Source organism: Nelumbo lutea, chromosome 1 (genome assembly GCF_056320005.1).
Source record: "Nelumbo lutea isolate HS-2025 chromosome 1, American lotus-T2T, whole genome shotgun sequence".
NCBI classification, from domain to species: Eukaryota; Viridiplantae; Streptophyta; class Magnoliopsida; order Proteales; family Nelumbonaceae; genus Nelumbo; species Nelumbo lutea.
In genome coordinates this window covers 129,791,229-130,079,586 of record NC_142684.1, presented here as the reverse complement: position 1 = coordinate 130,079,586, position 288,358 = coordinate 129,791,229, and the positions used below count along the sequence as shown (strand labels likewise).

General features: G+C 40.3%; 5 protein-coding genes, 1 long non-coding RNA gene and 2 pseudogenes across 13 annotated transcripts; 6 read left to right on the top strand and 2 right to left on the bottom strand.

Annotated features, from left to right (window-relative positions):
• Positions 1–5,490: 5,490 nt before the first annotated feature.
• LOC148877540 (protein DJ-1 homolog A-like) lies at positions 5,491–17,559 on the bottom strand. The gene is made up of 8 exons (XM_088942132.1): positions 17,273–17,559; positions 16,973–17,173; positions 16,719–16,868; positions 16,441–16,623; positions 8,582–8,662; positions 6,445–6,645; positions 6,112–6,252; positions 5,491–6,010 (listed from the first exon to the last, which is right to left on the bottom strand). Exons 1-8 carry the CDS (start codon positions 17,504–17,506, stop codon positions 5,804–5,806), a joined length of 1,398 nt encoding a protein of 465 aa, XP_088798258.1. The 5' UTR covers positions 17,507–17,559; the 3' UTR covers positions 5,491–5,803.
• A 2,016-nt stretch (positions 17,560–19,575) lies between these two features.
• LOC148877539 (dual specificity protein phosphatase-like protein) lies at positions 19,576–37,558 on the top strand. Of its 8 annotated transcripts, none has more exons than XM_088942123.1 (7): positions 19,576–19,698; positions 26,540–26,617; positions 26,816–26,898; positions 30,876–30,937; positions 31,108–31,211; positions 36,723–36,974; positions 37,066–37,558. In XM_088942123.1, exons 6-7 carry the CDS (start codon positions 36,740–36,742, stop codon positions 37,218–37,220), a joined length of 390 nt encoding a protein of 129 aa, XP_088798249.1. In that variant the 5' UTR covers positions 19,576–19,698; positions 26,540–26,617; positions 26,816–26,898; positions 30,876–30,937; positions 31,108–31,211; positions 36,723–36,739; the 3' UTR covers positions 37,221–37,558. The 8 variants fall into 8 exon arrangements, with proteins under 8 accessions (XP_088798249.1, XP_088798248.1, XP_088798253.1 ...); XM_088942125.1 differs by lacking the exon at positions 26,816–26,898 and adding an exon at positions 20,153–20,377 and having other exon boundaries at positions 19,582–19,698; XM_088942122.1 differs by lacking the exon at positions 26,816–26,898.
• Positions 37,559–39,983: 2,425 nt separating this feature from the next.
• Positions 39,984–40,840, bottom strand: LOC148877538 (uncharacterized). Its single transcript, XR_016096370.1, has 2 exons — positions 40,509–40,840; positions 39,984–40,210 (listed from the first exon to the last, which is right to left on the bottom strand). It is a non-coding gene; the product is annotated as an uncharacterized LOC148877538 (long non-coding RNA).
• An 8,696-nt stretch (positions 40,841–49,536) lies between these two features.
• Positions 49,537–56,864, top strand: LOC148877537 (plant-specific TFIIB-related protein PTF2 pseudogene; annotated as a pseudogene).
• A 20,590-nt stretch (positions 56,865–77,454) lies between these two features.
• On the top strand, positions 77,455–193,505 carry LOC148877536 (SCY1-like protein 2 A). Its single transcript, XM_088942120.1, has 14 exons — positions 77,455–78,194; positions 85,108–85,212; positions 102,751–102,861; positions 137,909–138,091; positions 141,161–141,287; positions 155,306–155,367; positions 155,508–155,594; positions 161,733–161,819; positions 168,232–168,345; positions 170,678–170,806; positions 189,238–189,300; positions 191,605–191,766; positions 191,924–192,042; positions 192,132–193,505. The coding sequence occupies exons 1-14, from the start codon at positions 77,706–77,708 to the stop codon at positions 193,126–193,128; spliced, it is 2,835 nt and encodes a 944-aa protein (XP_088798246.1). The 5' UTR covers positions 77,455–77,705; the 3' UTR covers positions 193,129–193,505.
• Positions 193,506–219,014: 25,509 nt separating this feature from the next.
• LOC148877535 (TPR repeat-containing thioredoxin TTL1-like) lies at positions 219,015–223,758 on the top strand. The gene is made up of 7 exons (XM_088942119.1): positions 219,015–220,663; positions 221,435–221,630; positions 221,723–221,907; positions 221,992–222,325; positions 222,433–222,637; positions 222,752–222,858; positions 222,988–223,758. The coding sequence occupies exons 1-7, from the start codon at positions 219,699–219,701 to the stop codon at positions 223,138–223,140; spliced, it is 2,145 nt and encodes a 714-aa protein (XP_088798245.1). The 5' UTR covers positions 219,015–219,698; the 3' UTR covers positions 223,141–223,758.
• Positions 223,759–227,506: 3,748 nt separating this feature from the next.
• On the top strand, positions 227,507–238,428 carry LOC148877534 (cytochrome P450 71A1 pseudogene; annotated as a pseudogene).
• Positions 238,429–263,133: 24,705 nt separating this feature from the next.
• Positions 263,134–266,067, top strand: LOC148877533 (arogenate dehydrogenase 2, chloroplastic-like). Its single transcript, XM_088942118.1, has 7 exons — positions 263,134–263,694; positions 263,817–263,985; positions 264,086–264,253; positions 264,491–264,573; positions 264,702–264,771; positions 264,884–264,958; positions 265,620–266,067. The coding sequence occupies exons 1-7, from the start codon at positions 263,306–263,308 to the stop codon at positions 265,890–265,892; spliced, it is 1,227 nt and encodes a 408-aa protein (XP_088798244.1). The 5' UTR covers positions 263,134–263,305; the 3' UTR covers positions 265,893–266,067.
• The last annotated feature ends 22,291 nt before the right edge of the window (positions 266,068–288,358 follow it).

The following is a 288,358-nucleotide window of genomic DNA, read 5'->3' as shown; positions in this document are numbered from 1 at the left end:
AGGGAAAATAAGCTTGCTTTCCCCATTTATTTTTTTTCAGTTTTTGGTCGTATCTTTTTTGTCGATACGCTACCGATATACCCTCAATACGAATCCGATACACATGAAAAAAAAGACACTCAATTTTTATGCATATCCCATATTGTTTTTCAAAGATACGATACAATACACCCCATATAGAACCTATCGTATCAAAACCTTAAACCTTGACCATATTTGGAACATTGTGTCATTTCAAGGATCCCCAAGTCATTTCAGGACCCAGATCTGTGGTATATGGTGCATTTGCGAGGCATACAAGAACTCAACGTTTTTTTAGCTCATCTATCTGTCTATCTATTTTATAAATAAGGATGACCTGTAAAAAGACAAAAGTACCCCTATTTTTATTTCTAAATTGATATGAGAAAAAAAAAAAAAAGGAAAAGTCAGGAAGAGGATATGATTGGATTGATGAGCCGACCATTTACATTAGCTTAAAAGACCAATCAGTTCCATGCTTTGTCTCCATTGACAATAAGATTCTCAACCATTTTATGATAACACAATAGAAAATTGAGAAAAGAACTTGTATGTTCCAAATACCCACTTATCTAAATACATTGGAGGGCTTACCTTTGTCATCATCTACCATTGAAATGGTCCCCATTCCACAAGGGCACTATCCCTGAAGAAAAGCTGGGATTTTATATTGGCGTTTTGTCTAGATGCAGTTGATTAAGATAAGATTTCAACAATTATTAATGATAATGATCATCAAGAGTTGCCCACGTCTCTTCTTACATCACAACTCTTTTTGTCAAAACACAAAGATTAATTTGTATGCACCAGTTATAGATGAACTAATGTGCAGAACTTCAGATGATGAGGAATTTCTCTTATTAATTTAATAGAGTGAGGTTACCATTTGTTGGAATCTCAAAAATGTATTTGAGCTTTTGTCCCCATTCTTTTTTTTTTTTAAGATAATAAAATAAAGAAATATTCTCCATTCCTTATCCCTTGAGAAAGGTTGTGGCTAGGAGTGTAAGTCATGTACCTAATTTGAAAAGTTATATTGCATTGGGCCAGCGCCCTTGAGCAAGACCCTTCATATTTTGACAAATACTCAACCCGAGTATGAAGTCAAAATGACCCATGAATTTTCCACGTGGCGATATGGTTATGAAGCTGGAAAATACTTTTCCATTTGCATCTTGCCAGTTTGGCGATTTTCAGTTAAAACCCATTGCAATATGTCTAAGAGCGAACCGATCTAATAGGTATAAGTACGTTAAATGAGCACTTAATAAGTATTCTCACAACTTAAATGTTAAGGGATAAGTGTCAAAAAATTCTTCAAGGCTGCATTTGGAAACGATGTAAATAGAGTGTAAATTCCGGTTCAGGGTAAATTTATATTTTGGTTCACTTTACATTAATAATAAGATGTAAAAGTACATCAATAAAAAATAAGTAAATTTGTATTCAAGTGGGCTTTTGATAAAAAAAAAAAAAAAACATATGTTTTATTGGAATTCATGTTTGTATCCATTACAACTAAAAGTTAGAAAACTAACCCAATTTTGCAATTTATGTGAACCTTTTGCACTCTACATATTTGCATTCACACTTATTTGCATCATTTCCAAACACAACCTAAGTGCTCATTGAACATACTTACAACTTTGTGCCTACCTGATCAAGAGGGGTGCAATTTGGGTGGGCTTTAGTTAATGTATTGTTAAAATTTGAATGGGCCTAACCCAAAAACGGGCTAGATGCAATATAAGTGTTTTCAAATCGGGTACCTGATTTACATTAGACATCCCTAAAATATACCCCTTAGAGTTTGATATAAAACCTCTGTTAGTAAATGTTGTTTAGGCTGCATTTGGTTGCAATGCAAACGCAAATATGTACACTACATATTTACCCATTTTTTAATTCATGAATGCAAATAAGGTTCACATTTTAAATCGTTTTTGTATTCATCTTGTTTGTTTGAAATTGGTGCAAAAGTTGGGGCCCATCATTAAATGCTCCAAATATCATATGTTTTAATGCATTAACTTTGGTCAAAAAGTTAATTATAGAGAGAGCACAAAATTGTATCCAAAAAATAGGTACAGTAATGCTATCTTTTCAAAGTACAAAAGTGTTAAAAACTACATTTTTTTATTCTAGTAATCATTACTTTTTTATGCATCAAACAAAGCTTGCAAACACAAATCAAAATACATAAATACCCCAGTTTAACATTTATATCGCAAACAAATGGAACCTTAACAAAACCTCTGCCACTGAAGGAAAATACCTGCGTCTAAGACCAATATGAACCAAGGAAGTTAATACATAACCAATACATAGATTCCTCTATTTTATATGATCTGGGTTATCCACATTATCTCTCCCTGTAAGCCAAATTAGTTCAACTAGGCTTACCTATACGCACATGGACACTCAATACATTTTTTTTTCTTTCCTTTTGTTGAAAAGAACGGTATCTTACCGCAAAAGTCAGTTCTAAAATATGACAGTGGTGTTTATGGAGTATAACTATGGTTTAGACTTCAGAGCCACAAAACAGCGGGCGCTCTAATGATGTACCACCCTGTTTCTGTAAATTTATAAATTTATAATGTTAAGGTCTGATTTTCATCTTTTATATATATAAACTCTAAGAAACATCACAAGTATAGAATATATAGAATATTCTCTATCCATTTATAATTCAAAAATTAAACGATTAGTCATGAGAATTGTGATTTAAAATGACAAAAAACTACACTAGTTTTCTTTTATTTTTTTATAAAGTAAAATCATGCATAAAATGCATCATATCAGAACGTCATTCCATTAGTTGATTTTGGTGATGGATATGAACTGAGCTCTACATTAGCTAATTGGGTTGGGTTCGAGTCCAATACAGCTTGGTTCGTTAAACTTTCTAAGCCTAATTGAATTTATATCATATATAATATTTTTAATTTTTATGTATTTGAATCTTAGTTCATAATCAAGCTGAATTTGAATTTGTGAACTTTTATATATAATATTTTTGTATTTTTTATATGTATAATTTTCTTTTCTTATTTGAAACTGGATCCACTATCAAACATGAGATGAGCTGAACTCAAACTTATGAGCTATTGAGTTGAGCTTGAGCCCAAACTGGAGACTCATGTTTTTTTGCTGAGCCGAGCTCAAATCACCCCTAATTGTTTTAATTAATTTTTATTTTATCACAATAATAATTAGAACATAAGCAACAAGAAATATTTTAATATTTCCAACCCAAAATATTTGATATTATAAGATATTTCTTATCAGCTGAAATTTAGGTTGCGCTTGGAAAATATGCAAATAGAGTGTAAATCCTGGTTCAGGGTAAATTTACATTCTGGTTCACTTTTACCTGTGTTTGGCAACATTACATTTTTGCATTGACAAATGACAGACCAATGCATATTTACATTGATAATAAGATGTAAATGCACATTAATTAAAAAGAAGTAAATTTACATTCAAGTGGACTTTTGATAAAAGAAAAATGCACATGCTTTATTGGAATTTGTGTTTACATCCATTCAAGCTAAAAGGTAAGAAGTTAAATTTGTCAGTGCAAAACTAACCCAATTTTGCAATTTATACGAATCCTTTTGTACTCTACATATTTACATTCACACTTATTTACATTATTTCCAAACGCAGCCTTTGGGGAAAATGTTTTTGAAGGAGATTTATATGATAGGCTAAGATCTATAATCTTAATAGCCGACATTCACAACTTACGTCCTATAGGTGAAACCGACCTAAAAAGTTGGTAGTCATGGTCATGGCAGGCCTAGGAATTTTTTTTTCCGCCCACCCTATATCATGCTAACGGTCCCGCTTATGGGCCATCCAAATGGTGGTCAATGGGCCTTGGTGCATTATTATGGCTCATAGTGGAAAAGAACAGAAGAACAAGAAATTAGTTCCGTTGAAGGTCACTCACAAATCACAATCTTCAGTCATAATTATTTGATAGTGAGTGTTCATTGAACTTTGCTTCTGGCCTTCTGGGATGATCGAAAGAAAGGAATCTGAATCTTATTTTTCGTCTTGGTTTTATTTTATATGAAACACGTTTTATTTATTAGGATTTTGATTTCGAAAGACATGTTCATAGCATTTTTTTACCAGCACAATAGTAACCCAACCAAAAAGAAGATTATCCTGTGTTTTGGAATTTAATACAAGAAACTCTTCCAGTGGGAGTTTGTGTGAATAAAGGAAGAGGATTGTATCATGTGGCAGCATGTACTGATCATGAATGCCGATCTCATATAGGTGGGTTAAGGTTTTGATAACAGTGAGCATTTTTTCTTTTCTTTTTTGCTCCAAGTGGCTACAACGGGGCCATCCCCAAACCCATAAACCCCCAACCTAGGTATCAACGGGATTCGATGTCAAGTCTTTGCTACAACTAGCAAGAGGCCTTACCAACCAGCCAGTTGGCATCTTGTGATGATAATGAGTTGAACTCTAGTAAATTCCTTGTTTTTTTATAATAAAATCTTTATTTAAAGAGGAGCCGATTTACATTGTCTCAAGGAACCATTGAATCTAAAATATTAAATTGTTGGGTGAGGTCCCTGAATAGGTTTTCTATTACCTAACATGCCCTCTTACACAAAAGCCCATTGGGCTTGAAATGAAATGTAGACAAGCACTAAGCACAAGACCAGCCATACTTTGTATTAAATTTTAATTAACTATAATATAGGCGATGAAAATCAAGCATTAGACCACTTAAGCAAACAGGTCCTAACACCATCTCAAGGAACCCTTCAACCTAACAGCTTAAATTTGTTCAATGAAGAAAAATAAAAACTCAAACACCAACATTAGAAAACATGCAATGAATTTGACAAAAAATCATGATTTTCGAGAGAAAAATCACTTCAAACCTTAAATGCTCTTGATTTGCTATTCGATCAATAGGCATTTAGTAAGATCACTACTTGCATTAAGCAATTTAAACCCAGGAAGTTGCTTTTGGGAAAAAAAACACTAAAAATGAAATATATAAATGCTATATAGAAGAAAAGTCATTTAATACGAAAATTAAAGATTGATGAACCCATCATTTATTTGGAGCACCACAAACTGATGAAATTGGGATGCTTATAAAGAAAATGGGGGAAGTGATAAAAAAAGAATTTGGATGAAAATATTTAATGTACAAAACACGATGGAATTGCCAAATTAGAATATGAAATTAACTCCCCCATAAAACAAAAGAAAAGAGAATATAAGATAGCATAGATTGCATTAAACAGCAATCATTCAATTTTATTGACAACTTACATATAAACACTGATCCTGTGGACTTTATATATTCAAAGCTCAACAGAGGGATGACGACCCCCTTGGTTCGGTTCAATTTGTTCGGTTTTTGATGGAGCACCCCTATAGCTACAAAGCATTGGATTTGTGAAGTGAAATTAAAGGAACACAATGACATTCATATAAAATTTTCATTTCCATCATTAACAATAAAGTCATACTAATACTAATAGTCGTCACAAAGGTAGTCCTTTCTTTGACTAGAATTGCAACTAATGCTGCAAGCAAGCACAGGAACTTATTGCCACACCAGAGCGCCGGATGAGCCAGACATCTTATCCATGGGAACTGTCCATTTGCTCTGTGTCAAACTATGCAAGTCAGGGTATCTTGAAGTCCTATACAATACCAACTTTCGTACTAGAATATGCACTCAGCACTAAAGCTATTCCCGTTCTATATATATAATCTAGACCACCAAAAAGGAGCTCTATGGTTTGGTGAAAACCATAGTCTTGGCAATCTCCAATGCTTTCTGGCGTCCAAATAGCTTTTCCACAATTGCCAGTGAGAACTCTATGGAAGTCCCTGGGCCTCTGCTGGTAATGAGGTTGCCATCGACCACTACCCTGTTCTCAGCCTCGCTTGGATCAGAAAGCTTGTTGCACATTGCTGGGTATGCTGTGGCCTTCTTACCCTTTTTTATTAAGAAGAGCATAAACAAGTCACAACTAGAAAATGTTCACATAAACAGGAAGCCACACAGAAGACAGCTTGGTGAAAACATGGTAACCATACCTTCAGTAAGCCATGTGGCTCGAAGACGATAGCTGGGGATGCACAAATAGCTCCATAAGGTCTATTTGCTTCCTTCTGTGTCTTTAGCAAATTTACAAGCTTCTCTGAGTTCGAGAATGCTTGTGCACCAGGAAGTCCACCCTGCAAACACTCAGAATATTAGAATAAATCATGCGCATACCTGATACTTCAAGATGGGTCTGGTAGCCTTTTACTTTGGGGCGGGGGGTATGGCAATGCGGCTCTGGCCTCCATGAGGGTGAGGCGCCAACTCTAGACAGTCTGATAGTAATAAAATTCTGTTCAGGCCTTTATGGCAAAAACCCGACCTACCGGTAAAACAATAAGATCATATGACAGCTTAACAGCCTCATCAAGGAGCATATCTGCTACAAGTTTCACTTTTCGTGAGGCCACAATTTCTAATTTATCTTCGACAGAGGCAACCACAACATTTGCTTTTGCTCTCCGTAAAATATCAATGATCATGACAGCTTCCATCTCCTCTGTGCCATTAGCAATTGGAACAAGAATCTGCAGAAAGGCAATTCAACTACTCATCAAATCAATGATATAATGTGGGAGGAGAGGGGAAAAAACACCATACAGAAGTTTGAACAACACTGCAGACAATCGTTGTCTATAGCCTATCCAACTGCCTCCAGGCTCCAAAGATCATAAACAGCTATTCTCAGGAATAGTATAGAAGTATCTAAATTTTCATGGACAGAACTTAATAACATATTTATTCAATTGTTTACATGAGAAATGCACTGTTCCTGTTTCCTGATACTGATATTACTATAGACAAGAACGGGTTTTCTCAATTAGAACAAGAAAAGATTCTCTGGATAGGCTTACACTTAAGACACATCCCACATACATATGATGCAGTCAGGCATTCATTTTCCCCTACAGTGTTAAATATGTCCATAGAAAAAGCAAGATAACACACTGGAAACCATGGGTTTAAGGAACTTGCTGTAAACGTAACAGCATAAATACCAAGGAGTGAAGAAAAAGAGAATAATCAATCGGATAAATAGATTGTGGAGAGGTAACAGCAGAAATCTGCTCTGAGTTAGATTTTCTAATGTACCAAAAAAATCAGAGTTGGCCATAGAGGATCCAAATTCATCCCCATTTCTGCTAGTAACTGCCATATGCTTCTATTTCTAGTCCAAAAACATCTCATATCCACGATTATATGATAATGGACAAAAAACAAGAAATGGAACAAAAATAAAACATCATCATCTAAGCCTTGTCCCAACTATATGGGTTGGCTACATTAATCCTGTTTCGCCATTCTATTCTGTTCAGTGCCATATCCATCATTAAATTATGGGCACTTATCATTTCTTGTTACTTTCATCCAAGTCTCTTTCAACCTGCCCCTAGCTTTTCTAGCCCCTTCAACTTGTAATAGACCACTTTTCCTAACAGGTGGCTGTCAAAGGGGAATAAAAAAATTAGACTGCAACACTTAAATCATCTCTGTCAAAGCAACAGAGATATTTCACTAAAGAGACTGCCACACTGCTCAGAAAATTTTACAGGGGAATAAAAAAATAATACAAACTTAGTCCATAGAAAGGTATTGCACATACAATACAGAATTTTAAATCTACTTTCTTTCATTTTATCACCTATGGGAGCTACTCCTAAGTTACTTTGTATGACATTATTTCTAATCCTGTCTTATAGTTTTTCTTTTTTTTGATAAGATCCTATCTTTTCTAGTTTTACCACTCATCCATCTAAGTATTTGCATTTCTGCCACAGTGATTTTTTGAACCTGTTGTTTCTTAACTGCCCAACACTCTGCTCCATACAGCATAGCTGAGCTTACAATTATGTTATAGAACTTTTCTTTTAGCTGAAGTGGCATTTCTTATCACATAAAACCCTAGATGCAACCCTCTATTTTACCCATCCCGATCTAATTCTATGGGCAACATCCTCTTCAATCTCTCCTTTGTTATGAATTATTGAACCAAGGTAACGAAAGAGGTCACATTGAGTTATCTCTTGGCCTCCACTCCTAAGCGTACCATGATTTACACTCCTATTATTATTAGATTTATATTGCATATATTCTGTTTTAGTCCTACTTATTTTAAAACCTCTTATTTCTAATGCAGTTTTTTATCAATATTTCTAGTGCAATGATCCATAAAACTAATTTTCAATTTAATTCTTTGCTAGTTTCAATAATTCATAAAACGATTGTAAGGTCAAATATGATGTCTACGATGTAATCATATAATGTATACACATAATATAATATATGATGCATCATATAATTATACATGAATGTTGAATGTTTTCAGACTAAAACCAAAGGACAACAAAGATGCCCTCAAGAAAGGCAAATATACAATAGACGAGGACAACAAAGATGAAAATAATGAGAACAGACAAAACGAAAAAGGAAACAAGAATAAATGCACAAAATCAGACAACTAACCTGAGGAGTTTCGTTGAATTTCCACTCCAAGAAGTTCACCTCTCTCAGAGTATATTCTTCTCCATGATTAGAACGCATCACCTAAACAGAAAATTAAAAATTATACACATGCAAAATATAAAAGAAAAAATACATAGAAAATGATGTGGCACAATGATTGAAGACAGAAAAAAAAAAGAAAAAAAAAACATAAAGCTGGGCAAATGTATCTAAATAAGTATTAAATAATGATAAATAAAGCAATGAAATACATGATTCCGAACATCGTATTCTGAATGCATTTTGGAATTGGCATTAAGGAACATCATCTTCAAGTGTTAAGATTATCATATCTGTTTTTGTAATTATGCATCTGCTAAAATCATGGTCTAAGCAAAAAGACATAATTTAAGCATAACCACTATTACAAGATAATCTCTTTATCCATCCTTCCTCCAGCTCAAGAAGTATGCCATTGACAGTTTGACACATAAGGCCACCAACAAGCCAAGCCTTGGCTCTTACTGTTGAATCAAGTCTGAAGTGAACCAGAACCCAAGACAAGAATTGGCTTCACTTGTGTACGTATTTGTAATAGATGACAATACTAACCCTATAAAATTTTCCCATTTCTTGATTCCCCAGTTGGACATACAAATATATTTAATGGTGACCACTGTAAACAATGAAATACAACTTTCATCTCCCAAAAGGTAATATTAGAATCTCCCAAGGATTTGCACTCTGTAAAATACTCACTCAAACTCATCATGAATGATTTTCAGGTTTTAGAATGGAAGCTCAAAGGTCAAAGCCAAAAAGAAACTTCAATTGAAGCTTCCTGTTTTTTGGTCTTTTTGGGATTCAGCTTCTACTGGGCTGTGTCATTAAAACATAAAAGCATAGAAGATCTTTCTTTTTTTCTTTTTCTTTTTTTCTTTGAAAGAGAAAATAAAACCCCAGGCACAGTCTGACCAAGCATTGCCTACATCTATCACCATTTCAGATTTACATGATTCCATGCCCTTGATTTGTAATATGTATTTTTCTTTGGTAAGCAGCACCATGGACAAGACACCTTCAAAGTAAGCAATACTCCTATATTCTTTGATCTTTATTGAAAGTAAATATTTTATTTTACCCAATGCCTCAGAAATTTCATATCCAAGGACTACCCAAACTATTACTATATGATTAAGGTGAATGGTAGTCAAATACAAAATAAACAGAAGGCCTTGACATAGAAAGACTGTATATAACAAAACTACATCTCTCCCCCAGCCACGATTATAGAAACATAAGATTGGCATTACTCAACAGGATTCTTGACTATAATTAGCAAATAAATCTAATTAGGGTTCCTGGCTATACAATCACTGCTCCCTTGATATTTCTACATGCCTAGCATTCCAATATCAGACACGGTATGTACCCAATATGATGAGTGGCTGCTCACCTCAAGAATCTCTTCGAGGGAGACCCTTCCTCCTACGCGGAAATGAAGAGAAAAGAGAAAGAAAGAAAGAGAGGGAGAGATAGAGAGAGAGAGAGAGAGAGAGAGAGAGTGGATTCAATTTGCATGTTTCATTCACTCGGCCAACCCATATTTATAATGGTTTTGGTTACAAAATATCTCAACAAACTCTGAGCTCTAACGATGTCATGCAGAGGGACCAGCTGACATGTTGCTTGTTGCAGTTGGGTGCTGAAACTGCTTGCATGCGTCCTTCCTCAGGTAAGTGCGAGTAACTGGAGGCCTGGGCTTCTGGGTTGGGTCTGGGCCTTGGTTCTCAACAGTTCTCCCTCCCTCAAGATGGGCCTTGTCCTCAAGGTCCAAATCTGGGAATTGATTTTTTAGCTGCCAATACAGTTCCCACGTGGAGTCATGGAGGGGAAGTCCAATCCAGGTGTGAGGGTAATGTCTCCTTCCTCTGTAAATGTTGGGAGGCTGCTGCTAACTTTGGTTGGATCCCCCACGGACTTCTTAAGCAAGGAGATGTGAAAAACTGGGTGGAGACAAGCTGTCTTGGGTAGGTCCAGTCGGTAGGCAACATTGCCTACCTTCTCAATTATCTTGAACGGCCCAAAGTAGCGAGGAGAGAGCTTATGCTAGGCCCTTTTTGCTACTGAGGACTGTCGATAGGGCTGTAGCTTGAGGTAGACGTAGTCCCCTACCTGAAAGTCGACGATCCGATGTTTTTTTGTCATACTGCTTCTTCATGAGTTGTTGGGCCTTGTGTAATTCTCCTTCAGGAGGCTGAGTACCTCATCTCGTGCCAGCAACTGGGCTTCAACTTCTGCTACTACAGTTGAACCCATTTCATATGGAAGGATGTGTGGTGGTTCCCTTCCATACACGGCTTTGAATGGTGTCATGCCCGCTACCGCCTGGAATGTAGTGTTGTACCAGTATTCGGCCCATGGGAGCTACTTCGTCCAATGTTTGGGCTTGAAACCCACAAAACAATGTTGGTAAGTTTCCAAGCATCTATTCAGCACTTCAATCTGTCCGTCGGACTGTGGATGATAGCTAGTAGATCGATGAAGAATTGCCCCCTGTAAACGGAAATATTCCTTCCAAAACTGACTAAGGAAGGCCGGATCCCGATCTGAGACGATTGATTTGGGGGTACCATGGAGTCGTGTCACCTCTTTGATGAAGGTTTCAGCTACTGAAGCTACAGTGTAGGGATGGGATAGGGCAATGAAGTGCCCATACTTGGAGAGCCTGTCGACCACCACCAAAATCACCGTCTTGCCCCCAGAGGATGGAAAACCAATGATGAAGTCCAGGGATATACTTCCCAAATCTGTGATGGAATTGGGAGGGGTTGCAAGAGCCCAGGAAAGGATTGGGCCGAGTACTTTTGTTGTTGGCACACTGTACACTGTGCCACGTGCTGCTCGACTGCCTTCTTCATGTTGGGCCAAAAAAATGTGAAGATAACCTCTTATAGGTCCAAAAAACACCTGAATGTTCACCCAATACCGAATCATGATAGAGTTCTAGCAAGGTCTTCTAATGCGCTGAAGTAGGAGAGAGAACAAATCTCCCTTTAAAAAACAAGTTCGGTCCCTTCATGGTGTACCCCGGTGTAGAGGTGGGGTCTTGCAAATAGCTTTGCCACACCTTTTCAAGGTTGGGGTCATTTTCGGCCTCCTCTCGTAAAGCTTCAAATAGAGGGTAATGGGGCTTAGAGTGTACTAACAGCGACAACTCAGCCTTCCGAGACAATACATCTGCAGCTCTGTTGGTGACTCCAGGCTTGTATTCGATTAAGAAATCAAAGCCAATTAACTTCATTATCCATTTTTGTTGATCTGGGGTAGGAGTTTTTTGGTCCAGTATATACTTCAAGCCTCTCTGATCCGTTTGGATTATGAACCTTCGACACAACAAGTATGGTCGCCATTTATGGATTGCCAGCACTATTGCCATAAGCTCCTTTATATATGTTGACTGGTTCTAGGCTCTAGTGGAGAGGACCTTGCTGAAATAAGATATGGGCCTTCCATTTTGCATGAGCATCGCTCCAACTCCCACACCTTATGATTCACATTCAACCACGAAGGTCTCTTCGAAATTTGGTAAGGTTAGAACAGGTGGGCTGGTCATGGCCTGCTTGAGGGAATCAAAAGCTTTCTAGGCCTGCTCTGTCCAAATGAAGCAGTCTTTTTTGAGAAGCCCGGTTAGTGGGGCTGCTAGTGACCCATAGTTGCATATGAACCTCCAATAGTAGTCAGTAAGGCCAAAAAACCCGCTTAGGGCTTTGACTGTTTTGGGCGTAGGCCAGTCTTGTATACAATTTATTTTTTCTGGGTCAGCCATGATCCGTCCAGCTACAACCACATGGCCCAAATAATGGGCTTCAGTCTGCCTAAAAACACACTTTGAAAGCTTGGCAAACAGTTGATGTTGTTTCAGCAAGCTCAATGTCTATTCCAAGTGTTGGAGGTATGAATCCCAATCCTTGTTGTATACCCGAATGTCATCAAAGAAGACCAAAATAAAATGCCAGAGGTAGGGCCTAAAGGCATCATTCATGATGGCCTGAAAGGTAGAAGGGGGCGTTGGACAGCCCAAACAGCATCACTAGGAACTCATAGTGTCCATCATGGGTTCTGAAGGTTGTCTTGTATACATCTTCAAGGTGGACCGGGACTTAGTGATAGCCGGATCGGAGGTCCATTTTGGAAAAATACTTGGCTTGCCCCAACTCATCCACAACCGGGATCGAGAACTTATCCTTGACTGTGATATGGTTCAAGGCCTGGTAATCTACATAAAAACGCCAGGACCCATCTTTCTTTTTTACAAGGAGCACTGGGGACGAGAATGGGCTTGTACTAGGTTGTATCCATCCCTTGTGCAGGAGCTCCTTCACGAGCCTCTCAATCTCAATCTTTTAGAAGTGCGAGTATCTGTAGGGCCACACATTAGTAGGGGCTGCCCCTGGAATTAGGGGCATGCAGTGGTCTTGGAACCGATTTGGAGAAAGCTGGTCTGGGTCCCTAAAGACTTCTGGAAATTGGCCCATCACCCTTTGTATGTCATCTTGGTCCTTCTAAGATGGTTGGACCTCATTTTCTAGCCTTAGTAAAGGCCCAATAGGCACTAGAACCATCTGCATCAATAGCAGGTGTTCTTTTCCAAACCCCCCTTTTATCATGGAGTGTAGACCTTCCACTAGTGGGCTGGGTATCTCCTGACCTTGCAGATGGCAGTGGAGCCCACCGCAATAGAAGTCCATGGTCATATGTCCCCAATCACAAAGGATCGAACCCAGTTGGCTCAGCCATTGTACACCCAACACTACATCTTTTCGTTTTTACAATGGACGCAAGTCCACGATGAAAGTGTGCTCTTGGATTACCAGCTTTTTGTTTTTACAAATACTTTCACATTCAATGTGGTTACCATCCACCACTCTAACAGCAAGAGAACTGTCATGCCTAGTTGGCAAGCCAATACTTGTTTGACAAAATTCAATGTGCTTCCACTATCTATGAGTATGGATACCCAGCGACCTCTAAGCTTCCCTTCAATCCTCATAGATTTGGGGGATGCCAGCCCTGTCAAAGCTTGCAAAGACATCTCGGGGTTGTCATATTGAGTACTATCCGGTTCCCTTTCCTCCTCAGCTAGTTCTTCCTCATCTTCCCCTCCAGTCTCCTCCCATTCCAGCAAGAACATCCTCTGGGTTTTGCATCGGTGACCAGGCCCAAATTTCTCATCACAATTGTAGCACAAGCCCTTCTCACGCCGGGCATGCATTTCAGCCAAGTAGAGGCATTTGAAGGGGACTGGGCTCTTAGTTGGCAGTGTGGGTCCTTGGGCGGGCCAATTGGGCTCCCCAACAGTTTGGTTGGGTTCTGTCATGGGCCTAAGGAGAAGCCCATCTTGGCAGGATGGAGTTTTTAATAAGGGCTCGGATGGTCGAGCCGTCACCTTCCTTAGTCGGTCGAGTCGCTCCTCTTGCAACCTTGCCAGACCTGCAGGCGCAGACAGAGAAGTGGGTTGAAGAGCCTTCACCTCTACCTTGATGTCGTCTCTCAATCCTCCGACAAAGCAACTGACCAACGCCTTCTCCGACCACCCATATACTCGCTCTAGTGGCTAGCCGTTCAAACTCAACTTGGTAGTCTCGTACCATTCCCATCTGTTTTCCCCTAGATAGAATCTCATCATAGTTGTCGTGCCCAGTAGGACAAAATCGTATGCATAACGCCTCCATGAATTCTTGCCATGAGATTTGGGGACGGGAGCGCCAGAACCACTGAAACAACAAAATCGCCTCCCCTTCCAAATGAAAAGAAGTGATGGTCACGCGTTGGAGTCCCTATACATCATGATATTCAAAATACTTCTCGGCCTTGAAGATCCAAGGAATCGGATCTCCCCCGTACAACGTTGGAAAGTCTAGTTTGGTGATTCTTCCTAGAACATAATTTCCCCTCCTGCTACTGCCCCAACTGGATTCTTCATTGTCACTTTCTCGACCGGCGGCAGGAGAAGCTTTCTCCTTCTGAGATGCGATTACTAACATGGCTTCCTTGATCCCCTTAAGCCCCATGACCACCTGGTGGAGATCGACTTCAATCCTGTCCACCCTCTCGTCTAGAGTCATCGGTCGGGTGTTGGTCATCTTCGCTCGTTCAAGTTAGCCGACCACGCTCTGATACCAATTGATGAGTTGCACCTCACCTCAGGAGTTTCTTCACGGGAGACCCTTCCTCCTACGTAGAAATGAAGAGAAAAGAGAAAGAGAGAAAGAGAGGGGGAGAGAGAGAGAGAGAGAGAGGAGTGGTTTCAATTTGCAATGTTTCATTCATTCGGCCAACCCATAATTATAATGGTTTTGGTTACAAAATATCTCAACAAACTCTGAGATTTAACGAATTCATGCAGAGGGACCAGCTGACATGTTGCTTGTTGCAGTTGGGTGCTGAAACTACTTGCGTGCGTTCTTCCTTAGGTAAGTGCGAGTAAGTAGAGACATGGGCCTTGGTTCCCAACACAATACAACAGTGATAATGCGTTGACACTTCTACAGTCTATAGCATTAACACTTTTAAAAAGCAAAAGTGATACATCCAAAACAAAACCATAAGTATCAATATGTTATGTAGCTTTGTCAAGATGCAACTTTTGATAAATGACAGATGGCTTCAAAAACTAGATACAAAGACATTTTATAGGCATTTTAGGGGGTGTTCTCACCTATATGTAAGATTTTTGTGTTTTGAAACAAAAGTAATTGTCACATCAGCAAAAATAAACCCTTAAATGGAATACCCATATGGCAGCATCCATATCCATGACCTGAATCTTAGGAAATGGAGAGTCATGTTCCTGTTTACCATATTTATATCTGTGTCAGATACATAAAAAGTTTTGAAATGCACAGCCTAGTTTGTATCAGCTTTACAAGTTTAGATAGCAAAAGAAGACAAAGGTTTGGTTGGTATATCATATTTCTGAAAGACACAATTAATTGAAGGATGGTTAATGATAAAACAATGATGTACAACAGTAACAATCAAGAAGAAAATAAGGAAACAAAATAGGGGAAAACTGCATAGTTAAACAAAAAATTCATTGAATGGCACACCTAAAACTCTCACTCCAGTGTTCAAGCAAAATCCCTTAACCTATACGCTAGAGATGTCTTTGATAGGCACCTAATAATACAAGATTAAAAGATAGTATAACCTTTATTCCAGCAGAAGCTGCCCTTTGGTTCTACCATCACATACCCACATCCAAAATATAAGCCATTTCACAAACTAAGGTATAAGGTTCACCAAAGTGCAAGCAAAAACATTCCCGTTACACATAGCTTTAGGATTTTCCATGGGAAGTTGTTATAGTCCCAAGTCTCCACTGTCACCACATAACCCTTGACACATGAACAGAAAATTCATCATAAGGCTGCCACCAGTGCACAAAGAAAGAAATACAACACCACTTCACTGAGTCCTCTCAAACTCTTTCCCCAGGACAGAAATCGAATATCCTTTTTTCCGAAAACCCTATTGGAACAGAAAAATGGCATCCATGCTGAACAAAGAAACTGAACCTATTTCACAATTTAGCTGGGCATGCAAAATTTAACCCGTTCTTTAAAAAACAAGATGTATCCCCACCAAAAAAAAACAGTGCTACATCGTTTAGCGTAAACATTTATAGAGCAACCCATGAAACAAGTTTCTAATCTACTAAAAACTGATGCTAAGAGGTTTGTAGTATCTATAGTATACTATAACAAACTTGGGTTGATTGATTGTCCAAACTGTGGTTGAAAATTAATAAAACAATACTACCTTACTTTATCATTTTATCTAAGAATGAATTGTCAAATAAGATAAAGCCATCATACCATCGGTCCAGCAACTTCATCTGCTTTGTCTTTCCCGTATAAATGCTCAACCAGGGTTACCGAAAACTCCATAGCCGTACCAGGGCCACGACTTGTCACAGCGTGGCCGTCCTTCTGGACTCTAGATTCAACCGCTGTAGCAGCAGATGATAATTTCTCCATGAACGAAGGGTAGCAGGTCGCCTGTTAAAAGTTGAAAGTCCTGGTTACCAATCAATTGTGCCGATTATGACGACGACGACGACGACGACTAAGACGCCATTGAAACTTGTTCTTACCTTCAACCCCTTGAGCACACCCCATGAAGCGAGCGCAACAGCAGGCGCTGCACAGATAGCTGCGTAAAGCCGTCCATCAGCTGCCTGCTTTTTCACCATGCTTTCTAGAATTGCACAGTCTCGAAGAGTGGCCGCGCCTGGCATTCCCCCCTAAACCATAAAACGATACTTAACACGAAACCCTAATCCACGAAACCAATTAAACAAAGAGCAGGGAGAGAAAGATATAGATAAACAGAAGGCCAGAGCATTACAGGTAGAGAAATGAGGTCAAAGACGCTATCAACACAATCAGTAATTAGAGTATCAGCAACAAGTTTCACTCCATGACAGGCATCAACTTGGTGCTGCTTTTCGACAGACGCAACGGTGACATCAGCACCTGCTCTTCGCAGGACATCGATCGTGATGACTGCCTCCATTGGCTCGGTACCATTTGCGATCGGAATCAAGACCTAGACGACGGAGCAATAAGTATTCCATAGATTCTATCAACAAAATGAATCTTAGAACAGAAAAATATAGGACGTAGATGGAACTGATGAATTAATTACCTTCTGCATAGCAGACGCCATTGTTGTAGCAGAGAAACTCTTGTTCTTCGGAGAGGAAGGAAATGCTCGAGAACGTAGGAATAATCTTTTTGGGGCGAATCTTATAAAGGGAGAAGGGGAGAGAGAGGCTAGATGACATATAGCCATTACTCGTGTCTGTTGATCGAGATAGCACCCAGAAAGCTCGAGCCATGGCGGTGTGGAGTGTGGGTGGATATAGCTTGGAATTTTCATATGGGGCTCTGGTTTATTTGGTTTTCCCGGCCAAGTACACGTTTGGAAATAAATATAAGCAAATCCATATAGACAAACAACAGGTATGCAGGACACACTAAACCCGGGCAGCTTACGCGCACAGGTTCACGTATTCCCCTCACACGTGTATCCCAACAAATCTTTGCTTGCCGTGAAATTTTATTTGTATTAGTATAAATGTATGAGAGTGCAAATGAAAAAATACAAATTTTGGTTTAATTTTGGTTTAATTTTGTTTTTTATTTTATTTTATTTTGCTTCACGTCTTATTTTATTTTATTTTTAATTCAACTGAAAAAGATAAATTTTGAAACAAAAAATAAATCAAATTTTATAGCAAATCATTTGCACTATCATTATTTTGCATGAATGCAAATGAATTTGCACTCCAACTAAGTACTTACGTGTGAAACGTCGAGTGCTTCCTCTACTCTCTTTCAAATGAAAGCCGGACATCAAGGTTGACATGCCCCATCACATTGGATGTATCACATTAAAAGCCCTTTTATCTTTTAACATAATTTGCTCTCACCCAACCCATTCAATCATGGATAATCAACAAAACCGCAAGAATCATTAAGTGCAAACCACTCAACCGTGGGAGGCAAACGAGAGCACGACAATATGTAATGGTCTACACTCGCTTTTCGGATATAAAAAGATGAGATCGGATTTGAATTAGGGTGTTTTTATTTAAATCTTACAAAGTTTAATTCAAATTCAAATCCATTAAGGATATTTGAATACAATTCAATCTGATTTAATTTTTGAAAAAAAAATATTAACAAATTATTAAAAGAAATTTTGAAAGAAAATGTATAGAGGATTGGATTTGAATTTGGATGGATCACGATCTTGTCCATTTGCAAAGTTGCACCGATTCTTAACGAGTCATTTACTAAAACATCCCCTATAATTTCATAAATTTATTAAAATTTATTTTATATTCTGCATTTTATTAAAATACCCTTATAGTTGTAATCAATTTACTTAATAAACCTTTCATCAATTGACAATAGAAAATGACAATTTTGACTGTAATGTCCATTTAAATAATTTAATTAAAATTTAAAAATAAAAATATCATTTTAACCTAACAACCACTCTATTTACATCAATTTTGTTTTATTGTCAAATAAGCAAGGTTTTAAAAATCAACCTAGAACCATAATCGTTCTAGCCAACGTTTTTTATGGGTTGATGGTTTGACCTTCCAATTCAAATGGACAATCTGTTCCAACTTCCAACTTAAACAATAAAAAAAAAAGTTAAAATAAAATGCCCAAAACCGCTAAACAAGTTGGTGGTTCAACTGACCGGGTCAATGGATCGCTAACCAACCAACATTTCTTTTTTTGCCAATGACCAAGTTTGGGGTAAAATGGAATAGATTGCTTGGATGGTTATTGGGTTGAATGATTTGACTGTCCGAATGGGTGTTTGGTTGGCATCGATGTCATTTTCAAAAAATGACGCCATATTAGAAAAAGGTGGTGCTTAAGAAAATGACTCTTATTTGATATTGTTTTTTCAGGAAAAAAAAACATGCTTCAAACCACTTATTGGAAAATTGAGAAAATGTGGTCAAAAGCAACACAATATTTGATGTTTTCTAAAAAAAAATAATCCCTTTGTTACTAATGATGCAATGATGTGACATCATCTAGTTCTTACAACTCACATATACCCAACACCATTTTTATGAGAAAACTATGCAGTGTTCTTGACACCAATGCCAAACACCTACCGAGTCAACAATGGTTCAAAACACACTGCAAATAAGCATTTGCAGTATTTTTTAATAAATAATTATAGGCCCATGACCTTCAGCATTTTCCCTTCAAAGTAGGTGATAATATGGTAAAGTAAACAAGATGCAAATTATTGCCTTATTGAGAACGTTTCAGTAAAATGAAAATTGTAGGGTAGGTTTAACTAAATTCACAAAGGTGTTACAGTAAATGACTCATTTTTAATCAACTCTTTCCAACTCACACGTGTATTCCAGGACTAAGTCATCAATAACAGTCGATTTATGTGTATGACAGCCAATTGTGAGTATCATTACCTATCAAAAAAAAAATTGGGAGCACTATTAGGAGTGCGAGCAGGAAGAAGTTGAGTGAGCCTGCGATTGCGAGAAGGAAACTCCTCTCACTCAGGGTACGAAGGTAGGCTTCTTATCATTGGGTTTTCGTGGTCATAACTTCTATAGTTTGATTTTTGACGAAGCCGCATTTATTGTTCGATTTCAAATATTTTTCAATACAATAGATAGTTGAGGCATTGTTTTGATGCCTGAAATAATGTAGATAAGCTTATTTCTTTGGATTAATAAAACAAATGCTCGCATTTTGCATCATAAGTTTGATTCTAATGGACTGGTAGATCTTCGTAACTGTTTCCGAGGAGATTTTGGTCTTATCGACTGAGTTATAATTGACCTATTGATATTACATGCTTAGAGATAAGTTGTACTTAGTTGATTTTATGAACACCAACCGTTTGTTAGTAGTACTGATTTATATTGTAGCAGAAGCATCAGAAAACATGTTCCGGTTGATGATGATAGAAGAAGGAATAAAAAAAAGTGTAATTCTAAATTATATTTGATATTGCTTTCAGGATTTTCCATCAGAAAACGTGAAACTATATGCACATCCAAAAGGAAAAAGAAAAATGTTACATATAATTTTCCTTCAAGAATCCATGGGGCGTTAGAGTCCAAGGCATGTTCAACACATGTACTTTATCCATTCAAGAAAGTCCATGCAATACTTGGTCTTTTAGGACTCTTTAATTTCTTCCTTCCTTTTTTCCCCGCGAGAAGGAGGTGTCAAACTATACAAGGTGCTAGCTGGGTGATTATGTATTTCTCTCGCCTCTCTTTTAATTATGTTCTTCTATTTATGCTGGTTTCTCTATTACAGAAGTATATATGCAATCAAGTCCTAACCTTTAACATTTTTCTCAAACTCTAACAAGCATTCTCATGCTTGCCACTCCGAATTCTCACCATCACACCAAGTTATGGCCCTTTATTTTTTTATTCACTCTTGTACTTATTTGTTTCTGATTTCTAGCATTTCTACATATTTGGTTAATAGTCCAACTTTGTCTTCCTTCTATTAAATTACTGCACCCTACTTCATCATTGAACCCTTCTTATAGCCCATTACAGAGCTAAAATCAAAACCTACTCATTTGCTGTGTGGTATGTCTGAATTAGGTCAGTTTGGGGCCTTGCCTTCCACATATTTATAAAGGCACCCTCACATCAATTTACTTGTTTAATTAATCCAACTTCTTCTGAATCTTTTCACTGGTAATGACGTCAAAACTTTAATTGACACGTCCCTGGTTCATGAATTTTGAGTCCTTTACATATTTCATTGTGAGTGTGATATCTGGAAGAAGAACAATGGGCATCCCTGCAACAATGGTTTCAAAGATGTATACATCTCAGGATAGTGAAACATTTCATTGTAGGACAGTTCACCACTTTTTGAAATAATTCACCCCTTATATTCTCACATTAAAAAAAAAAAAAAGTGAAGGAAACAAAAGTATCATTAGAAGTTTTCTTTCCCCTTTATCAAAGTAAAAGCATGGTTTCATCCCCACAGATCCCTGTGTAATCATAAGCCCCATTCAAATTGCAATACTTTGTTCAATGCTTATTAAGCAAATTTTTTTGTTCATTTTCCCCTCAATAAAAATCACTTATTCTTCGTTGTGAATTGCTAAATTGGATTGAGAAGTTATGCTTTTCCATTAAAAGGCCACTACGCAAATGTCAGTCCCAGTGATATGGGGTTGTGGGACAGTGGGAGGGGTGGATTGGATAACCTTTGGCAGCTTTTTTTCACAGAGTGCCTACTCTCATACTCAAACCCTTCTTCACACCTACCAGCCTGAGATTTTACAATGCCTTTTCATTGTTATCTAACAAACTTCTGAAGGAAAGCTTTTCTCTATAAAGAGATTTATGAATATGATAAGTTAGATAATTTAAAAAGTCCTTTATACCATGTTGTGTAAAACTTAAACTTCTAGGATTAAAAGAATAAATTGATGACTAAATTTTATCTAAGAACTTACAAAGTAAGCCTCCAATGGTTAAGACCTCCTAAACATTAACAAAAGGGAAAATTCCCGATTAGTACCCTCTACTTTGGGCCTAGTGCCCCTTTGGTCCCCGAACTTTAAAACATAACAATTTAGTGCCCGAACTTTCAAAATGTGTCAATCCAATACCTGTCGTTAACCAATCCGTTAACCAGCTGTTAAGTGACATTTGAAAAGACACAAATGCCCTTTGAGTGTCACCTAATGTTCTTAATCAACCGTCCACATGTTGATAAAAATGAACAGTCTCAAATCCTTGCCTCTTCTATTCAAGAAAGTTGGGGTTACGTCTCAATGGGCATTCTGGTTGGGTACTAATTTGGGACTGTTCATTTTTTTTTGTCAATGTTTGGATGGTTGATAAAGAGAATTAGATGACACACGAAGGGTATTTGTGTCTTTCCAAATGGAACTTAACGGCTGGTTAGCGGGCTGGTTAATGGCAGATACTAGATTGGCATGTTTTGAAAGTTTGGGTACTAAATTGTCACGTTTTAAAGTTTGGGGACCTAAGTGGCACTAGACCCAAAGTATAGGGTACTAATCTGAAATTTTCCCTTGACAAAATGAAGATACATCTAAGTTTCTCAACAGACAATGGGTGGGGTTCAAATGGTTCAAGAGGAAACAACTAGGGTTATTAATTGGCTTTTAGATCTATAAGCATTTAATGGAGCTGCTAGCTATGTACTCAGATATAGGGGTGTTCACGGTTCGGTTAACTGCACCGTGGGCCTTTTTTTGTAACCGAACTAGTACTACCAGTTTTCCAAAACTGGTAACTGAAACCAAATCGAAGCCAATCGGTTAACCGTTGGTTCAGTTCGTCGATTTTTTGGTTTTTTAATTTTTACAATATATATTATAAATATATATAATAAAGAATTATAAATATATATAAAATATTATATTTTAAATAATAAATAATATATATAATGCATATTTATTAATTTATAATATATAAAAAGTATAATATATATAATATAATATACATAAATATATATAAAATATATAGAAATATATGCATACCGGTTGGTTCAGTTAACCATCTGTTTTCTATATTGGTTAACCGAAACTGAACAGGTATCTTTGGTTTTTTAAAAACACCAAACCAACCGGTTCAGTTAACTGATTTTTCAGTTCAATTTCGGTCTGTTCAGTTTTTTTCATTTTTTTTTTTTTGCTTATCCCTACTCAGATATTTTACATTCCTAGTGCACCCATGTCTGACATGTTACATACAGGATATGACACTGGATACTGCACGATCACTTCTAGATATATACTCTATGTCATTATCTCTTTTAGAATTTATATTTTGGTAATAAAAAGAAATTTATTAAAAGGAATAAAAAAAGAAATTACAGAGGAGTGTGACCGGAAGTCACTCGAGAGAGAAAAGAAAAACTAACTTCAAAACCCAAACGAGCATTCCAACCTAATCAAACCTCAACAAAAACCACCAGGACCCAGAATCCCATAATCCACCAAAAACAAAACCCCTCAACAACAAAGAAACCCCAAACAACCCAATCCAAACTCAAACTCAATGACAACCCTAACAAAATCACTTAAAACCCTTTGAGAACAAACCTCACTCGACGAAACCAACAACAAGGAGGCCTTTAGAAACTACAACCTTTGAACCTCTAAACCACTAAAGTCTTCTTGAGACTTCCTTGACCTTTGAAACTTTCTTGATTGGTCTAATCCCAAAGAGATTCCCTTTTAACGTAGCAGAAGCCTTTGAAACCAAGACATCTTGATGTTTTCTCTGTTTTTTAAGTTTCTACTTGCTAAACATTCTTCCTGAACTCCAACGAGCAAGAAGGGTTCTCATTAATCCTTTCTAGTTGAGTTCTTAGGCATGTTTGGTTCGCTGCCATGAATTCACATTTGCCCCCCATAGAACAGGCCCAAAAACGCCCTACATGCACATCTCAGCGTGCATTGAGAACATTTCTTGTACTTGTCATTGGGAAATGTTCTCATACATGATTGGGATGTACTGTTGGACATTTTTGGGTGCGTTCTGTGAGGGCAGATGTGAACTCCGCTGCCACTAGCTTCATTTCTTATCGATTCTGAAAAAAAATGGGTAGAATGAGACGTGGGTGTTTGGATAACCATTTGATGCCACAGGACTCATTACGGGAAAAATATGTATTTTGCAAAACTAATGTATTTGAGGCATGAAAAATATTCATGCCCAATTTTTCCTTTTTTTGGGGAAAATTCCACTTTATTACCCTGAACTTTGGGGGTAGTGTCAAGTCAGTACCCGAACTTTCAAATGTGTCACTGCAGTACCTAAATTTTCAAAGAGTGTCAAGTTGGTCCTTGTCGTTAATCGGCCGTCAATTATCTGTTGAAAATATCAAAACTACCCTTCAAAAGAAGACACTGTTCATTGTCTTCTACCATAGAAATTCACATATGACGTGTAAACTGACACCTCACCTGTTTCTTCCCATGGAGCCTTGCTCCTACACATGAAGCTCTCTCTCTCTCTCTCTCTCTCTCTCTCTCTATATATATATATATATATATATATATATATCATCTTGAAAGCTTCTCCTTCGACACTATTGCACAAGAAAACAAAGACGACCAAGAAGACAAAGCTATTCTCTTTTCATTAGAAAATTATATACCAAACAAAATGAGTTGTCGGAATCGGAATAACTTCGACCACCGGATTCCTCCACTTTCTTCAGAACCCAATAAACACCAAGTGCAAGAGAACCTAGTTGAAGAATTGCAGGTCCCATCGCCGACCACCACCACCACCATTGATGTTGAAAAAGAAATTGTTGATGCTTGTGCACCATTGGAGGTTCCACTTTCTTCAGAACCCAGTAAACCCCACGAGTAGGAGGAAGACTGGGTTTAAGAATTGCAGGGCCCATCGCTGACAAACACCACCATTGGCGTCGAAACGGAAGCTGTTAATACTTGTGCATCAGTGGAGGTTTCTGGATGTGAAAGACTAAAGGGACATCGGATCGAGGTGGGTGGTCATGTTTGGATACCAAATATATGGGTGTAGGAGGATCTTCTGAAGGATTGGATCAATTGTTCAGCTTTCAATTCATCACTTGTTCTCAACAGACTAATGCATGCGCATGCGGCGCTGATCGAAGAGAATTGACAAGCGAATTCTGGTAGATCGAAGATAGAAAATAGGTGTTAAATCTTCTCTTTGTACGGCTTAAGCTTCAACTTTTGATCTAATGATCACTGTGTTTCTTCAATTTCATTGTTTGTTAATACAGAAAAGAAAATTAAAGATATATTATGGTGTTGGTGTATCTATATTCTTGCTTTTAGATTGGAATACTAGACACTCGATGATATAGATGAGTCGCTTCCAGTTCTCATTAATCCCCATGAACAAATGCTTTGCAAATCATTGCTGAATTAATGGTCATTGCCTTCTTATTCTCTATTTGTTTTTCCTTGTTTTATTCAGTTTACACGTCATATGTTATTTTCTGTGGTTTAGCCTATAGGTAGAAGACAATGAACAATATCTTCTTTTGAAGGGTAGTTTTGACATTTTAATAGATAATTGACGGTCGTCTATCGGTTAACAACAGGGACCAACTTGACACTTTTAAAAAGTTTAAGTACTGCTAGTGATAGGTTTGAAAGTTTGGGTACTAACTTGACACTACCCCCAAAGTTCAGGGTACTAAAATGGAATTTTCCCTTTTTTTTTCATTTGATTCGATTGAACCCTCGACTCTTTCTCCTCTCCATTGTAGAAGGTAAAATCGATCTCTCTACGATTCAGTGAAGGTAAGATTGATTTCTCTTCTTCTTCATTCTTCTCCTTCTGCACACAGAGCACGAAGCTAATGGTGAAGGTAAGTTCGATACCTTCTTCTTCTTCTTATCTATTTCTTACTCTGTCTTTTTTTTTTTTTCGTTTTCTTGGTTGACCACCAATCTCGGCCCCGTAACCAATGTTTTAAAAGCGCAAGGGCCAATTTGTGCCTGAGGCGCAAGGCAAGGCATGCGTCTTTTTAAGAAAGGCGCAAAATTACAAAAAAAAAATCTAAAAAATAAAAAAAGGTCAGAAAATTCCAAAAAAATTAAAGAAGTGCAAAAAATTAAAAATTATTAAACATAATGTTAATAAAAATATAAACTTAAATTTGAAAATAAATTATTTAAAAAACCTATTATCTAAAATTAAAATGCTTAAACATAACATGTAAAGTGTATTCAAATGAAAGTTTAAAAATAAAAGCAAACATATAAAGCATTTTCAAGCATGTAAAACCCACAATATCTTTTTTTTCCTTAATTGCATCGCTTCAAGTAGTTAATGTGATGTAAAACATATTGCATTCTTGATTCTATGAGTCGCCTTTGTAGCACGCCCCTCAAGGCAAGCCCGAACAAGTCTATGTTAGGGTCTAAAATTCTTATTTCTCACATAGAAAATAATGATTTTACAACTTCCATTGCCTTTTAAGAAGATATTTTATTGCAATGAATGAATGAACAACATAAGCAAATAGGGGGTTCTCGAAATTTTAAAAAGGCGCACACCTGGGTTGGGGCGCAAGGCGCATCAGGCGCACCAGGCACACGCCTTTTGAAAGAAATGCACCTAGGACCTAGGTGAGGCGCATACCCCAAAATGTGCCTCGCCTGTGCACCTAGGCGCACCTTTTAAATCACTGCCTGTTAACCATTAAGAGCAAGCAGAATTGTTTAAGGTATTTGATCAATTTTTGTCTCTCTATTATTTTTTTTATTGGTATTTGTGTGTTGGAATCGTTTTGTAGTTTTTCCCTATCCGTTTCTGAATCTATAATACTTACAAATTTTTATTAAAATTTATAATACTTACAAATTTCTATTAAAATTTAGGGGGATTTATATAACGGGAAGTAGTTTGATTGGCACTGCAATCAAAGCTCCACACATCAATTCAAAGAATCTCATAAGGTAAATGTTTGAATTTAGGCCTTAAATAGCTAAATAAACACAAATAGTTGTTTATTGATTGACAATTGTTTCCCTCTTGAACTAGATTGGTTTTGGGCGATTTCCATTCTTGTTTGTTAGTCTAGAATTCTTTCACATTAAACCTGAATTAGGTGGATTTCAGTCATTAATTGGGTCTCTACGTGATTTTCTTTGTAGTCGATATGGAAATGGGCTCTAATGAACCTTATGCCGAAACTGAACTCCATGGAATTGGATAGGCTTTATATTATGTCACATGAGTAAGCTTGTAGTCATGCTTTCTGATGTTAAGTCTTTTGTAATTCACTAGCTTCATTCTCAACAACTGGGTATTCTTCCATGGTTTTTTCTCTCATCAATGCATTTCTTGTGTTACTAGAAACCCCATTAACCAGTTTCTCCTTTGAAGATCTACAGATCTAAAATATTGTACTGAATGGAGTCAATATCTTTTCCAAAATCCCTTACGGAGTCTGTTGGACTTGTGATGCTAGTTCAGTAGCAAGTTAAATTTATCATTTAGTGCCTCCAATACTCCACAAAAGTAGATATTAAAGTTTGAATGTGATTCTCAATTCTGTTGGTTTTACCTATTCAGTATCTATGAACAAGGGATCCAAGTCTAGCAAGAAAGAATAGGCTTCTATGTGGTGAATTTTGAAGGACTCTTGGAGTTGGATTTTGAAAATACAGATCCCTTCAAAAGTTCAAATACTATGTTCTTCTTGTGGGCTCCTGGTTGGGATGTGACCTGAATTGTTCATCTCTTGTTGAAGAAAGTCATGACTTTCAACAAAGTGCATAGTTTAATAATTTCTACATGATTTGAAGTCATTTCCTGAAACTTTCCATAGATAGTGGATGGTTCCTTAAAATGTGACAGAACTGCCTTTTTCATGGAGGACGGGTGGATTCTCTGCTAAAGGGTAGATCCTCTAGACCATTGCTTCATCTTGTTGACAAAGGGGAATTGACAGGGAGGTCCAACACTACTTATATTTTACTATTTGAAAAAAAAAAAAAAAACTCACCAAACCAGCACTTAGTTCCTTAGCTTTTTAACACCTTCCATCAAAGCCATAATTTCTGAACGCCATAATTTCACACCTTCTAACAAACCTACTAAACTTAGTGCAAGACCTTAATTTTGTATTATATTATTAGCCTGCTGCAAGATCGCAGTTATCCTACTACAAATTTCTCACATTTTTAACCCTAATTATCTAATTTCCTTAATGAGAGCCCTACTTCACATTTCATTCGAAGCATTAGGCCATGGAATTGATTTTTGAAAAATTATGCATGTATGAGAATTTGCACTTAGAGGATAACATACTGATATTATTAATATTTTTACTGATTTCTTATTTTCTATACAATAACTCCATGCTAAGAACATGAGCGTTTACTTGTCAAGGCTGACATAAACTTCCAAGTGTACATATTCTCTGCAACTTCGTATTTATTTGTCTTTTTTCCTTTTTTTCTTAATATAATTGAAATAAGACCTATATACTACATCATAGAGACAACCTGCTAAAATTCTAGAATCTATTGACCATTATAACGTATTTATTCTAAAATAGTTTTTACATTAAACTTTACTGATGAAATGATACATCCCATTAATAAAACTGAGGAACAAAGAATGTAAATCTATGCCACAGGATGCTAAAGCAAACATCAAATATAGAGTTATCTTATGCACATCTGACTACGCTGAGAAACATTGTCCAACTGATAGACAAAACTTTCAATTCATTAAGGTAAAACAGCAGCAAACATGCATACAGAATTATCTTAGAAACAACAACCGCCTATTAAGACAAGAAGACAAGAATATTTTTGGTTAAGTTTTCTAGAATAATTACAACTGTTCTCAGAGAAGAACTTCCATGCTGATATTGGCAATACCCTACTATATGAAATCTGTCTTTTACAGGATTATATTCTTAGAAGTTTTATGTTGGTGCTTCTCTCTAAAGAATGGAATATAACCTATGCATTTAGCTATTAGAAAGACAAGAAAAAAACATAGTTCAATGAAATCACAATGTATGTTAGTAAATTAGTATAGCCACCTCATCTTCAAATGCCAATAAAGTGGTTTCCCCTAAACTGAGAATGAGAGCCAAGTCAACAAAAACATGCAACATTTTGGTGTTTGTTCATCATTATGTAACTTTAACATCAGTCAATTTCAATCAATTATGTGAGAAATTAAAGAAAATAATTATCTAATTATCAAAAGAAATGTTGGGATACAAAAGTTCTACTAAATGCAGTGTACATTCCAGAGGGGGAAAAGCAAGAATTTTAATAATTTCTAAATGGAACCAATGGACACATAAAGGAATACAGAATCAAGCATTGTCAAGCTTCCATCTGCAACAACTTTTGGGATCCATCCGTTAGTGTCATGTTCACCCAGTAAAGCACAGTACACAGTTTTACATGAAGTGGGGTTTAGACAACATAACCTACATCAATGTCAAAAGCCATATGGAGAAAAGGTGGCTACAGTGTACCGCTGTAATGGTAAAGTTAAGGACTCTTGGGAGCTCTTTTGTAATTCTTGTCCAGAACTGAATTTGCCAATAAATCCACTCCTGGACTTCCTAATATGGTAACTTTCATAAGCCCCTGAGATATAGGGTCTTCAGTTGAAGGGTAAAATATAAATGAAACTTCCCAAATGCTAAATCAGGCTTCTTTAATAGATCTGTAAGAACATCTTCACATGGTCCCACATTCTTTTGCACATACAACCTGAGATTATTTTGTTGATTCCTTGTGGCATGAAGAATACGTGAAGCTTCTCTTATACCACTCAAGAAAGCACCATGCATGCTGGCTGGATACTGCTTATTTGTGGCTTCTCCAGCATAGATCAGCCTCCCGCCTACACTTTCTGCAAGAGTATCATAATCATTACCAGATGAGCCAACTCTAACATGGGAATAAGAAGTTACAACAGGAGGTGACAAGTCATCACCCAAGTACAAAGACCCAATTTCAAATTAGAGAACATTCTCCTCATTACATATCTGATAATCCAGGACCTCTCCTAACCTGAAACCAAAGTCTTCTTTTTCTAGTTGATTGAAATCTGGAAGAATCAGCAGCCAATCTATCACTGATCTGCCCACAGTTACAACCATCTTGTCCATGCTGTAAGCTTTGTCTTCAAAAGTCCTGTTCCTCTCCTTCCAAATGTTCCAGCAAATTGCAAATGGGATACACCTCCATAGCATTTTCACCTTCTTACTCCCGTTCAACCAGGGCCAAGTAGAGAAAATCTCTGCTGTTGGTGTTGGGTGAAAGCCTGAGACCCCGAACATAGCTGTAAACACTTATCCACATGAAGTTTGAAAACTTGCATGAGATGAATAAGTGAGTAGCATTCTCTTCTTGCTCCTCACACAGACAGCATCTGCTAGCCATATTAGAACCTCTGGATTTCAGATGATCGTTGTCCAATATTTTCTCTATGTGATGGATAAATCAATGGTAGCCAATGAGATTCAATTATTTTTAATTCTTTTAATGTATAGAGCTGAACATGTATATTTTGTACTGTACATGGTCTCACATAAAGTCCTTGTATATGGGGCTTTTTAAACACTACTTAATCTTTAGACCATAAAACTTGCTTCTCCACCATTATACCTAATAAAAATATCTTCACCTATAAAAAAGGAAAAGAATAAAAGGAAAAATTATGTTTCACCAGTGTAATCTACACTTAACTATACAAAAATGCTTTTGGCCCTTGGACTTGGTTATATGGCATACAAAAATACTTTTGGCCCTTGGACTTGGTTATATGGCATATGAACAAAATGTCAAGCTCAATGTTTTAAAAGGCGTGGGAGGCGTAGGCGAGGCGCCCCCAAAACGCCTGGAGGCGCATTACAGAAGCGTCCAGACCATTGAGGCTTACGCCTCGTGTACAGAGGCGCACGCTTCCAGGGAGGCGTACGCTTCTGGCACGCCTTTGGAACGAGGCTTACACCTCCCACGTGTGTCATTTTTATACATTTAACAGATTGCTTGTTTTAAGTTTTTTATGTTCTAATTGGTGGGGCCACGATTATATCATGGCCCCCATTGTATGCAATTATTTTTTAAGTGTAAAAGAGGGGGAAATATCCCTCTTTCGAACCCAAACTTTAGGGCTCGAAAGAGAGAACTGAGTCTGAAGTCTGAACTGTGTCTCTGTGAAACCTGTGCGAAGAACAAGTCTCTACTCAGCTTCAACTTTCAACCTGCAACTTCGAGTTTGAGCAATCTGGTCTGGTATGTGTAACCTGCAACTTCTTTCTTCTTCATATTCTTCTTCTTCTTCTTCTTCTTCTTCTTCTTCTTTCGCACTTTGCAATCTGCAACTTCTTCTTCGAGCAACCTGCAATTTCTCAGATGTAGTGATATTTTTTATTTTTTTATTCTATTTTCAATTGCAATCGAAGAGAGGTTGCTGTTGGACCAACCGACCAACCTGGGCGGCTGTGAACCTGTGACCAAGCTGCAAGCCTGCAACGTTTTTTTTTTTTTGGATCAATAGGCTTCAACGGTTAGTACTTAGTAGTTATGTTATTCATTTCTTTTGTTACTTTGTTTCTTTGTTTCTTTTGTTTTTCTTGATTTTAGTAGTTTTGTTTCAGCCTTATTTAACAGAGCTGCATGAATAAATTATGCCACACAGCCATGTTATGTAATCTATTGATTCTGTTCTTCCTATTTTAGTGTTATATATGTTTTTATGCTTAAAATATCTATTTTATATTAATATACTCACTATAATTATAAAAGAGCGCCTTGCGTTACGCCTCTGCGTTTTAAAACATTCTCAAGCCTTCAAACTTCTGCTTTTTACTTGCAGGTTTCCTCCTTCCTTCTTTACCTTCCGAGAGCTCGTCTCTTCCTCTACTCGCTCATGGTCCAGATTAGGATTGCCTTCATCTAAGTACGAATACCTTGTCACAAAACACTTGTAAACCTCTCTACCATAGGCAGTTGTCTTCTCCCCTGTAAAACCCTCTTCTGCTCGAAGTTCTTTTGAAACCCCAAAACTTTACTCGTCGAAGAAATCAAAGGGTTAGCATTAGAGCCAACCTAGGGTTTAGGCCGGGCGAATAGACCTAGGCGCACTTGGTCCAACTTCACTAACTTTTCCTTAAAGAGTTTAAAAATGTAAACCAACCCCTTGTCATCCCTGACCCTTCACCTCCCCTTTCAACCTTCCTCTGCAACTTTTTGGTTTTTGCAAACGACCAAAGCTCCTTAGAATTAACACCCCCTTCTTCTTTCAAAGCCCCTCCCTAGCAGATTTTTTATCCTTAATCTGAAACAGGGTGTCCTCTCCAACAACAACTACCCTTAGTTGAAAAATATCATCCAAGTATGACAAATCCAACAGGGTAGGAAATGAATTCAAATCTTCAGCTTCCACAAGAATCCTTGTGAGCTGGATGTTCTCCCATCTCCTATTTCTAAAATCAAATCTCGTAAAAATTCCGCAGGCATTTCCTATTGCCCTAAAAACTTCCGTGCTCCAGGCACGTAGAGAAATCCCACAAACATCTACCCAGATAAATCTTGCAGAGCCTAAACATTTCTCCCAAAATGGCATCCATTGTTGGAAGAAAATTTCAGGTTCCCTTTTTATCCAAACTTTTCTCTTGCTAATGCTTTCTCCATATCTTCTTTCCATCTGAAACTAAAATGGAGCACAGAAAGCCCTGAAATGCCTTACACAGGAGAAGCTTGGACGTCTCCATTCACCGTTCACCCACGTCTCCACATCCCTGATATCAGGATCAAGATGGACAAACCTACCTACCAAGCAGCGGCTCAAGAACTCCAACCAATCCTCAACCTTCCGTAGCTCTCTCATAGAAACTTATTTTGTCACCATTTAGCTATTTTCTTGTCATTCTCCGGGTTTCATCATTGTCCCTGTCGTCACTCAACAGCCTTTGGTGGATGTTGTAGAGCAAATGGTTTCAAAGACTAGATGGAAAAACATGCTACAACAATATTATGTAGGATACCTTTTTTTTGGTTGATAATATTATATAGGATACCTGTACCATTATCTGTTTATAAATTTTAGGAAATGGAGAATCACATCAATGTTATACCAATAACCATATCGGGGGCCATAGATTGTTTGGGGGGGGGTGGGTTATATGTTGGTTTATAAGTCTTGTTCCAATGGATATTAATATTTGCTAACCCTCTTGCCAATTTTCTTCTGAAGACTGGGGCCTCTTGAGCATATTCCAGTTACATGTCATTGGTTCTTATATACACATCTTATAGTGTTTATCAGCTTTCTTGGGGTGTGGCAGCTTTATCTGTCTTTATGTATTTCTTTATCTCTTCTCTTTCAGAGATTCTTTTTTTATCATTAATCAATAAGATAAAGTAAAAACAACTTGAATTAGGGCTAGTTGATTTGGCTGATAGAAATAAAAACAAGGACTAGCTCTTCTCAAGCAATGCCAACCAGTGAAGAAAAATAATCAAATCTTTTATCCAAAGTCACAAAGGAGGAGATTGTCAATAGCTTCTGCTTGCGATCTATGCATAAAGCACATATTTTGCGCATGGTTTTCTTTTCTCCTGGCAATGAGATAATCTCTTGCCAAAAGCTGGTTTGATACTGATATCAACTTAAAGAATGCAACTTATGAAGGGATGTCAAGGTGTAAAATAAACCAATGTTCTAAAACCTGACCTGACTTCGAACCATTTACCTCTCCATGTGATAGGTTAACAGTTTGACCATCCGGGTTAAAAGGGTCAACTGTTTTGTAAGTAAATTAAATCTATCATTGGAATAGAATGTTAGGTTAACAGTAAGAAGCATTGAGTTTATAGATCTGATGTTGGCTATTGTGTTTACAGAATATTGAAAAGTGGAAACAGCACCAACTTTTCTTTCAATATTAGATTTGGTATTGTCATACTGGGAAAATTGCTATCAACTAGCAGTTCACTGCCTGCTAAAGAGGAAGATGACCAACAACAACGATTTTCTTCCACTGGCAGTGGTGTGTTGGAATGTCAGCTTGCCACTTGTTTAGCCTTTCATTTTCCCTAGCTCTCCCTCCCAGCTTCTTTCTCACCCTACCACATAAACAGTCATCTTGCCTAAGTTTTATTTTATTTTTCTTCAAAATAAAGTAAACTTTTTTTTCCAAAATAAATGATTCAACATTTATATTATTGTGGTTTGAATCATCAACAGGAGAGCAGTTCAAATGGTCAAAAGTTTTAAACTTCCGGGTCGAATGGGTTTTGACCAACTTTTTTTTGCTAGGTAACAGGTTGTGGTTAGACCAAACCACCCTGGCCTCCAGGCTGCGAGTTGAATGGATTGACCATCCGAGTCATGGTTTGAAATTACTGAAATAAACAGATCCTGGAAGGAGTTTTCTCCTCATTTAGCAAAAGGATTTAACAGTATCTAACTGAAAACACTTATTTGGGTTATGCCAGTAAACTCTGTTGTCTTGAACCCCATCAACAGCACTTCCCCATGAAGACACTCAAAAAGTACCATGATGATCTCTAACTCTGAATCATTAAGTTGCCTCCTAAATTACATTTGGTTGCTTCTCCTTCTTCCCACAACTTCTTGATGTATATGCTTTTCTAATCTTATCAATAAATAAATTTTGCATTGCTAATAAAAAAAAGAAACCTACATTTGGTTGTTAACATTTGCTGTCTTGCACTCCATCAAAGGTTTGTTCCCATTATGGCATTTAAAACAATGCCATGATGATCTCAAACTCCAAATCACAGGCTACCTCCTAAACATTGAATCCTACCTCTAGTTGGATAGGGATTTAGAGTGTCTCCTAACCAGTCTTCTTATGAGAAGACATTCTGCACAGAGCTGGAAAATGATGAGGGTAAGACAATGGTTCAAAGTATCGAACTATCAATTCTCTAAGTACACAAAAAAAAAACCGATACCCTTGTTTTTTATCCATTCATTTTGATAATTCAAATATAGATATATTACTTTTCAAAAAAAGAAGTCAAATATAGATATATTACTTTTCAAAAAAGAAATCAAATATAGATATGTTAAGATGAATATTACTATTTAAACCTAAAGGACCTAAATCTCAGTATTTGGTGTTTTGGTAATGCTGAAAACCAATATGTATCATACAATAATTTACAATATGTATTGATACTTTGAACCTTGGTTAGGATGGGCTACACCTCTTATTTTCCCTAAACTTCACTCTTCTACTTTCCCCAACTTTGTAACCAGTGTTGCTATTAAAGTCATCCGGTGCATTTGACTAGGCTGACCTATGCAATCCCAAATTCCCAATTAGTTTGGTAACATTGTTTCATTCGTACACCATCTTGGTATATTTTTATCCAAATTACCTAAAATTAGACTTTTCATGTGAACATCCAATGCCTTTTTTTGTGTACTAATTTTTGGTGTCATGAAGCAGTGTCTAGAGGATTTAAGTTATCTCTTATTTTGGGAGAAACTAATGTTTTGGGATTTAATATTCTAGACATAAAGCCCTTTATTTTATTTGACATGCATCCCTTTATTTTAGTCATATACATTGTTTTTCTATTTTCTTTATGTGGTTGTCTTCTTATACCTTGAGTATAATAATTAATACATCTTCCACTAATATTTATTAGCGGACATCAAATTTCAAAAGCTGGAGATAAAAGCAATTGCAATAATATAAATATGTACCTTACAAGTGAACATCTTTGCATCCATTTATTGCCATTTCCAAAACAATTTTTTTTTTGGTGTTCGATAATACCTTGCAATACGAGTGTACCATCTTAATGTTTAATGTTTAGTTAGGTATCTTAAAACTTCTCTTTTATTGTCATTGACATAATGTAGATCTATGTTGTTATGTGGATACCTGTACATGCCTAGTGTATCGGTATCATATCTGATACTTATTGGATATGACATTTGCCTAGCGTATCGGTATCATATCTGCCTAGCATATCAGGTGCCAGTCAGTCATTTGAAGGGTTGTCTGCTTTTGCCTCTTTGAATAGCTCATCTGGAGCACTTCAAAGCAGTTGAACCTACTTAGCTGAATTTTCAGTTCAGCCCTCCCAAACAGGCCCTTAAACATGTAATTTATGCATACTGCATGGGATACCCATGCCCGTTTCCTGCTTCCATGTCTTGTATTTTAGGAAATGGAGATCATATGATTCATAACCCCCATTTTTACTGTACACAACCAGAAGCCTTAAGATCACATTTGTTGGGTGTAGGCTCAAGAAGATTTTGCCTATAGGTAAATCTTGTAAGTCCCAATTTACCTATGCATCTTCCAGTAGGTAATCTCATAAACTGAGTCTTCCTATGGGACAATAAAAGGTTTACCTAGGCAAACCAATATAAATGAATCCAGAAAAAAAAAAAAAAGAACACAAGACAATGGCTTATGTGGTTATTAGGTTTTATGCCTATGTCCACAGGGAAGATAGATCCATTCTTTACTATGAAGATGAGAAACAGTACAACCCAAAGCAACCCTTAACCTTTGTACAGAAAAAACCATTATTTTACGAAGAGCATACACTTTCTCTTGGCCTTTCTTTTTCTTCAAAAGAGATCTCCCTCTTTTCTCCTCAAGAGAGAATTTCTAGATACAAATGAAGGAAACCTTTTGTATGCAAAAAAAAAAGTTTTCCTATGGAGACCACACCCATCGAAATATATTCTAATTTCACGTTTTTGTAAAAGCAGGACAATTCTAACAGTTTCCTGTATCTGAATCTCTGTCTGCATCCGTATCTGGGCATCATAAATTTAGATTTGATCTAACTATATCTACCCAGAAAATTTTTTATCCACATTTCTTGGAAAATGCATCTAGGCTTTTATTTATCATCCATGACCCAACTTAAAAGATGCTGACCTTTGTCTCTTTCTCTTCCTATGTGACAATTGTGATCTCAATTGCATCTTTGAATTGTTGTGCTTGGGTTGCCCTTTATTTTTTTTTCCCCAGTAAGAAGTTTCTTTATTTTGGTCGCATCTGTTTATTATGCGCAGGACAAATACGTATTACCATGGCAACAGCTAATAATTCAGATGTGGGATCTGACTCCAAATCCCAAGTAATATACCGGTGCAAAAAATGTCGAAGAATTGTTGCTGCACAGGAGAATTTGGTTTTTCATGAACGTGGTGAGGGTGAGAAATGCTTCAAGTGGAAAAAGAGAGATGGTGCTCCATGGGAATGTCAAAAGGAACCACCTGAGTGCACCTCCATTTTCGTTGAACCCATGAAGTGGATGCAATCAGGTGATGTTCTATTTCTGACCAATATATTTTTATGACAATCTTTAAATTTCTCCCTAATCAGGCTCATTAACTCTGCATTTCGGACTTTCAGTTGAAGAAGGTTGTGTGGAAGACAAATTACAGTGCATGGGTTGCAAAGCTCGCCTGGGCTCCTTCAACTGGGCAGGGTTGCAATGCAATTGTGGTGCTTGGGTGAATCCGGCGTTCCAGCTGCATAAGAGCCGAATAGATAAATGTCATACATGAACTAAGCTATTCATCTTGTGCAATATATTAATACAAAATTACTTACAAATAAAACCTAGTTGTTTTATGTGGATAGATGGAATGGATACCAGATAATCAAATGGGGAACATACAAGGAGGAGAACAAATGATTGTAGTATAGATAATCAACTTTCCGAATGTAGAAATGATGAAGATGCTTAACCACAATTTTGGATTAAGAGTAGTTACTCTTTCTAAACAAGCACTCTGGTAAGGCAATTGTAGAGCTATCTTTCAATGTAAGTATTCGCTTCAAGTGATTGGACAAATGTATTTGGTTGGCTATGTTATTTTCAGTTATCGTCTTCCCTTGTATATACGCAACTCTTCTTTGCTATTTGATGTGTGTGGTCAGTTCGCTTGTGCCCACTTGATAAGTGAAGATGAAATGTAGCAGAGAGCAGCAGATGCATATATGAATGTTCCACTAGTATGTAGTAGTTTCAAGTAGATGCATTCTGAAGTTTCAATTGAATCATGCCCCCCTTTCTAACGACCTCAAGCTCCAATTCACTCTAGTTGTAGAACTTCAAATCTAATGTCTTAAATGACTTAAAGGATATTTGCATAGTGCAAATAGACCGCTTGGCTTTGGATACTTCAAGGTAGAGATGACTGTTTTGGCATCAAATTCCAACACGACTTTGGTACTGAGAGATCAATGTGGTCATACGCAATACAAGCGAGGCCAACTAAGAGAGCCATGAATAAAGTTAGCACCAGTGTTGATTCTAAGCTATCCTTTAGAGGGCAAGGAGCTCGTTTAGGAGTCGCGAGGCTCTTGAGATGACTTGTTCAAGGCAGCTATCAATACTGTTGAACAAGAATTTCTTGCTTTCCAAATCTAAAAACTAAGAATTGAATGGAGGGAGGTTCTTTGCAAGTGAGGGCTATAATTCTCAAACTAAGAGAATCCGATTTGCTATCGGGAAAGGGGGGGGGGGGATTTCTCTGTTCTTAAGGAGAGTGAACTACCAACCCAGACTGCCCTAGCACATAGGCAATGGAGTAGGATGTATTGGATGTCTTCCTCCTCGTTGCCACAGTAAAGGCATTGGGGCCAATGTGGACTCCATGTAGGGGTGTCAGTTGGTTTGGATTTGGTCCAATCCGACCCAGTCCAGTGTCAATCCATTACAAATGGACCAGGTCCAATTTGATCCAATAAATATTTTGGACCGATCCAATTCAATGCATGGACCATCCAATCTGTTTAATTTTTTTTTAATTTAGATTGGTTTCAACCCGAACCCGGTCCATTGACACCTACATTCTTATTTTATATCAACAGACCAGATATTGGCTTAATTCAGTCCAATCTGATATAAATTTATTATGGATGAACCAGGTCCAATTCAATCTAATAAATATTTTGGATTGGATTGGTCCAATCTAATATGTTTTGTTCGTGCATCCAATCTATTCAATTTGATTTTGTACTGGATGGGGTCCAATTCAAAACTAGTCCATTGACACCCTTATCCATGAGCAGCAAGAGGCTAAGGCGTTGGAGACGTGACGCCATATGACGCCAGGATCATATGGGATGGGGGAGGCCAGGGCAAGGTTCCTGTTGGATAGGTTTTAGGAAAGGTGGTAAGCTGATTTGACTTTGGATTCCCCAAGTTTCGCAAGTGCCATATAATTTTGTCAGGCCTTGGGCTATGGCTAAAGGGAATGGGTGCAGTGGCTCCATGGGAGACAACATTTCCTCTAACCTCGTGATGTTTGCATGTCGTCCAGGAAGATTGAATCTGGGACTTTCTTAATAGTCCCCTTTCGGCCTGGGGGCAAGGATTTTGTGGCCAGGGATGATTCCCTTTCTTAATCGGCTCTTGGGGTCATCCCCCTACTCCCTAGATGATTCGCTTATGGGGAAGGATCTTGCCTTTGATGGAAGGGGCAATGATACATCGGTGGCGTTTGATAAATCTAAAATCTAAAAATTTAAAATATATTATTTGAGTCTAAAATTAAAAAAAAAAAAAGTAAAAATGCTTTTATGCCTTAGAGATTCTGAAAAAATTCTCCAACATCTGAAATTGTAAAATTTACTATTTTACCCTTATAAATGGATTATTTAATAATATTATAAATAAAAAAGAATACTAAATTAAAATAATATTATATTTTTTGAAATAAATAATTATTTATTATTTAATTAACAAAATATTAAAGCATTTTTGTTGTTATTAATAAATATATTATGAAATATTCTTATTATATAAATATTATTATTTATTTAAATTAAATGATAATATTTATAACTTAAAAATAATAATAATTATTATTATTATTTAATAGTAATGTATTTATTATTTGTCGACGGTGACAAAGAAACCTCCAACGGCGACGTGTTCTTCCCTTCTTCGACAAGTAGCTCCGGTGGTAGGGCCGGCGACCACAACATCATCGACATCTTCGTCCCCAAGCCCATCTTTCAGCTGGGGAAGAAGTGAATCTTCATTCCCAGCTGAAAGTCCAGCCTTTATTATCTGGTTTCTTATGAGCCCTAATTGGGAGCTGGTTAGCTACAATGATGATTCGTTCACGGGGAGCAGAAGAAGAAGGATCAGAGGAAACACTATCAGCTGGGTCATCGTCAAGGTCTGAAATTATGCCAGCGACCGTCATTATACGTGGAATTCGCTGGCTCATTCGGCCGAACGACGGAGGCTCGCTGGAGGCCAGCTCCAAGAGATTCGAGTAAGATTTAGACACCATACTTGTACTTCTCACAAAGATTTAAAAGCAAAAATTAAATTAAAAGACCTACCCAAATACAAGTTCTTTTTAGAACTAATCTAGACAGAATGAAAATGATAAAAGCAGTAATAAAACAGGAATATGAGATCGAATTGCTCTACTGTTTCAAAAAGTTTTGCTTAGAGAATTGCAGAAAAACAGGGTCTTCATTTCTGCTAAACGAAACATCGACCAAAATCTTAACTTTACGAGTTCCCACAAATCTATAACCAAAAATGGAAAAGGGTCAGAACTAAGTACAGAGAAGTGGAACAATGGCATGAAACGATTAAAAAATGCTAAGATTTCTTCAAAATGAAACTCAGAACACTGAATCAAGCCACGGATAAAACTCGAAAACTTTCTCCAAAACAAGAAAAGCCGATAAGAATCGAATCGATTCAGTTCTTACCCATAAGAAATCCACTGAAACCACGAATAAAGCAATAAAATACTCGATTATTGACCCTTGAAAAGAAAAGCAAAAAAGTTTTGAAAAAAAATGAAGTTGCAAGAAATTACCGTAATCGGAGAACCGAATCCCAAAACCGTGAACCCTAATCTAACCTCGTACTCTGACTCAAACCCTAATTTCTAGTACCATTTGCGACCTTCATCAATGTTCTTATATAACCCATAACTCCATTTCTCTCTCTCTCTCTCTCTCTCTCTCTCTACTAACTGGTACTAAGCTACAAAATATCGTAATTGTAAATAAAATGGAGAGGAGAAGAAGAAGGAGAGAAAAAAGAGGAGAAGAAGAAGGAGAGAAGAGGAGAAGAACACGTCGCCGCTGGAGGGTTTTTTGTCACCGTCGATAAACCGCCGAAGCTCTACCGCCGCCGATGGAGGAAGGGTTTGGTGTTGGGAAACAAAATCGAAGAAATGAAGCCCTTTTGTGTGAGTTCCAGACCAGTTCGTGTCGCACGAACCGGTTTGTATCCGCGTGAACCGACCAGACCACGTTAACGCTCAAACGCGCATTAACGTTGGCCTGGTCGACGTGTCCTTTTTGCATTTCGCGGGTTCACGCGTTCAATGCACCAACGGGTGCACAGAACGCGAACTCGCCTTATTTGTTCTCCCTTTCTTCTCCGGAACGGGATATGCTCCTCACACGGGGGCGCCTCACATGCACATCCACCGTGCATTGGGAATATCTCCCGTGAATAATAATTTATAAGTACGGGAGATGTTCTCAATGCATGAGTAGTAGATCCAGCTCCGGCTAAGGTTTATGCAACTTTGCTTTGCCCTTTTTTTCTTTTCCTTTTTCTTTTTTTGTTCAATTTTGCGTGTGTAATAGATTAGACCATGTTATTGGAGCTGATGGAGGATGATTTAGCCTGACCTTACAGCACGGGTACACGTGGGCGTGACCTTGTTCAAACGGTGACTCAGCGTGACAGCACAACTGATATGACCACAACTCGGGGGGAGGGTCTCACCGAGTTGAGCTCGGCAACTGGGCAGATAAACTACTCGCCAGAAGTCGTCTTGCCTGCATCTCCTCCCCAGGGTTAAGACACTTCGGGGTGCCCCGAGGTCGGGGTACCCTGACCTTTCTCGATATCCGAGCTCCTCCTGATGGACTTCGGGCCACTCCCCGATGGGAGCTCACTGACCCACCTCTAGACACCCCAGGGTGAAAACACTTCGGGCCAGATAGTTCGGCATAGCTTGCCACAGGCAGCTCGCCGCCTATGGGATAGCCCGACACAGGGTAACTCGCGAAAGGGTAGTTCGGCGTACCGCCGAAAGATCTCCTGCCCGACAACCGTACCCGAAAAATCTGGGGACAGCATCCATGTCCCTTGTCAGACATCGTCGCGCCTGCCACCTTTAGAAGGTGCCCTACACCTGACAGGCACGTACCCTGCGACGATGGCCCCGTGCGTGCCACCTCAGCCTTGCCTGTAATGGCTGTGGCAGACTGACAGTGGCGGTAATACCTGCCCTGTCAGGATCTAGAGGGCCTGATGCGATGGAATTCTGTTATAAGGGGTTTATTCTCAAGGAACAAGGTATCTTCGAACCACTTGCGCAATCTGCACTCTTAGCCTTCGTCTTCCCTTTGCTTCTCACACAGAATACTGACTTAATCGTCGGAGCGTTCCCGACGGGCAAACCCCTCGGGAATTCTTCCTCTTCTCCTTCGTTTCAGGTACCTCTCAGGAGCCACGTGAATGCCAGCTAGGAGTGACCGGATCGCGCTACATCATTTGGCGTCGTCTGTGGGAAACGCTTCAAAAGGCCTTTCTCTCTAAACTTTCGCAGTTCTCCTCTTCCTTGAAAAAAAAAATCAACACTCATGGCTTCCTCAAGCAACGTTGGACGAAGCATGGAGATGGATAACTCCAGGGAACAACCCCAGGTTCCCACGGTCTGCATAAGACAGTTCACCATTCCTCTCCTGGTGGACGGAGTCCCCAGCCTGAACGTACCACGAGCGACGACGCCTGTGGGTGTTCCCCTTCCTTCCTCTGTGGAAACAACCTTTGCTGAACCAACTGTTGTTCCTCTAGCAACCGGCCAGAGCCAGCTCGACGACCTGGTGCAATGCATGCAGGCCATGCAAGCCCAAATGCAGCAGCTCCAACAACACCAGCTCTATCAGCAGCAAATGCTGCACCACGTCTCCTAGTACCACTACCAGCAGTAGTTCCCCCAGCTACCTCAATCTCAGCTTCAGCAGCCGCAGTTCCCGCCTCGGCACCCAGCCTCGCAGCAAGCTAGGTCTTGCCGCCAAGACAAGCACCCCTCTGGCCAAGGAGAGGCCCCCCAAAACCCCCCAAAAAACCAGGCCTCCTCCCGTGGCAGACGGGAGAGACTGGCTATCCCGGTCTCGTCGCGGGCGAACAGGTCGGGAGGACCCCAGCTCGCCAGGTCTACATCACCTCGGCAGTCGAAGTTTGAAACCCCGCTCATTGAGAACCCGTTCGAGATCCTGGCGACAGACTCCAAGCAGGATCCCCCTGTCCGCAGCCATCACCAGCGGACCAGGCCACTTCCTGCACAAACCATTCCGGACAGCGCAGAGGTGAGCAGCACGAATGCCGATCTGTCACCCGCGATTTGCCCGAGCTCGAGGGCAAAGAAGAGGTAAGCTTGGCCGAAGTCAAAGCTCCCCTCCTCTCAGTTCCATCCCCATCTTCCGAACTCCTGGCAATCCCAATGCCTAAAGACTTAAGCTCCCCCCTCTTGACAAGTATGACGGGTCGTTTGACCCAAATGATCACGTAGATGCCTTCTAGTCACAGATGCACTTGGCGAGAGCCAGTGAGTTGTGCATGTGCGTGGCCTTCTCCACTACTTTCAGAGGAGTAGCCTGTACATGGTATCGGAACTTGGCACCTGGATCAATAAGAAGTTGGGCACAGTTTTTGCAGGTCTTCACGTCCCACTTCGTCACCAGCAAACGGTGCCCGCAAACTAAAGAAAGCCTCATCAGCATAGTGTAGAGAGAGGGAGAGTCCATCAGGGGCTATATCAAGCGGTTCAACGATGCTTGTATGTAGATACCGCGCCTGGACCCCGCCATACGCCCTGCAGCAGCCAAGGAAGGCGTGACACACAAAGAGTTCAAAAGACACATGGTCGTCTACCAACCAGCTACCATAACCGAGTTCCTGAAGCTCGCGGACAGGTTCATAGCCACAAAAGAGGAGAGCAACCAAAAGGGTGAGGGCGCGCCCGAAAAAAAAAAGAGGGAAGGAGAGCCTTCCAGTCAAGGGGACAACCGAAAGAAAAAGGATACAGCTCGAGGGGCAAAGCGGGTCAATTGCTCCGAGCTCCTGTAGCGGACTGAGCTGATTACACCCCACTGAACGCGAAGCGGGCCGAAATCCTAATGGCGATCAAGGACGCCCCATACGTGAAGTGGCCACCCCGCCTGAGGGGGAATCCCAATGATAGAAATAAGAATCGGTATTGTAGTTTTCACAAAGATCACGGTCACAGTACCGAGAGTTGTAAAAACCTCCGCAACGAGATAGAGGAGATCATCCGTCGCGGATACTTGAGAAACTTTGTACAAAATAATAATAACAATAGTAATAAAACAGGTCAGCAAGGGGAGCACAGTAAGGATGCCCCCGAGTCCAGCAGCAGGCCGACCGAACAACCGTAGAGGCAGCCCCCGGAGGAGAGGCCAGTTCGGGGGACCATCCACATGATAGTGGAAGGTTCGATCGTTACGGGTTGCACTTCAGCAGCAGCTTGGATGTCAGTTCGTGAGACCACCCGGGAAGAGCAGAATCCCCCAAAGCGGTCGAGGATAGAAAAGCCAATTTTCTTCACAGAAGATGATGCGCGAGGGGTCCACTATCCCCACGATGATGCACTCGTAATAAAGCTGAGAATCAACGACTTCGAGGTCAGGCGTGTACTCGTTGACTCAGGCAGCTCGGCCGACATCCTTTTCAAAGCTGCGTTCGACCAGCTTCAGTTGCAGAGAAACGACCTGAAGCCCATAGACACTCCTTTGGTGGGCTTCAGCGGAGAAGAAATCTGGCCCCTTGGGAAAATAACAGTACCTGTGGAGGTTGACACATGGCCTTGTGTGGTCAGATTCAAACACGACTTCCTGGTGGTCGCGACCCCCTCCCCCTACAATGCCATAATAGGTCGACCGATCACCCATGTCCTACGGGCGGTGGTCTCCACTTACCATTTGGCTATGAAGTTCCCAACAAACTTCGGTGTGGGGGTAGCACGGGGCGACCAACTCGAGTCCTGCAAGTGCTATGTCGCCGCCCTGAAGGAAAAGACCAAGGTAGCCGACAACCTCGAACTGGAGTGGCCTACGGAGTAAGGCGAAGAACGAGCCGCGCCCACGGAAGAAACAGTCGCAGTTCCGACCTCAACGGCAGACCCAGCTCGGACGCTTCAGATCGGTGCCTCCATCCAGGAGCCTCTACAATCCGAACTGGTAAGCTTCTTACTTCAAAATTTAGATATTTTTGCATGGTCTGTGGAAAAGATGCCCGGTATAGACCCCAAACTCATAACTCACAAGCCGAATACTGATCCTGTAGTTAGGCCCGTTAGACAGAAGAAACGCAACCTAGCCTTGGAGCGGTGGAAAGCGATCGACGAGGAGGTCGAGAAGCTCATCGCAGCTGACTTCATAAGAGAAGTCCACTACCCTAGCTGGGTAGCTAACCCCGTCCTGGTGAAGAAGGCCAATGGCAAGTGGCGCATGTGCGTCGACTACACTGACCTAAACCTGGCCTGCCCAAAGCTTCCCGCTCCCCAGAATTGACCGCTTGGTGGACGTGACCTCAGGGCACGAGTTGCTAAGTTTCTTGGATGCCTATTCGGGCTATAACTAAATCAAGATGGACCCGACGGATGAAGAAAAGACTGCCTTCATCACGGAGTTTGGTCTATATTGTTACAAGGTTATGCCCTTCGGGTTGAAAAACGCAGGAGCAACCTTTCAAAGGCTTGTAAATAAGTTGTTTGCGCCAGTAATTGGCAGAAAAGTAGAATGCTATGTAGAAGACATGGTTGTCAAAACTCAATTCTCACATGAATTAATACAAGATTGGCAATCTGTTTTTGAAATTCTACGTAAGTTTAATATGAGACTAAACCTAAACAAGTGTGTATTCAGTGTGACCTCGGGCAAGTTCCTAGGATACATCGTTAACCAGCGCGGCATTGAGGCCAACCCGGATAAGATGAAGGCCATTCTAGATATGGGACCACCCCGGAAGTTGAAGGAGGTTCAGAGGTTGAATGGCCGCGTAGCTGCCCTGAGCCGCTTCATGTCCAAGTCGGCGGACCGCTGTCTGGCTTTCTTTAAGGCAATTAAGAGCAAAGGGTTCGGATGGACCCAAGACTGCCAGGTCGCGTTTGACGAGCTCAAGAAATACCTCGCTAGTGTACCGATCTTAACCCGGCCCGAGGAGGGAGATGTTTTAGAACTATACCTCTCGGCGAGCGACGAAGTGGTCAGTTTGGTACTAATAAAGGAAGTAGATCGGGTCCAATGATCCATCTATTATGTTAGTAAAATATTGCAAGAAGCAAAGGCGAGATACCCGGAGATTGAAAAGCTAGCATACGCACTGGTAATTGCAGTTCGGAAGCTCCGCCCGTACTTCCAAGCTCATACTGTTATCGTCATCACCGACAAGCCTCTGAGGCAAGTCTTACTTAAGCCCGAGGTCTCTGGTCGGTTGACGAAGTGGGCCGTTGAGCTCAGCGAGTACGACCTTCAGTACAAGCCGCGAACTGCCATTAAGGCTCAAGCCTTAGCAGATTTCATCGCCGAGTGCACATTCAGCTCCGAAGTTTCCAGGTCGATTGAGCACGAGGTCCCCAGTTCAGGTGAGCCCGAAGCTCCCAGGCCGGTTCAGTCCGAGCCCCGTGAGGTAGCAGCCAGTGTGGCATCTCTCTTAGCTAGGCCAAGCGCAAGCTGGGATGAGGAGCCATGGATCCTTCATGTAGATGGCTCCTCAAACCAACAGGGCAGCCGAGCCGGAATAGTTCTGCACGGCCCAAGTGGCACGAAACTGGAGTACGCACTACGCCTCGAGTTTGCGGCATCTAACAATGAAGCAGAGTACGAGGCGTTGATAGCTGGACTAGCCTTAGCCAGAGAAGTAAAAGCCAAGCACATCGTTATCTACAGCGACTCCCAGCTCGTGGTCAACCAGGTCACTGGCGAGTACGAAGCTCGCGAGCCGACCATGGTCGCCTACTTAGCCAAAGTCAGAGAGGCCCTGCTCAACTTCCAGTCACACTTCATCAGACAAATCCCTAGGTCGGAGAATGCTGAGGCTGACGCCCTGTCCAGGTTAGCTAGCACCAGCGGCATCACCATGAGAATCGTGTACATAGAGGACCTGCCTCGGCCTAGCATTCTCGGGGGGGCAGAGGAGGTCGCTCCCGTCGTTCAAGCAGAGCCGAGCTGGATTGACCCACTCGCGAGCTTCTTGCTACACGGGACCCTCCCTGCAGATCGCAATGCAGCCAGAAGGGTGCAGCGCCAGGCAGCCAAATACGTCATGATAGACGAACGGATATACCGGAGATCCTACACGCTCCCCTACCTGCATTGCTTGCGACCTACCGAAGCCGAGCTCGTATTCTGCGACACTCATGAGGGTCTGTGCGGCGAACACTTGAGGGGCAGGGCCCTCGCCCAAAAGGCACTTCGACAAGGGCATTATTGGCCAACAATGAAAGCAGATGCCATTGAACTCGTTAGAAAATGTGACAAATGCCAGAGACATGCCAATATTCACCACCAACCCGCTACCGACCTCAAGCATCTCACCAACCCCTAGCCCTTTGCACCATGGGGCATTGATTTACACGGGCCATTCCCGCCAGCAACGGGTGGAAGGAAGTTCTTAGTAGTAGCAGTGGACTACTTTACCAAGTGGGTAGAAGTCGAACCCCTCGTAACGATCACAACCCGAAATGTTCAAAGCTTCTTTTGGAAGAACATCGTGTGCCGCCTCGGATTACCTCAGGTATTGATTACCGACAACGGCAAGTAGTTCGAGGACATCAAATTTCAAGACTGGTGCCAAGATATGGGAATCCGACAGAATTTTACTTCAGTCGCACACCCTCAAGCAAAGGTCACGAACAGAGCCATCCTCCGCGGATTAAAGGCACGGTTGGACTGAGCTAAAGGATTGTGGACAGATGAACTACCCAATGTTCTATGGGCATACCGAACCACGGAGAAGACCGCCATGGGAGAACACCCTTCAATCTCACCTATGGCACCGAAGCAGTGATCCCTGCAGAGATCGAAGTACCCACGCTATGACTAGAAGCATATAGTGATCAGACAAACGAAGATGAGCTACGTACCAACCTCGATCTACTCAACGAAGTAAGGGACCTCACGTACATCAAGACCGCAGCCTACCAGCAGTGAGTAGCTCGGTACTATAACGCCAGGGTCAAGAGGCGGAACCTCCGCGTTGGCAACCTGGTCCTTCGTAAAGTTATGGTACCTAAGCCCGACGCTGGCAAGCTCGGGTTCAACTGGGAAGGTCCCTACCAAGTGAAGCGAGTGCTCGGGGAAGGAACATACGAGCTCGAGACCCTTGAAGGGAAACAAGTACCTCGGGCATGGAATATTGTCAACCTAAGACAATAATATCTGTAAGAATTGAGTAGGCCACGAGCCACTCCCAAAGCCTAAGGGCCAGCATACTGAGCTAATATGACCTTGGCACGACAGGACCCAGTCACCTCTATGGCATGAGCAGTCTCCGAGAGTGGGCCACGAGCCATTCCTCCAGCCTAAGGGCTGAAACGCCGAGCTAATGAAGAAACCTCGGTAGCGTACAAAACTAAGTTGCCCCATCAGCATGAACTAAGTACTTGCAGCGCCTGAGGTGCAGGTGGCTCGGGCACGAACCTTACAACAAATAGCCCGCCCTGGCACACAAAGAGTTGGACCCGTTAAGGACAACAGACGACAACCTACCTCGGGTGCAGACAGGTCGGGCATGCGCCCTACTATGTCCTTCACCCCGGCGTACACAAGGCTACCCCTACTAAACAGTTTAGGGCCACGATGGCCGTTAAGGTACACCTACTTCAGAAGTTCAACTCGATAGGTTAACAGCTTGGGGTGAGATAACCATTTCGACAAAAATGAATCGTGCAAACTTTTGACAAAAAGAAAAACCTCTTCATTGCAGAAGATTCATCTCACAAATTCCACTAAGAACGTCTTGATTACAAAAAAGAAAAAGGGAGAAGATTAAGTTTACAAATACAGGGAGCAAACTACTTCGGAAGCTCGTTGCCTCTGTTAGGGACCTCCTCGGGAGCAGTAACTGGGCCAGCATCCTCTGCTTCATCTTCGGCGCCCTCATCTTCAGAATCTGGATCATCTTTTGACTGACGCACGATGTCGTCAGTGATCCGCGAAGTGGTGATGGCGCCCGTATCCAAGTCGGGGTAGAGGTGCCCGATTAGCCACCGACAGAGCTTGAAGCCCTTGCGGTAGGCCTCGGTCATCACGTCGTCTAACCTTGAAGATTTGACATAGTCGATGACATCTTGAGTCTTGGCCTCCTTGAGAGCACCCTCGAAGATCGCGGCCTTCTCTCTTATATCCTCTTGGAGGTACTCCACCTCGTGCTCCAGCTTCCCCTTTGCCTCCTTGAGGCCTTGCATCTCGAGCTTCAGGGCATCCCGCTCAGCCTTGAGGCTGTTCACCTCAAGCCCTAAGGCCTCTTGACCAACCTTGAGCTCGTTTACCTCAGCCCTCAGCTTATCTTTGTCTTGGGCCAGCTCCCCCTTCTCTGCCATTAACACCTCGATGAAGCTCTTCTGAGCCGAGGCGTCACTCTCCAGGCGGTGGACCTGACAGCGAGCTGCCCTCAACTCAGTATGGGCTACGCGGGATGACTTCTCCGCCTCCAGAGCCCGCCTCAGGTGCCAATCTGATTGAAGGGTCAAGGCGTGAATGGCGGTGTTCACCTGTAAAAGGGAAACTGATCAAGAGGGAAAAAAAAGACTCACCACCATAGTATGGGTGGCGTCTCGGGCACCGAGCTGACCAGGAGTGAGATCAGCCCACTCGCTGACCTCCCCCGGGTATGCAGCCAGTTTGCTCTTCTTCAGGCTGCGTTGGGGGTTTAGGACGGTCTGACTCCCCTGACCCTCCGAGCTAGATGTCGTCATCTCTACGTTGTGAGTGGAACTCTCAGAGGCCTCGGCGGCAGCTTCCGCAGGATGAGCCCCAGCAACAGCCCCTGCAGCACAAGCCTCAGCAACGCTCTCAGCAGCAGGCACAATGGGCTTGGCAGCAGGTTCGGTGGGCCTAGCGGCAGGCTCCGCTGCCACCTCAGGCCCCTGAGGCACTGCCCCTCCTTTGAAGTCGATGACAGGCTTCGCTACCACCTCGGGCCTCGGAGCTGAAGTCTGCGGAGGTTAGGCCTCGGTTGAAGCTTGCGGGGACTCAACGCGCGCCTTCTTGGCTACGCGTTTCTTTCTCTTCATTTGGCAGAAGAGCTTCTGGTTATCTATTCTCTCCACCTCCATGGGACCTGCAGCAAAACACGACATTAGCAATCCGAAGTATACATACGTGCAAAAGGCCGAAGTAAAGCAAAACCTACCCGAGCTCAAGCTAGCCTGGACGAGCTTCTCTTCGGATGTGAAGTCTTTATAATTTAGCCCGAGCTGAGCCAGCATCTGGAGTGCCTTCTTGGTCTTCCCATCTAAGATGACATCGGGGTCTTGAACAGCCACCCTCCAGTCAGTGGGGAAGGGCCACCCCGTGCTGCTCCAAACTACAAAGTAGTCCTACTTCCAGGCCGGGACTTTACTCGGGAGTCTGTGCATGAGCTTGAACCCCGGGCGGGGAGACAAGTAGTAAGACCGTCTGTGCCCGGGGAGAGTTCCCGAAGCACTTTTCTTTATGGCCAAAATGGTGCTAAGGATGTCCAGGTCAATAGGAAGGGAACGGTTAAAGCAGAGAGAAATGGTCCCAACTATATTCCGTATGGAGTTCGGGTGAAGTTGGTCCAAGGTTATGTTGAAGTGCACCAGCACCTCAGAAATTAAGTGGTGGAGAGGAAGTCGGAGCCCAGCTACTAATTGTTCCCTGAAGACCACGATCTCATCAGGACCATGCTCCCATGGGAAACTGCCGGTAGGAAGACTGTAAGAGTACTCCCCAGGAAGATGGAACTTCTGTATGAGGTCCTGGAGTCTCTCCACAGTCATAGTGGAAGGGCCGAACTAATCTGGCACCCGACCCCAGTGGGAAGTGGATGCCAGATGACCTGAAGCCACCCGTACATCGGATGGCTGGGCGGCAGAAGGGACACCCTGAGCTGAGGCACCAACCTCGGGCTCGTCGATGAGGCTGTCTACGCTAGACGACATAGCGGACTAAAGGGAAAGAAACAAACTAGAAGGGAAAAGGAAGCTCGGGAGGACTCACCAAAGAAACGCAACCGGACTGGGAGAACAGGACGAACTGAAAGACTCGAGTTAAGTGACCCCTGGCGTGAGCTCAAACGCTAACAACGAAAGCTTTGTGGCGAAGAAAATGGCCAAGGGTCCCCCCATTTATAGCCACAGCTGCGGGTTCATTGAGGCGAAAATGGTTTAGCGCGTTTTTGATGTCCGCAAAGTCCAAGTCGCGTGAAGTCCGTGCGTGATCTGGATGCGACTCGATTCTTTTTTTGATCGAACCGGGCGCTAGACCGGTCCGGCTAGACGGAGCGAGCGACGAAGCGGCATAAATACCGACACCAAATCCACCCGGTGCGTCATGACCTCCCCGTGCTGGGTCACCGCCACCAGCACAGGGAGTGGGGGGCAATTGATGGAGGGTGATTTGGCCCGACCTCGCAACACGGGTACACGTGGGCGTGACCTTGCTCAAACGGTGACTCAGCGTGACAGCGCAACTGATATGACCACAACTCGGGGGGAGGGTCTCACCGAGTTGAGCTCGGTAACTGGGCGGATAAACTACTCGCCAAAAGTCGTCTTGCCTGCATCTCCTCCCCAGGGTTAAGACACTTCGGGGTGCCCCGAGGTCGGGGTACCCCGACCTTTCTCGATACCCGAGCGCCTCCCAATGGACTTCGGGCCACTCCCCGACGGGAGCTCGCTGACCCACCTCTAGACACCCCAGGGTGAAAACACTTTGGGCCGGACAGCTCGGCATAGCTTGCCATAGGTAGCTTGCCGCCTATGGGTAGCCCGACACAGGGTAACTCGCGAAAGGGTAGTTCGGCGTACCGCCGAAAGATCTCCTGCCCGACAACCGTACCCGAAAAATCTGGGGACAGCAGCCATGTCCCTCGTCAGACATCGTCGCGCCTGCCACCTTTAGAAGGTGCCTTACACCTGACAAGCACGTACCCTGCGACGACGGCCCCGCGCGTGCCACCTCAGCCTTGTCTGTAACGGCTGTGGCAGACTAACAGTGGCGGTTATACCTGCCCTGTCAGGATCCGGAGGGCCTGATGCGACAGAATTCTGTTATAAGGGGCTTATTCTCAAGGAACAAGGTATCTTCGAACCACTTGCACAATCTGCACTCTTAGCCTTCGTCTTCCCTTTGCTTCTCACACAGAATACTGACTTAATCGTCGGAGCGTTCCCGCCGGGCAACCCCCCCGGGAATTCTTCCTCTTCTCCTTCGTTTCAAGTACCTCTCAGGAGCCACGTGAGTGCCAGCTAGGAGTGGCCGAATCGCGCTACATCAGGAGCAAACAGCTTCTTTTTGTTTTATAATTGGTCTCCATTTGATGAATCTGGTCTTGACTATGATATTGAGCATGAGATCTAATCTTTGTTAGCGTCAACATTAACGAGATTGCAAGATTGCTCTCCTATTTTTGTATGTAGTAAATGTTCTGACTGGTTAGAATTTCTCCAGTCTCTCTTTTGTTTGCTTGCCAATCCATCGATTTGGAGATTGATAATTAGTCACTATCTTTTTCTTTTCTTCCAATGTTATTGATTGCTTGAAACCTTTTCAGTTGCAATCAGTTATCTTTCATCATCGTCAAAAAATGGGCAGAGGGAGATTGTTGCATATTTTCAAAACCTTTTGCTAGCCCCTCAAGTAATTCAAAGAAATGCCTGAACTATAACTTCCTTTTAATTTGGTTGCACAGGGATGGAGAACTCCCGTACCTGCAAGAGCTGCAATAAGAAGACTGTCATACGTGATGAGTTCACCGACACCTTGGTCTGTAAGAATTGTGGTATTGTGCAAGAACTTGACAATTTCCAAGCAAGTTTTGGAGGTATCAATGGCCCCCAGGGCACCTTTGTCCGTGTTGGTGCTTCTGCCAGTGGTGAATACAGTTATAAAGAGAAGAAGCTCTATGAAGCTGATAAGGATATTGAAGATATTGCTTTAAAACTAGGGTTCTCAGCTGCAACTTCTGCAGAGGTAAAATGAATGATCCAGCAAATTACTGATGAAGAGTTCGGTGGGGGAGAGTGGTTCCTTGTTCTTGTGGGTGCTTGTTCATATGTTGTGATGAGAAAGAACAGCAGACCCCTTTCCATTGCAGAAGTTGCCTCTGTAATTGGTTGTGATGTTTATGAGCTTGGCCGGATGATCTTTCGTGTCGTCGATTTTCTTGATTTGAAGTCGCCTGAATTTGATATTGTGACCTCTTTCGAACAGGCAATTAGGATCTGCCCTACTTTTTCCAGATTTTCAAAGGATGTGATGGATAAGATGGTTAAACAGGGAAGGTTTCTTCTGTAGTGTGCAGTTAAATGGTTCTTGACAACAGGAAGGAAGCCTCTTCCTATAGTTGCTGCTATCCTGAAATTTGTAGCATAATTAAATGAAGTTGATGTTGAAATTGAAAATATAGCAAAGGAGGTGCATTCGACAGTCGCCACATCCAAAAAGAGGCATAAAGAGTTCAAAGAGACACTAGTAAAGGTTGCTCAAAAATTACCATGGGGAAAAGATGTGGCAGTTAAGAATATAGTAAAAAATGCACCTTTAGTGATTCAATATATGGAGATGAAGTCAAGATTGAAGCCAGGCAATAAGAGGAAGAGTATAGAACCTAACAGGTTCAATTTAGAAGATGTAATTAATGATTCTCAGTACTTTGATCTAGAGGACAGAAACAGAGTTCCATATCTGAGTTATGATGATGTGGAGAAGCTCAAGCTGTCACAAGAATGCTTGGCAGGCATTTATTCAAAGTTCTCAAAAGAATCTTCTTACTTTAAGAATGTAGGTGAAAATGGTGAGGATCACCAAAAAAATAGGAGGAGATATGAAGATCGAGAAAGTAAGGAATGGTGGAGTGGAAAATCAGATTTGAGCAAAAAGCTCTCACTTCAACAGATTTTGGAGAAGAATGTGGGATTTAATGCCTTGCCTCCTTCTTTCATTACTGGTAGTTTGGCATGCAAAAGGAGGAGAGAAAAGATAGATGCAGCTAAGCTGCGAATTGATGAGATTATGCGACCTCCCAGCACTGTTTCAGGTGAAAAGAAGGATAGTTGCCTTCTAGAAGACTTGGAAGCTAGGAAGCAACAATGTCAACAATCAAAAGGAGGTAAAATTGATTGGGAGGATTTCATAATTGAACTCCTACTTCTTCATCAGGTGAGAGAGGAGGAAATAGAGCAGGGCCATTATAATACCTTGTTGGAGTTGCACGTATTTAACTCTGGGAATATTTGTGAAATGTTTCAGCATGGAAAAGGAAATGGGTAGAATAAAAAGTTCTTGAAACTCAGACCAAATTTATTTTTCAATTATTTTACTTGTGAATCTTGATTCAATTTTGCTACCTAAGTATATTGAGATTCAAGGGTGACAATACTCCATCTGTCAAAATGATATCTTCAATTTTTGTATCCTTTGTTTTTATTTTATTTTTTTAACTAGTCCCCAATTTTTTTCTTCTTTTTGGTTCTTTTAGTTCCCTTTACATAATTATGATTTTTTTAGAAAACTTAACTGAAATTTTCATTTAAAGAACAGAAACATGAGAAGTAGAATGCTATGGAGATGCACTCGGGCAGCAGTGCTTTGGGTGATATGGGAGGAAAGAAATCTGAGAATCTTTGAAGAAAAGCAGAGGTGCAAGGAAGTGCTGATAGAAGGGATCATGATAAAGGTGATTTTGTGGGTAAAATCTGTGGGATTGTTATCAGATTTTACTGTGGATGATATCTTCAGAAATTGGAGGACAGTAGCTTCCTCTTCATCAACTAAAAAGAAGGTTTTAAGAGAGTGGGATCCCCCTGATTCTGGCTTCCTCAAATTAAACTTTGATGGAAGTGGTTTTGCAACCCAGGAAGGAATATCTGGAATTGGAGGGATGATAAGAAATGACAAAGGGGCTGTGGTGGGGATGTTCTCAGGCCCTATTGGAAGGGGAAACTCCACTACAGCTGAACTAAAGGCAGTGGCTTTTGAGATACAAAAGGCTATGGAATTGGGAATGAGAAAACTGGTTGTGGAAGGTGATTCCAAAGTGGTCATAAGCTGGTTAAAGCAAAATGAAAAGACTCCCTGGCTCTATAGAAATGAAATTAAGAAGTTTAAATTCGTTTCCAAGGACATGCAGTTGTTAATACAGTGGACTCCAAGCGCGGAAAATAGCTTTGTAGATCAGCTAGCAAAACATGGGGTTAACAAGGAACATTGTTTCTGGACTCAGTTGTAAGGCTGGATAATTAAAAGTCGATAGTTGGCAAACTCTAAATTCTAGTGGGGTAGCTGAGGCTACTCATTTCTGTAATTTTTCTAAATTTATAATGAAATCTTTTTTACTGATCAAAAAAATATGTACAGTACAGTGGCCTTAAGATATTCTCTATGAACTCCAGATTTGGCTAAGCTGTCAGCTACGGAGTTTAGTTACCTAGGGATTCAAATCAGCTTCACATTCAGAGAATCCAAAATATCTCTAGCCTCAGTCAGCAGATGAGCAAGCCTCCAAGACCCTCTGTTCTTCTCCCTTAACCATTTTATCGTATTAGCAGAATCATCTTTGATGATTAGAGAGGAAAGGCCTAGCATTTTGACATAACGAAGACCTGTGAGAGCAGCTAAGATCTCTGCCTTGGCAGTGTCAGCTCTCCAATAGAAGCAAGGAGAAGACGAAGGCTAAGAGTGCAGATAGCGTGAGTGTAGAAGATGATACCTCGTTCTTTGAGAATAGGCTCCTTAAAACAGAACTCCGTTGCATCAGGCCCACTGGCCTCTGACAGGGCAGGTATAACCGAGTGGCTCCTGGAATATACCTGAGATGAAGAAGAAGAAGAAGAAGAAGAAGAATCCCCGGGGGCTTGCCTGGCAGGAACACTCCGATGCTTAAGTTAGTACTCTGTAGGAGAAGCAAGGAGAAGACAAAGGCTAAGAGTGCAGATAGCGCGAGTGTAGAAGATGATACCTCGTTCTTTGAGAATAGGCTCCTTAAAATAGAACTCCGTTGCATCAGGCCCACTGGCCTCTGACAGGGCAAGTATAACCGCCACTGTCAGCCTGCCGCAGTCGTTACAGGCAGGGTTGAGGTGACACGCGCGGGGCCATCATTGCAGGGTACGTGCCTATCAGGTGTAAGGCACCTTCTAAGGTGGCAAGCACGACACTGCCTGACAAGAGATATGGATGTTGTCCCCAGATTTGTCGGGTACGGCGGTCAGGCAGGAGATCTTCTTGCGGTATGCCAAACTACCCTTCCGCGAGTTACCCTATGCCGGGCTATCTCGTAAGCGGCGAGCTGCCTACGGCAAGCTAAACCGAGCTATCTAACCTGAGGTGTCTTCAGCTCGGGGTATCTATAGGCGAATCGATGTGTTCCTGTCTGGGAGTGGCCCGAGGTCCACTGGGAGGAGCTCGGGTATTAGAAAAGGTCAGGGGCCCCCGAGCTCGGGGGCAGCTCGGGGTGCCTTAGCCCCGGGGAAGAGGCGCAGGCCAGGCAGCTCCCAGCGAGTAGTCTATCCCGTCGAGTTATCGGGCTAAACTCGGTGGGGCCTTCCCTCCGAGTTGAGGTTGCGCTTGCTGTGTTGTCACGCTGAGTCATCGTTTGAGCAAGGTCACACCCACATGTACCCGGGCTACGAGGTCGGGCCAAATCACCCTCCAAAAGTGTTTGTCAACTTCGATGTGTTTAGTTCTATCATGCAGCACTGAATTAGCAACAATGTTTGTGGCTACTTTGTTATCACATAATAGGATCATAGGCCTGTTCACTGGAAAACCCAACTCACTCAACAGATTCTTTAGCCACATAATTTCAGCCACTCTATGAGCCATTGTCCGATATTTAGCTTCAACACTAGATCTAGCTACCACATTCTTCTTTTTGCTTCTCCAGGTAACTAAGGGTGTCCATGAAAAATCGTAAAACCGAACCGACGATTGACCGAACTGACTGGTATATATATTTTTATGTATATTTTATATATACTTTTAATATATGTCACATAGTTTCTATGTACTATATATAAATATATATTCATTATATATGTATATATAAATATATACTTATATTATATTTATAATGATCTATTTATAAATATATTATATATTATATATTATATTATCATTTATTATTTATAACATAATATTATATATATATATATATTGATGAACATACAATTTATCTATAATTTATGAGGTCTTTGCATAGATTTATATGCCGTTTTTATTTAATTTTGCCCTAATTTAGTTTAATGATAAGAAAAGATTTCAGGGGTAATTAATCCAAGAAAAAGAAAGAAAAAAAATGCAAGAAAAGAAGGTCCAAAAAGACCAAATTCGGCCCAGCCCGGTAATGGAAGCAAGAGAACACACTTCGGCCCAAGAAGAACAAGTTGATTCCTTGAAAAAACCCAAGAAAAGAAAGCCTAGCAAAGAGTAAAATTCGGCCCAGTAGAGAAGGCCCATTCTCAGCCCAAAAGAGCAGCCTAGAATGTAATTATCATGTGCTAAGAAAGAGCCTAAGTGCAGCCCAAATAGCTAGGGGTGGCAACTCTTAAAAAGCTTTCAAGAGAACTCTAGAAAGTTCAACCCCATTCTAGAGGCTTCAAGAAGGGGTAAGAGCCTCCTTGAAAATCTATATAAGGAGGCCTCTAAAAGGGGGGAAGGTGTTCAATTACTTGAGAGAAAGGCTCTTCCACTCCTAGAGGTTCCAACACCTTGAAGAGAAGAAGGGCTAGGCGCAAGGAAGAGAAGAAAAAGGGCTGAAGGAGTTCAAGTGAAGCTAGCAAGAAAAGAATGTGAGTTCAAAACTGGGGGTTTTTGATTCAAAGATCTATTGTAATAATTCCATTCTGGTTTCATTTTCCTTTGATTTAAATTCAACTTTCTTGTTGTAATTTTCTTTTCTTTCTCGTTTTTCCATTCTTTATTGTTGTAATTAAGTTTGTTAAATTCCAGTTCAGCAATCAATTTCTTTTTTACTCATTCGAATGGGTGTGAATTGTTCTTGAAGTTTCTTGATTAGGGGTTAATTGTAGATCAATTCAGCCAATTAAACTTTCAAAACTCAGATATGAGATTGCAATATCTGAATTGCTTGAAAGAGATTTCAGATCTGCAAATTTTCAGATTGGCCGAATTGATCTAAGCTTGGATTCTTAGAGTGCTTGAGAAAAGACAATAGGAATTCAGATCTATTGATCAAGAACTGAGTTGGATTTAAGGTTAGAGATAACTTGCACAATTCAGTTGGTGATCAATTCAGATTTGAATTGATGCCTTAGAAGTATTTGAAGAAATGCATGCATAGGATTAGATCCTTGATAGAGATATGGGGATCATCATTAATGCATAGGATGAACATTCACTCGAAAGAGGTTGTTCATGACCTTGGGGTTTCACCAAACCAAGGCTTAATCACAATCTATTCGAATGATTCAATTTGATTGATTGTTGAATTCTGATATTAACATTAACTGCTTACTCTTCTAACCTGAATTGAAGGCAATTGGGCTAATAATTTAGATAGGTTTTAGTTTATGATTTTTAGCTTTTGAATAAAGTTTTGATTTATTGTTGATCAGATAAAAAGTGCTCAATTTAGTATTGGTAATTGTTTCCTAAATCCTTGTGGAAACGATACTTTATTCACTACTTTACTACTTGAACGGCTAGTGCACTTGCTAGTGTCACAATGAGCCACATCATATATATATATATATATATATATAAAATCAAAAAACCAAAAAACCGAAAATCGAACCAGTCAAAAACCGAAACTGGCAAACCGGTGGTACAGATTCAGTTTTGGTTTGGAGAATTGGAAAAACCGATACCACCGGTTTGGTTTATAAAAAAGTGCCATGGTTCGATTAACCGAACCATGGACACCCCTATAGGTAACTTGGTTTCCTCCTATGAAGGCACAGTAGCGACTAGTTGACTTTCTATCATTTAGGGATCCTACCCAATCTACATCAGTGTACACTTCAACTTTCAGATGTCCGTGCTTTTGAAACAACAAACCATTGCCTAGGAACTTCTTAAGATATCTGAGAACTCTTTCTGATACTTCAAAGTGAGTGTGAAGGGTTGAGAGATCCATCACATGGACGCCCAAAGATTGCGGAATAAGGAACGAATTTCAAAAATTTTTCTCTCCCTTCAACTAGGAATCACATTCCCTATTTAGAAAATCATATTTTCAAGGATAAATCTTGAACCTTAAACTGAACCAGATCTGAACCAAAAGGAATGGGACAAAATGATACATGATACGGAGAAGCAATATCTCCCAACGAATGTGTTCACGCCCAATGAAGGATCCAAAGACTACTCCCACTGAAGATGGCGCAGTGCAGGATGGAGCAGAATCAGCAGTGTTCTTCCCCAAGAACTCTGTCTTCGCAAGAAACAGCAGGATGGAACGTGGGCACAGCTTCCTTTTCAATCCTTTCTCAAAAAATTGATGTCAAGATCCAATCTTGACTTCTCCCACAGTTGGAGATCAAACTGGCAAACAGGGCGGCAAGAGCAGGGAGGCGGCAAGAGAGTATTCGCAGGGTGCAGAATTCTCTCTTCTTGATTTCAGCACTAAAGAGGATCTGATGTGTTTCTTGGTCTCTCTCTCTAGGCTGCCGCCCCCTCCTTCCTTTTGTTAACTTTAAAAAATCAGCTCCTAATCCCATTAGGAGGTGCTTATCCAAATCATATTTGGATCAGCCTTCTCTTATAATGATAAGGATAAATCCTTATCTTATCTGCAGATTAGATTAGCTTTATCTTAATCTTATTAGGAGGTTTCTAGATCTGAATTACATTCAGATCTGGACTCTCTGAGTGGATAGGATTAAGACCCTATCCTAACTGTTAATCCATCTCAGAATTCGCCCCTTTAATTAACTAAATTAATAGCCCAGTTCGAAATGGGCTTTAGGCCCATTAAGCTTATGTGCTCACTTAACCTTCCTAACTGCTGCCTAGTTTGGCTTCCTTGTATGGCGTGGGACCCTAGCATTGATCTACACATCAGCCACATGGGTTCGGCCCAGCCTTTGTTACAAGGCCTGGTCGAATACACTGTTAAAGACAGTGCACCCTCTGAAACCCATCAAATGGGCTCTATGGGCAGATGCAAGATTAGTCCATCAGGTATTATCCTCAATGGTCTTACACTTAACCTCTTAGCCCATAATGATCATACACTGCCCGACAAGAGAGGACGTCTCCCTCGGTTGCAAGGAACAGTGTTGCACTCTCCACTTATATGGATCCCGGGAATTAAAACCTTTTGCAAACATTTTAGAAGCCATAATATATATACTTTTATATCTCATATAAAATATATTTTGCAAAACAAATTTCAACGGTTGAAATCGGTTGCCGGCAGTCTTGGTTTCCAACAGTGAGAGTGCATCCCCGATCATTACCTTTGTCCGACAAAGGGGTTGATCATGTCACGATGATCACCCACTCAGATGAATTCTCGGATTGTCCCAACATACCCAGGTTTTGACCCCCGCTAAGGATCTCACTGATTGGTACATCAAAGACAGCCCGATCCGATACCTAGTGCAGTATCATAATCGAGTCTAGGGGTCGGGTGTAACTTTCCGGTTTTGCCCATCAATCTCCAAGGTCCAGGGCAATACTGGAAATCTGGTCCAGTTCAAAGATTTAATTAATCCCACACTGTATGTGCCTAGGGTCTCACCCCGGTAGCTGAGACAAGCCACCCCAACCGACTTGGTGGCACCACAGTGTCAGCCTTGTCAGGATATGTCTCCCCAAACCAACCCACTGGCTGTGAACATTCAAAAGTAACACGAGTCTTTATAAGTGTCCAGTTTAAGGGTAATACACCGAAACATACCAAGGGAACATGAATCAAATATGTACTTTTATTCATTTACAATAAACTCATAAAGTACATCAATTTTGATTGAAGCTAAGGGCATACAAAACTGTCTAACAGAGTGGTCATGGGAGCATGCATGAACTGGCTAAAAACACCAATTGCATAACCAATGTCGGGGCGAGTCATAGAAAGATATAACAATCTTCCTTTAAGTCTCTAAAATTGTTTCACATCCTTGATAGGTTCACATTGGCAGTCACATAATTTGTGGTTAGGATCAATAAAGGAATCAACTGGCTTCACTCTTAATTTTTCTGTATCCTAGAGTAGATTTAGAATATACTTTCTTTGGGAATGAAGATACCCTTTTGGGAGCGAGCAACTTCAATTCCAAGAAAGTATCTTAGAGGACCTAGATCCTTTACTTCAAACTGTGTAGCAAGAAAAATATTCAACTTTTGGATTTCATCCTTACAATCGCCAATAATAATTATATCATCAACATATACTATCACAACAACAATTTTCCCTTCCCCTCTTTTCACAAACAAAGTGTGATAATATTGGCATTGCTTGTATCCTTTCTGTAGAACCGCCACATGGAACTTGTTGAACCAGGCACTCGGTAATTGTTTCATCCCGTGTAAAGACTTCTTCAACCTGTACACTTTCTGTTCATTGCCTTGAGCCCAAAACCAAGGGGTTGTACCATGTAAACTTCCTCTTTAAGGTCATCATTCAGGATTGCATTCTCAATATCAAGTTGATGTTGATCCCAGTCAAGATTAGCAGCAAGGGAGAACATGACTCTAATGAAGTTCATCTTGGCAAGGGGTGCAAAAGTCTCTACATAATCAACTCCATACACTTGTGTAAACCCCTTTGCCACTAAACGAGCTTTAAACCTCTTCACAGTGCCATCAACCCTATGTTTGACTGTGAACACCCATTTACATCCCACTTGATCATTTCCCTTAGGAAGATCTACTAGTTCTCATGTGTCATTTTTATGTAGAGCATTAATTTCTTCCTTCATAACATTTGTCCATTTAGATACTAAAAGAACTTCTGCCACATTCTTAAGGATAGGAACACTGTCAATGGAAGTGAGAAAGGCCCAAAAAATGGGTGAAATGTTTTCATAGGAAACAAAGTGAGAAATTGGGTGTTTAGTGATGCAAACTCTAACATCTTTCCTATGAGCAATAGGAAAGTCAATGTCATTAGCAATAAAGGTATCAATAGCAATAGGAAGGTCAATGTCATTAGCAATAAAGGTATCAATAGCAATAGGGGCAGGGACAACGATAGGAACCAAGATACCTGAGTGAGTATGATCCGCCCCGGGGAGTTTGATGGCATTGGAGGTACAACTTCTAGGTTCTCCACAGCTCTTGCACTTGGTTGGCCTTTGTGACGGCGAAATAAGACACAAAAAGAAGGAGGATCAGGAAGAGGAGGGAGCTTAAGCAGTTTCTCCCCATTCCTACACTCCCCCTGAGGAGAAACAAGGAAAAAAGGCTCACTCTCAAAGAAAGAGACGTCCATGGAAACATAAAACTTCCGAGAAACAGGATCAAAACAATGGTATGCTTTCTGAGTGAAAGAATACTTTAGGAAGATGCAAGGAATAGCATGAAGGTCTAATTTTTCACGAGTGGGTGACAAATTTTAGACAAAACAACGACAACCAAACACATGAGGAGGAATGGAAAGAATGGGAGCCTTAGGAAAAAGAAGTTGATGTGGGGCTTTGCACTCTAACCAATGAGAGGGCATACGGTGATGAGATAGGTAGCACAAAGGACAACCTTAAGCCAAAATCATTTTGGGACATTCATATGGATTAGTAAACACTAGGCCACTTCAATAAGGTGTCGGTTTTTTTTTTCGGAAACACCATTTTGTTGTGGTGTTCAGGCACAAGAGCTATGGTGAAATGAACCACGTGAAGCAAAAAATTCCGTGAGATCACTATGAAAATACTTTTTGGCATTATCTGATTGAAAATTTTAGATTTTAGTTTGAAATAGGGGGAAGATCATCTGCTGAAAGTCTTGGATAATTTTTTATACTTCATCCGTTGTCCGCATGGGATATACCCATGTATATTTAGAATAATCATCAATAATAGTAATAAAATACTTGTAGCCACTCTTAGATGGTAAAGTAACCAGGCATTATTTGATGGCGTTTGAAGTCTACTTAGATAATTTCTATCATGAACTAAGTACTAACTTTCTACCTTGATGGGGACAGAGCTTCCTCTACCAAACTATAGAATGTAAAATATATAAGACAAGTGCAGCGGTGTCCGCGCCTCCGCGTGCTATGTCATGGTCAGGTATGGTTAGGGCTGTTAATGGGTCGGGTTTATTCGATCAAACCAATTGTGTTGGTTCTGTTATGTGTCTTGTCCCAATAAATAATTGGGTTGGGACTGATTCTTGTGGTTCTGAAGCAATTCAAATCTGAATCGATTATATAATTAATAATATGTGAAGAGTAAAGGCTTTTTGTTTTCTTTGTAATTTTTTTGTTATTATTTATGTCCGGAAAAGGGTGAGTCTTATATAGGGGTGTAAACGGACTGAATTCAAATCGAAGCAAGCAATATCTGAATTAGAATCCAACTAAAAAAATCGATTTGATATCTAATAGATATTGAAAATCAATATTCGAATTTGAATTCGATTAAATATTGTATTCGAATATTTGATTCGATTCTAGTTCGACCAATTAATTATTTGGATAATTAATAAATATATAAAACAAATATTTTATCTATATAAGGTATATAAATATATAAATTATTTATATAATTTAATTATTATATATAAAATATTCAGTATTTATATATTATATATAAGAATTAAATATTTGGTCAAATTCAGATATTTATCAAATCGAATTAGGTCGTATCCAAATTCAAATCTGATTAGTTATTTGGTATAAATAGGATATCCAAATTCGACCAATTAGATATTCGAATTATCCAAATTCAATTTGAATATGTCAATCTTGAATTTGAAATCGGACTTTTGAATACCATTGACACCCTATAAATTGTTTATAAGATACAATTTGGTTCAAAACCCTAGCTTTTTCAACATAATCATTTTTACAAAGGTTTTGTTATCAAAATTGAAGTTTTAAGTTATTATTATCATTGATAATTATAGGTCTCATGTATAATTAGGCTAAACCTTATTTTTGTTGTCGTATGGAAATGATTAATAATCAATTTGCGTATGAAAATGATTAATAATCCATACTTAAGATCATGTCAGCTTACTTTACATTGATTTCTGATGAAGGAAGATTTGGCCCGACCTCACAGTTACGCAACATGTGGCAAAGGCAACAGCTCGGCACAAAAACACGCCTAAGGCGCGAGCACCAAGGGGAGAAACCAGCAGACCGAACTCCCCTACCAGCGGTCTGAACTCCCTACTAGGAGCCCGAACTCTCCCTTCGGCCCCAAGCCAGACAGTAACCCGAACTGGCCTATGTAACAGTTCGGGACACACCTCGCCGAACTGGCCTGCCTTATAGTAGTTCGGGACACACCTCGCCGAACTGGCCTGCCCTATAGCAATACAGGACATACCTCCGAACTCAAGATTTCGCCTCGCTCACCACTCCAACCACCTCGCCCTCAGGACACCAAAACCAAACAAACCGTACCATGCCTGACACCAAGGAAGTTCGTACCCAAGGGCGACGCACCTGACTGACTTGGGATCTGACGCTTGATGGCTGCGCTCCAAATGGCCACCTGCCACCGCCTCCTGACACCGCCATCTCTAGTTACAGAGACGGCTCCGATAAAGAGTAGTGGCAGTTTTGTCCCAGCAGAAAGAACGATACCCGAACTGACAAAGGCAAGAGTAATCATACCCGACCTGACAAGGGCTTCGGAGTGAGTGCGCGAAGTGGTTATAAAAGGCCCCTACCCCCAACAACAAGGTATGTGAACTTTGTGCCATTTGGTCTTTACTTTGCCTTTGAGAGAATACTAACTTGAGCTTTGGAGTTACCTCACCAGGTTTCCCCCGGAGTTCCCTCATCTTCTCCGTTTCAGGCCCTTGTCGCTCCAGTCAGAGGTGAAATCGTTGACAACTAAGACCGGCCGGATTGCGCTCCATCAATTGGCGCCGTCTGTGGAATGCTTCTAAAATCCTCCCTCTAAATCTCTCTTACCTACCCGTCTTTCAAAAACTCCAACACCCATGGTCTCCTCCAACAGTGCAGGACGTGGAACAGAAACGGCCACCACCAGAGAGCAACTCCATGTTCCCGTGGTGTGCATTGGGCAATTCACCATCCCTCTTTCAGTGGATGGGTTTGAATGTGCCACAAGCAGTGGTGCCCCTGAACCCTCCTTCGTTGAACATCCCTCTTCCACTAACTATTGAAACAAACTTCGCTGAACCAACTGTTGTCCCACTAACAACCCGCCAGAACCAGCTGGACGATCTAATGCAATGCATGCGGGTAATGCAAGCCCAAATGCAACAATTCCAGCAGCACCAACTCCAGCAACACCAGGTACTGCACCACCTCTCCCAACACCATTACCAGCAGTAGTTCCCTTAGCTACACCTAAACCAGTCACTTCTCCCCCCTCGACACCCTGTTTCGAAGCCGATTAAGGCCTCCCCTCAAGGTGAGCGACCTCACCGAGGAGAAGCTTCCCAACCCCAGAACCCCCCTAACAGGCAGGCCTCATCCACAAGCCGAAAGCAAAGAAAAATCACCCCCGCCTCGCAGCTCGCAGGTGGGTCAGGAACCTCGCCCACAAAGTCACCTCGGTGCTCCAAGCCCGAGTTCCCACTCACGGAGAACCGGTTCAGCGCCCTAGCAGCAGGCCAGCATTCCGGGCCCATTGAGCTCGGTAACATGGAGGCCAGCAACGCCAGCACCAGGCCCGCTCAAAGAAGGCGTCGGCGAAGTCGCCGAACTACTACCCGTGTCCTTCCCAATTCTCTCAGTCCCTTCCCCGCTTTCATCAGAACTTCTGGCAGTCCCCTTGCCTAGAGACTTCAAACTTCCATCTCTGGACAAGTATGATGGGTCATTTGACCCCAACGACCACGTCGACGCATTCCAGTCACAAATGCACCTCGCTAGGGCCAGTGAGTCATGCATGTGCATGACCTTCACCACCACCTTCAGGGGGTGGTCCGCACCTGGTACCGGAACCTAGCTTCTGGGTCAATAAGAAGTTGGGCCCAGTTCGTGCAGATCTTCACCGCCCACTTTGTTACCAGCAAGCGGTGCCCCAGAATCGAGGAAATTATCTTCGGGGTAATCCAAAGAGAAGGAGAACCCATCCGGAGCTACATCAAGCGGTTCAATAAATCATGCTTGTAGATCCTTTGGTTAGATCCCGTGGTACAGTTCGCAGCGGCCAAAAGAGGGGTAACACACAAAGAATTCAAATCACACATGGTGGCCAGCTAGCCAGCAACCGTGGCCGATTTCCTCAAGCCCGCGAACAAGTTCATGAGAACGGAGGAAGAAATCAACCAAAGAACCGAAGGCGGGGTTGAAAAAAGAAAAAGAGAAGGCGAGCCCTCCAACCCAGGCGATAGAAGAAGCCAGGCCCGAGAGGCGAAGCCAAGCCAGCCGTCTCGAGCTCCCCTAGAAGTTCGGACGGATTACACGCCGTTGAACACAAGGCGGACCGAGATCTTGATGACGATAAAGGACGCTCCCTACATAAAGTGGCCACCTCGCCTAAAGAGCAACCCAAACGAAAGGAACAAAAATCTATACTGTAGTTTTCATAAAGATCACGGTCATAGTACCGAGCAATGTAATAATCTCCGGGACGAGATAGAGGGACTCATCCGTCGCGGGTACTTGAGAAATTTTGTACATAATGACAATAGTAATAAAGCATGTCGGCAAGGGGAACACGGAAAGGATGCCCCCGAGTCGAGCAGCAGATCGGCCGAAGCCTTGCAGCGACCTCGCCCAGAAGAGAGGCCAGTTCGGGGAACCATCCACGTAATAGTGGGCGGTTCGGTGGTAGCAGGTTGCACTTCGGCAGCAGCACGGACGTTAGTTCGCGAGGCGGCCCGAGAGGAGCAGAACCCTCCAAAGAGGCCAAAGACAGAAGAACCGATCTTTTTCACAGAAGATGACGCGCGAGGTGTTCACTATCCCCACGACGACGCGCTCGTCATAAAACTAAGGATCAGCGACTTCGAAGTCCGGTGCGTACTTGTGGACTCAGGTAGTTCGGCGGACATCCTCTTCAAATCGGTGTTCGACCAATTACAGTTGCAGAAAAGCGAGCCGAAGCCCGCGCACACTCTTTTGGTGGGCTTCAGCGGAGAGGAAGTCAAGCCCCTGGGGAAGATAACAGTACCTGTGGAAGTCGGCACATGGCCGTGCGCGGTAAGACTCAACCACGATTTCCTGTTGGTCGCGACCTCCTCCCCATACAACGCCAAAATAGGGTGACCAATTACGCATATTCTGCATGCAGTGGTCTCCACCTATTATCTGGCAATGAAGTTCCCCACGGACTTCGGTGTGGGGGTAGCGCGGGGCGACCAACTCGAGTCACGCAAATGCTATGTTGCCGCCCTAAAGGGAAAAACCAAGGTAGCCGACGACCTCAAACTGGAGCGGCTTACGGAGCAGGGTGAGGAACGAACTTCGCCCACTAAAGAAACAGTCGCAGTCCCGACCTCGGCTACAGATCCGGCGCGAATGCTACAGATTAGTGCTTCCGTTAAGGAGCCTCTACGAACCAAACTAGTGAGTTTCTTACTTCAAAATTTAGATATTTTTGCATGGTCTGTGGCAGATATGCCCGGTATTGACCCTGGCCTTATAACTCACAAACTTAATACTGACCATGTAGTTAGACCCATTAGACAGAAGAAATGCAACTTTGCCCCGGAGCGCTGGAGGGCGATCGACGATGAACTCGAAAAGCTCCTCGCAGCGGACTTCATAAGGGAAGTTCATTACCCGAACTGGGTAGCCAACCCGGTGCTGGTGAAAAAAGCTAATGGCAAGTGGCACATGTGCGTCAACTACACCGACCTGAACCAAGCTTGCTCAAAAGACTACTTCCCCCTGCCCCAAATTGACCGCCTAGTGGACGCGACCTCGGGACATGAACTGCTAAGCTTCCTGGATGCCTATTCAGGCTACAACCAGATCAAGATGGACCAGTCCGACGAGGAAAAAACCAGCTTCATAACCGAGTTTGACCTGTACTGTTACAAGGTCATGCCCTTCGGACTAAAGAATGCTGGGGCGACCTTCCAAAGACTTGTAAATAAGCTTTTTTGGCCCTTAATCGGCACGAAAATAGAATGTTATGTAGACGACATGGTCATCAAAACACAGTTCTCGCAGGAATTAATAAAAGACTTGGATTCTATCTTCCAAATTCTGCGTCAATATAGAATGAGACTAAACCCAAACAAGTGTATTTTCGGTGTCACCTCAGGTAAATTTCTAGGGTACATTGTCAACCGGCACGGTATTGAGCCCAACCCGGAAAAAATAAAGGCCATCCTTGATATGAGACCACCCCGGAAAGTAAAAGAAGTTCAGAGGCTAAACGGCCGCATAGCCGCTCCGAACTCAAGACTTCGCCTCGCTCACCACTCCACCACATCGCCCTCAGGACACCAAACCAAACAAACCGTACCATGCCTGACACCGAGGAAGTCCGTACCCAAGGGCGGCGCACCTGACTGACTTGGGATCTGATGCTTGATGGCTGCGCTCCAAACGGCCACCTGCCACCGCCTCCTGACACAGCCATCTCCAGTTACAGAGACGGCTCCGACAAAGAGTAGTGGCGATTCTGTCCCAATAGAAAGGACGACACCCGAACTAAGAGAAACAAGGGTAATCATACTCGACCTGACAAGGGCTTCGGAGTGAGTGCGCGAAGTGGTTATAAAAGGCCCTCTACCCCCAACAACAAGGTATGTGAACTTTGCACCATCTGGTCTTTACTTTGCCTTTGAGAGAATACTAACTTGAGCTTCGGAGTTACCTCACCGGGTTCTCCCCGGAGTTCCCTCATCTTCTCCGTTTCAGGCTCCCCGTCGCTCCAGTCATAGGTGAAATCATTGACAGCTAAGACCGGCCGGATTGCGCTCCATCAATTTCCAACTCCTTTGAAGTTTTTGTTTTTTAATTAAAAGAAAAATAAAATATCAAACGTGGGGCTATTTAGGTCATGTTTGGTTTCTTGCTATGACTCCTATGAGCCACATTCTTTCAATTCTTATTCATTTTAGGCATGAATGAACAACATGAGAAAGTTTGATTACAAAGTTATTGTCATGGGTCTCATTCTTTCTAAAATGGAAGATAAGCCCATGACACAAAAATTGAGATAACCTATGGCTTGAAAATAGGGTGCACATGGGTCGTATCATGATCTGATCCGAGATCCGATTATATTTTGTCAAATTTGGATCACCCTTAATCGGATTGGATTTGGATCACCCCCAATCCGATTCGAGAAGATCCGATCTGGTATATATCATAGATTTATTAATATAAATATACATGTGTAATACATATATATATGTCATTTATTTATTTATAAATATATTTTTTATATTATATTTTTATAAATTTGTAATATTATTTATTTTTTTATAAAAAACATGTATATATATGATGAAAATAATTAAAATTTTATTATATTTTTTTACTTTTTGTAAATTAGTATATTTTATTATTTTTTAATAATTTATTAGTTTTTAAAGAATACAAGTTGGATTAGATTTTATCCGACTTATAGATAAGATTCATATTCAAATTGAGTCCTATCAGATCCAATCGGATCTGACATGAATAGTGCCATATCGGATTCGAATCCAATCCGATCCGTTTGCATCCCTACATGAAAAATAATAATGCCCCTTATTGCTCATTTTCATTCTTTGAAGAAGCTTTATATCCGTGGTCATTACCTACTAGCATAGATTTTTACTCGTGGATGGGCAATGGTTAACTATCTATCTGCTATTGTTGTTGTGAAAATTTATGCCATTGGACATTGACCATTAGGCATTTGTTATGCATCAGTTTGGAAATTTAGGTTGATTGTTTATAACAATGCTTTCGAACCATCGTTGACTCAGATGGTTAGACCTTTCGGACCGAAAACCATTCAGGCGACCGGTTCCGTTTTACCCCAAAACCTTATCTTTGGTAAAAAATCATTGAATTAGTCAATGAAACTGTTGACCTAGATGGTTTGACCATTGAACCGTTCGACCAGGAGAATGGTTTGCGGTTTATTAAGTAAGATCAAGAATGAAAAGAGAAGATCTCTCAGATTTGAGATCTACTAGAGAGAGAGAGAGAGATTAGTTGAGGGATGTGTGAGATAGTGAGAGATTTGGGAGAGTAGACTAGAGTCTAGATGATAGATCAGAGAGAGAGAGAGAGAGAGAGAGAGAGAGAGAGAGAGGGAGAGATCTGAGATTGAGAGAAATCTCAGATCTACTTTCATCATCGTCACTGTCACTATTGATGCTGTAAGTCGCTGTCGTCATTGCCACCGTAGCCTACACGTGACCTCCTCCTCTTCTTCTTCTTCTTCTTCTTCTTCTTTTCTTCTCTCTCTCTCTCTCTCTCTCTCTTCTAAACTCTCTCAGCCATCGACAACTTCCTACATCTCTCTCATTCTCAAATGGTCAAACCTTTTTTCTCTTGTATTTATGTTCATCTTACCCTAACATCCCAATCTATTGGGTAAGCACTAGTTATAATATTTAAACTGTTTGAACAGTTTGACCTGGATGACTGAACCGCAGACCTGGAAACCAATGGCCTGAACGGTTCATTTTTTGGGTCTATTTTTAAAACCTTGGTTTATAACCATCAACATAGAATTTCTTTGAAGAATGAAAAAATAACATGGAGCACAATTATATAATGTTTTATTATATTTGTAACGAAGTGGGTTTGAAATTTAATATCATTCTTACCATGAAAAGAATTCTTTGAAAAAACATTTGATTCTTGATAATATTTCCTCATTTTGCCCATTTTACTCATTTTTCTTTATTTTACAATTTTATCATTGAAAATAATGAATAAGAATAAGAATTGAACCAAATATGGCCTTAAGTTCATTCACCAAGTTCGCTTACAATTATATAATGTTTTATTATAAGTTCACATTGTTATATGTTCGGAGTCGCTGAAAGGGAGCCAGGAGCAATCTTATCTCCTTAGGCCTTGCCTTCGGCTTTTGTAGAAAATCACGGATTTACTGAAAATATTTAACTCTTTCTTTATCATTCATGTAAATAAAAAAAGTACAATGTTTCGGTCCATTTAATAGCTCAAAGGGCTAAAAGCCTCGCCCATAATTACTTTTATTTACCATAATATACCAAGGAATTCACAATGTTTTGAGTTATATTAATATTTTGGAATTATAATTTAGTTACTTTGTCCTTCAAAAAAAAAAATCACTCATCATTGATTCATTTTTCTTTTTTATTAGAAAAGTGAATGTAATCAAACATGGGGCTTATTCACCCACAATGAATTCAATTCCCAAAATCAAACATGGCCATCTTTTAATAATTAAAATCAGTCCGTGCATCACATGGGTCTCTCTATTAGTAATTATAATTTTAATATACCTATATTTAAACTTGAGAAAGAACAATGAGTAATCAAATTATGTGCTCAATACTTAACTTTTTTGAGTATCAAGCATCGATTCTTTGAACATTGCTATTTTATCATAAACAAAACACCCAATTTTTTTTGAACCATCTGTACGGTTCTGAAACATGCCGCACCCTAAAACTAATGTTCAAAGAGGTGTTCCACAATATAAAATGTTTTTGTTTTCATTTGCTTTTAAAACTGCCACATCATCAAAAAATTAAAATGCATTTTAAACTATATTTTATTTTCAAAAATAAATACAAGTTATTTTATTTCAAAAGTCTTACTTTTTTTTTGGTAAATATGCTTTGAAACATCAAGGAGTTTTTAAAATAAAAACATATTTTGGAGTGTAAATCTAATATGGTGTGTTTATGTGTAATAACTTTAAACTAGACACTTATGAAACTCATGTTAGCTTAGAATCTTCACAACCTTTGGATAGATCTGGGGAGATTTATCCTACTAAGGCTGACACTGATGTGCCACCAAGTTGGTTGGGATGGCTTGTCAAAGCTGCCAGGGTGAGACCTGAGGTACATGCAGTGTGATTTTTCTTGAAACCCTAAACCGGACCAGAATTCTAGTATTGCCTTGGACCTTGGAGATAGATGGGCAAAACTTGAATGTTACACTTGACCCCTATACTCGATTATGATACTACACTAGGTGTCGGATTGGGTTGTCTTTGATATGCCAATCAGTGAGATCCTTTGAGGGGATCAAACCCTGGGTATGTTGGGACAGTCCGATAATTCATCTGAGTGGGTGATCATAGTGATAGGATCAACCTCTTTATCGGACAAAGTGAATGATAGGGGATGCACTCTCTCTGATGGAAACCTAAACTGTCAGCAATTGATTTCAATTGTTTAAATTTGTTTTACAAAATATATTTATATAGAGATATACATACATACTTATATATATATATATATATATATAGTAGAGAGTGCAGCACTGTACCTCGCAGCCGAGGGAGAGGTCCTCTCTTGTCGAGTAGTGTATGATCATTAAGGGCTGAGAGGTTAAGTGCAAGACCATTTAGGGATAATAAACCTAATGGGTTAATCTCACATCTGCCCACAGTCATTGGGCCTTCATAAGATGGTTGGACCAAAGGACCATTTAGTGTAAATGTTGGGCCCATTAAGAGCCCATACTGATGGACTCAGGGGTTCACTGTATTCAACAGTGAATTCAGCTAGGACCTTGGAGACAGATGGGAAAAACTGGAAAGTTACACCTGACCCCTATACTCGATTATGGTACTGCACTAGGTGTTGGATTGGGTTGTCTTTGACATGCCAAACAGTGACATTCTTAGAGGGGGTCAAAACCTAGGTATGTTGGGACAGTTCAATAATTCACCTGAGTGGATGATCATAGTGACATGATCAACCCCTTTGTCGGACAAAGCGAATGATTGGGGAATGCATTCTCTCTAATGGAAACCTAAACTGCTGACAATTGATATCAAATTTGTTTTTACATATTATGGTTTCACAAAATGTTTGCAAAATGTTTTAATTCCTGGGATCCATATGAGTAGAGAGTGCAACACTGTACCTTGCAGCCGAGGGAGATGTCCTCTCTTGTCGGGTAGTGTTTGATCATTATGGGCTGAAATGTTAAGTGTAAGACCATTGAGGGTAATACTTGATGGACTAATTTTTTGCATCTGCCCATAGTCCTTGGGTTTTTATAAGATGGCTTGACCCAATGACCATTTAATGTAAATGTTGGGTTCATTAAGAGCCCATGGTGATGGGCTCAAGGGTTCACTGTGTCCTATAGTGAATGTTTTGTAACAGAGGCTAGGCTGAACCCATGTGGCTAATGTGTATATCAATGTTTGGGTCCCACGTCATACAAAGATAACCAACTGGGCAGCATATTGAGGGTCTAGTGAGTAGATAAACTTAATAAGCCTAAAGCCCAATGCGAACTGGCTTAATGAGATTAATTAAAAGATGGCGGTTCTTGGATTCAGATTAGCAGATAGGATAAAGGATTATCCCTATCCATTCAAAGAATCCAGATCCAAATAAAGATTTGGATAAGGAAACTCCTAATTAGATTAGGAATGTTGATGTTTATCTGCAGATAAAATAGGGGATTATCCTTATCTCTAAAAGAGAGTCCAGATCCAAATAAAAGATTTGGATTAGGAAACTCCTAATGGGATTAGGAGAACCTCTCTTTAAGGCTATAAATAGAAGAACAGGGCAAACCTCTAGATCATCTAATAGAGTACTGAATTCCAATGAGAGACAACAGAGTTTGATTGCACTGTCTCCTTCTCTCCTACTCTTGTTGCCATACTAGTTCGATCTCCACCTGTGGGAGTGATCAAGAAGGGTTCTTGAGGTAGAAAATGTATTATGAAGCGTGCTCACTAGCCCTCCATCTCATTCTTACTGAATAATTCAGTTCTTGTTGAAGAGTCGTCCTGTTGATTCTGCTTCATCCTGCACCGTGTCATATGTAGTGGAAGCAGTTTTTGGATTTTTCCTTGAGCGTGAACATCTTCATTGGAGGTTATTATTACTTCGTATCATGTATATCTCTCCACTCCCTTTTGGTTTTAGATTTGGTCCGATTTGGTTTCAAGATTGATCATTGAAAATGCAGCTTTTTAAAATAGGGAATGTGATTCCCACATGGGAGAGTGATAAATTTTTGAAATTTCAGCCAACCTCCTACAAGGTTTGGCCATCCATATGATGGATCTTTCATCCCTTCATAGACACATGGCTTTTTCAAATTTAAACACATGGCCTTTTTCTGAGAAGTTGCTATTAAAGCCCACTACCACCATTCAGATAAGTGGTTTTCTCATTTTCTAGAAAGCTAGACATGTGGCAGTTTTTGAGAAATTTATGCTAAAGCCCACAACCCAGTATTAGGATACAGCCCCCCACCATTCTCACACATGGCCTTCTCATTTTTCTAGAAAGCTATAAATGTGGCATTTTCTAAGAAGTTGCCACTAAATCCCACAACCCACTACCACCATTTTCAATCCATTCCTAAAAAACACAAAAGTGGTTATCCACAATAATTTAGGCCTACATTCTATCAATCTCAGTCAATCATTAACCCTCTATGTATCATAACAAAAGAAAACTATCTATATTCTAATAATGATTGAAAAACTATTTTTTGAAATTTTAATAATTATTTAAAATATTAATAAATATAAATTTAACATTATTGATTCCCCGTACTTAGTACAGGGTCATTCACTAGTATTTATGAAACATGATAGCCAGTAAAATCATATTCAATAACACATATTTTATTTTAGGAAAAAATCCCGATTAGTACCTTGTACTTTGGGCCTAGTGCCACTTTGGTCCCCAAACTTTAAAATATGACAATTCAATACCTGAACTTTTAAAACATTACGATCCAATAATACCTATTGTTAACTAGTCATTAAGTAGCATTTGAAAAATACACAAATGCCTTCAAGTGTCATCTATTTTTCTTTATCAACTATCCAAACATTGACAAAAAATTAACAGTCTCAAATCCTTTCCTCTTCTATTCAAGAAGGTTGGGGTCACCCGAATGCCCACTCAAACGTGACACCAACTTTCTTGAATGGAAAAGGCAAGGATTTAGGACTATTAATTTTTTGTCAATGTTTAGATGGTTGACAAAGAAAATTAAATAACACTTGAAGGGCATTTGTGTTTTTTTTCAAATGCCACTTAACAGTTGGTTAACGGCTAGTTAATGACAGGTACTGGATTGTCACGTTTTAAAAGTTTGGGTACTGAATTATTGCATTTTAAAGTTTGGGGACAAAAGTGGCACTAGGCCCAAAGTATAGGGTACTAGTCGGGAATTTTTTCTTTATTTTAAAATTTCAAAATTGGAACTAAAAAAATCAAGGTTTTCGATTTGTTGTTGGCCCAGATGGTTAGATTGTTTGGCTCGGGAACTGTCTAGGCAACTAGTTCCGTTTTACCCCAAACTTGGTCCTTGGCAAAAAACCGTTGAATTGGTCAACGACTTGTTGACATGGGCGGTTGAACCATTGATTCATTCGGTGGTTTTGGTCATTTTTGCCAGTGTTTAGAAAATCGGACTGGACCGATTAGTCGAATTGGTTTAATCGTGACCTGGGGCCCTGATCGGTTCGGTCACACCCCAACAACCGGACTTGCTCAAAATTCGCTAAAAACCAACGACCGACTAATTTAATTGGAAAAACGATGAACTAGTCCCGATTTAATGAAACCTCCCAAATCCATACATAAGTAAAATTTTAAAATGTTGTTAATAAGATTTGAACCCAATACCTTTTATTTTTATAAATTACTTAATTTCCACTAATCCACCTATTATTTTCAAAGATTAGTTAATTGCCACTAATCCACCTCTTATTTTCATAGATTAGTTAATTACCACTATTTATTGTACATATTACATTGATATGCACGCATTTAGGTGTGTTTAAAATCCTAATGTAGACCCTATGTTGACGCAAGCAATAACACACCCTAAAATGGCCTTTTGGCCTTTTAGGGCTCCTGTTGTTACTGCTATGCGAGCATAGCGAAGCACCGATGTAGGAGAGAGCGTAGCGGATAGAGAGAGTAGCTCACGCAGTGAAATGCGATTGTAGTGAGTGTAGCAGCATGAAATTAGCATGATTGCACTGAATGCACCCAGCAACTTACCATCCATCCACCATATTTAAATACATTAAAAGTTGTAAAATATATTATATAGAGTATTTATATGGCCCGTAGTATATATATGTATATGTCACGCCATCATGGTTTGACCCTGATCGAACTTTTGACCTTTGAAATTCTCTCTTCACCGGTTTTATACCTGGTCTCGTCCTCTTAGCATTGTTTTTTTATTTTTCATTATATTGGTTAATTTTTATTTTTTGATTAGAACGAACCACCCATTCAAACCAAACAGTTAAACTGTCAACCTAAAAACTGGTGGTTAGAATGGTTCCGATTCCGGATCAGTTTTAAAACATTGAAAAAAAATACATATATGATATAACACAATAACATGTTGAAAAACATTCCGTAATTAGTGTGGCGTGATTCACAATTTCTATACTAGTGAGTACTGAAGCTGCCTTAATTTCTCAACGCCACACGCAAGCACGCAGCTTCTCATTTTATGCATTGCACCACGTTTGCGTTAGGATATGTTGAAGCAAACAAAATTGTTTCCAATAAAGAAGATGAAAAACAGCGGGTGTAAGTGCCGGTTTGAAATTGGAAGCGCTTTCACGCAGGAGTTCAAATCAGCCCCCAAGGAGGCGCCCTATAGCACATTTCAGCCGTATATTAGAAACATCTCCTGATCATGATTTATCATTTTATATATATGTTCGCAATACACGACTGAGATGTGCCGTAGGAGAAAACTGATTTGCCAGGTGGGCCTCGCATGAGAAAACTCAAATCAGTCGTGTTTAAAAAAAAAAAAATTGAAAAAAAGAAAATAATTTCATTTAAAGCGTTTTCTGGTGGTTTTCCCAAAGCGGCTTAATAGCAATTTATTGCCTGTTTGGGACGGCTTTCATGCAACAGTTTTTGATTTTGCAATATAAACCCCACACGGACACGGGAAGCCATCCAAGTTATATTTGGTGAAAAGTCTTGAAAGCTCAAGTATGCTTTTAATTCAGCTATGAAATTGACTTTCCACTGTAATTAATTTCAAATTGCTTTTTGAGAGTGGGCAGTGCTCATTTGGAGGGGCTTTTATGTAGAAATTTCTGACTTTGTAATGTAAGCGTCACACAGAAGCGCTAATGTAAGCCTCTAAATCAACTTTCCAATAGAGTTAATTGTAGTAGCTTTTTTCTTTAAGTGATTCAATTTCAGTCCATACAACTCGATCAACACCAAAGGCCTACCAAACAGGCCCCTTACTTTAATACGATGACTCGGTGATTACATGCGAGCACTCGCAAGTATAATGAGGCGGCGAATGACCACGTACATTTTAGTTGGTTGGCAAACAAAGGTAAAGAAGTAAAAACACTGTCGGGAGCAAAGGAAATGAATTCTCGTAGGGAGGAAGAGACAGCGAGCAAGGGGGAGGGAGAGAGTGGGTGGAAGCGACGCAGAAGTTGATGTTTGAATCAGTTTGATCCCTTCCCCCCCATCAAGTCATCTTCTCCCTCGAGTCAAAGCCCCAGCAATTTTGTCAAATTTGATTCAAATTCTCTCTTTTTCTCCGGTAGAGCTTCTCAGCCATGGCTCTGAACATGAAAACCTTAACTCAGGCTCTTGCGAAGACCGCAGCTGTGATTGAGAAGACGGTTCAGACTACAGTCCAAGAAGTTACAGGCCCAAAACCTCTGCAGGACTACGATCTCCTCGACCAGATTGGATCCGGCGGCCATGGCCTTGCCTGGAAGCTGTACTCCGCCAAGGCCCGTGGATCCACTCCGGCGCAGTATCCAATCGTCTGCGTGTGGGTCCTTGACAAGCGGGCAATCTCCGAGGCCCGCGCTCGTGCGGGCTTGTCCAAGGCTGCGGAAGATGCCTTCTTCGATGTAATTCGGGCAGATGCTGCTCGGTTGGTTCGACTTCGGCATCCGGGGATTGTTCATGTGGTTCAGGCATTGGACGAAAACAAGAATGCGATGGCCATGGTTACTGAGCCGCTCTTTGCTTCTGTTGCTAATACACTTGGTGTGGTTGACAATATCGCGAAGGTGCCCAAGGAGCTCAAGGAGATGGTAGGTCTTAGATATTTGTTTCGACTTTCAACTAAAAATTTGGGGATCTGGTTTAATTTTGTATTTTTTTTCCTTTGTTTGGGCTTTCTTTTATTTTTCCCCGTTTCTGCTTCTATGCTTTTCTTTATGGTATGTACATTTAGGAATTTAAATTGGTTTGTTCGATCGAGAGATCCATGTCTGCTTTCTTTTTTTCCCAACGTGCAAGTGATTCTTTTCATTACATTTTTAAATTCATGCATGTTGCATCTTCTTGGGTGAGGGAATTTGGTCTTTCCTTTCCCCCGATTGTTTTGGTGGATCTGCCATGAGAACTTTGTTTTTCATCCTGCTGTAGTTGCTAGTCTTCAAGGTAATTGTGTGGGTAAAATTCAATGGTGTTTATTTTCTTTTCCTCTCCTCTTAAAATTACGCTTTATCCATTGTTACATTAAGGCCACGGTCTTAAGTATTCCTTAATATGGAAAAAATAGTTTTTCTAATGGGGGTGCTCAACAGTGGTATGCCTATTTCACAGCTTACACATTGAGAAACATGGTTAACTAACTACCTACATTGGATGGTTAAACGAACCATTCTTCTTTTTACGGGATAAAGCTTGACAATGAGAGATGCCTTCTGACAATTGTACATCAAAAACTTTCGTTGCTCACTTATGTAGTTTAGGACACAACTTACCATACTAACTTAAAATACTGGTGCTATATTCAGAGTGTGAACTTTCTTAAGTGGTTATATAAAACTATGACATGTTTTTAACTTTACATTAAATGCTACAATATGGAACCATTTCCTTTCCTTCAAGGAAAATGTCTTTAGCCTTAAAAGAAAGTTTATGTTAAAGAAAAAGAAAAAAAAATCTAAGTGAGAATGATTTAAATGTGGCAAAGTCCCTTCTCCAATGTATTTAGGTCTCTTTTGGAGAATGTCAGGTATTATCTAAGAAATTAATCATGATAATTTTCTTCTTTCTATGCCCTGGAATGAGGGCGCAAAGGCTTGGTGCTAATTATTTGTGAAGTCCTGTGGGAAAAGGTTAATGGATTGGGTTCGTATACTTCCAGAATTCGAAGGGGTCTCAAAGGAAGATCTTGGTTTTTGGTCTCTTCTTGAGTTGGATTCAAGCAGCTAATTTTGTTTTGTTTTTTCTTCTTAGATGTATACTGCTTTTTGAGTTATATGTAGAGTATGATTTGTAGTGATTCCTCATCACCTAGCTGATGCACCTTTTTTCTTTATTAGTAACATTTCCTTTTTTATTTACTACAAAAAAAAAAAGAAGTCCTATCGAGAGTTCTTTGTTTAAGAGCTAAGATTACACTCAAATGTGTTTTTTTGGTAAGTGGTCTCTTATGATATACCAGAGAGCTTTACAGAAGTGTGAAATAATATTTGATTTTCTTTTTCTTATAAAATTGGGTTATGCAGTGATGTGAAGGTTGATACCCTACCATTTATTTTATAGTAAAAGAAAAATTTTATTAAAAAATAGGAAAGGATTACAAGCTCATTGAATGTCAAGGTAACACCCAAAGAGAAGAACATACTCAAAATAAATGATCATCTAAATTACAATTTTGTAATTCAAGCACTTCCCAAAAACTTTCTCCAAAATCTCTCTATTGACTTGTGCAAAATCTGGAAGGATCAACATCCAATTCATAACTACTTTACCATTGACCGCCTCATCGCCACTAGTCTCTCAATGCTCTAAGATTTATTCTCAAATATTCTTTTGTTTCTTTCTTTCCAGACAATCCAAGAAACAGAAAAAGGGATGCAGCTCCACACGATTCTAGCCTTTTTACCACCATCATGTCTCCTTGTTTGCTTTTCGATGGGATGAATGACTTGGTTTTTATATTTTTGATAAAATGTCTTTTTTTTGATCGGCAAAGGTAAGATTTATTATATTAACTTGGAAAGTAGTTGTGATTAATACAACTTGATTGGCCAAAGTGTCAATCCCCTCTTGCAAGCTCAAGTTACAAGGATGCCCAAAATAAATGCTGCCTCATAACCTCTTGTTTGGCTAATAAGTCAGCTAACTCGTTTGCACTCCTCCTAACCCACTTGAATTCAACCTCTATTTCTCTTGCAATCTTTTCCACTTATCTCAGTACATGCTGAAGGGTCCAAGGAATACGCCTGTTGGATTTTGGCCAAGAGATGACTACCTGTGAGTCTCCTACAGTTCTACCTCAATAATTCTGAATCCCAGCTGTTTAGCTAGTCTGTGATCTTGCAATAGGGCCATTAGTTTAGCCTTCAAGGAATTTCCCCACCCAATTGAGACTGTGATAAAGTGTATGTACATAGTGCCAAGGAACCTCAAACATTTAAGCTAGCTCTTTCTACCAAACCCTTTGAGATGAAGATAGTTTTACAACCGGCTCTAGAACGTAAGAGCCCTATAATCCTCTAATGCCCAGCAACAAATGCAAACATAGACACACACATTTCCGGGTATGGGTATCCCTTGTTATACTATATGCTTACATTTTTTTTTGATAAATTATTATATGCTTACATAACACACTTATTTTTAAGAAGAAGTAAAAAATACCACACTTACATACACTTACATACACTTACATACCACACTTATATCTAATTATTTGAAGCTCTCTAAGGCCATGACTATCTAATTTGGAAATGATGTGGTTAAGAATATCTAATACTAGGGTGAATAAGAAAGGAGATAAAGGCTTTCCATGTTTGAGGCCTCTATTTGCAAGAAAGAGTTTTTTGCAGAACTATTTATCAAGATTCAATAGTGGAAAGATTTTTTTTTGATAAATGAGAGAAGTTTTATTAATTCAAATAAGAAAATACAATCAGCCTAGGAAGAGGCACGAGATGTTACCTCCCCCGAGGACTGAATCATATGCACTAAACAAGCCCAAGCCTGAAACACAAATTACAAAGTAGCCCAAAACAGATCTCCCCTTGACACCCCTTGCTTGGCCAGAGAATCAACCATTACATTTGCTGATCCGCTGACCCACTGAAAACTGACAGTCATATTTCTTGTCATCCATTTAACTTTCTTTAATAGGTCCCTATAGCCCCAACAAGCTGTATCTGGGCTATTCAGCCAGCCCACTACTACCTTGGAATCCCCTTCTACTAACAAATTGTTCACTCCAATTTGACTAGCCATCTGTATACCTTGTTCTGCTGCTAGTAACTCTGCCCTTACAGAATCACCTTCACCCAGTGGTCCTGAAAGAAGAGACAACCTATTGCTGTCTTTGTCTCTCAGAATCCCACCAATTCCGGATGGCCCTGGGTTACCTTGGCAGCTGCCATCAGAATTCAATTTTACCACTCTATCCGGTGGGGGTTTCCAATCCACTTGTGATTTGTTCTTAGTGGATACTGTGGAAAGATTTCAAACAGCTTTGTATCCACTTCCTCTACAAGGCTCCAAAACGACACTTATCCATCACCAAATCCACAAACTCTTTGCCTACCATGTCACAGGCCTTTTTTATATTGAACTTGCATACCGAACTTTGCCCTCCTCTCTGCCTGAAGTCCCAGGGACTCTTGTTTGCAGTCAAAATCTATTCGACAATGTGCCTTTCTTGAATAGACTCCCCTTGGAAGTGGGAAATGATTGTTGAGCGGGCTACTTTTGATCCCAAGGGAGAGGACCTTGAGGAATTATTTTATAGGCTCTAATGGTTATAAAATCCTTGGGGGTAAGAAGCCTCCAGTATCTTGAATGAGAGCTACATATGTAGCATTAACTCTAGAACTTATGATCCTGATCCCCCCATCCATGGATCTATCAAATACTTCTTAATGATCTCCAAACAACTTTGAGAAACCCCATAGTAAAGCCATCAGGCCCAGATACTTTGCTTCTATTCATGTCAAAAACCCTTTTTGCCTCATCTTCTCCAAAGGGTCTCTTTAGGTCTGTCACAACTACCTCATACAAGGCTGTCCAGTCAAGTCTTTCAACCTGTTCTCTACAAGGTGGGTGAGATCTATAACTGGTCTTAAGATGGTCTATGAAGACCTTAGCAATGTGTTCTTCCTGATTAATCTCTATCCCATTTATCACTAATTGCGATATGAAATTCTTCTACCATTTGCTAGTGAGTAAAAAAAATCCTACTTCTCATCACCCCTCCTATTTACATGGAGACTTTTATCTTCAACTAATTTCTTCCCTTTTTTAAGATTAAATCATAATCTACCTTGGAATTCCACCTCAACTGTTTCTCTACTTTTGTGAAACCACTTTCAGCTTTCAACCTATCACATTCCTTTATTTTGGACAAAATTTCATTCTTTTGCATTTCTCTACATCCAAATGCTTCTGTATTCCACTCTAATTTTCCTTTAATGCGCTTTAGCTTCTTTCTAAATTTAAAGGACTTCCATTTGGTGACCCCAAAATCCTCTTCCCACCAAGATTTCATGCAATTTAGAAATTGGGCCACTACAAAGGTATATGGTTGTTCTGAGAAATCAAGATCGGTCATCGATATGAAATGGGTCTAGGAAGAGAACAACAATGGATCCCATTCTAATGCCTTGCCCAGTCTGTAGAGAACAAGAACCTATCTAACTTGGAACAAGAAGGATTGAGTTGATAGAGGTAAAGGTAGCTCCATCCAAAGACTGCTTTCTAAGTTCATAGAGGTTGATGAAATGATTGAATCTTCACATATTGGTGGTGAAGATGAATACAGGACTACCTTATTAACTCCAACTGAATACTAGATTACCCTCAAAGGAGCTTGGTGGGAACTCCTAACCATAAAAACCTACTTGAGATGAAAATGCAGAAAGGAGTTTGATTACAAGGTGGTCTCATATGCTGCTCTAAGGGGTAGGGTTATGAATGCGGCAACTCCGGAGTTCAAAAAAAAAAAAAAAAGAAAAAGAAAAAAAAAAGAGAATACCACACCATTCTTTATAAGAATCAACCTGAGATCCTACAGTCATCGCCAGCTGATGTGCCTCCAATAGTTGCACCAACTGGTGCTCTTAATGAAATTCTATTTTGATGGCAGTTAGAAATTTTGGGCCAGCTGGGATAGGATCCTTAGATTGGATGGGAAGATTCTCTGGGCCTTTGTTTGGGGTGGTAGTGCGTGTTTTTTGGTTCCTTGTTTTAGGGGTGTGTGGTTTTTGCATTAGTTTGGTAGATTCTTGGTCTTTTGTTCTTCTCTCAGGTGATTCCTTATCACCATAGGGATTCCTTGTTTTAGGGGTGTCTGAAGTGAAGTCTCTTCTAATGGGAACTCAAGTGGCAAAGCTGCTTTGGTTATCCTCCCTAACCATCAACAGGGATTCAGTGAATGCAATTAGATGGAGCCTTTTCTACTGTCTTGGGTGACGGTAACAGAGGAATTTAAAAATCAGAATTCGAGATTGTTGTTTAGTTCTCAGACTTGGATGCATTTGTAATCTGAGGTGGCTCTAGGCAGCTTTTAATGGCCTAGGCTCCTTTGTACTGTTATTTAATTTAATAAAATACCTTACCTTTTACAAAAAAAATTAGATGGAGCCTTTTCTGGAAGCAGTTAATGGAGGCTGCAAACTCCTTAAAAGAAATAAAAGAAACAATCATCAGTAAGTTTTGCAGATCAGATGGAGCCCAAGGAAGCAGAATTCTATAGCAGATAGTCTAGCCAAAATCTTGGGCTTGGCTGCTCGTCTCCAGGATACCTCTTTCCAGATGCATAAGACCACTCATTGAACAACATTAGACACCTATCACCTCTGTCCATGCTTTTCCCCTAGATGCAGAACTTCTGGACCCCCTCTTTATAAACTACTACGGCTACTACAAACCAATGTTTTGGTCTTTACTTGAATTGGGTTAAATGGATTGATCTATTGTACTTTTGATGCTTTTGTTACTACTTTTTTATCTTTTTCATGCTTGTATTGCTGGTGATCCCTCATGACTCCCTATGATATACTTCTTTCCATCTTATAAAAATCATTTTTATTTATTATCCAAAAATGTTTTAAATGTGGACGCGTTCCACTACTTGGAGGTGTAAGCCTCCTAAGCACAAGGAGGTGTTAAGTGTTCTGTAGATGTTTTATATTTTTCTGTTATGGTCTTATGTGGCTGGGTTCATATATAATGCACTCTGATTAGTTTTTGGGGGTCTGAAAGGGCATTTTGATAAGAACATTTGGAAGGTTTTCATCCTTTGCATTATGTTAATATTATAATGGGGAACATGATAAAATGGTTTGCCCACGTTTATCTATTGCACTTTTATTATAAAAAGTGGCTGTAATACAATAGAACAAGAGGCATATGCCTCATATGCCTCTAGGCTGGATGTGTATACTTCAAGGGTCTGTATGCCTCTAGACTGTGCCACAAGGCATTTTCTTAGTACCTTGCTTGGAGGTTTTAAAACACCACAACAAACTTCCTTTTATTTGCTTATAAAAAACTCAGATGATTTTAAATTTATTTTGGTTTGTCGAACTCTTGTAAGTATGAATCTATGATGCAAATTTTGGATGGATGCAAAATGTTCTTACCAAAGAAATTACATGACTCCAGTTCTTATATGTCTGTTATACAATTTTATTCAACATTGAAGTTCAAAAACTATTTTTTGGATCATTATCACTTACTTCTATGCATCTTGTATGCCTAACCCTTGTTATTTTAAATACACTATTAAAAGAAATTGCACTATATTTTCCAATACTGCTTTTCCTGTATCATTTGCATATGACTAGCCAAGCAATTTCTAGAAACACCAGTGCAAATTCTGTTTGAAACATTTTATGTCAGGGGCAACTGAATTAGTACCAACTACCAGCCTTGGTGTTACCTCTAAGGTTGTTCTGGCTCTTATGCATGGCTTATCCTTGTCATTTTTGTAACTTCCTGAAAATACTTTAAGCTTTATTGCAGGAAATGGGATTGTTGGAGGTGAAACATGGTTTGCTCCAGGTTGCTGAATCATTAGATTTTCTTCACAACAATGCCCGCCTCATTCATCGGGCTATTTCACCTGAGGTTACATCTTCCTTCTCTCTCTCTCTTTCTCGCTGCCTGTCTGTTTGACTGTCTGTCTGTCTCTGTATGTATTTATGCATATATGCATATATTTTATGCCTAAATGTATATATATCATTAATGTATGCCAAACTTTAATTCATGAATTCTTCTGTGGGATTTCTAAGGGAATAATTATTAATCTCATACACTAATTTTTTGATTAATGAAGGAAGAATTTTATTAATGATTATAGAAATAACAGATACAAGAATGAAGAAGACCATTAAAGACATCATGTAGTGTACAAAAAAGAGTTACATGAAATAGATGAGTTAGCATTTTCATAATTTTTTGCACGTTTCTTGTAGGTTTTTAGTTAAATATAGGCATCTGATTTGATCATCATTTACAACAATATTGGCTTCTCTCACTTATTTAGGGTTGAAATTACTAACAGCATGCCCTACGTATATGGTAGGGACCATGCTTAATTTTGTTTTGCAGTGTCATTTCATAGGTCCCACCATGCCTGTATCCAAGAGTTGCATATACTTTTTTACTAGAATTCCTTAGTGATGCCATTTGTTAAATGTTGATAGCTGGCCTTAGTTATTGGGCCTTTTTAATTGTTATTTTATTTATTCTTTTTATTATTGTCTTGTTGGGCCCAATGGACCTCATATTTATTTGTTTTTTATTACTGTCTTATTGCTGCTTCCCCACTAGGGTTACTTGTGTAATTTTAACTGAAATTATAAAGAAAATATAAAAGGAGTGGGGATTCTCTAGAACCACATATCCAGTTCTTTCTTCTCTTCAATTATTTCTTCCTCTTTCCTCTTCCTTCTTGATCCAGCCTAATTCTCTTCTTCTAAACCTGATCTCTGAATTTTCTTTGAATGTATAGGTGCTGTTTTCATCCAACTTGGTATCAGAACCAAGTTTTTCAGTTTTTTCGCTTTCTTTAGGCTAGTGATTTTAGCAGTATACAAGAGCGTTTGAAGTGATAATCATCATCACTGCTGTCACCTGGCTTCTAGGAGTGTTTTGGAGAAGTTCTTAGTGGCTTCTGCTGTCTTGAAGAGAGTTTTGAAAGTGTGCTGCTAGAAACCATAGAGGAAGTCAGGGAACCATTATCAATTTGAGGTAAGAAGTATAGAGCAAGTTTGGGACTGGCACTTGGGTATTTCTAGGCCCAGTACATCATAAAATTGTGATCGATTGACTTTTGGACATTTCTGAGCTCACTAGAATGAACGGCTAGCCTACTATATCTTCTCCCTTCTTCAAGTAGTCCCGGGTTGGTCTGTCTTGGGGTATAGTTAGAGTTTGTGTTTGAGTGCTCTGTTTCTCATCAAAATCAGTTGTTTGCTATTGTTTGAAGTAGATGGTGGTAGTTGGTGTGGGATGGATGCTAGTGGAAGTAAGCAGAAGTAGATTACAGAGGTTGGAACCCTCATGGGAGGAAGCGGAGACTTCCAGACTGTTAGAATGATCACTACAGTCAGGCTAGATGGGTTTGACCATTTAGAGTGGGCTCAATCAATGAAGATTGGGAATGGAGGGCATGGGAAATTGGGTTACATCAAAGGGAGTGAGGAGTTTGATTCCAAAGACCCCAGTCATCCCAAATGGACACATGAGAACTATATGGTGACGGCGTGATGTCTTGGCTACTTAAATTCAATGGAGCCTCATATCAGCAGAAATTTCATGTTCAAGAAGATTGCCAAGGATGTGTGGGATAGTGCATCTGAGATTTATTCACAGCCTCTCAATGGTGTAAGGGCATGTGAATTGAAGATGCAGGTGAGTGCTTTAAAATAGTGGGAGTTATCTCTAACATCATAATACTCTTCTTTGAATTTTCTTTGGGAGGAGATAGCTCAACTTGAATTATTGCAGTGGAAGTGTGTTGAATGGAGTTGGGAGGGCTGAAAGGGAGGTTCTGATGGAATACGCTGAAGCCTTTGAATGTAAAATTGGAGAACTCCCCTTTATATATTTAGGGGTGCCGATTGGGGGAGCCTCAAAATCTGGTGCTTTATGGAGACTAGTAATGGAAAGAGTGGAGAAGAGGCTGGATGGGTGGAAGGCAAAATACTTATCTTTGGGGGGAAGAATAACCTTAATAAAGAGTGTTCTCTCAAGTCTACCGACTTACTACTTATCCTTACTTAGGGTTCCGTCACAAGTGGCTGAAAGAATTAAAAAATTCAAAGGGATTTTCTTTGGGAAGGAGTATGTGTGGGGAGGGTAGGGGAAAGAAGTTTCACTTGGTAAGCTGGGGGAAAGTTTGTAAACCAAAGGAGAAGGGTGGGTTGGGTTTTAGGAGAGTCAAGATTTTTTAACAAGGCATTGATTGGAAAGTGGCTGTGGAGATTTGGCTCAGGGAGGGAGGAAAACTCTTTATGGAGAAGAGTGGTGGTGGGTAAGTATGGGATGATGAGGTTTGGGTGGGAATCCAGGGAGGTGTGGTCTTCATATGGGGTGAGTGTATGGATGGGGATCATGAAATTCAACCATGATTTCAGGGGTCTCAGTGTGTAACAGGCTTCTCAGTAGAAGATCAAGACTGCAATCAGCCTTGAACCCTAATAGATTTTAGGTTAAGAAAAGTGAGAGGAAGGAGAAAAGAGAGAAGAGAAACAGGAGAACACAAGGGTTTGAAAGAAGGGGCAGATTCTAACACATCTGCCACCGCCACTCTCCTAGTATTTATAGGTTATGTTCAGTACATAGAGAAAAGGACAGATCTGCCATTAGTACTTACATGACAAGTAAAGTAAATAAAACTGAAATAAATAACAACTGAAATAACAAACTGACCCCAACTGACACTACCATGACTGAAACAAATAATTACACATACTGTCCTACGAACACAGTGGGGACCACAGCTGTGGGGCCCACATCAGTGTTCTCTACAGGTGGGAATCCGGGGAGGTGTGGTCTTCATATGGGGTGAGTGTATGGATGGGGATCATGAAATTCAACCATGATTTCAGGGGTCTCAGTGTGTAACAGGCTTCTCAGTTGGAGATGGAGCAAGAATCAGGTTTTGGGAGGACGGTTGGTCAGAGCAGGTAAATTGTGTGAGCTATGTCCAAGTCTGTATAGGTTATCTGAAGCTGAAATAACCACAAGTCAATGTCATGAGAGAAGGGGGGAACAACTGGTCTGGTGTCCCAAGTTGGAGGAATGCACTAAATGTTATCATTAAAATATACAGGGGAGAAGATGGCGTCAAAGGAAAGCTTCCAGCCGGCGACAAAATGGAGGATGATAATGGTTGTGGAAAAGAAAAGATTTCTGCTGGAAGAAATCGGTGGAGGTTCTGCAATTAAAATTAGAGAAGATAAGAGATCTGTCGTAGTCTTGGGGAGGGAACCAGTCTGTTGGTTTAAAGGTTTCCTTGATGGAACAATTTTTGCCATCACAGAGCCTGAATGGAAAGGAGAATTGGTGAAAGGTAGGAAGAAATTCTTGGTGGAGAAGAAAAGCAACAACAGGGGTACCTATATTCAGCTAACTGAAGCGTTTGGGACTGGAAAGAAGCAAGTGATTTGTATTCCGGAAGGAAAAAAGAAGCAAGGTTGGATTTTGATTGCTGGTGCTCTCGATGATTTCGATCAAAGATGGGGATTGGAAAGAAAATCAGTCCTCCCTATCCAAGAAGTAGCTGCTGATAAGAGCCTAGCAATTTCACAGGTTGGAGAAAAGGAGAAAGAAAATCTAAGAGGTGTCAGTGGAACTATTGCATGCTCAAAGCTTGTATTAGAAGGACCTTTAGAAGACTGGGAAAAGAAAAAGGTGACAAGTCTCCAGGGGGAAGTGGACTGGAATGGAATCCTAGCTGATGTCATGAAGACGATTCCTGTGATTGAACACGCATTCCTGTTCCCGTTTGAGAAGAAGGCTGCTATCTTGGACTTTGGTCACCCTCTTGAGGTTGCGGCTAAGATACAGACACGGGAAGGTTGGGCCTTGCTGCAGAGTTGGTTTCCGTCTTGCAACGAGTTTGTGTTGGAGGAAGAAGAGGTTATTCAATTAAAACTGATTGGGCTTCCGTTCAATCTTTGGAAGCAAGAGGTTTTCTCCAGAGTGGCAGATCTCTGTGGAGGGTCACTCATTGCAGTGAACCTTTCTCCCCTTCAAGCGCTAAGACCAAGATTCAAGGTTCTTATCCTCGGAGAGTTTCGAGGTTTGTTGAGATTTCTTCAGGCGGACGATGGTGGAGAGTTTGGTTAGCATTGGAAGTTGAAACGGTGCTATGGGAGAAAGGCAAGGAGGTAGGAGACGATGGTGACGTGTCCAGAGTGATGCCAAGTGGATAAGAGTTTATGGAAAATCAGCAGTGTAATGTCGGTTCTGCTTTGGAAGGCGGACCGTCGGGCTTTAAGTCATTAAAAATGGGCTCTTTAAGTTTTTTTGAATTTCATTGTTCAGTTAGACCGAGGGCTAAACCGTCGTTTGTAGATATTTTGAGGGAGGGGGGGTAAAAAGGATGGTCCACCCGCTGATCCTGGGTCGAATCGACAAGCTAAACAACCTGTTGTGACTAGGTCACGTGATAACTTAAAGAGCATGTGCGAGGTTTTTAATAGGGCGATGGGGGACGACATTTATGATTTATTATCGTCCCCATCATCCCAAGGCAGTCGAATTGGTTAGAAGCTCTTGCAGCTGTAGTGGATGTCGCAACAGGCCTAATCCTCGATATGAAAGGTCGAAGGCGGACTGGAAGGATGACGACGACGGCATAGAGGATCTTTGGGTTCATTATGAAAACTCAGATGATGGTCTCTCCTCTGAAGATGATTCCAGTAGCAAAAACTCAGACAACGAAGATGCTGTTCAGGTCATTGTAGAGAGTGGGGATGATTTTCATATTGGTTCACTCTTTGATGAAAAGGAGGTAGCAATAAATAAGGGGAAATCACAAGTTGAAGACGTACTTCTCTCGACTACGAACAAAGATGTCTTACGGCCGTCACTGATTAGTGGTGTGAAGAATCGTCCAATTATTCAGGAGGGGATTAGAGGTGCCCAAGGGGGTAAGGAACTAATCCCAGATGAGAGACAGGAGCATGGTGATAAATTGGTGTTTCGGCAGGAGAACTAGGAGATTACAGAAGATACTTTGGGAGGGGGTACAAGTTCTGGTTTGGCCAAGTCAAATAATCCTTCGAGGTCTTCCCAACTAGTTAGAACTGAAGTCGGGGGTTTGGAGAGGTTTCAAAAGGAAAAGGGCACCGAATCTCCTGTGTCTAAGACGCTTGTCCTTCTTTCTTCTCAGCATTCTGGTAACTTCGATAACACTGTTGGTTTAATTTCTGATGCTAACTTGTGTCATGTTGATCCTACAGTATATCCAGATCCCATCCAAGGCCGTGATTTGCCCATGAATCTACCAGAAGAAGGAGAGAATGCGAGAGAATAATAGGAGAGGAAGGAGGGGAGGGTGTGTTTGAGGCTTGGGGTGAAAGGAGGCAAAAGGACAAGGAAGGAGTAGGGGCTGATAAAGGGATGGGTACAGAGGGGGACAAAGAAGCCACCAAACTAATTCATTCACAAGAAGATGAGAATGACGGGGGGTTTGGAAGGGTCTTAACTAAAGGGAAGAAAGAAAAGGAGGAGGCGGGAGAAAGTAAAAGAAGTCAAAAAGATCAGAGTGTTATGGATCTTGTGGTGGTTTTGAGAGTGGAAAAAATCAAAGAAAAGGAATCTCAAATGGAGGCAAGCAAAGAAAAGGGGCGCAAGAGGAGAAGGAAGTTAAATGAAGTTGAAAAACTCATTAGCGATGTGGAAGGGGATAAGGAGTTCAGTGCTAGGGGAGGGAGGAGGAGAGGAGGTCTATAGGATGCAGGGGGGGCTGGGTTCAGAGTTGTTGTGATCATGAAGATTGTTAGTTGGAATGTAAGGGGGTTAGGTAGTGCCATAAAAGGAGGACTAATCAAAGGGGTATTGAAGGAGAGAACTGATTTTGTTCTAATTCAAGAATCCAAAGTTCAGGAAGTTGATAAGTAATGTGTGGGGAGAGAGGAATAATAATTGGAGTTTCGCTCCCTCTTGGGGTGCCTCGGGGGGTATCATAACAATGTGGAGGGAAGAAATAGTTCAATGTTTGGAAGAACTGGTAGGCAGATACTCAATTTCTATTAAGGTGAAGGATGTGCAAGACGGATTTGATTGGGTTCTCATGAATGTCTATGGGCCAAAATCATATAAAGAAAGGAAGAATTTGTGGGAGGAGCTTGGAGATGTTAGGGGTCTTTGGGATGGACCTTGGTGTCTAGGGGGAGATTTTAATGTAGTTAGGTATGTGAGTGAGACAACATGAAGCAGGCAAAGAACCACATTGAGTATGAGAAAGTTCAACTCCTTTATTGAAGCTTTTGAGTTAAGAGATATTACTTTTGGGTAATCCTGTTATACTTGGTCAAACCTTCAAACTTCCCCTATCCTATCCAAGCTTGATAGGTTTTTAGTCTCACCTGACTGGGAAGAGCATTGGCCAGGTTTAGTCGGAAGAAATCTACCTAGGGTCACCTTAGACCATTGGCCCATTTGTTTGTTTGAGAGAACCAGTGATGGTGGCCCAATCCCTTTCAGGTTTGAAAATATGTGGCTCACTCACCCGGATTTTAAAGAGAAAGTTAAGGTTTGGTGGAATAGTTTGGTAAGACCTGCAATGTGGGAAGGCTAGAAGTTCCTTAAGAAACTTCAATTGTTGAAAAAGGAGATCAAGCAATGGAGTAGGGTGAAGTTTGGGAGATTGGAGGAGAAGAAGGTGGAGTTGATTTCTTAGATAGAGGTAATAGATAGCAAAGAGGTGGAAGGAATTTTAGATGTTGGTGATAAGGAGTTGAGGTGGAATTTGAGGAAAGAACTAGGGGAGCCTTATTGAGAGAGGAAATTTGCTGGAAGCAAAAGTCAAGAGAAAGATGGATCAGAGAAGGGGACGAAAATACAAAATTTTTCCATACCATTGCAAATGGAAGGAGAAGGAAGTGCATGATTAACTCTTTAGTGGTGGGGGAGAATGAGATCACGAATCAAGATGAGATTGCTAAAACTTTTGCAGAACATTTTAGGTCAATTTATAGAAGACCCCTAAGTGAGAGGTGGAGAATTGAAGGCTTTGATTGGGAGACTCTAGATGAGAATCAAGTCCAATTTTTGGAAAAAAAAGGTATGATGAGGGAGAGATTAAGGAGGCAATTTTTTCTATGGACAGATCAAAATCTCCAGGACCCAATGGTTACACAATGGCTTTCCATCAAGATTGGTGGGAGATAATTAAAGGAGACTTGGTTAGGGTGTTTAATGAGTTATACAGGAGAGGGGTGATAAGTCCGAGAACGAATTCTACTTTTTTAGCTCTGATCCCAAAAAAGAATAATGCCAACCAACTAGGGGATTTTAGACCAATAAGTTTGGCCACCAGTATTTACAAGGTGATTGAAAAGGTGCTGTCTTTGAGGATTAAAAAGGTGATCTCCCATTTAGTTTCTCAAGCTCAAGGGGCCTTTGTGTAGGATAGACAGATTATTGACCAAATATTAATTGCAAATGAATGTGTGGAGGCTCATAAAAGATCAAAGAGGAAGGGAGTGGCTATCAAGTTGGATCTAGAAAAGCCTATGACTGTGGATTGGAAATTTTTGATTGAAATTATGAGGAGATGTGGGTTTGGAAACTTGTGGTGTAAATGGATCATGGGATGCCTGCGAACTTGTCATTTTTCAGTTATAGTTAATGGGACAGTGTATGATTTCTTTGAAGGATTCCGTGGTCTTCGGCAAGGTGACCCCCTCTCTCCTTTTCTTTTTACCTTGATTGCTAAAGCATTAAGTAAATTGATTTCAAGAGCAAATGGTGCAGTTATTCAGGGGATGGTCAGTGGGGAGGGACAATGTTTTAGCAACTCATTTATAATTTGCAGATGGCATTCTTATTTTCTGTGATGGAGGAAGTAGGGTGGGAGTGGAAAATTTGAGGGTGGTTGTGAATCTCTTTGAGAAGATGTCTAATTTGAGGATTAATTGGTCAAAGAGCTTACTGGTTGGAGTCAACATTGAAGAAGATGAAGTGAGATTTCTGGCAAGTTCTCTAGGTTGTGAGAAAGGTGAGTGGCCAATGAAATACTTGGGTTTACCCCTTGGGGTTAATCCTAGATCTGCTAGTTTTTAGTCTCCGGTGGTGGAAAGGATAGAGAAACGATTGGTGGTGTGTTGAGGGCCCGAGAATAGGATCTCGTCACGGGTCGGTCCACAGGGAAAACCTCCTGTTTTCCTTGTTCCTTCCTGCTCTTGATGAACCTATCTTAGCACCTTGGTGATTTGTTCAAGAGGTCACCGTCTCTCCTAACTCACTTCTTTAACTGAATATTCGATATCTCATTCAATAATGGTGTCTCCTTAAATAGGAGATTACAAGAGTCATAATCTTAGGGAGTCTCCTTGCTGAATAGGGAGACTTCCAGTTCTATCTTGCTAAGGATAAGATAAGTTAATTCTAATATGATAATCCACTAATAAGATAAGATAAGAGCAATAGAATAAGATAAGAACAAGCAAGATGATCTAATCTAATCTGCTATTGCCGAACTGGGTAGGACGAGGATCATTGAATCACTGCTGCTGTTGGCGGTGGGTCAGGTTCCTGTTGTTGCCGGCGGCGATGATACTTTTTCTCGAGGAATGCGTCCATAACATTACTCCCCTCCTGGACTAAGAGCTTGTCTTCAAGCTCGAGCTCCGGATACGTGGCTTGGAACTCTGCCAATGGAATCTAGGTGGCTTCGGCCGATGGTAAGCTACCCCATTCCACCAATACTTCAAGAATTCCTCGATTGAAACGAGAGCGGGTGAGAGCCTTAGGCTGGGGAACAAGTTTGCCATCTTTCAAGGGCGGTAGGGAGGGGACTTGGTCCGGAGGATCACCCGTAAATGATTTCAGCAAGGAGATGTGGAAAACATCATGAATCCGGTCGTTCTTTGGCAATTCCAGCTGGTAGGCCACATTGCCAATCCGCTGTAGAACCTTGAAGGGCCCATAGAACTTAGGGGCCAGTTTCGGGGCAGCCCTGTGGCGCAAGGAGCGTTGCCGGTAGGGCTGGAGTTTTAACCAAACAAATTGTCCTGGTTCGAACGACAGTTCCCAGTGGTGCTTGTCATAATTGAGCTTCATGCGGAGCTGGGCCTGTTGTAAGCGAAGGTGGACGTCGGCTAGGAGGGTGTCGCGTTCTTGTAAGGAATGATCAATTTCTTCCAAAGGAGTAGAACCGGGCTCATAGGACAGCAAGCGAGGAGGGTCCCGGCCATAAACGACGCGAAAGGGAGTCATGTCGAGGGAAGAATGGTAGGCCGTGTTGTAACAGTACTCGGCCCAAGGAAGCCAATCCACCCACCGTCGCGGTTGATCCCCTACGAAGCAACGGAGATACATCTTGATCGTGCGGTTGACCACCTTCGTCTGATCGTCGGTCTGTGGATGATAAGCTAAGGAGAAGGCCAGGGTGGTGTCGTGTAGTCTGAATAACTCCTTCTAGAAGGCACTAGTGAAAACCGGATCCCTATTGTTGACGATGGATTCTGGTAACCCATGTAAGTGGAAAACATGTTGAAAGAAGGCGAGGGCAACTGAAGTGGCACTGTATGGATGTGATAGAGGGATGAAGTGGGCATACTTAGAGAAGCGATCTACTACCACGAAGAGGACCGATTTGCCATCTACCTTGGGTAGTCCCTCAATGAAGTCCATGGAAATGTCGGCCCAGATCTGTGCCGGGATCGAAAGGGGCTGAAGGAGGCCGGCGCTGCCAACTCCAATTGGTCGCTTCACAACGAGTTGGTACTATATAAACGCCTGACTCCCCGTTGATTTCGACCACCATCACCGCCTTCAGCCCGGACGCGGTGTAGCGACTTCTGAACGCCTTCATGGGTGGAGTTATGGATGCCGGTGATGGTGGTCGAAATCAATGGGGAGTCAGGCGGAAGATGTACCTGGCCTTTATATAGTACCAACTCGTTGTGAAGCGACCAATTGGAGTTGGCAGCGCCGGACTGGATCTTCTGGACTAGGAGCGACCATTCCGGAGATTGTGGTGTTGCCTTAATGTCGTCTAACAGGGAGATCCGGGGTTGGGAAATTGCACAAAGAGCCATTGCGTCTTCATCTCGCCTAGACAAGGCATTAGCTGCGTGATTTGAGGATCCCGCCTTGTATTCCACCCGGAAATCGAACCCGAGCAGTTTGCTAACCCAATGCTGCTGAGGGGAAGTGGTGAGACGTTGCTCCAACAGGTATTTGAGGCTGTAATGATCAGTTTTGACGACGAACGACCGCCCCCACAAATACGGCCTCTAGTGCTGGACGGCTTGGGCTAGGCCGATTAGTTCGCGCTCATAGGCTGGAAGTTTTAGGTGCCGATCGGCCAGTCTGCGGCTGAAGAAAGCAATCGGGTGCCCTTGCTGCTGTAACACGGCCTCGATACCCATTCCAGAGGCATCGCACTTGATTGTAAATTCGAGAGCGAAATTTGGTAATTGCAGGACTGGGGTGGAAGATAGGGCATTTCTCAGTGTTAGAAAAGCTGCATCGGCTGCATCGTCCCACTGGAAGGAATTTTTCTTTAACAAGTTGGTTAACGGGGCTGCCAACAGTCCATAATTCTGTACAAATTTGCGGTAGTAACCCGTTAATCCGAGGAACCCACGTAAGGCCTTGGCTGATTGAGGCTTGGGCCATTCCTTGATAGCCTGAATTTTGGAACTATCAACCGTCACACCCTGCCCGTGGATGACGTGGCCAAGATAAAGAATCTGTCGCTCCCCGAAGGAGCACTTGGACCATTTGAGGAAGGGTTTGTGTTGGCGTAGGAGCTCAAAAACGGTCCGCAGATGGTGCAAATGCTCTACCCATGATTTGCTATAAACGAGGATGTCATCAAAGAATACTAAAACAAATTTGCGCAGATGGGGCTGAAATACCTCGTTCATCAATGACTTGAATGTGGATGGGGCGTTGGAGAGACCGAATGGCATGACTAAAAATTCGAAGTGGCCATGGTGGGTTCGAAAGGCAGTCTTTTTCACGTCACCGGGAACCATGCGAACCTGGAAGTATCCGGACCTGAGGTCCAACTTAGAGTAGTACTGAGCACCATGCAGCTCGTCCAGCAGTTCCTCCAGAACGGAAATAGGGAACTTATCCTTGATCGTCCGGTCGTTGAGTTCTCTGTAGTCAACACAGAACCTCCAAGTTCCATCATGCTTCGCCACCAACAAAACCAGCGAAGAGAAAGGAGAGTGGCTCTTGCGTATGATCCCTTGTTTCAGCATCTCTGTACATTGCTTTTCTATCTCGTCCTTCTGTAGGTGAGGGTAGCGATAAAGCCGGACAACGACTGGTTCTGAACCTGCCACCAAAGGAATTCGATGGTCGCATGCTCGGGGAGTAGGGAGCCCCTTGGGTTCCTGGAATATATCTGAAAACTCGGCGAGGAGTCTTTCCATGGTCGCCGGTTCTGTTTGAAGTGCATGGACCTGTGGTGTCCTCTCTTTAACCTTGCAATCGTGCCATGAAACTTGCTTCCCATTTAGGTGGAATGTCATTGTGTGTGCACTGAAGTCCCATAAAATCGGGCCTAGGGTAATTAACCATTTGACCCCAAGAACAACATCGAACCCATCCAAGGAGAGTACAAATAAATCAGCAAAAAATAGTTCAGAATTGACTTGTATCGGGACGCTCTTACAGATTCCCGGACTATGAACTCTTTCACCATTCACGACGGCTACTTGTAGTTGTGGCCGGAGTTCCATTGGTAGTTTTAACTGAAGGGCGGCATGTTCACTTATGAAGTTGTGTGTGCTCCCTGAATCGACAAGAATGCGCACCGGTTGACCTGCCACCTGTGCTTGTAACTACATGGTCTGAGAGGTTTTAATACCGGTGATCGCATGGAGGGAGATCTCCGACTCGAATACAACGGGTTCTTCTTCCTCCTCTTGCTCATCGACTAGGAGGCAAAAAAGCCTCTTGCACCTATGTCCTGCCGAGTAGAGGTCATCGCAGTTGAAACATTGGCCTCTCGCTCGGCGTTCTGCCATTTCTGCCCTGGTCAACCGCTTAATGGGTGGAGCGGCCATGTTGCTACTTGCACTTGTCACCGATCTAGAGGTGGTGGTTGTGTGAGATCTCAGTTCCCGGCTGGCTGCCGAAGAGGGGGGTCGCTGTCGCTGATTTTGGAGGTGCCCATGAGTTCGGTGGATGACCCACATTGTAGGTCCCGCGGCTGAGCTGCAGCTTGCGCTCGAACGCATGGGCTAAGTTCATGGCTGTAACCAAATTTGGGGGATTCTGCATTTCGACATCCACCCGCAGGGGTTTTGCTAACCCTGTTGTGAACATGTCCACCTGCTGGTCCGGTCGCACGGAGGATGCCCTTGCGAGGAGGGTTTGGAACTGATGCTGGTATTCTGCCACCGTTCCGGTCTGTTTAAGGTTAATCAGCTCACCTAGGGGGTTGCTGGTCAGTGGGGGTCCGAACCGAAGGAGGCAATAGGACTTAAACTGGGGCCAACTGAGCCCGGGTTCTTCTTGCTCTAACCGATAGAACCAAAGTCGTGCTTCCTCTGTTAAATGAAAGGCGGCGAGACTTATCTTATCCCGGTCATCTGTCCGCTGATTCCGAAAAAATGCTCGCACTGATACAGCCAGCCCAAGGGGTCTCCGTTGCTGTTGTACGACGGAAATTCCAACCTGCTGTACTTGGGGATGATTGCGGCTCCTTGTCTAACGGACTGCTGTTTGCCGGAAGACTCTGGTAGATCTGGTCGGCGGCCGCTAGTGGCTGTCCCTCCTTCAGTGTTCCTTTCCTTGTTAGAAAGGAACAACTCCATCAGACGTCGTAGCTCCCTTACCTCGTCTTTGATCTCACGTACTTCTGAACTGGTCTCCACGAGTTGGTGCTCGAGGTCGTGGACCTTGGATGGCAGCTACTCTAGATCTCTCATGACGCCTTGCTCTGATACCAAGTTGTTGAGGGCTCGAGAATAGGATCTCGTCACGGGTCGGTCCACGGGGAAAACCTCTTGTTTTCCCTTGTTCCTTCCTGCTCTTGCTGAACCTATCTTGGCACCTTGGTGATTTGTTCAAGAGATCACCAGCTCTCCTAACTCACTTCTTTAACTGAATATTCGATATCTCATTCAATAATGGTGTCTCCTAAAATAGGAGATTACAAGAGTCCTAATCTTAGGGAGTCTCCTTGCTGAATAGGGAGACTTCCAGTTCTATCTTGCTAAGGATAAGATAAGTTAATCCTAATCTGATAATTCACTAATAAGATAAGATAAGAGCAATAGAATAAGATAAGAACAAGCAAGATGATATAATCTAATATGCTGTTGCCGAACTGGGTAGGACGAGGATCATTGAATCACTGCTGTTGCTGCCGGCGGCGATGGTACTTTTTCCCGAGGAATGCGTCCATAACACAGTGTGGAAAGGAAATTATATTTCATTTGGGGGGGGGGAGAATAACCCTAATTAAATCCACTCTAGCAAATCTCCCAGTGTGCTATATGTCAGTGTTTAGGATACCACAAAGGATAGCGAGTAAAAGTTGAAAAAATCATGAGGGATTTTCTATGGGAACCAGGGGAAACAAAGTAGGATCATTTGGTTAGATGGGAGAAGGTGAGTAAATTGAAAGAGGAAGGGGGTTTGGGAATTGGTAATGTTAGAATGAAGAATCAGGCTTTTTTGGGCAAATGGCTTTGGAGGTTTTCAAATGAAAATGAGAAATTATGGCACAAAGTGGTTGCAAGCATTCATGGCATGTCGTGCAACGGATGGGATGCTGGCTGTCTACGTAGGGCTAACCTGGCTGCTCCCTGGAAGGCCATCCATGATGTCCTCCCTATGTTCCTTAATTTCATCAAGTATGATTTGTATTCTGGTAGTAAAATCAGATTCTGGGAGGATTTGTGGATTGGGGATACTCCTTTAGGGGAGAAATTTCATTCTCTTTGTGATCTGTCTAGGTTCAAGGGTAAGCCTATCTCTGACTTCCTAAACCATCATTCTCACCTTCCAGGATTGAATTAGAACCTTGGTTTTAATAGGAATCTTAGAGAGTCTGAACTGCTAGCAGTCTCTGAGTTGTTAGGATTGTTGATTCTGTTTTCTTGGGGGAAGGTGGGTCAGATTCTAGAATTTGGGGTCCTAATTCTGATGGATCTTTTTCTTGTAAATCCTTTCTTCATTTGATGGTTGCCACACAGTCTTCTCTTCAGTTTCCAGTCAAAGAAATTTGGTGCCATCCTATTCCCCCTAAAATCAGTGCTTTTTGTTCATAAGTCTTTCATGGTTGTTTTAATACCTTTGATGTACTTCAAAGGAAAAGGCCAAATTGGTGCTGGTCCCCTAACTGGTGTGTCCTGTGTAAGTTGAATGGTGAGACTGCTATCCACCTTTTTTTATCATGCCCTTTTGTCAGCTTTATTTGGAATTGGTTTACTTTCCTTTTTGGGTGCAGGTGGTCTTCTCCTGACCGGTTGGAAGGCTTACTCAACCCTAATGGTTGCAGTGGTAAGACAAGGAGGGGAAGGATTCTCTCGAGGTGCACTAGGGCAGCAATACTTTGGACCATTTGGGAGGAAAGAAATGATAGAATATTTGAAAGTAAGGAAAAATGCACGGAGGCTCTAGTGGAAACAATAACATTGAGGGTGGCACATTGGGTAAAAAGTTTAAAGCAGTTCTCAGATTTTAAAGTTGAAGACTTCTTCTGGGTTTGGGGACTTATTGCTGCTTCATCAACTATGAGGCGACAGGTTTGTGAGACCTAGTCCCCTCCAACAAAGGGTTGGATGAAGCTGAATTTCGATGGGAGCTGTGTGGGTAACCCAGGCCCTTCAGGTATTGGTGGGGTCATTAGAAATGAAAATGGTTCCATTTTTGTTTTGTTCTTTGGTCCTGTGGAGGCAGAGTTTCTAGCTGCAGTATATGGGGTTGAGAAGGCCAAAGAGCTGGGGATTAATAGACTGATCATCAAGGGAGACTCAAAAACTGTGATAAAATGGTTGCAAAAAGGGGAAGGAGTGACCTGGCAGCTGAAGAATGATTTCAGAAGGTTCTAATGGATGTCAAGAAATTTGTCTATTCAGGTGGGTTGGGTTAGGAGATTGGCCAACAGCTTGGCTGATAGCTTAGCAAAGCAAGGGGTTCAAAGAACAGATATGTTTTGGGCAAATTTGTAATTCTGTCTTGGGTCAGCTTCTATGCCGATTTCTTTGTAACTTCTTGTTGTATATTAAAGCATCTTAATTAATAAAAATTTTCATTGATAAAAAAAGGTTAGAGAAAGTGAAGATCTCAGCTCAGTCAAGGGATGAATTCTGGTGGAAAGAATGCTCAAATGGGAAGTTTACTGTTAAATTATATGGCTCTCATCAGAAATATTTCAGATTCAGATCAGGTAGCAACTGTTTGGGGAAATCTGGTTCTTTGCCTGGCTGGTTGCCATGGATAGTATTCTGACTGTGGACCATCTGAAATCCAGGGGCTTCAGCTTGCTAATATGTGTGTCCTATGCAAAGAACGGGAGGAATCTGTCAGTCATCTTTTTTTGGAGTCTCAAACTTTCAGCCAGGCACTGTTGCAGGAATTTTCTCTTCATGGCCAAAATTAAGAGGAAGCAAGAAAGCAAAAATGATTTGGAGCTGTTTACCGTTTGCAATTTGTTGGAACATTGGAGAGAAAGAAACAGAAGAATTTTTGAAGAATAATACTGGAATTTGGACAAGATTGTGGCAGCTGTCAGCAACTCAGTAGCGGATTGGGTTCTTGCAACTCCAGAATTTGAACATGTCTCTAGGGAGGATTTAGGGGATTATTTGGGAAGTATCTTGAGATTCCTTCTTTGTAACCTGGATATCTATATGTAATCCTGTATCTGTGCTCCCTAGCAGATCTTTTGTTTTTTCTTTTTGCTTCCCTATGTTGTGCAGGTAATGCCTTATCACCTGCTAGGTTGTAACTCTCCTTTTATTTATTTTATTTTAATGAACTTTATTTTTATCTTCAAAAAAAATCTTTGAATTCCTCCTGGCTAGGTTGAATCAGGAATATGATATCACTCGACAGCACATCCTCACACCTGGGTAGCTATTTGTAATCCTGTATCTCTGCTCCCTAGTAGGTCTTTTGTTTTTTTCTTTTTGTGCCTTGTCACCTGCTAGGTTGCAGCTTTCTGTCTTTTATTTTAATGAATTTTATTTGTATCTTCAAAAAAAATCTTTGAATTCCTCCTGGATAGGTTGAATCAGGAATATGACATCACTTGACAGCACATCCTCACACATGGAGACCTATCTCTCTCACAGGCTTACTCCTTAGTTCACAGTGAGGTGAGCAGGAGGAGTGCTATATTACGTAAAAATGTAGAGATAATGCAACCCTATCCATATCTAAGACCCAAAACAAGGGTGGTGGTACAGATGGAAAGGAGGAAGTGTGCATGTGACTATTGCAAGAAGCCAAAATATACACGTGAGACATGTAGGAAGCTGCATCCACACTTAGTACCAGGCTACCAGCTCAGTTTAAGAAGAATAATGGGAATAATGGCAGGAAGGGCAGTGCAAATGTTGTCTTGTTTGTTACTGATGCAGTGGCCATTGGTCCTCCATGAGTTGAGTTTGCCAGAGCTGAAACTGAAAGGTACAACAGGGTTTTGTCTCAAGCAGAGAATGCTGCTACTCATGGTACTCTTCCTTTGTTCCTTCCTTTTGTAAGTTATGATGCTTATGCTGGTAATAAAGTCATTTTCTGGGAGGACATTTGGTTAGCGGAAAGCCTCTCAAAGAAAGGTTCTATTCTATCTATGCCGTCTCCCTACAAGAACAAAAACCTGTCTACTCTGTCCATTGTGCTAGGGGTGCTTAGGATCTAGGGTTGAGAAGAGGGCTGGGAGAGTCTGAAATGGGGGCTCTTGATGAATTTCATAGTCTTTTGAGTCTTGTTTTTTTTTGGACCCTTGTTTCACAGTTGAGTGTGGTTAGTCTGTCCCTCATGTCTTTTTTCGTGTGCTTCTTTCTTTAATGCCCTCTTCTCTTCTGTTACGGCAACGTCCTTTCCAGCTAATTATGGCTCATGCTAGTAGATTAATTTTCAGCCTTGCTTGTATCTTTTCTTGTGATTGTACACATTTTTTTATGGGTGTAAGTTCGAATGGAAATGTTTTTCTAAAACTATGGTGTTGACTGTAAAAATGGTTTGCTTGCAAATCATCACGTTCTTAGCTTGTATGTTCTTCATGCATGATGGGGATTTAATTATCCAAACTGAAAATGATCTAGGAACTAGATTGGTATCTCCTTCCACTTTTATTGTGTGATGGAAACTTTAATATTTATTCCATGTGGTAGTATTTCCTGCAGTTTATGTCTCTGTCGTTCTAGAACCCAGATCTTTTGGTCATTTGGGGCCAGAGGGTCATATTTCGTGCATAGCATTAATCAAATCTTGGTGATGCAGACTGTCTTTATTACTTCCAGTGGAGCTTGGAAACTTGGTGGGTTTGGTTTTGCTGTTTCTGCAGATCAGACCTCAGGTGACGTGACCAATGTGCAGCCATTTCATTATGCTGTAAGTGGATTCTTTATTATGAGTGAATGAAGGTCACTCCTTCATTTGTTTGCTTCTTATGTTTTCTCTTATTTGATAATTTGGTATAACATTGCTGCTATGAATATGATTGGTTTTAAATATAAGAAAGGATTTGAGAATTGGGTTTTCTGGTTGACATGAATTAATTTCCATTATTAATATTCCAGTGTTTTTCCTTGTTTTTTTTGATGAACGAAGATAATTTATTAATCCAGAAAATTAAGGCAATACAAAACCCATGAAGAGGCACGAGCTGTTACCTCTTCTAACAAAGTATTACATCAAATTAAAAACAGGAATAAACAGAAATAAACTTATAGCAGCCCAACATAAATGTTCCCTTGAAGCCCCTTGCTTAGCTAGCCCATCCGCTAAGGTATTTTCTGATCTTCCCACCCAAAGAGAGGTAACTGTCATGTTTCTTGTGAGCCAGTTGACTTTCCTCAATAAGTCTCTGTATTGCCACATAGCTGAAGCTAGATCTGTCAGCCATCCCACAACAATTTTGGAATCTCCTTCAACTACCAAATGCTGAACTCTTAATTGTTCCACAATCTGAATACCTTGTACAGCCGCTAAAATCTCAGCTCTATTAGAGTCTCCTATTCCTACAGAGCCTGAAAACAAGACTAAAATATTGTTTTCCTTATCTCTCAGCACCCCTCCTATCCCTGATGGGCCTGGGTTTCCTTGGCTACTATCATCAAAGTTCAGCTTTGCCCAACCTTCAGGTGGAGGCTTCCACACTGCAAATTCCCTATCCTTCCTCGTATGGCTATTGGCCACTGATTTTCAGTTTCTCCAAATATCATCAAAGGAAAATGTATGAAAGAAGTCCATAGTTCTTAACCAATGAATGGCCCTAGTCAAGATACAATCCTCAACAGCCTGAATGCTTCTTTCCTTTTCTTTGAATACCTTTGCATTCCTATTGATAAAAAAAAAAAAGAAAAAACCCTTGCATTCCTTTCTTCTCAGATTGTCCACAAGGTGGCTGCTCTAATACATCTCCACATCATTTTTCCTTTTTTTGTAGGCCAAACAAAAAGAGAAGGATCGAACAGTTGACTTAAGTTTGTGGACAGATTCCACTTGCACCCAAACAAATAAAAAATCCAACTCCAAATAGCACTAGAAAAGGAACAAGATACAAGTAGGTGGGAGCAATCCTCACCACTAGCCCTGCAAAGTACACACCAGTTAGGGGACAAACACATGAAAGGCCTTTTCTTCTGCAAGCAGTCCAAAATATTAATCTTTCTATAAAACACCTCCCAGTAGAAAATAATAATTTTAGGTGGAACAGGTCTAGTCCGTATAACCCAACTGTCCCATGGAAGAGCAAAGGGACTTAAAAAAGGAAGCACAAGTGAAAAAGCCGTTTGGATGAGGGGACCATAATCTCACATCCAAACTAATAGGGTCCAGAAAGACACTGCCAATAAGAGACAACAACTGAAACACTACTAAGTTCATCATCCCTCAAACCTCTCCGAAAGCCAAAGTCCCAACTTAAGGATGAGGGTGAAGTAAGAGATTGGAGAAAATGAGAGATAGCTTTTTCCTTGTAAAGGGAAAGAGAATAGAAAGCTGGGAACTTGTCCTTAAGGGCAATGGTACCCACCCAAGTGTCTTCCCAAAATAAAACAGTGCCACCAGATTTGATATCATACCTGACAAAGTTGAGAAACTGAGGGAGGATACTCTAGATTGCTTTCCAAGGAGATGCCAACGTAGCTTGACGTGATACACCCGCATCCCATCCATTTTCCAGTCTGTCATGTATACTAGCTTTCACTTCATGCCACAACCTCTCCCTTTCTCTAGGCCACCTCCACAACCATTTCCCTAAGAGCTTTATTCTTGAGAGCTAACCTTCCTAATCTCAATCCACCCTCCTCTTTACTCCTACAAACTATTTCTCAGTTGATTAGGTGATCTTTCTTTTCCTCCCAGGCTCCCACAGAAAAGATCTCATTAACCTCTCCGATTTCTTAGCCTCCCTATTAGGAATCCTAAAGATAGAGAAAAAATAGACTGGTAGGTTTGCTAGGGTAGCTCTCAATAAAGTCACTCTACACCCTATAGAGATGTAGTTCTTTTTCCAAGAAGCTAATCTTTTCTCAACTTTTTCTAGAATTGGGGTCCAAAATCTACTCTCCTTTGGGTTAGCTCCTACAGGGAGACCTAGGTACTGCAAGGGCCAAGAAGAAATGGGACAACCTAAACAATCTACTACAGACTGAAGAATCCTTTCATTCATATTAACACCTACCACACAACTCTTATCCAGGTTTATCTTCAAATTGGAGACATTCTCAAAGTGTTGTAGCAATGCTTTGAGATTCTTCACTTCTTGCCTATCACCCCCTTCACAAAATATTATGATATCATCGGCAAACTGTAGGTGGGTTACCCGAACATTGTTCCTTCCAATCCTCCAACCTCTCACTTCCTCTTTCCTATCTGCCTTAGAGATTAATCTACTGAAGACATTTGCAACTAAGGTGAAAAGAAACGGGGAGAGTGGGTCACCTTGTCTAAGGCCTCTACAAGCTGGGAAAAAATCTTTGATGACCCCATTAACCAAGACTTAGTAATGGCAGGAGCTAATACAACCCTTTACCTAGTTGCACCATCTATCTCCAAAACCACAACACCCTTGGACCTCTAATTAAAAACTCCAATCCACAAGATCATAAGTCTTTTCTAAATCTAGCTTACATGCAAAACCTTGAGTCCCCGACTTTCTGATGTCCTCCACACACTCATTGGCTATTAAGATCTGATCCGTTATTTGCCTTCCCTGCATGAAAGCACCTTGTGCTTAACTAATGATGGAGGGTAGTACTACTCGAATTCTCAGAGACAACACTTTAGCCAGGATTTTATAGATGCTTGTCACCAGACTAATCAGCCTAAAATCCTTAGGGTCCTTTGCATCTACCTTCTTTGGGATTAGGGCTAAGAAAGTAGCATTAACTCCAGGGGTTACCTTTTTTTTTTATATCTGCAAATTCCTGAAACACCCCAACAAGGTCTTCTTTAACCACATACTAACAGTCTTGATAAAAAGCCATTGTGATGCCATTTGGACTAGGTGCTTTGGATCTATCCATTGAAAACACCGCCTGTTTGATCTCTTCTTAACTAAAGTCCCTTTCTAACCAATTTATTTGTTCTTCAGACAATCTAGTCCAATCCAGTTCTTCCAATGTTGGCCTATTATTCAATGGTTTCCTATAGAATGATTTGAAATGATCCACAAACAATTTGTCAATCTCATCTTGATTTGTGACTTCCTTCCCATTCACCTCTATCTTAACCACGTATTTTTTTCTTCTCCTCCCATTAGCCAATGCATGGAAAAATTTTGTATTTCTATCCCCTTCCTTAATCCATTTGTGTCTTGACTTTTGCCTCCAAGAAATTTCCTCTCTCAGAAGAACCTCTTCCAGATCCTTCTTTGGGTTTCTTCTCAGAACCCTTTCTTGCTCACTCATCATCCTTTGGGCTTCTTTGGAATCTAGTTCCTCAATCCTATACACCAAGTTACTTTTTTGCTCCTCTATCATTCCAAAGTGTTCCATATTCCACTCTTTGATTTTGGATCTCAACCTTTTCAACTTTTTGTGGAATCTCACTCCCTTCCATTTCACCCCTCTTAAGTCTTTTCTCCACCACTCCCCAATCAAGTGCACAAAATCCGGGCGAGTTAACCACATATTCTCATATCTAAAAGGCCGTGGACCAGAGGCTAATGTTTCAGGACTTAACTAGATAGGGCAATGATCAGAAGTGACTCTGGTAAAGCTCTGGCCATCAGGTTCCTCCAATGGTTCTCCCACTCTTCAGTAAAGAGGAACCTATCTAATTTCGAACAGAGGGGGTTTTCTTGGAAATTAGACCATGTAAAATTGGCTTGTAAAAGGGGTAAATCCTTTAGACCACAAGTATTAATGAATTCATTGAACATTCTCATGTTGGTTGTAATTGTTCTTTGGGGGTTATTAGATTCATTACAAAACCTAATTACATTAAAATCCCCCCCAAGACACCAAGGGTCCTCCCATAGACCTCGTATGCCATACAATTCTTCCCACATCTCATTCCTCTCTCTATACGTATATGGCCCATAGACATTGGTTAGAACCCAGGTGAAGCCATCCCCCACATTCCTAACCTTTAAAGACCCATAAAATCTCCCTATTAGCTCCTCCACTGATTCTACAACATCCTCCCTCCATAAGGTTACTAGACGTCTAGACCTCCAGAGGCTCCACAAGAAGGAGCAGAAGTCCAACAAACTCCTCTTGATCTCCATGCACTTCTGACCCATCTTCTATCCAATTCTGCCAGCTTGGTTTCCTGTATGAAGACTATGTCCGGTTTATCTCTTCTTAATAGGCCTTTAATTGTCCTTCTCTTTCTTTCACTTCCCAAACCTCTCACATTCTGGCTGATGATTTTCATTGAACACTTCTTTCAAAAAACCCTTCCCCAAAGACTCCATCTTACAGTAGAATCTTTCTTCTTTCCCCTCTCCTACTAAATTCAATATCACCCTCAATATCTGAAATTAATCTCTTCACTTCTGATCTCTTTTTCTTTTTCCTTCTATTATTACCCCTCAGTCTTCCTAGTTAATGCACTAGCTTCATCCACCTCTCCCCCCAAATTGGAGCTTTTGTAGTAGTCTTTTTCTTGAGAAGTTACTACTCTCTCCCTTTGATCTAATTCCTCCTCCTTCTCTTTATACTCCAACAATGCGCATATCCTCTCCCAAATTCTCTCTAATTCCTCCTCCTGTCTCTCTTCAAATGCCACCTCTCCCTCTCTCAGTTCACTCTTAGAGTTGCCAATCTCTCTTCTCTTCCCCCCAACTGGAACTTCTGCTCGGGATGCTAGAGTATCTGTTTCAAGCACAGAAGGCACATTAGTAACCAAAACTGAATGGACAGCAGTACCTGCATTGTTGGGGACCGCGGGGACATATTCCAAGGGAGGGGGACTTGCGTAAGGAGGTGGGCCTAAATCTGTTCCTTGTGATTGAGCTTGCATTAGAGAGTTCACACTGTGATTCAATACCCTGTTTGCTTTAACAACTGAATTAGTCTTCCAGTGCTGCCCTTCTTTTGGTGTTACATTACAGATCAGAGCGTTAGATTTGTTCCCTACCACCATCATATCCTGCTTTTCCTGAACTATTGGATTGACTTCCCTTGCAGGTACGGGTGGCACCTGAACCGCAACCTTTGCTGGCCGATCCATAACATTCACATCTTCCTCATCTGTTTGTAATTCAGCTTCTTTCTTGTTCTCTTGAAATAGTACCTCCGTGCTCAAACTATCTTCATCAAAAACATTCCTCGAGCCACTTAGGTCGATGCTCCCTAAGCTTATTGTGTCGTCTGAATCAGTGTCACTGAAATCTTCCTCCCCAGAGTGATCATACTGCTTCGGCTCCTCTAAATCACTTCGCCTGATACTCCTTGGGTTGCGTTTTTTTGGCGACACCCTGTTTAATCTCTCTGACGCAACCCATTGTAGTGATTTTCCGGGAAGGGAGAAATTCAAATTTCATCAAAAACATTCAAACTTCTGACGCAACCCCTTGTTTAGCTAACCCGTCAGCAAAAGATTAGCTGTTCTTTTTACCCAACTGATTTTAACTTCCATTTCTCGAACCAGCCATCTTAATTTCCTCTTCAAGTTAATATAACTCCATAAACCACTCTCTTCTTTGTGCAGCCACCCAACCACCACCTTCGAGTCTCCTTCAATTATAAGTTTTCTGATATTCATTTCCCTAGCTTTTTGGACACCTTCCATTACTGCGTGGATCTCAGGTCTGAGAGTCACCCACTCCAATTGGGCCTGAGAACATGGCAGAAACGACCCCATTCTCATCCTTGAAGACACCCCCAATCCCTGATTGTCCGGGGTTCCCTATGCTGCTTCCATCAAAGTTTAGTTTTATGAAGCCCGCAGGTGGGGGAGTCCAAGACACACTCACCCCAGCTTTAGTCTGGGTACAGCTAGCAATCTCACCCCACTTCCTCAGCATATCGTCCACTATATATTCTGTGAAAAGCTCTAGCGACTTCATCCACTGAATAACCCTTATGTGGATCAGGGCCCTCAATTCTTCAACACCTCTCTCTACATCAAAGAAGATTATGGAATTTCTTTCTTCCCACAAAGACCAGCATACCACTGCCCTTAGTCCTCTCCACATAGTTCTTCCCCTTTTCATACGCCACCTGAAAAAAGGAGGATCAAAAAGGCCTTGCAAATTCGAAGGAGGAATCCAGGTACACCCAAAAAGAGAGCAAGTCCACTCCCAAATAGACCTTGCAAAATGGCAAGACACTAGAAGATGAAAACCGGTCTCCCCATCAGCTTTACAAAGAACACACCAATGAGGGGACAAACAAGTATTGGGTCTCTTCTTTTGGATCTGAGGCCCACCTACTTGAGAAATCCCATTCATATTTACCTGGCCCGGATTAGGTAGAGATTGGGCCCTATTTATTTTTAAGGGACCCAACGTTTCAACTCCCTTAATCTCTTTTGACTTCGGTTCAAAGGATTTCACTGCCCCCTTCTCACCTTCTCTCATTCAACCAGGTGTGTTTAAGGAAGAAGCTTTAACGCCATTTGTTACAGCTAAAGCATATGATCTGTCAGACACCCAGCCAATACCTTGTTGATCACGTCTCTGACTTCCCATCTTCGGCAAGGCTTTTGAATTTTCAAAAGCATGCTCACACTTTTTTTGTGTAAATGTCTCTTTCTTGCAGGTTTACCAACCCCTTGCTGCCATGTAATGTTTCTTCCTCAACCTTGCCATCTTCCTCCCTTCGAGCTTCCCTTCACATTTCAGCTTTAATGGAGGAAGCCAACCAGACCGCCATGAAGGCTCCTTCAACTCTTAGGTTTACTTTCCTGGGAATCTCCTCAGGCTTGACTCCATTTAATAAGATTGCTGCAGACTTGAGGTTTCCCCAAAAAACACCAGCCAGTCTTGCTCCACACAGTACTGCAATGGCTTCTGCTACTTCATCCTTCCAAAGATGGAAAGGTAGATCAACCACACTGTTGGGACCCAAACAATCCCTTTGAACCCAACTATAGGAGTGGAGCAGGCCACTACTGAGCAGCATTTCACTAGAAGACAGAGAGGCTAGCGTGACACGCGACAGAGCCTCCCAGAGTTAGTTACACTACCACCAGAAGGTATTCTCTCCATGATTGCATACATGTAGGCCAACTATATAGGCCCTGATCATGTAATAAGTTGCGTGAATGAATATCCCTTTCATCTCTCTCTGAGTCATTTTCTTCCTACCTTTCTCCTTTCCCTCCCAGCTTCTGTTTCAAGAGATTAAGCCACCCTCGAAGGGGCTTCCGAGGTGAGCGGTAACTCATCAGATTGGTATCAGAGCCAGGCTATCCAAATCCCAGGCTTCACGATGCCACAGACACGTTCCACTACCGTGGATGAAAGGGTCGACCAGCTTGAGGTTGGATTTCACCAGGTGTTGAACGAACTCAAGGAACTCAAAGTGGTCGTCTCCAGTTTCGTCTCTCAGCAACAGTCCAGCGAGACCAGTCACCTAGCAAGAGCGGAAGCCCCTGCTTCCAGTAGCCAAAGAACAGGGGATTACCCCACCGGAAAAGTCACTAAGATCAGCTTTCCCAACTATTCCGGTGGAGATCCCATTCCTTGGATCTTCTGAGCAGAAAGATATTTCGAATACCACGAAACTCCCGCACACCAGCGTGTCTCCATCGCCTCCATTCATCTAGGAGACGCGATTCTATGGCTCTAGTGGTATCACCAGAATCATCCCCAAGTAACTTGGGCGGAGTTCATCGAAGCTTTGTGCATCCGCTTTGGGCCAACGACGTTCGTGGACTACGACGAGCTGATCACCTGGTTGAAGCAGATTGGAAAGATAGCAGAGTACCAACTCGAGTTCGAGCGGATGGCGACCAGGGTACACGACTGGTTGGAGAAAGCCTTAGTAGGATGTTTTGTGGGAGGTCTCGGAGTGGATATCCGTCTGGAAGTGAGGGCTCTCCGTCTGGTGACTGTCATGGCTGCGGTGGGATTGGCTCGCCTGCAAGAAGAAAGAATCGACAACCTTCGTAGAGCTAGCAAACCGACCTACCCAAATTTGAGGACTCCTCCACGGGTCGATCAACAGTCCATGAAACCGACTGGGGATCATCAGAAGCCCATATTGCCCTGGCCCACTATGCCCTTCAAACATCTCTCATGGGTTGAGATGCAAGCCCGACACGAGAAAGGCCTTTGTTATAACTGTGATGACAAGTTTGGACCGGGCCATAAATGCCGGGTCCAACGGGTGTTTCTCCTACAGACAGAGGAAGAGCCAGAAGAGACAGACCAAGAGCACTTAAATGACTATGAACTGATTCTAGACAGACCAAAACCTGACGAGGTCGAGATCTCTTTACATGCCCTCATGTGCCTCAACTCTCTTCAGTCCATGCACGTACAAGGAAGATTGGTGGGCTGGACCGTGATGATTTTGATTGACAGTGGCTCTACCTTGAATTTCATCACTTGCCATTTGGCTAAGCAGCTAGGTATGATCATACAACCCACTCCTCTCTTTTCAATTCATGTGGCTATTGGGAGTCAGATGTCGTGTAATGGTGTATGTAAGAAGGAAAAAAATCCTTATACAGGGCCATAATTTTGTGGTGGATCTCCACCCATTGGATTTCTTGGGGGCTGATATTACTTTGGGGGTTCATTGGTTGCGTGGCCTGGGCCCTGCTCTATGTGATTGGGCCAAAATGACAATGGATTTTCACCAGGATGGCTAGTCTTGTCATTTACAAGGGGTGCGGCCTCCTAGTCTGCAAAGTGACACTTTAGCCTCCATGATACGGGCCTCCAAGGATGCTGGCCAACCCATATTTATGCACTTGGGCATTCGGCCCATAATCCCAATTTTGGACAACCAGGGCTGTGCTCACCCCACAGAAGCCCAACATAAGGCCTTACGATCGATACTCGATCAGTTTGGCGATGTATTCAAGGAGCCGAACCAATTACCTCCACCCCGGGCTCGTGATCATCAGATACCTCTCTTACCTGGTTCTAATCCGGCCAATGTGAGGCCATATAGATACCCTTACTTTCAGAAGTTGGAAATTAAGAAGGCAGTGGGAGAACTATTGGAAAAAGGGCATATGCAGACAACACCACCCCTTTTTCATCTCCTGTACTCTTAGTAAAGAAGAAGGATGGTAGTTGGCGCTTTTGCATAGATTACCGGGCCTTGAATCAGATTACTGTGAAGGACAAGTTTCCTATACCCCTCATTGACGAACTACTGGATGAGTTAGGAGAGGCACGAGTGTTCTCCAAATTAGACATGCGGTCTGGGTATCATCAGATTCAGGTCCACCAGGCCGACATCCACAAGACGGCCTTTAGGACCCACGATGGCCATTATGAGTTTTTGGTTATGCCTTTTGGACTCACAAACGCCCCTTCCACTTTTCAGGCCCTCATGAATGACATCTTCAGGCCATTTCTAAGGCGATTTATTCTGGTGTTTTTCGATGATATTCTGGTGTACAACAGGGATTGGGACACACATATGGAACATCTGAAACTCACCTTCACAACTTTAAAGGGGCACTAGTTACATGCCAAAATGACAAAAGTGTTCCTTTGGACAAGGACAAATTCAGTACCTAGGCCATGTGGTTGCAGCAGGTCGGGTCATGGCAGACCCAAAAAAGGTAGACGCCATCCAGAAGTGGCCCAAGCCCACTACTGTAAAGGCTTTGCGGGCTTTCTTGGGCTTACTGGATATTATAGGCGCTTCATTAAGGGGTATGGGCTTATGGCCGCCCCTCTAACGCGTCTATCAAAGAAGGATTCCTTTAGTTGGATTGATAAAGCCCAACGGGCTTTTGAAGACTTGAAGACAACAGTTTCCAGCCCTCCAGCCCTCACTCTTCTAGACTTCTCTCGGCCCTTTGAAATAGAATGTGACGCGTCGGGTGTAGGAGTAGGGGTCGTCTTGATGCAGAAAGGGCAGCCCATTGCTTGTTTCAGCAAGGTTCTCTCAATAGCTCATCAAAGTCAGTCCACTTGTGTCAAAGTAATGATGGCTGTGGTAATGGCAGTGCAAAAGTGGCGTGTATACCAATTGGGACACCAATTTGTTATTAGGACAGACCAATGAAGTTTGAAGTACATAGCAGAGCAAAGGGTGCACACCCCGGAGCAACAAAAATGGCTTAGTAAACTGATGGGCTTTGACTACCTCATAGAATATAATTTGGGGCCCGCAAATAGAGTAGCTGTTGCCCTGTCACGAGTAGAAGAGTTAGTCCATTTGACCTGCTCTCAGCCCAACTTCCCTCTGTTTGAAGCTGTACAGCAAGAAGCCAGGTCTGATCCGTAGTTGCAGGTCATCAGAGATAAGTGGAGGCGAGACCCTTCACAAGTTGCTGGTTACCAAGTTGTGGGGCCTGATCTTTTCTTTAGGGGTCGGTTTGTTGTTGCCCAGAATTCGGCCCATAAAGCTGAACTGTCAAGGTTGTTTCATGGTTCCTCCTTGGGAGGGCACTCAGGGGTGCTACGGACCCTAAAGAGGCTCAACAACCACTATCATTGGGTAGGAATGTGCAAGGATGTATTACAATATGTATCCGAATGCCAAACTTTCCAACCGTAGAAATACTCGTCACAGTCTCCCGCTGGCCTTCTACAACCTCTCAAGATTCCAGATCAAGTGTGGGAAGACCTTTCCATGGACTTCATCACGAGTCTTCCTCGTTCAGTAAGAAAGGAGGTTATCATGGTAGTGGTTGACCGTCTCATCAAGTACAACCATTTCTCTGCATTACCTCACCCTTACACAGCAGCAATGGTGGCTGACATCTTCATCCGGGACATCGCCAAGCTGCATGGTACCTTAAGATCCATTGTCTTAGATCGGGACCCTGCTTTCCTGAGTTCATTCTAGAAGGAATATTTTCGGTTGCAAGGAACCCAACTGCACCCCTCCACGAGTTTTCACCCGCAGACTGATGGGCAGAGACTGAAGTTCTTAATCGTTGCTTGGAAGCCTACCTTAGATGTTTCATAGGGGAAAAGCATCGACAGTGGGCTCAGTGGCTTCCGTGGGCAGAATACTGGTACAATTCGACTTATCAGTCGGCTGCTGGAATGACACCCTTCAAAGCTCTTTATGGCAGAGAACCTCCTCCCATATTACCTTATGAATATGGGTCATCCATGGTGGCAGAAGTAGAGACCCGTCTACTTGAGGGAGACGAGATTCTTAGATTGCTTAAGTCCAACTTGACAAAAGCCCAACAACGAATGAAGGCCCGCTATGACACTCACCACCGCCCATTAGAATTTTAGGTGGGTAACTTCGTTTACTTTAAGCTCCAACCTTACCGCCAGATCTCAGTAGTAAGACGGGTTTGGCACAAGCTAGCACCCGGGTATTATGGGCCTTACAAGGTTCTGGAGAGAGTGGGCCTTGTTGCTTATTGGTTGGACCTCCCTACAACCTCAAAGCTTCATCCAGTGTTTCACATCTCACTTCTTAAGAAGGCGGTGGGAAATCATACACTTGTCTCACCCAACTTACCCCAATTCACTGAAGAAGGGGACATTGAACGGAGCCTATCAGAATTGTGGATTTTTGTTGGGTTCGACGAGGTGGTCAGGTTGTGCTAGAAGCCAAGGTGGAATGGGCTGGGCTTCCTCTAGATGATGCCACTTGGGAACCTTATCTTAGGCTGAATGAGAGGTTTCCAAACACTCCCTCCGAACCCAACTATAGGAGTGGAGCAGGCCACCACCGAGCAGAATTTCACTAGAAGACAGAGAGGCTAGCGTGACACGTGGCAGAGCCTCCCAGAGTTAGTTACACTGACACCATAAGCTATTCGCTCCATGATTGCATACATGTAGGCCAGCTATATAAGGCCCTGATCATGTAATAAGTGGTGTGAATGAATATCCCTTTCATCTCTCTCTCTGAGTCATTTTCTTCCTACCTTTCCCCTTTCCCTCCCATCTTCTGTTTCAGGAGGTTAAGCCACCTTCGAAGGGGCTTCCGAGGTGAGCGGTAACTCATCACACACGCACTATTATTCCATCCATTACCAAGGATTCCTTCGAGTTTGATGAGGGAGACCACTTGAATATGTTCACCGAACCTAGCTTATCTTGCAGACACACAGCCTCAACTTTTGGCTTGTTATCCAGAGGATCAAGCAAAGCTTTGCACCAAAAGGCGTTAATACATATGTAGTCTTCATCTTCAACTGTTTTGTCACCAGATCAGCAATCTCCTCCCAACATCTACCTGGTTTGTCGACTTCAACAATCAATTTATTGGACCATTCTCCTTTTTCCGCCGATACCAGTAATGCTATTCTATTTCCATCTTGCACCAAGGTAGGGACCATTTGGTTGGGGGGTTCAAGGTTCACTACTGTCTTCGAGAGATCCTCTCTTTCCTCTTTTCCAAACCTTTTTCCTTTTCCATTTTCATTCTTGGCAGAAATTCTCTCAGAGCCATGACTATTTCAGTCCACCCTTGTCTCTTTCTTCCTTCTGGGACACAGACCATTTGCTTCCTATCATCGTCATAATGCTCTGAAAGTATTATGAAAAATCCTTTTATGATTTTTCCTGCATTCCACCACATACTTCCTTCCCACCTTTGTTAGGAACTCTTTCCAGCATCTGTCCTTTCCTTTTGCACTTGCTGCAACTACAAAGTTTATGAACCACTCTACCACATTCGGTCCTACCAACAGCACCGTAGCCAGCTTAGTTTCCCTGATTTTCAAGCTAATCTGCCCTCTGATTCTTAGTTCTTTCAACAGAAAGTTCTTCGCCTCCACCTTGAGATACTTTCTCCATCGATTGACCTCCACGAAGTTCTTCTCCTCCATCCTTTTTGTCAAGGTCCCTGTTACTCTGAAGAAGTGTGGAGTCTGCTCGTGTTTTCCTTGTGCTCTTCTCTTCAGTTTAGCAAAATATATAATAGTCAAGCTGGATTTCCTTACCAAATTAGTTTAATTGATTATCCTGATGAGATAACCCCACATCTCTCTAGCAGTTTTAAAATTCTGAAGCAGTGTCTTAAAACCAACCCATAAATGTAACCGCTTTTCCCTAGGGTGGTGGGTCAGTGGTTCAAACTGTTCAGGTCAAACAGGTCAACCTGTAATGTCATAAATTTAAACAAAAATAGATAAAAATGCAGAAAAAGATACAGAAACTGTAGAAAAAATCTGGTAATATCTATGGTCTTATATATTCATAATAAAAAGAAAGTGTAATAAATAAGAATTGTTATTCATGATATAAATTGCTAAAGATACTGAAAAATGCAGAAAAAAAATAAAGAACATAGATGGTCATTAGGTTTAAAACATTAGATATGGGTTTTCAGGATTTGGACGAAAGATTTTTTGATAATGAATAAAAAAATTTATTAAAAGAGAAGAAACAAGGGAAAAACTAGCAAGAGATATATAAGCCACTCAGACAAGCAAAAAGACATCAAAGCAGACACAGAAATCCCAGAGACCCAAGACCAAATCAACCTTTATGGCCTTACCCAAAATACATGAACAACTGCGCATCCTGAAAGGAAAAAAATCCCCACCTTTCATCATAGGAGCAAAAAAAACTAGCAAAGACAACCAACAGCAAAAAAAGAAAAAAAAACTGGGGCACAGTTCACAACAACTACAAGGAGTTCTTGACCCTTCCTCCTCAGTCTCTATGCCAAACACTTTTAGAAACACCTCTTCCTTTACCTCTAACACTATTGGTCATGCAGGGATCCATTAACCTTCTTACTTTTTGGCTCTCTGGTAGTCCACAACTTGGTGACTTGTGGACCAGGTTAAATGGTTCAATGATTTAATGGCTTGGTTACTAGGTTGTTTGACTCAGTCAATGTTTTTTATCAAGTAAGAAGGTCAGGGACTATATGGACCCAAATTCCCAGCCAGGTGCCAGGTTGTCTCGTTGGACCAGCTGGGTCAATGATACGCTGAAAACCTTGCTCTGTTTTGTTTTTTTTTTTTTTTTTTTATCAATAACTCTGAAAAGATTTCATTAATTAGAAAACTTTAGGATACAACAAGAACTTTTGAAAGAAGCCAGCTTGAGTAAGCTGACCCTGAACAGAACTACAAATGTGCCCAAAACATGTGTTCTTTGAACCCCTTGCTTTGCTAAGCTATCTGCCAAACTGTTGGCAGATCTCCTAACCCATCCCACCTGGATTGACATGTTCTTTGACATCCATTTAAGTATTCAGAATTCTTTCTTCAACTGCCATGTCACCCTTTCCCCTTTCTGCAACCATTTTATCACAGTTTTTGAGTCTCCCTTGATGATCAGTCTATTAATACCCAACTCTTTAGCCTTCTCAACCCCATATGCTGCAGCTAGAAACTCTGCCCTTGCCACATCACCCTGCTTCACAGGACCGGAGTACAGAGCAGTGATGTTTCCATTTTCATCCTAATGGCCCCCCGATGCTTGAAGGGCCTGAATTACCCACACAATTCCCATCTAAGTCAGCTTCTTCCAGCCATCTGTTGGAGGAGACCAATGCCTCAAAAAACTGTTGTCTCGTAGATGAGGATGCAACAATAAGTCCCCAAACCCTAAAAAAGTCTTTGACCTTAAAAGCTGAAAACAACTTCAAGCTTTTTACCCAATGTGCCACCCTCAATGTGTAGGAGTAAGACTTGTGGTGGTTTGGGGCTTGGTAGTATGGCTCTTTCGGGAAAGTGGTTGTGGAGGTTCCCTATGGAGAAGGTGAAGCTATGGGCTAGAATAGTGGAAAGTATACATGGGCTGGAGCACAATGGATGGGACACTGGGATTAGAGCTAGGATCACAAGCAATTCTCCTTGGAAAGCCATTCATGACTTGCTACCAGTTTTCTCCCTTAATATCAGGTATGATTTAAATTCTGGTAACTCCATAAATTTTTGGGAACAAACCTAGGTGGGGAGTGCCCCTCTAAAGGATCAATTTCCTTCTTTGTATGCTCTATTTGATCTTTCACCACCTCGTCCTCTTCCACTTTTGGGATTGGGTGGAACTTGGGTCTAAGAAGGGATTTGAGGGACTCAGAGTTCGACAGTATTTTGAGCCTTATTGCACTTCTTGATAACGTTGTCTTAGACCCCACTAGGGTGGATTCTAGAATTTGGACACCTACCTCCAATGGCATCTTTTCTTGTGCTTCCTTCTTCAAAGTCTTAAGTCAATCCATCAGTCCTACTTTCCCCCCTTTCCCTATTGATGAGGTTTGGTGCAGAGCAATACCTCCTAGGGTTGGTAGTTTTTGTTGGGAAGCTTATATGGAAAGAATCAACACTGGTGATCTACTCCAAAAGAAGAGACCCAATACTTGCTTGTCACCTCATTGGTGGGTTCTTTGTAAAGCGGACGGGGAGACTAGTTTTCACCTACTGGTGTCTTGCCATTTTGCGAGGTCAATTTGGGATTGGGAGAGCTTTTTCCCTATTTGGATGTAGCTGGAATCCTCCATCAGACTTGCAGGGCCTTTTTTCCCCTTCTTTTTTTAGGTGGCGGATAAAAAGGGGAAGGATTATGTGGAGAGGACTAAGGGCTGCAGTATGTTGGACACTTTGGGAAGAAAGAAATTCTAGGATATTCTCAGAAGCTGAGAGAGGAGCGGCAGATTTGAGGGCTATCATACATATTAGGGCTGTACAGTGGGCTGAAATCTTTGGAGCTATTCACAGATTACACTGTGGATGACATGTTGAGGAAGTGGGGTGAAATTGCAAATTGCACACAGACCAAGTCAGTAATGAGAGTGTCTTGGACCCCTCCACCTGTAGGATTCTTGAAATTAAACTTTGAAGGGTGTAGTAGGGGAAATCCGGGACAATCGGGGATTGGGGGTGTTTTTAGGGACGAGAATGGGGTCATTTCTGCCATGTTCTCAGGCCCAGTTGGAGTGGGTGGCTCCTTTAGATCTGAGATCTTTGCAGTTATGGAAGGAGTCCAGAAAGCTAATGAGTTGAACATCAGGAAATTCATAATTGAAGGGGATTCAGAGGTGGTGATAGGGTGGCTGAATAAAGATAACAATGGCTTATGGAAGTACAACAATGAGAGGAGGAAATTTAAGTGGCTGGTGTGGGAGATGGAAGTTAAGATATGTTGGGTTAAAAGATCGGCTAATTCCCTAGCTGATGGTTTAGCTAAACAAGGGGCAGAAAGGGTTTCATTGTTTTGGGCTAAGCTATAACTTTAGTGTTTTTTCCTTTTCTTTTTCCTTTTCTTGAGGTCCTCTGTTGCTCTTGGAAGATAAGTGTGTTTGTCTTCCTCTTGTAAATCTTCTATTGATGATTTAATGAAAGTGTTATTGATAAAAAAAAAGAAAACGTTATTGTTTTGACTAATTCTTCCTTGCATTTTTCTTTTCCTTCAAAAATTCTTGCATTTCTTTCCTCCCAAACAGTCCAAAGTAGTGTTGCTCTAGTACACCTCCATAGAATCCTACCCCTCCTTTTCATGCCACTAATACCATTAGGGCTGAATAAATCTTCCAATCTGTTAGGAGAAGACCACCTGCACTCAAAAAGGGAAGTAAACCAATTCCAAATAAAACTGACAAAAGGGCAAGATATTAGAGTGGAAAGCAGTCTAATCACTCAACTTACACAGGACACACTAATTGGGGGACAAGCACCAATTTGGTCTTTTCCTTTGAAGTACATCAAAGGTATTAATACAACCATGAAATACTTCCCAACAAAAAGTAGGTATACGTTTAGACACATCTATATTGATCCTGAAATTCATGAAATTATTTGCTATTGTCAGTCTTCCTTTGTTTATATTCTTTGACATATACAACATCATGTTGTGTTTCTGTGCCATCCACATGGTGCCAAAGACTGTTTCCTTTCACAAAATATTTAAATTGGAACTTCCAAATAGCTAAGTAAGAGCCATCAAGCTCATGGATATATTGGCTCCGTTTCAGAAGTCATCTGGACCTCGACAGGAATTTTCAAAAAAATATGGTGTCCTGGTATTTTAGGAGAGTTATCTCAGGGGCTGTTTGGTAATGACTGAAATTGCTGAACTGGAAGATTTGTTGCTGTCTTTTAGTTGTTAAAATAATTAAATAATAAAATTTTCAAGGATATAGTGGTCTACAACTTCAGTTTAAGTTTTGAAGGAATTCACAATCTCCTTAAATCTTATTCACTAAAGGACAAAGTGATAAGCTTTTTCAGTTCAGCATCTTCAGCATCTTCATTTTGTGGATGGTACACTGTGCTTCATAGATGCTTCTTTTCCCCTATTAGAAACTCTTGTGGGAATCTTTGCTTGGTTTGAAGTGTTAACAGGTCTAAAACTGAATCTTGGAAAATCATCCCTGATTCTGGTGGGCAATGTGGTGGATCTTGCCATGTGGGCGGGAGTGTTGGGTTGTGAAATGGACAATCTCCCAACCACCTATATTGGCCTTCCATTGGGTGCAAAGTGTTTTTCTTCAACAATTTGGGAACCAGTATTGGAAAGACTAGAGAAGAAACTTGCCTCGTGGAAAGCAAAGTATTTATCAAAAGGTGGAAGGGTAACATTGATCAAAAGTACTCTGGCAAATCTGCCTACTTACTATCTATCTCTCTTCCCCATCCCTAGCTCAAAAGCTAAGAGATTAGAAAGGCTGCAAAGGGACTTCTTGTGGAGAGGATGGGAAGATGAAAAGATGATCCATGTGATTTCTTGGGAGCAGATTTGCAGTCCAAGGTACTCAGGTGGTTTAGGTTTGAGAAGAATAAAAGTTTCAACACTGCCTTATTGGGAATGTGGATCTGGAGATTTGGAGTAGAAGAAAATGCTTGGTGGAGAAATCTCATTGCATCTAAATATGGTCTGCAGCCGGGGGATGGATAACTGATAACAAGTTACCTTCTTATGGATGTTCCTTGTGGAAAGCTATAATGAGGGCTCTTCCTCATGTCCTAAGTAGAAGTTCAGGACTGTTATCAGTCTTGAACCCTAATGGATTTCAGGATCGAAGATAAGAAGAAAGGTAAGAGGAAAGAAGAGGAAAAGGGAGGAGAAGCAGTAGAGCACAAGGGTTGAAAGGAGGAGCAGAAGCTTAATGTTCTGCCGCCGCCACTTTAATTAATATTTATAGGTTATGCTCATTACATGGAAAGGACAGATCTGCCCTTAGTCTTTACATAGCAAATAGAGCAAAAAATAAGACTGAAATAAATAACAACTGAAACAACTAAATGACCAATAGCTAACCCTAGGCAGACTAGAACATCTTCTACCCTACGAACACAGTGGGACCTTAGCTGTGGGGCCGACATCAGTGTTCTCTACACTCCCCCTCAAGTTGGGAATAAATGTTTATCATTCTCAACTTGGATAGATCTGCCTCTAGCTTCTTCCGTGGTACAACTTTGGTGAGGATATCTGCCAACTGCATATTGGAGGTGATGTATGGGAGACACACTTCTTGTGATGAGACCCTCTCTCGTACAAAGTGTCGATCAACTTCAATATGTTTAGTCCTGTCATGCTGCACTGGGTTGTGTGCTATATTAATAGCCGCTTGATTATCACAATACAACATCAGGGGCTTCTCATACTCAATACCCAACTCCTCAAGTAGTGATCTCAGCTAAAGAATTTTAGCCACTCCATTAGCCATTGACCTGTACTCAGCTTCAGTGCTGGATCGGGAGACAACACTCTATTTCTTACTCCTCCAAGAAACCAGGTTACCTCCCACAAGAGCACAATATCCAGAGGTAGACCTTCTGTCATCAACACTCCCAGCCCAGTCGGCATCCGTATAGACTTCCACCTTCATGTGGTTATTGTTCTTGAATAGTATACCTCTACCTGGGCATCTCTTCGAGTATGCTAGTATTCTTTCTGCTGCTAGAAGGTGCGTGGTTCTAGGAGAATGCATGTACTGACTGACAACACTAATGGCATAACTGATATCTGGCCAGGTGAGGCATAGATATAGGAGCTTTCCCACTAACAGCTGGAACATAACTTTGTCTTCAAGCAACTCCCCACTCTCTGCACTAATCCTGTGGTTCTGTTCAATGGGTGTATCTGCAGGTTTGACACCCAACTTTCCAGTTTCAGCCAAGAGATCTAAAACATATTTCCTCTGAGAGACAAAGATCCCCTGTTTAGATCTAGCGACCTCAATACCCAAAAAATACCGTAGTGTACTCAGATCTTTCACCTCAAACTCTTGATGAAGGAGCTGTTTGAGGGACTCAATCTCATGGTTGTCATTTCCTGTCACCACAATATCATCAACATATACTGTAAGTAGTGTTAGTGACGACTCCACCCTCTTGATGAACAATGTATGATCTGACTGGGCCTTTACATAACCGAACTTCCCAAGGGCTAGACTGAATCTGTCGAACCACGTTCTAGGTGACTGCTTCAAACCATACAATGCCTTATTGAGCCGGTAGACCTTCTTACCTGCCTCTGTATCATAGAATCCAGGGGGCAACTGCATGTAAACCTCTTCTTGCAAGTCCCCATTCAGGAAGGCATTCTTAACATCCATTTGGTACAAAGGCCAAGTGTAGCTTGTTGCAAGAGATAATAGAACCCGAATGGTGGTCATCTTGGCTACCGGGGCAAATGTCTCTAAGTAATCTATACCATAAGTCTGAGTGAACCCTTTCGCAACTAGCCGAGCTTTGTACCTCTCAATGGAACCATCCGCATTGTGCTTCACAGTAAATACCCACCTGCATCCAATTGGTTTATTTCCTTTGGGCAAGTCAACTAGCTCCCAGGTATTATTTTTCAACAGGGCATCCATTTCAACTTGCATTGCACCTCTCCACTCCGGGACTGATAGGGCTTCTTGCACTGTTCTCAGAATAGGGGCATCAACAACGAAGGTGAGATAGGACCTGCAGGAGGGAGATAGGCGATCATAGGACAAAAACTGGGAGATGCAGTGGGCTGTAGATGTGGTGCAATGTCGTTTTCCTTTACGGAGGGTAATGGGAAGGTCAAGGTCATTTGCAGAGGGTGAGGTAGCAACAATGGAAGGAGTCTCTGTGGGCCCTGGGACTGTAATATCTGGACTTGGAGCCGTAGAAGTGGTTGGAGCTGGTCGGGACTGCTGATGACCAGGATCAACCTGCCTGCATCGCCTGTGATAGACTCTCAACTCCCGATCCCTCTGACCACCCTCGCTACTGCAGCCCTCATCTCGAACTGGAATAGGTAAGGGAACAACCCCAAAAGTATTAACCTTGTCTTCACTGCACTCCCCCTGAAGAAAAGGACCCAAATCTCCACCCTCACTACTCTCCCCCTAAGGAGAGACCCGAGAATGGTAGGGTGTCTCCTCAAAGAAAGTGACATCCATGGATACAAACTTCTTCCCTGCGATAGGATCATAACAACAATAACCCTTTTGAGTTTGTGCATAACCAAGAAAGATGCATTTGGAGGCATTGGGTTCAAACTTGGAGTGATAGGGACCGAGAAGCTGAACAAAACAGGTACAACCAAATGTCTTGAGGGGAATAGTGAACAACTCCTCATTGGGGTATAGAAGGGAAAAATGATGTTTCATATCAAGAACCCGGGAAGGAATCCGATTAATAAGATATACCGCCGTAAGGATAGCATCACCCCATAAGCGAATAGGGACATTGGAGGTAAGCATAATACTTCTAGCCACCTCCAAGATGTGCTTATTCTTCCTCTCTGCAACCCCATTCTGCTGAGGTGTATGAGGGCAAGTGCTTTGGTGGATAACCCCATGATTAAGGAGGTACGATGCCAATGGCTTAGCAAAGTATTCCTTTGCATTATCAGATCTAAGCACTTTGATCCTAGCATCAAACTGGGTTAGGATCATTTGGTGGAAGTTTTGGGTCAGGGCAGGCACCTCATCTCGTGATCGTATAAGATAAGCCCAAGAAAACCGGGTGTGGTCATCAACAAATAACAAAAAATACCTGTACCCACCCATAGAAGGAATGTGATATGGCCCCCAAACATCAGTATGCGCAATATCAAAAGAAATATTACTCCTTTTATTACTCAATGAATAAGAGTTTTTATAATGTTTAGCGAACTCACAACTTTCACACTTCAACTGAGATGACTCAACAGACTCAAACAAGGTAGGAAACAGACTCTTCAAGGACCGAAAAGATAAATGACCCAATCGGTTATGCCAAAGCATAACTGGATTCACAACCTGAGAAACAAGTAACTTCTTATCCACTGACTCTTCCCGACGAGAACTCTCCCTGAGCAGGTAGATCCCATTCATCTCACGGTCAGTTCCAATCACCTTTTTCGTCTCCAGGTCCTGAAAAACACATCGGTCAGGAAAGAAAGTTACTGAGCAGTTCAAATGTTTGGTAATACTAGTAATGGAAATGAGGTTAGCATCTAGTTTAGGAACATGCAAGATAGAGGACAAGGATATAGTATCCGACAGTTTGATGTCACCCATGCCAGAGATAGGGACAAGAGAGCCATCAACTATAGATGCTTTGTCCCTACCAGAAGATAAGTAATAAGTAGTAAACAAAGAGGGCAAGCTAGTCATATGGTCGGATGCACCTGAATCTTTTACCCAACAAGGTTCAGTAGTACCTGGAGCGGAGGCATGGTAGGCTGAGGCTCGAGTACCTGAGTGTGCAAAGGCCGATGTGGCCGGGGCTGACGATGACTACGGTAAAGGAGCTGAACTGCCAACTTTTTTCTCCAATTGTATTAGAGCAGCCCGAACTGCAACTAAGGTCTCTAATGGTGTGCCTCTTGTGCCAGATGAGGATGTTGAATCAGTAGTCATAGCCACATGAGCATTACCCTTTTTATTTCTCAACTTTGCCGGGACCAAATGTGGATGCAGCTTCCAACATGTTTCTTTTGTGTGTTTAGGTTTCTTGCAATGCTCACACACCACATCCCTTTTATCTTCCTTCTTTCTGTCCCTCTCTGAATCACCCTCTTTTTTGGGTTTGACAGCTACCAAGGCAGGTGTAAGCGGCTGAGGTTGCATCATGACTTTCCTCCTGGTCTCTTCACTGTGCACTAAGGAGTATGCTTGAGAGAGGGTCACACTATCTCTAGTCAAAATCTGCTGCTTCACAATATCATATTCTGAATTTAGTCCTGCTAGGAACTCAAACACTCTGTTTGTCTCAATGTGCTTTCTATGTATCTGAGCATCTTTGAGACTCTCCCACTCAAGAGTCTCTAAGTGATCAATCTCATGCCACAGGGACTTCAAGGTAGAGAAGTAGACCGACACCGGTTTCTCTCATTGTTTAAGGGAATTCACCTCACATTTCAACTCATATGCTCTGGCAACATTAAGGTGTTGGGAGTAAGTCTCTTTCATCACATTCCATATCTCCTTGGCTGTCTTTGCCCACAAGTAATTTCGGCTGATATGGGGCTGCATAGAATTACAGAGCCATGTCATAACCAAGTAGTTTTCTTGGACCCACTTGGTATACATAGGGTCTCCCTTGGAAGGTTCTGCCACATCTCCCAAGAGACACCCTACTTTGCCCCTTCCCTCAATAGCCATCATGGCTGATTGGGCCCATTCCAAATAGTTTGATCCATCAAACTTTACGGTTGTAATCTGAAAAACTATCTCAGAACCACCACCATGACTGCTGTTCCCAAAACTGCCTTCTTTTTGATTCTTAAACTCCTGGTCAAGAACCAGAAGTCTCAAAAATAGGGTTACTACAGTCAAAACCAACACTAGGACTACCAACTACAATCACAAAATCAGTATAGAACCAATCTGTACTCACAGTAGATGTGCATGAAACATGTATAAAACTGATCTGAAATCAACAGCCACACACAACAGCAACTGTCCGAACTGTTTTTACCCCTTTAGAAGTGTTCAAAACCCCCAAAGAAAACTGAAAAACAGTTTGAAGAACAATCTGATATGCTGAAGTCAATTTGAGGTTTTAATCAGTCCTAAAAGCCGTACACTCTAGACAGTACCGTACGGATAAGGCTTGTATTAGGGTTAATATGAAACCCTAAAACTGATCAATCTGATATGCTGAAACCCTAAAACTGAACTATTAGGGATTGCCGCAGGGATAAGATCACAAGGTTCAGTTCAATACTAGGGTTTGCCGCAGGGAAAAGACAAAACCCTAGAGAATAGAGAGATAAAACCCTAGAGTGGTTCGGCCACCCTTGCTGGATAGGTCCAACCTATCTTCTCTGTGTTACTTCTCTTAGAAAATAAAAGACTTACAATAGGATGCAGTTCGCTGCCTACCAAGGTTACCCGAACCCTAGCCTTCTCTGATTCTTCCTGATCACCAACTCGCTGCAACTGTGGCACTTCTTCAAACAGCTGCTAATCCTCTGGAGATCTGCAAGAACCAATCAACGAACTCTACTTTCTCAGCTTCCAGCCTTAGATGGTTCTCATGTGGTTGGTTGGACTAGACTCACATGAGAAACCCTAGCTCTGATACCAAGTAGAAGTTAGGACTGTTATCAGTCTTGAACCCTAATGGATTTCAGGATCGAAGATAAGAAGAAAGGTAAGAGGAAAGAAGAAGAAGAGGGAGGAGAAGCAGTAGAGCACAAGGGTTGAAAGGAGGAGCAGAAGCTTAATGTTCTGCCGCCGCCACTTTAATTAATATTTATAGGTTATGCTCATTACATGGAAAGGACAGATCTGCCCTTAGTCTTTACATAGCAAATAGAGCAAAAAATAAGACTGAAATAAATAACAACTGAAACAACTAAATGACCAATAGCTAACCCTAGGCAGACTAGAACATCTTCTACCCTACGAACACAGTGGGACCGTAGCTGTTGGGCCCACATCTGTGTTCTCTACATCCTAAAAGGAGTGTTCTTCAAAGTAGGTGTTGGGGAGAGAATTCGTTTTTGGAAGGACAGATGGCTTGATGAGACATCTTTGGAAGTGAAATTTCCTTGGCTTTTCTCTGTGGCTGTGGATAAAGAGGCAAGGGTGGCTGATTCTTTTGAAATAATCCAGGGGAAAGTGGTATGGAAGCCTAAATTAAGAAGGGATTTCCTTGATTGGGAAGTTGAGGAGGTTGTAAATCTGCTGAACTGCCTGAATACATTTCCTTTCCACCCCCTTTCAGCTGACAAATGGATCTGGATTTGGTCTGCTGATGGAAAGTTCACGGTTAGATTTTTGGTTGATAAAATGAGTGTTAGAGGGGCTAAGGGGCTGGTAAGTGTGCCGATTGTAGATAGACCTTTTGGTCTATCTTCTTCCAATGCGGCGATTTCAGAAAGGAGAAAGCTGCAGTGGCGGAGTGAGAACAATAGTGATCTACAATGGGTGCCCCGCCGAAACTATGAAGACCCCTGTTCTTTGCGTCGTTCCTCAGAGAAACCGAATCCCAGGTTTGCAAGCGAGAGAACTGAAGAAAGGGAGGAATTGGATGAAGGTTGGGTGCACTGTGGAGTAAACAACAAAGAGCCGGAGGACAGTTTGGATGAGGGTACCAGCGTTGGAAGCGTGAATGATGATGGTGAGTACGACATAGGTGACTTGGGCATGCTGAACATTACAAGCCTATTCCAGGAGGACATAGAGTAGAAATGGAGATTGAATTCAGACGGCCAGAGAAATCTGATAGTTGATGGAGGAAGAGTTGGGTCTGTTGATGTAAATGAGGCTGAAGACATTAGTCAGAATGTTGCGCTCCCAAGACTTCCGATGTGCAAGGTGCAAAAGAAGGGGTAAACTTGGAGAAACTGAGGCAAAGCGGGAACACACCAATAAGGGATAAACATTAGGTAGAGAGGACAGATTGCCAAATTGCCCAAAGGACAGAAAGGCTTACCAACCAACTCAGGGAGACAGACATTGACCAACCTTCTGAACAAGAAAGGGAGGATGGGAACAACATTCCGTGCCCCCACTCATCCTTCCATTCAAACCTAGGTAAACAAGTGAATTCAGTTTATGCTACTAATGTGTTCTCTATGTCCTATGCTCCAGATTCCGTTCCAAGCTCAACAGCCCTTGCATATGCTGCCAACCAAGGGGGTGAGTATTTAATGAGTATGGAAAGGAGAGTGGAAAACTATTGGGGAAACTTGGTGTCTAGAGCTTTGCCTAGGGGTTACCTTGGATCATTGTCCTATAAGAATAGGTGTGGAAGATTTTATCAGTGGACCTAGACCCTTTAGGTTTGAAAACATGTGGCTAACCCACCCATATTTTGTGAATAAAGTAAAATTTTGTTGGAATGAGGAATTGAGGGGGACAAAATGGAAAGGGGTAAGATTTTACAAGAAAATACAGAGGATAAGAGCCAAAATAAAAGTTTGGAATAAGGAACATTTTGGAAGACTTGAGGAGCAAAAAGTGAATCTAATCTCTAGGATAGAAGAGTTGGATGAAAGAGAGGCTCAATCTAGAATGGAGGAGGGGGAGAGAGTTTTGAGGGGACAGTTGAAGAAGGACCTAGAAGAGGTCCTACTGAGGGAGGAAATGAGCTAGAGGCAGAAATCGAGGCATAGATGGATTAAGGAAGGTGATGGGAATACTGAGTTTTTTCATGATGTAGCAAATGGGTGGAGGAGAAAAAATTTTATGTCTAAGTTAGAGGTAGGGGGGGAGGAATTCACTAACCAGGATTATATTGCTAGGAAGTTTGTGGAACATTTCAAATCGATTTATAGAAGACCCTTGGAAGAGAGGAGGGAAATCGAAGGGATTGATTGGTCAAGGTTGGAGGAAGATTTGGTTAGGTGGTTGGAAAGAAACCGAGGAAGAAGAGATTAGGAAGGCGGTGTTTTTGATGGATAGGTCCAAAGCTCCAGGACTAGATGGTTTTACAATGGCTTTTTACCAGGATTGTTGAGAGGTGATAAAAGATGATCTTTGTTAGGTTTTTAATGAGTTCGCAGAGAAGCATATAGTCAGTCTAGGCATTAATTCCACATTCTTGGCCCTAGCTCCAAAGAAAGTTGATGCTCTCCATCCTAACGATTTTAGGCCAATTAGTTTGGTGACTAGTATTTATAAAATCCTGGCCAAGGTCTTGTCTTTTAGGATTAAAGAAATCCTCCCCTCCATTATTAGTCAGGTTCAAGGGGCTTTCATCCAAGGGCATCAGATAATTGATCAGATTCTGATTGCCAATGAATGTGTGGAAGAGATGAAGAGGTCCAAGTAGAGAGGCTTTGTTTGTAAGCTTGACCTGGAGAAAGCCTATGATTTGGTGGACTGGCAGTTCCTACTAGAGGTTTTGAGGAAGTGTGGGTTTAGGGAAAGATGGTGTAGTTGGATGACTGGTTGTGTTAGCTCTTGTCACTATTCCATCCTAGTAGACCGGGTGGCGAGGGATTTTTTTCCAGTTAGTAGGGGAATCAGACACGGGGACCCACTTTCACCCTTCCTCTTTACCTTGGTAGCTGATATGTTTAGTTGAATTATCACTAGGGCTGATAGGGAAAATGTGATAAGGGGTTGGAGAGTATGGACAAACTGAATTCCAGTCACTCACCCTCAGTTTGCAGATGACTTGATGATCTTCTGTGAGGGAGGTTTCAGTGAGAGGGTGGAAAATTTGAAAGAATTGATTATAGTTTTTGAAGGAGTCTCTAATTTGAAAATCAATCTAGGAAAAAGCTGCATAGTCGGAGTAAATTTATTTTTTGATGAGGTTGAGGCGATTGCAGGCTGTCTTGAGTGCTCCATTTCCTCCTGGCCTTTGTCTTACTTGGGGCTTTTGTTGGGAGCAAACCCTAGGGAGAGTAGGTTCTGGACCCCAGTCTTGGAGAAGTTAGAAAAGAGACTAGTTGTTTGGAAGAAAAATTCTCTCTTTGGGTGGGAGGATCACTTTGATAAAAGCTACCCTCATGAATCTACCTACCTATTATCTCTCTGTCTTTAGGATACCGTTTAGGGAAGCAAAGAAGTTGGAAAAATTGATGAGAGATTTTCTGTGGGAATCGGGTGAAAGTAAAAAAGACCATTTAATTAAGTGGGGGGTTGTGGGTAGAAGCAAAGAGGAGGGAGGATTAGGGCTCGGGAATGTGCTTAAAAAGAACTCAGCTCTGTTAGGGAAGTGGTTGTGGAGATGGCCTTTGGAGCGGGATTGACTCTAGCACGAAGTAGTGAAGAGTATTCATGGATGTTCAGAGAGTGGTTGGGATGCTGGTGCATCAAGGAGGGCTAACCTAGCCACACCTTGGAAAGCAATTCACAAAGTTCTTCCGCAGTTCCTTAACTGTGTCAGGTATGATGCTTGTTCAGGTAATTCTATTCGGTTTTGGGAGGACATTTGGGTTGGAGATCTCCCTTTGAAAGACCTTTTTCCTTCATTGTACTCTGTTTCCTTGTATAAAATGAGGTGATCTCAAAATTCCTTCCGTCAAATTTATCCTTACCAACTTTGTCTTGGGATTTTGGTTTCTGTAGAGGATTAAGGGATGAGGAAATTGAGTGTTTGTCTACTCTTCTATGTCTCCTTGATAAGGTTTGGTTGGATACCTCGAAACCTGATAAAAGGTTTTGGGCCATTCACCCCAAAGGGTCTTTTTCTTGTGGTTCCTTTTTCATGTTCCTCTGCCAATCTCCCTCTCATCAGAGTTTCCTTTTCAAAGAAGTCTGGTGTAGGTCGGTCCCCCCCAAGGTTATTGCTTTGTGTTGGGAAGTGTGGCATGATAAAGTAAACATGATGGACAACCTACAAAAGAGAAGACCCGTCCTTTGTATTTCACTAAACTGGTGCAGTCTTTCTAGATCTCATGGTGAAGATTGTAATCATCTATTTTTATCTTGTAGTGTCACTGCAGAGCTCTGGTCTTGGCTTCTATCTTTGTTTGGGTCTAGTTGGGATATGCCAGCAGAAGTAAGCACAATCTTTAACCCTTCTTTCTTCTCTTGGCCCCATAAAAGAGGAAGGAAAATGTGGAGATGCTCACGAGCAGTAGAGCACAAGGGTTGAAAGGAGGAGCAGAAGCTTAATGTTCTGCCGCCGCCACTTTAATTAATATTTATAGGTTATGCTCATTACATGGAAAGGAGACTCCAAGACAGTGGTGGACTGGTTAAATAATCCGGAGGATGTCACTTGGGGCTACAAAAATGAGTTAAAGAAATTCAAATGGCTGACAAGAAACAGTACAATGGGTTGGGAAATCAGCTAATGCTTTTGCTGATGTCTTGGCAAAACAAGGGATAAACAGGGAAGCATTGTTTTGGGCACAATTGTAACTATTGTTTTAATTTCAACATTCATGTTTTCTCTGTTGTAGTTTGTGTATTTGCTGTTTGGAGAGGCTGCTCCTCGCGCCTCTAAGGGGATCTTCTTGTATCTATTCATTATTTTAATGGAATTGATGTTATTTATCAGAAAAAAAAGGAGAGTGGTGGACTGTGGGGAGATGTTGGAAGGAAGGTATAGGAATGAGAAAGTTTGGGAAATTATTGAAAAAATCTTTAGGAAAGTTGAACAAAATATGATGCGGACGAAGAATATAGAGGAGAGAAGAGGGGAGGGATCAGGTGGAAGGGGAGAAGGAGAGGAGGGGAGAAATGGAGGGGAATATCTAGAGAGGACATGGGTGGAGGAATCCAATAGGGAGGACCTGATAGCAGAATTCGTGGGGAAGTTGGGATGCAGAATGGAAGACTTGAATGTTTTGAAAGGTGGCCTACAGAGTGAGAAGAAGGAAATTAAAATAAAGAAAAGAAAATTGAGTGAAGTTGAGAGGTTGAAAAGAGATGTTGAAGGTGACAAGAAGTTTGGAGTAAAAGGAGATAGAAGGAAAGGGGGGAAGTAGTGGTTTTTGTAGAAGGGACTTAAAGAAGAAGTGTTTATGAAGATTCTTAGTTGGAATGTGAGGGGTATTGGAAGTTTGAGGAAAAGAGCGACGATTAGAGAGGTAATAAAGAGGTATGACCTAGACATTGTATTAGTGTAGGAACCCAAGAGAATGGAGTTTAATAATAGATGATCAAGAAACATTTGGAAAGCTAGGGGGATTAGTTGGGTGGCTGCTCCCTTTAATAATAGATGATCAAGAATCATTTTGTGTGGGTGCTCACAAATGTTTTATGGGCCAAATGATTACAGAGAACGAAATGAGTTGTGGGAGGAATTGGCTGATATTAGAGGACTTTGGGATGGGCCTTGGTGTGTGGGTGGGGACTTCAATGTGGTTAGATTCACGGAGGAAACTAATAATACTAATAAGAGGGTGACAACTAGTATGAGGAAGTTTAATAGGTTTGTGGATGCCTTTGAACTCAGAGATACCATTAGCCCATAAGACATTCACTTGGTCAAATCTACAGTCGAGGCCTACTTGCTCCAAGTTGGATAGATTTCTGTTCTCTTTGGATTGGGAAGAACACTAGGGAAATCTAGACTCTAGGGCTCTTCCAAGATTGACCTCTGACCATTGGCCTATAGTGATTTGCAAGGAGGAAAGAAGGAATGGTGGACCTGCCCCCTTTAGGTTTGAGAATATGTGGTTGCTCCATCCTGGATTCACTAAAAGAGTAAGGGAGTGGTAGTATGAGTGCAACCCAGTGGTGGAGTGTGAAGGAATGGGGTTCCATAGGAAGCTACAATTCTTGAAAGCAAAGATCAAGGAGTGGAATCAATTGGAGTTTGGAAGGCTTGAAGAAAGGAAGAGAACTTTGATGGACAAGATTGAGAGCCTTGACTTGAAAGAAGAAAGGGGAGACGTTGGAGAGGTAGACAAGGAACAAAGAAGAGGTTTGAGAAGTCAGCTTGAGGATTGCCTACATAAAGAGGAAATTAGCTGGTGGCAAAAATCTAGATGTAAATGGCTACAAGAGGGGGATAGAAATACCAGTTTCTTTCATTCTTTGGCAAATGGGAGAAGGAGAAATTCTGTCTCCAAACTGGAGATAGATGGAGTAGAGTTAACACAACAAGATGAGATTGCAGGAGCCTTTGTGGGACACTTTAAATCAATTCTAAGAAGGCCTATAAGTAGGGGGGTGTGGTTAGAAGGATTGGATTGGCCAGATGTAGGAAATGATAATAGGAGAAGGTTGGAGAGAAGGTTTGATTTGGAAGAGGTTAAGGAGGCTGTTTTCTCTATGGATAGAACAAAAGCTCTAGGACTAGATGGCTTCACAATGGCTTTTTACCAAGACTGTTGGGATACGGTGAAAGATGACTTTTTGTTGGTTTTTGAGGAATTTCATAGGAGTGGAGTGGTTAACCCGGGTGTGAATTCCACCTTTCTTACCTTGGTCCCAAAAAGGAAAGATGCATTGCATCCAAAGGATTTTAGGCCAATCAGCTTGGTAAATAGCTTGTATAAGATCCTTGCAAAGGTGTTGTCTCTGAGGTTGAAGGAAGTGTTGCCAGCTATTATCTCACCAAATCAAGGAGCTTTTGTGAGAGGAAGACAAATAACAGATCAAATTCTAATTGCTAATGAGTGTGGAGAAGTTTAGGAAGGATAGAAAGAAGGGAGTGGTTTGTAACTTGGATCTGGAAAAGGCCTATGACTTAGTGGAATGGGAATTTTTAAAGAAAGTTATGACCAAATTTCAATTTGGGGCTAGATGGTGCAAATGGATATTGGGGTGTGTTCATAATCGTCATTACTCTATACTTATGAATGGGACAGTGGTTGACTTCTTCCCAGCCATTAGGGGTGTAAAGGAGACCCCTTGTCTCCCTTCTTGTTCACACTGATTGCTCATGTTCTGGGGAAATTAATTTACAGAGCAGATTCTAGGGGTCTTATTAGAGGTTGGAGAGTTGGAAGGGAGGATACCCCCTCACCCATCTATAGTTTACAGATGACACAATTTTGTTCTGTGAAGGGGGAAATATGAGGTATGTAAACTTGAAATTGGTGATACCACTCTTTGAACAAATGTCAAACTTGAAGGTGAACTTAGAGAAATGTTGTGTAGTGGGTGTGAATATGGAGGAAGGTGAGATCAGGGAGACTGCAGAAGTGCTAGGGTGCGAAGTCTCAGAGTGGCCTTTGAATTATTTGGGGTTGCCATTGGGCGATAACCTAAAGAGAGAGAGAGAGTTTTTGGAATCCGGTGGTGAAAAGATTTGAAAAGAAACTTGTCTCTTGAAAAAGGAATTACCTTTCTATGGGTGGGAGGATAACACTGATTAAGGCTACTTTAGCAAATTTACCTATTTATTTCCTTTTAGTGTTAAAGATCCCGGTAAAGGTTTCCAATAGATTGGAAAAGATGATGAGGGACTTTCTTTGGGAGCCAGGAGAGGAGAAAAGGGATCATGGAGTAGGTTGGAAGGTGGAGACCAGGAGTAAAAGTAGTGGTGGTTTGGGGCTTGGGAACATCAGAAAAAGGAATCTGGCCCTTCTGGGGAAATGGTTGTGGAGATTCCCACTAGAGAAGGAGAAATTATGGGCCAAGATAGTGGCAAGCATACATGGGCTGGAGCTAAATGGATGGGATGTTGGAATCCAAGCCAAGACTACATGTGCGTCACCTTGGAAAGCCATTCATGAGTTGTTACCAATTTTTTCCCCTCTTATCATGTATGACTTGAATTCGGGTAATGCTATAAAATTATGGGAACAAACTTGGGTGGGGGATGCCCCTCTAAAGGACCAGTTTCCTTCTTTGTATGCACTCTCTAACCTCAAAAATGAGCCAGTTTCCTCCTTCATAACACTCTCTCCCACTCTTGGGATTGGGTGGAATTTGGGCTTGAGAAGGGCTGTGAGAGACTCAGACCTTGACAGCACCTCAAGTCTTCTTCAGCTTCTTGACAATATTTTCTTAGACCCTGCTAAGGTGGACTCTAGAATTTGGACTCCTACCCTCACTGGTTCTTTCTCTTGTGCCTCTTTCTTCAAAGTTTTAAGCTAGTCCACCAGTCTTGTAGCTCTCTCTTTTCCTATTCATGAGGTTTGGTGCAGACTAATCCCTCCTAGGGTTGGTAGTTTTTGCTGGGAAGCCTTTCTGGAAAGATTCAACACCGGTGATCTGCTCCAAAAGAAGAGACCCAATACTTGTTTGCCCCCTCGTTGGTTTGTTCTTTGTAAAGCTGATGGGGAGATGGGTTTTCTCCTACTGGTGTTTTGCCAATATGCAAAGTCTATTTGGGAGTCGGCTCTTTCCCTATTTGGGTGTAGTTGGAACCCTCCACCAAATTTGCAATATCTGTTTTCTCCTTTTTTCAGGTGGCACATGAAAAGGGGCAGGATTATGTGGAGAGGACTGAGGACTGCGGTTTGCTGGTCCTTATGGGAAGAAAGAAATGCCAGGATTTTCTCGGAAGTAGAGAGAAGTACTGATGAATTGAGGGCTTTGATCCTTATTAGGGTGGTACAGTGGATGAAATCACTAGAGCTATTCACAGATTATACAGTGGATGACATGTTGAGGAATTGGGGTGAGATTGCTAACAGTACCCAGACCAAAACAATGATGAATGTGTCTTGGCCCCCCCCCCCCCCCTGTGGGTTTCATAAAACTGAACTTTTGATGGGAGATGCAGAGGGAATCTTGGACAATCTGGGGTTGGGGCTGTTTTCAGGGATGAGAATGGGGTTGTTTCTGCCATGTTCTCAGGCCCAATTGGAGTGGGTGACTCTCTCAGAGCCAAGATCCATGCGGTTATGGAAGGAATCCAGAAAGCCAGGGAGATGAATATCAGAAAGCTTGTAATTGAAGGGGACTCGGAGGTGGTGGTTGGATGGATGAATAAAGACTACAGTGGCTTATGGAATTACAGCAATATGAGGAGGAAATTTAGATGGCTGGCTCGAGAAATGGAGGTTAAAATCAGCTGGGTAAAAAGATCAGCTAATTGTTTTTCTGATGGGTTAGCTAAACAAGGGGTGGAGAGGGAGTCAATGTTCTGGGCACAGTTGTAATTATTTTTTCTGTTTCTCCTTCTCCTTCTCTTTTTCTTTTTCCTTCTTTTGGGGCTCAAGTTATAGCTGGAAGATACGAAAGTGTCTTCCTCTTTGTAATTATGATTGAAAGTATTAATGAATTTAATGAAGTGTGTTATTGATCAAAAGAAAAAAAAAAGAACTACTGATTTCCCTCATAAACAAATCTGGATTCCCAAGTTCCATCCAAAATCAATTTCTTGCTATGGGCTTCTGCATTAAGGAAATGCCTAACAAAAAGCAATCTGGCAAAAAGAGGTTAGAGTTTAACTGATCTTTGTTGTGGAATCTGTGACCTTGAAGAAGAACCAATTGAGCATCTCTGTATGCATTGCACGATTGTTTGGAGAATTTGGTCTCATTTCTTCAATACTGTTGGTATTAGTTGGGTAATGCCAGGTACATTGAAGAGTCTGCTACAATGCTGGTACCTTCCAGGCTTATCAAAGAAAGGCAAATACATTTGGAATGCCATCCCATCTGCATTGATCAGCTCTATATGGTCTGAGAGAAATGACGGAATATTCAGAAATGAGTGGAAGGAGCAGGAAGTGCTGATGATCCAGTGGATTGTAGCCAAACTTGCATCTTGGCTTTCTGTTACCCCTGTGTTTTGTAATCAGAACATGTTTGTGATGCTTAATTCTGTCAATCTGTGGGAGCTTTGATCAGTCCCTTTGGGGATTTTTTGATCCTCCCCTTTCTTGTATGATTTCTTCATCATGAATAAATTTACCTTATTTCAAAAAAAAAAAAAAATAACTGTCAACTAGAGCATGTCCTGGGCTAAACAAGGGGTGGGGTCAATTATTCTGGGCTACACTGTAATTTATATTGTTTTTTGAGGCTGCATCTCGCGCCTCTTGGGAAAACTAAATTCTGTATCAGTTGTAAACCCATCATTAAAAAAATTTTTAGTGAGTTGCTTTATTATTCATAAAAAAAAAACCAGTGTCCAGCACTCCTGCAGTGAACAGTAGAGTTGCAAATCAGGTAATATGGGGTTATGACCCTCATTTGTGAAACCCAAAATCTTAAGCCCCAATGCAAGTTCCAAGTGCCCAACAAGATCAATGGTCTGTATGGATTTAGTAGTCGTACAAGACTACAGATTTGAACAGTAAATAAAAGAAAATTAGAAGAGAAGAGAAGGAGAGAGATGGAGAAGAGGAACTCGTGGAAGGGTTTTAGGAGAAGAGAGTGGTTGGTTGTGTTAAAACAGCCGCCCCACCCTTTGAATTTATATACATATTTTCCTAATTGTAAAAGAACTTCACATGGCAAGATAAGATAATTAAAAACTAATCCTAGACAAGATAGAATAGGATTAAAACTAATCCTACTAGGAAAGCTGATCCTAATCAATGACTTAATTAAATCTAAGTACAACTCAGGTTGTCACACGAGTACACTAATGTGGGGCCCACACTTTCCTACAAATTCCAGAGGAATTGGTTTTCAGAAAAGGACCAGTTCAAAGAAGTCCTTGAAAGGACCCAAGAAACAACAGAAAATAAAGGGAAAAAAATATTCAACTTACTAATGATATTTCCCTCTACAATGCCTCCAATTAACCAAAGAGATGAGAGAAAAGTGTCAAGTATTCCTAACATCCTAACTGTAGCACCATGTCTTCAAAAAGAATGACTAATAAATTGATATACTTCTCTAAGCATCTGTAATCCACAGCTGAAAGAGAGAAGTGAAGGGGTGTCAAGCAAAACCAGTCGACCCCTACCCCATAGAGTCATATTTTATTAAGAGACGTAATATATGTACAATTAGTAGAATGCTTCTCAAGGAGAGAAATAAAACAAAGCTATATACTATTATCATCCAGACTATCATAATACAGTAGGTCCTATAATATACATGTCATGTACAGTCCATCTGTTCACAATGCATGTGATAGTTTTGTGAATTTGTGATTTCATTATGCTAGTTTAGTATTTTATAGGTGCACATAATATTCAATGGATCGTATTTGGCTACCTATATCCTGATTGCATTTGAATTTGGCAGGAATATGATGTTGAAGATTCTATATTGCCCCTGCAACCATCTCTTGATTACACTGCTCCTGAACTTGTTCGAAGTAAAACATTTTCAGCAGGATATTCATCTGATATATTCAGTTTTGGATGCCTTATCTACCACTTGGTAGCTCGGAAGCCTCTCCTGGATTGTCACAACAATGTGAAGATGGTAATGCTGTGATGTGAATTTACAATTATTTGTTAAGAGTGACATGGGTGTAGTTGTATCTTGCTTCCATTTTCTAGCTAGGGCAGCAGCCTGGAAGGCTTAAGCCTCAAGTATTATCAGTTTGATTAATGTTTCTCCTCCCCACAGCCCTTTCCAAACTACACACACACACGCACTGAAAACAAATATAGTTGAGAAGCTAAGAGAATATTTTTTCAGTAACTGTTGAAAATACCATTAAAAGAAAAGTGTAGACAGATGTAAAAAGTGTACACTGTTATGTATGGATCTGGAAAAGAGAAAGTAAAAGCTTTACAAGCCACACATTCCTGCTCCACTGAGAGCCCCATGCACAGAAATGTATTAACCAAGCGGGTATTCATCCCACTTCAATTTGTAGTAGGTGGGAATTTTTTTTTGATAAGTAAAATTATTTTATTGATTAATAAAGATCAATAAAGAAGCTGAATAGCCCAGATACAGCTTGTTGGGACTACAGGGATCTGTTAAAGAAAGTTAAATGGATGACAAGAAATATGACTGTCAGGTTTCAGTGGTCAGCAGATCAGCAAATGCAATGGCTAATTCTCTGGCCAAGCAAGGGGTGTCAAGGGGAGATCTGTTTTGGGCTACTTTGTAATTTGTGTTTCAGGCTTGGGCATGTTTAGTGCAAATGATTCAGTCCTCGGGGGAGGTAACATCTTGTGCCTCTTCCTAGGCTGATTGTATTTCTGTTATTTGAATTAATAAAATTACTCTCATTTATCAAAAAAAAAAAAGATCAATAAAGAACACAGATAATGCTTCCTTCAAAGAGGTGTGAGATGTTGCTTCAAGAAAACCCTCAATGTTACAACATAGCTCAAAAGAGTTGATTCCTATGCTCCCCTTAGCTAGACAGTCTGCCATCCCATTTGCTGATCTTCTTTCCCATTGATAACTGACAGAGATGTTTGTGGTTAGCCATTTAAATGTCCTCAATGCTCCCCTAAACGATCAGGTCACTGTCTCTGGATCTTTCAGCCACCCAATTACTAATTTGGAGTCACCTTCAGTTAATAAATGTTCAACGTTCAGCTCCTTAGCAATCTCTTCTGCTTGTAGAACTGCTTGGACTTCTGCACTAACTGAATCCACCACTCCAATGGGACCACAAAATAAAGCAATAATCCGTCCCAGTGCATCTCAGAAGACTCCCCCAATCCTTGATGGCCCTGGATTTCCTAGACTGTTTCCATCAAAATTTAGCTTGATGGCACCTTCTTTAGGGGGTCTCCATTCCACCACCGGCTTATCTCCTGCAACGAGGCTATTGGCCACCACCAAATCCCAATTCCTAGTAGGTAGGATATTAAAATAAAATGAAACTTCTAAGAGGAAAATGAATTATGTTTAATGTTCCTACTAAGTTAGTTTAGTTTTAGGTGGTCAGGAAAAGGAATTATCATGTGATAAAAGTAGGAGAATGGGATATTTGATTACCTATCAGCTACCTAAAGACAAGCTAGGGTGAGAAACTTTGACCTTACAAGCACAGGCATAAGAGACCAGTTTGAGGCCTTTTAAGTCTTGACTTGGTGGAATCGGGTTATGTGAGAGTCATGAGGCACAGGAAAATGGAGTTGGAAGCTACTAGGGTTGAGGAGAGACCGGTTAAAGGTGGTAGAGGGAAATTAAGTTCACAAGAGGTAGACAGAGGGAAGGGGGGGAAATACCTCTCCAAAGGCTTTTTTTTTTTTCTTGTTTTGATGGTGATGTTTTCACCTTTTGAGCTTGTTTATCTGTTGTTGTATTTGAACAACTTTTAAGGTTTTTTTTTTTTTTTTTTTTTTTTTTTTTTTTTTTTTAAGTTTTTGTGAAAGGTGTAAAGTTTTGCATTAAGTAGAATGACAAAATATACAAACAAGACCTTTCAACAAGTCACTGAGCAGAACCACACCTTTCTGTAAAGATTACGCTATAATATTAGGTACAAAAAGTGTTCTGTCCTCAAGAAAAGAGCTCTAAGGTACATCCCTGGAGCATTTGTGTGTGGCCACCCATGGATAAATTCTACGCAATAGAAGTTTCATCACTGATTCTCTTAAAATACGTTGAGGCTTTTTTTGTATAGCAGAACTTGTAAGATTTCATAGTTTGGGTTGGCAGGTCTGGTCCATGTTTTGCTTTTCCATGCCTTTTCTTTGGTTCTGTTTCTGGGAACATAGTCATTTACAGCTTGTATAGCTTTTCTTAAACAAGTTCTAAATTTTACTTTAGAAAAAAACAAAACTATAGGGGGGAATCCCATGAATCAGATGCTTCATTGGGGGAGGCCAGGAAGTCTTTGGAGGTTCAATTGAATAAAACTCATAAGAGCTTTATCTATTGGATTATATGGTATAAAGGAGGTAGAAGTAGTGAAAGAGATTGGGCTTTCCTTTTGGCAAGGGGTGGTGTTTTGCTAGGGACATATGTAAGAACCTGGAAGAAAACAGGAGGTGACAGAGAGGTGGCGAAAGTTCTGAGCATAAAATATCCGTCCAAGCTGGGGGGGGGGGCATCTAGAAGCATCAGGGGCAGGGGGAGAGGTGGTAGGGGGCAAAAAACACACTAAAATTGTTAGAGGGCTGGAGTGAGTGTTGCTGGTAAGGTCTATTTTCTTTTTGTTATCCTGTTAGCTGGGTTGGGATCTTTTGGTATGAGTTGTTTTGGGAGTTGCTATATATGCGTACATCTTGTGAAGCTCAATTACTTTGCAATGGTCAATTTTAAGTTATGGCCACTGAAATGTCTTTTGGAGAATCCTTGGCTACTGTACTAATGATTTCTTATTGTATTTTCTTTTTCCTTTCATCGTCCCCCTCCCCTAGAGGGACACTTCAATTACCAAAGTATTGAGCTTGTTTGCATCGAAAACCATGCTCAAGAAATCAAACATTTTAACTTTACAATTCATTAAAACACCCTTGGCCTTTTTTTCCCCATGAAATTGCACTGCCTGTGTAAGTTCATTTATATTTTCTCATTTCTATATTTTTTCCTACTTTTAGGCTGTAAAACCTGCTTTTCTGTTGCATGTTACTGCAGTACATGAATAACTTGACATACTTGTCAAGCGGGGCTTTTTCAACCATCCCACCAGATTTAGTTTCTGACTTGCAAAGGATGCTCTCAGTCAACGAGGCTTCAAGACCTACTGCCTTGGATTTCACAGGTAATGAGTGGCTGCTGATGAACTTTGAAATATCTTTGATGTCATATATCTTTCTAAGTTGTTGCTTATTTTCATTTGCAATGTCAGTATTCTTTCTCAACAAATTTATCCATGGTGTCATTTGTTTTAATGGTGATTATTTTGCAAGGTATTCAGTGTTGCGCTCTTGCTTCTTGTAGTTAATGCTTAATATTTTCCAACATAGGCAGTTGGGGAATGTGGGCCCCACAGCTGTGGTCCCATTCTGTCCGTAGGGTAGAATGTATCTAGTCACAGCTGTGGTTATTTTGCTATTCTATTATTTCTAGTTTCAGTTTTATATTGTTTATTATTTGTTAGCAGTTATGATGTAAACACCAAGGGCAGATACGTCCTTTCATGTAACTAGCATAACCTATATATATTAACTTAAAGTGGCAGCAGCAGAATATTGACATTCTGTTCTTCTCCTCAAAATCTATGTTCTACTGCTCTTTCACCACTCTTTCTTCTACTTCTTCACTTTTCTTCTCATCGAACCTGAAATCTCTTAGTGGTCAAGACTGAATAGCAGTCTTCAAAACCTACATGGTATCAGAGCCAAGTTAGGGTTTTTCATGTGAGTCATATACCAGCCGACCACATGAGAATTCCCTAGGACTGAAAGCTGAAAAGGAGGAGTTCGCAGACTGATTCTTGGAGATTGCCAGAGGTGCTAGCAGCTGTTGGAAACTTGCTAGGGTTGCAGAGTGTTGGTGGTCAGGAAGGATCAGAGAAGACTAGGGTTCAGGTAACCCTAGAAGGCAACAAACTATTTTTTTCCTTGTAAGTTGTTTACTTTTTAAGAGAAGTTCTATCAGAGAAGATAGGTTGGACCTATCTGGAGGGGAAGGCCTAACCATTCTAGTTCTTTCTCTCTTCGATTCACTAGGGTTTTACTGCAAACCCTGGCCGAACTGTGTTTCTCTCTACTCTAGGGTTTGAAAGTGATCTGCGGCAAGCCCTAGTGTTTGACTGAACCCTGTGATCTACCTAGAGCTACTCTTAAGTTTATTGGTAGGTCCGATCAGATTCTAGGGTTTCTTATTAACCCTATTGCAAGCTCATCTATACAGTTTGGACTGTGCGACTGAATTGCTTCATTTCAGGACTGATTAAAACCCTACTGCAAGCTCACCTATATAGTTTGGACTGCGCGACTGAATTGCTTCCTTTCAGGACTGATTAACCCTAACTTTCCTTAGCATATCAGTTTTTTTTAAGGCTGTTCTCAGAGTTCTAAGGGAGTTAGAGATCTACGGACAGCTACTGCTATGTTGGCTAGTTGGTTTCAGATAAGAATTATTTCGGTTTTGCGCACATACATTGAGAATACAGATCAGGCCTATATTGTTTTGATTGTGATTGGTGATTGGTGATTCAAGTGCTGTTTAGAGACTTGATAGAAATGGAGTCTAAAATTCAGGCAGAAGGCAGTCTTGGGAACATCAGTTATGGTGGTATTTCTGAGATGGGTGGTTAGATTACGACCGTAAAGTTTGATGGATCAAACTATTTGGAATGGTCCCAATCAGCCATGATGGCTATTGGTGGAAGAGGTAAATTTGGGTACCTCTTGGGAGATATGAAAGAACCTTCCAAGGGAGACCCGACATATACCAAGTGGATGCAAGAAAACTACTTGGTTATGACATGGCTGTGTAATTCTATGCAGCCTCATATTAGCTGGAATTATTTGTGGGCAAATACAGCTAAGGAGATATGGGATGTTATGAAAGAAACTTACTCCCAACCCCTTAATGCTGCTAGAGCATATGAATTGAAATGTGAAGTGAACACCCTTAAACAAGGAGAGAAACCGGTGTCGGTCTACTTCTCTACCTTGAAGTCCCTGTGGCACGAGATTGATCACTTAGTGACTCTTGAGTGGGAGAGTCCCAAAGATGCTCAGACCCATAGAAAGCACATCGAGACAAACAGAGTGTTTGAGTTCCTGGCGGGACTGAACTCAGAATATGATATTGTGAGGCAGCAGATTTTGACTAGAGACAGTGTGACTTTCTCTCAGGCTTGCTCATTTGTACACAATGAAGAGACCAGAAGGAAGGTTATGATGCAACCCACATTAGCCTTTGTAACGGTTACACCAAAATCAGGGGGTGATTCAGAGAAGGACAGGAGGAAGGAAGACAAGAAGGATGTAGTATGTGAACATTGTAAAAAACCCAAACATACAAAAGAGACAGGTTGGAAACTTCCCCACTTGGTTCCTGCGAAGTTAAGAAACAAGAAGGCACTGCTCATGTAGCCATGAACACTAATTCATCATCCTCATCTGGCACAAAAGGAACATCTTTGGAGACCTTAGCTGTAGTTCGGGCTGCCCTAATACAGCTAGAAAAGGAGGTTGGAAATTCAGCTCAGCCACCGCAGCCTCCATCAGCCCCTGTCACATCTGCCTTCGCTCATTCAGGTACTCGAGCTTCAGCCTATCATGCCTCAGCTCCAGGTACTACTGAACCTTGTTGGGTAATAGACTCAGGTGCATCTGATCACATGACTAGCTTGCCTTCATTGTTTACTACTTACCATTTGTGTTCTGGTAGGGATAAGGTATCTATTGCTGATGGCTCCTTGGTTCCTATATCTAGGAGGGGTGACATCAAGCTTTCAGATACTATCTCCCTATCATCTGTTTTGCATGTTCCTAAGCTTGATACTAACCTTCTTTCAGTCAGTAGTATTACCAAGCATATGAATTGCTCAGTAACCTTCTTCCCTGACCGATGTGTTTTTCAGGACTTGGAGACGCAAAAAGTGATTGGAATTGGCTGTGAGACGAATGGGATCTATCTGCTCGGGGAGCGGTTCTGTCAGGGAGAGTTAGTAGAAAAGTTGTCTTTTGTTTCTCAGAGTGTGAGTTCGGTTATGCCAAGCATAACCGATTAGGTCATTTGTCTTTTCTATCTTTACAGAGTTTGTTTCCTACTTTATTTGAGTCTATTGAGTTGTTTCAGGTACAGTGTGAAAGTTGTGAGTTTGCTAAGCATTGTAGAAAGCCTTATTTATTGAGTAATAAAAGGAGTGATAATTCTTTTGATATTGTGCATACTAACGTTTGGGGGCCTTATCATATCCCTTCCATGGGTGGGTACAGATACTTTTTGTTATTTGTTGATGACCATACCTGTTTTTCTTGGGTTTATCTCATGCGTTCACGAGATGAGGTACCTTCCCTGAGCCAAAATTTTCACCAAATGATCCTAACCCAGTTTGATGCCAAGATCAAAGTTCTCAGATCTAATAACGTCAAGGAATACTTTGCTAAATCATTGACATCTTATCTTCTTCATCATGGGGTTATCCACCAGAGCTCTTGCCCTCATACACCTCAGCAGAATGGAGTTGCCGAGAAGAAGAATAGGCACATTTTGGAAGTGGCTAGAAGCCTCATGTTTACTTCCAATGTCCCTATTCGCTTCTAGGGGGATTCTATCCTCACGGCAGTATACCTTATTAATCGGGTCCCTTCCAGGGTCCTTGATATGCGATCTCCTTTTTCGCTTCTACACCCACGTGAGGACTTGTTTTCTATTCCCCTTAAGACATTTGGTTGCACTTGCTTTGTTTAGCTTCTCGGACCCCATCCCTCCAAGTTCGAACCCAAAGCCTCCAAATGCATCTTCCTTGGTTATGCACAAACTCAAAAGGGCTATTGCTGTTATGATCCTATCTCCGGGAGGAAGTTTGTCTCCATGGATGTCACTTTCTTTGAGGGGACACCCTATTATCCTCGGGTTGCCCCTCAGGGGGAGAGTAGTGAGAGTGGGGGTTTGAGTTCTTGTCTTCAGGGGGAGAGCAGTGAGAGTGGGGCAGTTCTTTTACCTATTCCATTGGGTGATGAAAGCTGCAATGGTGAGGGTGGTCAGAGGGATCAGGAGTTGAGGGTTTATCACAGGCGGTGCAGGCAGGTTGATCCTGATCATTAGCAGTCCAGACCAGCTCCAATCTCATCTGTAGCTCCAGGTCCAGATACTTCAGTCCCAGAGCCCACAGAGACTTCCCCTACATATGATCTTGACCTTCCAATTGCAGTCCATAAAGGGAAATGACATTGTACCACATCCACAACCCACTGTATTTCCCATTTTTTATCCTATGATCGCCTATCTCCTACCTACAGGTCCTACCTTAGTTCCATTTCCAATGTCCCTATTCTAAGAACAGTGCAAGAATCCCTATCCGTCCCTGAATGGAAAGATGCAATGCAAGTTGAGATGGATGCCCTGTTGAAAAACAACACCTGGGAGGTAGTTGATTTGCCAAAAGGAAAGAAACCAGTTGGATGCAGATGGGTATTTACGGTGAAGCATAATGCAGATGGATCTATTGAGAGGTATAAAGCTCGGTTAGTTGCAAGAGGGTTTACACAGACTTATGGCATAGATTACTTGGAGACATTTGCACCGGTAGCCAAGATGACTACTATTCGAGTTCTATTGTCCCTTGCAGCAAGTCACACTTGGCCTTTATACCAAATGAACGTGAAAAATGCCTTTCTGAATGGAGATCTGTAGGAAGAAGTTTACATGCGATTGCCTCCTGGATTCTATGATGCAGAAATAGGTAAGAAGGTCTGCCGGCTCACAAGGTTTTGTATGGTTTGAAACAGTCACCTAGGGCTTTGTTTGATATATTCAGACTAGCACTTGTGAAGTTTGGATATGTACAGGCCCAGTCAGATCATACCCTATTCATCAAGAGGGTGGAGTCCTCTTTGACACTACTGGCCGTATATGTTGATGATTGTGGTCACAGGGAATGATAGCCATGAGATTGAGTCTCTTAAACAGCTTATTCACCAAGAATTTGAGGTGAAGGATCTTGGTGTACTCCAGTATTTTTGGGTATTGAGGTTGCTAGATCCAAACAAGGGATCTTTATATCTCAGAGGAAATATGTCCTAGACCTGTTTGCAGAAACCGGAAAGTTAGGTGTCAAGCCTGCAGATACACCAATTGAACAGAATCACAGGATTAGTGCCGAGAGTGGGGAACTTCTTGAAGACAAAGTTATGTTCTAGCAACTAGTAGGAAAGCTCCTATATCTCTGCCTCACTCGGTCAAATATTACTTATGCTGTTAGTGTTGTCAGCCAGTACATGCATTCTCCTAGAACCACACATCTTCTTGCGGCAGAAAGAATCTTAGCCTACTTGAAGAGATGCCCAGGTAGGGGTATACTTTTCAAGAACAACAATCACATGAAGGTGGAGGTCTATACTGATGCAGATTGGGCTAGGAGTGTTAATGACAGAAGGTCTACCTCAGGATATTGTGCCCTTGTGGGAGGAAACCTTGTCTCCTGGAGAAGTAAGAAACAAAGTGTTGTCTCCCGGTCAAGTGCTGAAGCAGAATACAGGTCCATGGCCAATGGAGTGGCTGAAATCCTATGGCTAAGATCTCTAGTTGAGGAGTTGGGTATTGAGTATGAGAAGCCCCTGATGCTGTACTGTGATAATCAAGCTGCCATTAATATAGCACATAATCCAGTACAGAATGACAGAACCAAACACATTGAACTTGACCGCCATTTTGTGCGAGAGAGGGTCTCATCTCAAGAAGTATGCCTCCCTTACATCACATCCAGTATGCAACTAGCAGGCATCCTCACTAAAGCCGTATCAAGAAAGAAGCTAGAGGCGGATCTATCCAAGTTGGGAATGATGAACATATACTCCCAACTTGAGGGGGAGTGTAGAGAACATTGATGTGGGACCCACAGCTGTGGTCCCATTCTGTCTGTAGGGTAGAATGTATCTAGTCAGAGCTGTGGTTATTTTGCTATTCTGTTATTTCTAGTTTCGGTTTTATATTGTTTGTTATTTGTTAGCAGTTATGATGTAAACACCAAGGGCAGATATGTCCTTTCATGTAACTAGCATAACCTATATATATTAACTTAAAGTGGCGGTAGCAGATTATTGACATTCTGTTCTTCTCCTCAAAATCTGTGTTCTACTGCTCTTTGACCACTCTTTCTTCTACTTCTTCACTTTTCTTCTCATCGAACCTGAAATCTCTTAGTGGTCAAGACTGAATAGCAGTCTTGAAAACCTACATATAGTATAGTAAAGAATGTTATGTACAGAAATGCTGTGCCTAACACCCCAAAATAAGGCCTAGCCCCTGCTAGTCTCCCCTCAAGTATACTTTTATATGTCTTGTGATTGGGGAATCATTCCCCAGTACAATTGTTATGTTCACTCCTTTCGTACTAATGCATCTATCATACTATTGGTAGACCTTGGGACCCAACCGTAAGTTAGACTTAAAACTGCAACCATCTGTTCAATCTCTCTCATTATATTCCTATACTTCCATGACCTAATACAGTTTTTCCATAACCAATCTACAATAGTATGAGAAACCCTTTCCACCACTAGCTCTCCAGTCTCCAATCTCTAGAGATTTAACTAGTCTAAGCCTCTAAGGGCTTGTGATACTGACAATAATTCAGTCCAAGTAGAGTCACCAACACCATATGATCTTGAAAATGGCTCTACTATATCTTCTTCATGGTTCTTTAACACTCTCCCAATTATTGTCTTCAGGGGTTTCCTGAACTATAACCATCAAGGTTCAGTTAGATGATGTGAGGAACTGGAGGATTTGCCACCAACTATTATGATGCCATCAGTGGAGAATGATGAAAATGCATTAATGGACTTAACCTATTGTGCCTCTCTAATAACTTTATTTTTGATGATTTCTTGTTTGAATCTTGTCTTTAAAAATCCTTACATTTCTTTCTTTCTAAAGATTCCAAAAAGTCATTGCCCTAGTGTATTTCTAAAAAATTTTGCCTCTAATCTTGGAAGGAGAGAAAATATGAGTTGGAAAAACTATCCAAATCTTATAGGGAAGCTTGCTTGCATCCAAACAGGGAAAACATTGAAAAACATATAAAAACACCAAGAAAGAAAAAAGTACTTAGGAGTGACCTGGGTCAAATCATATTATAATCAATGTTCTGAGAACTGGACCGGGCGTAGAATTGGAGATGGGAAAAGTTCACGGGTCAGAGGTTCAACTGGGGTCGAACCATGATGATGTGGCATATACATATATATACTAGAGGTCATATAAATATTATATATTGTTAGAATTCAGGTCTGCCTTAGAGTTCGGCCTGACTGAGTTCAGTTATGTAGAAGAAGAAAGAGTGATAAAGAAAGAGAGAGAGAGAAAGAGAGAAGAGAGAGTTCTGGTTCGAACTGAAAGAGTCAACTTGACTTCTCCCAGTCGGCCAGTAAGTATTTATATTATTATTAAAACATAACTGAAAAGACCTATGTGCCCTTACTTAAGTTAAGAGCACATGTTTCAACGCAACATTACAGATCGACAAGATCAATCAAGGTATAAAGACAGAAATACCCCTACGCTAACATTCCCCCTCAAGCTGGGAGTATATTATACTCCCAGCTTGTTACATATGTAATCCACTCTTCCCCGACTCAAGCCTTTTGCAAATAAGTCAGCCCACTGATTTCCTGTATTAACATGTGTAGTGTCTAGCTCTCCATTCAGCACCTTCTCCCTCACAAGTGACAGTCAACCTCAATGTGCTTGGTTCTTTCATGAAACACTGGATTAGAGGAGATATGAACTGCAGCCTGATTGTCATAATAGAGCTTCATTGGAGTGTTAATGTTGTACCCTACTTCCTGTAGAAGGTTCCTTAGCCACACTAATTCACAAGCGATATGCGCCATAGCCCTATATTCTGCTTCTGCATTGCTTCTTGCCACAACCGTCTGCTTCTTACTTTTCCATGTCACCAGGTTACCTCCCAGAAACGTGCAATAGCCTGTAGTAGACCACCTATCAGACATAGAACCGGCCCAATCAGCATCAGAATAACCTTCTATTTCAAGTTTTCCCCCACTCTTGTATATCAGACCGCGACCCGGGGCCCCTTTTAGATACTTCACAATTCTTAGAACCGCATTTCAATGAGGAATCAAAGGTTTTTGCATGAATTGGCTTACCACACTAACTGCAAATGAGATGTCTGGTCTGGTAATGGTTAGGTAGTTCAGTTTGCCCACAAGTCGTCGTTATCTGCTAGGGTCTTCAAACACTTCACCCATATCACTGCTTAGCTTGGTATTTGTGTCCATGGGTGTTTCAGCTGGTTTGGCACCCAACGAGCCTGTTTCTTCCAGCAAATCAAGCACATACTTCCTCTGGCACAGGTTAATCCCATACTTGGATCTCGCTACCAATGTTATCATTCCCAGTAATAACAATATCATCTACATACACCACCAATAGTATTTTTCCTCCCGGAGAGTCATGACTAAATACGGAATGGTCAACTTTGCACTGTTTCATGCCAAACTTCTTTACCACCTCACTGAACCTACCAAACCATGCTCGAGGAGACTGTTTAAGCCCATATATAGCCTTAGTCTGCACACCTTACCATCCTCCCCCTGAGCAACAAACCCTGGAGGTTGCTCCATGTAGACCTCCTCGAGTAAGTCACCATGCAAAAAGGCATTCTTGATATCAAGCTGATATAGTGGCCACTCATACATGGCTGCAAGAGAGATCACAACATGAACGGACCCTATCTTAGCAACCGGTGAGAAGGTCTCTCAATGCCATAGGTTTGGGAGTACCCTTTTGCAACTAATCGTGCTTTCAGGCGTTCAACACTACCATCTGGCAAATACTTAATCGTATAAACCCACTTACAACCAATAGCTTGCTTCCTAGGAGGAAGAGCAACGAGGTCCCAAGTATGATTATGATGAAGGGCTGAGAGTTCTTCTTCCATGGGACGACACCACCCTGGAGGGGCAAGGGCTTCCTGGACATCTTTAGGAAGAATAACTGATGATAACAAGGTAACAAACTGGCGATGGGAGGCGGAAAGTGAGTAAGAGAAACATAATTAGAAATGGGATGAAGGGTGCAAGTACGTTTACCTTTCTGCAAAGCAATGGGTAGATCAATCTCAGATGCTAAGTGGGGGTCTGGTGCCGGATCCGTCGACGGAGATGTAGCCGGAGGAGTAGTAGTTGGTGCACGTGGATGATGTGTATACACATGACGGATAGGTGGGCGTTCAACAGGTGGTGGCACCGGAGGCAAGGATTTGGTCACAACTGGAACAAAGGGAGGAGGGTCGACAACGGGAAGTGGAAGAGGAGGAGGTGATGAGGAGGAAGAAGCATCACCAGACCCCAAAAAGAACGGAGTAGACTCAAAGAAACTGACATCAGCACACACAAAGGACCGTCGAGAACCAGGATGGTAACACCTATACCCTTTTTGGGTCCGAGAATAGCCAAGGAAGATGCACTTGAGAGAACGGGCATCAAACTTGTCGTTCCCAGGACCCAGATTATGGACAAAACAGACACATCCAAAAACTCTCGGCGTAAGAGGGAACGAAGACAAAGAGGGAAATAAGACCTGAAACAGAGACTGACCATCAAGGAGGAATGTGGGCATCCGATTAATCAGAAAACAAGAGGTAAGCGCTGCATCACTCCAAAAAGGTTTGGGAACATGCATGTTATGCATTAGGGATCTTGCTGTTTCAAGGAGATGGCGATTCTTTCTCTCAGCCACCCCGTTTTGTTGTGGGGTGTAGGTACACGAGGTCTGATGTATAATGCCGTGTTGGTCCAAGTATTCCTAAAATGATGATAAATATTCGTAGCCATTATCAGAACGAAAAACTTTGATGTGGGTACCAAATTGGTTACGAATTTCAGCATAAAATTTTTGAAAAATGGTAAACAATTCACTTCTTTCTTTCATTAAATAGAGCCACGTCATCCTTGAAAAATCATCCACGAAAATGACAAAATATCTGTATCCATTATATGACATTACTTTATAAGGACCCCAAACATCTGAATGAACTAAAGAAAAAGGACTCGACACACGGTTATCAACCCTAGAACTAAAGGGAACACGATGGTGTTTCCCAAACTGACACGACTCACAATCCAAAACAGAAAGCTGACTCAAGGACGGAACCAAGGACTTCAAGACTTTGAGCGACGGATGACCAAATCGGTAGTGCCACTGGAGAGGAGAAAGAGATGACTGGAGAGCTATTGAAGTTCTACCACCACCACTGTCAAGATAATACAGTCCACCTGCTTCATGCCCTCCACCAATCTTCATCCCCGTCTTGAGATCCTGAAAGACACACATAGAAGGATAAAAGGTAATGGAGCAGTTAAGTGATTTGGTCAGCTTACTAACAGACATAAGGTTAAAAGGCAATTTAGGAACATACAGAACTGATGAGAGGGATACAGGATCTAGGTCAACATTACCAACACCACAAATTGAGGATGTGGATCCATTAGCAAGGGTGACAGATTGTGATGTTGAGCAATGAGATAAGGAGGAAAACACACCTGGAGTTCTAGTCATGTGATCGGAGGCTCCAGAGTCATTGATCCAGGGATTGGGTGTAGATGCCAGACAAGCCATACCTGAGTGAGCAAAAGTCGCCGTGTTCTGCTGTGATTGAATAAACCTCTCATATTCATCACGGGAAACACTCACCATCTCCTTCATGGGACCATTTGTGGATGTAGGAGGCAACTGGTCAGATGAATGATTCTCCTGTCTAAAGCTGGAACTTGAGTCACCGGTCGCGGCATGATTGGCCCAGGTTGAGGGAGGACCATGTAAATCATAACAATAGTTGATGGTATGTCCATCCATACCACAATGAGTGCACTTCCTCAGGCCTGAGCTACGTCCTCTACCACGGGCTCCCCCTGAATCTCTGCTCCCAGTACGACTACCACCACGATTATAAGTAGACCCACCATTGCCACTTCGGCCATATGTAGAACCACTACCAACACCACGGCCAGACTGAGCTCCCCGAGCTCCACCTCTACCACCACGGCCTCTTGATGCAGCAAAGGCAGATCTATCTGAGATATTAGAGTTCTCAGTAGATCCGATAGAAATCCTCCGAAGTCAAGCAAATACCTCTAATAGGGACGGAAGAGCTGATCCCCTTAATATCTGAGCCCGTACTGGTTCATATTCAGACTTTAGTCCCACCAAAAATCTAGTCACATCAAGCTGCTCTCTCTGTTGTTGCTGAATCTTGACCTCAGAAGTGAGAGGATGATAGACATTCAACTCATTACGTATGTTCCTCATGTTGGCATAGTACTCCTCAAGGCTCTGATTGCCCTGTTGTAGATTAAAGTACTCTTGATAAAGCTGATAAACTCTGGTCCTGCCCCGAATACAATTTCTTCGCATGGTCCCACACATCTTTGGCAGTATCAAGGAACATGAAGTTCACACTAATCCTGGGTTCCATACTATTCCACAACCATGTGATGATCTGAGCGTCCTCTTGCTCCCAATCTTCATACTCGTGAGAGTCAGAGGAGGGTTTCTCTTCTCTGATATGTTTTACCTTCTTCTTTGCCTTTAGAAAGACTTCAACGGATTTAGCCCAAGGCACATAATTCTCTCCATTTAACTTAATGGAGGTCATCTGAACATTCAGGTAGTCTGTAGGCACCATCACACTAGGTTTGTAATCATTACTATCTCCCATTATGTTATCACCAATTCTGCACACTTGCTGAATTTTATTATCACTGAGATCTGCACACTACACACCACTAGGTCACACCTGTCACACTGATTGCAGCACTAATTGTTGCTGGAATGTGTGCTCTTTACACCACAAACCCTAAATCACACCTGTCACACTGATTTCAGCACTTGTTGTTGCTGAAAAAAAAGTGCTCACACCACAAACCCTACTCATACAACTACCTGAAATCTCACCACTATATGATCATATCTCTTCCTTCAAAATGCACAAAGAAACCAGCATAAACCCTAGCATTTACTGGTCGAAACTCTAGCAAATGGTCTGAAACACCTCCTATTTAATCCATAACAGATATCATGCACTGAAATCTCTTACCTTATCGCTGAAGTAACACCCATGCGAGCAGGAGAGCAGTCCACACACAACAGCCGCTTCACACACAACAGCCACACACAGTTCGGCCCTCTATTCTTCCTCTACTAGGAGAGGGTGATCTCAGAAATCACAGCAACCGACCACATACGACCTGACTGGAGGCATAGAGACCCCCAAGGGAAGAGGGCGATCACTCCTTTTCAGCCCTTTCCCTTATCTCCAATTGAACACAGAGAAAAAAAAAAGGAAAACCCTAGATAGGGTGCGCAGAGAATGAACCCTAGGCAAGCAGAAATCTAGGCAGATTTAACCTAGCTCGATACCATGTTAGAATTCAGGTCTGCCTTAGAGTTCGGCTTGACTGAGTTCAGTTATGTAGAAGAAGAAAGAGTGATAAAGAAAGAGAGAAAGAGAGAAAGAGAGGAGAGAATTATGTGCCCTTACTTAAGTTAAGAGCACATGTTTCAACACAACATTACAGATCAGCAACATCAATCAAGGTATAAAGACAGAAATACCCTTATGCTAACATATATAATACATTTTACAACTTTTAATATGCTTAAATATGGTGTATTGATGGAAAATTCCTTAATTTTTAAAGCAAATAATTAGGATTCAAGTCTCTTAATTTACATGTTCTTTAAATACATGCATAATAAAGTAATATTTACAATAGTCATTAATTAACACAGGTTAAGAGGTGGACTAATGGTAATTAAGCAATATATGAAAATAAGAGGTCTTAGGTTCAAATCTTGCTGAGCACATTTTAGACTTTCTATTAGTTAAGGACCTGGGCAGTTTCATGAAAGTGGGACTGGTTCACCGGTTTTCTGGTTAAACTAGTTGGTCAGCCAATTTTCACCAGTTTTTTAACCAAAGCGGTCATTGGGGTATGACCGAACTGGCCAAGGTCCCAGGTCATGGTTCAACTGGTCCGACTGGCTGGTCGGTCTGGTTTTCTAAGCACTGATTATAATTGATTAACTCAGGGAATTTTTTTGAAGAATCCTGATAGGACAGGTCAATCCCATGTTTAAGTTTCCAGTTTTGGCCCTTTGTGATTGATCTACTCTGGGACTAGCTGACTGATTGAATGGTTTAACCTATGCTCTAGTTTGGGTTCCATGTGTTGAACCAAGCTGTAATACAGTAACTATGGACGTTGCTTATTCAATTATTACATGCTTGCGTGAACCTGTGTAGATAGCTGATTGCAGTGGACATGAGAAATATGACAGTTTTAATCTTTGATGAGCAGCATGAGCTAATGCAATCAAATTCCTGTTTAAGCAACTGGTCAGAACACTCCCATTTTGACAATCCATTATCATCAAAATGTCAGAATATGTACAACGTACCTGGTTATGGGTATTAGATAGCTCTGATGTTGTTTTACCGTATTTAGTTTTGGGCTTTATACTTATTATCTTTTCAGGCTTTCACATGGATACAGCATTTTGATGACAAAAAACCAAAAATGAAAGAAATTGTCTTGACATTTACAATATTTATGATTTTGAGTACCTAACGAATGATGTGATTTTATGTAGAATAATGTCATGTCATCTTTTAACACTATATCATGTAATGATATTCTTAATTACATGGTTTTTAAAACCGATCCGGTGGCCGAACCGGTCAGGGGTCCGGTTACTGGGTCGAACGGTCCGACCTTTCGAACCGAACGCTTGGCCCGTTCTAACAAAAAAAAATAATAAAAATTCAAAAAAATAAAAAAACGGTCAAAATTGTTCGAACGGTTAACCGCCCGGTCAGCGGTTCGCTAACCAAAGTCAACGGTTTTGGGGGGAAATCCGGTTATTGTGGAAAACAGAACCGGTCACCTGACCGGTTCCCAGTTTTTTTGGTCTGACCGTCCGGTCCGGTCCGGTTTTGAAAACCATGCTTAATTATTTGAAAATCTTTCTCAGTTTATCAGTAGCCAAGAACAAATTATATACTTGTTCCTTCTTATTTTACTTAATTGGTAGGCAGTTGTGTGCTTCAAAGATATGTTCTTTGCTTTGCAGGTTCTCCATTTTTTCGGGACGACACTAGGTTGCGTGCTCTTCGTTTCTTGGATCACATGCTTGTATGCATTTTAATTTTTTCAAAGCTTAATTTGTACTTGCTTCTGGGATAGAGTTTGTTTGGTGCATCCTGAATAAATTGGAGTTTACAGTGGTAGTTGAATGTAGAACGTCTTAATGTAAGAAGCTTGTGTGCTTGCAGGAAAGGGATAATATGCAAAAAACTGAGTTTCTGAAGGCATTGTCAGATATGTGGAAAGATTTTGATTCCCGTGTATTGCGGTATAAGGTCAAGCTTCTTCTTTTTCCATCCATGCCTTTCCTTCTGTAGCTTTTGTTTTAATTAATTGGTGGACTTGTTTCCTTAAGCCCTCTTACATATATACATTTTGATTGATAACCAGAACAAAGAGATTTATTAATTCATAAAAGATAATAAGAAATAGTATATATGATGATAGGACAAGATTTTGATTTATTACCCCATGACCAGTCAGCAGATCATCCTCATATAACACCTGTTTGTATTATTCCAATGTGCTACACTGCTACTATCCTCGATAATTTCTCCACCATACATCACTGCATCATTCACCCTTTCCGTAGCCAAGATGTCCACTAAGGGTGTCAATGGACCGGTTTTGGATTGGATCCCCATCCAAACCAAAATCAATTTGGATGGATTGAATGGACCAACAAGACATATTGAATTGGACCAATCCATGCATACTTGTCCAAAGTATTTATCAGATTGGATTGGACCTTGTCCTTCTGTAATGAATTTATATCGAATTAGGTTGGATTGAACAAATATTTGGTCCATTGATATAAGATACGAATATAGGTGTCAATGGACTGGGTTTGGGTTGAAACCAATCTAAATTAAAACTAATTTGAACAGATTGGACGATCCAGACATTGAATTGACCGGTCCAAAATATTCATTGGACTGGATTGGACGTTGTCCATTTGTAATGGATTCACATTGGACTGGATCAGGTTTGGACCAAATCCAGTCCAATTGACACCCGCAATGTCCACCTCTGAGTTTGCTGATTTAGGGGCGATCCAGAATGCATGGTATTAAATATATGAAGAAATCCATTAATTAATTTATATTTTTTTTATAAATGAGAGTAGTTTTATTAATTCAAAAAATAGTAGTACATTCAGCCTTGGAAGAGGCACGAGGTGTTACCTCCCTCTAGGACTGAGTCATAAACACTAAACAAACACAAGCCTGAAACACAGCTACAAAGTGGCCCAAAACAGATCTCCCCTTGACACCCCTTGCTTGGCCAAAGAATCAGCCATTACATTTTCTGATCTGCTGACCCACTGAAACCTGACTGACATATTCCTTGTCAGCCATTTAACTTTCTTTAACAGATCCCTGTAGCCCCAACAAGCTGTCTCTGGACTTGTCAGCCAGCCCACTACTACCTTGGAATCCCCTTCTACTATCAAATTATTCATTCCAAGTTGACTGGCCATCTGTATATTCATTCCAACACCCACTGGTCCTGAAAATAAAGACAACATGTTGCTATCTTTGTCTCTCAGTATCCTTCCTATTCCAGATGGCCTTGGGTTACCTTGGCAGCTACCACCAAAATTCAGTTTTACCACTCAATCTGGTGGGGATTCCCATTCAGCTTGTGATTTGTTCTTTGTGGAGACTGTAGAAGCCACTGCAGCCCAGTTTCTCCTTAAGTCATCAAAGGAGTAATCTGCCAACAAGTGTGAAGATTTTAGCCACGAGACTGTCCTTGTCATTATGCATTCCTTAATTTCAGCAAGACTTCTTTCCTTTTCTTGAAATATTCTAGCATTTCTCTCCTCCCATAAAGTCCACAAGTTAGCGGCTTTGATACATTTCCACATTAGCTTCCCTCTTTTTGTCAATCTCCCAAAGGCAGCCGGAATGAGCAGCAGCTTTACTTCGGAAGGCAAGTTCCACCTGCACCCAAATAGTGCAACAACCCAGTTCCAAATATTAGCAGCAAAAGAGCACCATATCAGTAAATGGTTACAGTCCTCACCCTTCACTTTACACAAGAAGCACCAATTTGGGGACAAACACAAGTTAGGTTTCTTCTTTTGCAAGTTTTCCACCGTATTGATCTTACCCAAGTAGGCTATCCAACAGAACACTGCTATTTTAGGAGGAATTGGCCTTGACCAGACCTCTTTAACAGGGAACACCTGAGAGGAGGGATTGGAGCAGAGGGCTTTAAAGAAAGAAGCACAAGTGAAGGAGCCAACCGAGGTTAGAGACCAAACCCTTTTGTCCAGGTTAGGGTGGGTCCAGGCACACTGAGTCTAGAAGAAACAAGAGCTCTGAAACACAAAGAAGTTTTTCATCCCTTAACCCTCTTTGAAACCCAAAATTCCAGTTTAAATCCAAAGGGCGAACCTGGGGGGGGGGAAGAAACCGTAAAATTGGTTTCTTTTTAAAGAGGGAGATGGAATAGAGAGAAGGAAAGCAGTCTTTTAGGGGTTGAGTGCTCACCCAAATATCTTCCCAAAAAAGAATGGAGTTTCCAGAACAAGCATCATACCTTACAAATCTGAGGAACTTTGGGAGAATGCCATAAATAGCCTTCCAAGGTGGTGTGAGCGAAGCCCTTCGGGATACCTCTGCGTCCCAACCTGATTCAGAACAGCCATGGATACTCTTCACTACTTCATGCCACAACCTCTCCCTCTCCAAGGGCCACCTCCAAAGTCACTTACCTAAAAGAGCTTCATTCTTACTCACCACATTCCCTAAGCCTAGGCCTCCTTCATTTTTGCTTCTACTCACCACCTAGGTCTTTTTTCTCTTCCCCAGGTTCCCATAAGAAGTTCCTTATCAGTTTTTCCAACCACTTAATTTATATTGGTAATGATTTTTTTATTTTATTTCTTTTGAAGCGCTACACAACGGGGGGTAGCCCATTCCCCAACCCAGGTGCAGACGGGATTTGATCCCAAGTCTCCACTATGACCAAAATGCAGTGTATTCTCTTAATTTTTCTAATGAAAGTTACCGTTTCTGATAAAAAAAAGTCTCCACTATGACCAGCAGGAGACCTTACCAACCTGCTGGTTAGCACCTTACTTAGTAATGATTGTATCTATGCTGTAAAATAATAACTCAGCTCTCGCTGATAAAAAAAAAAGACCCAGCTCTTCAGTCTTGTTGCTGGCATTTATTTGGAATACATACATTGGATCGTCCCCAAAATTTGGATTTAATTTAAGACAATTTCCATAAAGAATGGCTCATTTCATTGTTATCTCAATCAAAGAGCTTTACTGGAAACAATTTCTGAGAGGTATACAATCATCTAGTTACCCTATGAAATGGAGAACCAGATATAAACCTTCCTGAGGAAAAGGGAAATGGAAATATTGAAGTGACCCCTTCTAGCAGTTGCCCTCCATGCACTGTGAACATCATTGTAAATGTAACAGAACTCCACCTTCAGCCAAATGCTGGTACTCAAGTAAACTACAAACTTGCCGCGTTGCCTCCTCTTTAGCCCCTCCCTTCAGCCCTAGTAACACTGATCTTTCCTCATCCTCTCTCTCCTTTTTACTTACCTTGGAATCCGACATATCAGGATTCTCCCATGATATTGCCAAGTCCATTGCCTTGTTTTAATGAGATCCATTATAGTGGAGTCTTCATTGGGATTGACAGTTAGGGATCCTACTTCAGATCTAGTGCTTGGCTTTTAAGAGTAAATGAAGGTCTCTTTGTTGGCTGAAGATGAAGAAGTGAGTAGAAAGCTTGTTGTTCACTGAAGAATGATAGGAAATTAAATTCCAACAAGGAAGCACTTTGGAAATAAGAAGAAAAATAACTCTTGCTGCTCAAACATGCTAAATCTTCCTTCTATATCAAGGTCTTTGGTTCCCCAAATGTAGTGTCTGAAACTGTTTCTTCCTGCCTTGAGCCCCCATCGATAACGTTTCTCTTGTAATAGTTGCCCCTCATGGATCCTCTTCCCTCGAGAGGTGTAAAGTATGCCGTGCCGGGTCCGCGGGACGTCACGGGCCGTGCCGCCCTCCCCAGTGAAAAGTTTGGGGGTCGGCCCAGCAAGGCCCAAGCTCGTGCGGGCCCGTTCCATGCCGCGGGCCGGGCTGGCCCGTGGGCCAAGCCTTTGCCCAAGTTGGGCCATGGATCGGGCCAAAGCTATTTTTTGCCTATTTATTTAAAAAATTGAAATAAAAACATACAATTTTAATTTTATATGATTTTTGATGTATATAATTGCTTATATATACAATAATTAAATAAATTAGTTTAATAAAATTGAAAACAATTGTTTATTTTATTAATATATTATATACTATATATTATTATGTAATTATAATTTATATAATGTATTATATATTATATATAAATATATATAAAATATATATAAATAGTATATATGGCCCGTGTTGGACCGTGTCGTCATGCGGGCCGCGGGCCGCGGGCGGCATGGCCCGCTTGGTCATGCCGTGCCGGCCTGGCCTGCGGACGACATGGACCATTGTGTCGGGCCTGGCACGACCCGCGTGCCATCGTGCCGGGTTGCGGGCGACATGGCCCCATTTACATCTCTACTTCCCTCCTTAATATGTTTCCTTTTGTGTTTGGCAGAAGTAGGTTATGGTCACGGTGTTTCTCAATTGGTTCATTTGCTTCCTCTACTGCATTCCCTTTCCTCTTCTCTCTTTGCTTATATGTGTTCATTGAGATTTGAGTCTTAAACCACATTTTCATGAAGCCCCATTCACCATTGTTTTGTTGGTGTCTCATAATGGAATTCTCTACTTTCGTATGAAGTTTAACCAGATGTGAGACGGAAGGGTAAAATATTGTAAAATAGAAGGTAGAATATCATTAGAATTGTTCCATTTCCCAAGGAATGGTATAACTATATGTGGTAGGGCAGAGTAATATTGTGAAATAGAAAATATAAACTATTATAAGCAGTAGAATTCTATACTTTGGGCTTGTGTATGTTTTCTTCTAGAAAGGAGAGAAGAAGAGGAGAAGAGAGAAGAGAAGGAGAAGAGAGAAGAGAGAAGGGAAGGAGAAGAGAAAAAGGCGCCCATCTTTCTATTGTGAAATAGAAAATATAAACTATTATAAGCAGTAGAATTCTTTACTTTGGGCTTGTGTATGTTTTGTTCTAGAAAGGAGAGAGCAAGAGGAGAAGAGAGTGGAGAGTAGAGAGAAGAGAGAAGAGAGAAGAGACAAAGGTGCCCAGCTTTCTATTTATAATAATGAGATTAAAATAGAAGGCAGAAATTACATACATGCCCCTGGTGACACATCCTAATAAAAAGACAATAAGAAAATGCAAGAAACAAGCTGACAGCATCCTAGAACTAACAGCTGAGATGACTCTAATAGCAGAAATAACTCTCATAACTATTCTAACAACAGTTTATTGTCCATAGGTTTTGCTTGAAGTGAGTGACTAAATTGTTTAGTTTTTCTGAAGCATTTAGTTGTTTTTTTTTTTTTTATTGGCAACAGAAAACCAGAATTCATTAATTAAAAAAGAAGCAAGTAAAACAAGAGGTTGTAAGATTACAAATCAGTTAGAAGAAATGAACATAGCCTCAGCTATCTCACCCCAAAATATTGTTTATTAGAATTGAGCCCAATACAATTGTTGTCTAGTAACCCTTTGTTTAGTTAACCCATCAGCCAAACTGTTGGCTGACCTTCGTACCCGTTGTATTTCCAACTGCATGTCTCTAGAAATTCAATCGAAGTATCTAATTTCATTCCTGTAGTTCCAGTTTGCTTAAGCGCTCTTTGAAATCCAGCTTATAATCACTTTTGAATCTACTTAAATGACCAATCTATCAAGCCCCATTTCCTTTGCCTTTTGCACCCCAATCACTGCTGCCTTTAGTTCCACCCTGGTGGAATCTCCTTCACCTATTGGACCTGAGTACAAAGCAAGTATAGTCCATTTTTGTCTCTATTACTCCCCCTATCCTAGAAAGACCTGGGTTTCCCACACTGCTCCCATCAAAGTTCAACTTCCTCCATCCCCTACCTGGTTGTTACCATTCCCTTTTCAGTTTAGGTTTCTTAGAAGAAGTTGCAATTGCACCCCAATTTCTGAGGAAATCATCCATGGTGAAATCTGAAAACAAATCCAATGTTTTTACCCAATGTGCAATCTTCACTGTAAAACATTCAATAATAGCTTCCTTACTTTTTTGAAGCATTTAATTGTCCAATTGCTTTTGGATCATTCCATCTTTTGAGTCCATGCGTCCTCCATAGGATTGTATGAAGCAAGTGTTTACTTGTCTAGTTTCTTTGTAGTATCTAAATTTTGCAGTTTTCTTGTCCTATGTTGCTTCAGACACATGAACTTGATAACAACCTGAATAATTGTGTATGTCATTGTTATGATGCATGCAGGTACTTCCACCTCTTTGTGCAGAGCTCCGGAATTTGGTTATGCAACAAATGATTTTGCCCATGGTTCTCACAATAGCCGAGTCCCAGGTACACTTTTACTCCATCCTTGTATTTTAGAATGCAAAGTGCATAGCACTTGGTTTTAGCATTCTCAAAATAGCCGTTAGCATTCTCAAAATCCCGTCCCCCACCTCCTGTACCACTTGTATATCAGGCTTCTTTCAAGATGGATCAATATGGTGAAATAGCCTATGAAAATCCTTTTAAAGCATGTTTAAATGCTTGTATAGGAAAAAGGGTGCAGTTGGGGTTGCCATTATTGTGGGAAGCTATTACTTTATCTCTCTTCACATGATAATTAATAAAGTTTGCTTAGTTACTCATAAAAAAATCTAATGGAGGAACAGACTACAAAACCTGTGAAAATGGTAAAGTTCACAAGAATCCCCATGTTATTTGGTAATCCATGATAATATGTGAGGCCTATTTACTATGGTTTTTCTTTAATCCGATTTCAGATCAGTAGAAGAATGTTTAAAAGTTGTGAAACCAAAAGGTGAGGCTTCTATGAATATCTAAGGGAACACAGGGGCTGATGGTTAGGTTAGGATATGCTTTTTAATGCTGAAATTTGCAACAATAAGTTGTTGCAAGCAAAACAGTCTAAGGGTGCAAAATAAGGATGAAGTAGGAGGGAAAAATCGGTTGAGCAGAATTAATATAGTAGCAGATCTGTTGACTGAAAAATGAAGGGAAACCTGCAGGAAAAATCAAGAAAAGAAGAGGAAGCAAGAGAAAGATGGAGAGAAGAGAGAAGAGAAGAGAAAGAAAAGGAAGAAAAGGGGCTGCTAAAAGTGTTCTGACTGCCCCATCTCTTATAATTTATACTTAAGAAATAAAATACATACAATGACCATCATACCCTTGGTAAGTTGGCTGCTGGAAACATTAAGAAAAGGTTATGGGCCAAATCCCAATAACAATAAAATATAAAAATAAAAAAAATCCCAGAACCATTGTGTCAAGGTGACTAGGTGATTTTTAGAGGTTGCCTTGTCCAATGCCAAGGTGCTTTTCATTTTAGGCGCTCACCCATATACATATTATGTTATTTTTTTGAATGCGTATATATATTATATCATTTTATTGTTTGGTTTTATTTTATTAGAATACACCCTGTTGTATGTTACCATTTTTTATTAAAGTAATTGTCTTTTATATTAAAGTTACGAAAGTTTCTTTGGGTTTGAGTTCTGAACCAAGAGCTGAGAAGAGAAACCGAGGACTGAGTTTCCATTGTTCAGTCTAAGTCGTCCAAGACCTCCAGGTAAGTTGTGGGATGAAACAGGGGCTCCTCCTCCTCCTTCCTAAAATCACATTGGTACTCCTTTATTTTACTTCTTACTTTTTTTTTTAAACGCTTTTAGGAACGAAACAGGGGCTTTGCTCCCTTCTTCTTAACAGGGGCTGTGCCCCAACTTTTTAAAACTTTCCTGTATTTTTTACACTATTTTTTAATAATGCATTTTTTTGAACGAAACGGGGGCTCTGTCCATTTTTTTCTCTCTTTTTTTCGTTGCATTCTTCATTTTTTAAGCCTGAAACAAGGTCTCTGCCCCCTTAAACACAGTCCAAGTTGTCCTCCTGGACAACTTATTTTGGGAACGAAACAGGGACTCTGCCCCCTTATTTTTCTCTCTTTTCTTATCTGCACTCCCCTGTTTTTGTTGGCCGGAAACAGGTATGATGTATATATGATGGCATTTTATGTTTTAGTTGAATGATTTTATTGCTAATAGCTAGCATACCAGTATGTTGGTTAGTATAAAAAACTAATAAAGTAGCTTAAGAGGGGTAGGGATATTTATTTTATACTTTCAAATTCCATCACCTAGGCACCTAGGCAACTGAGTGTTCTGTGGTCACCTAGGCTTGCCTAGGTGCCTTGACAACTATGCCCAGAACATGTTAACGATTATCAAGCTGGAAGGAAGTGTGAAGATGAACTTTGATGGGAGTAGTCAGGGTAAACCCATAGTTTTCAAGGTGCTAAGGTGAGGATAGGCGACAAGGTAGGTGACAAGGGGGTGCCTTGTCGCCTAGGCGAAGGATTTTTTTATGTCGAAAACATAGATCCTAGGGTAGCTCCCTAGGTACCATAACCATATTTCCTTAAGAATTATTTATGATTTTCATGAGAAAGTATAGAGTTCATGTTAAAGTAAAGAAAATCAACATATTCATGAGAAGAAAAAGAAGAGGAAAAGAAAATTCAAAAAATATAGGGGCTGAACCCTTATTTTTGTTATAGGAAAAGAATAAAAGAAAATGTGTAGTAGTAGTAGTAGTAGTAGTAGTAGTAGTAGAAAAGAAATGCCAATAAAAAATTAAGAAAAGAAATAAGACTGGATAGTTCACAAAGGATGAAAGAGAAAAACAACTCTCAAAACAATTACAAAGATTCACTAAGCTAATATTCAGTCAAGAAATAAAGTGCCATATAAACTAGAGATATGTCCTAATGGCGTCAGCACCACTAGGTTTCTCTAGGAGCCAGCACCTAGAGATGGAGTCAGTATCTTCAGAGTTTTGAAGTTGGCACTAAACACACAACAGAGAAAACTCTTCATTCACTCAGTCAATGCTTAGAAGAGTTTATGTAGGTTTATGTAGGTTAAAGGAAGGAGACAACAATACAAAATTCTTCCACAGCTATGCATCGGGTAGGTGCAGAAAGAATCTCATCTCAAAAATTAAGGTGGACCAGAGGGAAGTGGAAGAAGCAGAAGAGATCACTGAGATTTTTCTAAACCATTTCAAATCTCTTTACTCCAAGGAAAAGGGCTAGGAGTTTTAATTTAAGAAACTGGGAAGGGCCGACTCTAGCAGAAGACAAGAGAATTTGGCTTGAAAGGGAATTTGAAGATCAAGAAATAAGAGAAGCAGTCTTTGATATGGATGGAGATAGAGCACTTGGGCCCGATGGTTTCCCGATCTTCTTCTTCCAGATCTGTTGGGAAGTAGTAAGAGAGGATATTTTGGAGGTCTTTAAAGAATTCCACTCCACAGGGTGGTCAAAAAAGGAGTTAATTCCACTTTTATGTGCCTCATTCCAAAGAAAATTGGTGTCTTGGAAGTAAAAGACTACAGGCCAATAAGTCTTGTAGGGAGTGTGTACAAAATAATGGCAAAGGTGTTGGCAAAAAGACTCGGAGAGGTTCTAAAAGGGTTGGTTTCCCAAAATCAGTTTGCTTTTGTGAGAGGAAGACAAATTGTAGACAGCATCCTAATTGCAAATGAAATTGTAGAAGACAGAAGGAAGAGTGGAAGGAAGGGCCTTCTAGTGAAACTAGACATTGAAAAAGCTTACGACAGAGTTGATTGGGATTGCCTGCTCCAGATTCTATATTTGAAGGGCTTCGGTACAAAATGGCTGCAGTGGATGAAAGGCTGTATTAGTTCTACCTGGTTCTCGATCATGATCAATGGAGAGCCTAAAGGTTATTTTAAAGCCAGCAGGGGTCTACGGCAGGGTTGCCCCCTCTCTCCGTTCCTCTTTACAATGGTAATGGATGTTTGCAGCCAGCTTTTGGAGAAAGCTAAAAACCTTAATTTGATCAAAGGTTTTGAGGTAGGAAGAGATGCCATAAATGTCTCCCACCTCCTCTTTGCTGATGATGTCATCTTATTCCTGGAAGCCAATCCGGAGAACATCTCAAATGTGAAAAGAGTGCTTTAATGTTTTGAATTAGTATTTGGGCTGAAGGTAAATTACACAAAGAGTAGCCTAGCAGCAATAAACCAGATTGAAGGGTCCCTGATGGAAAATTTCAAGGAAATTCTGAATTGTAGAGTGGAAAATCTCCCCCTTTCCTATTTGGGCATGACACTAGGAGGAAATCCAAAAAATTCAAGCTTTTGGGAGCTTGTGGTGGAAAAATGCGAAAAGAAGTTAGCTACTTGGAAAAGCTGCTACCTATCAAAAGGGGGTAGAATTACACTTATTAAGGCCTCCCTTGCAAACATGCCTGTCTATTTCCTATAGTATTTCAGATCCCTGCAAAAGTCAGATCACAGATTGAAAAAATCCAAAGAGATTTCCTTTGGGAAGGCGGAGGTGTAAAAAAAAGGCACCTAGTGAATTGGAATCAGGTCTGTAAACCAAAAGAGGTTGGAGGATTAGGAGTCAGGCATCTAAAAGAGAAAAACATTGCCCTTCTTGGAAAATGGCTGTGGAGGTTCCCCACAGAATCAAATTCTCTTTGGGCAATTATCATCACCACCAAGTACGGGTTAAATGTAAACGATTGGGATTGCAATCTCCGCTCAAACCGATCATCTTTCTCAAATCCCTGGAAAGGTATTTCTGCTATTCACAACCTCTTTATTTCTTTCATTAGATACAAGGTGGGTAACGGTACTAGAATAAAATTCTGGACGGATTTGTGGTGGAACAACTCCAGATCTGTATCCCAGGCTCTATAACCTTACTCTAAATAAGGGCGCAACCATCTCCGAGTGCCTTCCCCTTGCCAGCAACGAAAGAAACCTAAACTTGAACCTCAGAAGACCCTTAAGGGATCCGGAGATCAGTGAGCTAGTGAAGCCTACATCTCCCCAAATTCCCAAGATTCCCGAGTGAGGAAACCCCACCCTGTAGGTGAGTTCTCGTCCAAGTCTTTCTTCAAAGCTCTGGTTTCAGGTATCCGAGACAGCGACTTTCCTTACAAGAAGATCTGGTGCAAGTTTATACCCTCAAGAGTGAGTTTCTTTGTTTGGGAGGCTTGCCTGCAGCGAGTGAACACTTGTGAGTTACTGCAGAAGAAAAATCTTGGAAGGCTTTATTATCTCCCCTCATGCCTGTACCCTTTGCCTACGTGAAGGAGAGACAACAGACCATCTCTTCATACATTGCCAGGTAGCAAGCAGCATCTGGAACTTCTTTCTTCATTTAGTTGGCTTCAGTTGGGCGGCTCCTAATCATCTTCAGGACCTGATTTCTCAGTGGCAAGGAAGAGGCTTGAGAAAGAAAGGTAAGACCTATTGGCTGATAATACTGCATGCTGTTCTTGGGGAATTTGGGAGGAAAGAAACAATCGGCTGTTTGAAAATAGGTTAAAATCTAAGGATGGGCTGATCAACCACATCACTCAATTGCAACTTGTGGGCCTCTAGTTCAGAGGAGTTCACAGGAGTTAGTTTCAACGATCTCAGCAGAAACGTATATAACTTCCTGGTGTACTCCCCTCCTACCCCACCCCCTCCCAGAGCTCCCTCAGTTAGAAGGGTAGGATTTTGGACTCTTAGCTTTGATGGAAGTGCTTATGGTAACCCTGGAGCCGCTGGCAATAGGAGGAATTCTAAGAGATGAGAATGGCCACACCTGCTGGGCTTATAGTGGTCCGATTGGGATAGCCAACTCCACAAAGGCAGAAGTGTTAGCAGCTCTAACAGGGATTCGCCTAGTCAGCAAACTGGGCATTCAAAGCTTCTCAATTGAAGGTGACTCAGCCAACACTATGAGATGGTTGGATCAACAGGAAGCTGGACCTTGGAGACTTAGTCACTTCCTATCAGAGGCAAGGGACCTCCTGGCTCATACGAATGTTTCTCTAACCTGGATCCCAAGGGAGCTAAATGCAATTGCAGATGGTCTAGCAAAATTAGGAGTTATTCTAGAGTCATTGTACTGTGATTCCTGTCCTCCTGTGTAGTTCTTAGGGGTCTGGCCCTTCTTTTGTACTTGTACACCCTCTTGTGTACCTCTCCTTTCATTAATAAAATTAGTTAACTTTATTCAAAAAAAAAATATCTTTTTAGATCAGCAATGTATTTATTTTCCTAAAAAATGAAACTAAAAGAAGAAAACTTGTTACAAAAGATGTTCTTAGTCTTGATTTATCAAAAAAAAAAGATGTTTTTAGTCTTGAAAATTCTGAAAATATCTAGCAAATTTTAAGGATTCATTCAAATCTTGAAAAGATTTGATTATGAGAATCTTGAGATGATTTTATTGGGTTTGAATCCACTGCATATCACATGGGTCCATACGAGTTGACAACTTAAGCTTGATGAAACAGGCTCTACTTTTGTATATTTGCTGGCCCTTAGATTTGGACCTAGTTCACAGACCTATGAAAAATTGAAAAATCTAATTCTTGGTCTATCATGAGAGCCATTTAAAGACCAAAGGCCTAGAAGATGGAATGGGTTTGGCTTCCTTTTCCTCATCCTTTGGCCCCACCAATTGCTTTATATTGCTGAGACATTTTTAGTATGCCTGTTTTAATTAAATAATTGGTAATTGGAAAGGGCTGAAATGTTGGTATTGCTGGAAATATCACCCTGGGATATTTCATGGATCTCTATGTGTTGACTAAAATTCATGGAGTGGGTTGTATGGCTGCTATATTTGACCTCTGTTACTCATGGATAAATCTGGTGTTTTTTCATTGGAGATCACTGAATGATGCCTTTGGCATTCTCTGTCCAATTGTAGGATAAAAATGATTTTGAACTATCAACATTGCCAGCTCTAGTTCCTGTTTTGAGTGCTGCTGCAGGCGAGACACTATTGCTTCTTGTCAAGCATGCCGAACTCATTATAAACAAGGTAATGTAATTTATGGGAGTACCTGTGGCATCTGTTAATGAAATTACTCACAAAGTTTATTATCAGAGTTCTCTTCTTTTTTCCTTATGTTTATAAATAAGAAATTTGTGTCAGAGCCCAGTTGTCTAATCTGGAGTCCCTGTACATTGTTATTAAATGTCTAGCTGCTTATTTTGAAATTTACAATTATAGGCTTGACATCTCAACTGTTATATGCATTTATCACATATCAGTTATTAGCATTTAAGTTGATTCCCAAGTGTCGTATACTGCAATTATTAGAACTCTTTGATAAACAAAGAAATTTGAAAATGGCAGACATAATTCATATAGTTAGTGTCTTAAAAGGTGCACCTAGTTTAATGATCAGAAATGAATAGTTGTATCTGAAACTTAACCAAAATTCAGATTTTTGGTAGGGGTGAGATTCTATCTATAAATTAGATGCATTTTCTTGTTAAAGAGTGAAGCTTGAAAATGGACAATCATGAAGGCTATAGGTCCAATAGCCCTTTCATCCTCAATAGTTTCTACTAATAATGGGATAGGCATAGGAGAAGTAGCAGTCAAGGAGAGGGAGGCAGTATGCACAATATTTGGAAGAGGAATGGAAAGAGAAAGAGGAAGAGTGAGCAACCTCTCTATGATAACTCAGTGGAAGAAGCTAGTGAAGATTGAGGCAAAAATTTTTCTATTTGAAGATTTCAGAGTTGGGGGGAAGGCATCTCTGAAAGATTAGGGAATTGAAGATAGTAATGGTGTTTCTTGTGGATAGAGAATCTGTCACTTGGTTCAAGAGTTTTTTTGATGAAGCCTTGTGTTTGAACTGGGAAAGGGAATGGAAAAAGTCGAAAGAAGTAGAAGGAAGAAGATTTGTTGTTGTAAGGAGGAATGCCAAAGGAAATTCCATTGCCTTGTATAAGTATTTGAGGAAAGGCAGGAATCATCTGGTCTGCTTTACTGAGGGAAGAAAAGGTGCCAGGTGGGGTTTGATTTCTAAAATGTTACAGGGATTCATTGAGTGCTTGGAAAATGTGTAAAGCAGGCAAGGTAGCTGAGACATCAAATGAAAAAGACATAAGCTCGAAGAATTAGATGCCAGAAATATTCTTAATTGTGATGGGAGATGCTGGTAAATGTAAGTTGGAGGTTCAGGTTTTGGAGAGAAAATGGCAGAAGACACTAGTAGCTGAAGTGAAAGGAGAAGTTCAGGATTGGAGGAAGGTGTTAGGCGCTATTACCAGAGGCTTAAATCTAAAGGGTGCAATACTACAAAGCACTCGTTGATTCGGTAGATGAGGAGATGGTGTTAGAAGCTGAAAGCATACAGTCAATTGTGGTAATATTTTGGTGTCAAGATGGTCTCCATTAGCCAATGCAAAAAAGATGTATGTGGAAGATGATGTAACTGATTGTATTATTGGGCTAACTTTCCGTATGTGGAAGCAAGAAGTTTTCACTTTAGTTGCATTAATCTATGGATGACGACTAGATGGAGTTTTTACTTTCAATCCGACAACGACTTTGCTTCTTAGTGGGGTGAAGCCAGAGGAGATACCCAGGAAGGTGGAGGTCGCTGTTGTTAGGATTTTCTACTTAGTTTGGTTGGCGACTTCCATTAAAGCAGCTCTTTGTATGGAGGCTCACAAGGAAGATGACAAAGGGTTGAAGAAGAGTGGTTATGAAGCCGAAGTGGGTCCCTAGGAGGTGGCTTTGGGCAGGACAAAGGCATTGTTTTGAGGACAAGAGGCTTGCGGTAGTCTTGACTTGCACCAATCACTGCATCTAGTGAACCTTGAATATGGGGTGAGCTCTGATCTTGAGAGTCTTGGTGCTCCTCTCCTTGTCTTGGAAGGTTCTAGCATTCCTTTCCTCCCAAATTGTCCCTAGCAAGGCTGCTCTAGCACATCTCCACATGATTCTCCCTCTTTTGTAACTTGAAGGAGTCTGAATCTAAATCTTAACCATTGGAGTAATAAGATATGCTTCTATGTCCATATTCATGACGTTATTTTATTTATTTATTTTTTAAAACCTTTAAAAGTAGTATCAGTGAAGATACTTTGCTTTAAGGAAATACTTTTTCAGCATATAGATAAAATTACTCGCACATATTCATGGTTTTGTGATTTGTGTTATCATCTGTTTTTATGCATTGGTTGTTGAGTGGACAGTGTATTTGGATATCTTCTTGACTTTTCTATTTTTCTGTTCTTTTTATTTTTTTGGTAATCAGCTGTCTTATTCTGGATATTTTTTAAGACCAATGGTAGTGATAGTTTCAGTATTTATTATCACAGTCACAAATTTACCTTCTCTGCAATTGTTGCAGACTAGTCAGGAGTCCTTAGTAGCACATGTACTTCCACTGCTTGTCCGTGCTTATGATGATAATGATGCTCGAATACAAGAAGAAGTTTTAAGAAGAACTGTATCCCTTGCAAAGCAACTTGATGTTCAGGTGATTATCCTTTTCCTGGTGACTGATTCTCTATGAACTAATTCATCATTTTTTCTCATTGTTACCTGCCAGCTTCTGGAATACCTGCGTGCTTTTAATAAATATTACTGGAACTAATAAAATTTGTTTAAGGTGTGGTAATATCCTATTCTGCATCATGGTCTTGCTATTTATCCATGAACTAAAGTTTTCTGATCTGCTAAATTGGTCTCGGCTAGGCTTATACCCATGTATGAACCATGTTTGCATCATTTCCAGGTTGAACCCTTTTGTTCCACTGGGTTCTCAGATCATCTAATGTTGACACAGATAGGTTTACTGGAGGGAGTTCAAGGCTTGATCTATGTGGAGTCCTCTTTCCAGTTTCTTTTGTTAGCAATAATTGAGTACATTAGAGTAGGTGAGAGTAGTTCTCTCTATCTACTTTGAAAATACTCATGGAAGGGTAGTCTAAGTCTTTTAACATATAGGGCCATTTTATTATCAAAAAAACATATAGGGTCATTTACTAAGACACCCCTATACTTTGTTGTATTAACTAAGACACCCCCTGTAGTTTGCATATTATTAAAACACCCCCTGTACTGTATACCCATTTTACTTAATGCTTTGCCCCTGTATTTCCATTTGTACTTTACCCCCTGACATTACTTTGGATGATTGTCTTCAACCTTTCAAACAGAAACCAAAGCAGCGGCTAGCGAGACTCTTCTCTTTCCACTTATTCTTCTTCCTTTCTTTCTCTTCTTCTGCACCACCACCGACTGTAATGTAACAGGGATTCTATACAATGTAATTTTTGTCAGCCTGAGAGTGGGATTGAAAGTCCAAGAACAAATGTGTGGGGTTTTTTTTTTTTTGTTTGTGAAGCGAGAATCCATTGACAAGGGGTTTGGAAAAGGACGAATGGAAATAAAGGAAGGGATGATGTTGGATGTAATAATACACATGGTGTAGTGATGGATTTCAGCAGCCTCTGATGAAGAAAGTGAAGGGAGTAAGAAGATGAATGTGTAGTTGAGTTTGTTGGTAATGGTGAAGGGCTTTCTAGGTATCGATGAGATTGTTGTAGAGGTGTTTGCCGTAATAATTTCCATTGACTTCCTTGAATGGTTTCTGTCCCTGTGTGTGTCTCCATTTCTTTCCATCTGTTCTCCTGCATCTCCCTAGCTCAGGGTCTACTTTCCTGCCAAAACTCTTCTGAAAACAATTCCACCCAAATGCAGATTTTATGAAAAAACAATGGCGAAGATTATTTTCTCATAACTATGACTAGCTTAGATCTTCAAACCTTTTTCTTTATTCTTGTTTTTTTAAGACCCATGGCTTCATCAACTGATGCTAATTGTCCATTCACCTTTGCAATTTCTTTTACTGATGCCCCTGTTTTTCTTTTGCACCACTCTCACGATCTCACCCCCCAGTGGCTATATATTTATTTCTTTCTATTACTTTGAATTGTCAACTTTTAAGTAAACTCAAGCAATGCCGGGCATGCGAAATCTGGGTACATTCTTGGATGTCCTGAGTCTACCAGTCCTCTTGGCAGGCTCACCACCTTATCCACCCTAAGACAGAAAAAAAGAAATCTAGTGATTTATTTAACTGCCTTTGAGTGTGAGGCTATCGTTTTCTTCTTCTTCTTTGGAGGATGAGGGCTTGGACTTGGATTGCAGGCATTTCAAGGCATGATTTGTGTAACAACACTGTCTCCTATCTCCATCGAAGAGATGACCTCCCATGTTTTACTTCCCAGTAGTGGAAGTTCAAAGCAGCTACTAATACTGTTAACTAAAGAGCTTTAAGTGCCTTTTTGCAGTGTTGTTTCAGGTTTCAAATGGAGCTATTATCCAAAAGGTTTTGGATGAAGTATTGTTTTGTTCGAAAGGTATTCTAGGATATTTTTGGAATAAAAAGTTGTGGGAGAATGTTATTCACTGTTTCATGAGTCATGTACTAGCGGCTCTCGAGGGACAAAATATCAAGTAAGATGGGTGTAAACTTCATGGGGTGTCTTAGTTAATATTAGTAAAGTATAAGGGTTGTCTTAGTAAATGACAATAACATATAATTAGCTCTCTTAATATAAATACAAGATGGATGCAGGTGGTGGTGTAAAATCTCCCTTGTCAGTTACTCTAATCTTTCTTTCTCTGAGCCCATGCAAGACAGTGGCTCAGTGACATCAGAGGTTCTCCTGCTTTTCCAATGCCTTCAATTATCCTTTGCTATGGGCTTTCTGAGGGTGATTGTGGGACTTTTATTGGGTGGATAAGAAACCCTTCTGTAGTCCCCTGGGAAGCAAATTACCATCTGATCACTTACATGCTTGCTAGAGAGGGTAAGAGAAAATTGTTTGTATTGGGGCTGAGCATTGCTTGCCTGGGGCCTGTCCCTTTTTTGAGCTTTTGTCATTTGATTTTTTTAGGGCCTATGTTGGTCTAGATCTGTTGAAACCTCCCTCCCACTTTGTACTTCATTTTTATTCTTTTTACTGCATTTTTTTTTCAGTTATACAAAAGAAAAAGAATAGATCCTTGTATTTACAACTGAGTTTGTTTATCTTAATAGTTATTCTTATCAATGACAAAAGAGCTTTTAAATGTTAATTTATTCTGGCAATACAACATTAGTGTTAGTCCTGATGTTTTATGCATGAAACCATAAATGCAAAAATGTCTTTCCTTAAAGATAGTAGTTTTTAGCACAAAATAAACTTAAAAAGATAATTATCCAATGCTCGTACCAGCTCTTGGGGGGAGTTGGAGAAGGACCTAACCTCTGGAAGGAAAGAAGCTTAAGCATACTCTAAAGATGGCATACAATCAAACTTATTGGTCATCATTGGTAATTGAGTGTAAATAGAAACTCTTCTTTACTATCATTGTGCTATGGTTTTTTCAAGGGCTTCACCAATGAGTGCACTTTCTGTTTCTTTTGTTGAAAAGCAGCCAACGAGGTGACTATTGAAGTCAAATACATTGAACAATATTGCCTGTATACGCTTCCCCTTTATATGTTGCCCTGGTTCCCTCCATAAGTTTACAAGAAGGATCACCAGGACTGAACCAAGAAACTTGTGCTGAAGCAGTTCAGATGTTATTGATAGAGGCAAGGGTGGGAACAGCTTATAGATATATTCTCACCCTTCTTGGACACTAGACAATCAGTTCTGGGAACAAAAAGTTATCAATGAAATAGTTAAGTACATGGAGCTAATGGATTGTGCACAAATAGTTCCAGTCTTAGTCTTCTTCCTTTGGATGCTTTTATGCCATAAATACTTGTCAAGGTGTCTAGGTGATTCTGGGCAACAAAAGGGCGCCTAGTTGCCTAAGCGATCAGAATTTTATAAAACAAAGGACGAACTTTTGGCTAGTTTTCAAGTTTTATAAGCCATTCAGCATGTGTATTAATTGTAAAAATAGCAATTCTTTTTATTAATAACATTAAATTTCCTCTCAAAATTGGCAAATCATCAATCTAGAATATAAAAATCTTTTAAATCTGTTAATTTCATTAGTTGCAAAACTAATACTAGTAAAACAAGTAAAGAAAAAAAAAAGTATGGAGTTGATGGAGGTGTTTATTTAATTTAAGAGAGAGAGACCTTTCTTTTTCTTAAAACCCTTTGATCTATTAAATTTCAATAGTAAAACATTAAAACAAAGTATAAATAGTAGGAATTAATAGGAAAAAATAAAGTTGTAAAGAGAAGAGAAAGGAGAGAATGTGAGAGAAGAGAATAAGAGAGAAGAAAGAAAAGGGAAGGAAGCCAATAATGATGGTAACCTTCTCTCATTATCTTTTATACTTATGAAAATAATGAGTACAATTCCACATATACCCTTCATAGGGCGGCTACTACTAACAACTTAAGAAAATAAACTACTATTTAAACAACTTCTAACTAAAGGACTATGGTATCAACATGCTAACTAAACAAAATAAATAAACTAAACAAACAAATAACAATAGAATTCTCAACACTCCCCTTCATGTTTGGAGTAAATGTCACATTCCCAACTTGCATAGGTCATGTTCAAGCTTGCTCTTTGTAACTCCCTTGGTAAAGACATCAGCCAATTGTGAGTCAGAAGAAACATATGGTAGGCAGATTTCTCTAGTTGTTACCCTCTGTCTTATGACGTGCCTATTTGATGCTTGCTTATCACAGTACAACATCATAGGTTCCTCAACAACAATTCCAAGATCACCTAACAAGGACCTAATCCAAAGAAGTTTTGAATCACCATGTGCCATAGATTTGTACTATGCTTCTGCACTTGATCTGGCCACAATTATCTGCTTTTTACTTTTCCATGAGACCATATTTCCTCCTACAAAAATGCACACTCCTGATGTTGGTCTCATATCATCTAGACATCTTGCCCAATCTACAGCTGTATAGGCCTCCAATTTCAAGTGCCCATGGTCAACAAACAATATTCCCCTGCCAGAATGTTTCTTTAAGTAAGCAAGAATCCTATCAATAGCCACCTAGTGTTGAAGCCGAGGAGCATGCATATACTGGCTCAGAACATTGACAACGTAGGGGATATTTAGACAGGTCATGCACAGATATAGTAGTTGGCCCACCATCTTGATACCTCCCTACATCCTTTACCAACTCACTATCTAAGGCATTAATCCTGTGGTTTTGATCAATAGGAGTAACAACTGGTTTAACTCCTAGCTTCCTAGTTTCATGTAGTAAGTGCAACACATACTTCCTCTAAGAGATGAATATCCCATGTCTAGATCTTGCAACCTCAATCCCCAGAAAATACTTTAGCTCACCTAGATCCTTGATTTCAAATTCATGTTGTAATGACTTCTTTAGTGCATTAATCTCACTCAGATCATTCTTCATAACCACAATATCATCCACATATACAATCAACACTGATATAAGTGCTCCTCTTCTCTTCACAAAGAGTGTATGATCTGATTGAGTCTATATATATCTAAATCGAATCAATGCTCCCGTAAACCTGTCAAACCATGCTCTAGGTGAATGCTTCAATCCATATAGGGACTTCTTTAGTTTGCATTACCTTTCCTTCACCTACATCATCCTAAAAACCAGTTGGAAGATCCATATACACTTCCTCCTACAAATCACTATTAAGTTCTGCAACCAACCTTGCCTTATACCTCCTCTATACTGCCATCGACCCTGTACATCATAGTGCACACCTCTCTTTACTGTCATCGGTCCTATACTTCACAGTGAATACCCACCTACACTCATTTGTCTCCTTTTTAACAAGTAGATCAACTATTTCCCACGTCTGGATTTTAATCAAATCCTCCATTTCCTCCTGCATAGTTCTCCACTCAGGTTTAGAGAGAGCCTCATTTAACATTTCTGGATATAGATACGAAATCAAGGGAAGAAAGGAAGGCACAATAGATGGGTGATATGCTACTTTAAGAAAGATGGTGTGAGATACAATGGGTTGTACACTTTCTCATTCCCTTGTGAAGAGCAATGGGAAGATTAAGATCATTTATAGCATTAGTGTTAGGTACATGTGTATATCAATGGGAACGAAATGAAAACAAGCTTAAAAGAAATACTCGGAACTATATCAGCCGAAATTGGAGTCTCAGATGATCCAATGGAGAGTGGTGTGGGTTCCTCTGTTAGAGCATGAGTAAAACCAACCCTCTTGTGTTGGCATTGAAAAAACTGTGAGGCAAGCCATAATGGGTCAAGTAGAGAAACTGGTGGAATTGGTGGAACAGGAGAAGTGATTGGTGAAGGTAAAGGAGGAGTGGGAACAAGGAGAGGAATAAATTGCGAACTCTCCTCCCCAAAAGACTCGTCCTGTATAGCACATATTTGTGCTTTGTTACGTGCATATCCATTCCGGTGTTTTCAACAGGTGTGCTCTGTTGATTTTCCGTGTTCAAAATATTCTGTTTATTTGAATTTTGAGATTATGGCAGACAAGAAATTAGTAGTTATGTCGGATGTTATTCCAGTGATGTCAAAAATAACTGAGCATAAGCTTAATGGCTCTAATTATCTGGATTGGAGTAAAACTGTTCAACTATATTTGCTGAGTATTACTATGGATAACCATTTGACTGATGACCCTCCTACTGATGACTCGAGAAAGTCTTGGTTGAGGGAGGATGCCCGTTTGTTCTTGCAGATACGCAACTCCATTGAAAGTGAGGTGGTTGGTTTAGTCACTCACTGTGGATTTGTTAAGGAATTAATGAACTATCTAGAGTTCTTGTACTCCGGAAAGGGGAATATTTCCCGCATTTATGATGTGTGCAAAGCCTTTTACAGGGCAGACAAAGGCGATAGATCTCTCACAAGCTATTTCATGGATTTCAAGAAAACATATGAAGAACTTAATATGTTGCTTCCGTTTAGTACTGATGTGACTGTTCAACAAGCTCAGCGAGAAAAGATGGCTGTTATGAGTTTTTTAGCTGGCCTACCTTCTGAATTTGAGACTGCTAAGTCTCTGATTCTTTCCAGTTCAGAGATCTCTTCTCTACAAGATTCTTTCAGTAGGGTCCTTCGTACAGAATGTTCTCCACCTGTTCAGCCTAGTAGTGCCCTTGTTAGTCGCAATAATACATCTGAATCAGGGAGACAACAATATAGGAGTGGTAGTGGTAGGTCAAGTAACTATGACAGGAATACTAATACTCGTGGACAGGAGTCAGGAGAGATAGTGTATCATTACTGTCATAAGCCAGGACATATGAAGCGGGATTGTAGGAAGTTGCAGAATAAGAAAACTCAGTCAGCCCATATTGCATCCACCATGGATACTTCTGAGAAGTCTGTTATGATATCTGCAGATGAATATGCCAAATTTGCTCAGTACCAAGAATCATTGAAACCTCAATCTACTCCTGTTACTGCCATCGTTGAGTCAGGTAAACCCAATACATGTCTTGTTTCCTCCTCTTCAAAATGGGTCATTGATTCTGGAGCTACAGATCATATGACAGGTAATTCAAGTCTGTTTTCTACCTTTCAGTCACATAAATCTACCTATCCTGTTACTTTAGCAGATGGGTCAACATCTTGTGTTATTGGGTCTGGCCAATTAGTCCAACACCATCACTTCCTTTGTCATATGTTCTTAGTTTACCTCAGTTATCATTTAATTTAATTTCTGTTAGCAAACTCACTCGTACCCTTAATTGTTGTGTCTCATTTTTTCCTGATTATTGTTTATTTCAGGATCTTACGACGAAGAAGATTATTGGTAAGGGACATGAGTCTGGAGGTCTCTACATCCTTGATACACAAGTTCCAAGATCCATAGCTTGTTTTGGTGTTGTAACCCCTTTTGAAGCACATTGCCGGTTGGGCCACCCTTCTCTCCATGTGTTAAAGCGAATTTGTCCTCAATTTCAGAATTTTTCGTCATTAAATTGTGTCTTGTCAGTTTGCTAAACACCATCGTCTTAGTTTGAGTCCTATAGCCAATAAACGAGCTAGTGCTCCTTTTGAATTAGTCCATTCAGATGTTTGGGGTCCGTGTCCAGTTGAGTCCAAAATTGGGTTTAAGTACTTTGTTACTTTTGTTAATGATTGCTCTCGTATGACATGGTTATATTTAATGAAAAATCATTCTGAGGTGTTTTCTCATTTTTCTGCTTTCTGTGCTGAAGTTAAAACTCAATTTAACGTTTCTGTACAAATATTGAGAAGTGATAATGCTAAGGAGTACTTGTTAGAATCCTTTCAAACTTACATGCTTCAGCATGGCATTCTTCATCAAACTTCTTGTGTAGATACACCATCTCAAAATGGGGTTGCTGAACGGAAAAATAGACACCTTCTTGAAACTTCAAGAGCTTTGTTATTTCAAATGAAGGTTCCTAAACCTTTCTGGGTTGATGCAGTTTCCATAGCATGTTTTTTGATTAATCGTATGTCTTCATCTGTCCTTCAGGGTAAGACTCCTTATCATGTTTTGTTTCCAAATAAAACACTGTTTCCTATTGAGCCTAGGGTATTTGGGTGTACATGCTTTGTTCGGGATGTTCTTCCTTAGGTTACCAAACTAGATCCAAAATCTTTGAAGTGTGTTTTTCTTGGGTATTCTCGTGTTCAAAAAGGGTATAGATGTTATTGTCCTACTCTTCACAGATATCTTGTGTCAGGTGATGTTAATTTCCTAGAAGATACACATTTCTTTCCGTCTACTACTCATTCAAGTCAGGGGGAGGATGATGATTTGTTAATCTATATTGTCACATCATCTGGTTCACATCCTGTTGAATCTGCTTCTGCCAGGCCTAAGCCACCTACAGTACAGGTTTATTCTTGGCGACCAACCCCTCCGGATCCATGTCCTGCACCATCCTAATGATGATCTTCCTATTGCTCAACTGATCTTGTACCTTCGTCATCAGAACCAGTCTCTAATGATGATCTTCCTATTGCTCTTCGTAAAGGTAAGCGTAAGTGTACTTATCCAGTATCTTCATTTGTGTCTTATAATCATTTATCGTCCTCTTCTTGTTCTTTTATTGCATCTCTTGATTCTATCTCTGTTCCTAAGACTGTTAAATAAGCCCTTTCTCACCCTGGATGGCGTAATGCTATGATTGAGGAGATGAATGCTTTAGAGGACAATGGTACTTGGACCTTGGTAAATTTACCTGCAAATAAGAAGGCTATTGGGTGTAAATGGGTGTTTACAGTTAAAGTCAATCCTGATGGGTCCATTGCCCGATTGAAAGCCCGTCTTGTTGCTAAAGGACATGCTCAGACTTATGGAGTGGATTATTCTGATACCTTTTCTCCTGTTGCTAAACTTACTTCTGTCAGGTTTATTTCTATGGCAGCTACTTATAATTGGCCCCTTCATCAGTTAGACATCAAGAATGCTTTTCTTCGTGGGGATCTTCAAGAAGAAGTTTATATGGAGCAACCGCCTGGCTTTGTTGCTCAGAGGAGTATGGAAAAGTTTGCTATCTTCATAAGTCTCTGTACGGGTTGAAGCAGAGTCCTCGTGCTTAGAAAAGTAAGTCTGATCATTTTGTTTTCTTCAAGCACTCTACTGTCGGCATCATTTTGTTAGTTGTGTATGTGGATGATATTGTCATTACAGGGAGTGATACTACAGGGATTTCATCCCTTAAATCCTTTCTCCACACTCAGTTTCATACCAAAGATTTGGGAATGTTGAATACTTCTTGGGTGTTGAGGTAACGAGAAGCAAGAAGGGAATATTCTTATCTCAAAGGAAATATGTACTTGACTTGTTGTCTGAGACGGGAAAGTTGGGAGCTAAGCCATGTAGCATTCCAATGGTTCATAACTTGTAGCTCACAAAAGATTGTGAATTATTTGAAGATCCTGAGAGATATAGAAGATTGGTTGGAAAGTTGAATTATCTTACTGTAACTCGTCCAGATATTGCGTATTCAGTTAGTGTGGTGAGTCAGTACATGTCCTCTCCAACAGTTAATCACTGGACAGCTGTGGAACAAATTTTGTGCTACTTAAAAGGAGCATCTGGGCGAGGAATTTTGTATGGCAATCATGGTCATACTAGAATTGAATGTTTTTCAGATGCTGACTGGGCAGGATCCAAGGAAGATCGAAGGTCTACTTCAGGCTATTGTGTATTTGTTGGAGGGAATCTAGTTTCATGGAAAAGCAAGAAGCAGAATGTTGTCTCACGTTCGAGTGCAGAATCGGAATATAGAGCTATGGCCAAGTCCGTGTGTGAAATAATGTGGCTATATCAGCTTTTGACTGAAGTAGGTCTTAAAACTTCAGTACCAGCCAAGTTGCGGTGCGGTAACCAAGTTGTTCTTCACATTGCATCTAATCCTGTTTTTCATGAACGAACTAAGCATATCGAGATTGATTACCATTTTGTTCGTGAAAAGATTCAGCAAGGTTTGATTTCCACAGGTTATGTGAAAACAGGAGAACAACTGGGAGATATCTTCACGAAGGCTCTTAATGGGGTTAGGGTTGATTATCTTTGTAACAAGCTGGGCATGATTAATATCTATGCTCCAGCTTGAGGGGGAGTGTTACAGACTGTATAATTAAAATAGGAAGATGTTACAGACTGTATAATTAAAATAGGAAGTAAATACTAGGGAGATATGATGTTATAGACTGTATAACTAAAATAGGAAGTAAATACTAGGGAGATATGATTTACCTTGATTGTAGGACTGATTTGTAGGAATTTGATTAGTCTTCTTTCCTAACATAGAATTTGTAACTTGTATATATACATACGAGATTGATGAATAATATAACAAAATTCTTCTTCCTCTGTTTACTCCTATTTTACAGATGCATAATTTGCAATTGCATATGAACTACCTATATGAGCAAAGGAAGTGGTATGACCAGCCCCTGAACTTCTTACATTTTGCTATCAACCTGATGAAGAACTAGAACTGGTTGTATCCTTCTGACTTATAAGTTGTCCATACTTCACCAATTCAACCTTGACTACTGCTATTGCATTGGACTTCAAGGAAATTGGAGTGAGTGATCTTGATGATTCCCAAGTCAATGCCATATTAGCATTTCCTTTCTTGTTTCTTAGTCGAGCTAGTATAAGGTGTGGGTAGAGTTTCTAGTAGGTGTCTCTAGTATTCTTAGGTTTCTTACAATAGTCACACACCAGGTCCTTCTTATCTTCCCACTTAATCTCATTACTCACTTTGTCTCCATTGGTCTTAGGTTTAATGTTACTCATTATGGCCGTTTGGTCAATCCCAGACTATCTCATCATAACATTCCTCCTGCCCTCTCTTGACACAAAGGTATATTCTTGAGAAAGAGTCACACTTTCTCTAGAAAGAATGTACTGTCTTGCAATATCAAACTTAGTTATGTCCAGTGTCTAGCTTGAAACTCAAAAAACTCTAATCATCTCTACCAACTTCTAATAAGTGGCCACATAGAAAGAGGTCTATCTTCTTGCCTTGTATTAATTATTTCGTTCCCAACTGATATGCTCTAACCATATTCTGTTTCTAGGAATAAGTCTTAATCACTCCATCCCAAATCTCCTTAGCAGTATCAATGCATAAAAAAATTTTACCAGTATGGGGTATCATAGAATTACATAGCCAAGACATCATCATGTAATTCTTTTGCACCCACTAAGAAGAATTGGTATTAGGTTTCTTCTCCTCTCTAGTAATATATCCCAATTTTCCACATGCACCAATAGCCTTCTTGGCTGATTGTGCCCATTCTAGATAGTTTGTAGCATCTAATTTAACTATAGTGATAATCCCAGATCCAAAAGGATCACTGGTACTTCCTACACCTAGACATAGGTCATTGGTTGATTTCTATTCGTACTACTCTCCATTATCAATCAATCAATTTAATTCAGCAAGAAAATGCAAATAAAACACTTTGGATCAAATTAATCTCGCCAAAATAAGAAGTGAACTCTTCTAGAAGAAGAAAACCTTACCTGGAAAGAATTCTCCCTTCTCGGGAATTGAGAGGAACAAGAGAACAATGTGTCGATCTCACGAAGAGGCTTAGATCTTGCCAAAAACTGAATCACCCATTGTATGAACTATGAGATATGAATATCCAAGAAGTCTAGAAAAATTCGAGCGCCCAACTCCAAGTCAAGAATAAAGAGTCCAATCTGATTAGGATTCTTCCTCTCACTCTAGTTTTTCCTGATTTTGATGCCAAATCATAAATAACCCTCTTGATGACTAATTCCCATAAAAAAAAATCCAAGAACTGGGCAACCTAAGATCAATTGAGCAACTCTTAGGGATGGCAATTTTCCCTGTCCCCGTAGGGTACCCAAATTCCCCGACACCAATAGGGCTGGGGATAGAGATTGCCTTGGTCAGGACGGGGATAGATAGTGATACCCAATTGGGGACGGGGACGAGGACGGGGATGGGGAGTGAATTCCCCACCCCGCCTCGACCTCAATTATATATATTAAATACATACACATAATATTATTTATATCAAAATAGTAGAAATCTGCTGAATTAAAAAATATGAAAGAAAGTAGTTTCTTGAAGAGAGAAGGAAGAGAGAAGGAGAAGAAGAGAAGAAGAGAAGTAGAAAGAAAAGAGAGCAATAATCTGGCTGCCCCCTTCACTTATTATTTATACTAAAATAATAGAACAGTACAAAGACAACTATGCCCTTATAGGGCGGCAAAACATAAAATAGCATATATAACACTCAAAAAACATAATAAAATTTGGACTCGCATAACTACTATGGTCCCCACCTCCTATCTAACAACTAACATAAAACATCTACTCAGAAAAAATCATAAAACTAATTAATCTTCAACACTCCCCCTCAGGTTGGGAGTAAATATCAACTTGTGTAGATCATGTTCAAGCTTGTTCCTTGCCACCCCTTTAGTGAGAACATCAGCCAGCTGCAACTCTGAAGAGACATAAGGCAAACAAACTTTCCGGTTGTTGCCCTTTCTCTTATAAAGTGTCTATCAATTTTAATGTGTTTTGTCCTATCATGCTGAATTGGATTATGGGCAATATTGATTGCAGCCTGATTGTCACAGTATAACATCATAGGTTCCTCTGCTTTCACCCCAATCTCATTCAAAAGAGATCTAACCCAAAGAAGTTCTGAGACACCATGAGCCATGGATCTATACTCAGCCTCTGCACTTGACCTACAAAGGTACACACTCCTGATGTAGACCTCATGTCATCTAAGCATCCTACTCAGTTTGCATCTGTATAGGATTATAGCTTCAGATTCTCTTGATTTGAGAAAAGAATGCCACTACCAGGGTGCTTTTTCAAATATGCAAGTATTCTCTCAATAGCTTCCCAATGCTGAACCCGAGGTGCATGCATGTACTGACTCACAACATTAACAACATAAAAAATATCTGGTCATGTCGTACACAAATACAGCAGTCGGCCCACCATTCTTTGATATCTCCCCACATCCTTTACCAATTCACCATCCACACCATTAATTCTGTGAAGTGCAATGGGTTGTACACTTTCTCTTCCCCTTACGAAGTGCAATGGGAAGATCAAGGTCAGTAGGATCAGCTACAACAATGGTATTAGGGACATAAACATTATCATCAGAAAACATAACGGGCTTAGGCTCAAGAGGAATACCTGGAACTGTATTTGTCGAATCTAGAGTTTTAGAAGGACTGACAGAGAGTGGTGTGGGTCGAGGATGTGTGGAGTCAACCATCATCTGCCGGTGCTGATATTGCTGTGAGGCTGCCCGTAGTGGCTTAGGTAATGAAACTGGAAGTGCAGGTGCTGGTTGAACCGATGTTGGTTGAACTGATGGAGGCACCATAGAAACAGGAAGAGGAACAGATTGTGAGTTCTCCTCCCCAAAACTCTCCCCCTGAGGAGAACCTCTCGAAAAGAAGAATGTGGATTCAAAAAAGGTAACATCCATAGTGACAAATCAGCTCCTCGACACTTGGGACATAACATCAATACCCCTTTTGGTTCTGAGCATACCCAAGAAAAACACATTTCTTGGCCTTAGGATCCAATTTCTTGCGATGAGGGCCAAGAATGTGAACAAAAGAAACATAGCAAAAAACCCTCAGAGGTATATGAAATATCTCTCCATCTGGAAAAAGGAGGCTAAATGGCACGTTAAACCCCAAAGTTTGTGAAGGAACACGGTTAATCACATGTATGGTTGTAAAAACTGCATCTCCCCAGAATTGCACAGGAATTGAAGCACACATCATAAGACTCCTTGCCACCTCCACAATATGTCTGTTTTTCCTATCAGCAACTCCATTCTGTTGCGGTGTATATGCACAACTGCTCTGATGTACCACACCGTGTTCTAAGAGATACGTGGTTAGGTTCTTCTCAAAGTACTCTCTGGCATTATCTGATCTAAAAACCTTAGTTCTCACTCCAAATTGTGTGAGAACCATCTAGTGGAATTGTCGTACTAAGTTAGGAACCTCATCATGTGATCTCATCAAATATGTCCAAGAATATCGTGTATAATCATCCACAAACAAGAGAAAGTAATGGAATCCTCCCATGGAAGGGATTTGATATGGCCCCCATACATCAGTGTGAACAATATTAAAAGCAGAAGTACTTCTTTTATTACTTGGTTTAAAAGACTGTCTACAATTCTTTCCTAACTGACAACTCTCACACTCCAAAGTAGATAATTGAATAGACTCAAACAACTTTGGGAAAAGACATTTCAAATAACTAAAAGAAAGATGTCCCAAGTGATTGCGCCAAAGCGTAATCTGGTTTACTGACTCTGATCCACTACTACTGTTGCTGCTGACATGATGGCCCTGATGTCTCGGAATCTCATCTAGAAGGTAGACTACATTCACCTCACGACCACTCCCAATAATCTTCTTTGACTCCAGATCCTACAAAACACAATTACTAGGAAGAAAGGTCACAGAACAATTCAAATTTTTTGTCAAAGAACTTACAGACAGTAGGTTGGTATGAAGTCTAGGGACATGTAAAACAGATGATAGAGTTATATCATTGGTCACTCTAACTGTCCCCTTCCCAGCAATGGGCATATGTGAACCATCTACTGTAGAGACTCTGTCTCTACCAGAGCACAACTGATAGGAATTGAAAATGGTAGGGGCATTAGTCATATGCTCAGATGCTCTTGAGTCTATAATCCAGGGAGGTCCCTCCTTACTTGAAGTGGATGCAAGATTCACAGTTGCATATGAACTGCCTGTTTGTGCAAAGGAAATGGTGTAGTTGGCTCCTGCATTCTGTTATCCATTTGGAAGGCTAGAGCTGGGTGAATCATTTTTACTCATAAGCTGTCCAAACCTCTCCAATTTTGTTCTCACTGCTGCTACTGCAATGGATTCCCAATCAGTTTGGGAGAGAGGGGCTGAAGAGTCTCCTGTAGTGGCTACATTTGCATTTCCCCTCTTGTTTCTTATCCGAGTAGGCATAAGATTTGGATGAAGCTTCCAACAAGTGTCCCTAGTATGCTTAGGCTTCTTGCAATAATCACACACCAAGTCCTTCTTACCTTCTCTTCTAGTCTCACTACTCCCCCTGTCTCCATTCGGCTTAGGTTTTGTTGTACCAACCATAGCCGGTTGGCCAATCCCAGGCTGTCTCAGCATTACATTCCTCCTACTCTCCTTTCTAGAGACAAAAGCATAGGCCTGAGAGAGTGTCACACCCTCCCTAGAAAGAATATGTTTCCTAGCAATGTCAAATTCAGGGTTCAGCCCTGTCAAGAACTCAAAAGCCCTATTCCTCTCTACTAGTTTGTGATAAGTTGCTGCATCATTTACACTTTCCCATACCACAGTTTCTAAGTGATCTATTTCCTACCATAGGGTTTTCAGCATGGAGAAATACACAACAAGAGGTTTTTCTCGATGTTTCATACTTATCACCTGATTTCTTAACTCATAGGCTCTGGCTTCATTTTGCTTATGAGAGTAGGTTTCAGTCACTCCATCCCAAATCTCCTTAGTAGCATTAGCCCATAGGAAATTTTTTGCAAAATGAGGTAACATAGAATTACACATCCAAAACATTACCATGTAATTCTCTTGCACCCATCGAGAAGAGTCTGTATCAGGTTTCTTCTCCTCCCCAATGAGATACCATAATTTTCCATAGCCACCAATAGCCATCTTAGTTGATTGTGCCCACTCCAAATAATTTGTACCATCAAGTTTTACTGTAGTAATGATCACAGACCAAAAAATATCACTACTACCTCCAACACCCAGTCCCACAGTACTGGTAGATTTCATCTCGGTATTCCAACTCTCCATTTTACTTCAAACAGTTCAACAGTAAGAAAAAAATAGATTGGAGACCTTCAAAAAATAATTTAATACAACACACACAGAAACCAACCATTCCGGAAGAAGAAAGCCCTAGCTGGAGGGAAATCTCTCTCCTCCTCACGCCTCCCAACAGAGAGAAAGTGAATCGATCACTCTGGGAGGCCTAGAAAATTTCAGAAACCAAACCGCCCTTTTTAGAAAATCAAAAGAAAACTAACAATACTTGGGTGCCCAAGATCAGATAAAAAACAAAGAGTCCAACTTGTCTGGGACTCTTCCCTGTACTCCAGTTCTTTCTGATTTTGATGCCGAACAGTAGATCACCTTCTTGATGTCTAGATCCCATCAAAAACTCCAAGAACTGGGCAATATATAGCAGATCGATCAGCCCTTTACTGCTTCATGTAGTCGACTGATCTAGGGCTGCATGAGAATGCTTCAAGAAACCCTAGCCGATGCTCTGATACCAAGTAGAAATTTGTTGAATTAAAAAATATGAAAGAAAGTAGTTTATTGAAGAGAGAAGGAAGAGAGAAGGAGAAGAAGAGAAGAAGAGAAGTTGAAAGAAAAGAGAGCAATAATCTGGCCGCCCCCTTCACTTATTATTTATACTAAAATAATAGAACAGTACAAAGACAACAATGCCCTTATAGGGCGGCAAAACATAAAACAGCATATATAACACTCAAAAAGCATAATAAAATTTGTACTCACATAACTACTGCGGTCCCCACCTCCTATCTAACAACTAACATAAAACATCTACTCAGAAAAACATCATAAAACTAATTAATCTTCAACAAAAATATATTTAAATATTTTTTATATTTTTAAAATTTCCCTTTCTTTAAGTAAATCTACTCTTTAAAAATAATTTTAATTTAAAAATGTTGGGGATTTGGGTCCCCAATGAAGAGCCCGTCTCTGTTGTGGAATGGGGATAGAGGGTCATTTTTATCCCCAGTAGGGATTGGGGTCGGGGATGGGGAGTATGGCCCCTGCCCCGGAGCCGCCCCATTGCAATTCCTATCAGCTTTGTATTCCTTCATGTAGTCGGATGATCTAAGGCTGCATGAATCAGCTTCAAGAAAGCTTAACCTAGCTCTGATAGCAGGTAGGAATCAGCAGGAATAAATAAAATCGTAAAGAGAAGAGAAAGGAGAGAATTTGTGAGAGAAGAAGAGAATAAAGAAAGAAAAGGAAGAGAAGTCAATAATGCTAGCTGCCTTCTCCCATTTTCTTTTACTTAAGAAAAAAAATGAGTGCAATGCCACATATACCCTTGACAGTATATGTGGTTCGAACTAAAGGACTGTGGTTCGAACATGCTAACTAAAGAAAATAAATAAACTAAACAAACAAATAACAATAGAATTCTCAACAATATATACAGTGTATAATATAATGTATTAACACACATATTCGTAAGATGTAGAAACATAGATGATATTATAGTAAGGCGCCCGCCTTGTCATTTTTGTCGCCTAGTCGCTTAGATAGGCACCCAGTTGCTATAAAGCAAGGCATTTGGGCTAGGTGCCCAGCCAAGGACGCCTAGTCACCTAGGTCACGCCTTGACAACTATGTGCCATATTGCCTCAGATTTCTATAAATGTCATGAAGGTAACACATGCAATGGAGTATTTGCATCATAGATGAAGGTATCTATGCTTGATATTCATAATGAGTATGGAGAAAGCAAATGTTGTGACTGTGGTCCTCCATATGGTAGGATCCCTGAGGAGTGGAGGCCACATATTTGAAAGCTTTAGGAGCAACCCAAGGAGGGAATAGAAACTTCGACAAGAAATAGGGGCTTTCATTATGGAGCATGCAGGTTTGAGTTCCCTAAGGAGTAAGGTTTTGAACTAAAATCTAAACTGAGAAGGAGAGAAATGATTATTTTGTTGAGCTTGTGCCAGGAGCCAATCGTCTAGCTGGTAACAAGGCATTCATCAAGTCATTGACTTGGCTGTCTGACCATTCAACCCATCATCTGGAGTCTGAGGCAGTTCAGTCCACCATTAGATCCATTGTTTAGAAGAAAAATGTTTACTTAGTCAAAGAGCTGTTGACCCAGGTGGTTGAAATGGTTGAACTGAAGGGTCAGGTCTGACCAATCCATATTATTAGTAATTAAATATATCAGATGAAAAGAAATAAAAAATTGAAACAGGAAAAAAGAGTTGTGAAGGGGGGAATTTGGCAAACAAAGAAACATAGGGGATGTTGTTTCTGCTGGCAGCAGGGGCAGAGAAGAAGAAAAGAAAGTATACTTGTGTTTGTCATCCACACCACCACCAGAAGCAAATAAATCACAGGCAACTGGTTAAGTCGTCTCCCCTCTCTCTCTCTCTCAAATATTTACCGGAATGGTTGAAGTGCTGAACTACCACCTAGATCTAAAAATGGGTCATTCTCTGGGTCATGTCTTTAGCTTGATATAATGTTCTTGAGTAAGATGACAAGGGAATTGGTTTAAGTTTCTTTTCCCTGCTCTAGAAACTAATTTAAAATAGTGGCAAGTTCAGGTTCTTTGTTGTTGATGCTTATTTGATTGTTGATACATCTTAATATGTGAAGCCTTATAAACTTATTTTTTCTGTTCCTTCTTTTTCTTTTTGGCAGCTAGTGAAGGAAGCAATTTTACCTCGTGTTCATGGCTTGGCACTTAAAACGACTGTGGCTGCGGTATGTTTGGGATGTTTGTTTCATGCATCTGTGTCATGTGTTGCATTCATCTCCTCATTCAGTTTTAACTTCCAACTAGAAGTGAAGGATAACTTGTCATAGATTAGTTGGTTTGACTTCACATTCCATATCCTTGAATTTATCTTGCTTCTCTATTTTTCTTCTTTTAATGATGCTTTTCAATGGAGTTTGTATCAGTCATCAAGTGTGTGATACCCAGTAATGATGCATAGGTGAATGGGGATTATTCGGAAATGTTCGTTGTTGTTTTAGAAGGTGACAATTTAGTTTTATTAATTGTGAATGCTGTCACTCGTATATTTAATTTTAAAATCGTATTTGGTTTAGTATGATAAGGATACAAGTTAATGGACATCCAAACTATATTTAATTAATTAATTTAGGTAGGTTTTTATTATAATTAGTATTTCTGTTCTCTGCCACTTCTAGTCCAGTTTTTATTTTTTTATTTTTTTTATTGATCAATAACAACGAATTTATTAAAGCAAAGAGAGAAAAAAAAAAGAGCAAGTATAGCTCAGTAAAATTCCGAGTACATCAAATGAAAGAAATAAATAAGAAGTATATTGTATGATATTTCCTACTTTTTCCAGATTCATCATGTAAGCCTTGTCCCAACTATATATGGAGTTGGCTACACTACATGAATCTGTTCTGCAAATTTGTTTACCTTAAATCATTTGTTTTTTGAGCAACTATATATGGAGTTGGCTACATGAATCCTGTTTCGCTATTGCCTTCTTTTTAATACCATATCCATTGTTAAATTTTTTCACACCTAAATCATTCCTTACTACTACCCATATCCCTTTTGCTTTACCCCTAGTCCTTCTAGCCCCTTCAATTTGTCATTGGTCACTTTCTTTTTGGTTTACCCATATTTTATCTTTTCCTTTTTCCCCCTTTCTCTCACCTACAAACTCCAATTTTCTGTTTCAGGTTCCATGCCTGAATTAAACAACTTCAACCTTGTTTGGATCACTATCATCAGACAACTTCAAAAAGTGCATCACCTTGATTTTTTTTTTTTGCTTCATGCATCACCTTGAATTATGGTTCTGTTATTGTGGTCTGGAGCAAAGCAATGATTATATAGTCTTTACGTTGTACAATATATTTCAAGTGAGTGTCTGAAATCTTATGACAAGACATGTAGTAAGGTCCTATTTGATGTTTTTTTTTATTCTTTTTTTTTTGTACGTGTCATGTGGCTTTGGCCCCCACAGGGGCAGGGTATTATATGCTAGACCCAGTTAGCAGGATTAGAGGGTTAATGGTGAGAGGGTATACATGTAAGCCCACTGGCATTGAATACATGGAGAGCCTGCCCAGGTTTGAACCCATGCCTCCTCAGAGGGATGCCCAAGTGGTAGTTAGTTCTTAACAAACGTGGGTTGGGGCAAACTACTAGTTGAACCATAAATTTTATCATGATATTATCGTCATTATGGGAAGACCTCCATCTGATATTCAATGATTCACAAGTAAGGAGAAAAAATCATGGGCATATAATTAATCGTGCAAAATATATGATTGATGAGGTTATTGATAAAGAACATGGGTATCTTTTAGATACAGGATGCTTGGCAAATATTAATACATCTGTTTCCTTAAAGTCATGGCATATTATACGTAGTCTAGTAAATTAATCCAATTTAAAAGGGATATTGTTGAACCTCAACACTATATGTTAGGGGAGTGATTTGAGCATATCCCATCATGAGGGGAACACCCCTAATAACCAGTCCAAAATACATCTTGAAGAAGACAAAAGAACCCCTATGTATCAAATGTTATCTTTCAAAATAAACAAATAAACAAGTAAATAGATAAATAAACAGGGAGCCATGTGTCTTTTTCAATGGTAATATGCCCAAATTATCCCTCCTCATTTATTGCAATCATTGTTCTATAAAATGTTAAGAGTGGAAATCAAACTGTATGGACAGCAAGTTGGTTGTAAAATCGATTGAGATCTAACTCCTGAACCATCAACACTTTTAAAAAGGAAAATGCCAGGAAGATACATAGAAATCTTTTTTCGTCTGTCCAGTTGAACAAATACATAGCTTCGCATGGAAAAGTCTCCAATCTGCAAAAGATGCCAGCAATGGATTGATCTTTATTCTGCTAGTCTGGTTTGCAATGAAAATATTTATTGGTTAGCATATACGATATTGTTATTTACTAATTGCCAACTGCTTTGTGGATATATTTCTGCATACTGATACACATAGGCAGACAAATTAAATATCTGAACCATCGAGATGCCTCCATTGGCAGGTGAGAGTGAATGCTTTGCTATGCCTCGGTGATATGATCCACATTCTTGATAAACATGCTATTTTAGATATCTTACAAACAATTCAACGTTGTACGGCTGTTGATCATTCAGCCCCAACACTCATGTGTACCTTGGGGGTTTCAAATTCAATTCTCAAGCAGGTATTGTTTTCTTATTTGCTAAATCTATTTGTGAAGCATAAAATTGTTCTTGGTATTTTAAATACTTGTTTGACATAACTTTGTCATGGCTTAAGTATGAAGTAAAAGATGCATGGTTATTGTAGAATAACAGCTTATTATTTTTTTATTTGTTCAGTATGGCGTGGAATTTGTTGCAGAGCATGTTCTTCCACTTCTTATGCCATTAATCATTGCCCAGCAATTGAATGTCCAACAATTTGCTAAATACATTCTTTTTGTGAAAGATGTACTCAGGTATAATTATGTTACTTCATCCTTGACATTTTCTATACATCTCCTCTGTAGCTAAGGTTGTCGAGTTGGTTGTGCTTTTCCAATTGCAGGAAAATAGAAGAAAAACGAGGTGTAACTGTAACTGATTCTGGCACTCCAGAAGTAAAGGTAACACCTGCAGTTAATGGGTTTCAGCCTCAACCACTAAGTAAACCAAGTGGTATCCTCTCTTCAAAAAAGAGTGGCTCAGCATGGGATGATGATTGGGGTCCCATAACAAAGGGACCTACAAATCCCCTCCAGCCTTCCACAGCTAGTGTATCATCCACACCAACGGTGCCAGTTTCACAGCCAAGAACAATTACTACTACAGCAGGGCAGTTGATGACATCAGCATCTACCCAGCAAACTGCTCTGTCATGCCCTGCAGTTGATATAGAATGGCCTCCTCGCCCAGTTTCCAATTTAGCCCCTCAATTAGGTGACAGTGAGAAAGAAAAACAGAACTCAGGTGCATCCACCACTAATTTTGCTGATATAGATCCTTTTGCTGATTGGCCCCCACGCCCTAGTAACTCGGTAGGTGGTTTGGGGTCTTCTGCCAATAAGTTGAACACTGTTGGTCAGAACAGCATTGGAGCCAATAGCAAGCCCATTGGAGTATCAAAACAGGGGACCTCTGTAAATGCCAGTAATCAGAACAGTAGTGGTTTCAACACTCTCAACATGCATAGTTCCAACGAGCTTCCAAGACACAACCAGGGGAGTAACATGTCAAATATCAACAGTCTGTATAGTGTGGGGCTCAACCTCCAAAACTCCATTGGATTCTTGAAATCTAATCAAGGGAGTTCTGCTTTGGGCATTGGCAGCTCAAACAATTCTTTGATGGGTTCAAATAATGAAACAAAAGCTACGGATCTTAGCTCCATATTCGTTTCTGCCAAGAGTGAACAGATTACACCTAGACTTGCTCCACCTCCCCAAACTGCTGTGGGAAGGGGAAGAGGGAGGGGTAATCAAGGACATCCCAGAGGCCCTCCAATGTCACGACCTACTAGTGCCAAATCACCATCTGAGCAGCCGCCCCTTCTGGATTTACTATGATCCACATGTATTTTATCATATAGAATTGGAGCAGCCTTTGTGGATTAGCTTTTACATTAGCAATTCCACGTTGAAGAGTATAGCTAGCTTACTCGTTACAGCTTCCATGGCTCTCTGAGGTGGTCAAGTTTGTGGTGGTTTTCACAGATTGCATGTTGTAGTCTATTTTGTCTTCGACACGGGAATTTTTCATTGCCTTTTTGTTCTTTTATCCCTTTTCTTGTTCCTCTTGTTTTTTTTTTTTTTTTTTTATCCTCTAGTTTTTTTGCTAGATTATATTTTCATCAGCTTGGTGTAATTCTTTGAAACAGCTCCGGCTCCTTGACGTTGAGTCTGGATAATAAAAACTTAAATGTGTACAAAGTGGCTTTTATCTATAACTGAGTACTCCATATTTGAACTTATTATTCACTAGCTCAAGATATTGAAAAGATAATATCAAATTTTCTTCTAAGCCAACAAGCAATTGAACACTGTTCTTCACACTGAGGAACCCTCTGATAAATAGTAGGCCCAGAATGGGATCTCTATCAATGATGGCTGGTCGACAAAATAGGTGAGTCTACCCATTACAAGTTGGGTCGAGTTGTTTAGTTGGGTTGGGTTTGAATTGTGAAACCCTACCCATAACCTACAAAATTTATAAATACATGTGTAAATAAACATTATCATCTTCATACAAGTGCACAGATCATGCGTGGCACTAAGACATTATACCATGGTTGTATACTTTATCGTTGTCCTCTTGGCTCAGATTGTCCAAAGCATCAACTGTAACTGTTTAACCCAACCTGACTGTATATATATTGGATTAGCATTATGAACACCCAATCCTCACCCTCACCGGCTCACCCTAACCCAACCTTCAACCGGGCCCTTTTTTTGGGTTGATTCGATTGGGTTTAAGTTGGCCCAACCGCCCAAGCCAAGTTCCACCCCTAACTCACGATTTCTACCAACCTGCTTCTCGTTCGGGTACCCATAAAAATGTTACTTGTGGTGCCTTGTGATTAAATCGCTCTGGCCACCAGATTATATTCTGATTCGGTTATTCCACAGCTGGGTTTTTTTGAGTCAGTATTAGTAGCAAACCACCTTTAAATTATCTTAGAAAAAATATGGTTTATGACAATACCAACAAATACTTCTTTGGTGGGGATAAGGAATTGGAATTGAGGATAAGATTTCAACCTCTAAGGATCGAAGGGCCAAGAAGCAGAACAACTAAGAAAGAGAGAAGAGATGCCCCAGACAGAAGACCAGAGAAGAAAAACAATAGAAGCTCAGAAATGGAAAAGCAGTTGGGGCCCACAGGCCGCGCCAACTCTAATAACTTTCTGATTCAAACAACGGTAATGTATAACATAAGGTATTTGGCTAAGAGGCCAGCCACGTTAGGAAGTCCGCCCCCCCCCCAAAAAAAAATCATGGTTGTTCTTCTCTACTCCTTAGTGGGTGTAACGTGTCTTGCCGCTCCTCAAATTCCTCAAAACAACTTCACTTGTTTTTTCCAGAAATTGGAAGAATAGAATAAGAAAAGAAAAATGGATGTGTTGGAGAGAACTGTGATATATGTTCATGTCTGTAATCTGTTAGGTTTATCCCAATTCCATGCCAGTGTTTCTATCTTTGCTTTTTGCAGCACTGTTCCACTGTTCTGCAAATATTATGGAGAGCAAATAAGAACAAAAGAGAACCACTTGAAAATTAAATGAAAATGAAGAGTGAATCCAAATGGAGTGAGGACAAGGTTACAGCCTGATCAAAGGAGAAGTCCCTCTCTCCTTCCCCTTGACTGGTTTCGATCTCCATGTGACTGTCTCTCTCTCTCCCTTATTTGTTTTGATTCCATGTGGTGCCACATGTGATTATTAGGAGCAAATGAACCACCCCACTATGCATGGGCATGGCATGCTACAATATTAAGCAGGAATCTAAGGGACATCCGTCTAGACAGTAAGGCTTGTCTATCACTCTAGTGTCGAGAGATTCAGCGCATATGCCAAGGTGTGGAATCCACCATTTTGATGGGCCCACTAAAAAAGGATCAAGTTGGCCAAAATTTTGTCCGTCCCATAGGGTTATAATGGGTCGAATCGGATGAGATCCGAAACACCCCAAATCCGACCCATGATGCAACTGAACTGCAGGCTGACAAATAATGTAGCGTTTCCTACTGTGTAGACATGAATTATGGTGTACCCACAGGCCACAGAGGGATAGCCCATCTCTTGGTCTTGGCTTCTCGCGTTCTTGCGTGTGATTGCGTCACAAAGTGTAACTTTGGAGCTGGAGATGAGCCCCCCTAGGCCCTAGCAATTGGTCCGGGACCCTGCATGAGCTATAGGGCTTCTTTCTTTAGGATAAGACACATGATTAGCGTTAATGTGTTGGCATTATTATTGTTATTTAATTTTTCTTCCGTAGTCTGACCCTCTGGGATTCCTTACTCCGAGACATTCTAAGTTCCTCGTCTCAGTTCTCACATGGCTGCTCAGTCCCTTGAAACTGACCATTAACAATATTTTACTTCTGATATTACAACATCTATTGGGTTTATAAATAGGATGGTGGTTTCTAATCTCTGTGGGTACGTGAGATTAGATTAGAGGTTTCTGAGCAAGGAAACGATGAAATGGGTTTGGTTTAGTTTCAGGATTTAAAGTAAATAATGTTTGGAGGTGATAAATGATGAAATGAAAAGTGGAACAAACAAACAAGCTTGTTTGAATTGATTGGCTGGTGGGAATGGATGATAATAGGTCAGGTCAAATTTAGTGCAGGTTACAAAATGAAACGGCCAGACCAGGTGATTATGTATGTGTTTGGTTCAGCTGATGTTTATTGAGTAAATACTGTCGTATAGACAGATGCCCTATTAGCAAAGGTCTCATTATGTATATTCATATATATCCCTGTTTGCAAATTTAGTGTGCCAAGAAGTTTTATTTTAGAGCTTCCCCTAACAGATAGGCGTTTATTGGTACTTTTGCTAATTTGTTGTCTAATGGTGTTTATATGTTATAAACATCCTCATTAATTGTTTTTCTCAATTTTACAACCACATTAAATAAAAAATATTTATTTAATAAATGTCAACAGAATCAAACACATATTATATAGGAATGAAAAATAAAAACGGAGGTTGAGATGGCTGGTTTTTCCATTGGAGACCATGTTGGGCCATGGCCAACAAGAACCCCATCATTACAGGGTCAGGTTCTACAACCTGAATCCAGTATCAAACTGGTGAAAACTGAAGACCAGTTGGCCTGCTAAGCCCTAGGGCCTAAACCAAGGGTTTAGCCGCTAGCCAGCCCCTTAACACTTTTCCTTGTTTTTATCTACTTGTGAAGTGGGTCATTTAGAACTGATTAGAAGCCTAAAACCAGGTCTTGAGCTAAACAAACATTAGCTTATAGGGGAATTTATTCCAGCGCCCATTGATTGGACATTAGAGACTTGGGAGTATGGAATTTTCATGTTCATTTGACATACAAAAGGAGTAAGGGGACTCCAGCTTAGGCCTTACGGGTCCTTAGGGAATTATAGGCAGTATTATTTTAGAGGATTTTTGAGGCCAGAGCCAGGCTAACTGCCCCTAGCCCACTATTGTCTAACATTTATACGTCTCATCTTCATTGATCAGACTGAAAAGTAAATCCTCCCATTGTTGTTAATTGAGCAAAAAAGATAGTGAACAGCCTTGTTTTCCTGAGCTATAACCAAGGAAACATCTAGAGATCCCTTTGCTAGCTGTTTCTAGAACTTGCTGAATTCATTTGGATCAATCGGTTTTGAGGTGTCAAGCATGAGAATGCAAAAACAGTCACTTTGTGCAAAACAATACCGAACTCCCAAAGACCCCCATGGAGCTGGGGCCGCCAACATTGAGTAATGGCCCAAGGTTTATGTTTTAAACCACTGTTTGCCAGATGATTAGCAAAATTCAGAGGCCAAGAGTTGATTATAGATTCACACATGGCTCGATAGATTGCTGGATTTGTGCTTTTTATTTCTGATTAAATATGTGATTAAAGAAAAGGTCCACCCAAATGATGTAGCTTAGGGAATAAGTTTAGCTGATAATCAAATCATTTTCTTTGCTTAGATTGCTAAATAGGGCATTGTCTCCTGATTCCAGTACTAAATACAAAACCTAATAAGTGCATGTGACCCCCTATTTTGAGGGCTAAATGCCTTGACTGTGAATCAAGTGATCACTCACAAAGATCTCTTGGACTAGAAGACATGCAAGTTTCGGTGTTTCCTAATAATGTCCATCATGTGTGAATGATTCCCAGAATCACGTAGGTCTTAAGCTACTACATACATACATACAAGTCATAAACTTCACTTCTACTATACCTACCTTGCTTTGATTTAATTTAATTTCCTTGCTTAACGAGTGCTTTAAATTTAAACAATTAGTGTAATCTTGCGATTAATGTTTGGGTTTAGTCTAGATCTATTATAAAATGAATGGTGTAGGCTGCTATATCTTAAAGTGTTTAAGTGTAGGATCAGATTGAATATGGTGGGTCCCAGTTCTCCTCCAATATACAATCATGTGGCTAATGATGAGACTCCAGGTCTCCAGCTGGTTTTGTGGGCCCGGACGCAAGATAGGCCCAACCTCAAATTCAACCATCAATGTAGTCTGTAGAGAGGAAGGGTTGCAAAATTTGACCGGCAAAATTGTTTCCCTACAGGTTTTCTCCATAAAAAGCTTGAAGCAAAGTCGTCTACCAAAATCGCGGATCTAAAGCTTGCACTACTTTTAAGAAAGAATGGTGGATTGAGGAAAGCCTCACCATACTCCTTGAGCGATGCAAACCCATATCTCAAAATAAGGGAGGTCAAATTCTAAGACCTCCCCTTGAGTTTGTGAGTTCATTTTTGCTACCACAACAAAAAATCAAGGCTTTTGATTTATCATTGTGGCCCCACTAAGATGTCACTTCATTTAATTTAAGGTGGGGCCGCATCCATAAATCAAAGGCTTTGATATAGTGTCGTAGCAAATGTGGTGTGTGAGTTTCTATGTTAACTTTTTTACCCCTTTTAAGGGGTTTATTAACCAAAGAGACAGAAGCAAGGACATTTTAATACCCTTTGACAATAAAATACTAGTTTTGACTTAGAAATAAAATACCAAAAATGCACTGACCTCATGCAGTTGTACTGATGTAAATGCATGAGAGTGCAAATATGTTGAATGTGAATTCTGATTTACTTTAATTTTGCTTTAGATTTGACTTTCTCTTATTTGTTTGTAAGAAGTAAAACAAGAAGTAATATGATGTAATCCCATTTTATATGAAAGAGAATGCAGGAGGGGGTTATTTCTTCTGGGAATGAGGTAGGAAGCAAGATGATATGACCTCAAGTTTATATGAAAAAAAATTGAAGTAAAAGGAAGGTTTATGCAAAATTTGTATCAGATTTTGGGATGCTAAATTTGCACTGCTAGTGTGTGCAATGAGACCAAAAAAAAAAAAGTATAAATTTTGTATCAGCAGTAGGGATGCAAATCATGGTTACAAACTAACAGGTGCAATACTTAACCGGGTGAAAATTTTATACCCAGCTCAGATTTGCGATCTTGATGTTATGGTATAAAAAATTTGTCTCTTCAATAAATGAGGGTGTTTTGTCCATAGAATAAGGTACCATGAAATTAAGGTAAAATAAACTTTTGAAAGGATGAATAGGTAAACCCCAGGGGAGGCCTTATTTGACCAAAACCCAATGAGAAGTATAAATAGTTTACCCCAAGGAATGTGCTAAAATCTTACTCGAGTAATTGTACCAGGGAAGTTGGTGATCAGAAAATATAAAATTTAGAAAACTACTGTAACTCTTATTGACCAAAGTGATCCTGCTGCTGTTCTGTTCATTTTCATTTTGGTCAAGTTATCCCTGAGTAGAGCCATTTTTATATTTTATTCGTTGTCCTTTCCCTCGTTTTTTCTTTCTTTCTTTTCTATCACTAATTGAGTGATCAGACAAGGTTTTCCATTTGAACTCCCATAGAGCATGGATCTATCTGCTTTTCAATCAAAGCAATTTAATGGTAGCTAGGCCAAATAACTTGGATGAGTATTAACAGAAAAACTAAACTAAAATTAATTAGAGATCTTAAGCTTCAACCATGAAGTATGGATAGATCCTTTAATTGGAACCCACCAAAATATTTCTAATAGGGTTCCTTGGAAAGAGCTAATTTTTTTTGGCCAAGCAGCTGTCTTTTGGGGGCAAACTACCCGGCATCCTGGGTGGCTCAAATTTGTTTTTCTCCCACCCATCAAATAAAAAAAAAAAAGAGTTTTTCTCCCATCCATCAAATATTTGGTCCAATGTTTATGCTGACATCAAGCAGGTGGCCTGTAGTGCGCATAGTCCACATTATGATTTTGAGGGCCCCCTAGCTAGGGCTTTTGATGAGCCCAGCCTGAGCTGGCTCCTGGATAATGTAGTAGTACATAAATGTTTTCTTTTTTCTATATTTTTAACAGGAGAATAGACTATTACCTAGTAGGGTCAAGTAGGGAGCTTTCCTACACTATCTGCCATAGTTTTGCCACGTGGAAGGATGATTTGGCTAATTTGAGCAGCAAGCCAATTAGGGGATCCTCTGGATTGGCCATATGTCTAATCCTCCGGTCCACATTACTACATGCAATATTGGCTGTACCCTGTACAAAGTTTTAATATTTTCATATTAATTAAATTTGCTTAGGAAAGGGATTTATTCTGTCCATGTGTTAAGGGTTTTTGGTTCAAATTAGCAAATTTATTCTGTCCATGTGTTAAGGGATTTATTCTGTCCATTTTTTGTTGCAAATTCCTTGGTGATTCAGCCTTTTAATTTATTGAAACAACTAACAATTAGACCCACTACTCCCTTTTAAATATCTATTAGTTGTTATATTAATATATAATAACTTAGTAGAGCCCTAATAAAACCTTGCAAGCTAAGATTGAGCTTGCCACCTTAAAGAAGAGCTGACCCACCCTGGATGGATGATGAGCTTGGGGCCAAGCTAGGCAAAGGCTGGGTCAACTCAGCTCATTGACAGCCCCTACATGTACAGTAGGAGGGTAACATCTATTAAAAATGATTGATTCCTATAAGCATTGCATGTACTTGGAGAAGCAGCTAATGTCTGCTGTTGAGGTACTTGGTGCTTTTTCTCCCTTCTCTGCTTTCTAACCCATTACTACATGTCATATTATTTGAAAGAGATCTGTCCAAAAGCTATCTCCAAGTCTGCCCTAAGACTTTGCATGCACATTGTATTATGGATTTAATCTGAACATTTGGCTTGTGGAAGAGGAGGCAGCAAACATCAAGCGTGATGTGTCTTTATGTCAAACCAAATGGGTATATGACAGATTTCAAGTTTGATTTTTGGAGAATTATTCAATCAGGTTTCTAAGAGCAATCAAGCTATTAGTTAGTGGGTTAAGGACAAGACTCATGTGGGGTAATCAGGCTGGTCAGATACACCAATCCAGTTTCACCATTCTACTTTTTCTTTCATGTTCATGTCTTTATCATGTATGAAGTTTTATTTTTGCTGCCAACAAATTAAAGCTGAGTTAACTGGCTCATCTGCTGGTTTAGATCAATCACCTCATCCTCATGAGCTAACTAATTAAACTTTGGGTCTCTGGAAACGAGTTAAGCATCCTAAGTTTATAATTGAACTCATTCAGCTAAAAGAAGCCCGAGCCAAACTGAGATGTGATTCATTCAATTTGAACCTAAGTGTGTACTAATCACGAAGGACTACTCATCTCTCTTATAACCCTACAATTTTTGCATTGTCATAATGTTGGTAGAGTTGTTTCATTTCTTCTATATGATCAATGTAACTTATTGGAAACAAAGAAAGATTGAGAAAGCACTTTCTCAGCTCTCTGCCACATGATACAATTCTGTGGATGTGCATTTGCAAAACCAATGAAATACACAATTAAAAACTAGGAGACCATGTTCCTATGTGATGTTCAGCCAGTGGAATTCAATGTTAACGTATCTGCTTATTACATTACTGAAGTTATTGTATCAATTTTATCGAGATTTGTGTTGATGTCCTCAATCCTAGATTAGGTTTGTACTAAAATGTGTGTATACTGGTCCATTTTTCTTTCTATTCAGACAGCTACAAAAGTTGCAGTATTGATTCTATCAAATACGTGTGATAATGAAATGCATTTGGCTTTATACCAATTATTTGACTATATTTCTACACCATATTTGTCCAAAGGAATGCATTTAGTATGCAAAAGTAGTGTGAATAGAATACAACATTTTACTTTCTACCGGACAAAAGAATTAATCAAATAAACAATAAGTTACAAAAACAAAAGAAAAATAACTGCTTAGTACTTATCACTTTTTTGTTTATATTTATGCTTCCGAATTGGTAAGGTTTGTAGAGACACCATGTCCAATTGTTTCTTAATTCTTCTTTCTTTTGGACTTAATTAATAATTTGGGTACTCCAACAAAGACCAGTTGGGGAGGTTTCATTCTTCAAGATCTCTCTCTCTCTCCAAATATGTTAAAAATTTATTAACACAATAAACCAAAAGATGCAGATGCAGTACTCTAAGAAATTCAAATACCTAATTGTACCCAATCCGAAGAACCACTAGACATTGTCTCTGAAAGTATTGTTGCATTCCTTCTAGTTTTAGCTCAAAATGGTAACTTTGTTTTATTTGTAGCATTTCTTTAAAAGGGAGAAACTAGAGAGAGTGTGAAGGAGAATCATACACGTCTCATGGAGTGGGGGATATTTAAGGCACAACAACTTTTTTTCTCCTTTATTTTCTTTTCCTTTTCTTCTTTCCCTGCTGGGTTCAATCATAATTACACAAACCTAATAACTTTAGTTAATAAATTAAATACCAAATACCCACCGGGTAGTCAAAGTAATAAATAGTGATTTTATTCAATATTTTATTCAAAAACACTAAAAAGATTATACACCCTTATATTGGTCTACCAATTTACTGGACCACACTAAAAGGTAGGGCAGCTCTAGAAAGAGAAAGAGAAAGAGAAAGAGAAAGAGAAAATTATTTTAGCTTGACTTGGACTCAAGGAATATATCTTTATTAGCTTTATAAAATGAGAAAAAAAAATCCTTGTATAACATTGCAAATATTATTATAAGTAGATGCCCTCCTCTGCAACAACCACTGTCGAGTTCCAATACAACAGAAAAATATAAGCATACAAATTTAAAATAATGGTGAAGTAGTACAGTGTCCGATGAGAATCAAGTTTTGGGCTTGTACAATGAACATTCCCAAGAAGATGAGATGGTTAAAGTGATTATTGTAATTTTTTTATTAAGGGTGACAAGGTTTAGTTCATGAACTTTCCCTTTAATAGGAAAAATTTCCAAAATTGGATCAAAACAATGTATGTAGACTATTGTTGGATTAATGGAGTAGTGTTTTAAGATTTTTTTTTTTATCATATTTGAACATGCATTGATGGAATGATTCTATGCATCCAATTGGTAGTCATTCCTGTGTTGTAAATTTTCTTAAAAGAGGAAAACTTTAGGTATATTCAATTAGAAATGTTCTTTCCAGCACTTAGATAAGCCATGCTTGATTCTTGAAATACTCTAATTAAACTAATGTGGGAAACCACATAAACAACCTCTGCAACCTTGTTTCCTTGAAACTGAGACTTCCCTCAAGTTCTAGGATTGTTCACATGTGCTCTATATCTTCACAAAGAACATGGGTAGTGTCTGGGTGAGGTATTCGACCTTTCTTTTTTTTATTTTTGTCTTATCCTGATGGAAATGATGGAACAGATGAATTCAGTACGTAGAACATATTCAATCTAACAGATGCAGTTATGATCATGGTTTTAAATTTCAAAACACATTTGAGAAATTCAAAGTGTATATTAACTTGCAATTCTTGTAGAATTTTGACTGATTTTCTTTGAAGCAATACACTTTTTTACTGTAAAAGGTGTAAAAATACAAGTGCAATATTACAAATTGAAAACATTTTCCAACCTCTTTTGCAGTGAATCATTTGCCCTGAAAGAGGGGGATCCCGGAATATCATTTATATAATTTTAATCAGTTTTCTCCTTGTTTTCCTTTAATTTTGACAGATTGATGAGATTTAAAATGAAGTTAAACGAGAAACTAATTGCAAATTTTAAAACATATGTAGGGACATACAATATACAATGAACTTATATAAAAAAATAAACACTATGAGGCTGATGCTGATAAGAGGGGACACACATGGTCAGGCTGCAGGGTTAGGTGTGTTATCCGAATCCGATCCAATAGGAATATGAGGGATCTGAATTCAAGTTCATATTCTAGATCCCACTTATTTTTAAGAAATTTTAAACAAAAAAAAATAAAGAAAAGGGTAAATTTTTTAAATTACCTTATGATTTAGTTAATTGGTTAAGTGTACCCTTATTGTTTGTCAATTGATTAAGTGTATCCTTACTGTTTGAAAGTTGACTAGTGCTATCTTTACTGTTTCTGACAATTGATTAATTCTGCCCTTTTCATTAATGTCGGTTAATATTCCATCAAAACTCGTACACATGCGACATATAATTTTTTTAAAACCTAATTTTACCCTTATCGTCTTCTTCCTTTCAGGGGTAACAAAACTGAGCTGGTCGGTCCTTAGCTGGTGGCAGTGATTGCCCCCTCCATCTCTGGCCCCTTCATTTGAGTTGTAGTTGTGATGGCGGAATAGCGGCATATCATGAAGAAGTGGCAGACTCCGAATCATCCGAATATTCCCCAGAATAACCTCCATGTGAATGCTTGCAAGATTCTTCGAAGGAGCTTTTATTGGTCTTGGATGGTTGTTTGGATTGGCGGTCACTCTGATCGGGGCGGTTCTTTCCCATCAGATCACGGTACCTGATTGCAGAGAATCCATTCAAGGCCATGAAGTCGGTGCGGTTTTTTAAAACCATAGTGCCGATGTTCAATACGTTGTGGAATCTGCCGGAGGGGCGATGAATCTGGAAAGCGGAGGAGGGAACACTAGAGGAAAGACAATTGCCAATGAGAAAACGGACAATACCAATGAGAGTATCTTTCAAGTAGCTGATGACATAAATCTCAATGAAGATGGTGGAGTGGAAAGCGGAGGAGACAGGAAAGATGAACTTGTCATTCCAAGTGGGGTTTTCTCAGTTGACATGATCGACACGGGTGTGGAGCTTGATGGTAGAGTCGACCCAGGCAACGGCGTAAGTCTGCATGCGCCGGAGGTTAGCAGTGGAGGGCTTGAGGCCTTGAGCAAAGATCAAATTAATCTCCAGGAGATGAGTTTCCGATTCCATGACGTGTTTCTCTTCTCCTTCTAGACCTTCTCTTTCTCTTTATTTCTATATTTCTATCTCTCCTCTCTTTTGATGATGATAGTGAGACTGAGACAAAGGTTGGAACTGAGGATTCGGTTCAAGAAAGAAGAAATCAAGAAACAGAGAAGGGCACGATTTAGAAAACAGTAATGACAGTATAAGGGAAACCCTAGATCTTTGAATTTGATTTAAGGGGAAAATGGGCATTTTAGCCCTGCTATTAATATTTTAACAGCAATGATAGATTTTTGAAATAGTAGAGATAACTTCAGTCAATTTTTAAGCAGTAAATGTACACTTAATCAATTAGCTAAATCATAAGGGTAGTTTAAGAAATTTATCAAATAAAAACTAAAAGGAAATTATTATAAAATGATATCTGAATTCAATTGGATTAAAATAGATGAGATTTTCAAATCCAATATTAGATCCGATTATGGCTTGGACTCCCTTGACACAAGTGGGCCAATCCATGTGCTTAGACCCTCTAGACCCAAGGATCCCTTCTTGGGTTAAATCTCATCGTGTGTGTGTGTGAGGTTCAAGGTTCAGTCAGATTGAATGGTCAGTGTCCCTAGTTAGGCTATGCTATTGGTTGAGAATTGAGATCTTTCCACACTAATGTCTCAGCTTCCTATTGTTACATTACTCTTGCAAGTAACATTACCATATCTAGAAGCATGATTCATTTCATCCCAAAAGAAAGAAGATATGACAACCCAAGTTTTCCTCCTTTACATTGAACTCATCACCAGGGGAATCAGAAAAAATAAAATAAAATAAAAAACATTGGCTGTCCATGTGCTGTATCTATGCCTCCAACACTGCTACTGTTGCACGGAATTCGTACAAACTAACGTGTCATCCAATGAGAATGCTATGGGCAGCACAGGCTGTTGAACGTAGAGAGCCGAAATTTACCCCACAACTAATGGGATGAAGAGATGCACAATGAAGGTTGTACCCCCCCCCAAGTAGGATAAGAACCAGCAAGCTAAGCTAGGCTAACGTTTGTTTGATACCAAAGGTAAACTACAAGCAAGACATGAAATAATAAAACGATGTGGCACACATCGATGCATCGACTGACCAGCCGGTCGGCCGGCGGTAGATTATTGCCTGAAATAGTTAGATTTAATTAATCTACCACAAAAATTGTTGTTACAAAGGCTCGGCTCAATGCAGGTTTCCTTTGTGGCGTTGGATTTATTAATAAAATGTAAAACAAGAAGTAAACAACTTTAATGGAAGATTCTTGTGACAAGCTTTATTAACACCTAATCTATATCCAGTAGATCTTGTCGTTGTGAGAATTTTGAATTGATGAGCTGTAGAAAAGGACTTATATCATCAGTCATCACAAATGATGACTAAAGTAGTGGATTCAAAGCTCGTGTTGTTAAACATTACAGATTGACTTATTGAAATCAAAGATACTGATATCGAAAAATATGTTATTTTTACATGCAAAGTAGCGATCAGTAGCCGTTTCCGGCAGGTCATCACAAAGTCAATTTTGTAGCTTAATCCGTATTGTTGGTTGAAAATTAATCAGAATTTTCAAAACAATTGGGTGGTACGTCCCTGTCGCTCAAACTCTACCGACCAAGTCACCTTCTTAAAACAAATAATTCTTAATTCATGTTTCACACTTGTATAGTTGTTTGCTTCCACGCACAAATGACAAAAGCTAAACCAGTTTAGACCGAGTTATTAATTGGTCTCGTTTCCTGTATCTTTCTGCCTGGCTATTGCTTATTGACAAGTCCGGTCAATTGTGATTATTAGGTCTTTTTCTGTTTGGTTTGCAGTAGATTTAATCGTCAAAAGCCGATGTAATTTTTGAAAAGTTTCAAATATTTTTTTTTCTGTTTATCTTCGTATCAAAAGATGCATGAACAGATATGTCTTAACCAAACGAACGTCAAATTGTTCAAATCATAATACAAAAGTTCAATACATCTTTTAATCATTAGAGCTGCGGCAAGATCTTCTCAAAAAAAAAACTAATCAAACGGCCCCTTCATTATTTTACGTCTGCATTAGTTTATAGCAGATTGTGGTCGAGAATCTCACGCAGCTCACGAGTCACAAGCACCGACCGAGCTCGTGAGTGAGTGCGTCGAGGATTAGCGTTGACCCTGAACCCAGATTTTATTTGAAAGCGAAAAAGAAAGCAAGGTTGGAGTTGAATGAATTGATGCTTTTGTGGAAGGATTCAATGAACCGTCAAGGTGAGTGGTGGTCTGATGGAGTATTTTAATTTGCCACACGAGACGAGTCCATCTACCATGACAAGAACCACTCCCGGCCAGAGTGAACGATAGAGCTTCACGGCTCAATAAGCTCAACCCCATTCCTATTCATGATTCATATAGCGATTAATGGGCCCCACAATCCCACCTATTTGGGGGGGCTCTTGGGTTGGGGCCCATTATGCCAACTTTGTGTATGGAGGGTGTGGTGAGGATTTTTAAAAAATTTGAAGCTAATTTGTGTTTCTTTCTTGTGGGTTGTGGCCGGGACATTATGAGTGAGGAGGCATTTTGTGGAACGGATGGTGTGGATCTAATGATACTTGAATGGATTGGCTTGTGAGGGGTGGAACCCACCAATTACAATTTACAAAGCCGCGTTGTCCTTTTAAAGATTGTGGGTTGTCATGTACGAGGGGAAAGGAGGTATTAATAATTATTAGGATTTGGTAGAAGACGAAATTGAAGGAAACCAGAGAGAGACCTTCAGCTAGACGTGGAGGTGGAGGAGAGTTTGTTGTGGTGGTGGTGGGCATGTGATTGCTTCCGCCTTCCAGGGCCCCAAACCAAATGTATCATTCAATATTATGGGTCTGAGGTCTCTCACACAGAAAAACAAAAATAAAAAAAGAAAAAACTAGCCCCTTTGACGAAAAATACTTGGCCCCATGAGCGTCTGATCCCATCACATATTCCTTGGAATGTAGCCTCATCATCCTCATGCCCATCTTTCTGTTTTCCCTTTGGGTGGAGCCATGGAGCCATGGTTCATAGCTGTTCTCATGTACTGCCATGGCCCCGGAGAGACCTTCAGAGTTCAGCCACTGGGGAGCCTCATCTATATATTGCCATGTTTTTGAACCCGTGAGAAGTGAGATCCCACAATGGAATTAACATTCATAATAAACAACTTTACTTAGTGAGAAATGGGCTGTTTTCTGTTTGTGGTAGGCTGGTAGGCCACTAGGACTGTAATATTAATTTAAAACAGTTGTTAGTAGTCAGTACTAGAGGGATGAAGATGAATTGTTTTTTGTTTAGACAAATTTGGTCTTTGAATCAAGTTTCTTTTTCACAAGTAATCTTAGAAATGGTAGCCCAAGTGGAACATCAAGGCCAAAAGTACTCTGTCTTGCAGCAAATTAACCTTTATTTGCTTGTAATGATCCAGTTATGGATAGGGAAAAAGAAAAAAATTTGCTATCAAGCCAATTAAGGAAGGAGTTAAGAAACTAACCAATCTAAGGGGTTCCTTACTTATGAGATGTCAGTTTGAATTCTGACACATCCATTCAAGAAGCAGAAGATCGAAATCTTCTTTTCTTTGAAATACAGGTACAGAAATAATGGCTTACTCAAAAAGGTAAGAGGAGCAGCTACCACCCAACAAGGAGATGGTTTATTACACAATAACAGATGAAAGAATTTGCTATACAAGTTGGAGTGAAATTGAAGTGCATTAATTCCTTGCTGTAAACAATACAAAATCACATAACTCTATTTCCATCCACTAGTTGGTTTGTTGGTTGCTACACTTTTCTGATTTCAAACAATCTAAATGCAGAGTAGAAAACAAATATGTTGGATTAAACAAAACCTAAATAAATCCCAGAATAATTATACATAACTAGTGACAAATTTAGCACAGACATTACATGTTTGGTTATATAATTATTATATGTTTGGTATGCATAGAACCGGCAAAAATATGATTTTTATATATTTTTATTGTACAATATTGTATACCAAAGTTACCCTTATTTAACCCTCCAAATTATTTAATTTACGCATATTATTTTAATCCACCGAAATTTGAGTTCTATTATAAATTCTATATCAGTTGCTTTTGATGTACCTAAAAACTGTTTCTTGTCAATTTGAGACTACAATTTTTTGGGGCATTGGTTATGGTTGTTATAATATAATTGCAATTAAATGGAATTGCCTCTGTACATAAGGTATTAAGGAGCAATCAAATGGGATAATCCAAGTACCTGTTTGAGTTTCTACATAAGGGATAATCCTGTAGATAGCCTTTAAGCTATGCTTGGTGAAAAACCCAGAAAAAGCCCACATATGCTGTCAATGAACCCATACAGTGGCTTCTTGTTTGAGTTCACTGAGCCACATTAAAAAATCTACTACAAAAAGCTTGGCTGAAAAACCAGTAGCCGCTGCATGAAAGCCCTTCCAAATGAGCACTTACTAGCTTCTTCAAAGCGGCTCAGTAAAAGCAGTTAAATCAAAATTTCACCCCTCTCAAAGGGGACCCTAATTAGGACTCAATGGCGCTCATACACATCCATGAAACAAAAACAACTAGGATGTGGCGCTCTGCATTCTGGAAGGTACTATTTCTCTGCCATTTGTGGAGGTGAAGAGGCTGGAATCATGCTGGAAAGCAGGTTTTTAAATGTTCAAATGAATGCCAACTGGCATCTTCTTGTAAGTAAAATTTTATTACAAGGATTAATGATGAAAATGCTTATAATTACTGGAAAAGAAGGGAGAAGTTTATGATTGAAGCAAAACCAAGAGATGGAAAGAAATCAATTTTTCTTTTTTATCTGATGAAAAAGATGTAATCCTTTACCATCCAATGCAAAAAGATGAAACATGGATTTGGATTTCCAAATTTTATCTTCAAGTAGAAGTAAAATGGTAGGGTGACTTCAGTCTTCAGTAATTATGACACACTCACATACACTGTAGAGTAGAGGTGTCAATCGGACGGATTTAGTTCAATCCGGTTCAGTTCAGTCCAATGTGAGTCCACTTATAAATGGATTGGACCCAATTCAGTCCAAATCCAATTCATTCCATTAAAATGTAAATGGATTGGATTGGATCCAATCCAAACCGAATGAAATATCAAGAATTATATAAAAAGCACTTTTAACATTGAAGAAACACTTGTGTAGAAGTACTTTGATAAAATATTTTCATAAAAGTGCTTTTACAAAAGCACTTTTTTGAAAGTACTTCAGAAAAATGCTTTGAACTTTTATAAAAGCACTTTTCAAAAAGTGCTTCCATAGACTTTTATAAAAGTACTTTTGTAGAAGTGTTTTTGTAAAAGTACTTTCGTAGATGTGTTTTTATACGAGTACTTCCGAAAAGTACTTCGGAAAAGTGCTTTTGTAAGTACTTTTCGAAAAGTACATCCATAGACTTTTATAAAAGTACTTTTGTAGAAGTGCTTTTGTAAAAGTATTTTTATAAAAGTACTTTTATGTACTTTCCTAGAAATGTTTTATAAAAGGTACTTTTGTAAAAGTGCTTTCATAAAAGTGATATTCTAAAAGTGTTTTTATAAAAGTACTTCTATAAAAGTGCTTTCATAAAAGTACTTCCATAAAAGTGTTTTCATAAAAGTACTTCTGTAAAGTTTTTTTTTTTTGCAAGTGATTTCATAAAAGTGCTTTCATGTAAAAGTACTTTTATAAAAAAAAGTGCTTTTGTAAAAGTACTTTTATTAAAGTGATTTTGCAAAAGTGCTTTCATAAAAGTATTTTTGTAAAAATGCTTTTATAAAAATACTTTTTATAAAAGTGATTTTGTAAAAGTACTTTCATAAAAGCGATTTTATGTTGTTTTCAGTTTTGATTGATTTCAAATTGGACATGAGTTTGGCCTCATGATCGGATTATTAAAACTTTGGTTTAGGTCTACTTCAAACCAATAGGAATATGGATCAATTTATTTTAAATTGGCCCAACCCAATAATTATAATGGACCATCCAAATCCGATTTGATAAGGTTTGGATCGGATGAATCCAGACCAAAAAACAGTCCATTGACACCCCTACTATAGAGAGAGAACTACCATTTAATTTCAATATAGATACAAGTTGGATACATATAATACAGACATGCATATACATATATCGTAATGTATCATAAGATATATATTGGTTTTCAGGATCATCAAAATGCCAAATATTGAGATCTTTTACCTCCATTTTCACTGCATGTGCAAGAACAAAGGGAGTGAGACAGAATTGTGGGATGATCCCACAAGAGGCATTTTGGATTTGACAGAAATTAAAATTATGTTTTTTCTATAAGTTAATAACTCTTCATTTTACATTTTTAATCATGGTTTTCAAAATCGGACCGGAAAAATTGGGAACCGGTCACCTGACCGGTTTTGTTTTTCCTCAAACCCGTTTTTTTCCCCAAAGCCATTGATTTCGGTCAGCAAACCGCTGAACCGGTTGGTTAACCGTTTGAAAAGTCCGAACCGTTTGAACGATTTTGACCATTTTTCAAAATTTTTAATTATTTATTTATTTTTTGTCAAAATGGGCCAGCCATTCGAGTTGAACAGTCGGACTGTTCGAACCGATAACTGGACCCCTGACCGATTCAATTTTAAAAACCAAATTTTTCATTACAATGTGAAAGCATATTTATACTATTATAAAGCAAGAATTTGCCTTAGTTTTGATATATATCATAAAAGTTAAATTATTTTTTACTTGCATATGTTCATAACACATACCTTTATACTAGTTTCTCTAAACTAAATTAATATGTGAAAACGGAAAGCATTAATTATAACTGCAAATGTTATAAAAATTTAGGCAGTAAACTGTATTGTAGCTACACCCATGCATGTTCAAAAATGGCAATGTTGTACTGCTCCACCCAGTGATTTGAAAAATAGATCAAGCTGAACAGTTAAAATTTTGAAATTAATGGGTTAAACTGGGATTATTTTCGATTCAAATGTAGCATCCCAATTTTGGTTTGTTATGAGGTTGAATATTATCCAGGATGAGCCAGCAACAATTAGAATGGGACCCCATTCCAGTTTGGTCACTAGCATGGTTTTCAAAAAATGTTACAGTAAAAAATGTGCAGGAATTAAGTTTTTTTTTTTCTCTGGGTTAGTGCCAATATTGTCAGACTTGGATGGAATTGGGATATTCAGGGCATTCAGACCACAACAGTTCTTGAGATGCCCAACTTGAACATATTGACTTGGTCAACTTGAACATATTAACTGGTAGCTGAAATTGAATCGAAGCTGATTGATTAATCGGTTGACCAATTCGATTAACCATTGGTTTGATTGGTCGGTTTCTCGGTTTTTTATCATTTACAATATATACTATAGAAAATATAGAAATACATAATAAAACATTAGAAATATATATAAAATATTATATTTTAAATAATTATTTATTATTTAAAATATAATATTATATATTATAAATAAATAAATATATATATATATATGTATATATAATACATATTTATTAATTTATAATATATAGAAAATATAATATATATATATATATATATATAATTTACAAAATATATAAATATATGTATACTGATCAGTTCGATTAACTGCCGATTTTCTATTTTGGTCAATCAAAACCAACCATTTCGATTAACTGAATTTTCAGTTCGGTTTCAATCAGTTTTTTCGATGGATTCGATTTTTTGGTTTTTCTTGTAAACGTCTGCATGCCTCTTATATTAATTGTTATAACTTATTTGGAAGTGTTTAGTTTTTGGGTGTTTCTTATTCATTTGTGCAAGCTGAGCCATTGAACCAAGGGTCGGATTGCTCAACTGGTGGCCTAATGGCACGAACGAGCTAACATCTATACTCTATGGTTGGTTCAAAAATATTTTAATTTTCAAGAATTGAGCCCGGACATCTCAAGGAAGGGTATTAACCTTAAAAAAATGGCCACATTATCCTAACTCCTAATATTTAATTAGCGTGTTCAAAAATAATATTTTGCACATCAATATACATACCAACACTTCGAAGTTGGAACCTTGGAGTCAACTAAAAGAAGTCAATTTCCCTATCTGCCAACGCTTCTACCATGTCAGAATCTAAGGCTGTGTTGGTTTGAAGGAAAAAGTAGAAAAAAAGAAAGAGAAGATGGGTTCAATTATGATGTGGAAAAGATATGATATCTGAAAAACTTTTGATCAGTCAATTGGAATCATAAAATGGTAGCCAGTCAGGTGTTATGTATCAAAATTCATGGGTGAGTTTTGATTGATCAAAACTCTTCCCATACCATATCTTTTCTGCATCATAGATTTTCGTAAGAGAAGATATATAGGAAAACCTTGTATGGGTTTCATTCCTTTCCCTACTTTTTCCTTCAATAAAACATAGCCCAAGTGACTAATATGAAAGCCTAATCAAACTATTAGAAAAAAGTGATTCATTGAGAAGCCCATCAATAAAAATATGTATCTAGTCCAATCCCCCTTTTCCGTTGTGATCGGATTGCTCTATAAAAGTTTTTGGTCTGCGATCGACAGGACAAGCCCATCAAAGAAGAAGAAAGACGATAGATGGGAGGAGATAAGGAGATAAAGAATGAGGTGGAAGGCGGAAGAGCAAAGGGAAAAACCATCGAAGAGGAAGAAAGCAAAGCAGGAGATAATGAAGGCTAAAATAGTAAATTAATAATGCATGTTAGTCAAGTTACCATTATGTCACTAACAGGGTGACTTTTGGATGTTTTGAAAAGTGATGGTGGGTTTAAGAGAATTCATAAAAAGTGATGGTGGGTTTTGGACAATTACCCTTTGCTATTTAATTTGACCCTTTGACAAACTTCTCTAAATAGATAAAAGCATTTATAATAACATTAATAACATTATAATAACATTAAAATTTCTATTGAATCGCTTATTTACTGTTATAATAACATTAAAATTTATATATTGTGGTGGTGAAACCTTATTTATATGTATGCACTCTATTATATAGACTATTTGGTTTTACCTTTTTTCTTTCTGACAAAAGAACAAAAATATTCCATTGCATATAGAATTGAGGAAACATGCATGGAAACCTAATTTATGAGCTATATGTTGAAGAAGCTAGCCTATTGGAATGTTGCTCTAGTAAACTTTCTAACAGTAGTTGGCGAGAAAAATCTATTATCTTGAGCCAAGACTTGGGATCAAATCCCATTAGGCAGATTTTTTTTGGGTAATTTGAACATAAAAAGTAGGGTTGCAAATGGATCAGATCGGATTCAATAAAGGGTATATCCAATCCAATTCAATAAGAAATCCGATTGATCTGAATCTGATAAGAATATATTGGATTTTCAAGAATATGATTCAAATTCAAACTTGAATATCTCATTAGATATCCGATTTGATTAGAATTGTAATAAAAAATTATGATATAAATATAAATAATATATTATAATATATATAATGATATAAATAATAAATAATATATAATATTTTATAACTAATGAATCGGATTAGGGTATATCTGAATTTGATCAGTCAACTAAATGAATCAGCTTTTCCAATCCAATCTAATTTGCTAGGATCAAGAGAGGTATCTTAATTTGACTCTTATAGTATCACATATGTATGATTTGGATTGGAATTGGATCTGATCCAACTTATTTACAGCCCTAACAAAAAGGTACATAATTTAAATGAATCTAGACTTGCCACTAACAAGACATTATCAACACAATTTCCAACATGATTTATAACCGCACATCTCAATTATGATTGCCATCTCAAAAGTACAACCCCATCAATGATAACTTACAAATGTGAAGTATGAAACATGTTTAAGATGGAAGTTGTGTTGATGGTGTTGATGGTGGCAAAATATTTAAGCTATATTTTGCCCCTTTTACATTGGAGTTATGTTTTCCTTGCCATTTACATTAAAACAAATTAAGAGTTGAATGCAAAGTTTTTGAAAGGCTTTAATTAGGAAAAAGATTACACCCATAGCCTAACTAAAAATTAGAGTTTTATTAAGAACTTTCGTTTAATTCTCTCCTATTTTCAAACTAATAGGATTCATTAAATTAATATATTCATATAAACATAAACTTACTGCAGTTCTCTTATCAAATACTTTAATCAAAATTTCAAATTCAAAATAAATTGAAATATCCTTACAAAAAATAATAATAATTAGAATTTGTTTAAAAGGTCAAATTACCACTCAATATACAGCTTAAAATAGAATCATTTCTCTTTTAAAACCTTTTATTTGCACCGAGTCGCTCTTTCTCACTTCTGCAGTCATTCTTTGTGTAATAATCAAAATTTATCTGAAATTTCAAAGATACCATTCAATGATCCATTTCCCTTTTGCCCTCTACTTGTAACAAGTTACTAATTCTCTTTCTCACTAGTGCAGTCAATTGTTTGATATATATATATATATATATATATATATGGAGACCAAAATATAGGTGAAAGTTTAAGTGGGTATTGTGGGGATTTTCAAGTCATATGGGGGCCATGCCCCCCTTTGCCGCCCCTTGGCAGTTCAGGGTGAAATGAAACTGATACCCTGACTAACTTTCTTGCTAAACGGTTTAGGTCAACTATGATCTAAAAACCTTGATGTTAATCCTTGACTCAATGTTTTTGAACGGTTGTTGATCCAAATGGTTGGATTGTTCGGTTCAGAAATTGTCCAAGCAATTGGTTCAGTTTCATCCCTAACCCGTTCTTGGGTAAAAAACCATTGACTTCGTCAAAAAACATCTGACCCGGGCGGTCGAACTATTGACTCATTTGACTTGAACAGCAGTTCACGGTTTAAGAAAATTGCAGAGAGGGGAGAAACTAAGAGTCTGAGCCGAAGACACGAACTCAAATCTCAGATATTAGATCTGTCATCTGCGTCTGTTATCGTCGCCTCGTTGTCGCTGTTGCCATTATCGTCGTCGGTGAGTGTTAAATCATTCTCCTCCTCTTCCTTCTTCTTCCCTCCTCCTCCTTCCCTCTTTCCTTCCTTCCTTTCCTTTCTCTCATTTTCCTTTTTCCTTTCTCCTTTCTTTCTTTCTTTCCTTCTTTTCTTCTTTCTCAACTGGCAACAATCTCTTCTTTTCTCAAGTTTTCCTTTCTCATATAAGTATATAACTATTTGCCCTAATGCAAATTGTTCGAAATCGTTCGACCTAGACGGTTAAACCATTGACCCAAAAACCGGTAGCTAGAATAGTTCCGTTTCTAAGTCGGTTTTTAAAACCTTGCATTGGCTTTTAAGTGGGTGCTCTCTCAGACTTAAAACCCTGAACCCCAATCTCACGCTTGCCAGCAAGCTTTGCCACAAATAGAAAGTTGTTAAAAACACTCTAGGAAATTTTAACAACACATAAATTCAAAGTTTTAAAATCAATCAGGAATCAGAACTATTATGACCACCGGTTTTTATTGATGGTTTGACCATCCGGTTCGAACGAATGGCATGTTTCAACTTAAAAAAAAAAAATTAAAATAGGAAAACGGCCTAAACCATTGAACGAATTGACCGTCAGAGTTAATGGATTGCATGCTGACCAAAACAATGATTTTTGGCCAAGGACCAGTTTAAGGGTGAAACGGAACCGACTGTCTGAATAGTTACCGGGCTGAATGAAAGGTCCGACCGTCTGAATCAAAACGGTTTGACAAGACTGCATAAATACATCATCATCCTGTTTCACCATTCCCTCTTGTTATGAATAAGTTGTTACGATAAAAATAGCTTGAAGTGTAGCTACAAAAAAAAAAATATATCGTAACTATAAAAGAAAAACATAATTAGTACTGCACATGAACAAATACAGAGGGACAGGGTTGGTTACATGGATAAATAATTGGGAACCCCAGTTGATCCACTTGCTGCTAGCCAGGCCACAACCATCCCTTCTCCGTTTGTCCAGGCTGGTTTCGATAACCTTGCTTGATAATTTGGCAACAAGAAGAGGAATAAAAACAGTGGAGCGCCAGGTATTTCTGCAAAAAGAACTAAAAAAAAGGAAGTTGGGTCCCCGTTTGAGCAGTAACTGATCCATGGCACTGCGCACTGGCAGCAGGCCCTACTTCCACAGTTGTACTTGGGGTTGGGGCCATTCATGGACCAGCTAGCGCGAGGCGCGAGCGAGAGAGGGAGAGAGCGTGTCGCCGCTACGTACGTACCCACAAGGCAACAACCCACAACCAAAGCTTAAAGCTGGGTGCTGGCCGCTGCCGCTCAAACCCCGTAATAAACACACTCGACCCAAACCTGACCTCATTACTAATCCTGTCGATTTGTGTCCAACTATCCTCTGCAAAAGCACACCGACGGGTCCTCCATTTGCCTTATATCGTCGGAACTTATCCAATTGATGAAGACCAGAAAGCTTTGGATTCTCAACACTTCTCTATCTCACAGCTTGGATGGTTATGATCATCTCAGGAAGTTTCAATGTATATCTCCTTGCAGGCCCCCCCTCCCTCCCTCCAAATTCTGAAATTGTGGTTTCTGACTCTCTTGCAAGTACAAACTTATTTATACTTTATATGATTCAAGGTTTTATACTTACCCCGCTGCAAGGAATATACATCATACCCCTTGCCCAATTATGGTGAATAGACTTTATTGTGTACATATTCAACTGTTCAGAACACAGAATTATATTCATGTCTCTATGCTCAGCCTCAGCCTTCCCTTTGTCAGCTTACATATGCGGTATTTACTGAAAATCTTATAACATGGCTCCATACCCCTACCCTAAGGCCACATGCCACTAACACAAATTAAACTCTAGTTACTACTAAATAGCCTTTGGCTTGGCTTTGCTTTGCTACCACAAAGTAATCTTCATTATCATACCATACTTAAAAATTTGATGGGCCGAGTCCTGATGTAGTGTAAAATTTTTAAATTGGGTATCTGATTTATACTTTCAACCAAATTGGTAAAACAAATTAACATAATGATATCATATATTTTGTTCTAATTACTACATTAATTGCACCAATTACTCCGCTTGGTGCATTTATATATATATATATATATGTAATTACCAAATAATTGGCATTATCCTAAGCATGGTTCAAATACTTTTTTGGTGTCATAATTTGCATATATGTATGTTAAGAGAATTACTGAAACATGTACTTATATTGTAGATGTTTCCGGTATGAGGTGGGTGTGAGAAGGATTCCATGTCAGAGAGAAATCCAGATTCATATTATACGATATATGTATGTTGCGATGTTTTGCCCTTAATTCTTAAAGAGTAATTAGCAAATTAAGAAGTTTCACACGCTTAAACCCAATTTATGAAGATGTAAATGGGATTAAAGAACACCATTATCATAAGTGATAGCTCGGTGATTATGTACTGCCTGTTTGCTTTTAGTTCAATTTGGGTCCAATAACGGTCCACTCTAGATGAGCCGGGTCGGGAACCAGCCAGGGTGTGAGGTGTAGGGAAATAATGGATCTTCTGACCGGCTATCAATCATTTCTCGCCTTTGCGGGACTGGATATGACTCTTCCTCTGCGGTCAAGAGTCAACATCCTGTCAATCCTATTCAGCTTACGGGGACGGAATATTCTTTCATACGCGGAATATTCGATGGTTTAAGACGGAAACCGTTAATTACTCCGTTACATGCTTAGCTGGAGGCCGCTGGAACGCTTAGAGTTACCCCGAATGGGCCAGCTGTCACGGCACCCTGCACATGGCCAGCTGCCTCCTGTCGAGAGCGAGACACGCTTTCCAAAAATACCCCTACTTCTCCATCCAAACTGCTTTAATGCCCTCCGGGTTACCAACGAATATTATTATTATTATTATTATTTTTTTCCATTTTCCGGTTTCCCCACTTTTAATGATCTTAGTAAGCATACTGACACTTTTCATAAATTTCTCGAAACAATCGAGATAAGAACGTGGCTTTTCGTAGTTTCAGGAAGAAGGCGAGGGTATATGTGTAAAATGAAGAACAAAGTTCAATGTTAATTACGTAAATTTACTGTACGGTCTTTAAAATCTTGCGTTGGCTTCTGGCTTGCGTAGGAGGAAAAATTTTCGAAAGTACGGAATCTACGATAAATATCTGCTACGCCATCGCCGTAGTCTTGGGCTTAAAGCCGTGATTCACAGCCCTCGATGTATTGACGTGGGCCCACTTTGATTTGGATGGAGTGACGTAAAAGTGGACCCCAAAATACATCCAAAGGCCGTGATTTCGGGTTTTGGCCTAAGGGAGTGGGGGTGACTGAGTGAGAGAAGAATGAATTTAATTAATTTGGGACTTGGGAGTGTGAACTGTGAACACAGAAAGACTAATAATAGTTTGGGTGTAGTCTAACATCAGCCCCGAGGTGGACGATGCTTAACCTATGCACGCTCTCTCTCTCTCTTCTTGAAAAATAAGCGATGAAATTAGAAATTGGTAAATTAGGGGAAATTAGAAGAGAACAGAAAATACAACAAATAAAGGGAATCGGGTTTGGAGAGAGAGTGATAACGAAGGGAAAGATGAGAAAAGAAAAATAATAAAGAAAGAGAGAGGAGAGAAGTCAGAGGGAGTAGTGGTAGTAGAGGGAAGAGAGAGAACGGAGAGGGCTCGTTGGTGTGTTAACTGGTTTGTACGCGGAATCGAATCCTGCAACCAGCAGTTTGGGAAAAAGGGGGTCAAGGGAAAATTATCAATGGTGCATGGCACCAAGTACCAAAAAAAAAAGAACGGAGAGGTGTCTCGTGAAGCAGCAGGTGAAGAGAAAGAAAGAAAAGAGAAGCAAAGGAAATAAAAGTCTCTTCCTTTCTCTCTCTTTTCTCTCTTTTCTTCTCTTAATCCTTCCAAAACGCCTAGCCCCTCTTCCTCTCTCCCCGAACTATCAATCATTCAGTCTGTCTATCTCTCTCTATACTTTCTAGCACCCACATTCATTCCTTGCTTCCTCCTTTTAAATCACGAGATCCCCATCTCTTTCTTTCTTTCTTTCTTTCAATTGGCCTACATGTCATCTTCAACGCCAGTTTGGTTTCATTTCTTAATGTGTTGCTGGTGGTCATGTAGTTGGAGGAGCTAACAGACATTGTTTGAGAGGGAAGGTTAGAGAGAGTAGGAAAAGCCCAGACAGAAAAATTGAATCTTTTTTGGTTATTCGTATTCCACGAGAAATGTCGCATCCAGGGAAGCCCATACCCGAAATAGGGTATGATTCTCTGTCCGATCGGTTTCGCGGCGCTTTGAACTTCGAGCATAACAAGCCGGATTTCAAGGAACTCGATCTGGGTTCGCCGGTCTCGCCCTTGAGGACTCGTGGTCCAGGTGTTGGTGGTGGACCCGCTGCCAGTGGGATTACCACTACAAGCAGCAGCTCTAGTTCCTCTGGCTCTGTTTCTGGAAAGACCGGGAACAACCCAGTTGTGAAGAGGTCCGATGGAGGTGGGAACAATCATTCCGGTGAGCTTTTTGGCTCGAGCGAGAGTAGTCCGGCTGCCTCCGAGAGTGTCCGATCCGCTGCCGCGGCTCGTAATTCCAAACCGGGTCACAGGAGATCGAATTCCGGCGGTGCCCCATTAATATACTCAGGTGGAAGCGTCACCAGTAGCAGTGGTGGCAGTTCGGTTAATTCGCCGGTTATGAATGTTCTTCCTAGTGGGAACATTTGCCCCTCCGGCAGGATTCTGAAGACGGGCATGGCTTGTCGGAGTTCTACTCGCAGTGACGTTTTGGGGTCTGGGACGGGGAATTATGGGCACGGGAGTATAATGCGGGGCGTTGGTGGAGGGAAATTGGGCTCCGGCAGTGGAGGGGAAACGGCTGGAGGGAATGTGACTGGGAATATACAATTCGCCGGGGAATCAATGATGGTGAAACGGGCGATGGCGAGCTCAGATCCAGAGGAGATCAAGAGGGCCGGCAATGAGCAGTACAGAAGAAGAAACTTTGCAGAAGCGCTTTGTTTGTATGATCGAGCCATTGCCATGTCGCCAGACAATGCGGCATGTCGGAGCAACCGGGCAGCGGCATTGGCAGGGCTTGGTAGGTTGGGCGAGGCCGTAAGGGAATGTGAGGAAGCAGTGAGGTTGGATCCTGGGTATTGGAGAGCGCATCAGCGATTGGCGTCTCTGCATTTGAGGTGAGTGAGAAGAGGAAATTTATCTGCATTGCTCTTTTCCTTTTTTGTTAATATTTGTTATTTTTTTACATGTTTATTTCATTTTGTTTCGTTGCTTTTCATGGATGAATGTAACCGTGCAAGCTGTGGGTGTTCTTTTGCCTAGACGAGCTTGAGTTCTGAGTTATTTGTGTTGTTGTGATCTGCATTATGCGTATGTTATGTTTGTTATTGGTTTTGGTGTGGATGATGGTAGTTTTTGCCTGCTCAGATCTACTTTCTGTGTATGATCTCTCTCCTTGCTTGATTGCTTTTTTTGTTTGTTCTGGTTTTTGTCTCTCGTGTCTACTGTTTCTCCCTTCTGTTAGTGATCAAAGTTTGTTTCTTCTTTACTTTTTCTCCTTTTTCTTTCATAGAGTACTGAAAGCTTCATGGGACTTTTTTATTGATAGTATGAGTTCTCTTTGCCTTTCCACAAATATAGTTTAATGGATAATTGTTGTCTGAGCAATTTTTTTTTTCTTTCGTTTTCTCTTAATGCATTTTACTTCCTTTTAATGGTTTTTAGAATCATGGGACCTCTAAATTTTTTCAGTGACTGCTGGATTAATTTACATTCACGGTTTCTCTTTTGGCACTTAGAGTCATTTACTAGATTTCCTTTTTTCTTTTTTTAACTTTTGCTGGTTCTTCTGATCTACGTTCATGAGGCTTCCATTGTATTTTCTGCTTCATTTATGCCATTTTACAATCAAAGTCAGGTGATGATTTCTTAACATGATTTTTATACAGGTTAGGCCAGGTTGAAAATGCCCGGAAACATCTATGTTTTCCTGGACAGCAACCAGATCCTGTTGAGTTGCAGAAATTGCAGGCTGTAGAGAGGCATCTGAATAGATGTGCTGATGCCCGGAAGGTTGGCGATTGGAAAAGTGCATTGAGGGAAGGTGATGCCGCCATTGCTGCTGGAGCAGATTCTTCTCCTCAGGTAAAACCTAAGCAGCATTTGTTTTTTGTCAAAGCCGTTGTTATAGATAAGAAATTTTAAATGGCCTGAATTGGTTGAAATGGAATTTACAGCTCTTTGCATGTAGAGCAGAGGTCCTTTTGAAGCTCCACCAGCTTGAGGATGCAGACTCTGGACTATCGCGCATTCCCAAATTCGAATGGTCTACACCCTCATGCTCACAGACCAAATTCTGTGGGATGCTTGCAGAATCTTATGTCTTCTTCGTTAGAGCGCAGGTTGAAATGGCATTGGGAAGGTGAGCTCAGAAATATACAGTTCAACGAGAGATATAGCTACAGGGTCTTGGTGTGAGTGAGAATGGATGATGGATGTCTTGCAGGTTTGAGAATGCAGTTGCAGCTGCTGAGAAAGCCGGTCATCTCGATCCCCGCAACATTGAAATTTCAATGATGCTCAGCAATGTGAGATTGGTAGCAAGGGCCCGTGCCCGTGGCAACGAACTCTTCAATTCTGGAAAGTTTGCTGAAGCATGTTCAGCTTATGGGGAGGGCCTCAAGTTTGATCCTTCCAACTCGGTTCTCTATTGCAATAGAGCAGCTTGTTGGTCTAAGCTTGGACAGTGGGAGCGATCTGTTGAGGATTGTACCCATGCTCTTAAGATCCAACCAAATTACACCAAGGCCCTTCTTCGACGGGCGGCCTCAAATGGAAAGGTGATTAGATTTTTTCTAACCCTCTCTCTTCTTTAATTTGTTATCACAGTGTTTTGATTTCAAAAACTCATTGAGGTTGAATATTGATTTTGGGGAGGGGAATGCAGCTTGAACGATGGGCTGAATCTGTAAGAGATTATGAAGTATTGATAAAGGAACTTCCAGGTGATAATGAAATTGCAGAGGCTTTATTTCATGCCCAAGTTGCACTGAAGAAATCTCGAGGGGAGGAAGTTTATAATATGAAATTTGGTGGTGAGGTGGAGGAAGTCTCAGGTTTTGATCAGTTTAGAGCAGCAATATCTTCACCTGGTGATCATTCTCTCTTTTCTGCGTTTGTCACTTCTCGCACTGTCTATTTTTGCTCGTCTCTTGTTTTCTAGATACTTGTCATTGTGAATCTAAACATGAAAGTTGACATGCCAGGTGTTTCAGTAGTCCACTTCAAGGCACCATCGAACCAGCAGTGCGAGCAGATTTCCCCATTTTTTGACACTCTATGCCATCAGTATCCATCCATGAATTTTTTGAAGGTAGGCCTAAATGAACTAAACTGTGAGTCCCCCAGGTTTTCTTCTGACCATTTTTATATCTTAACATGATATTCACATTTAAAGCAAGTACTGTTCTTTTAATGCTCGTTGAATGGTGTTTGAATAAAGGTGGATGTGAACGAAAGTCCAGCAGTAGCAAAGGCTGAAAGTGTGAGGATTGTCCCTACCTTCAAAATTTACAAGAATGGTAGCAGAGTGAAGGAGATGATCTGCCCAAGCCATCAAGTTTTGGAGTACTCGGTGAGGCATTACAGTCTCTAGAGCAAGCACATTCTCCTATTGTCATTTCCCCCTCTTGCAGCCCACAATTCCCAACCCAATGGGATCTCCCCCTATGCCCTTTTATCCTTACCAATTTATACGAGGATGTTACCAGTTTACTTCGACAAAACCAGTTACATAATAATTTCATAGAGCCAAAGACCCAAAGAACCCAGAGAGAGGTAGCGTAGTTCTCTTTTGTTGTTTCTATTTATTCTTTCCATTTTCATTGCTCTCTCTGTTTATTTAATCTTCCATCCATCATCCTCTTTTATTTTTAATTTTCCACCCTGTTTAGGCCAGCCTCATTCTTGTATCCTCGTCTTCCTCACCATGAGAAGAAGCTGAGAAAGATGTACAATTAGAGCTGGCTCTTTAGTTGAATTTCAGAGAGAGAGAGAGAGAGAGAGAGAGAGAGGTTGGTTGGTAGAAAATATTGTGAACATGTATATATAAGATATATACCAAATATTTGAAACCATGGGAGAGAGATTGGATGTCTGGTCTGGTGGGTATTATTGGGTTAGAGAGAGGACGATCCTGATAATGCTATTGATGTTGTTGCTTCTACTCTACAATTTCATGAATAAAAGTCTCAATTTTTTCTTGTCTACCAAATCTTATTCCAGACCATTTTGATTAATTTTCTCCAAATTCTCTGCCATTTCAAAGTAGATATTTGAACAAATTGAAAACCAAAAGTAATTCTTGGAACAGGGGAGGGGTATTTTTGGTTAGAAAACAGCTGGGTGTAATGTGAAGTATTAACTGTAGCAGAGATCTCCGACAAACGACAGGTGGGGAGAAGAGGGGGTGCTGCGTGGGCGGGTACGTGTTGTTAAATAAGGCCGGCTTTTCTTGTTAGAGGTAGTTGTGAGCATTCATTGCCACATTTGAGGGTAGAGAGTACTGCTCACTTGGTCATTGAAGACTGAGACTGAGTGCCTTATTACTGTCTTTTTGTTCTTCTCTGAACAATACAATATGCGCTTTAGTGGGCTGATGCGGTGATGCCTCTGAGAGAGAGAGAGCAGCTGAACAGGGAATTGAGGGTGTTCATCTGCTCAGTGGATGTGGGTTTAAAACTGTCTCAAGTCTGATCTTCACATCCAACGGCTTTGGCTGTCGCACTTGAAATGAAGCATCAAGTAGGTGTGATCTTGTTTTGTTTCAAGTCTCACATGTAGATGTGACTGTCGCACATGATGAAATGAAGCAGGTGTGCCCCGGGCTACCAACAGGCCAACATGTGTCCGGTAGTCCCTCTCCTCCAGCCTCCAGTTCACCCCACTTTATGGCTTTTTTCCCTTTTATTTTTTCTCTCTTCTTCTTCTTAATGAATCATTAGCAAGTTTAAATGGCTTTAGGGGAGCGTTTCTCAATGAAAATAACCCGTCAGAGTCAGAAGAGAGGTGGGTGTGGGTCGGATACTCGGATGGGTGTGATATTATGTTTTTTTTTGCTGTCTACTGTTTTGCAACGTGGCTAATTTGTGATCATCAAATTGATGACCGGAGTCTGGAGGTTTCAAGTTGGCTTAAACTGTAAACACTAAACCAGAGCAAAATAGAAAAAGTAGAGTTGTGAAACTAAAAAAAATAGAGGCAACGGCAGTATGATCGTACAGGCTACGGAATCCTTCAAAAAGAATAGCCAACCACGGCCCAGAGAGAGAGAGAAACAATGACTCTGTCGTTTCTATTTACTAATAGGTTATAGGTATGATTTGAGCATATCCCAATTTTGATTAAGGATGATGGCATGCCCAGAGAGAGAGAGAGAGAGAGAGAGGAAGTGATAGGCGGGGGATTATTAAAATGGGGAATTGTGCCCAAAGCAAACAACCTATGGTAGGTAATGTACGGAGCAGTCAAAGAGCACGTCATAAGCAGTCATCAATGGTGGGTATGTGGTAAACATGCATGCAAATAAGAGAGATTCTCTCTGCGTCAACCTATGGTAAACATGCATGCAAATTTTGAATGTATACTATCACCACTACAGACATTCTTAGGCCATGGACCAGACTCGATGTATTTGCTTTAAGGTCATGTTTGGTTTGAAGAAAAATGTAGGGAAAGTAAGGAAAATACAAAGAAGCCAATACAAGGATTGTAAACGTTTACTTCTCACTGCATTTTCCTTGAAATCAAACATTAGCCTAAGGGTTGACATGTATAAGACATAAGAGTAGAGTAATAATAGCATGTAACAAATAGAAACACTAGTCGATGGACCAGACTCCATACTCCCAGATTTCTTTGCTTCACATGTAGTTTCAATCTCACACTTAATTACTACCGGTAGCAAGGAGAATTGAAGAAATTAAGGGTCTCTGATTATGGTGTTCGTGTTTGTTATCAGAGCTGCTTGTCCAATAAACCATGTCGCGACCAGATTCGTTTGTCCCAATATGTTCTCATTTGGTTTAACGTATTGATTTAAGCCCTTTTAGATAAATATTTGATGCTTTGACTTTTGTGAAAAGTAACTTTTATATAAAACCTCATTTTGGAAGCTTAATGAATATACTGTTTTTTCGGTGTCAACGCTCTAAATAACAATATAAAACATACACAAAACTTAGAATTAATTTACGGAATTGCAAAACGTGGCCGTTGTCTTAAAAAGGGCATTGATCAAAAACGTTTTCTGTTACTTGCTGTTCAGTTCAATGTGCAATGATGATTTCTTGGCTTTCTATGCATTATGCCTGGTTATAAGCAAAAACTTTGTGCATATAGCATCTAGATGCACATTGGGAATATCTCTTGTATATGTTTGTTAAATTCATGGAGAGATATTCCTAATGTATGGCTGTTTTTATGTTTTCAGAGTATCTTACAAGTTGTCATTTGTTAATTAAGGAGGTGTTGCGTTGCATTTTTATTTCATTTTAAGTTGATCAATACCGATGAGGGGTAAAATGACCCTCCAATCATGAGTTGCCACATTGTCACGGGGATAATTCTACAGCGGAAGAAACCCGTGCGGCGTCCTGGCCAAGGCAGGCTAGGACAAGCCTTTGTGCGCTTAGAGGTTAGGAGTTGTCCGATGGTATGGCTCACCAAAGTCAGTAGCACTAGATCATGACCTCAAGTCCAATGGCCGGGGCACTCTTCTGGCTCAGACCGGTCCATGGGAGGCGCTGCTTACGTGCTAAAGGGGGACAACCATCATGGAAGGCGACCATGCGCCGATGAGGTGACTTGGCACCGATGTGTAGGGTCTCCTGTATGCCGATAATGACAGGCACCTGTGTGCCATGATGATAGGCAACCGCTTGGGCCGGAACCCACCCGTGCGCTAGGGGCAACGGGATAGCTCAATCAGCTTGGGCAAGGGGCTGGCGAGGTGTAGGGACATGCTTGAACCAGGCCCGCGTGCCAAGCCTCCCTTGAGTGTCGGCAGCGCAGTGCCGGTCCAACACTGTCCCCATGACCTAGTGTGCGCCCATGAGGAACCCTGGTAGCCATGCTAGCCGTTAACCAGGGCCGCCCCGCAAGGGGATGATGGTCTAGGAGTGCCAAGGTTAGGCACCCAAGGAGGTCGACCACCCCTCCTCAAAGAGTACGTTAAGCTTTCGGTGGTCTGCCTGAAGATGACATCAGTTCTCCCAAAAGTCTTACAGGCGAAAATGACGGGCATGTCCCTAACGTAAGCCTGTCAAGCGTAGGCAAGGCTAAGCCTGCTTTGAACCGTAACAACATGGCGGTCAAAACCATCTTACGCCTACATGCGAACATCCATACTCTGGGCTAGGCACACCAGGTTCTTGACTCACCCTTGGTGTTGAAGAGGGTTTGACATTCTGGAGTTGCCCCCTAAAGGAAGATCCACCAACTTATGTATCCTTGTTCTTAGGTGAAGACATTGCAAAGAGTGGAAAATAAAGAGTAGGAAGGACCTTTGCTTTCAGTGCTCTCACAAACGCCAATTGATAGGCTCAATTTGTACTAAATACCTGCTGACAATGACAGATCAAAGATCACTGGATTAGGTCACGAGGTTGAATCTGCAAGATGAAACACGTCAAAGACCCTGGAGGGATGATTCAAGAAGGAGACTCCGTCATCCAAATAGTACTGAGCTAACAAAGTGGATGAAAACGCATAGGGAAGAAATCAAAGCAGAGATATAGTATGCAAAAGAGTGAGCGTAAAGGTGTGCATGACATGTTTGGAGATGAGAGGACTTATTCATCTCTTGCTTACGGAGTATGCCCACATGGCGTCATCGTGGCCCTTATCCGGTTTCCCACAAAACCGAAAGAACCGGGTTTATCATTGCCACGTGGGTGCCGTGTCCACACATGTTTCGGGGGCGTTAAGTGGTGCATCTTGAGGTCGGCATGATCCCTTAGGTCATGGGTTGCCCAGGTCAGAGAGGTAGATCGGTGCTGGGGGCAATCAATGAGCGTGATCCCTCTGAGCGGCATAAATCCGTCGATATGAATTCAAGCAAAGTCATGCCACATGTAATGCTGAGGTGTCGTAAATTAGTTTTGGCTGCCATGTGACAGCTCGTGATTGGAAGGCCATTTTATCTCTCATCAAAAACAAATTTACATTATAGATTCTTTTTGTTCCTGAAAGGTTTTGAAAATGTTGATATGATCAATACAAATTGTTATTTTTACCTAAAACTACGTCAAATTTGGTGTCTCTCGTGTACACTCGTATGATGTGAAAACACATTTTCACACAGATTTGGATTGATCAACCCAATAGGCAATAACAATACAACACGACTGTACCAAACACCTCCTAAATTGGCCAGAAGCCGACAACCATTTCCCATCCTTCTTGCACTTGCATCAGACTGGAATACATTGACGGAACCAATTTCTCTATGAAGAAGTGCCCCTTAACTACAGAATTGGAAATGACCAAGGGATGTGTCGTTTCTGCCTGTATAATCCTGCCAGGTGTATGGACTTACGAAAAGAAAAAAAAGGGATTTTACTGTTCAGTCTATTCTCACAAATTTTAGCTCATTGTACAGTTGGGGTAGATGCCAGCTTAGAATCGATGTTAATACACAGATGGATATTGGTGTTTAGGTGGAGTAGGGATTAGGGATGCTCACGATTGCACCGTGGGGCATTTTTTGTAATCGTATCGGCAGTATCAGTTTCTGGAAAACCGGTAATTAAAATCGAGCGAAACCTATCGATTAACCGGTTGACCAGTTCAATTAATCATCGATTCGGTTCGTCGATTTATCAGCTTTTTAATATTTATAATATATATTATAAAAATATATAAATATATATATATATATTTTATATATTGCATGTTATTAATTTATAATATATAATATATATAATATAATATACATAAATATATATAAAATATATATATATATATATACCGATCAGTTCGATTAACTATTGGTTTTCTATAAATCAAACCGACCGATTCAATTAATCGTTTTTTATTTTGATTTCACTTGGTTTAAAGGTGTTTGAAATTTTAAATTATTGTAAATCTGTAGTAGAATTCAAAATTCTAAGGTGGAGTGTAGTATACCAACAAAAACATCCCTTCCGTGGAATTCAAATCCGGCTTCTCTTCCTACGATGTGATGAGAATAGAAATGAGAAATGTAAGAAATCCAGTCAAGGGATTCGAGATATGTAACCAAATCTGTCATGGACAGAGGGAGTCAACTTTGGCGGTGGACACCGGACACTAATAAACAGGGCGACAGGTGTAGCGTTTGTTCATGGTGGTCCTGAGTGATTGCCCCTGTTTATCATTATTATCAATAGGGTTTTTTTTGTCTTTCCATAATGTGTGACCCGTTCATTAAGAATGTTAATACAACCTTGGTGTTGCATCATTACTAATAATTTCTACATGTTTTTGGCATCATGCTTGTGAGTTGTGAGGGCCATATTATTTGGTGTAATTTGTAAAATCTTAGTCAAGTGTGAAAATACGGGTTCAAACCTGAGAGCTGCCGCTTTGTGTACCCAAACATGATTTCCAGTTTATCCTTTCGCAAGACCCCATGTAGCTGGGTAATGATTCCTTTTATTTGGCATCATGCTTGGATTTTATCTGAAATGAAATCATTTTATTTTTGTTTTCTCTTAGAGTACAGTAACGGAGTTTTTTTCACTCAATTTTAGATTTTAAGTCTCTTCCAATCCATACACACCCACACACAATGTTTTGAAGCCAAAATAAGAAGAATATGGGGAAGAAAGATTTTCACAAATATATGAAAATGGGCAACTTAAAAGAAAGGAGACTTGGGTCTTTTCCATTGTATCAACGGTTAGTGTTCAGTAGTTATAATGGTATGAAGGTGAGATTCTCCAAGAGTTCATTTCCACCTCACATAATTGGTCCTTACATTCACCTCAAAATGTTCTCATGCATGGGCTGTAAGGTGGGTGTGAGGACCAATTTTGTATTTTTAGACTGCGTTTGTTTGCGGTGTAAAGCCTTATTGATATAAAAGTCTATTGATAGAGAGTTTCACACTGCATAATATAAAATGTCTGAATTATTGAATTTCGAAAAATGTGATTATCGATATAATATTACATCGAATTGACGGTGGATTTTTGCATCCATGTAAGATACGTAGTTTCTGGCCACACAGGCAATCGCACAATCAAAGTTTATTTTGATTTGTTCTTCCTTTGGTTTAATCCAATTAACCGATATGCATTGCTTAAAATTTGATAAATTTGTCTCAGAACTCATAAACGAAATCGTCTCAAGTAAAATGTGCCTTACTCTATCAATAATGGAATTAAATTTTTCCACAGGGGATGGAACTGAGTCACTAGTAATCATCCAAATTTGCTTGATGAAATGACAGCCTCTGAAAATGCTATCACTATCAATATCAAAACATGGATGAGGTAGCAGCCTTAAGAATTATTTTCTTTTATCTTCAGCTTTCTAACCTTTGAATTGGTGGTAGAAAGAAAGTAAGAAACACAAACAGACGAGCGTTGAGGGTTGACATTTGGGATAGGCTTAACTGAACCATCCAAAACAAGTTATATCCAACTGTGCTACAAACTGGCAATTGAAATAGGCTTTAATAACCCAACCCTAGCTAGACCTCCACCTGAGTAAGCTTTCCAATCTCAATCTCAGTAGCGTTGACTGTTGAGGAGGAATGAGTGGACATTCCAGATTGCCCATCATTGAAGGAAAGCTGAAGCTCTTTATTGACCACTTGCTATATCACCAGCTGCCCTATTTTGAAAGCTTTTCCTCATAAAAGCCAAACATCGAAGCTTTACAATTTTAATGAGAAAGTGACCCAAAAATCAGGGCTTACAAATTTAGCCACTGGATGGTGAATTAGCTTAATATTTACATTTTCGTTCGGTCAGTTACAAACTTACAATAGCTATTCATCAACTATGTTCACATATATAGATGAAATTGACTTTGATGAAAGTAATATTTAAATTTTATTTAATTAGAATTCCCTTCTTGAAATGAAAAATCCATTCAACAACACACAGAGGATTTGACATCGAATGTATATATCTTCATTGAATTGGGTCTCTGAAAGATTACTTGAGCCAAAATCAGTATGAACATGAGAACCAACGATTTTTGTTTTTCAGTCTACGTTTGGAAGCTAAAAGAATGTGATATTGAAGTTCAACAAGGTCTGGAGAAGGTTTAAGTGGTGCAGAATTTTTCTGTTTGATCTCCTTATATGGGACCCATTTGATGGTGAATGGAATTCTTGGCTTACATTTATCACTTGTATGCTTACTTGCAAGCCACAACTCTTAACAAGGAAAGTGGACCATCAGATTTCTTCCATGTGGCACAAGATCAGAGGTTATCAAAGAGAGCCAAAGAAACATCATTTTGGATTGAAAGGGAATTCTTGTAAATGCACCATAAATGCACCATACCGTTTAAAATATTGATATGTCTGATACGTTGGTAGGAGTGTATTGGGCGATATCGATACCTTTTTTCTTTTTTACTTTTTTCAAAACCGGTTCAAGGGGGCTGGTTTAGGGCTTCTCTACCCCCTGAACTGGTCAAACCCCAATGCATCCACTGTAGGGACATATCGGAGAGGTCCTAGAACGATACATATCAATATCGGCCAATACATGTCAATACTTTAAATCTTGCATATAGCAATAGAAAATAAAAATTGGTTAAGTCTTGCTTTTGCTTCTTTGGGCTGTCTTGGCCTCCTTCCAATCTTTCAATGCTTATATGATAGGAGGAGTTGGATTTGTGGTTTTGCCGATTCATAGCAGCTAATTCTGTCAACACAAGATATCCTTGTAAAGGTTGAATTTTGAATTAAAACATGTAATTGGTGAAGGGTCCTGTAATTAATCCAAATATTGGGCTGTTTAGCCGTAGAAGTGGCTGAACCGAATGATTTATTATTTTGTCTTTTATTGAATTAGTAAGGGTTTCATTATGATACCGAAAAGACACGATACGGGAAAAATTTATAGCCAACATCATAGTGGTAATTAATCAGGTGAATTTTCATCAAAATTCATGGATTTTGATTGGTAAGAGCCTTTACCATATCATGTCTTTATAGCATTATAGATATTTCCAATAAGTTAAGTTGATTACTATATCTTGAATATTTTATTGAATAAAAGGCAAAATAATAAGTCATTCAGTTCACCCTACTTCAGCCATTAAGGAATTGCTAGTAATTTAAATTTTAGAGATAGGAAAGTTAACAAATCAATGGAAGGATATATGGCAAAAGAATTGGTTGTTAATAGCTCATATCAAATCGAAATTAGGGGTGTTTTTTTTTTTCATATTTTGAGAGAGGGGAAATTGGTAAGTGGAATTTTGATTTTCATTGACTAAGAAACCCATGTTTTTTTATCAGATTTATGTGAGGTTTATTTTCCTGGGTGAGTAAGTGATAGCCATCTTCTAACTGGGTAAATAACAATGCCATCTGGGGGAAAACTGTCAATACTTGAATGGGACAAAAATACCCCTTTAATATTGGACTTTTATGACTAAAATGTTCATTGCCTTATTTACATGGGGGGCCTATTCTCTTTTCAGTAAGTTATTTATCCAGGTAAATGCACTTACCCATGTAATTTCAGGTAAATAATATAATGACCATTTCAGTTATAAAAATTCCATTATCAAAAGGGGCATTTTTGTCCCATCCAAGTATTGGCAACTTTTCCAAGATGGAAAATTTAATTTACCCACATGGGAGATGGGTATCCCTTACTTGATGCCCAGGAAAATAAACTCTCTGATTCCTACATAAACCTGAAAAAAACGCATAACCCCATTGACCAATTTTCCCCTCTCAAAATCCCAAAACAGATAAATAACAGGGCCTAAAAAAAGAAAAGGTTTTAGATTTAAAACCAAGAAACTAAATTGAAATTTGTGCATCAGGCTCCGAAGGTCCAATAGCTCAAGCTGCCGACACGCTTTTTTGGACCATTCATGATTCAAGTTTTCATCAAAACTTTTGTCACCAAACCCACATACAAGACAATATATCTCCAGTAATATCTGTATTCATTCCCCCAGGTACCAAATCCACAAAAGATCCAAAAAATCCCCTCTAAAACTGTCTTTGGTTTGATTGATTCATACGAGAGAAACAGAAAGTCGAGGGAAAGTTCGTAAGGAATTTTACATCAAAAGGGAATCAAGTACTCGTAGTATATCATGTATCAAAATAGGCCAGTGCCTGTTCTCGATCACCGGCGGCAAAAACCTCAACCAGAAAAGTCTTGTAGTGACACCAGCAAGTGATTTCACTAACCGAGGGCCAGAGCAATAGAGCATGAGGCATGAGCTCTTTAGCCACTGCTTCTAAGTCAAAGAGAGGGACAAGCCCAGGAGGGAGTCCAAACTCTTCACGAAGAGAATTGGTCATTTTCATTCCCTCTCCATGACCCTTCTTCACAAATCACAATGCCTCCTTGCTTCTCTGCCATGCTTATAGAAGTAAACTTGGGCTTTTGGTTTTAATCTGTTAATTGGTCAATGGGGTGGCCTCATAGTAAGAAACCAAACACGGGCTGGGCTTGGGCTTCAAAAAACTAAGACCTGACTAACCTGTTTAGTAAATAGCCCATATTGTGAATTTAGTACTATGCGAGATTTATGCTAAGACCTAACAAATGTCTAGGGCTCAATCCGTATAACTAACAGGCTTTAATATTAAAAAGCATGAGCAACCTAGTGACAGACTAGTTAAAAGATGCAGCTCAGCTGCCCACATCCAGCCAAAATGGGCCGTGCCATCTGGCCAGCCTGTTCCATGTGTACTATTAGAGACCATTACCTGTTTTAGATTCTTGGACAAATGACTAGAACAGAGAAAACAGAGAGAGAGAGAGAGAGAGAGAGCACTCAGAGCAGAATGGTTACAAGATGGCCTGCTTGAAGCTATACCAGGAAAAGACCAAGCACAGATATATTGACAAAGCCAATTGATGGCATGTTAGGTATAGTGGAAAGAAAGACTAGATCTCAAAGCTTTATAGGATAGAATAACATGTCACATCATATCGAGACTTGAGAGTCTTGCATCCAGACAAATAGAAAGTGAAGCATGGTTTAGATGAGTAGTCTGTTTTTGAGTAAACAACCATGGTGAGAAACTTCCATCTCTTCTCATGGGTGGTCTCCATTCTCTTTCAACAGTCGAGTATCTTGGAGCCATCAATGGTGGGTCACAGAACTCTAGATCTCTTGATACCATCCACCAGGTTGATTGATCAACAAGTGAATGTAATTTGGATTCCCTTCATCTCCACGGTTTTAATCCAACTTTCCTTAGGCTATGGAGTCTGTGTTTTGTCACTTTTAAAGGAGGAAGAGAGAGAAGAGAGAGATGGCAGTAGGTCTGCTTATTGAGTAACAAAGAAGGCTGTACAAGTGGATCCATAAGGCCTTCTTTGTAATGCAATTTCATTGTACCGTTGCAAAAGTATGGGAGTGCAAATGATTTAAATGTAAATTCTAATTTATTTTTGTCCAATTTTCTCTGCTTATTTTATTTGTTTACATTGCAAATGGAATAAAATAAAACCTGAACAGTAAAATCCTCACCTGACTGGGAAGAAACTGCAACAATACGACATTTCATGATTCTTTGTATTTAAGTCTGAAGAAAAAGAAAAGTAAAACCGAAAACAGAAGTGAACCAGGATTTGCCATTCTTCTTATTTGTACTTGTTAAATGAAATAACGCTGCAAGCAAATGGAGCTTAAGTTCCTTTTCTTCTATTAATGGAGAAAATTTTGGCATGAAAACCCTTACCACGTGGCCAAATTAAACCTTGCTTTTTGAACAATTTTAATGTTAGAATTTTCAATAGTCAATATTATTTGACAAAACACTAACAAAAGGTGGAGCACAAGATTGATATCGATGCAAGGATTGAAAGGTGGTTAGCCTAAAGAAACTGGATTTGTTCCTCAAACCAATCTCACCTACCATCGCAGCCCAAGGTTCAAACTATCGGAAACACCAAGTGTATCAGGAAAGCAATTTTAAGAGATGTATCGAGATACACCTTGGATATGCATGCGTATCAGAGAAAAACTAAGATATGCATAGATACACTTGGAAACACTATAATTACTTTAATAAATTATAAAAATACATCAACAACACTAAATATAAAACCTTAATGAGGTATATATACATTAAATTAATATATTCTAATAGTTTTCTGAAGAAATATATTGTAGTTAATTATAATTTCATTAAAAATCGTATGCTTAACTATAATTTATAAATTATAATTCTTAAGTTTTAATGTTTTATGTGATGGGAAAAACCCAACTCTCCTATCCAACCATAAAATATGTATTGGCACAACTTATAAATGAAAATATAATTAATAATAATTTATTATTTAAAAATAATAATTATTTATTATTTATTTCCAAAAATATAAATAAATAAATAAACATTATATAATATATTCAAAAAATAGTTACTAAACAAGAAATTTCAATTTCTTTGTGGATATGATAGATCATCCATAGAATTATAATATATTCAATCATTGTGATCAAATGATATAATATAATTAATTATTTATTTATTTATTTATTCTATAAATATAAAAATAAAAAATTTATTAAAGAAGAAATTTCAATTGGTGTTTGGATATGATCATCCATAGAACTATAATATATTCAATTGTTGTGATCAAATGATAAAATATAATTAATTATTATTTATTTTTTAATTCTAAAAATATAAAAAATAAAAAATATTAAAGAAGAAATTTCAATCGCTCTATGGATATGATAGATAAATCAATAGATATAAAACATATCTAGTCTTTATAGGTAGAGAAAAAAGTACATTGTCAAATTTTTTGTTAATTTATATTTTCTCCAAATATCTTCATGAGATTTCCATAAATCTATTGATAACACAAAAAAAATTATGATTTGGAATGTAAGAAATAACATAAATTTATAAATTCAAGAAAAAAAGAAATTATAAGATATTATAAAACCTATTTTTACCATATTTTTTTTCAAAATTTGAAAAATCTTTAAAAAATATTAACGATTCACACTTGTTTCTTGCAAATTTTTTCAAATTTGGGACTCTAGGAATGGGGTTTGGAGTTTTAGAGTCATTTAAGGGGGGGTGAAAGAAAGCTTATTTCAGGGAAAATAAACTTACTTTTTCCCTTTATATTTTTTCAGTTTTTGGCCATATCTTTTTTGTCAATATGCTATCAATACACCCCGATACACCTCCGATATGCTCTAATACGCCTCCAATACGGGTCCAATACACATGAAAAAAGACAATATGCACAATTTTTATGCATATCCTGTATTTATTTTTAAAAGATACGATACGATACGCCCTGTATCGAGTGTATCATATTGAAATTTTAAACCTTGTCGCAGCCATGCATCTCCATGAATGACGACATACACTGATACAAGTATAAGAAATGTTGCAAATGCACAGCTGAATGCACTGTGAGGGTGCGCTGCACATCTCAGCAGCATGCATTGGAAACATCTCCCTAAGTTGTCAGTGGGAGATGTTCCCAATACAGGATATGCTGTGTGGTGTTTGTGGGGCACAAATGTGAATTCTCTCCTTAGGAAAGTTCATTATTTGTGAGTAAGGTTCTAATTATTGATACGCAGTATTGGTATTGTTTTTTTTTTTATTTTTTTAACTTTTTTTTTTTTTAAATCTTGTTCAGAAGGACCGGTTTAAGGTTCCCCCACCCCTGAACCCGTCAAAACCCCGATACACCTTTGTAGGAATGTATCAGGGTGCTCCCGATACGATACGCATGGACTAATACTTAACGAATTTTTGAACCTTGCTTGCGACCCGATCAAAAAATCTTCCATTTCTGCAAATTTGGAGAGATCTTGTGGCCAATTCAGACCTGCCATATCGGTCATATGCCCCTCCTTGTATTTCTCAGCTCAGCCTACTTAATCCCAATTGTTTGCTGTCCTGCGAGCTGCCATTGTGCGTCATGTTTGCTATCAAAATGTAAGCCATTAGATCCTTTCTTATTACTTAATGAATATTCGTGCTTTATAATTACATTCAACTGCTGATGCTGATGTGTGTTACATCTAGAAAATGCCCCTACTCGTAGACTGATAATTTTCAGCCTGGTCCAGACCGGCCCAAAAATCTCAGGCCCAGCCTGGGCTATAACTTTCATTAAAGCTGCTAAGCCCAGCCCAATTCCCTAGGGAATATAAGTAAACCATTCAAAAATCCTATGAAAGTGCTAGGAAATGGGTTTCTTGGGATTGAATTGAATAACAGCCATTGAATTGGGTCATGGTCAGGATTTATAGCTCTGAGACCAAGGATTTCCTTTTTCCCATTCAGTGGGATTCGTTGTGGGATGTCCAAATATTGCGTCTCCCTTTCAAATGCTCAAAGCCCAAACCCATGACTAGGGCCCAAGGCAGGCGACTTTTTAATTTATCGTTGATCAGAAGTTGAGATTTTGTACCGTTTCATCAAATAGTTTTTTTTTTTTTTTTTTTTTTTTTGGGGGGGGGGGGGGTGAATTCTGTTTATATATTATCTTAAAGTATCCTTGAAGTTTTTAATAGTTGTCTAAAATTTTTCTTACTATTAATTGGATTGGGATGTAGTAGGCAGTTAAGTAAACACAAAGTATCTAATAACTATATGACACCTGTCCCAACTAATGCACCTTTCTTCTAAACAATTTTATTCTGTTAGGAATTATTTATTATTTTATTATTTGTGTCAAAATAATTAAAAATAAAAAAACAATAACAAAGGAAAACCTGTCCCAATTAATATGCCTTTCTCTCCAACCTTCCGCTGTTTTGGATTCTCCTACCTCTTGACCTTTAGCCGCGGCAACTGGTTGGTTGGAGCAGGAGTTCTTGAAGCTCTCACCTGCCATTTGTCTCAAGAAACCCATTCATCTAATATTAGGTGATTATAATCTAATCATCCCTATATATGCTTTACGGTTTCAATTTATTAGTTAAAACTTATTAACTAGGAGTGAGACAAGTTGTTCATTTGCATTTGTCATAAACACAGTCGACCTGCACCCTGCCAACCCCTGCCTCTTGGAGCATTCCAATCGCCGAGCAGCAAGGAATTCTGTTGCCTTTCTTGTCACTCCCTCTTCTTCTCCTCTTCTCTTTTGTCTTCCCGTTCAGACTCCGGAGATGTTCGGTCAAGTTGCCACCGTCTCCACTGAGGATTCCAATCATCGGCAATTTTCACCAACTTGGCACGCTTCCCCACCGCTCTCTCAGGGCCCTGTCTCAAAAGTATGGGCTGCTCATGCTATTGCATTTGGGCAGTGTCCCTCTACTCGTCGTTTCCTCCTCAGAAATGTCTATGGAGATCACTAAGATCCAAGATACTAACTTTGCAACTAGGCCTGCTACAACTGCTGCAAAGAAGCTTCTCTATGGCTGCAATGACTAGGGGTTTGCACCCTACGGCGACTACTGGAGACAGATGAAGAAGATTTCTGTTCTCCGCCACTTGAGCGTCAAGAGAGTGCAGTCATTCAGATTTATAAGGGAAGAAGAGGTTGCTCTTTTGATCGAGAAGATATCTCACGCATGTCAGTTGCGCAACTCAATTAATCTAAGCGAGTTACTTCCCATTCTATCCGATAACTTGGATTCTAGAGCTGCTTTCAGTAGCAAGTTTGAAGAAGAAGATGACAATAGCAGACGGATCGGGCCTTTGACAAGGGAGGTAACGTCACTTTTGGGAATGTTTAGTGCTCGGGATTTCTTCACTTAGGTAAGAAATCCAAGTTTGAAGAAGATGGCATTCCTCATATGGCTTATTTAAAAGCTGTTATCAAAGAGACTCTAAGATTACATCCTCCTGCTCTCTTTTTGATTCCAAGAGAGTCCATTAGAGCTACCAATTTAATGGCTACCATATCCCAGTTAAAACCAGAGTCTTCATCAATGTTTGGGCAATTCAAAGACCAACTGAAGGTCAAGAGGTGGGAGAACCCAAAACGGCATTAGGTTGGAGAGAAATGCGCATTAACTGGAACAGGTTTTCCTTTTTTATTGTTTTTTTTTAATTATTTTGATACAAATAATAAAATAATAGATAATTCCTAACTGAATAAAAACGTTTAGAAGAAAGGCACATTAGCTGGGACAGGTGTCACGTGCCTACTACATCCGGACCCTCTATTCATTTTCCATCACATTCGGTTCGCATGTGACATCACGTGATTGATATATATATTTTTCTAAATTTCTAAAATACCCTTTATGTATGGTTCTATTCCATCTGAGTCTTCGTCTCCATCTCCATCTCCAACTCCATCTTTGACTCTGATTCCATCTCCGGTCCCATCTCTATCTTCATCTCTGATTTCCTTTTTGTCCGAAAACAAAATATTTTGTTTTCCGATAATCCATCTGTAGGCATCGGAATCAATGAAAGAAATGGTTTTGACTACCCTAGAAACATGAATATCAATGGCAAGAAGAAGAATGCAAAGTGTTGAAGACAAACAAAATGGGTTTTACTCGAATTTTGGAATGGGCATATAGTGGAAAACGTTAAACATTCTACATATTGGATTCTAATGATGCAAATCCGTTCACAGGATACAACAGAGCCTTGGGTGAGAATTTGCAACTAGCAAAGTTGAAGAATCTCTGAAGAAATCTTCTGTGAGACTATAGCAGATCGGACTGAGAGAGAGTGGATTTCAAAAATGTGTGTTTTTGAAGTCTAATTCATGAATAACAATTGTTAATGACTGTTTACTTTGAATTGTGCCTCTTGATCACACTCGATTGAATTGTGACCATTGATCTCATCAATAGTGATCAACGGTCAACATCGCACCAAAACCAAAGCCGCCCTTTGCAAGCCACGCAGGTGCATGCGAAGTGTGAGCAAAGTGTGCCTCTAAAGCGTTTCATTGTACCACACACACGTGCGCACACATGTGCACGCGTTACCCGGTATCAAACCCCCATACTTTCCTCTACTATTTCTAAGGAGTGTAAATCAGCTCCTATTAAAATATTGAAAACAAAGCTTATAATTTTCCAATGTGGGACAAGTTCAAAACAAGGTTTTGTAAGAGAAAAAAGATAAATTTTCAATCAAGTGTGCATGTGCAATTTCTCATGTAATTGACCAATCAAACCCATTGGATTTAATCTCTTATGAGATTAAAATCCAACACTAACTTCAATCACCACATTCTCTCTCTTTATCAAGGCACAAGCCTGCAACAATTTCTACTTGGAGACTACGCATCACATTGAAAATATTAAATGACATTAGATTGAATGAAAGTGTGCACAACGCTCTCTTCTAAACCACCACTCAATATCTTCAGCATCTGTAATCTTCTACTTGCACATCGGATGTAGAACTCGATTGGCAATGGTACTCACTCACTGTTTGCATTGTGGTGGAATCGTATTTTGCCATAGACAAGTAAAACGCAAAGGCTTTTGGCATGGATTTCAGGTGACAGGGCGAGTGTTGAAGGCATATGCAGTGTAGTCAACCTCATGCAAAATCCTGACAATTAATCTGAATTCCAAATTCCAGTGAAGAAGTGTAGAGAAGGATGAACCTCTGAAAGGATCAGTTGAGTTTTTTATCATAGGAGAAACTCCATCTCAGACCAAAGTGTAGAGAAGTGTAGAGAAGGATGAACCTCTGAAACTAGAGCTTGCCTGAAACAGGGTTGGCTGCATGCATCTTGAACCAAAGCTCCTCTGAAATTAGAAGCCATGTTGGTATGCAATTCCGCAAGCAATGGTTCCTCCACAAGGACGCAAATGGAGGCAGAGATGGAGACTGAAAACGGAAACGAAGACAGAGATAGAAATGTATTGGGCAAGTTACACTATAGTAGCATAAATGAATGTAAAACCAATCCCAGGACAGCAAGAACCTTTCCCCCAAATTTGTGTGTCAAAATGGGTTTGCCAACAACAATAATAACAAGTAGACGATTAAGCCAAGTAACAGAAAAACAGATAGCAGTCACTACACAATAACACACCAGAATTTTTACATGGAAAACCCCAAAATCGGGGAAAAACCATGGGACTTATGGTCCATAAAAGTCTTCCACTAATTCAGAAATTAATGGATACAAAAGTCTTTTTTAGTTGCAACTAGAGGCTTACAAACATCAAGGAAATAATCCTTGGCTCACAAGAACAACATTAACACCACCAAATGCAAGGTGGATACAACACAAATAGAGGTTTGGATCTCACCAAGTTGTTGTAAATCTTAACTGAGAAGTAGAGAAAGGAAGAAGAATCACCAAATCTGAACTGGAGTGGGATTCTTAACTCCAACACTTAATCTTGAACTGGAGTGGGCTTGAAAGGCACCTCCGAACTTGATCTTGAATGGAATAAGAGCCAGCTTTCTCTTCTTCTTCATCACTAAACTCAAAGAACCAGAAAAAACCTTTTTCGGTTCTGTGTTTTTTTCCTTCGTTTTTCTTTGTCAGGTGGTTACGAATTTGATGCCAAAAAAAAAAAACTGAAAGTGGAAGCATTTTTTCCACTATATGACTCTTTTTTCGGGAGCCAATAAAGGTGGGGTGGGACCCTCCATATTGGCTGGCCCCACACCCAACAATTCTCCCCCTCCAGCTCATATGGGGGGATTCACCAAGCCTGCAACTTCTTTGTAGAATTCAAATTTGTCTCTAGGCAAGGACTTTGTTAACATGCGTGCACCATTCTCATAAGTATGAATCTTTTAAATGTTCAACAACTACATATCCAACACATCCCTCATCCAATGGTACTTTACATCAATGTGTTTGGATCTTGAGTGGAAAGTTGGATTTTTAGAGAGATATATAGCACTATGACTATCACAATAGAGAGCATATCTATCTTGCTTCATACCCAATTCTTGTAAGAACTTCTTCAACAATAGGATCTCCTTACAAGTTTCTGTAACTGCAATGTATTCAACCTCCATAGTAGACAATGCAATACACTTTTGAAGTTTGGATTGCCATGAAATTACTCCCCTTGCAAAAGTCATTAAATATCTCAAAGTGGACTTTCAAGAATCAACATCACCATCCATGTCTACATCAGTGTACCCATCCAACATGATTTTACCATTCCCGAAGCATAAACATATTTGAGAAGTACCTCTGAGATACCTGAATATCCATTTTACTGTTGTTCAATGTTCTTTGCCGGGGTTAGAGAGAAATCGACTAACTATACCAACAAAATGAGCAATATCTGGCCTCGTGCACACCATATCATACATTAAACTGCCAACTGCCAAAGCATAAGGCAATTTCTTCATTTCAGCTTTGTCTTTCTCACTTGTAGGACATTGTTTAGTGTTGAGTTTGAAATGACCTACAAGTGTAGTAGTCACTGGTTTTGCATTACTCATGTTGAACCTCTCAAAAACATTCTCAATATATTTTTCTTGAGATAACCATAACTTTCCATTCGGTCTATCTCGAGAGATCTTCATACCAAGAATCTGTCTAGCTGGTTCCAAGTCCTTCATTGCAAAAGACTTGCTAAGCTCATTTTTCAACCTGTCAATCTTCTTTGAATCATGTCCAACTATCAATATATCATCAACATAAAGCAAGAGAATAATGAAATCACCATCAGAAAATTTCTTTGCAAATACACAATGATCTGAAGTGGTCCTAGTGTACCCATGATTAACCACGAAGGAGTCAAATTTGTTGTACCACTGTCTCTATGCCATACAAGCGTTTCTTTAATCTGTATACCAAATGTTCTTTGCTTTTTTCCTTGAATCCTTCTGGTTGCTCCATATATATTTCTTCTTTCAAATCACCATGAAGGAAGATAGTCTTCACATCAAGCTATTCAACTTTCAAATTTAGACTTGCAACTTGTCCAAGCATAACTTGAATAGAAGACATTTTCACCACAGGAGAGAATATTTCTTCAAAGTTGACACCCTTTTTCTAACTGAAACCCTTCACAACCATCATTGCCTTGTATTTTAGTTGTGAGCCACTCTCATCAGATTTCAATTTATAAACCCATTTGTTTTTTAATGCCCTTTTCTCCTTTGGTAATTTCACCAAATCATATGTGTGGTTTTCATGCAAGGATTTTAATTCATCTTGCATTGCTTTCAACCACTCATCTTTCTTGTCATGTAACATAGCCTCTTGATAAGTCTCTGGCTCTCCCCCATCTGTCAGCGTCACATACTCATGTGGAGGATACCTAGTGGAAGGTCTTCTCTCTCTAGTTGATCTTCTAAGTTGAACTTGTGGTGAAGGAACTAGAGATACCTGTTCATTCTATACTTTCTCTGTATTTTCATTTATAGGAGTTTCATCACTAACTTTATCATCCTGTTCATTTAGTACAACTCCCTTGTGATCACCATCAACTATAGGAGGGAAAATTGGATCCAAGTTAATTAGAACATCAACAGAGAATTTTGGCTTCTCAATTTTCTCTATATCTTTAATTGTTTGATCCTCAAGAAATACAACATCTTTGCTTCTGATCACTTTCTTGCCCACTGGATCCCATAACCTGTACCCAAACTTTTCGTGCTCATAGCCTAAGAAGATGCACTGTTTAACATTGTCATCAAGCTTGGATCTTTCATCTCTAGGAATATGAACAAATGCCCTGCAGCCAAACACTTTCAAATGACTGTATGATATGGCTTTTCCTATCCAAACTCTTTCAGGAGTATCTCAGTTCAAATGAACTGAAGGAGAAAGGTTGATGAGGTAAGCTACAGTTCTCATAGCTCACCCCAAAAGGATTTAGGTAACTTAGCATGAGAAAGCATGCATCTAATTCTATCAGTAATTGTTCTGTTCATTCTCTCTGCTACTCCATTGTGTTGAGGAGTCTTAGGAACACTTTTCCCAAGCTTAATACCACAGATCCTACAATATTCTTCAAACGGATCCCTATATTCACCACTATTATCAGCTCGGATGAACTTCAACTTATTCCCTGTTTCTCTCTCAACCTTGGCATGAAAATACTTGAAAACATCTAACACTTGATCCTTAGATTTCAAGGCAAATGTCTACGCTTTTCTGGAATGGTCATCAATTAATGTCACAAAATATAATGCACCACCAAGAGATCTATCTTTTATGTAATAAATATCAGTGTGAACAAAATCTAAAACATGAGGCTTTCTAGATGGAGAAAATTTATGAAATGCAACTCTATTCTGTTTGTCAGCTAAGCAATGTACACATGTTCCAAGAGGCATACCTTTCAAATCAGGAAAGTATCTGAAGCCCTTTTTCACTCAAATGTCCAAGCCTCCAGTGCCAAAGCTCAATGGATGAATCATGAACTACATTCACATCTCCTTTGCTCAACCTTTCTTGCATCACATAAAGGGTATTGTGCTTATTTCCCTTTGCCACAATGAGTGAACCCTGACTGAACTTCCATTTTCCATCACTGAAGGTGTTTGCATAACCCTCATCATCTAACGTGCTAGTGGAAATTAGATTTAGACGGATATCAGGAACATGTCTAACATTCTTCAAAATTAATTTGCAACCAATATTGCTATTTAGACAAATGTCTCCCATGCCGACAATCTTGGATGCACCAGCATTCCCCATATGAACATGTCCAAAATCACTTGTAGTGTAAGTTCTGAAAAATTCACCATGGGGAGTAACATGAAAAGAAGCACCCGAATCTATGACCCAATCACTGTTTGGGCATGCAAAGTTGATAAATTATCATCACAAACAATAACAACATCACCCTCGGCTGCAACAACTGTATTATCTTTTTCTTCTTTCTTGCCTTCACCTTTCCCTTTGGCTTGTTCTCTTTTTCAAACTTTGCATTCATTTTTGTAATGTACTGGCTTATTATAGTGATGATAAATGATATTTTTCTTGGACTTGGACCTTCCTCTAGATTTATCATATTTGTTACGAGGACCTCTACTCTTATTTCTTCCCTGTCTTTCTTTCTTTTTTGTAACAAGAGCTTGAGATTCTGAGTAAGTCCCTTGTTCTTTCCTCCCAGACTCTTCATTCAACAAAGCATCTTTGACTATGTCAATGGTTACTACACCATTAGGGGCTGAATTACTGACTGAAACCACCAAGGTTTCCCAACTATCAGACAAGGAACTAAGTAACAACAAGGCCTGCACTTCATCATCCAGATTCAATTTCATAGTAGTCAATTGGTTTATCAAAGCTTGAAAATCACTTAAATATTCAGATATATTAGTCCCATCTTTATATCTCAAATGTGCTACTTTTCTAATCAAGACAGCCATGTTTAAACATGTTTTCCTTTTATACATAGACTCTAATTTTTTTCCATAAAACATCAGCCCTTGTTTCTTGTGCAACATGGTGAAAAATATTGTGATCGATCCATTACCGGATTTGGCCTACAGTTTTCCTATGCATGGTTACCCATTCATCACTTGACTTGTCACTTGGCTTTACTTCATCACCTCTTATGGGTAGGTACAAATCTTTGCAATAAAGAATGACCTTCATTCTAGGTTCCCAAATGGCATAATTCAATGAAGTCAATTTTATCATAACACCCGAGGATTCCTCCATTTGTATCAATACAAACAATTAATTTCAACCAACTTAGCTCTAATACCATTGTTGGGCAAGTTACACTATAGTAGCAGAAATGAATGAGCCAATCCCAGGACAACAAAAAACATTCCCCCAAATTTGTGTCAAAATGGGTTTGCCAACAATAATAATAAGTAAACAATTCAGCCAAGTAACAGAAAAATAGATAACAATCACCACACAATAGCATACTAGAATTTTTACGTGGAAAACCCCAAAATCGGGAAAAAACCATTGGATCTATGGTCCATAAAATTCTTCCACTAATTCAGAAATTAATGAGTACAAAAGTCTTCTCTACTTGTAATTAGAGGCTTACAAACATCAAGGAAATAATCCTTGGCTCATACGAACAACATTAACATCACCAAATGCAATGTGGATACAACACAAACAGATGTTTAGATCTCACCAAGTTGTTGTAAATCTAAACTGAAAAGTAGAGTAAGGAAGAAGAATCACCAAATCTGAACTAGAGTGGAATTCTTAACTCTAGCACTTAATATCATCAAGAACAGGCTTGAAAGGAACCTCTGAACTTGATCTTGAATGGAATAAGAGCCAACTTTTTCTTCTTCTTCATAAAACTCAAAGAACCAAAAACAAACCTTTTTCGGTTTTGTGTTTTTTTTTTCCTTCGTTTTTCTCTATTAGGTGGTTACGAATTTGATGCAAAAAAAAAAAAAAAAAAAAAAAAACTGAAAGTGGAAGCATTTTTTCCACTATACAACTCCTTTTTTGGGAGCCAATAAAGGTGGGGTGAGTCCCTCCATATGGGCTGGACCCACACCCAACAAAATGGAGTAGTGGTCTTTTTCCTATATTCCTGAAAATTTTCAATGATTGGGTTTTATTTTGAAAATTTGAAGATTAGTGGAGGGAAAATTTGATATTTTATTTTTTCTGTTAACACCTAATGGCGATGTCAATTGTCAAAAATAGTAGGGGTACTTTAAAACAATATGTAAAACACTAAGAGTAGAGTTAGTCAATTAGTTAAACTATAAGGGTAGTTTAAGAAATTTGTCATTTTTTTTTAATTTAAACCAAATGGTTAAGTCATAATCTAGTCCAAGAATAAAGACTTGGAACTTAGAAGTCATTTACTTGTATTACACCATGTCCTTGGAATCAAGATAGAGAGTAGAAACTAGTAACATGGCTTAGGAGAAAAAAAAAAAAAGAGAGAAAAACAGAAAGTCCAGGGAAAGATTTTAAGGAAATTTACAAATTTTGTTAAGAAATTTTCCATAATTTTTTGTTTCTTATTTTCTTTCAAACCAAACATACCTTTAAGTAATTTCACAATTTTTTAAGAAGTTTGCCTCAACTTTCTATTTTTTAGGCTCTAGGAAGAGTATAAGCGTATAAATACAAATATGTAGAGTGCAAAACCTTTGTATATAGTATTTCTAGACCATATTTGCATTGCATTATATTATATTGCAGTGCAAATAAATTTGCAATCATGCAAAACTATGTAGTGCAAATGATTTGGGTGCAAATTCTGATTTATTTTGTTGACTGTAGTACAAATGAAATAAAATAACACATGAAGCAAATAAAATATAGGGTAAATTTTTTAAACTACCCCTATTATTTAGTTAATTGACAAATTATACCCTTACGGTTTCTCGTCGAACCTAGGAGACATGACCATTGGAGAGACAAAAGGTAAGATTTTCAAGGTCGTTGAGACGTAAAGGCTGAGATTTGAGGGTTTTGGGGTGAGTGGAAAAGAGATGGGTTATGCACATAGAAGAAATGAGAACTGAAGGGTTGAGAGATCCATCACACTAGACGCCCAAAGATTGCGGAATAAGGGGCGAATTTCAAAAATTTTTCTCTCCCTTCAACTGGGAATCACATTCCCTATTTAGAAAATCCTATTTTCAAGGATAAATTTTGAACCTTAAACTAAACCAGATCTGAACCAAAAGGAATGGGAGAGAATGATACCTGATACGGAGAAGTAATATCTCTCAACGAAGGTGTTCACGCCCAAGGAAGGATCCAAAGACTGCTCCCACTGAAGATGGCGCAGTGCAGGATGGAGCAGAATCAGCAGTGTTCTTCCCTAAGAACTCTGTCCTTCACAAGAAACAGCAGGATGGAACGTGAGCACAGCTTCCCTTTTCAATCCTTTCTCAAAGAACTGATGTCAAGATCCAATCTTCACTTCTCCCACAGCTGGAGATCGAACTGGCAAACAGGGCGGCAAGAGCAGGGAGGCGGCAAGAGAGTATTCGCAGGGTGCAAAATTCTCTCTTCTTGATTTCAGCACTAAAGAGGATCTGATGTGTTTCTTGGTCTCTCCCAAGGCTGCCGCCCCCTCCTTCTTTTTGTTACCTTGAAAAGATCAACTCCTAATCCCATTAGGAGGTGCTTATCCAAATCATATTTAGATCAGCCTTCTCTTCTAGTGATAAAGTTAAACCCTTATCTTATCTGCAGATTAGATTAGCTTTATCTTAATCCCATTAGGAGGTTTCTAGATCTGAATCACATTCAGATCTAGACTCTCTGAGTGGATAGGGTTTAGACCCTATCCTATCTGCTAATCTATCTCAGAATTCGCCCCTTTAATTAACTAAATAAATAGCCCAGTTCAAAATGGGCTTTAGGCCCATTAAGTTTATGTGCTCACTTAACTTTCCTAACTACTGCCCAATTGGGCTTTCCTGTATGGCGTGGGACCCAAGCATTGATCTACACATCAGCCACATGGGTTCGGCCCAGCCTTTGTTACAAGGCCTGGTCGAATACACTGTTAAAGACAGTGCACCCCCTGAAACCCATCAAATGGGCTCTATGGGCCCAACACTTACCCTAAGTGGTCCCTGGGCCAAGCCACCTTGTAACACCTAGGGACTATGGGCAGATGCAAGATTAGCCCATCAGGTATTATCCTCAATGATCTTACACTTAACCTCTCAGCCCTTAATGATCATACACTGCCCGACAAGAGAGGACCTCTCCCTCGGCTGCAAGGAACAGTGTTGCACTCTCCACTTATATGGATCTTGGGAATTAAAACATTTTGCAAACATTTTAGAAACCATAATATATACAATTTTATATCTCATATAAAATATACTTTGCAAAACAAATCTCAACAGTTGAAATCGGCTGCCGGTAGTCTTGGTTTCCAACAGTGAGAGCACATCCCCGATCATTACCTTTGTCCGACAAAGGGGCTGATCCTGTCACTATGATCACCCACTCAGATGAATTCTTGGATTGTCCCAACATACCCAGGTTTTGACCCCCGCTAAGGATCTCACTGATTGGTACATCAAAGACAGCCCGATCTGACACCTAGTGCAGTATCATAATCGAGTCTAGGGGTCGGGTGTAACCTTCTAGTTTTGCCCATCAATCTCCAAGGTCCAGGGCAATACTGGAAATCTGGTCCAGTTCAAAGATTCAATTAATCCCACACTGTATGTGCCTAGGGTCTCACCCCGGTAGCTGAGACAAACCACCCCAACCGACTTGGTGGCACCACAGTGTCAGCCTTGTCAGGATAGGTCTCCCCAGACCGACCCACTGGCTGTGAACATTCTAAACTAACACGAGTCTCAATAAGTGTCCAGTTTAATGGTATTACACAGAAACATACTAAGGGAACATGAATCAAATATGCACTTTTATTCATTTACAATAAACTCATAAAGTACATCAATTTTGATTGAAGCTAAGGGCATACAAAACTGTCTAACAAGAACATGTAAGAATAGGTTTGGGAAGATTGATCGCTGGTTTTCTTCTGAAAAAATAAGGGCAAGGCAAGGGAGACAGGAAAAGGAAAGAGCTCTTTTGCCATCGTTCTAGAATAGCCAAAGCTTGGCGACCATGGTCTCGCTTTCACCATTTCCCTATGAAAGAGCTCAGTCATGCACTCCTACTCAACTCCAGCGACAATGGCAACTTCTCCAATCATGTCTTTGCTGTGTGTAATTCCACACGGTTCAAGACTTTGAATTTGGTGATATCAATGACAACCATGTTGCCACCGGCATAATCCATGCTCTTCATTTTCCAATGTTCAATGGAATTAACTTCCACTGGCCTCCTTTTTGTTTTCTTTTAGGGGGTATTCTTTTTTTGGATTTTGAGAGGGGAAAGTTGGTCAATGAGATTTTGATTCTCATTTTAATAATGGGACTAAAATACCCATTTTAATAATGGATTCTTATGGTTAAAATGGTCATTGCATTATTTACATGGAAAATAAAAAAAACATGGGTACATGCATTTACCTAGGTAAGAATTTCTTGAGAAACACTTACTTGGATAAGTGAACGGGCCTCAATGGAAATATCTTTACCTTTGCCTTCTATTTCAGCTGGTATGAATTCCGTGGAAACTCAACAGTGAAGTCGGATTTCCTGCACTTGGTTATGTGTGTGCTGGGGTGCACTCCCAATTACATTGAAACACGTCAGACTTCGTGTGGTATCCTAGGTCACTATGCTAGCACTAGACATATTGGATAGGAAAAGGAAAAGGGAACAACTAGTGAAAGAAGACGAACTCACCAAAGAAGACGATAACGACCTCAGACACAAGGGAAAGAATGGCGAGCTGAAGATGCGATCTTAGGAGAGCTCAGTTACACGACTTATGGTGAAGGTAATGGGCCCTTCGACCCCCTATTTATAGTCCACCACATTCGTCAATCAACAGTTGAGATCTGTATGATCCAACGGCTCTCACAAAAACTGGTTGTACACTACCCTAGGACGAAATTGGTTGAGTGTGCCCTTTGGTGTCCGCAGAATTTATAAACTGTGTGACATCCACGCGTGATCGAGACGTGATCTGGGTCATTTCGTGGTTGAGCCAGATGACTGAATAGGTCCGACCAGCGGCTCGCCCTTCTAGCCACCTAGACTTCGTGCCAAACCCACCTGGACTTGTCATGAACTCCCTGCACCGGGTTAGGGCCCCTAGCATGAGCAGTGGGGGGCAATTGATGAAGGGTGATTTGGCACGACCTAGTAAGAAGGGGACACGTAGACGCGATCTGCTCGAGGGTTGACAACTCAGCCAAACGAACTCGGCCCGCAACATTCGGAGCTTGGATGTTCAGTCACCTAGGCCCAAAAAACCACGTCAGTGTAGAGACACCTCGACACCCAATCCAATTCGGGACTAAAGAACCAAAGTACCAGTTTGGAGCTAAAGAACCAAAATGCCACATAATTGACTCGAAAGGTCTCCCCAACGGACCCCGAATTTCTTGGATCACGACGAGACTCATCCTAGCTCCGCCTAAATCGGAGGTAGACGATAAACCTTATCAACATATTGCTCTCCTTCAAAAACGGAACAGATCTTATCCGCACAGCCCAAAAATCCCAGAGCTCTTTCATAAGGCCCACGACTACTCCATTATATAAGGACATAAAACCCCAAGCCAAAGGTATGCGTAATTATCTTACTCACTAGCATTCAAGCACTCAAATATTCAGCTCTAATCCACAGTATAGTACTGGCTTTAGCATCGGAGTGACCTCGCCGAATTACCTACCCCAGGTTCTCTAATCTACTATTTTGTAGATTGGTCCAGCTTGCCGCGCATTAAAGTTTGAATCGTCTTCTATAAGAGTATATAGATCGCACACCATCACCTACCAACGGAGGTGATGCTAGTTCCCGAGTAGCTCCAACAACTAATGGATAGCTCCTACCAATGAAGGTGGTGCTGGTTCCCTAATATAACCCCTCTCCCCTTTCTTTCTCTCTCTCTCCCTGCCCCGCCTCCACTCTCCTTTGTTCCACCATCCATCAGCGACGGTTTAAACGACGATTTCTCCCCTTTCTCTCTCTCTCTCTCTATCCATGCCTCCAACAGTTTGGTTGGAGTGTACTATTTATGTATGAAGGAGATTTCAAATTTCTAATCTCCATCTTCAACAGATGTATTGACAGAGGCAACAACTGAGCTCAGGTCTGATGGAGTATCGCTATGCTCCAAGTTCATTGTTTATGAATTTCATGCGGTGGCGTTGAAAAGAGTAACGAAGGGTTATATTAGGTTGGGTTTCTTGTAGATGAGGGCAACTTTTTGTTCTGAATATCAATAAAAATAATATTTTTATAAAATAACAAAAATAAGGTAGTTTTTTTTGAAAAATATCAACGAAGGGCATCGTCTTCCTCTGCCCTTCCTTTGGTGATGGAGGCCAGAATTTCCTCTGCAACTTTGGTGATTCATCTTCAGCTTTCAGTGACTGCAAACAAGTAGGGAACGGATTAAAAAATTCAATCGGAAGTAAACACGTAATCGATTCGTACTGTTTTCAGATTACATTAATTAACGTGTTTACTCGTAATTGGGTTTCAGATCTGGAATCCTCATGGTTCATGCATACTGGATTAACCAAAAAAACAAGTGTTCAAAGCATTTCGAAACATCTTAAACGTATCGATATAACGGTGCATGACATCTGGATAACGATGAACTTGTTTTTGTTATTTTATAAAAATATCATCTTACTTTGAAGAGTTATGTGTTGATGACCTGTTGTGTTGTGTCTATAAAAGCAAAAAACAATTACAACCTCTATGGGGGTTCAGGCATACTATTCAATACCAAAAAAAGATGTTATTTTAAATGAATATATAATTAATTACCAAGTCTTGGTAAATAAATTAAGGTTCTCCTTTTATATTTGTATAAAATTTTTAAATACAACAGGTTATAAGGAGCAAAGAAAGAGTTCAGATTTCCTCTTCACAAAATCCTCCTCAGTCCCATCCTACATAGTAGATTGCAGTTTTACATTGAGAATATCTTCCATACTAATATGCTTTTATTATAGGGAGACGTCCCCAATGCATGGCTACAAGTGTTGTGAAGAAGAAATATGGATTTACAAAGCCAAAGTTACCTGATATTTTGTTTTGTGTTGTGTTAATGGTCCAACTAAGGAGGAGGTGTCAGGTTAACCTGACAGACAATGATAGAACCCTTCCACCACATCCCATGCCAAACCTAGAGGACCCACACTAGTTGGAACTCACCAAGAATTTTATAGCATTTTAGGCCATGTTTGGTTTGTTGCTTTGAGCCTCATTCTTTCAAAATATTTGGTTAAAAAAATCTTGTCATGGGCCTCATTCCTTTTAGAATGAAAAATTATCCCATGACACAAAATTTGAGGTAACCTACAAATTGAAAAATAATTGCCCGTATAGATGTTTACTAGTGAATTGTCATGAAAACTTATGCAGAGGGACATTGATCACATTGATCAAGGACCATCCACCAGTAAACATTTATGTTGGTGGTTTAGGTTTGTAGCTAAAGGTGATGCAAGACTTCCTCTAAAATCCTTTGGAGTTACCACCTCAGCATGACAATCTCTCCTTTTCTTCTCCTTTTTATTTGGAAAACTGATAAAACTCATATAGTTAACACCTAATTTTTAGGAAACATATAATAGTCATTTGTAAAGCCAATCCTTACTCCAATCCCCCACTAGAAGCATGGCACTACTATTCCCCTCTTGCTCCTAAATTATCTCTATTATTTCTAATTCCTAATTATCTCATAAATTATCACTAATTTAGGAAAGAAACTCTCTCATAAATTATCTTAATTCATATTTATCTTCTTCCCCACATTTCATCTATATTTGTCTAAAGAAAGTATAAATTAAAAGATTAAGCAATTATTTAAATTATGTAATAACAATATTACATATTACTAAATTACAATTATTTAAATTATAACCTTAACAAATTAGATAATTATAATATATTTAATAATATTCATATTATTAATAACTTTACATTTTTATGAAATTTATAATGAAATTATGTAATGACAATATAAAATATAAATTTATGAATTATTCAATATAATTGCTAATTAGTGTTTTAGAAAACTAAATAACAATATTATTTAAATTTTAACCAAATAATAAAAATTTAAAATTAAACAAATAAACTATTATTTAAGTATTTCAATAACTAAATATTTTATATAACAAAATATTAAAAATAAATAATTAATTAAATAAGGAAATATTTAATATTACATAATAACATTCAAACAAATAAATTTCAAGAACAGAAATTTTTAAAAATTTTATGTATAACTTAAGCATTTCCATAATATAGAAAATAATTAATATTGCATAATAACTTTAAAATAAATAAAATTTAAATATTTAATTTAAATAACCAAATATTTTAAATAATGAAATATTTAATAAATAATTAAATAATGAGAGGCTCACCTAGAAGGGGTGGCTCTACTGTCTGCAAGTCGCCTACTCTTACGGGAACCATACAGAGCTCGATCAATAGTGAGGCTTTGCAGTTTGGGCAAGGAGACAATTTGGGCTAGATCGTTGAAACTCACCCGAGCTAGTTGTTCATGTTTTGCTCCCCTTGTAATGACTGCTAATACGTATGTTGTTGTTAGCATTGGCCGGTAGTTTGGTGCCACGACTACACTGCATCAGCCCGCTGGTCGTCTATTCATACTAGAGCCATAGGGTGCTTGACTTGCAGGGGTAACTCTACTAACTATACGTCGCAAGCTCTCACAGGAACCTTGGAAGGCTCAACCTACAAGGGCGTTCATGAAATCCGTTGGCCACCAACTCCCGCGGAAGCCACGAAGGGCTCAACATATAGAGGCAACCTCACAAAACAAAGATGATGATGCTTCGTTTGGGTTGACTGTTGTTGAGAACAAATATAGAATGAGTTGAGGTTGGCAGGGCTGCTCCATGATCTATTGGTCATCAACTCCCGCGGGAACCACGAAGGGCTCGACTTGTGAGGGCAGCCTCACTCTGAGGTGCCTGTCATCGGACTACTGGTTGTTGAGATCGTTCTGCTATTGATTATTCTACAATGGCATGAATGCACCGAACTTCTTCTCCCATGCCCACATATGGAGATTCATGCTTCAACTCATAAAACTGTCACGCTTCAATCCCGGCAAGAACCGCTGGTGGCTCTACCACGGGGAGAGGGGCATTCACATGAGGTAACAGCGTATTTATCTGGGGTAATGGGAGTGTTGGGTTCGGCACGGTTGCTACTCCAAGAAGTGCTAGGGGCACTAAACTTATTTGATTATCATAGAGGGGTTCTCAGGTTCATCACGGATGCTCTTTCCCCCAGTAATTAATACTTCATTGTTGATGTTGGTGTCATTAAAAAATGCCATTGAGTTGATAAAGGTGAAAATTAGAAGATGAGAACTTAGCTTTTTGTTGTGTTTCCCATAGACGATGCCAACTAATTATGCACGATCTAGTCGACCTTAGTTGGGTGGCAGATCGAACATCGGTGGCTTGGCTAGCGAGTCGAGCTAAAAGAAGAGGAAAGCTCTGAGAACCCAATGTGGCTAACCCGGCGTGGTCGCTTTGATGCTTAAGTCAATTGCTGGTTATGTTGCGAGCTGAAAGCTTGCAAATGTGAGAGCTAGTAAGCAAAAAATCGCACGTCTTTTTTCCTTTGACCTTGTCAAGTTGGAGGTGAGGCCTTTATATAGGCATTGCTTGGTGTGGGTTTCATGTATCGTGTTCGAGATCTCAGGGAGGTCATGCCCAACCGGTCCGAAGTCCATGGAGGTAGTCGTACACGTAGACCAGTCTCTATGCCTTGATCGGTCTCCTCTAGAACATTCGGTACGGGGGCCAACTTCCAAGAGACCCGGTAGTGGCAGGTTGTGCATGCAGAATTGGTTGGCGAGCACGTCTCGCAGGTCACTGCCTAGACCTCAATCAGGTCTGCAAGCCCTTGAGGGAGGTCGCTCCTCGTGGCAATGTCACTTCGATTGGTGACAAGGTGCTATAGGTCAGTCTCGGACAAGGTGCTGCTAGCTGGCCTAAGTTGTGGTCGAGGTCGCTAGGTCGGCGAAGAAGGCAGGTTGCCTAGTCGATGGCGATCGGGAATTCCATCACTTTGGCTAGGGCAATTCATCGTCTAGGTGGTGTTTGGGTGTCGTCCAGTTGCTTCGAGATGCCATCTGTCATGATGTTGGAGGACCAAATTCGCCCTCATCAATGATGATGATAAATTAGTGAAACCTCACTTGATGTTTGGCAATTGCAATCACCTCTCCTTAACTTTCTGATATAGTTGTAAGTAGGCACTCTTTGGTACAATCTTTTAAAAAGAGACATGAAAATATCGAAAATATTCATGCATTAATTTTGACAAAAAAATATTTTTAAAATTTTCTATTCATATGAATCACTGCCCCAAACTCTTCCAATATCTTTTCTTAAATTGATTTAGAAACTTAAAGGTAAAATTACAATTTAAAATTCTCTTTATTTTTGTTATTTATAATGTTTGTATTAAATTTTTTCTGTAAAAACTAACCTTAATGGTAATTTCATACGTATTTTCTACATTTTCATACCTTTTTTAGAAGATTTTATCCCAGGGAATTTATTTGCAACTGAATAAAAAAATTTAGGATAGGTGATTACAATTATTAAACTTCAGGAGAATTTCAACATTATGAAGTTTCAACAATTTGCCCTAATAATAATAATAATAATGATGATAAAAGATAAAAAAAAATCACGTGGGAATTGGGCAGGACGTATGAGAATGAGATGTCCAAAACCCATAATTAATGTTGGTAGTGGCAGGCTGGGCCAAATCTTCAACGGGTCGGATCCAACTCCCACGTTAGACACGTGGGTTTGAAACTCCCCTTGTATCCTCCCCATTTTGATTTTTGAAAGCCGCAACTGTAACCAAACAAACTTTGATGCACTTGTCTCGCTTTGATCACTGATGGCCCCACACCCCATGTTTCATGAATGAATTACGACCCACTCACCCTATCAAATTTTAATTGAATGATTGGGTCTTGGGTCTCAAGACTCTCAACTCCCAACTCAATTAGTTTCATTTGAGCGTTATTTAGCATTTTTTTTTTCTTTACTACAAATAAATTTGGCATCTCCTTCTTACCTCAACTCTTTCTTTCTTTTTCTCTCTCTCTCTCTCTCTCTCTCCACCGTCTTAAAAATCTTCCGCGTCTCCAAACACATATTGAGTGATTTAAAGTGAACGCCATTTTCACCCCACCCTTTCACTAGTAGTTCCCTTCCCCTCCCAACTCCCACGTGAATGAAAATATCATACTCTATTCTGATTCCTCACCGTAAAAAAACTATAGACATTCAGAACGTCCAAATTTATACTTGCCTGTGAATTGGCATCGATTCTAAGCAGACACCTATCTCAAATCAATAATTCTGACCTTGGAGTTATCGGTCACTCTCCCCTTCTCAACCCTATTTAATTATTGGGGATGGGATATCACCGGGTGGGGTTCACTCACATATGTTGTCTCAACTTTCTAAGTCCCAACCCTCTCCCAAGTCCCAAATAGAGATGGGATACCGAATCTATCCCTATCCCGTCAACAAATCCAGGTGAAACCGACTGTCCATTATATGCATGGACGGATTTGAAATCAAACGAGTCCTCAAATCTCTGGTCATTAAGAGCTCGTTTGCGAGGGCTTTCTTGTGTTGATTCTTCAGCTGCGTTGATTGAATTACTTCAATATTTTCACTTGAAATCCATTTTTGCAGCTTCTATAAACCCATTTTTAATGTCAATTGAGTGGTGGCTCAGTTGATGCATTAGTTGATTTGTTCTAAATAGAAAAGCAGATTCAATTCTTGCAACCAATGTTTTAAAAGCTATCCGGAGGTTGACTCGGTTTTCCCAATAGGTCATGGGTCCCCGGTTCGACCGAGTGGGTCAAATGGTTCAGTCTGGTGATGATATAATTAAAATAGTAAAAAATTATATTATACACCACACACATACAGGTTATATATATAAACTGTATAAATATCTAGAAAATGATATAAAATTATAAACAGCTAAATAAACGTCTGAAATATCTTAAAACTTATAAAAAATACCTAATATTTACAAAAAATAATATATCCAAAAATGCAAAAAATGTGAGAAAAACTGAAAAATATGTAAAAAGAGAAGGGGGGCTCGAGTTGGGACTTTTGGGGAATTTTTTGATTTTTTAAACTTAAAAAATGGACTAAAAAGTATAGGTTGACAGTTGAACCATTGCCTGCTTACCGGTTTGGCGATTCAACCATTCAGGTTGTTCAATTTGCTGACTTGTCAACGGTTTTTTAACAAACCCTGAGTTTTATGAAAATCAAATCCAGAAATTAAATTGACCAGGTGATAGTTCAAATGGTTCGACCATTTGGGTCAACGACAGGTTAAAAGCCTTGCGTGCAACCATGAGTTTGGGGAGAGGGGTCATCGCCAACTTATTGGTGGGTGTTGTGCTTGTTCAAAAAGGCCCATGTGAAGGATTCAAGTGTATCACCAAAATGTCAAAAAAAAAAAAAAAACTATTTTTAACTTTCTAGATTTTTACAAGATTGGCTTTGATGTAACCATTTCCGATCTTGTACCAATTTTTTTGTGATGTGTCAATTTTTTGGCTAAGTACTTCTTCATTTGACCTGCTCCCGGGTGACCTGTGACTCAGAGGATGGTGGAGCTCCCTGATGGCGATTTGCCTGGTGGTGAGCTACTTGGTAGCGAGCTCCCTGGTGGTGAGCTACCTTGATGAGCTGTTGGGTGCACTACCTTGGTGGCAAGCTCCCTGGTGGAGTGCAACCCGGCTGCCCTCTACATGAGATAATCTGCTCCTCTTTGTAGACGGCGGGAGTCGAGGAACCTGCGAGAACTGAATTAGAGGACCCGGGGGTGTTTACCCAGCAAGGCCACTCTGATGCTTAAGTTAGCACTCTGATAGTAGAGAGCTTGAAGATGATATTAGAGAAATGAGAGAGCTAGAGAGCAGGGGTTACCTCCCTTTTTCATCCCCCCTCCCCTCTGGGGGGTCGGAGCTCTTATATAGCGGTGTTCTGACAGATCTGGTGTAACTGCCTCTGATTCTCTGCCGCAGCCGTTACTTGCCATGGCTGAGCTGGTGGGCATAGGTAACCGTTGCAGGATACGGCCCTACCAGACAAGGGACACATCTCAAGGTTGGCAAGCACGATGAGAGACGTGGGCGCAGGTCTCCAGATTTGGCAAGGATGGTTGTCAGGTAGGAAATCTTCATGCAATATGCCGAGCTGCTCTGCAATGAGCTACCTTGCACCGAGCTACTTTTCACCGAACTGCTTTTCACTGAGCTGTTGGTAATGTGCCGAGATGCTTCTACCCGAGGCAGGTCTTCGTGGCCTAATAGGAGGCGAGCTGTCTGTCAGTGGCCAACTGCTTATGGCGAGCTGCCTGTAAGTGGCGAGCTACCTATGGCGAGCTGCCTATGCCGAGATGCCTTTAAGTGGCGAGCTACCTGTAGCTAGCTCGAGCTGTCTAGTTGTAAGAGGCTGCACTTGGTTGGCATGAGGTGCCAGGTGTCATAATTTCACTAGAGGGACAAATCCACCCTCATCATTTGCCCCCCACTCTTAAGATGAGAGTAACTCGGCAAAGGGAATAGATTTCTCCTTTTGGCCTGTAAGTCGGCGAGCTAGTAAGCACTGATCCAATTTCTTTGGCTCTGGGAGCTGCCTGTAAAGTGAGGAGGTCTCCGTCCATTCAGTACCGTAGCCCTTAGGCTCTAGGGGCAACTTATATTTCATTTTTGTTGATTTTGCCCATGCTGAAGAAGCGGCTGAGTCTTAAGCAGTAATGTGGCCCATAGGCTTTGGGAGTGACTTGTAGTCCACTCTCCTTGACTTTGCCCATGCCGAAGAGGCGACTGGGTCTTAAGCAGTAACGTGGCATGTAGGCTTTGGGAGTAACTTGTAGTCCACTCTCCTTGACTTTGCCCATGCCAAAGAGGCGACTGGGTCTTAAACAGTTGTGTTGCCCATGTCGTAGAGGCGATTGGGTTTTTCAGCAGTAATGTGGCCCATAGGCTTTGGGAACGACTTGTAGTCCACTCTCCTTGACTTTGCCCATGCCAAAGAGGCGACTGGGTCTTATGTGGTGCCGAGGTCTCTGCTTGTGAGGTGCCGAGCTGACCAGGTGCTGAGCTACTTGTGAGGTGTCGGGCTAACTAGGTTTCGAGCTACCTGTGAGGTGTCGGGCTGACCAGGTGCCAAGCTGCCTGTGAGGTGTCGGGCTGACCGGGTGCCGAGCTACCTATGAGGTGTCAGGCTGACCAAGTGTCGAGCTACCTGTGAGGTGTCGGGCTGACCGGGTGCCGAGCTACCTGTGAGGTGCCGAGTTGACCAGGTATTGAGCTACTTGTGGTGTCGAGCTGACTAGGTGCCGAGCTACCTGTGACGTGTCGGGTTGACTGGGTGACGAGCTGCCTATGAGGTGTCGGGCTGATCGGGTGTTGAGCTACTTGTGAGGTGTCAGGCTAACCGGGTGTTGAACTGCCTGTGAGGTGTTGGGATGATCAGGTGCCGAGCTACCTGTGAGGTGTTGAGCTAACCAGGTGGGTGCCTTAGATCTATGATTGCGCTGCATCAACCTCGTAATTCCGGTCACCCACTCCTACAAGAAGCTACTAGGAGCTCGACCTTCGGGGGCAGCACTACTAACTTTAGGTCACCAGCTCACTTGGGAGCCTTGGAAGGCTCAACCGGCAAGGGCGCCCATATAGTCTGTTGGCCGCCAACTCCTACGGAAGCCGCGAAGAGCTCATCTTTGTAGGGGGGACCTCACGAAGAGGACTAACAAGGTTTTATCTGAATTGAAAGTAAAGTTGGTAGAGCTGCTTAGTCTGTTAGCTCCTTGCATAGTCTTTGAGTTCATAGGAAACTACAAAGTGAGAGCTTCAGTTTCTAAAAAGTGAGGACTTAGCTTTTTGGGAGGAAAGGACTTAGTTTTTTGTAGGATGAGAACTTAGCCTTTGTAGGATGAGAACTTAGCTTTTTGTCGTGTGTTCCCACAGATGGTGCCAATTGATGTAACTTTTTTCGGTCTCGTACCAATTTTTTTGTGATGTGTCAATCTTTTGGCTAAGTACTTCGTCATTTGACCTGCTCCCGGGTGATCTGTGACTCAGAGGATGGTGGAGCTCCCTAATGGCGAACTACCTAGTGGTGAGCTACTTGGTAGCGAGCTCCCTGGTGGTGAGCTACCTTGATTTGCTACTGGGTGTGCTGCCTTGGTGGCGAGCTCCCTGGTGGAGTGTAACCCGACTGCCCTCTACATGAGATAGTCTGCTCCTCTTTGTAGACGGCGGGAGCCGAGGAACCTGCAAGAACTGAATCAGAGGACCCAGTGGTATTTACCCGGCGAGGCCACTCTGATGCTTAAGTTAGCACTCTGATAGTAGAGAGCTTAAAGATGATATTAGAGAAATGAGAGAGCTAGAGAGCAGGGGTTACCCCCCTTTTTCATCCCCCTCCCCTCTAGGGGGTCGGAGCTCTTATATAGCGATGTTCTAACAGATCTGGCGTAACCACCTCTGATTCTCTGCCGCAGCCGTTACTTGCCAGGGCTGAGCTGGTGGGCGCAGGTAACCGTTTGCAGAGTACGGCCCTGCCAGACAAGGGATACCTCTCAGGGCTGGCAGACACGATGAGAGACGTGGCCGCAGGTCTCCAGATTTGGTAGGTACTGTTGTTAGGTAGGAAATCTTCCTACGATACGTCGAGCTACTCCGCAACGAGTTACCTTGCATCGAGCTACTTTTCACCGAGCTGCTTTTCACTGAGTTGTCGGTAATGTGCCTATGTGCTTCTACCCGAGGCAAGTCTTCGTGGCCTAATAGGAGGCGAGCTTCCTGTAAGTGGCGAGGTACCTGTAAGTGCCGAGCTCCCTGTGGCGAGCTGCCTATGCCGAGCTACCTATGGTGAGCTGCCTATTCCGAGCTGCTTGTAAGTGCCGAGCTGCCTGTAAGTGCTGAGCTTCTTGTAGGTGACGAATTGACTGTAGCTAGCTCGAGTTGTCTAGTTGTTAGAGGCCGCACTTAGTTGGTTGAGGTAACAGATGTCATAATTTCACTAGAGGGCCAAATCCGCTCACATTAAGATTCATGGTGTTTTGAGTTTTTCAGCTCATGTAATATTAGAAACCACTACATTAAATCCCTCCCAAATGGGCATTAATAACTATTGAATGCAATTGACTTCCACCGTTCAACTGGGTAAGCCCTAGACAAGTAATCAATACAAAAAAAAAAAAAAGGGATGATCCAAATGCCGAGCCGGCAAGGGCTTTTTTCTGAGTGGTTTAGGAACTAGAAAGGGTCGTGGTTCGGGTCGAAACTACTTCAACCATCTAATCAGGTCTGGTTGTCAAAACAATTTTGGCTGTATGTGTCGGCACTCGGCAACCAACTACCAAAACTGTTCAATTACCAAAATACCCTAATCTAAATCACTGTGAGGGAAAGGGATTGTTCCAGGAAGTTATATTGACATGTCAAAATGATTATTAAAATTGAAGGAGGGGAGAAGTAAAAGAAAAGCGTGCAGCCATGCTTGGACGGTCGGAGGAAGGATCCATCCAATGGCATTTACAAAATAAAACAAGAGAGAGAAGTATTCAATGGGTATGAGTCTAAATTTTTAGGCGCGAGATTCTGATCGTATGGTAATCAGGTAAGACAATCATGGCTGGGTAGGTAATGACTTATGTATAAGTCATTTACAAAATAAAACAAGAGAGAGAAGTATTCAATGGGTATGAGGGGGTTGAACTTGAACAGCAGTAGGCAGCCGCCCCAACCAAGGAAGATCGAGGGATTCCTGCGTGTTTCGTGAGCCGTGAGTTGATGATGCTCTCCATCTCTCAAAACGTGTTGATAAATTGATCATATTGAACAGTTGCGCTTACGGTTTACGTAACATGGCTTGACCGATTTTACGGGACGTCATTGACCTGGACTGGACCAGCTGGTTGGAACGTTTGGACCAGGGAGTCAGGGGCTATAACTCCCACTCCCAAATTTTTGTTTTATATTAGCTTGCTCATAGTCTTCATAAATAATTAACTATATACTTATGTATGGGTTTAAAAGATGACTTATGTATAAGTTTTGACTATTATGGTCGGACCGTTTCACTCATGACCCACTGGCCGGATTGATGTCCGTTCAGTGTCACATATTTTTAATGATGATAGAATTAAAAAATTTAACTTAGCATCCTTGACTATTGACCACCCTCTCAACAATTAATTCCCTTTCTTTCTCTATATGAACATGTGACGAACTGACAATCAATTTTGCAATAGACAATGACATGAAATTGTAAAATAGGATTTATGTAAATATGTAATAGATCAATCCTCTATGATGATGATAAAAAAAAAATAGAGAGTTTTATATTAAGAGTCCGGACTCACATATCCCTCTGAGCTCCATGTGTGGTAGAGGACCCATTTATCTGCAACGTGCTGGATGAGATGTGGAGATCGGAGAGGAAGTGGCTACATTCTTGGGCTGTATTGAATAGACATGTGGGCCAGTACTAGTAGTAGTTTCTAATCGCTTTAGTTATTTGTTTGAAATAAAAAGCAAAAAACAGCAACCATGTTTTCTGAATTCAGAAAAGAACAACGCAGCGCACACATGGATCTATTTTTAATTACAGATTGTCACAATATTCTTTAGCGGTAGCAACACTTAACCCTCAAACTTTCATTTATGAAGAAGACCCACCCTGAACGTTTCCAAGACTTTGTCAATTTGCCCCCTGCCTAAGTGCCTAGTGCCTGCCATAAGAGAAGAGATTTCCATCACGTGACTATTTCGTGCAACTGTGCAACTACCTTTGTCGTATAATATATCTCCAATCTCCATTTATCACATTTTCGTACAAGTTTTCCCCATCTTTTAATATCATTCATCGCTAATTAGGAATCCCGTTGCATTCTTTAGTTCTCCAGAAAGGTTGAGGATATTTAAGTAAATGCAGAACAAGCTTATTCTATGTAAATATCATCCTTTCTTCCAAGGCATGTCCTCGAACCTCAGCCTCTGAAGCTTTGTGCCTGGGAAGAAGAAGCCAGAGCTCAGAGGAGGAGGAGACCAGTCCGAATCTTTAACTTTTCATTGGCAAGCGTAAGGGGAGGAATATGGCAGCCTCTCTCCACCACCTCTGCCACTGCAAACCCCAAATCCGACCAAATTTGCCTCCCGCAGTCGAAACCACCTTCACCAATAACCACCACCTCAGTATTCCTCACAAATCAAGCTCCTCTTCTTTCGGTAAAGCTGGACTACAACTGCAAGCCGCTCCCCTGAGACGTGCCCACATCTTGAACCACGTCCATTGTTCCATCTCCGAGCCATCCATGGCCCCCAAAGCCGAGCCGGAGGATCCTCTCCGGGTTGGAATTGTTGGGTTCGGAAACTTCGGTCAGTTCATCGCCAAGGGGCTCAGGCGACAAGGGCACAACGTCTTGGCAACATCCCGTTCCGATTACTCCGAGTACTGTGAAGAACATGGGATCGAGTTTTTCAGGTGAGTCTGATTGGTTGCTTTATGTTGCCTGCACTCTTATAAACATTTCGACGGGAGAACTAATGGATTTAAGCTGGCACCAGACTAGCTAATATCAAACACTTTTATTTTGATGACAACAGAAACATGGATCAGTTATGTGAACAGCAGCCAGATGTGATACTAATTTGCAGTTCTATTTTGTCGACCGAGACTGTGGTCCGAACTATCCCAATGCACAAGCTGAGGCCTGATACCATCTTCGCCGATGTCTTATCAGTCAAACAGTTCCCAAGAAATCTGTTATTGGAGGTACCCACTTGAGCTGAGATTTGGTTGTTTAATTTGTTTGGTACTTTGACTCATCAACATAAGAATTACTTGAAGTGAATTAATTCTTAATTGCTTTCAGGTGCTTCCACCGGAATTTGGGATTGTTTGTACACATCCCATGTTCGGACCGGAGAGTGGGAAGCATGGGTGGGCAAAGCTGCCGTTCGTCTACGACAAGGTCCGGATTGCCGGAAACACTCCACAGGAGCGGAAATGCGATCAGTTCCTAAGCATCTTCGAGCAAGAGGTTGGTAATTCTACGAAGAAAAAACACAGTTCCATTTTTCCTTAACGCGGTCGATTTTTTCTTGACCTGGTCATTGTCAACAAAGGAAGGCCAAGAGAAAGTTGGGGAATCCTTTCCATTCTACCAACTACATCTTTTATTGCTCAAAAATGTCTAATCAGATTAATTAATGGCATTTTTCTGGGCAAATCAAGCGTCACCAATTAATTAATGAAGGGTCTTTTCTTTCATTTTCAGGGATGCCGAATGGTCAAAATGTCCTGCGAAGAACACGATCGCCATGCCGCAGGCAGCCAATTCATCACCCACACCATTGGAAGGTAGCTGCTAGTGATTTTAACTGAAAAAAGTGCTGACAAACTGTTTGATAATTTGAACCACACTCTTGATTACATATTGAGACTTAAAAGAATTAATGGGTCATCTTAATATTTTTCATTTGCTTCAGGATCTTATCACATCTGAACTTGGAGTCTACACCCATTAACACTAAGGGATATGAAACACTCTTACAACTGGTAATTCTACTAATTAAGACCCATTTGATCAATTACTTTATAAAGGTAAAAAATGCTCCAGTATTGATGTAATTTTTGTGCTGATTATCTTTCTCTCTCAACTCTCATGCAGACCGAAAACACTGTGAGTGATAGCTTCGATCTCTACTACGGGCTCTTCATGTACAACGTAAACGCCACTGAGCAGGCAAGTCTACCAAAGCTACTTGATGTTTTCTCATATATTTATCATGTATTTCAGTTAAAGAAATCGTTCAACATTTGGACAAATAAAAATCCACTCTTACAATGGGATAAGGATTGAATACTTAGACCATTTGACCAAATAAACTTTAATTAATACTATAGTGTTATTTCTTAATTGAATTGAATGATTCCAAGAGTTGAAATTGAAACCTATGAGATAAATTTATATTACAATTTGCAATTATTTTGGAATTGTGGTGAGATGGCTGCTAACCTTTGGTAGGCCCCCTTTGTAATCACTAATCTGAATAAATATATATAAGCACTGAAATTATGACCAAGTAAAAAGAGAAGACTTGGACCTTCCAGCTTTGCCAAACCCACAACAAAATAGTTGAAATAATTTGGTAATAAGTCACCATTAGCACGTTTTACCCTTTATGTATAACCAAAATTAATTTTGTATACAGCCAAGTCAATACATGAATTTACAATGTGAGGTGTGAGGTGGTGTAACCACTAAATCACTCTCATGTGAAAAAACACAAATACCTTTAAATCATTATAGGGCCATACGTGGTTTTATTAGTTAATGAGCTAATTAGGCAGTTCAGTTCAAATATGATCTAATAGTGTATTAATACATTATATACATGTCACAGATCGAGAATCTTGACAGAGCATTCGAGACAGTGAAGCAGAAGTTGTTTGGGAGACTCCATGACATACTGAGGAAGCAAATCGTAGAGAGGGTGCCCTTACAAGGGGCCCAATCAAAGCCAAGGGAACCCAACTCCACACCATACTTCCTACCCAACAGTGAGAAGATGAAGGACCTCTCCTCCTTTGCCGTGCCCCCTCCTCTTCCACAGGAAAGCAAAGATATAGCCGCTTTAAAGCCTAATGAATCTCGGGCTGCCGGTGTACGTAGATAGCTTGGTACCGCACCAGAACACATCGACAAGCGTCGGTTGTTCATCAATAGTCTGAAACATCCTCAGCCATCTGAATTTTTTTTTGTCAGTTTCATCATCGCCCATGTAATTTTTCCTTTTATATATATGTGTGTTAATTGAGGTTGATAAAATTATTTGATTTCAATTTTTTAGTGTTTGATTGGTTGTTAATTATCTTAAAATGTGGGTTAGTTGCGATATGTGGAAATGGTCTTGCGAGGTTGGTGGTGGGAGGCTGAAAGTCTAACATTAAAGTAGCAAGCCAAGAAACTTAAATGGAGAGGGAGAGAGAGAGAGAGAATATTCTGTAAGAATAGAATCCATCTCATATTGTGGTGGGTGACGTTGGGGATTGTGTAGTCGACATCATGTAGGGTCGGCCCATGACTGAGGCGCCTCGTCATACTGTTTTGATAATTTTTGGGGATCTCCACCAGTCCGGTCGGAACCCTTTCAAGTTTTTTCTTTATCTTTTTAGGACAAATTTCCCTAAAAATTTCTTAAATTATCTTTATTGTTTAATTAATTGACAAATTGCATAGTGATCTAGTGTCGTAGACTATTCAATTGACTGGCTATACCTCTGTTATTAAAGTCCGTTAATGTTCTATTAAAATATATATACACGTGAGATCAAATGATGTATAAATTTTTTAAAACCCAATATTACCTTTTGTTCATATTTGATAAACCATGTATCTATTGTCGAGATGCTTGTAGGGATGAGCAAGGATTCCCTACCAACGTCTAAACTCTTGGGTGTACAGTGATTGAGATGGCCACCGGACATCCCCGGTGGAAGCCCCAATCTCTGCCCTTTAGGCCCCCGTTGATACCCTTTTCAAAGCTTCCCCTGCACTAACTCCCTCTAAATGAAACTGCGACAAGAGCAAAGCCACCTTCTCCTCTTTATCTTCGAACAATGCATGGAGCCACTTCCAAGTACTCCAAACAAGATAAACCACCAACATCGAACGAGACCACATCTGAAACATGGGACGTAAAAGATTATTGTGCTGGGGATCAAAGAAAATTTGGAATAGAAGGATCTGATTACCTTTGCTGCCTTGACCTCCGACCAGAGAGCTGGGTAGCAAAAAGCCGAGTGTGGGCAACAAGAATCTAATGATGAACATTCATTAACGATAAATTCATCCTTGGAGCTCAGGGTTAGTTTGCAATAACAATAAGGATATCATACCAAAGAAGATATTGCACACACCCCAAGGTGTTATTCCAACAAGCGAAGTGGATTGCCATGGCCCGCCCACCACCACCATTTTGGGGGTTGATCTTTCTAAGGTCCAACCCCAACCAGAGCGAATAGAAAATTGAAATTTTGATTTTGTCAAAAAGATATGGTCCCGGAGGAGCTCAGGGTTAGTTTGACGTCGTTGGACACCGGATCAATAAACTGGTTCCCAGGACTGCAACTCCCCAGGATCTCCGCCACTTGTGTTTTCTTTTTTTGTTTTCTATTCTTTTATCAAGTTCTAGTTATTTAATTAATTAGCCCTCTTACAGTGGCTTGGCTTCTTCAAAGGAATTAAACAGCAATAGGTACATATGAAGCTAAGTCCCTCTTACAGTGGCTCTAGCATCTGATACTATCCCATAAAGGTTTCAACTACACTCAAAGGATCAACCTGGGCTGGTGAGTTGGCCATGGAAGAAAGGTTTCAACAAGGCCATCTCCATTCGCCATGAAGCACAAGAAAGTTCCTCTTTCAAATTTAACTAAGGGAGTTTTCATCTCAATCTTCCTTTGTGTTTTTTATTTCTTTTCTCCTTGTTTCCTTTTTTCACTGTTGCTTTTCTCTACTAAGGCCCCGTTTGCTGCATCTTTTCGTGCGGCCTTTTGGCTATTTACAAGCCGGGTAAACCGCACCATAATCTTTTTCCATTTGGTTCATAACAGCTTAAGTTGCCAAAAGTCGATGCATCGAAAAAACGTGAAAAGCCCATTTTGGACTGATTTTGAGAAACACCAAATGAAGTTTTTCATGTTTTTCTCGTTTTATTCTCATGCGAAAAGAAATGGAAAGATGTGCAGTAGCCAAACTAACTTTGAACTACTCAGATCTTCATGCAAAAGGTCAATACATCTTTTAACTGTTAAAACTACCGGATGATCTTCCCAAAAAGACTTGCCAAATGGCCGCTAAATTACCAAAGGTGCTTTATCCGTGAGTTTTGTTTATTCTAATTTCACAGGTAAGAGTTTACTTACTGATCTGCTAGTATGTTTTTTAGGTGATAGTCCATTCAGAGTTGAGGCTTGTGTGTTCCTCCGCTGAGCCATTCTATGGCCTCATGAGTATTAAAGGTAACAGAAAGAAAAGAAAGAAGCATGGCTTCTCTAAGGCCCTACTTCGATGGAAAAGAAAGAAACCGCATAGTTATCTATCCAAAAAAAAAAAATCTGCGAAGTATACTAGGCGGAGGCAGGAAAATAGCTTGCTCTTACGACAACAAATTTACCAACCCCCACAGTTTGGGCTGCGAAAATTCATATCCGAAGAGAAACAGGAAAAACCCCAAAATGGGGAAATCCTTAGAAAGCAGGGTCTCCAACACAGAATAGAGCAAAAACAAAAGAAAAAACAAGCTGAAAAAGTTTGTGTTGACAAGGACAAATTAGAGTGAAGGAAAGATGAATGCCTAGAATGAAGCAAATTCTCTCTCTTAAATTCATAGTTAATTTCCAGTCCTGGTGTCTTGAGCTCCGATTCCTAAAACTTTTCATCAGTTGGGTTTTATTTTGAAAATTTGAGGAATAGTGAAGGGTAAATTCAACATTTCATTTTTTTCTGTTTGTGCTTAATGATGATGTCAATTGTCAAAAACAATAGGAGTACTTTAAAACAATACGTAAATAGTAAGGGTATAATTTGTCCATTATCTAAGCAATAGGAGTAGTTTAAGAAATTTTTCCTATTTTTTATTAGTGGGACCTGTGTGATGTAAGGGTTTTGTTAAATTAAAGTTAAACAATAGAAACACATAAGATTAGACAATTATTTTATATTTTAAAATTTTAAATAATTAATAATTATTTATATTTTATATACTACTTTTAATAACTTTTTTGTAATACAAAAATAATAATAATTAATTTCAGTTAGAGTTGTTCATCAAATTGATGAAACTAACCAATTTGACTTGAGTTGGTTGGTTTTCTACTATATTTAGTCAGCTTTGGTTCAATAATTTCTCAATCCATCCAAGTTGGGTGAATTTCGGTTTGGCTATTTGTAAACCAACCAAAACCGAACTAATCCAATCATAGATATATATATATTAACTTTTTGTTTTAAATATACTTTTTATCTAATACAAAAAAGAGGGAAATTTATTATATTTCTTAGTCTAAAAGGTTTTATATTATAAATTTAAAATTTTTAATTTATTTTTTCAATAATACTGCTACAATTTTTTTAATTTAAATTTAATTTTTAACTTAAATCTTTTGAACCGACCATCCAAACTAAAAACCAACCCAAACTGATACAACCTGAGTTGGTCGGTTTTTACTAGTGGTCGATTAGTTTTGGGTGACCAACTCCCCAGCCTTACCAAGTTGGTTTGGTTAGCCAAGCAATCTATAACCAAACTGACCCAACCCATGAATACTCCTAATTTCAACTAAATTAATAGTTAAGTCTCCAATAAATAACAATAGTTTAATCTTCAATAATTATTGATAATTTATAGCAAAATACATAATTATTAAAATTAAATTTATAACGAATTACATAATTCATAATTTGCAAAATTATAATTTATATTTTGATTACATAATTTCATAAAAATATAAAATCATTAATAATCTAAACGTTATTAAATATATTATAATTATTTTTTGTTTTTAATAAGGCTCAGTTTGGAAGGAGTACAAATACAAATATGTACAATGCAAATACATACAAAATAATACAAAATACAAGCTTTTGTACTCTACATATTTGTATTTGTATTATTCCAATCTAAGCCTAAATATTTTAGCGTTGTTACATAACTTTGTTATAATATTTAAATAATTGTTAAAATTTTTAATTCAAATTTTCTTTAGATAGATATTGATGAAAAGTGGGGGAGAGGATAAAAAGGAATTAGAGATAATTTAGGAGAGAGTCTTTCCTAAATTAGAGATAATTTAGGAGATAAATAGGAATTAGAGATAACTAGCAAGGAAGCCCCTACTTGGCAGGGGTAAAATAGAAAGTTGACATTTAGAGATACAATAATAAAGTAGATTACATTTTTGTTAAATAAAATGACTATAACTATATTACTACGAATAATAAATAACTATAGTGGGCCCTAGTTTGGTTTAAGGTTGTCAATGGGTCAAGTCTAGGAAAATCAGTCTTGAACCAATTATTTAATTAAGATAAAATCATTTACCTAATTATATTCAAATAATAACTCAAAATAATACTAAATTATTTTATGTTAATAAGTTTAACATTTTTAAATAATATTATCTTATTTATTTTCTATTAAATTTATTATTTCAAACATAGAACTTAATAAAAATTAGAAGAAAGTTAAAAGCTGACCCAATTATTAATTAAGACAAAATTATGGAACCATAACCATTATAATTATGTTCAATCAATTTAGCTCCATTGGGTGGACCCAACCCATTGGTTCAGCCCTAATTATTCTTAAACAAATTAATGTTTATATAATAATTTATTAAATTGAATAAAATAAATAAATGAATAAATAAAAGTTTATTGGGATGGGTTTCATATAAGCTATCTCCAAGCATACCCAACCTATTGATAACCCTAAATATTGGAATCAATTGGAGAGAATAACTTTATCTAAATAGATAAATAATTTAGTAAAATAAATAAGTAAATGTTTATTAAAATCTTTCTCTTAATGACAAATCTCCTTTATTTTATTGCTTTTATTAAATAATAATAATAATAATAAAAAAAAAAGTTGAGATAGAGAATAAGAGGAGAGAGAAAATTAGGCAAGAGAGAAGAGGGGTGACATTTTATTTTATAGGATGTTATAATCATAAATAATTATATGTAGCACTCCTGTAATTTTTGAATGCCATTGAATTAATTATATTGGAAGTTTTGTCTTATATGTGGCATTTCTCCAATTTTTGAATATTATAGAGACAATTACATAGTAAGGTAAAGAGAGTAAATTTGTCTTATATGTGGCAATCATATAATTTTCGAATACCATAAAGTCATTTATATAGGGAGGTTTGTCTTTATGTAGCACTCCTATAATTTCTTGAGGTCATTTTCGCACGCTTTGCGGTCTTTGTATGTGGCCGGGATATTGTTTCTTGGAAGTAGAACGTAGGATCTTACACCCATTTTATTGTTAGGATATATATAGATAAGAGATAATTTAGGAGAAAATATGGGATAGTGGTGCCACATGGTTAGATTAGGCATGTAAGATGTTTTAGGAGGAATTTTAGGTGCAAGAGATAGCTTAGGAGAAATTTTAAGAGGGGGTTGACTAAGTGATTAGGAACATGAGAGAGAGGGAGTTGGAGTGGGACTTTAGCTGCTAGGTGGCTACATGAAAGGGTTGGAAAGGGGTAAGGGAAGAAGGAGACAGAATTAAGGAGAAGCTTTGATAAAGGTAATGGAGCAAGGAGAGTGTTGTTGATGTGGCATATATCGGTATATAATATAGTATAGATTTCTCTTGCAATTCTTTTTTTTTTTTTTTTTATTCACACATGATGCAGCTTTTCTCCTATAGGGTAGATTTGTCAATGAACAATCCAGATCTTCTACAGTCCTGCACACAAGAATCCTACCCACAGCAACAGGATACTATAGCTGTACATTGGGAAATTCAAGTCTGGATCTGCTCCTCACATCATGGCTCCTCAAACTGTCCTCACACAATTTAAGAGTGCCACGTGTCCTTTGACTCGTGCCTACAGAACACATGTGCGAAGGACAAATTCATCCCGTTGGGCGTTGGCTCTTCAAAACACCCAAATTCAACTTTTACGTTGTATTCTTCCTTCCCGCCCGAACATAATTCATCTCTCTTCCTGAGACAACCCTATCCCTAATCGATTGCCTTCCTATCCCCATCTCTCTAAAGTTTTGGGAGAAGAAAGGCGGAGAAACCAAAGAAGCCTCCTGACGAAACCTCTGAAAAGCCCACTCGGACGAGCTCGGGTTCATCTTAAAATCCTCCCCTTGTTAAGCCATTGATGAATTAGTAGGCAGTGGCGGCCAATATTGGTCACTGAGAACACCCTATCCATCTCTCTCTCTCTCTCAATTTACTCTTTCATTTTCCTCTGTTGCTTTGATCACTCACTCATTCAATCTTCTGTGAGTTCTATCTATGATTCTCCGTGGCCTTGTTTTTTGTTCTCTCGTGGTAGTATCAGAACTAGAGAAAAGTAGGAGACGACTTTTTCTCTAAGCTCATCTCATTAGTCCTGCTATGAGATATTTATTGTTTCTTATAAAATTAGAAAGGGGCACATCTTTGGTTTTGAATAAAACCAATTTATCGAGATGGAATCGTTTTTCTGAATTTCTTCAAGACCCAAAAAACAAAATGAAAGTTTCTACCAGAAAGAAGAAAAGGAAACAGAGTGAGAACAAAGGTGAAGCAAGGGTGAAGCTATTGACTATGAGCTATGATGGTTGTGAAAAGGATGTTGATCCATCATTTCTTAATTGTCGCCAAGGAGAGGAAGATAGTCGAGGAGGAGGTTTTGGCTCTGAAAGAGAGAGTTCTTTGGACTCGAGAATTTCTCCCCATGAATGGACTGTGTGAGGAGCCATGTTGTGAAAGACACGTGGCACTCCTAAGTTGTGTGAGGACGGTGTGAGGAGCCATGTTGTGAAGAGCAGATCTGAACTCGGGAATTTCTCCCCAAGAACGGTAATATGCAAATACATGAGATTCTCTCAATATGCAATTATACTAATGCGTGGATAGGAGATCCAAACTGGTCAGTGAATCCTGACACAATATAGGTTATGTTTGGTTTCATCGATGTAAATTATTATTTGAGGCTATTTATGGTTAAAATATACATAGCTTAAAAATGCATGTGTGAAAAGCTGTTTCTAGAAACATCAAATTGGTGCTTCTTGCTTTAGGAGGGTAAAGGACTAAAGTCTAATCATTTTAGTTGAAATAATTATCATATATAGTGTGCTCACCAATTTATATTGATCATCCCAAAACTTTTCAAGTAGAACTGTAGAAGCAGCAATAGTAGCAAACATAACCATAATTAGGAGGCAAATCTCATGACCAAAACTATAATTGGGTATGACACCATTAGACTTTTTTGTACTTACATCTAAACTACCTATAATTTGACAACTTGAAAGTTCATTTTTGATAATACTTGGTGTACATTTAAAATAATAACGATGATGAATCTAGAGGTGTAAAAGGGGTTGGGTTGGGTCGAGGATTTTTGGCATGAGTTCGGCTTCAGTCAGGGCAAAGTCCATTCGAGCAAGCTTTACTGCCTTACATTAAGAATGTCTCCATGCTTGTGTGTTTTATTTCATGGGGAGATATTCCCAATGCAAGATTGCAAAAAACTGTTAGATCGGTGTAGGCACATGTTTGCCCTGATAGAAACCGAACTCTTTTGGCATGCAGACTGTACTAGCTTGTGGCGGCCTGTTTGGGACCATGCTAGACATGACACGTTCCATGGCCTGGCATGCAGAAATTAGTCATTTCATAGCCTTTTATAGCCATTATAAGGGTGCATAATGGCAAAAATACTCCTAAAACAACTATAAATAGCTATTTAGAGGGATATTTGAATATTTTACCAAATAAGGTGCAATAAAATGAATAAAATACCCCCCAAGGGCCCCAACAGCTATAAACAACTAGCTTAAGAGGGTATTTTAGTACTAGACCAATACAGCCCACATTACACCTCTAGATGAATAATAATAATAATTATGATGATAATAATAATAATAATAATAATAATAACTGTTTGAGTCATGGTTGAGCTGGTCCTAAGAGACAGGTGGCCGCCTAGTCATCGCCCGGCCACGTCGGCATAGCTCGGTTGAGCTACGCTACTATTGTGACCCCTCATCTTACCCTTTTAGCCACGTCAGTTATACGTCATACAGATGACCACAACTACAGATAAAGAGGAGTAAGGAAGATGACTCTGCTAGGGAATGGGACTCTATCTCGATCACCTCGACGGCTAACCTCATCTCGGCAACCCGGAAGCCCAATCCGACCAGGACATGGACCTCCGACTATAAAAATGTACTCCATGCTCAAGGTAAATGATCCAACTTCTGACACCCGTATTGCTACTTAGCTCGGACTAGCATCCTTATAGCTCGGCCCGACTATCTACCACCTCCTACTAACTTGAGTGTCGGAGTACTCACCTAGGGATAATTCCTTGGGCCTCTGACTTCTCATTTCTTGATCACATGTCTTGAAGAGTGGCCTCGTCCTTGTAGCTCAACCCCACCCTACTAGCAAGGACTATTTGGTTGCTCTCCTTAGTTTGTGCACCACCTCGGATTAAGCAGCATCAGATTGGCACCATCTGTGGGAAACACACAAAAAGCCTTTCCCGAAAATCCTTCCTTCCTCATCGTGCAATCAAGAAAAAGATCAAGATGCCCAAGAACCAGCCCGAATGATCAACAGGTTGATCCCCATCTCGGGAGTCTCGGCATCGTAGCCCACCGCATCAAGAAATTCCACAACCTACAGCCGTAATTGAGCAATGCAAGAGAAGGTCGACAAGATCTTCGAAATGATGTAGAACCTAGGATCCGTGACACTACCTAGCAAAACTGTCCCCCCTCATGCCCCAACGCATACAAAAGATGATCCTCACCTCGAAGACCCCAAAGCACGTCAAGTAGACAAGGGTGCAGCACGATCCAACCAAGAAAAGCAAGACACAACAAGGTCAGCCCCCTCCGTCCGCTCTCAAAGCAAGACACACCAAACCACATGGATCCTCACCAAGGAAAGGCTCGGTAGATGAATGCCACCTCACATGATCTCCATTGCCGAGTCTAGCTCTATGAAAGACCGCACCATATGCCCCAAGAAGGAAAGGGCAACGCACACGGTGGTCCCTGACCATAGGGATAACGAGATTCGGGAACTCTGAAAGCACTTGGAAGAGCTAGAGCACAGCCAAGGTCAGAGAAGCACGACACCGGTTGTAGATCAACCCGCACAACCAATTGCACCCACTACCAAGGAAACACCCTTCAACCAGGAGTTTACGGACGAGGTACCTCCCATAGGATGGTGGGCAACTCAACTTGATAAGTACGATGGAAACACTGATTCCGCCGACCACATCGAGGCACTAAAGGATTAGTTAATGTTGCACGGATCCTCCGAGGGCCTGATGTGCAAAGCCTTGGTGGCCACCCTCACAGATCCAACCCTAACCTGGTATTCCTCTTTGCCTCCACACTCAATAGCATCGTGGGAGCACTTAGAAACTCAGTTCCATGCACAATTCCCAGCAAGTCAAAAGCATTGGAAGACCTCAGTCAGCTTCATATAGGTACGACATAGGAAAAACGAGTCTCTCAGGGACTACCTGGCAAGATTCAATAAGGAGGCACTACAAGTCAGGAATCCGTGGCTGTCACCACTATTCAACACGACCTCTCCACCCATTCCCATTCAACTTCCCCATCTCCAAGAACCCTTCACAAACCCTAGTTGCACTGATGAGCCATGTGTAGAAGTATATCAATGCAGAAGAAGCGCAGGCATAGCTGTGGGACGAGGAAGAGAGGGCCAACAAGAAGAGGAGAGATACTGAGGAGCGGAAGTCAAAAATATTAGATCGCGACCATAAGAGGCAAGACCGCCGACCCGACCATAGACCACAAACACCCCCGCTGACCTATCGGAACTTCACATCGCTCAATATGTCACAGTCTGAAGTCCTAATGCCAATCCACAACCGCAATTACATTCGTTGGCCAGAGAAGATGTAAACACAAAGCAACTAAAGGAACCGCGACAAGTATTGCAAGTTCCATAAAGATCATGGCCATGACACGGAGAACTACTTCAACCTGTGAAACCACATTAAATACCTAAACAGGCGTGGATACCTCGGCGGGTTCATTGATAAGAGCAAGAAGCCGACACAAGAGGAAGAGTGCATGGAGGATGCTTGACCACTGCCCCGAGCCTCCCTGCTGGTGTGATCTAATTCATATCAGGTGGAATCGCCGCAGGAGAGGAGAGTATCTCGGGGCACAAGTATGTGCGACTGTGCGAGTTGTCTGTAGACATTAAACTTAGCACTGGTTGGGAGGCAACCCAACATAGTTGTCTATAGGATTAAAGTTTTTGTTTCTTGATTCGAGACCAGTTGGCAGACCTTGAACCCCTTATGAAAACCCTCTTAATTGTTCCCTTTGGCCCAAGTCCCTTTGCATCAGTCTAGTCATGCCATTGGGGACATTGGCACTCAAGTTGGAGGGTGAGGAAAGAGAGAGAGAGAGAGAGAGAGAGAGAGAGAGAGAGAGAGAGAGAATTGAAAAAAAAATTGAAGCTAAGCATTTAGAAATGTAGAATTAAAATTTCACTAAAAAATTTAAAAATTATTTTCATTAAAAGAGATTCCCAAATAGAAAAAGTTGAGGAAATTGATAGAAGAATATTGAATTTTATAGAAATTGGTAACAAGTGATAGGGTCAAAATTGGTCTTATTTGAACATTGTCGAAATCATTTAAAAATTAGAAAATACTCCCAAGTTTTCCCCTGTAAAGATAAGAAGATAAAGATTGAGAAATTAGATAAAAAGTTCTTCAAATTGTTAGAGACAGTGAACTACCCTAAACAGTGTTTCAAAAAAAAAGAGAGAATAAAAGGTCAATGGAAACCCTAGACATAGAAAACGAGTCTTTTCACCTAAGTTAAGTGTTAAGATTTGCATCAAACAAGAAAGGGAATGTCAAAGACAATCACCTAACATTTAGTATTCGGGTCTCTTCACCTAAGGCAAGTGTCGGGATTCGTGTCAAACGGTGGAAGGTAGCAAAAAAAATAAGTGTACATATCAAGTTCAGGGGTAGAAATCCACTATTAGAAATGACAAGAAGAAACACCCGCCTAATTTTAAAAAATCAATCTCAGCTTATCGAGACAGTCTACAAATGGAAGGGTATATAAAATTTTTAAGCCAAGTTTTTGTATTGTTCAAAGCAAGACAATTTTACTCCTTAAGCCCAATACCGATCTATACAAAGTTTGGGAATTCTGAAATCAAGATACTTGGCTAATTTTGTCAAGGATGATCTTGCAATGGGAATGATTTTTTTACTCAATGTAATTTTAAGGTTGCATTGCTAAGGGACTAGCAATGGTTAAGTTGGGGGTGTGATAAATCTGTAGTTTGATGCCTTAACGACATCATTTCAGGGGTATTTTAGGTGTTAGAATAGTCAAAATGTCTCATTTTCCCAGTTAAATTCAAGATTGTGACCTTTGAGGGTCTCTGTGCAAATCTTGTAAAAACTAGGAAAGTTTCAAGGCTGAAATGCAGTTTTTGGGAAGATTGAGTGAATTCCAACTGAGAAAGGGGGTGTTTTTGTGAAAAACTGAGCACAGAAGGGCGCCTCCTATCTGCTAAACCCAAAATGGTGCCCCTCCTACTGTATTAGCATACTCCCCTCTCCTTAGAAAACCCTAAGGCGCCTCTCCACTCATTCTTTTCATCTCTAACAAACCCTAGCCTCCCTAACTGCTAAATCCTCACCTTCCATCCCTTCCTCACATTTAATATCCAACGTCCATTCTAGGGCACCCTCTTTTGAGTGCATTCTAACCCTAGGGCACCACCTAACTTCTAATCCTCACCATTCAACCTTTAGCTACTAGATCTCAGCCCTCTATTTCACTCTCTATCTCAGCCATTCACCCTAGGGCGCCACCCACTCCTTTTAATCTCCACCTTTCATCCCTAGGCGCCTAAATCTCAACCAGCCAATTCTGGGCACCCAAATCTCACCCTACATAATATTGGGCACCCTCTCCTTCTCTTCTCAGCCTTACGATCACCTTAGAATGATCCTAACCCTCTATTCTAAACCTTAGGGTGCCCATATTTCTGCTAAAACCCAGATGCTGCCCCCCTTTTTCTCTCTAATCCCAATTTTATCCACCCTTCTCTATAAAAAGGACCCCAAGGGGTCCTATGAAGGGGTTGGATTCTGCCCCCAAGTAAGACGGAAGGTTGTTCTTGAGAAGTTCAAGGGTAGAGGAAGAGGAGAATGCCCAGGGAAGATGAAGGGTTCCTGCTTGCAGTTCGCCTAGCCACTACTACCACCTCCAGATCCGGATCCCAACCAATTTTCCATTAGTTTCATATTTACTTTCCGTTCTTTAATTTCCAGTCCTTATTTTTATTTCTTCAATTTACTTTTATCTAATTTAATTTTTGTCTTCCTTTCTACAGATATGAAATTCGACCAGGTAAGACGGAAGGCCTAGCTCGAGGAGTTCGAAGGTCAATGGATAGATCTGGAGACTACTACATCTGACCGAGTTGTAGACTTTTTATTTATTTTTCTTTTTTTATTTATTTTTGTCATTTATTTATCTTTTTTCAAGTTTCACTTTCAGTATTGTTAGAATTTTATTTTAATGGATTCCGGTTTAATTAATTAAATTCTGTGTTTCTGTAATCTCCAATCGTATTATTTTGTTTGGATTGAAGTACGTAATGATTTTTTCCTCACTTCCATGTGGATACGACCCCTTTCTCACCACTAACTATGTTTCATAGTTGTTTTGAGAATTAGTAAATTTATAAATGTTGAAGTTGGTGTTCCGAAGTAGTTAACGACATGCTTTTGTACACACCAGTTGCCAACTTCGAGATAGGGTAGATTCTGGTTGATACGAGTAGCTCCGCCGATGTGCTCTTCGAGGATGCATTTGAGAAGCTTGGCATCAACAAAAAGCGCCTCACCCCGATCAACACTCTCTTGATGGGCTTCTTTGGGTAGTCCCTCCTGCCCATTGGGAGAATAACCCTTCCCCTACTGATCGGAGACGGTGACATTACTACGACGACCATGGTGGACTTCTTTGGGTAGTCCCTCCTCGGTAGGTTGACCCTTAATGCTCTACAAGCTACGGTCTCCACATTCCATCTTGCCATGAAATTCCCCACTAAATATGGCATAGGGGTAGCACGTGGGGACCAAAGAACTGCGCGATAGTGCTACTTACTCTCCTGTTGAGGACCACGCTTGGTCGCGAAAACATTAATGGCAGAAGCTTATGATCTAAGGGATGAGGTGAGAGCACAGTATGGCCAACCTGTCGAAGACCTCATCCAAGTGCCACTCAATGAAGAAGACCTCGAGAGGATGGTTCAGGTTGGCTTTCTCCTAGATGACCGCCTCCGGGAAGAGCTTGTGTAGCTGTTGAGGGACCACATCGACGTATTCGCCTAGCCGGCGGCAGAAGTCATGATGCACCATTTGAATGCCGACCCCCACTACCAACCTATCAAGAAGAAGAAGAGGAGCTTCATGACAGAATGGTGGTAAGTGATTGCAGACGAAGTGCAAAAGTTGTTCGACGCCGGCTTCATTTGGGAAGTCAAATACCCCGACTGGCTGGCCAACGTGGTGATGGTGAAAAAAGCCAATGGGAAGTGGAGGACATAGACTTCACTGACCTAAACAAAGCGTTCCCCAAAGGCAGTTTTCCTTTACCAAGGATCGACCAACTCGTTGATGCAATGGCAGGCCATGAACTCCTGAGCTTTATGGATGCCTTCTCAGGGTACAATCAGATCCGAATGCAATCCAATGATCAAGAGAAAACATCTTTCATCACTGATCATGGCTTATATTGCTACAAGGTAATGCCCAACGTCGGTGCCACTTACCAACAGTTGGTGAATGAGGTGTTCAAGGATCAGCTCAGCCAAAACGTGGAAGCATACATTGACGACATGCTAGTGAAGAGCAGAAAGGCCAAGCATCACCTTGCCAACCTAAAAGAAGTCTTCGGTACCCCTAGGAAGTATAAGCTAAAGCTGAACCCAACTAAATATGGGCCATCCTTGACATGCAATCACCACAAACTCACAAAGATGTGCAACAACTGACCGGTAGAGTAGCCGCCCTTTGCAGGTTCATGTTCAAATCTATGGACCGGTGTCTGCCCTTCTTCAAAGCTCTTAAGTGACTGAAGGACTTCCAATGGACCGAGGAATGTGAACGGTCCTTTCAAGAACTGAAGCGGTACCTAAGCTCGTCGCCTCTCCTCACCAAGCTGAGCCCAGGGGATGAGCTATTGCTCTACCTCTCAACCGGGGATAAGGTTGTCAGCTCAGTATTGGTCAAGGAGGAAGACCAGGTATAGAGGCCGATATACTATACCAGCAAAGTCCTCAGTGGTGTGGAACCCGGTACTCCAACTTGGAGAAAATGGCTCTGGCTCTGGTCACCTCAGCCAAAAAGCTTAGGCCATACTTTTAGGCCCACAGTATTCGAGTTCTCATTGACCAGCTACTCAAACAATTTCTCCAAAGGCTGGAAGCATCTAGTCGCTTGATCAAATGGAGTGTAGAGCTAAGTGAGTTTGACATCGAATATGCACCCGACCTGTGATCAAAGCTCAGTCCCTAGCCGACTTCATTGCCGAATGCACATTCACCGCCGAGGATCCTGCCCCACCACCACAAGTATGGACCTTGCATGTGGATGGCTCATCAAATTAGCAAGGCAGTGGGGCCGGCCTCATTCTTCTCGGCCCAGATGATATAGTGTTAGAGCATGCTCTCAGGTTCAAGTTTAAATCATCCAACAACGAGGCTGAGTATGAGGCCTTAATCGTCGGACTACGCCTTGCCCTAAACCTGGGAGCTCGAAGAATAGCAGCCTTCAATGATTCTCAACTGGTAGTCAACCAGATCCACGGACAGTTTGAGACACGAATTCCCACAATGGCAAGTTATCTATAGAAGGTGCAAGAGCTCATCCACCGACTTGAGCACTTTAACATCCAGCAGATTCCTTGAGCCGAGAACATATGAGCCAATGTGCTATCCAAGTTAGCTAGCTCTCCAAAAACCGACCTTGGCAAGACAGCATGGTTGGACACACTGGCCCAACTGAGCATCACACGATAGCTCTCCTCATCCTCCCGATACAGCATGACCCATCTTGGATGGACCCCATCGCACAGTACCTTCGAGAATGTATACATCTAGAAGATCGAACAGAAGCGAAGAGACTCCAACATAGATGAGCTCGGTACTGCCTTATCCAAGATCAGCTCTACCGCTGCTCATACACTCTCCCCTACCTGAAATGCCTCTCCTCATCCAAGACACACTACGTCCTCAAGGAGATCCACGAAGGTATTTGTGGAGACCATCTCGATGCACGCACCCTGGTACACAAGGCAATCTGGCAAGGTTATTTCTAGCCAACGATGAAGCAAGACGCAGCCCAGTTAGTTTGGAAATACGATAGTTGTCAGCAACACTCCAATCTCCATCACCAGGCTGCAGCCCCCCTGAAACCGATCACTAGCCCATGGCCATTCGTATAGTGGGGAATGGACATCCTCGGCCCCTTCCCCACTATGGTTTCTTAGAAAAAGTTCCTCCTGGTGGCGGTAAACTACTTCACCAAATGGGTGGAAGTTGAAGCTCTAGCACTTATTACTATGCACAATGCTTGGAACTTTTTCTGGCAAAGTATTGTCTACTGATTTGGTATTACGCGCATCCTCATCACAGACAACAGGACAGTTCACCGACCAAAAGTTTGAGGCCCTCTGCTCTGACCTGAAGATCGATCGTTGGACCACCTCTATACACCAACCTAGAGCAATGGGCAGACCAAGGTAACCAACCGAACCTTAGTGCACGGCCTGAAGACTTGACTAGACCAGGCCAAGGGGAGATGGGCCGAGGAACCGTCGGGTATACTCTGGGCATACCAGACTACTCGGCAGACAGCCACTAGAGAGACACCCTTCAGCCTGACCTACAGAGCCGAAGGTATGGTACCTATAGAGATTAGATCTCCAACCCTCCAGACCGAGCTCTTTGATGAATACCAGAATGACGAGAACCTCTGCACAATGTTAGACCTGATCGAGGATGCCCAAGACCGAGCACATGTCAAGATGGTAGCACAGTAGCAGAGGATGGCAAAATACTAAGACACCAAAGTCAAAAGACGCGAGTTCAAGACAGGCGACCTCATCCTCCGCAAAGTCATAGTGCCCATGCCTGGGAAGGCAAGCTTGGACCAAACTGGGAAGGGCCATATAGAGATACTAAGGTTCTTGGTCCAAGAATCTACAGGCTCAAAGACCTTAATGGCCAACCAATATTGAGGAGTTGGAACACAGGGAACCTTCGGATGTACTATCAATGATTCAATGATAATAAAGAGCACCTTGTTCAAGCAAAGTGTTGATTGCCCAACATATCACAGGAACACATACCACACATCACACACACACACCATAGCACGAGCATCGCGTTGCACGATCAAGCTACATGATCGAACTACAAAACTAAGCTACACGACCGCACTATGCAACTACACAACACATGTGTAGCTCGGTACAACTCACTGACTCGACTGACCCTTGAACGGCCCGAGCCCACAATGCATAGCTCAGTAGCGTATAGCCGACCAACCAGACTCGGTTGACCTTCGAACGGCCCGAGACCACAACATATTGCCAACCAACCTGACTCGGCTGACCTCTGAACGGCCCAAGCCCACAACGCATAGCTCAGCAGTGTATTGCCGACCAACTTGACTCGGTTTCCCATGGCCTGAGCCTAAAGCGAAGAAGAACACCCCCGCCCATCAAGGCCTGAGGACGGTCAATCAAACTCGGCTCACCTACAGACTCAGTCGGTCAGAGCTAGCCGAGCAACAGCTAGCCTTCGAAGGGCTCCAAAGGCTCCCGAGACCGAAAACTGAGCATCTCAAAGATGAGAGCTCGAAATACACTCCCGCTTCACCAGTCGAAGGCTGAAGATCTCGGCCAACTCGAACCCTGGACAAGACAAGGCTGAGGAACTCGAAAGAGAGAGAGAGAGAGAGAGAGAGAGAGAGAAAATGATTGCACACAAGTTTAGAACTAGAAATTTTCATTAAGTTAAATAGCCAGTACAGCAGGTGAAAGCTCGGCATACCGAGCCATTACAAGAACAAAAAAAAAGAGAGAGAAAGGAACCTGCAACAATTCAATCCACAAAAGGGGGATTAGCAGCCTCGTCACCACCATCTTCATCATCATCACCGCCTCTGCCCTCCTCATTAACAAGTTCATCCGAGGTCGAGGGTGTTTCGTCATCGTAGGCCTCCCAAGTCTACACAACATCAGCTAGCTCGGGATAGTGGCACAATGCTCTATGTCGGAAGACATAGAAACCAACCTCGAAGGAAGTTGAAGCATACTGATCCATGTCCTGCCAAAGCTCCATCGAGCCCTTGTACCACGCCACTGCCTCCTCGGCGGCCTCTTGCTTTAGTCATTCCCTCTATGCCCTCAATTTGGTGATCTCGTGCTTCAAGCCACGGACCAACTCCACTTGCTCAACCACCTCCTTCTCCAATGTAGTAGTTCGCTCCCTAGTCGCCTGCAGCTCGGCCAGTTGTGCCTTCAGCTGCAGGTACTCGAAATGCTACTTCTCGTACCATCACCGCAACTGAGAAGGTGATCAACGACAGCAATGGCCGAGCATGCATTCTGCAGACACAAAATGTATTGTTATTACGAGGAAACATACTTAAAACAACGAAGGCACTCAAGTACAAACTTACTTGAGCCGCAACCCAAATGAGTGAGCACTCTAAGGCACTGGTCCCGGCATTCCCAGCCTCTTCGGTGATATAGGCCGTCATCATCCCGCCGAACAGCTTCTCGGGAACCCCGGGGGTTTCTTGCCAGTCCCAATTGTGGACCGTCCAACATGGCACATGAATATTGGAGCTACTACTCCCCACCTCAACTCGTAAAGGGAAGGCAGCCTGGCAAGATTCCCTGGCATCAACAACCACAACATCCTCGTCGTCATTCCCCTGCCGCCGATACCTTTTTGGGCAACGAGGCACCCTCTTGGAAGACCTCAGAGGAGGAACTACCTCAGGACAGACCTACGATGTCGCGCTGATGTGTAGCTCATTGTGACACTAGCAAGTGCACTAGCCGTTCAAGTAATAAAGTAGTGAGTGAAGTATCGTTCCCACGAGGATTTAGGAAACAATTACCAATACTAAATTGAACATTTCTTATCTGATCAACAAATAAATCAAAACTCTAATGAAAGCTAAGAAATCCTAAATTAAAATCTATCTAAATCATTGGTCCAATTGCCTTCAATTCAGGTTAGAAGAGTAAGCAGTAAATGTCAATCTCAGAATTCAGCAATCTATCAATTTGGATCATTCGAATGAATCATGATTGAGCCTTGGTTTGGTGAAACCCCAAGGTCATGAACAGCCTCTCTCAAGCGCATGTTCATCCTATGCATGAGTGACGGTTCTTCTATCTCTAGCAAGAATCTAATCCCCATGCATGCATTTCTTCAAACACTTCTAAGGCATCAATTCAAATCTGAATTGATCACCAACTGAATTGTGCAAGTTATCTCTAACCTTGCACTCAATTCAGTTCTTGAATAGTAGATCTGAATTCCTAGAGTCTCTCTCAAGCACTCTAGGAATTCCAAGCTGTAGATTAATTCGCCCAATCTGAAATTTGCAGATCTGAATTCTCTTTCAAGCAATTCAGATCTTGCAATCTCAGATCTGAGAATTCAGATCTGAGTTTTGAAGGTTAGTTGGCCGAATTGATCTGCAATCACACCCTTATTCAAGAAACTTCAAGTACAATGCATGATCATTTGAATGAATCAAAAAGAATTAGATTGCTGAACTGAAATTTTACAAGCTGAAATACATCAAGGAAGAATGGAAACAAGGAGAAAGAAGAAAGAACATATAACTAAGAAACTGAATTCAAATCAAAAGAGAATGAAACTACAAATGATTTATTACAAAAAATCTTTGAATCACAATCCCTCAATTCGAACTCACCTTCTTCTTCTAGCTTGCTTGTCTTGAACTTCCTTCAGCCCTTCTTCTTCTTCTTCCTTGCGCCTAGCCTTCTTCTCTTCTCTTCTCTCAAGGTGGCTGAACCTCTAAGAGTGGGAGAGCCTTTCTCTCAAGCAATTGAACAACTTTCTCCCCTCCTAGAGGCCTCCTTATATAGTTTTTCAAGGGGCTCTTGCCCCTTCTTGAAGCCTCTAGAATGGGGTGTATTACACCCCTCATGAACCTTCTAGAGTGCTCCCTCCTTCTCTTCAAGAAACTCCTAGAAGTTGCCGCCCCTAGCTCCCTTTGGGCTGCTATTTGGGCTACAACTTAACTTGCTTTTGAGCTCATGTGGGCTACACTCTAGGCTGTTATTTGGGCTAAAAATGGGCCTTCCTTGCTGGGCCGAATTCTCCTCATAGCTAGGCTTTATTTTCTGGGGTTTTCTCAAGGAATTCACTTGCTCTTTTTGGGCCGAAGTGCTCTCTCTTGCTTCCACGACCGGGCTGGACTGAAATTGGTCTTTTTGAACCTTCTTTTCTTGCCTTTTTCCTTCATTCTCTTGGATTGATTATCCCTGAACCTATTCTTAGCATTAAGCTAAATTAAGGCAAAAATTAATAAAACCGGCATAAAAATCCATGCTAAAGTCCTCAAAAATTATAGATAAATTGTAAGTTCATCAAATACCCCCACACTTAAGCTTTTGCTTGTCCTCAAGCAAAGACATCAGCCATAAACTTAACATTCCCCCCTTCTGTTCTCATCATTTACCTGGTGAACTTTTTAAGATAGAAATGCATTGAGTAGTCGGGGAACTTTTGTAAGTGCTCAACTCTTATTCTTGTAAATTACCAATTAAGATATGTATCAGATCCAAGGAAAGGAGAATATGAATTTCATCATAGTCTACCCTTCACTCCTAATTCATATATAAATCAGCTCCTTAATTGTCAAGGTTAATAATCAAATTTCACTAAGTTTCACATCTGTAACTGAATATCAATGAGAGTTCAACTTTAGAGTGCCCCTTTGAACCTCAGCTATCACCACAATTTCTTAATTCTAGGGGTGAGTGCATCTTATGCTCCATCTCACCCTTTTCTTTTCTTTTTTTTTTTTTTTTTTTTTTTCGGTGTGAGTGCATTTTATGCTCCATCTCACACACTTTTCTATCTCTTTTTTTTTTTTTTTTTTTTTTTTTTTGGTGTGAGTGCATCTTATGCTCCATCTCACACTGGTCACTTACTTGAGGTAGGACTCATGTTCTGAGCTGCTAGTTTTACTATTCAACTCAAAATAGCGGAGTCAATTTGGGCTTTTGTCCTTCTTTGCAATTATTGAACCTCAAGAATTAGCACTTCAGATGTGCACTAGCTCTCTTGACCATTAACAATGAAATCAAGGGCTTCCATACACATGAAGGAAGTTAGGGCTAGTCATGCTGAAAGGCATATTCAACTCCCCTTTTCTCATGCATATATCAAATTGGGTCATTCACAAGAATAAAAACTTAACAAGTACATCAGTCTCCCTCAACTCATTGAGTTCCTTCTTCAAAAAAAAAAAAATCATCAAATAAATAGTAATGAACTTGAGAGGTTCCAATCTTTTTTTTTTTTGTGATGTCATTGCCTGCATATGTGTGTTGGGGTGCATGGTTTCAGCCCCCATACCCTAGCCTCGGGCTCACTCCCCCACACTTAAGATGAACATTGTCCTCAATGTTCGTAGTGTTAGGCAGTAACAATAAAACTAGCAAGCGCATCATCAAGTAATAGGAGGTATTTAGAGGACTTCCCTGAAGATCATTCTTAAATTCTGCAATATGTTGTCGGTGGAAAACTTCTTCTGCTAGAAATCACTTGCAAACTAGAAGAGGAGATCAGTAGCTTTGTTCTAACTAAAAATAATTTAAACCAAATAATAAAAAGACTACTATACACAATTCCAAACAATGTAAATAATTTAACCAGTTTGTAATACACAACAGAAACTTACAAGGCCAAGAAGTTTGAATTCTATCTAACAAAATAAATAAATAAATAAATAAATTTAAAAAACAAGATCAAAAGCCAATATAAATATCTCTTGGAATCTGATATGCAAGTGATAAACAAGTCATTTACAAGATTGAAACTAGCCTAAAAGTCTAAGAGTTCTTGAAATCAGCACACTACCAAAGTTATTTGATTTTTTTTTTTTTTTTTGGTTAGAACTTGACTTTTGAGAACAGTCACTTACAAAAACTCCAAACCTAATATCAATAAGTAGGTCTAAAATCTGTTGCAGTTAGGTCTGAAATAAGTTTGATCCCAAGAGCTTAAGACTTCTCTTTCAAGTCCCAACTTAAATGTCTTGTATGCCTCAGACCTGAAATCAGATCTGCAATTTTATAATGAAAGCAGCCTTGATTCAGATCTGAATACCATTACATCAAAAATATGAAGCTCTTTTTGGACCTCACAAACATTAGTCCTAATCCAATACAACCAATTCAGATTGGGTGCAAGTGATTTAAAAGATAACAAAACATCAAGTTCACAAAAATTTCAGATCATGTACTTATACTGCCTCAAATTCTCATGCACTTCAGAACTGATTTTACCATTCATGGCTTAAATTTTCATCAATGAGGCAAGTCTGATGCATCAAATTATGAATTGGGTGCTGTCACTACCCAAATTCACATCAAAATAGAGTGGGTTCAGGTCTGAGTTTAGATGAACTCAGATCTGAACCTAGCAGAATGCAGTCCTGCAACCGGCTGAGCACAGATCTGAACTTCAAATCTGAGTTTCAGATTTGAAAACTCACATGCTATTTTTTCATTGTTTTCTTTTTATTTTCTTTATCTTTTTTTTTTCTTTTTTTTTTTTTATAAATCTAAAACAAAATACAGCAATGCAACCAAAATCTTTTTGGATGAGTGCAGGTCTGATTGATGAATGCAATTCAGATCTGAACTCATTTTAAATTTTTTTTTTTTTCGGTTGAGTGCTGCAGTTCTGCTATAGTAGATCTGAGTGCCGAACTCAGATCTGCAACACTCATGATTTTGTGATTTTTTTTTTTTTTTGAGGGTAATAACTTCAAGATAGAAAGCAAAACAGGTCTCCTTTTATTAAAATTAAACTGAAACAAGGAAAATAAAGTAATCTACTAAAGAGATAAGAAGCATAACTACAGTAATACAGCAGTTGCATTCAAAGCAAAAATGAAAAATTAAGCAAATTAAACCAACTATGAATGCAATGCTGAAGAACTACATCTACCAGCTACACTAAATCAACAATCAAATATGAAGTAGGTCAACAATGGGAAAGAGAGCTAACTA

Coding starts and splice junctions, on each gene's coding strand:
- LOC148877536 (XM_088942120.1), top strand. CDS start 77,706: ATGGCTCTGAACATGAAAACCTTAACTCAGGCTCTTGCGAAGACCGCA. Junction 155,368..155,507: donor GTTTCTTGGATCACATGCTT/GTATGCATTTTA, acceptor GTGTGCTTGCAG/GAAAGGGATAATATGCAAAA. Junction 189,301..191,604: donor TTAAAACGACTGTGGCTGCG/GTATGTTTGGGA, acceptor CTCCATTGGCAG/GTGAGAGTGAATGCTTTGCT.
- LOC148877539 (XM_088942128.1), top strand. CDS start 36,740: ATGGCAACAGCTAATAATTCAGATGTGGGATCTGACTCCAAATCCCAA. Junction 36,975..37,065: donor CATGAAGTGGATGCAATCAG/GTGATGTTCTAT, acceptor TCGGACTTTCAG/TTGAAGAAGGTTGTGTGGAA.
- LOC148877535 (XM_088942119.1), top strand. CDS start 219,699: ATGTCGCATCCAGGGAAGCCCATACCCGAAATAGGGTATGATTCTCTG. Junction 221,631..221,722: donor GAGCAGATTCTTCTCCTCAG/GTAAAACCTAAG, acceptor TGGAATTTACAG/CTCTTTGCATGTAGAGCAGA. Junction 222,859..222,987: donor CATCCATGAATTTTTTGAAG/GTAGGCCTAAAT, acceptor GTTTGAATAAAG/GTGGATGTGAACGAAAGTCC.
- LOC148877533 (XM_088942118.1), top strand. CDS start 263,306: ATGGCAGCCTCTCTCCACCACCTCTGCCACTGCAAACCCCAAATCCGA. Junction 263,695..263,816: donor CATGGGATCGAGTTTTTCAG/GTGAGTCTGATT, acceptor TGATGACAACAG/AAACATGGATCAGTTATGTG. Junction 264,772..264,883: donor ATGAAACACTCTTACAACTG/GTAATTCTACTA, acceptor ACTCTCATGCAG/ACCGAAAACACTGTGAGTGA.
- LOC148877540 (XM_088942132.1), bottom strand. CDS start 17,506: ATGAAAATTCCAAGCTATATCCACCCACACTCCACACCGCCATGGCTC. Junction 16,624..16,718: donor GTGTGCTCAAGGGGTTGAAG/GTAAGAACAAGT, acceptor AACTTTTAACAG/GCGACCTGCTACCCTTCGTT. Junction 6,646..8,581: donor AATTCAACGAAACTCCTCAG/GTTAGTTGTCTG, acceptor GCCTTTCTGCAG/ATTCTTGTTCCAATTGCTAA.